The 288,358-nt window shown below is 44.7% G+C and overlaps 1 protein-coding gene and 1 pseudogene across 1 annotated transcript; both read right to left on the minus strand.

Moving 5' to 3' along the window:
* Positions 1–36,004: 36,004 nt before the first annotated feature.
* Positions 36,005–151,441, minus strand: Stox2 (storkhead box 2). The gene is given in 5 exon segments (XM_037211732.1): positions 36,005–42,485; positions 47,576–48,245; positions 48,248–49,843; positions 57,872–58,024; positions 151,064–151,441. Coding segments are annotated over 5 exon segments (2,781 nt in total). The 5' UTR covers positions 151,230–151,441; the 3' UTR covers positions 36,005–42,289.
* A 135,507-nt stretch (positions 151,442–286,948) lies between these two features.
* On the minus strand, positions 286,949–288,001 carry LOC114683373 (annotated as a pseudogene).
* Positions 288,002–288,358: the final 357 nt, after the last annotated feature.

The following is a 288,358-nucleotide window of genomic DNA, read 5'->3' on the forward strand; positions in this document are numbered from 1 at the left end:
GAACGAGGGTTTGATAAATCACTAGGAAGTAAGATAAGCACTTAAGACTTGGAAATATTGGTTACATGGGGTGGAGGTCTGAATCACGGGCACAGTGCATGCCTAGACTGGGAGAGCATGCAGGCTCATTCTCCCCCAAGATGAAAGTCAAGAGAAAAACTTTCAACAGAATAATTTGAAGAATGAATCAAGGAAATCATCTAATGATTAAAACTGAACAAAAAAAAGGAGGTGGTATGAGAGAAACAATAAAAAAAACACAAAAGGAGAAATGATGCATAAGATCAAATAAAAGTTTGGAGGAGATTAAAAAAAAACAAGAAGAATATAAACTTTCAAAGATACTGTATTTCTTTCTGCTTTGGAACTGCTGTGACCAAAACATGTGGCATAAACAACTTAAAGAGAAGAACTATTTAATTTGGATCATGGCTTTGGAAGTGTCCACTCATAGTGTTGGTGAGGAAACAGCAGAAAATGGAAGTTCACATGACAGCCAGGAAGAGGAAGAAGAAGCAGCAGAGTGGGGTCCAAGTATGACTGTCTTCCTGTGACCTCTTTTCTCTGGCTAGCTTCTCCAATTGTGGTGATTTGAACATGAATGCTCCCACAGACTCATAGATTTTAATTCTTGGTCACCAGGGAGTGGCACTATTACAAGGTGTGGTCTTGTTGGAGTATGGAGTAGGTGTGGCCTTGTTGGAGGAAGTGTACTACTGGCAGGCTTTGAGGTTTCAAGTGCTCAAGCCAGGCCCAGTGTCTGACTCTGTCTTCCTGCTGCCATGGTTCCAGATCTAGAACCCTCACATCCTTCTCCAGCACTGTGTCTGCCTGCATGTTGCCATGCTTCCCACCATGAAGATGTTGGACTAAACCTCTGAACTGTAAGCCAAGCCCAATTAAATGTTTTACTTTATAAGAGTTGCAATGGTCATGAGATCTCTTCACACAAACCCTAACTAAAACATTGATCAAAGTTTATACATTATTTGGTAACAAATAGTGATACCAAAGCATGAGCCTGTGGGGGGGACATTTAAATTCCAATCATAACAGATAAAAATATGTGAACTTTTTTTAACTGAAAATAAATAGATCCACAACTAAAGTGCATGCCATAAAACATGAACAAATTAATAAATAAAAAGCATGTAAGCACATCACAAAAACCCACAGAATGCTATGAATAATAAGAGTTTAATAACTTCTTGAGGTTAAAAATTCAAGTAAGCAGCATTGCAACCTGGGAAGCAGAGAAGGTACAGTGTTTGCAACTGGAATTGGGCAAATGATAAGTTGGGAGAGTGAATTATAGATATTTTGAGACCAATAGCCTACAGTTACTTGAAGATCTGCTAAAGTTAAATGAAAAGTGAAATGCAAGGAGATAGTGAAGTTCCATCAAGGTGCAGGTGGCACTAGGTTGATTCCCATGGTGGAGCTGCAGTTTTGGAAATCTACACGTTTGCAGGAATGTGTACAAATCTACACGTTTGCAGGAATGTGTGCCTGTATCTCGAAGGTTGTCTAATTTGTTAACATATTTTCTTCTAATTATTTTTATGCCTCAGAGAAGTAATAGTTTTGTCATTTTTGGTTTTGTTTTTGCTGATTTAATCCTTTGGCTATCTGCTGATTTATTGATATTTACCAAAAACTAAATGTTGACTTCATTGAGTTCACTGTTTTTCCCTTCTCTGTTTCATGTATCTCTGCTCCAATACCTACTGTTTCTTTCTGCTAGCTTTGAGCCCAGGCTGGTCTTCCATTGTAGTTCCTTAAGATATAAAGGTAGGTTATTGATTTGAGAATCTTCTGATTTTCTTAATGTAGAGTAACAAATTTGTAAGGCTATAAATTTTGTATAGCTAAAAGTTATGTTTTTGACTAATTGTTTATTTAAAAATATATTGCTTAATTTCAACACATTCATGACTCAGTATTGTGTTATTAGTTTCTGGTTTTATTTATTGTGGTTTTAAACATTGTATGATTTCAACATTTTTTTAAAATTTCTTGAGATTTTTTTCATGTGCTAATACACAATCTACTCTAGAAATGTGCACACTTAAGAAGTATACATACTGGGCTGGAGAAATGGTCAGTGGTTATAAGAACACTTGTTACTCTTGCAGAAGACCTGGGTTCAATTCCCAACACATACATGGCACCTCACAACCATCTATAAATACAATTACTGGGGATACAATGCCCAATTCTGGCCTCAGAGGGCACCAGGCACACATCTGGAACACACACATTCACACACTCACACAAAATAAAATAAATCTAAAGAAAAAGTATATGTGGTGGTGTTGTTTGGTGTTGGTCTGTACATGTCTGTTGGGTCAGTTGGTTTACAATGATCAAGCAGCTATGAAACATAACTTAAATGCATGCAAAGATGAACTCCAGAGAGGCTCAAAGCCTGTGGATGCTAAAGAATCTTCTTGGGACATTCTACTGAAAGAATCAGGCAGCAAAAGGGAAGAGAGAAGGGACCACAGTTTAGTGAACAAAATTGTAGCAGAGGAATATATACAAGCAACTGAAGTTGAATCAAGAATTATGTACATCAACATGCTCTTCAACAGTACTTACTGAAGAATATTAAACAGAGCTGTGAGAAACCCACTTACTCAAGGCTCAGAGTTACAATTTATTTTTCATTGAGAATGAATATATAGGAAACAACTTGCAACAAATAATTCCTGTGAAAATAATTGTAGAATACTATTATCAAATGTTCACTATTATGTGATTTTATTTATTCACTTGTTTGTTTATGGGGTTAGTATGAGCGTGTGCATCTCTGTGTAGGTATGTGTGGGGTGTGGGGTGTGCACACATAGGTCAGAGGATCTCTCTCAGGATTCCGTTCTCTCCTTCTACTACATGGGTTCCAAAGATCAAACTGAGGTTGGCAGGCTTAGAGGCAAGCATCTTTGTTCACTGAGCCATCTCACCTGTCCCAGGAGCACTATATTAAAGACAAAGTATACATGTGACTTCTGGAAACAAGAAAAGCAATTGGCATAGTAATATTTCACAATAGAATTTAAAAAGTGTCACCAGATGAATTAGAATTAGAAATGACCTGACAAGACTAAGGTGATGTAGTACAAACACAACAGCTGATTGCAAGAGGAAGCAATTATAGTCACAATTATAGTTAGAATTTTATTGAGTCCAGTTTAGTTGCTTTTCTCATCATTGTGACCAAATACCTCACAAGAATCAATGTGAGGAGAAATGGGCTTATTTTGAATCAAAGACCGGAGAAGCACACTTCATCATTGTAAGGAAAGCATGGCTGTCAGAGGCTCAGTGGCCACAGTGGGAATGTGAGGCTCAGACTTCCCTCTCCTCTCATGTCTGTGGAACAGGAAGCAGAGAAAGACCACTTCTTCCTACTAGGCCCCACCTACCAGAAGTTCCACAACCTTCCAAGGCAGTGCCACCACTTGGGGACCAAGGGTTCAACACATGACCTGTGGGGGACAGTGTGCATCTAAACCATAATAGAGTTTATACAGTGCAGTGTTTGACTAATGCTGCTTGACTTCATCGGGCCCAAATCCATTTCCTTCTGTGCATCTATACAGTCTCCTTTGTGGTTGGACATGGTCATATGACTGACCCTCAGCAAATAGAATAAGAGGTAGGAGTCCTATTTTTAAGCCAGTCACATGAAGATTCCCTAAATCCTCATTTTTTTTTATTTGCCAATAAGATGCTAAGAATTGAGTAAAGAACCCCATATTGAGACCTCAGGAGAAGACTAAAATTTAAGAAGACCTTCATATGAAATTAGAGGAAATAATTTTCCTGAAGCATACAAATCATAACATAGAAACATGAGAAACATAAGAGAAAGAAGACAGAATATGTCTTCAAATGCCAATAAATCTTCAATGACTGAATCTAAGACACTGGTGGGGATGAAATATTGGACAAAGAAGAATTCAAAAGATTGTTTAATTTTTAATTATTGATTTCAGTCTTCAGGAAGTAGTTCAGTAGTATAAAGCTTGCTTAGTATGCATAGGCCTAGGGTTCCAACTCTATCACAGCCAAAGTGGAAAAAAAGATCAATTATTTCAAAAAAAGTTACAAATAACTCTACAGATCAAGGAGATAATACAAGACGTAGAAGAAAATTTTGGCAAAGAGAAATTCTTTTTTTTAAATTGAGTCTTACAAATGAAGAGCCCAGTGAATCAAATCTAAAACTCAGGAAGGGGCATCACAAAGACTCTAAATCAAATGGAAGAGAGGGTTTGAAGATGAAACTGATGGATTCCAACACTGAGATAGCAATAAAGAAAAAAAAAAAACTATGGCCATAATTTCCAAGGCCTCTAGGACATAATTGAGAGACAAAATTAGGAATTTTTAGCATCAAAGAGAGAGAGAGTATGAAGATAAAGGTTAAAGGCATAAAAAAACAACTTCATTATTCAGCAAGTTTTTCAAATTGCCTAAATTTAGGGGAATACAAGGAGGTGTTTGAATTGCTAGAAGATGTGACCAGAAAATTCCTGTTCCACATGATATTATAGTTTAAAAGATAAAAATATAGGACAAAGGAGTAACACTGAAACTTTAAGTGAGAATACCACATTGCTTTTCAACATGAACCCCAATTGCCAGAAAATAGGTAGAATGACGCATTTCATATCCTAAAAGAAAATAAGTAGTCCAACCAACACTACTATATCCAGCAATGTTATCCTTTAAAATTGAAGGAGAAATGAGCTGAAACAATTTGTTACCACCTAGCCAGCATTGTAGAATATACGTAAAGGAATACTACACAGAAAAAAGAAATTAAGTTATGCGCAACAACTTGGGAAAGAATAAACCTCACTAGGATAGATAAATAGGTGAGAGAATTAGGAAGAAATCAAACACTATTATTACAGGGAAAAAAATCTTTAAGATAAATGAGAAAGAATAGAGAGTATTCAAAGCAATCAGGGGGGAAAATCTCAGGAATTAATACATATTTTTGATGATAACCCTAAATGTATATAATCTTAATTCTTAAATTAAAAGACACAGATTCCCTGATTTTACTGAAAGTAAGATACCACTTTCTTTGCAAAAAACTCCCCTCAGTGCCAAAGACACACACAGAGGAAACGTGAAAAGATAGAAGCCAAGATCAAACAAGGGTAGCAATGCTCATGTCTGATTTCAAGCCCAACTTAGAAGAGATAAAGAAAAACACCTAAGCCAGGAATGGAGCATAGGCCTGCAATTCCAGCACTTGAGAAGAGGGTGGAGAATCAAGACTTCAAGGTCATCCTCAGCTATATAGTGACTTAGAGGCCAGTCTGAGCTACATGAGACCTTCCATAAAAATAAAAATAAAACAAACAAAAAGATCCACTACATATAAAGAAGGTAAACCTACTAAAATTGAACAAAGGATATTAAAAATGTGAACAGCCTACTAATGAGCAATGAGGTTGAAGGGTGATGATGATGATGATGATGATGATGATGATGAGAGACACAAATCTGGGCTAGAGAGATGGCTCAGTGGTTAACAGTACTTGCTGCTCTTACAAAGAACCCAGGTATGGGTCCCAGAATTGGGCATTTCACAATCCATTTGTAACTCTAGTTGAAGAAGATCTGATGTCCTCTTTTAGCCTCCATGCATATGGTGTACACACATACACTTATGTACAGGAACATACACAAGGAAAAAAAAATGGGGAAAAAGCCCTCCCAGTGAAGAAAAGTCTAGGGCCATACAGATTCACTAATAAATTCTATATGTCATGTATTTATTTTATTTTATTTTATTTTATTTTACTCATGGTTTTTTAGGGAGGGTCTCACTATTGGACCTAGGTTGCCCTGAAAGTATGATATAGCCCAGATTGGCTTCTAATTCACAATCTTCTTTCAGCCTCTCAAGTGATGGGATCATAGGCATGTGCCACAATTCCTGGATTCTACCAGACCTTTAAAGAAGAACTAATACAAATAATACTAGAAAAAATCCATACGTTAGAAATAGAAATAATGTTTCCAGCTTTGTCCTATAAAGCAGGTGATATTTCAATGCCAAAATCAGACAAGAGCACACCAAAAGAGAGAAAACCATAGACTAAGTTTGATGAATATAGATGCAAAAATTCTCAATGATATTCTTGTAAATGGAATTTAACAATATATTAAAATTATCACACACATGACCAAGTTGCTTTGACTCCAGAGATTGAAGGATGATTCAATATACATAAGTCAAATGTAATACAATATATAAATAGCATCAATGAGAACAATTTATATACTCACTTCAAATAGATGGAAAAAATGATTTTGACAAAGTTCAATATCCCTTCATGATAAAAATCACTGAAGAAGCTAAGAACAGGAAAATGATAAAAACACAATGGAAGCTATGTACAGCAAACCTATAATAAATATTATACTGAACGAAAAAAATTGAGATTTTTTCTCTAAAATCAGAAACAAGACTAATGTGTACTCTCTCAACACTCTTGCTGAACACAATGTTGGAAATCTTAGCCAGAGCAATAAGGCAAAAAAGAAATAAAATGATATAAATTTTAAAGTAAGAAGTCAAATTATCACCATCTGCAGATAATATGATTCTATATTTAAAAGACTCAATTAGAAGACTCTTAGATATGACAGACACTTTCAGCAAATTGACAGGATACAAAACAGTATATGAAATTCAATAGGTTTACTATCTTCTAAAAGTGAACAAACTTAGAAAGAACTGAATCAAACAATTTCATTTATAATAATCTCAAAAGAAATCTAGAAATAAATCTAACAAAGGACATTAAAAAAATTATGAAACATTGAAAACAAAAGAAACCAGAAAAATTAAAAGATCTCGGATGTTCATGGATTGGCAGAACTAATAATGTGGAAATGGCTATATAATGGAAAGTTATTGACAGACTAATGCAATCTTCATCAAAATTCCAAGATTAGGATTATTATCCTAAGATTCATATAGAAACATAAAAGGCCACAAATAGTGAATACAACCCTGAGCAAAACAGCAGTGCTAAAACTATCACAACCCTTTATTTCAGCCTATTCTACTGTGGTGGTTTGAATAGGCATGGCTACAGACTCATGTGTTTGAATGCTTGACCCCTAAGGAGTAGCACTATAAGTAGGCGTGGCCTTGTTGAAGTAGACGTGGCCTTGTTGAAGTGGGTGTGGCCTTATTAGAAGAAGTATGTCACTGTGGGGGCGGGCTTTGAGATTTCCTAGATGCTCAAGCCCTGCCCAGTGACACAGTTCACTTCCTGCTGCCTACAGATAAAGATACAGAACTCTCAGCTCCATTTCCAGCACCATGTATGCCTGCATGCTGTCATGCTTCTCGCCATGATGATGAGGGACTAAACCTCTGGACTGTAAGCCAGCCCCAATTTAATGTTTTGCTTTATAAGAGTTGCCATGGCCATAGTGTCTCTTCACAGCAATAAAAACCCTAACTAAGAGAACTACAGAACCATAGTAAGAAAAACACCATGGTTCATAACACATATAGATCAAATGTGATAGGAGAAAAGACTCATATAAACTCACAGAGCTATAGTCATTTGATTCTTGACAACAATGCAAAAACATATGATAGAGAAAAGACAGTGCTGAGAAAGGTGGCCATTCACACAACAGGAGAATAAAATAACTCTATGTATAAATCCCAAATGGGACAAATGCCTGAATGAAAGACTGGAAACTTTGGAATTGATAGATGAAAACCCCTCAAGATACAGGCACAGACAAAAAGTTTCTGAATAGGACTCTAGTAGGTCAAGAATTACAAAAGGTGATTGCAACAAATCTGAAAGCTCTTACACAGCAAGGAACAGTTAATAAACTGGAGTCAGCCAGTCTACAGAATGGAAGAAAAAAATTCAAGCTATTCTTTGACAAGGCATTAATAGCCGGACCATTAAAGACCTTAACATTCAAGAGCAAAGGAGCAGATAATCAGATTAATAAATGGGCAAATGAATTAACCTACTACTTTCCAACAGAAGAAATACAAATGTCCCATTAACACAAGGAGGATCCTTGTCATTTTTAGCTGGCAAGGAAACACAGTTCAAATCTACACCAAGAGCAGTGAGATAGCTCACTGGACTGAAGCATTTGCTGCCAGCCTGGATGAACTGAGTTTGCTACCTGGGACCCACATGATAGAAAGAGTGAACAGACTACCACTCAATTGTTCTCTGGTCTCCATTCATAGGTTGTAACAGTCACTAACCCCACCCACACATAGATAGATAGATAGATAGATAGATAGATAGATAGATAGATAGATAGATATGATGATGATGATATGATATGATATGATAGATAGATAGATAGATAGATAGATAGATAGATAGATAGATAAATGTGACATATGCATATGATTTTAATTACATTGAGATGCTTACCCAGACAGAATGCCAGTCATTAAGAAAATAAAACTGAACAACTGCTGTGGAGAATGTGGGGAAAGGGAAGCTTTATAAATGTTGATAATGATATAAATTAGTACAGCTGCTATGGCAATCAGTAGGGGATTTCTTCAAAACCTAAAAACAGTAATACCATATGGCCATGCTATAAGACAGCATATAACGGAGATACATAAATAGTTAATATGCAAAGAGAAAAAATGAGTCTGTATAAAAATGATTAAAGTGGAAGACAGATAAACAGATGCTGTGGTGTCCCTAACAAAGAAAAGAGAAACAATAAGATAGAAAATTCTTCCCTGAATTGATCATCTAAGAAATGTCCAGATATGAAAGGACAATTTGATATACACAATACACAACAGAGGACTTAGTAGGTTGCAAGGAAAAATTGCCTAGGATGATAAAGTCCAAAAAACAGTCTAGTAAACTTATTAGTTCATAAAAATAAGGAAACCGTTCTCAGGGCCTTCAAGGAAAAAATACATAAAATACCTTCAAATGGCAGCATTGGAGCAGTATTTTCATGAAACCTAGGAAAGAAACTTAAGCCGAGGATATAATATCTAGACAAATTGTCCCCCAGATAGAGTGATAGAAAAGTGATTTAAGTACACCCAAGTTCATGAACTGCTACACATATGTTCTTCCTGACTATCAGAAGAGGGGCTTAAACCAGCCAAAAGCTAACAAGAGAAGGTCTGAGAAAGGGACCAATATGAGATTTTCATAGTTAATGTAAACCTAAGGACACAAGCCTGAGGTCATGGGTAAAAGGATAAGATATAGAAATTATATGTTCTAATAAAGCAAAAAGAGTACAACAAAGAAGATGTTGGAAAATGGTAATTAAAAATAGTCAAGAGGATGAGCATCCAAGGATGCCATTTAAAGTACCACCATGTCAATAAATAAAAAGTTCCTACACACAGTGCCAAGGGAAAGTAATCACTTGAATCAAATACAAACTTTCCTAAAAATCCCCCAAGTCAATCAAAAGCAACTATAACAGATGAAATACAAGATTATAAGATAACATGTCAGAAACGAGATCAAACATTGTGAACATATTAATAAGGCTGATTTGGGCTTTAGCTCACCTACTGAAAAAATATTCCCAAATTTTCTTATAATCAAAATCCAACTCTTGGATGTATAAACTAAAACACAATGATTCAAAACAATGAAGAGACTGACTTCCACATATTGGGAATAAAAATAAGACAAGGGCAGGCGAGACGATTCAGCAGTTCAGAGCATTTGCTATTCTTGCAGAGGACCAGAATTTGGTTCCTGGCACCCACATCAAGCAGTGCGCAACCTTCTGTGACTCCAGTTCCAGGCAGTCTTCTGCCCTCTGCTGGTCTTTTCAGACACTACACATTCAAAGGAGCAGGCATGGACACACACACACACACACACACACACACACATAAAGTTTAAAATTCTAAAAATGATTAAAATCAAGCCTACAAAAGACTATAAGATTAATAAAACAAATTCCAATTTAGGTGAAATGTGAGTGAACCCTTTCATAACTTAATTATTCGATAAACTATTCTGTGGTTAAATGCCCAAATGTAACTGAAAAAAAAAAACCAATAAACTCATCTACAAACAATTTTAATAAACATTTGTATGGAAAAAACTCAGGAGAAACAACAATGACAAACTGAGGAAAATATTGCATTATACATTACAGTCCATTATCAAAATAGATAAGTAAATAAATATATAAAACCAAAATGCCTTTTTAACCTGAGGGGAAAACAAAATCATAAATAAGAATAGGCAAAAGACATAAACAAGCAATTCAAAAACAATACTTAAAATGCCCCTAAGTTTGTGAAAAGATGTATTCTGAAACTTCCCAGTCTGTGAAGAAGCATGCACTTTCATACATCCTTGGTGGTAAAGAAAATGAATGCAAAATCTTTTGGAAGGGGTTAGGGAAAATGTTAATATCTAAACAGTTCCCTTTAACTCACCAATCATACTTGTAAATATTGAGTCTGGAAATATATTTCCAGCAATATGAAAATGTTCGTGCACAAAATTATCCACTGGGGTAGTATTGGTCGGTGGTCATTGGAAAACCCTAGAATCTATGTCAACATCCAAATCCAGTAGTTCAGTTCTACATGAGGGCCAGACAGTCATCACATGCCTCTCACGAGATACTCTAAGAAAGGCACATGTTGTGGATGTAGCATTCCTTCCAAGAGTGTGTAACTTGGATTTAAACATCTGACGATATCAGACTACTAAAAAACGAGAAGTACGTATTTAAAAGAGAAGGCAGGGCGTCTGTGTTAATTCAAAATATATTGATATCACTAAAGATAACAAGATGAAAAAGTGTTGAAATATTACTGATAGAATTACTGTTGAGAGACAGAGAAACTAAACACATTGAGACCCTGGACTCGACGCCACAGTAGAGGAAGAATATGCTAGAATTATTGGATCAGCTGGCAACATTGGGAAATGGATGGTTAGACTAGACTGAAAAAGATTTCTCAGTGTTAAATCTCACAGAAGTAGAAAGTGAACACCCTAGTCCTAGGTAAGACACACTGCCATTCTTAAGGTCATGATATACATAGCTTACCCTCATTGTCTCAGAAAAAAACATATGCTTGGGAATAGAACGGAGAAGAGGGGAAGGGGGAGGAGGGGGGAGGGGCAGCAGGAGAGAAGGCGGAATGGAGAGAGAAAAACGAGCACATGAGATTGGGCATGAGCTGCAGGGGATTCTGGGTAAAGGCCAGGTGGGTATTCTTTGTATTAATCTTGTTCTTAATAACTTTTAAAATAACATTTTTTAAAAAAAAATGTTAAAAATTGTAAAATTCATCTAAGAAAGATAACAATTCTTAGCTTCTTTGGTTGTGAAAGAGATGTTTCTGCATAAACAATAGTCAGGCTGGACCAGCCACCCTGAAGTGGGATTATTTTTCCTGCCATACTCTGTTCCATGATGGATGAAAAGTAATAAACATGGGCGTTTGGGGTAGTTTACTTGTGTCATGATAAATTTTATCTTTGGTCAAATTGTTTATATTTTTGAAGACATCAGAAAACTGTCTTTCCCAGGAAATCATTTCTCTTTATATCCTTACAAGTTTATCTAATGCTGTTCTCAGTAGATTACCAAGAGAATGCTACTGCCATGTCTTCTATCAATGAGTGGCTAAAAAAACCAAAAAGCAGCATTATCTATTGTCGTTAAAGCTAGTTAATCAAATATCAAATCACAAAACATGATAAGTAAGTCAATGCAGAAGACGTTTATATTTTAACATGTGGAGACGATCACGATGTGATATAATTTAGGAAGCTACAAACTGGGATGTCAGGGACAAAGACAATTGCTAAATCGGATAATGGTAGATGGGAACTATAAGTGAGCTAAATTCCTCTTTTGGTACCGAGGAAGTCAGAAAATGATGCATCCTCTTGAGTTTGACAATTTGTGAAAGCTAGTTAGAAAAACACAAAACAGCCTAAATGCCAGTCTACGCTTTCCTGGTGCTATGGCGCACTGCTGGCCCTAGGTGAGACTCAGAACCCAAACAGCTCTTGAGATGGCCTATGGTGGCAGAGGAACAAACAGATGTTGTTGAAGATCTTCAGCAACCAAAAGCAACCTGAGTATAAGTGAGTAAAAGACTTGGGTAGATCATTTTCCCCAAGGAAAATGTACAAATGGGTACTAGGCACGTAGTTCAGTTGGTGGAGTGTTGGTCTAGCATACACAGAACCCCGAGTCCCATTCCCAGCACTGCATAAACCAAGTGGGGTGCTCCCCACCTGTAATCACAGCATTCTGTAGGACCGGGTGGTCTAACAGGTCATCCTTAGCTATACAGGGAGTTTGAGACCAGTCTGGGACACATGAGATCCAGTTTTTTACAAAAAGATAAACAGATGGCCACAAAGCACATGAAAAGATGTTCAATGTTGTTAGTCATTAAGAAATACAAGCCAAAACTATAACAAGAATTGAGGATGTAATTCAGTAAACGTGTGCTTGCCTATCATATACAAGGCCCTGGTTTTTATCTCCAGCGTTATTAAAGGACTTTAGAAATGATACCCCCATCTGAACGGCTATTCTCATTAAAACAGAAAATAATAAGGTTTGGCAAGGACATGGAAGACTCAGAATCCTTGTGTGGTCTTGGTGAGAATGTATAAAATGGTCCAGTCACTGCAGAAACCAGTATGGCTGCTCTTCAAATAAGTCAAATCATGAGTAGCATGTGATCTAATAACCTCACTTCTTATATAGAATTCCAAGAATTGACAGCAGAGTCCCGAAGAGACATTGTATATCCTTGCTCACAGTATCTTCACTCAAGATATTCAGAATGTGAAAGTAACCCAAGTATCCCCCGATAGATGAAAAAGACAGCAGATTGAAATGGAAGCAACCCAGGTATCCACTGACAGATGACTAAGACAGCAAAGTGAAGTATACATATGCAGCAGACTATGACTCATCCTTCAAGAAAGTTGTCCTGACACAGGCTACAACATGGAGGAACCTTGAGGACATTGTGTAATGTGAAATTAGCAGGTCACCAAATGATGCCTTATGACTCCACTCCTATATTTAAATTGAGAGACATAGAGCAGAATGGCATGTCTGGTGGACAGAAAGTGGAAAAATGTTGTTTAATGTGTAGCTTTTCAGTTTTTCAGAGATGAAACATTCTGAAAATGAGTGTTGCAGATGTTTATCTTAGACTATAGATGTCTATAGATGGGTATGTTACTGTACATACTCGGGTGGTCAAGATTGGAAACTTTATTGTGTGTGTGTGTGTGTGTGTGTGTGTGTGTGTGTGTGTGTGTGTGTACATGTATATTATACCACAATAAAATGTGATAAGACAGCTAAATACTTATAAGATTTATGAGATAAATCATGCCTCTACCAGTGCCTCCTCTTTCATTTGAGAATAATGTAATCCTGGCTTGCCATCAGCTCCTGGTAGACACCACTATCCATGAAAAAGCTGGTGAGCAGATACCCAATACTTACTGGTCAGGAATAGGGTGTTATCCAACCTATTTGACCATAAAGGTAGAAATTCCAAGAGCAGCTCAACCATTACAGAAAGATGGTGCATACAGATCAGTGTCTAACAGCCCTTCCAGACACCAAGAAGCATGTGGGTAAAAGGCTCAGAAGCCCAGAGAGCCGGCCCTGATGGCCTCGTGGCAAACTCCTGATGACTAGATGACAAAGAAGACAAGTCTCTGATGTCAGATCTACAGATGGCTCTGTGCCATATGCCAGGACCAGCCCTAAATGAACAGCATGATAGCTCCACTTAAGGGGAGCCCTGAACACTGGGGGAAAGAAATCCTTCCTGAGGGGATATGGTGATGTAAGAAGAGATGGTCTGGGATCCCGAAGTGATTCACACTTGGCCATATGATCAGAGATAATGTTTAAGTATACCTATCACATATATAATATATACATCTTAACTTGATTTTATTAAAAAAGTATACACACACACACACACACACACACACACACACACACACACACACACACACTAAAATTGAAGGTATCTGTGACATAACATCAACCTTACGAGTGGATTTCATTTTTTTCCTTATATTTACATTAGGCTCTTTTCTTCCTAATATTGAGTGTTATTTTTATAATCAGGCAAAATTGGTAAATGTTATTTAGAAAAGAATCTTCTTTATGACTTGGCATCAAAGATGCATGCTCAGCATGCTCTGTGGAGTCTGTCTTCTGTCAGCAATATTGTAGTTAACCTGTGGACACGTTCCGCTAGGGCCCCCACTTTAGCATGGTGTACAGCACAGACAGTGGTGTTGTGATCTCTATAATCAATTCGGTAAAATAAATAGAATGCAGTGGGAGGCGTCCTGTGGCCTAAAGTGCATTGTACTATCACAGTCACACAGGCTGTGAGGTGAGGTGTCTTGAGTTTGATTCCTGTCTGTTGTTTTTCAGCCAAATGGTATAGGGCAGCTCAGCTGACTTCCAAGTCCAAATGTCCTTTACTGGAAAAGGGTCAATGTCTTTACACTACCTTACACTGTCTTTAGAGTGTGCTCAGAGTTATTCAAAGTGATGAGTTATAGCCAAGATCGAGCTCCTGGTAGGGGGTACCCATGCAGTTCATGCTCTGGAAGGAAGAGTGGATAGGGGAGGGAGGGGACCAAGGGAGTTACTCAATTACTTCCAAATATTGCAAGGTTCTTCAAGAAAGGGAGCTCAAAGTGTCCATTTATTTTCTAGTTCCCACCAGCCATGATCCTTGAGGGATGAAATCGTAAGTAGAGAATGGCTATCTTAAGGAGTACAGTATAAGGGATCCTTGTGCGCTTCTCCCTTCTCAGGTCCTCAATAGGGCTCACTCAAAGATGGATGGAATACATGAATCTCCAGTCATTCCTATAGCTAGGTGAAAACCCATAGAACAGAAAAGCAGTGTTTAATTCTAGAGCAGCACTCACGTCTCTCTCAGCTTTAATTGGGAATGATTAATAACTCCAGCATTTCCCACCCCCTTGTGAGGGGGGAAGGGGGCAGATGCTTGACAGCAATGACAATTTTTACAATCAGAAAAGGGTTTTCTAAGCTTCATGGTCACAGAAAGTTCAATAGTCTATTCTGTCTCCACCTGTGTTATTCCCATAATCCATGAGGAGTTCAGCAGAATCCAATGTTACATGGATGCTTCCAACCAGTGTATGTAGCTAGAGTTTTTCTCTCTGGGTCCCGACAAGCCCTGGCGGTCCCTTAGCCCACTTATAAAATAAACATACAGACACTTATATTATTTAAACTGTTCGGCCATTAGCTCGGGCCTACCATTGTCTAGCTCTTACTCTTATACTAAGCCCATTTCTATTAATCTATATGTTGCCACATGTTCCGTGGCTTTACCTGTTGCCTCTACATGATGCTTTCAGGACGGCAGCTGGTGTCTCCTCCTCTCTGCCTTCCTGTCCTTTCCTTTTTCCTCTCTGATAGTCCTGCCTATACTTCCTGCCGGGCTACTGGCAATCAGTGTTTTATTTATTAAACAATCATCCACAGCAAGTGTAGGCTTCAAACAGACTCATCCCATGGTTCCTCTGCTGGTGTCTACCCAGATTCACAAGAATGACTGATGGCATGGTGAGAGCCAGTAAACAGCCATACAGGAATACCTGTCAACATGCCACAACACACACACACACACACACACACACACACACACACACACACACACACACACACGAGTAAGACAGATGGAGATCATGGCCTGGTAGCATCCTTTCTCTTGACTTTGTACTATTTGGACAGCCAAATGCTGTCCACAATCTTGGGACTTCTTTGAAATCAGACAGTGAATTCCTCTTGAATTTCATTATCTCTAATCTACATAGAGCTAATTAACCCTCTGTTCTTCCTGACTGTGGATTGGGGGTGACAGGCTGCTCCCTGTTCCTGCCACTATACCTTCCCCATTGTGATGGACTGTATCACTCAGAACTAACCTGTGAGTATTCCCAAAAAGAGGCAGAAGAAAGAAGGCCAGACTCAATGGAAATGGTACAAAGAGATAAAGGAAGGGAAAGGAAAGGATTCCTCCTGAATTCCCAAGTCTCCTGGACACAAGTCTCCTGATATATGAGAAGTGGTGGTCAATGTACTTCAAAGTCCAGAACAGCAAAAGGCAATGCTGTTGACAGTGTTGGAGCTCACTAGGTTTCCTAGTGGCTCTACCCATGAGGACTGCATAAGAGGTTGATTGGACCATGGGCCTGGGTACCAGGTGACTGTAAGGGTCTACACTTGACTGTAACTAGCAAGGGGGAGGTCTTTTGCTCCACCCCTTGGCATTGTTATAAATAAATATTTGAAATAAAGTTCTGGGCCGGTGGATAAGGATCCAGGCCACTCGAGTCTATCCTGTGTTTCTCTCCCCTCTTTATTTCTGAGTCTCTTATCCCTCATTCCTCAAGAGTCCCTGGAGTAAATAATTGTGGGAGCTGGCCCACCCCAGGACAGATGGTTCACAAACACATTAAAACTGGGTCCAACCAAATGGCATGTGGACATTTCAAGTGGATTTACTGAAAGCAACCTGAGCCAAGGGAAACTCATTTGGATGCTCCTAAAATTCTCCCTCTACCAGGATCGGGGTTCCCATTTCTAGCATGGCTGCTGTCCACCCTCTCTGATTTATTCTCATCTCTAAATAAATCCTTCATCACAAAAAGAACAGAAAACAAAACGAAACCTGCCCAGCACAAGAGTGAAAATCGAGGAAGGGTCGACCATTAGGAAGGCTGTTTCCCTTAAAGCAGCTTTGCTCTGGAATTTTCTTCATTGTTTGAAAACAAGGAAGTAGAAGCCTGTAAAGCAACCAACCTTATGTCCAAAATAGAACTGTAGAAAGCTCTGCCACAGGTTAGCTTGGAAAGGACCAGCACGCTCATGCCATGAGCCCTTGTGCATTCCCACGTGATACCCAAGTTTGTGTAACCTGAAAGATTTGTACCCAACTAAAGTCCTTTGGCACCCAATGTGGGGCTCAAACCCAAGACCCTGGGATTAAGAGTCCCATACTCTACTGACTATTTCACACTAAACTGCTGCAGGAAGTGGGTGGGAGAGATTCCACAGGACCAAAGAAACTTCTGGTAACAGTCCTTTAGCCTTGAAAGCCAGTTGTAGTTCCTAAAATGTGAGGTGACCTAGTCCATAAAATATGACTTTTAATAAGCCTAGGAAAGAGGAGAAATAAGGGTGAGAAGATGGAATGGAGGAATGGGGGATAAAAGGAGGAAAAAAAAGGGAGAGAGAGGAAAGGGTGAGAATATTCAGTTCCTTCTTGTTTTCTCTGATGTAATCTATTATGTCTGGGATTGACAGCTCCATAGAAACATCTGGAAACCATCATATGACTTCTTCTAGAGCAGTGAAGGGGTGATTTCTGAGTATTAATCAAACACAGAGACACTCTATATGCCTACCAAAGGGAAGCAGGTTTTCCCAAATTATTGCATCCAAAAAGGGAAATCAGAGATTAGAGGGTGAGTTTTCCTTTCCATACCTAGGTAAGAGTCCTTGAAACTGTTGCTCTCCAGATAATCATGAGCCCATCTGTTTCAGGGGCCATTCAGGCAGCAAGAAAACAAACGCCCGTTGTTTCCTGAACACAATCAACTAAGCAACATTTCATGGCCCTAGAGCCTCGAGTCAGCCAGAATGAGGACATTTCCCAGACTCAAGCAAGAACGAGTGAGGTTCTCATCTCTAGACATCAATTACTGCTGTTAGCTTAAGAGGAGTTCACTGTAGAGAAGACAGGCATACAGTGAAACCCTGCCAGAAACCGGCTGCTAAACGGACGGCCACAGGTTAGAACTGACAATAAACCTGGGACCATAGTTTGATCATTTCTAATTCCCCTCAGTCTCAAAAGGTCGTGGGGAGAGTCTGAATTATTTCTGTGATGCCAGGACATGGTTTTGTACAGACTGGAGCTGCAAGTTCAGCTTACTCTCAGGGATGGCCAATACCATGTGCATACATACAATGAACAGCCTGAAATGACATCAGCGTAATTATCAAGAATGGTAATATTTATTCCCTGTGTCTATAGAAAAGATGGTTCTTTGTCAAAAAGGCAGTTGAAATAAGTGATCTGTTCTTTTCAATGACTTAAAAAAAGAAATATTTACAAGAATTTAAAATGCCATCATTTGCTTATTGCCAAGAAATTCATCTAACTGTTATTTTAAATTATGAAAAAAAAAGAAATGGTCTCCATCTTTCATGTGTCCAAAATTGTAACTGTTTATTGGGAGCAAGATAACTAAAACTTCCATTTTATTGCAGCTTATGGCATATTCTCGGCTATTAACCTTTAACAGTGAAACCAGACTATTCCTCTAAGTTCTAGAATTCTTTGGGAATCTAAACATTTCCCCCCAATATTCTTTTATTACTAACAATGTCTGGTTCAGTAAAAGTGCACCCCATTACAAGACTGCACTCAGCACTCTGAGAACTGTGTATTAACGTCCTTCACATTTTCTGTTGTCCATTAATAAACAAAGAGTAGCTTGCTGCAGGGACAGTCTCTTTGAATAGCCTGTGAACCAGAGCAGCTGGCCTTTTTGATAGAACATCCCTCTCTCTCTCTTTTTTTTAAAACCACCTTTTCATAAGGAGGTACCACTTATAATCTGGCCCAATCATTACTGTGAAAGAAAACGTGAAATAAAAAGCTCTCCTTGGTTTGAGTACCCTCAAGTTTCTTCATTATGGATAAATTAAAAGAAACTGAAAATCCTGTTGCATCCTGGGAATTGAATGTTACTGACAGAGGTGGACACTGTCAAGTAGTCTCTGTGTGTTTCACTCGGGGCTCAAGTGAAAAACAGTTTCCATGAGAGGTTGTAGCTTCATGGGAATTAGCAAGACCTTGTACTCAAGCCGTAACAGACAGGATGAAAGGGTCTGGGTTGTATTGTGTATGTCTCCCCGGAAAACTGGGTACCAAAGCATGCTTTGTATTGTGTTCAAGCACTTGAGAATGAAAATGTAAAACAATTTTGCATTTGAATATGCTGTTTCTGGCTGCTCAGGTTGAAAAAAAAAGTATATAGGAAAAATTAATTTGTCTCCAACTATCGATAACCAGAAAGCCTTGGTTCCATTTCTCATTGTGCTTTTAGAAGTACAAAAGTCAAGAAATGTTTTGTTAATATCCTAGTTTATTAAAACTTAAAGATATGATACCTTCATTGGTAAAGACTCAACACCCAAAATAATTTTGCACAATTCATGAGAGATCAGCTGTCAAATGCCAATGGTAAATGAATGGATGCAATTGGTAAAATACTAACATGAAAGTGATCTTATGGCCCATTAGATAATGTTAACTGTTGGCAAGGATATGGGTGAACACAACAAGTAATTCTGGGTACTTTGACCACATGTTTAAAAAGTCCTCTGCATGTGGACAACATTTTACAAAGAAATTCTCATTCTAGAACACATTCATATTTCTTCAGCACAGTGTCGGCTGAAGCATAAAAATGTAACATCAGGAACATGCTTGAAGAAATACTCAGCAATAAGACCGAGAAGGAGGCTGGTCCCGGAGGGCACAGCTAGGCAGCCACTGAGAGTCATGTGGCAGGACACTTGTGATCAGTCACAGGAAATGTTGGGATGAGTGTGGGAAAGAAATGGGTTTCAGCAGGGTTTGGACTTCATGGTCCCAATTTTGTTCTAAAATATGTAAAATTGATCAAAGAAATATGGTTCCTTGAAATATATAATCACAGTGATATATATATATATATATATATATATATATATATATATATAATCACAGTGAGATATATATACCACTATATTTTGATATTTTGTTCTTACTGACACAGCCCTTTTCTCTCCCCTCCTTAATGATTTCTTTCCTCTCTCTCTCTCAGTCACCCTTTCTTGAAGGTCCCTCAGATCGTCTCTCAAATGCCCCGGCTGAAGTCAGCTCCTGAAACAGGTGTTTCCAACTCTTATTGAATGTCCTAGTTGCTCAGGGCCTTGGTTCACCCTCAGTGCAGCCTTTGGCAAAGAGTGCTGATACACCCGACTTCCCTTAGAGCGGTGGTCCTCAACCTTCCTAAAGCTGCCATCCTTTAATACCATTCCTCCCATTGTGGTGACCCCCAGCCATAAAATTATTTCTTTGCCGTTTCGTAACTGTAATTTTGCTACTGTTATGAATCTGTAATGTGAATATCTGGTATGCAGGATCTCTGATCTCAACCCCGGGGGTTGAGACCCACAGGTTGAGAACCACTGCTTTGGACAAACCCCAAACCTTTCCTTTCTCTTTTTCCTTGGGGAACAATCCCAAGAGCATTCCTTCCTGCATACCCCATCTACTTGGAGTCTATGTCCTGAAGAAGAATGAATAAGAAAGGCAATGGTGAGAAATACTCCCTAATGCTGAACAGTGTACATCCAGGCACTATGATGGGATGGGGAAACAGAAAGATGTTTGCAGTTCTTTCTACGTCTTTTTAAATGTTCTTAAAGCAGCAAAGAACCCTAGGAGAGGCTCTGGTTGTTTGGACCACTGGAAAGCCAGGCATGAGAGACAGGCAGAGAATCAAAGCAAGGACAGGTCAAAGAGGCTTATGAATCTTAGAAAATAATTGAATCTAATTGACCTCACTGTGACCACTGAGGCAACTTGGGTTTCAGATGTAGTGAATAAATCCACTAGCCTATGACTCCTATGTACTTGGAGGAAGATAAAAGGGCCTCACTTGAGCGTCATAAAATATAAGCCCTCATATATTCGCCTTTTAGAGAGGTGCCCCCCAGCTATGATAAAAACAGGAGACAAGTCAGGTATGGTAGTCCACGCCTTTAATCCCAGCACTTGGGAGGCAGAGGCATGCTGATCTCTGTGAGTTCGAGGCCAGCCTCGTCTGAAGTGAGTTTCAGGGCAGCCAGGGCTGTGTAGAGAGACTATGTCTCAAAAAAAACCAAACCAAATCCAAACCAACAAAACCCAGGAGTCAAGGAAACCAGGAAGAGATGGTTGAAATGATACAGGTGAGACCTAACAGTGCTCTGAATTAGCATGACTGTGGTGGTGGTGGGGTAGGAGAGAATTAGGAGGCTAATGACCACAACCTGGTATGGAGTTCATGGGGGTAGGGAGGGAAAAGAAGGTGTTGACTCCTAGGCCCATGGCTTTGACACTGAGGTGGTCAAAGGACTTCTTGGTGACACTGGAGACATGGAAAGGAAGACTTGGTGTTTATGGGGGAAATACAAGGTGTGGTTATTTGAATGTAATTGGACCCCATTAGCTCATAGGGAGTGGTATTATTAGGGGGTGTGGCTTTGTTGGAGAGTAGGTGTGGCCTTGTTGGAGGAAGTGTGTCACTGTAGGGTTGGGCTTTGAGGTCTCCTGTGCATTTCCTGTTGCCTGTGGGTCAGGATGTAGGAAGCTCAGCTCCTTCTCCAGCACCATGTCTACCTGTTCTCTACCATGTTGCACCGTGATGATAATGGACTAAACCTCTGAAAATGTAAGCCACCCCAGTTAAATCTCATCCCTTCATAAGAGTTAATGTGATCATGGCGTCTCTTCATAGCAATAGAAACCCTAAGACACAAATAAGGTTAACTTGAAGGGATGGTTTTGTAGAAATGAAGATGTCCAATCAGAAACTTAGGGAGGCAGTCTGTGCTGGACATTGAGATACTGAATTATTTTATCTGAAAATGAAAGAACCAGGGCAGAAAGGGGCTCCCAAGCATTGCCAGGATTTCAAGGGCATACAAGGGACCTGATGAGGAGAGCACACATAGTTGGGGGAAAATCAGAGAGATGTGGTTGGGGATTCAGGTGTAATTTTGCTTCAGCCATATCAGGTTATAGATAAATAATGGTAAGATCCTAACATCTTCACCTCCATGACAATGGTATGGGGCCTTAGCACACAGTCCTAGGTATTTCAGGAGTCAAATCCATTTGGCATCTTCTTTCTTCAGCTTCAGTTACTTTGTGAATGATGCTCTGTACTCAACCAACAGAGCTGTAAAAGGCCATGCCTGTTAGAGTTAGTGGTCTCGTTGACATTAAGATGAAAGAACAGGGATGTTTGTTTGTTTGTTGTCTATTTGTACTGCTGTGGACCAACTCAGGGCCTCATCCGTCCTGGGCAAGTGCTCTACCATTGAGCTACATCCCTAGCCCCAGATGAACAGTTCATATGAGCAGTGTCAACCTGGAACCAACCACTCTGTCTGCTTCTGTAAAGTGATGTGACTAGAAAGTGGGCCCAACTTCAAGGACTTTATGATCCAGTTAGACATGTACAGTCAATCTACAGGAAAAAGAAAAGCAAGGAACATGGGAATTAAGGCGATGGAAGGTGAATGGGCTATGAAAGGTAGACTTGGAAAACCACTTGAAAGTGGGAGTTAGGGTAGCAACGGGGACTCTAGACAAGGCATGAGGCACTGACAGGTGACAGACTTCCAGTGCTCAGTGTTCAAATGTTCTGTGGAACACTGTTAGAAACAATTCTTATTGTGACTAGAGAAATGTCTTAGCACATCTTAAAGTCCCTATTGCTTTCTCAGAGGATCCAGGTTCAGTTCCCAACACCTAGCATGGCAGCTTACAACCACCTATAATTCTAGTCCCAATGAATCCAACACCTTCTTCAGGACTTGTAGCAGCTGCAAAAGTATGTTGTGCATACATTCATACAGATACACCACACACAATTTTTTTTTTTTTTTTTGGTTTTTCGAGGCATATTTTCTCTGTGTAGTTTTGGTGCCTGTCCTGGTTGCTCTGTAGACCAGGCTGGCCTCAAACTCACAGAGATCTGCCTGCCTCCACCTCCCAAGTGCTGGGATTAAAGGCGTGTGCCACCACTGTCCAGGTCACACACACAATTTTTAAATTTTTTTTTTTTTAAAAAAACCCAGCATTCATTATATTAACCCTACTTCCCCCATGTACACATACAGCCTAAACATTAAGTAGAGGAAAAATAATTACATGTACTCTGTATTACAAATGTTATCTTGGTTGTCTGTGTATGTCTGTTTGTGAGTATTTGTGTGTGTGAGTGCGTGTATGCCGTGGCATGCATGTGCTGTGGGTAAATGTGCAGGCCAGAGGACAGCCTGAGGTGATGGTCTCCACCTTCCACCTGATGTAAGACAAGGTCTCTGTTTGTTGGATGCTGCAGATGCTGGGCTAGCTGCCCAGAGCTTTGGGGGGTGAGCCTGTCTGCACCTGACTTCCTGGCTCCCGGTTTGCTACCACATTTAAGTCTGTCATGAACTTTGAAGCCCTGCCTCTGTCTTCACCAATATCTCACCCAGTTTGAACATCCACAAGAACACCCTCACCACCCTGAAACAAAGAGAGCTAGTCCCCCAAACTCACACATAGCACCATGTGGTTTCATGCCTTACGGACACATGTGTTTTCTCAAGGATTTCTTGTGATCCTCACAGAAGGCATTAGGAGGCATAGAAGGCAGGATCCACGGCCATTGGGTAAGAGCCATTTAGTAATAGCTCTGAGGCTCAGCAGCCCAGGGGATGATGCCGGCTGCCAAGTCCCAGTTGGGGAACTAGTGGGAAAGCTTTGGACCGGGATCTGTTCCAGGCAGGTGTACTTTTCCACGGCATGGTGAGCATGGTTGCCTCACCACTCCCCCACTCACGGGGCTGGCCTTCCCTTCTGAGCCCCTTAGGAAGTAATTACCAAATCTTTCGCTTGGTGTTTGAAGAACCTGCAGGATCACTGTCCCCTATGAGGAAAACAATGAACATTTGTTACTTTAAATTGTCATTTTATCAAAATCAGTAGTCAAAGGAGGCATGGTGGTGCATGCCTGTAACCCCAGCCCTTGGAAGGCAGAGGCAGAAGTATCTCCAGTTTAAGGCCAGCCTGGGCTACTTCTTCTAAAAAAATATTGAATATTCAAATTATGTTACAATACATGAAGCTACACTTGTATAAACATCCTTAATGGACTTAGGGTCCTCATTATTCAATTCTGGGTTTAGAGAAGCAGCACACACGTTACAAATGGAAATTCTGCCTTGGTTACTTTTCTGTTGCTGTGCGGACGCCACAGTCTAAGCCACTCATAGAAGAAAGAGTTTATTGGGGACTTACAGTTTCAGAGAGTTAGGTATGGTGGTATTTTAATTGTACTGAAATGTGATTTTGATTGTATGTTAATAAATAAAGTTGCCTGGGCGTCAGAGCTATTAGAGCCATAGCAAGAGCATGGTGGTGGTGGTGGTGGTAGTGGTGGTGACACACGCCTTTAATCCCAGCACTTGGTAGAAGAGCTAGGTAGATCTCTGTGTGTTCAGGGATACAGCCAGCATTGGAGGCATATGCCTTTAAGACCTGGGGGGGCTATACATACAGACAGTGACGAGGCAGTCACGTGTTTGGGTTTACAACCAATGAGAAGGCAGAACAAAAAGACTATAAAAAGACAGACACACAGGAAGTAGCTCTCTTTCGGAGAGCTAGAACCACTGCAGGAGGAAGGGTGAGATTTTAGCTCTGAGCTCTGACCTCTTGGCTTTCTCTTTTACACTGGTTCTGTGTTTCTTATTTAATAAGATGGTTGGTTACATCTACAGTTAGGGTCCATGACTGTCATGGCAGGCAGGCGGGCACGGCTCTGGAGCAGACAGCTGAGAGCTCACATCATGAGAGACAACCACAGGCAGAGAGCACACTGGGAATAGCATGGGCTTTAAAACCTCAAAGTCCCTCATCCAGTGTCATCCCTCCCCTGCACCCGCCACACTGTGACACATCTCCTCCAACAAGGTCACACCTTCTAATCTTTCCCAACAGCCAACAGTTCCACCAACTGGGGACCAAGCATTAAAGAGTATGAATCTATGAGGGGGGCATTCTCATTCAAATCACCATAGCACCCCTAATCTAGAAACCCAAAATTCTCACATTTTTATCTCAGGATAAAGGATACTCTGCCTAAATTTAAATATGTCCAATTTAAACGCCCTTTGTCTAGTGTTTCAAAAACTCAAAACAGGGACCTTAAAAACCATCCTGAACATTTATAAGAGGGCCCTACATTTTAAAAGGCAACCCTCATCAGTGGCCTGCCTTTGGTAAGCACTCTTTTTCAAATGCATGTTTTCAAGGTATTACAAATTATGATAAGAATGATCTGAGCACAGTACTGGTCGGGAAGCACTAGATTGCTGAGTGTGTGAAGAGTGTCTGAGGAGTGTGTGAAGAGTGTCATCTGAGGAGTGTGTGAAGAGTGTCATCTGAGGAGTGTGTGAAGAGTGTCTGAGGATGTGTGAAGAGTGTCATCTGAGGAGTGTGTGAAGAGTGTCATCTGAGGAGTGTGTGAAGAGTGTCATCTGAGGAGTGTGTGAAGAGTGTCTTCTGAGGATTGTGTGAAGAGTGTCATCTGAGGAGTGTGTGAAGAGTGTCATCTGAGGAGTGTGTGAAGAGTGTCATCTGAGGAGTGTGTGAAGAGTGTCTGAGGAGTGTGTGAAGAGTGTCATCTGAGGATTGTGTGAAGAGTGTCTTCTGAGGACTGTGTGAAGAGTGTCTGAGGAGTGTGTGAAGAGTGTCTGAGGAGTGTGTGAAGAGTGAGGAGTGTGTGAAGAGTGTCATCTGAGGAGTGTGTGAAGAGTGTCATCTGAGGATTGTGTGAAGAGTGTCATCTGAGGAGTGTGTGAAGAGTGTCATCTGAGGAGTGTGTGAAGAGTGTCTTCTGAGGAGTGTGTGAAGAGTGTCTGAGGAGTGTGTGAAGAGTGTCATCTGAGGATTGTGTGAAGAGTGTCATCTGAGGAGTGTGTGAAGAGTGTCATCTGAGGAGTGTGTGAAGAGTGTCTTCTGAGGAGTGTGTGAAGAGTGTCTTCTGAGGAGTGTGTGAAGAGTGTCTGAGGAGTGTGTGAAGAGTGTCTTCTGAGGAGTGTGTGAAGAGTGTCTTCTGAGGATTGTGTGAAGAGTGTCATCTGAGGAGTGTGTGAAGAGTGTCATCTGAGGAGTGTGTGAAGAGTGTCTTCTGAGGAGTGTGTGAAGAGTGTCTTCTGAGGAGTGTGTGAAGAGTGTCTGAGGAGTGTGTGAAGAGTGTCTTCTGAGGAGTGTGTGAAGAGTGTCTTCTGAGGAGTGTGTGAAGAGTGTCTGAGGATTGTGTGAAGAGTGTCATCTGAGGATTGTGTGAAGAGTGTCTTCTGAGGAGTGTGTGAAGAGTGAGGAGTGTGTGAAGAGTGTCTGAGGAGTGTGTGAAGAGTGTCTGAGGAGTGTGTGAAGAGTGTCTGATGATTGTGTGAAGAGTGTCATCTGAGGAGTGTGTGAAGAGTGTCATCTGAGGAGTGTGTGAAGAGTGTCATCTGAGGAGTGTGTGAAGAGTGTCATCTGAGGAGTGTGTGAAGAGTGTCATCTGATGATTGTGTGAAGAGTGTCATCTGAGGATTGTGTGAAGAGTGTCATCTGAGGATTGTATGAAGAGTGTCTGAGGAGTGTGTGAAGAGTGTCTGAGGAGTGTGTGAAGACTGTCTGAGGAGTGTGTGAAGAGTGTCTTCTGAGGAGTGTGTGAAGAATGTCTGAGGAGTGTGTGAAGAGTGTCATCTGAGGAGTGTGTGAAGAGTGTCTGAGGAGTGTGTGATTTTCTTTTGGACTCTGGTGGTGACAAGTCGTTTTGGGGGGAAAAGTTTTAATTGCTAACGTGAAAACTAAAACAACCTGGATGCCACACTGCATGCTTGTAGTTTAAACTACTCAAGTGGCCACGGCATGAGAATCACTTCAACCTAGAGTCTCAAAGCTCCAAGCCAGCTTTGGCAACATGGAGAGACTTTCCCTATCAAATAAACAAACAATCAAATAAATAAACAGAAAAAAAGAAATAACAGGAGAACATCTACTGGTTTCATTTATATTGGCTAGAAATGATTCCTTTCCCTTACAAAGTAGCTTTTCCTCTGATCCTAAAAGAATAAATGATACTTCTTTTCAACCTTGTCTGCTCTGCCTCTAACTCATTCAGAAATCCATGGGTGGGTTTTGTTAAAATCACATGAATGCTTTTGCTCATTTAAAGAGAAGACTCATCAATTTGCAACTTGATAAAGATAATAAGGTTGTTTATTTCTTTAGTGCTACCAGGGATGGGACCCACAGTAAGCACTCTGTCACTGAGCTACAGGTCAGCATTCTTTTTACTGGGTATGTTTGTGTGTGGAGAGGGGTGCCTCTGTGGGGGTGAGAATGTGGAAGACAGCTCAGTCTCAGGTGTTATTCCTCAGGAGCTAACCCCTCTGTTTGCTTGACACAGGTTCACTCACTAGGACCTGGGGCTTACAGATTAGACCCAACTTCAGGAATCGCCCTGTCTCAGCTTCCCAATTAGCTGTAATTACAAACCTTTGCCACCAGATCTGCAGTAAGTCTTTTTATATTTAAGAAAACCCAATTCAGCCTTCACCGGGGTGAAAGGTCCAGAACATCCACGGATAAGGAGAGACTTGCTAAGTGGAAGGCTATGGAGCTTGGGGACATTCATGTAGTCAGAAGACTTCCTGTGTCCCGCCTGGCCTGCAGTCAGGACAAATCTCTCCCACGCATGTCCCCCAAGTAAACACAAAGTCATGCGGTGGTAGCACACACCCTTAATCCGATCACACATTCAAATAAAATGCACATGGGTAGTCACTTGTCACCTTCCTTACCGCCTCCTGCATGACTTGGTCCTGGGAACCTGACTGGGGTGACGCTGGAAGGAAGAACTGACAGACGAACGTACAGAAAAGCTGGACTCCAGTGGACTGTGCTCACTCTGATGGAGGGCCTCTACTACGTAAGCCAGCATCGGAAGAAAGCGGGGAGGCCTCTGTAGGGGAGCTGCCTCAGTTTGCAGTCATCCCGGAAGAGAAAGCTGGTGTCGCTGAGTTTTGCACACACTGTGAACATCTAGACACAGACCAGGGGAAGGCTTTGTCGTTTCCTTGAGCCCTGCCTGGGGAAAGCTTGCCGCTCCCATGGTGTGTGTGTGTGTGTGTGTGTGTGTGTGTGTGTGTGTGTCTGTGTCTGTGTCTGTGTCTGTGTGTCTGTGTCTGTGTATGTCTGTGGGGGGCTTTGACATAGCTCATGTCAACAATACACATTCACTCAGGCCTTCAGCTGCTCCTCATGCTTCCTTCTGTTATTACCTCATATTCCTCCCCATTTTCTTTGTCCACATTGTTCTGACTTTAAAATAAACATACTTAGGGTAGAAAATTAGAGCACACCAACAGCTAATCTGAAGAGAGCTGTTTCCTCAGCGGTGAGACTTCTGTGAGCTGTGGATGTGGATGCCTATCTTCCCAACATCAGTCAGGTCCTGTCTCCCCGAGGGGACTTGTCTTGGCGGACATTGCCCCTTGACCTGAACACCAACTTCAGAGTAGGACAGTAACTATTGTGTCTGAAACCTATGACTTCATTCTGGTAATCCCTCTAAATACTCCAACCCTACGAGCTCAGGTAAACTGAAGTGTTTGGAGATTTCAGTAGCTGCTGAGCCAGACCAAGCCCAAGCAGAGGTGGTAGTTTTTTAATTAAGAAAAGCAATTGAATTTCTACAGTCGGACTCCTCAGTTAATTTCTAATAATCTCCATGTTATAGCTACAAAACCAGCTAGTGATACGTGTATACACACACACACACACACACACACACACACACACACACACACACACATGCACATATACATAAAATAGTTGGGGCAACTATTGTAGGAAAATAGGAGAAAAATTATCAGGATATCAAATTCAAGGGCTTGTTTGAAAAGTGTGCAATGTGTGGAGAGCAATGAGAATGTTAAGGTGAAAGATTCTCTGGAGGCCAAACTCCCACAACTGCTTAAAGATGAAGAGCAGAGGATTGGGGGAAGAGAAACTGACAAGAAACAGAAAGAGAAACACGTGGCTAAGATGGGCAGGAGTTAAACCAAGAGAGAGAGTGAATTTCTGTTGTACTTTGGTGGAAACTTTGCATAAACAATAGTCAGCCGTCTCTAGATGGGAGATACGGCTAAAAGGAAGCAGGCTGTGCCTGAGCTCATCAATACTCCGGTCACTGCGGAAGCCCCGCCCCCACCCCCCCAATGGAAGGCCTAGGGTGCACAGGGCCTCAGGTTTCCCCCAACAAATGGTCTGCAGGTCCTACTGAGCAGCCTTCAACCCTTCTACGAATCAACAGTTTCTCAGAAACAGCCGGTTCTGTGGGGTTTTCTCCATTTTTTTTTCTTTCTTTTTCTTTTTCTTTTTTTTGTTTTGCTTTGTTTTGTTTTGGGTGTTTTTGTTTTGTTTTGTTTTGTTTTGTTTTTGATAAGGCAGAGTCTCACATAGCTCAGACTGAACTGGTTGTAGCTAACGATGTCCTTGCATCTGATTCTGATTCTTAGATTACAAGCCTAGTATGTGTGATGCTTGGGATTGAACCCAGGGATTTGTGCATGTTTGAAGCAAGTGCTCTACCCATTGAGCCACATTCCCAGCTATTCTCCATTCATCTTAACATGCCCCCTGCCTATATTGTGTTGCACCCACCCACCTCCCACACTGAAGACGGGCCATGTAGAAACTATGCCCACAGAGTCTAAAGCCAAAGGGCCTCCAGTTTGTTCTAAGAAGGGCCGGAAATTTCCCCTTCATCTTCTGATCTCTTAACAACTTTATGACATTCCAAAGGCCAGCTCTTCCTTCTTGGCTTTCTTTGGTGATAAGGAAAATGAATGAAGCCAAAAGGCAGTGCTCCCCAGCGAACACATTTCCAAGGGCTGCACTGTTAAGCAGGAGCCTTCAGATTGTGTTCCACATGCTTGAAGTTCCCCTTTCAGCCAGCATGCGGAGTCTATTACGGCACAGTGAATCCTCCTGAAACTTCCATTGCTCAAAAGGTCACCGAGAAAGCAGGATTAATGGAGTCCCCTTGTGAAACGAGTCATAGTAGGAAAGTGATAGGAATTGTTTTGCAGAGAATGGGGTCTTGAATGACATTTGTCTCGAAGATTTAAAAGAAAATGATGGGAACACAGGGTTGGAAATGATACATGTTGTACAAGAGCATGCTTTGATCAGGGTCCGGAAGGAGAAAAGAGTGCTCAGGAGGCCCTCGTGAAGGCAGAGCATTTGACCCGAACCTCGAGATATACAGAAACTTAGATGTGCGGAGGTTGGAAGCATAGGAGGAGGTAGGGGCTTATTAACTCCTGCTACAGTACTCAACGTGGCACTGGGCTTTTTTCCCCAGAGAAGGGGCTGTATTCATACACAGGTGGTGAAGGGGAGGGAGAGGAAGGGACCAAACCCCAGAACAAGGACACGTGAAAACAAATTAAATACGGAATCCTAGACAGGCTCCTGGAACAGAAAAAATAGAGTGGGTCCGAAGTAAGGAAGTGTGAATAAAGTACATAACATTCAGAGAGCAGCAAGCTGGCTCATGGCGTGAAGGTGCTTGCTGCTAAGCTCAACGAATCGAGTTCAATCCCCACATCCCATATAGTGGAAGTGATGAATCTATTCTTCCTAGTTGTTCTCTGTTACACACCCACACACCACTAAAGAAGTGCAATAAAATATTTTTAAAGCCTGGCAGTGGTGGCGCACGCCTTTAATCCCAGCACTTGGGAGGCAGAGCCAGGTGGATCTCTGTGAGTTCGAGGCCAGCCTGGTCTAGAGAATGAGTTCCAGGACAGGCTCCAAAACGACACAGAGAAACCCTGTCTCAAAAAATATACATATATATATATATATATATATATATATATATATATATATATTAAGTTATACTTTAATAGTAATCATTAAAAATATTAGTGCTGATCCATTAATAATGACTGATGTGACATATTAAAATGGAAAATATCTAAGAGGGGAAACTGGACACAGGACAAGGAAGAGCTCAATGTAATTCCCTTGCAATTCTATGAGTCTGAATTATTACAAAGGAAAAGGTTTATTTTATTTTTTAACATGGAAGTGCTCTGGTCTAAAACATTCTGCCAAGTCTCCTCCTGTTGAGCTCAGGGCAGTCTCCCCTAAGTGTTTATAGTTTCACCAACTGACAAGAAAATGAGCCAATTGGAAAACGTGTCCTCTACTTACACCCATTTGCCTGACTTCTTATGTGACCTTTCGGGAGCCTCCCTGGTCTACCTCAGTTGGCTGTTTTTCATGACAGAGGAGACACGAAAGGGACATCTGTCTCCAAGATTGGTACCTTATTCCAGAGACTCTTCCAACTTACCCAGTCTGGATATTGATTCTTTGCTAGTCAGCTCAGATGCCTCGAATGAGCTTCCTTCAAACATCTATGAAGGCCGAGGTGGGGGAAAGAAACCCCTGTCTTCTCCATTCTACTACTTGTCCATCACACTTGTCTTGTCAACAGTGACAAATGATGTGACGCTGTGCTGCGCCCGACAGACCGGTGATCCCCCCACGCCGTGACCACCGAGCTACAACTACACTGTAGAGGAAGAGGCAAGCGCTCCACACTGAGGTTGGAGACAGAGTGGAAGATGCTGGCTTGAAGTACAGATATTTTTAAAGTTCAGAATAACTTCCCTAAGTGACACATTTTTCAGAGTCAGTCATACAGACATCTTTTGTTTCACTGCCATCTGTAGAGGAAACACAATGTTGATAGACTGATCCATGACAAATAGAGACAGAATAGATGACATAAGATAGATGCCAGATAGATAGATAGATAGATAGATAGATAGATAGATAATAGGTAGGTAGATAGATAGATGATAGACAATAGATAGATAGATAGATAGACAGATGATAGATAGATTGATAGATAGATAGATAGAGAGATGATAGATAGATAGATAATAGGTAGGTAGATAGATAGATAGATAATAGGTAGATAATTGGTAGATAGATAGATGAAAGACAGACAATAGATAGATAGATGATAGATTGATAGATAAATAGACTATAGGTAGGTAGATAGATAGATGATAGATAGATAGATGATAGATATGATAGGTAGATAGAAATAGACGATAGATATAGATAAATGATTGATAGATAATAGATAGATGATAGATTGACGATAGATATAGATGATAGATAAATAGACAGACAGATGATAGATAGACAGACAGACAGATAGATGATAGATAGACAGACAGACAGACAGATAGATGATAGATAGACAGACAGACAGATAGATAGATATAGATATAGATAGATAGACAGACAAATAGATGATCGATTAAATAAAGAAGGCAGGTTGAAATGCACAAAGGAAGTTGAGGACAGAAGAGAAGGGAGAAGGGAAGGAGGGAGAAAAGAAAGGGAAAAAGAAGAAAAAGATTTTCTAAGGAGGAAAAAATGATTTTTTTTTTTTACTCTTGGAAACTTAAAATGCAAATAAGCATAAGAATGCATTTCAGCAATTTTGCAATAAAGATCTTGTTTGCTTATTTGCTAAGAACGTCTCTGAGTGTATATCCTCAGGCCCGGGACAGGCCCAGTGCGGGCCACCACAGCAGGTGTGCATTCATGAGCACGGTAGCCATGCTGTAGGGTAAGTCAGCAGTCTATGGCTATCTCCCTCCCGCTCCTGCTCTTCTTCTGTTCTTTCTGCCCTCTCTTCTCCAACGTTCTCTAAGCCTTAGAGGAAGTGATACAGATGTCCGATCGAGGGCTGAGTCACGAAACTAAATCCAAGCAAAACAGTGTGAAAGTGAGAGACCCGAGGAGAAGGGGAGGTTGGCAAGGGGTGTGGGGAGGATGGGTGTGTGATCAGAATGCATTGTATGCATGTATGAAATTGCCCAAGAGTACGTTTAATAAAAATAGTTTTAAAGGAATATGTTTGATCTACTGCAATTTCCCATCAGTAATCCACCCACATACCCGTCTATACATACCTGCACATTGCCAGTTATTTATCTGACCCCGAGTGAATGTAGATGAATGAGCCCCATAGAAAAGCTGGCAGTCAAAAAGCTCCCAACACAAAGGTGAGCAGAAATAAGATGATGGAATACACTGGTCTGTGGACTTGAGGCTAAGGCAATATGAATAGGAATTATAAAATATAACTAATCCATTGTAGTTAGGAATAATTGAAGCCAGGATGAAATTAACATTTAAAAAAGCTATTTTTCTTTTAAAAACATTTTGGGGAGCTGAAGAGAGTGTTTCCTTCTCTTCTAGGAGACCTGAGTTCAGTTTCCATCACCCATGTCAGGCAGCTAAGAATCACCTACAACTGCAGGACCAGGGATGCTGATGTCTTTTTCTGGATATCACAGGTACATGCACACAGGTACACACACACACACACACACACACACACACACACACACACACACACACATCTTGAAAGACAGTCCTAAGTTTTTTTTGTGTTTTTAATGTTCATATGTATGCATGTAGGTGTGCCACATGACAACATGTGTATTGAGATCAGAAAGCCATCTTCAGGAGTCCATTCTCTCCTAATGTGTCGGTCTCAGGAATCAAACTCAGGTCATTAGGCTCAGTGGCCAAGGCCATAACCCGCTGAGCCATCTCTAGGCCCAGATCACATTTTAATAGCATGACAATAATCACAAAACTGTCTTTAGGCAGTATAATGAAGTAAAAGGAATCCAAGGTGATCGAAAATAATGTGTGGAATTTTTGCAATAAAGAGAAACAAGGAAAACCTGAAGGGTTGTGACCAAGAAGTCTGATGGAGCCTTGAGGCTAAAGAATCCACCTACATCCCAATCCTTTTATTAAGCTGAGATTTACCTCAGATACGGGTTGTTCACCCACTTTGGGGGCAGTAGATCCAGCCCCAGATTCCTAGACATGACCAAGAAGGAAACAACGTATTCATTTTTGACCCTTGGATCCAAACTAACTTTGTCTTATTTTTTTTCTTACCTATCAGATTGCAGTTCATTTTCACACCTCACAGGACACTCCCAGTGATCCTTTCAAGATGCATCAAAACTGCCATCCAGCCTGTCCTGAATGCATTCAGATGCCTTGATTTTTCTTACTATTATTGTTTGGGGCCATGTGCATATATATTCACCACACACTGTCCCACAGGTTGCAAGATGAGCTGTTTGCTTGACAGGAAAGGTCTGGAGCCAAAAAATGGGACTATCAGTAAATCCAAGTATTCCCATAGTAGGGATAAGATTTTACAGTTAAATAAGTTAGGAAAGTCAGGTGACTGACTCCTTTTTATTATTCAGTTTCTCAATTTCATAGCGGCAAACGGAGTAGGAGGCAATTATATTCCACTTGGATTTTCTTTATGGAGGGGACGGAGATCTCCCCCGCTCTAAAACACGTAAAAACAAGTTAAAACCATACCATTTCCTTTGGAAAGAAAAGACTTTTATGAACTGTGAGCATTCTCTCAAAGGAGCAAGAAACATGCTTTCAATCTTCTTATAAGGTTCCCAGACTTCCTGCATGCATCCAGATCACTGGATCCTGCTGAAATACACACATGGTGCCCTCTTCTTGACCACAGCAGCTGCCAGTTCTAAAGTACAGGTAACAATGCATTGGCTCATCCCTATCTCATACCTAAAGACTGGAGTGTCTCTATTGTGGCTGTTTATATGGACAAACTTAAAACATGCTCAATAAAATGATTTGTCCTCCAAAGTCATCACCTTGGGCTCTTCAAATTAATTCAAAAGATAAGATCGTTGTTCAAGACATTTTTGGAAGTCTGGGTTGGGTTTTTGCCTTTACAAGAAAATTGGTCTCCATTGTAGGGGTCTAGTGTTTGGGAGTTATAGGCTGTTTCTTAGCTTAATCATTTGACAGAATATCATTTTTAGTTTGAGAAGATGGACTTCATTCTCCAGGGGCTTGTCACCAAGGAGGGGACTCAAAAGACTGTAAAGGTATCCTTTCCAGCCCCAGGGAATTGGCTCCAGGACCCCCCACAGGTACTCAAACCCTCAACTGTAACAGAAAATGCTTAAGTGTTTGTATATAACCTATGTGCATCTAAAGATGATGTACATTAAACCATATCTAGATTACTTACAATACCTACCCCAACATAAGTTCTGTGAACGTAGTTATAGTTTATTGTTAATGGGAACTGATAAGGAAGAAGTCTCTGCATGTTTAACACAGACGCAATCCTGTTTGTGATGTATGCATATGTGTTCGTGTGTGTGCAGATATGCTTGTATATAGAGACCTGAAGTTGGTATGAGGTGTCTTTCTTTGTTCTTCTTTGCCATATTTTTCAAGACAGTCTCTCACTTAACCTGGAGTTCAACAATCTGGCTAGACTATTTGCCAGTAAACTCCAGGGATCCTGCCTCTGATGCTCCAGTATAGAGGAGCATCATCTATGTACCCAGAGTTTATGTGGGTACTGGAGCTCTAAACTCGGGTCCTTATGTTTGTACAACAAGTACTCTATTGTGTCGTCTCCTCAACCCTAGACACAAATTGAAAAGAAACAGCTCTTTGAATACATGGTTGTTTGAATGCTGTTAGGATTGGAAACCCATGGCTAGATCTCGAAGACCACTGAACACGCGGGCATCCCTAACTTCTAACTACATGGGCAAACCTCCAGTATTTACCTGCGAGACATTTAACTTGTGTTACAAGTTAGAAATGAGTGGTTTAAAAAGAGAAATCCCCCATATAACCATGTTACTTTATAACTTCACAGAAAATGGAACCACACACAGCTCTAGCCATTGCTCTCTGTTAAACCCACCCCAAAATGTGATCTTCTCAAAATCCACAGGAAAAGAATTTCGATACAGGAACTCCATTTTTGTTTTTCAATTTAAAAACTGTAATAAAGAATGTGCAACAGAACTCTGTTACAAAATCACATTAATCAAAGAGAAAAACTGACCTCATCTAAAGGATTTTTCTCTCAAGTACCAAAAAAAAAAAAAAATCCACTTACACATATAACCAAATGTTATTTAATATCTTAAAAAGTAACACAATCCAAAATGGATATTTCACACAACACTACATAAACAACATGAACACAATATTACCATATGGAGGGACTTTCAAATATAGACTTACAAAAATCCCTGTCCTTTTTTTTCCTTTTAAGTTATTATACTAAGCATGACAAGGAATCATCATTTACAATATGGTACACGGACACGATAAAAACCATGTTACAAATGTGCTGTTAGAAATCAGTAACATTAGGGAAGACGTTTCATGAACTGCAGTTATTTCATATGAAATACTATACAATATAAACAGAACATCCATCTTGGATGACCTTTACAGCAACCAGAGACCAAGTCATTTAAAGGTTTTTTTTTTTTTTTTTTCAGTGCAAAAACATTTTATTCAAGGCAGTCTTGGCTGCAAAACTCCTTCCTAACATACAGTGATTCCCACTTGCACTTCTTAGTTCATTGACCCCTAATGTAATAGTCACAGTAAGTCACTCAGAGAAAGACACCTGCGGAATCGCGATCCCTCGAAACGTGGATGCCCAGATTGAATTCTTTTGCAGATAGTGGTACTGATGTCCCTGCTCTAAGCACTTTGAATCTGTAGCTGTTGATGCTTCCATGAAGGTGACCTTAGGGCAGTTTTACTCCTAACTGGCACACGTGCACAATACTGCACAGTATTCTGTCCTTCCAATGTGGAAACAGTGGTGGTGTAGGTATCTAGGTGGGGGAGGGCAAGGAGGCAGAGAGGGTGACCCTCAGAGGGGAGGAAGAGTGTTCTATGTGATGCATGTCCTGGAGCTGTGGAGGGCCGGGATTGGAGGAGAGCTCGGGTCTCAGATCTGATACCTCTTTTAGGCGAGAGCAAGAGAGTGGAGGTACCAAGATCAGCCTTGGGACAGGGAGGTAGGCGGCTGTCCGAGGTCCAGCCAAGCTCTAACCTGCCATTTAGGGCCTTTCTAGAGCCAGTGATGCCTCACTTGGACACACCCTTTTCCTGGTTCACAGGAGGGCGCGTTCACATGCGAAGCTAACAAGGAGCAAAGGCCTCTTACTGCCCGAATACAACCACAAGAAGGCTTAGCTCCCCTCGAGCTTTATCGAAGCTTAAATTCTGCAAGTCATCAACTGTGAAGTCAATGAACAGCAGTCAAGACACAGGAGTGTGTGTCAGAGAAAGCCATCGCGGGGGAGCCCTTCTGCGTTGCTGATGCAAGGCGAGGGAAGGGGGACAGACGCCAATCAGAGAGAAGCCAGTGCCTTTTACAAACACATGAGATTTAATAACGAAATGTCTCATGTGTATCATTTATGAAATGCATCCTAGAGAAAATTCCATGGGAAAATATCACTTGTATCATTAATACTATAACACCTTCTTAGAGAGATGCAGTGACAGCTGGTTTGTTTATATTTCTTGGCAAAGCTCAGCTAAGAGCAACCCCTTCCCTACTATATTTAACTAACCCGAAGAAAAACAATGCCTCCCATGGCGTTTGCATTCATTTTTCTTGTTTCTAGCTTCCCCATGCCTTGAACACGGACCCAGGAGTCCCTCGCTCACAGGACATTATTGGATGGCTTTGACAATGGGTGGGATGTTACTGGGTGGGTAAGGGAGATTCAGTCACTTCTGCTTGGGTCCACTGTGGTCTGACAGTGCTGGTTGGATCTGGGACTGGCCTGTGCGAATGGAGAAAGCAGGTATCAAAGACCTTCTGTCTCTTAATTTGAGAAACACTTGGAACTGAACCAGCTTCCCAGATCTTAGGAAGCAGGGCTTGATATACTGTAGCAAATGTTACTCAGTTGAGCACTGTGAAGAGTGTGTAGAAAGATTTTAAAGTAAAACAAAACAAAACAAAAAAACTGTTTCAGCACCTTCCACTGCCTGGAGCAGCCAATGTTCCTGATGATGGGGTTTACAAGAATCACAGAACACCAATAAGAAACTGTAAACAGGGGTGGATGTCTGGATTGGCCTTGAACAGCAATGGCCTTGGTATGGATTTGCTCATCTCCCACTTCATAACCAATACCAGCAATGTGTGCTGAGGTGTTGAGATTCCAAACAGCCGTAACTCTTTGAATGAAAATGGACAAGGTGTCAAGCTGAACTTGTTGTCTTTATTACCACACATCAGAAAAATAGCATTGTAGTGATTTCTCATGATGGCCTATCAAACAGATAGAAAATTGGTCACTGAGAGCTGCCACTGTGTTTCTGGGTGATCTTGAATCACTCCGTTTGTTTGCCCCTGTCAAGCATGGGCATTACACACAGGACCTGCTCTGGAACTGTACGATCTAATGTTTCGGAAGCACTTTGAGATCCCCGGTTGAGCTGCATAACATTACCCGTTGTTGGGTGTTAGTGTAAGCTCAGAATGCTACCCCTTCCAAATGGTAAGACAATCACTCTGGTTTTGTGAGAATTATGCCTTTCATTCAAGTTATAAACTTGATCTTCAAGTACACTTTGTGGTGACCAGTGGTAAATTCTGGATGGAACTTTACAAAGCTGTGTCAACCTAAAGAAGAATTATGTTTTCCTATGGACCACCGTTCTTGTCTTGTGGTGGCCACAATCGAACTTAAATGTGCATCTTAACAATATTGACTGAGTTTTGAAAAGGAGACATGTAAGAACAGTTGGTGTTCAAATCACTGCTCCTTTAGATTCCCTTTTGATTTATATTTCCTGAATTGGCTTCTTCAACACCAAAGACACAGGCATTTATTATCTCCTCCCAGCTCTTCTATTTGTCTTCCCTATTGAGTGCACATACAACCCCTTTCACATACTCATTAAGGTCTCCTGAGATGTGCACAATGTATCAAATGGTATACATGTTATTTAACAGACATCTCAGAATGCATGGCACAGCTCTTTTAATAAAAAGGAAGTTTGGCTCCATAGGGTAGCATATGGTAAAGGCAGGGAGGCCCAAAGTGCTTCCAGTTGGCAGTCCGAATTTCTCACATGTATTTTGTTACTGAAAAAAAAAAAAAAAAACCCTAGCAACCCAATCCAATTCTTATAGGAATTAATAATGTCCCAAATGTTTACCAAGTGGCTCTTTGCCAAAAAGGACCTTTCTTTCTTTTCTTTCTTTCTTTTTTTTTTTCTTGTAGCAGGAATGGAAGAGTGGGGAAGACAATAATTTTAAAGCGTTCATTCACTTGTAACAAATCAAATGAGCTTTCATGGGAGAGAAAGGAGAGAGAAAGAAGACAACAGGTTTACAATTGAAAGCCAAAGAATGTTATGAATGAAAAACTGGGGCAGGGAGAAAGTCATGAGTCCAATGGACAAGTCACCGACACACACGGAATGCCATGGCCTACTGCTGAAGCATGTTTTCAACATTGCTTTTCCGAAGAACACACTTGAACACACTGCTGCCATTTCATCAAATTCATGGAGGTAGTTATATGTAAAAATAAAAATTACCATAAAATAATACGCTGTATCCTAATAATACATAGATGTGTGCAAAATGCCGACAGATGTGTTGACCCTTTAGAGTTGAATGCCTTGCAGAGATTCAACCAGATTCAGTTTTGTAAACCTTTCCATTGAGAAACACTAAGACTAGACATGCAGTCACGTAACACAAAGCTGTGGTTCCAGTGGAGAAGAGTACTGGCAAAGTCTGGGTAGGGCCTCAAGGCTGTGGGCATCAGGAGTCTCATCATCTTGATGAGACCACCTTAGACACATTGGACTTGTCATACCTATCATGTGCTCCCCACCACCAATGTCACTCCGTTCAAGAATCCAGATTAGATTCAGACAAGAGTGTTTCTCCACAGACTATCTGTTTATGTGGTATATCATCCTTGAAGTCGATCATTCTGTGCTAATGGCTGCTGGTCTACGGGAGATTCTTTTGTTTGGTTCTTTCTTAATCATGTACCCCATAGTGATTAGGCAAATAGCGTACACATTTTATTTGAATAAGGTCTTCTGTAAACCTATTTCTTGTGAACTATCAAACATGCATGTTTCAAAGCTTCTCTTAAACATAATTATGTCCTTTCCTGCTCACACAGCACTAGGTTCCTTCAACGGCTATGTTCAAAGGGTCTATCAGAGACTAATGTATTGTTTTAATGGTCCTATTATTAATGAACTGAGTATGCCAAAAATTTGAGAGCAGGTTTTTAGAAAAAAAATTAGACAAACCAGATCCAGGAATCGTATGGATTACAGCTCCTCGAGCAAACAGACTATGTAGAATACCAGATATGAGGCTGCTCTTTCTGGACATAGTTAAGTAACGAGATAATATGTTTTTGAGTAACTGAGGCATGCCTGGGAGGAAATAATGTATAAGATTCAAACCCATTTGGCTTAAGTATTTCAATGATGTAGCAGCACACTGAGAACTGTGCTTAAGTGCCACTACAAGAAACACACAAAAGTCATTTACTATAGGAAAGTTGAGGAGCCCAGTTGGACCCAATGCAACTTCCAAAGAGGCGAAATGTGAGAACATACACATTTCCAGCCACATCCTATGACTGTGCTTCCTGAAATGCATTCCTAGTGATTAACCCTAACACAGAAAAAGAAAATCCCTCGCAAATTTATGCTCATCACTGAAATCTTGGGCGAAAATATTTTATATTGATTTTAAGTTATTTATGAATTCACTTATGATCCATGACTCCGAAAAGCATCTGACACTAAACTGAATATAACTTCATGTCAGACTGTATACTGGGATCAGAGGTAACCTTTGTGCAGATAGTTTTCCAGGGCCTACAGATGTAGGAATCCTATGGTGTACATCTTCGTCTGCATATTCTGCTTTTGAAATGTGTCTTTCCTGTCTGACTGAAGTGTGTTGGATAGTGGTCCCCCCTGCTGTGGAGCCTTTTGATACTGAACGTGACATTACAAACCAAAGTAGAGTGTGAAGAAATCATTTTAAAAGACGCTGAGTGAGTGACCACACAATCCACCTAAAACACGCCTCCCAAAATTGTTACAAAGTATCTGTAAACATTACTCTGGCATAGTTCATGTATGCATAATTGTCATTCTGATAAATTTTAGGGGAGTACAAATTAAGGATATACCATGCCAGCAGAATGAGGACACTCTGCTGTTTATTATATGGGCCCATGTACATTTCTAATCAAAAATTACTTTAAAGGTTTTCTCTATAGATATCTTCCCAGGAAATAAAAGGCCTGACCTTCAACTCTCCCTAAATTTGCTCTTTCCTACAACCACTAAAAATTATCTCCCACAGCCTAATTTAGGCATTCTATTTAAAACTACATAAAATAGATTTATGTCCCTTCCATTAGAAAGAATAACACCCTCAGGCCACATTCTTCATTTGTATCATAAAGAACATTTTGCTTCCAAACAAACTAATCACTGCATCTATTATAGTAAGAGAGCTCGACCTAAGTGTCACAGGGAGGGAGTATCTTTCTTCAATATCCGATTCATCCCTCCCCAAAGTCCACACAACCTTCTCCATCACTCAGTGCTGTGCCCCAGCGAGACCGGATTTCCCTTCCTTTGTCCACTTCAAAGGCCAATATTCCTGTTTGTGATTGTGGAAGGCTAAACAACTCAAGACAAGCATGGAGTGCACCGGAAAACAGAATCGTGAAAACAAACACTCTAAGGACTCCCATCGGAACCCCCTCTGACACACTCCCATAGGCTCCTGTAGGAGCGTCATGAAGACTCACAGTGGAAAATGACTGGTTTTGAAAGGGCTCACACACAAAAGGCTGGGGTCCCTTCTGCTCAGTTTGGCATTGACTTCTCTCACGATGGACACCCTTACCTTTACATTTTGTTGTGACTTGGCTTTTTTTTTGGGGGGGGAGCATTGTCAAGGATTCGTTCCCTGGCCCCATTCCCCCTAGGCTGGGAGCAACGCACATCTGTGGCATTTCAAAATGGAATTGGCAACTGCATGACATTGAAAAATGCATGTTCCACTTACAGTGTTTAGACTTGCCTATGTGTGCTCAGATATAGTTAGTGAAGCAGAAGTATACATATCTCCCCTACTGCTATTCGGTTGCTACAGAGCCGTAAATGTGAAAAGCAATACTCTGAAATAAAGATTTTTGTTTTTGTTTTTGCCCTAGCCTACTTTTAGCGGCACAGCTCAAGTGACCCCCAAGCTGTGCTGGAGATGTTTGTCTTTGCAGAGATGTAAACATCAGTCCCAATTGTCGTAAACGTTGCTGTATCGAACGAGACAGAAGGTCCGAGGCGGAAGGACAATCATACACTAGTAACAGAAGCTTGCAAGCAGTTGGAAGGTTTCTGTAATTTCTCAGCTTCGTTGGTCGGGGGATCCGTACTGGCACGGAAGTTGAAGGTTGGACCAGCTCCGCCGTGGGCCGGACTCAAAGCGGGATTCTGACGGCGGTTGCTTTCAACAATGCTGGATGTGTTGGAAGCCAGGCTCTCCCGAGTGCTAAAAGAGGAAAAAAGGTTGGTTTTGGTTTTGCTTTGCACATAAACAATTATATACTGAGCCCAGGAGGAAGAGCAAACGACGGAGCTAACGGATTTCCTCTGTTGGCTCACGAGGTTGTATCGTACGCATCTCCACGGATAATCTGCATGGGCTCTTCCAGCCCGGGCTCTGGGAAGCACATGAGACATGAACTGCAGCTCGCCCAGTCAAGGGTTTCTGACTACCAAATGTATGGCTTCCCCTACTCTTCCCTTTCCAGAAAATGGCTTCAAAGTGTAATGTGACAGGTGACCATCACACTGGCTTTAACAATGAGTACTCATACCTGTGTGATGGTTTCTCCAAAGGTCGAGAATTCACAGACATCATGGTTCTCGAATAAACTCCAGAACTGTACCGAAAGATTCCATTCTTTCTGTTGCTTTTGATTAGATGTTAATGGGGCGGTGGATGGACGTCAAACATGCCACTAGCTGACTTCGCCACACGAATGGGAATGAAATTATTTGTAAATACTTTGTACCTCTGTCTCTATTTGAACACTTCAGTTAAAACACAATATATGGTCAGATAAAGAAGACCGCCCCTCCCCCACTTATCTGTGAAGCTGCAATTCATTCCTGTCTCCCCTTGATGGAAATATTTTCATTTCTTAAGGATGAGGTGACTTTAAAACTTCATTACTTCTGTTTACGTTTTCCAAGTTGGAAAGACTTGAATCTATTTCACCGCTAAAGGAGATTTTTTAAAACATCCGTGTTTGAAAAGTGCAGGACAGCAGTAGAAATAAGATCCCTCAGCAGACTGAGAGGGAGGGAAAAGGCTCCCCATTCCAAATCCCCAAAGTGACTCTCAGAAATCAACCCACTTACACAGAGCAGAGAAACCAGAATCATTCTCAGAACACCTACCCCACTGGGTAGATTCAAAGTTCAGTTGGTCTCGATACCGAGCCTAAGCCAAACCTAGCTATCACGTCGACAACCACAGCCAAGACGCCATCTCCTCCCTTAGCAGCCAATTCCAACAGGGTACTTAACTCTGCTCCCTAAGCGACTAGAGTCTTCATGATCAGGAAGCCAAGAATTAAAGGTTCAAAAGGCAGTATATTCATTGACTATCAAACAAATAAACAAACAAGCAACAATAACAAAAACCCCAGTCCTCTTTCTGATTATAGAGGATTAATGCACTTAAAGGGGGTAAGCCAGGTTTTCCCACCAAGCTTCTGGTTAGACGGGCACATCTAAAGAACACTCCAAAATGCCACTAAGGATAGAAAACACCCAACTTACCTACTTACCTGCCTGACCCTCTTTCCCCAGAAAACCCATCAGTTTTCCAGAGTCGTCACTGAGGTGTGGGGTCATTGGAGGATGAAGGGCATAGAACATGATGAATCCCAAAGATTGTATGGCACATTCCATTCATTGCACTTCCAATCATAGCAGTAACTTTTAAAAAATGATGTGTGTGAGGGGGGGAGGCTATGTGTGCAAACGTCAGAGGACAATTTGTGGGAGAGTCATTTCTGGTCTTCCCTAGTATGATCCTGAGGATCAACCTGAGATGTCAGGGTTGGTGGTAAGTGTCTTATACACTGAGCTATCTGGCACAGGATAATAACTTTTAACAGCAGCTAACTTCCTCATGAATATGGTGGAGAGAATTGTGTTGTGATTTACCTACTTACAGAGTGACTGTGAAAAAGAAATAAACACTGATGTATCGGCACATTAAAGAGTTCGGACAGTGTTATTTCTGTTACACACCTATCGTAGACTCAGTTGAATAACTACTGTAGATCAGCTTGGGAATCTAACTATCGCCAATGACATTTTTCTATGGGAAAATGAATTGCAAGGCCCAAAGAACCTATTTTTAAAATAGCTGTTGAGGAATCAGCTTAACATTTATTGAGTGCCTGCTGTATTCCAGATAGTGTACTTGGAACTAGAAACATAAAGCACTCTAACATGACCCATTAGTTAAGAGATGTCTTTGGAATACACCTTTGGCCTCCTTTGAGCTATGTCTAATGCATTCATAGGGATAAATATGCACAGTATTCCAGTTTCTGCCAAGAATATATTTCATTCCGGTTGTAATCATGAGCAGAGTTTCTGACAGTCATACGGGGGATCAGGATATACTAATAACAGAGATGGCTTTTTAGGAGTGAAATACTTCTCATATTTAATTTTGAAAAGAAAGCAAATGGAACACAGCCTTTGAAATGAGCTACTTAGGCAGGAGTAGCGGTGCATACCTTTAATCCCAGCACTCAGGAGGGAGAGGCGGGAGGATCTCTGTGAGTTCGAGGCCAGCCTGGGCTACATAGTGAGTTCTAGGACAGTCAGAACTATGTAGAGAGACCATGTTTCAAAAAAAGTGGGCGGGGGAGAGAGAGAACTATTTAGGACTTCCTAGGTGGAGAGATTCACTAAGTGCTTCTGCTCTCCATTCTCTTTCCAGTACGTAGCTTTCCAGAGGAGCACAGGCCCAGGGCAGTACATAGTCTCTCTCAAAGTTGTGTACATGTTTGCTCCGCCAGTTTGGGGTCTTACATTGGAAACAGTGACCTTTTCACTTCAATACTTTTCAGTTTAAATATGACTTTTCACAGCACAGTTCAAGTTTCTATCCTTTGTGGGTTTTTTTTTTATTCTTTAGTTCCAACAAATGGGACTGAAAACATGGCTAAACAAGATGTCCAGGTAAGCACTAAAACCTTCAAATGTAGAGAAAAATCTTTTGTCTGGGCAGAATCATAATTGCTTAATGAACTGTTTTAAGGGAAGGTTCCCATAAACACCCTACTTAAAATTCGCACTCCTCATAGCAATGGAACATCGGCATGATAGTGTTAGTTCACTGGAATACCACTCAAGTTGAAAACTCTGGAAGTCCGATATTCTCTTTCGTTCTCTCTCCTGCACAGAATGGCAGCTTGGGGAACCTACTAAAGTATACAGAAAGCAAGTCTGTCACCACGCCTCTAACCAAAGGATCTTTATCAAACAGTAAAATTGGGAATTTTTGAATGGGTTTTCTGCCTGAAAATTTTGGGAGATCTATATGTTTCTGAAAGGGAGATTCAATCAAGTATAAATAGACAGACCTATGGCCGGTGGGAAAAGGCTCTCTCTCTTTAGAATGAACATTTGCTGCTGCATTGACAAGGCATTTAACTTTTAAGTATCTTATTTAAAAATGAAAATAAACTTCTAGAAGTAACTCTACTTATAAATTCTATGTTACACAGCCCAAGTTTCAAGGTAATATATTCTTTGGAGATAGTGGTTCAGCTATCTCATGGATACTTCTTTTTACCCCTACACAAACAAAAGTTTTCAGTATTACGCAGGACTTCGGGTTATAACCCACTCACTCCCAACATCTCCTTGACAACAGTCTTGGGAGCTTCACCATTTACTGCTGAAGTCCAGGTGCTGAGGGGGGCAATGGGAAGGGCTTGAAAGTATAATAAGAAAAGCATTAGGCAGAGGAGTCTACGTGATAAGAAATAATGAGCATAAAATACAAGCAAGGAAACCATCTTTTCTATAAGCAATGGCTTTGAACTTTTACCACAGACCTCCAGTTATCTGGTTCTTATTGCTAGGATTTCCAAGAGTATAGAAAAGGAAAAAGTATAGAACAGGAAAATAAATAGATAAGGACAGAGAAAACTAATTGGAAAATAAAACCTGATTTGTGAGGGAAAAATTTTAGCAAAATAGTTTCTTTAAAAAGACCAGGGCCACTGCTCTCTGGGGTTTCTTGAACATCCTTAACGCCCACAGAGAGATCCAGGTTCCTAGATTCCCATGCACTTTGTCAGAGTACCAACTCTGATAGATGTCTGTTAGACATTAGAACTTCCATTTATGTTTTAACTGGGGAAAAAAGGGTTACATAATCAAAACAGCTACAATAATAAGTCAAGAGCTGGTCCTTTAAGAAATAGTAAATGCCTAACTATGGAATAAAATTTGTTATAATCCCCAAGTCTGACTTTGGAATGATGCATCCCCAAGTTACCCAGAAATAGGGTGAAATGATTGCAATGGAATTAACTATAACTCTTAATACATAAATGAAGATCTGAAGTCCCTACGAGGGTACTTATTGTGATTGTAAATACTATGAGATCTTGGGAATCGGAGACAACAAGGAATGTACATCTCAGGATCATTTCTGCATCTTAGAATCACCAATCTGGAGTAGAATTTAGAAGCAAGATTTAGGTTCCAAGTTGCTGTTTAAGGAGAAGAAAGAGTTATGGAGAAAAACAGGAAGTGTGGAGTCCCTGGGTTTGTGCTTGTCACCCCTAAACAACCTTGGTGCGTTGGAGAGGACCATCAGGGTTTATACACTCTGAACTGTCAACACTGCTGAACTATCAAGGCTACAAAATGGCAATGTCCAAACAGACACCGTCAATTCGACAGCTGGGAAAATGAAAGTGTGGGCAACGGTTTTGCTCTCACAGAGTACAGGCGCCCCTAACTTTTGTGAAGGGAGCAAGCCTCCATGTCTCCATCCACACACAGGGGGAAGAGGAGGGACATCTGAGCCAGTAGAACAGACCACACACAGCATAGGATTTACAGTGGTATCAAGCTTTTAGATCCTTTGGAAAGACTGTAAAGCCCATTACTATATTCTCACTAGAGGGGCCATTATCCTGGTACCAATCACTGCCCGCCCCTTTCTTCCCACTGACCATATTCATTGTACTCAGAAAGTTACTTTTTTTTTTTTTTAAGGACTTAAAAAAATTCCTTTCTCCTGGTTGGCAATACAAATGAGAAGAAAACACTGGAAGTGTTGGTCTTAATCAGGCTAGACTGAGGCAAGGCTTAGGGAAGGAACCAACCCACCAGTCCAGATTGGTGATCTCTACAGCTGCAGAAACATTTTTTTTTTTCAATTCCTGAAAGAGAAGTTAGAAACAGCCTGTTAACAACACAAGTCACACAACTCACAGCCCTCATTCACAATCTGAGACTGAAGTCGGCTATCTGCATAAAGCCCCGGGCCCTGGCAGGTGTATGCGTATACTGAGGGACGTCTCTCCCTACCGTGGGGAGTTGAATCCACTGTCCACTGTGATGCTGCTGCTGTCCATACTGTCCAGGCGGGCTGAATGGGTGGCTCTCTGGTTGCTGCTGCTATCAGTTTCTTTTGGGGTGAGGAGGGTGAGGTTCTTCTCAAACTTCCTCTGCAAGTCCCTCTCCTTCTCTCTCTCAAGAAGCCACTGCATGGTGCCCACATCATCTCTGTTTTTCTCCTCCTCTGTGTTTTTGTTGGCCCCTTCCTCGGAGTCATCATCATCAGAGACATTGTAATAGTCAAAAGAGGCCTCCTGGTTCCCTCCAGTCTCCTGTTGGCGCTGGGACGTAGGCATGGCTTGGGCCACGGACGTCCCAAGGGAAGGTTCCAGTTTGTCGCATCGGCCTGGCAGTGTGTCGACAGGTGACTTCGGGTGAGATTTGAGGAGGGACAAGCTGGATTTGTGGTAGCTGTTTACAGACAAGGTGCTGTGCAGGGGTTTGAACAGTGTGTCCTTGCTAAATATCTCTTTCCTTTTGTCCAGGCTGCTGGGTTCTGCGCTGTGATGTTGGACCAGGCGGCCATTGGCCATCCCCTCTGCCACACCACCAGAGGTAGCAGGGCCCCCACCTGGCCCTTTTGGTGACTCCTCCTTGTGCCCAACAGGCTCCCTGGAAGAGTGAGGGGTTTGCCTCTCGATGGAGACAGCTTTTTTACCCCCTCCACCAGGGTCAACGTGTCATGGTCCTCTTTATTCTTCCCCAAAGGAGACGGTGCTGTGAGTACAGTCTCACTAGAGGTGTTGCACTGGAAATAGTCATCCACAGCTGTTTTTGCCGGGCAGGGGTTGAGTTCCCCGTAGGATGGCATACTCTCGGGGGGTTTGCCTGGCTCCAAAAGGCTACATGTACTGGAAGGCTCCTTGCTGCCACCAACTATTTCTGGAATGCACACCTCTTTATAGCTGGCAGGGGAAATGTGAGCCCTTTGATGACCAATAGTCGGCGCAGGCCTTAAAGTACTGTCGTCAATGTAGGATTGGCTGGGGGTCTGGTCATCTTGGCTGCATCCTTCGGCCAGGTCTTCCGGAGTCCCGAGAGAAGACGCGCCCAGAGGGCCTTTGGAGTTATCCATCGACCTGGATCTCTCCTTGGCCTTGTTGGATCTCTCGTTCCTGGACCTCCGGTCCTGGGTATGGCTGTGGCTTCGGTGCACTTTGGAGTGGGAGCTTCCCCTGGACGGTTCGGGAAAGGGCATCTCCGTTCTCCTTTTGGCCAGTTCGCCCGACACATCCCATTCTGGCGTCATGGGGAAATGGGACTCGATCACGTTTGTGTTGCTGTGCATGATGAAGTTGTCTCCTTTGTGTTCGATGATAAAGCAGCCCTCCCTGGGGGCCCTGGTTAGAGGGTCGCAGAATTCATACTCCCTCTCCCCTGGGATATCCAGATGTGAGCCATCGGAAGGATCTCCTTTCGACACTCGAGTCTTGCTGTGGGACCGAGACTTCCCGTGGGACTTGCGGTGAGTCCGGCTCTTTTTACTCCTTCCACTGTGGTGGGCCGAGGACCCGGCTTTGCTCCGGTGAGCCTTCTCTTCTTCAAGTTTCTTCATCAGTGCCGTGTGCCTCATGACGTTCTCCACTGTCAAGTCCGGGTTGATGCGCCGTATGATCTCCATCTCCACCTCCCGGGGGATGGTGGTCGGCGTGTCCTCGTCCCGGAGGGGCCACTCCTCGGGAGGAAACTGGGCAGAGAAATTGGCCAGCTGTTTGGTCTTGTCTTTCTTAAAGCTCAGCCGGAATAACTTGAGGCCGAATTTTTTGGACTGCTTCTCACCGTCTTTCGGTTTTGAGAGCGTTTCCGTCTTGTAAGAGAAATTGATAGTGCTTTTGCTTTTTTCAGTGGGCGGCACCTGGCAGAGCGGCGGCGGAGGGCAGTAGGGGTCCTTGCAGTCCTTGGCGGCTTTCCTCTGCAGAGTGGAGACATGCATGCTGTGCACGTCTTCTCGGCAGCAGTGGCAAGAGTCGCAGTGCTTTCTGGGTAATGTCCTTTCCCTGACACAGCCTGAGGCAGAGGGCGTTATGGTTCCGGGTTGTGGAGAGGTACACTGAGACCTGTCAGGTACCCTCTCATCCAAGTGGTACCACTTACTGTTAGTTCTTATGAGGGAAGGAGTGATGAAGTAAGTCTGTGGGGTCACAATGAAATAGCCATCTGGAGTCGGGTAGATTTTCCTCTCCCGGACCAGTGTGTTTAGGGTATGCCTTAGAATTTCTTGGCTTGGGGTTGGAACACCTAAGAGAGAAACAGAGATGCTTGTGAGACAAGACGGGACAGGCTGTTGCACCCCTGATTTTCAGAGTCCTATTAACATTGCCAGATTTGAAGTGTCACCCCATGGCATGCAAGCTGGCTTCAGAGGTGTTTGTTATGGGTAATATGAATCCTAGTTTTCTCCGATGACTCCTATGCAGGTTCCCACCTAGAGAGTGAAAAGATGTTAAAACAGGGCTAGGACTGGGCATGGAGGAGGGTGTTGGGACCTTGTTTGGGTTCCATGCCTTACACCACATCAGAAAAGTTGCTGCCAGAGAGAGATGGAAGTCACACAGAGTTAGACTGTTACTGCGACAGAGCCTTTCTTGAACACCGGGAAAGAGAGACTATTTGGTAAAGGACAGGAAGATGAAAAGTTTCCTATGGACTTAAATTTATATGACACAAATTCATGGAAAATAAGTTTTTCAATAAGATCACCAGAGAAGTGAGGTTAACACAGCTACCTCAATATCAGAGAATACTACACACATATGTGTGTGTGTATATAATTACTTTATTATACACTCAATTTTTTTTTTTTTTTTTTGGTTTTTCGAGACAGGGTTTCTCTGTGTAGCTTTGCGCCTTTTCCTGGAACTCACTTGGTAGCCCAGGCTGGCCTCGAACTCACAGAGATCCGCCTGGCTCTGCCTCCCGAGTGCTGGGATTAAAGGCGTGCGCCACCACCGCCCGGCAACACTCAATTTTTTAAAGACTGTTTATTTAAAGTTAATTTTTATACATTTTATAAAGGGGTAACTAGATTTGACTAGTCCTTTTTTAAACTTCTTTTTACGTTGAGGTTATAATATAATTACATCATCCTCCCTGTCCTTTCTGCCCCCCAAGCCCTTCTTGTATACCATGCTTTGCTCTTTTTCAAGTTCATGGCTTCTGTTTTCATTAATAGTTGTTATATGAATGTATGTAGATGCGTCTGCACACACTTCATATAAGCCACTCGGTTTGTATAATGTTACTCACACGTATGTTTTCAGGGCTGGCATTTGGTCTTGGGTAAACAGTTGGGTGTTCTTCCCTGGAAGACATAATCTCTCCCATTCTTGGCATTCCTTAGTGACCTGTAGCTGCACCCACAAAGTCTCACCCCTATGACTGCCTCAACATGAGTTGAACAAGGACAATGACGACGACAGACATTTCATGTCTTGGGGAGCCCCCATTTGTCAGTGCCAGGCACATCAAGGGTGGTGATGTTTACAGAATGGATCTGAGTGGTATCATTCAGAAACAGGACCGATCAAATCAATATAAATACTGTCAATACTCGACCCACAAAAATGGCATTTCCACATGTCACGGTCAAAGCAATACAATGTGGAGAATGAAAGCTTGGATTTCAAGGCCAGACTGTTGGATTGGAAGCCTCACTCTATCTTTGACGATGGAGTTATTGGTTGAATTGTTCATTCTTTGCCTACCTCATTCCCTACTGTAGATTAGATCTAGAATGTTCCCTAAAACTCATGTGTTAAAAGCTTGGCCCTTGGCTTATTGCTATTGGGAGTTGGTGGTACTTTTAGGAGGTGAAATTTAATGGGGGGTGGTCTTAGGTCAATGGAGCCCTTGAAAGGGGCTTCCTCTCTCTTTTGCTCCTGGGCTGAGATCTTACCACAGAAAGTAAACTCACCATAGACCTAAGAGTCATGGACCCATCTAACTACAGGCTGAAACCTTTACAACTATGAACCTAAATAAATATTTTCTTTTTACAAGTTTTAATTATAATAAGAAGTTAATGCCTCCTCACCAAATTCACACCTTAAAATGCTCACTCCCCTAGTTGTCCCCTCCCCTCCAACTGACCTTTGTTTGGAGCTAGGGTCTTTGCAGGAATAGCCAAGTTAAAATGGGGTCATTAGAGTGGGTCATAATCCATTAGGAGTAATGTCCTTCTGAAAAGAGGAAAATGACACAGAGAGAGGCATGGACAGAAGATAATGTGAAAAGACACAGGTCAAAGATGGCCATCCACAAGTCAAGGAGAGATGCTTGGGACAGGGTCTTCCCTCACAGCCTTCAGAAGGGAACAGACAGCCCTGCCGGCATATTGACTTAGGATTTCCGGTTTCCGGAACTGTACACTACTACACGTTTGCTGATATCCCTGGACTGTTGCCACACTCTCAGTCAATGGTATCATTATGGCAGCTGGCAACATAACCTCTGAGGCATCTAGTTTCATAGAGCTGATGGGAGTGTACACGACTTTGGTGCCTGCACAAGAGTGTGTGCCAGAGAGCAAGTACTCAACAAACACTAGCCATTGGAAGTCTCAACCTTGGGTTGGGAGCTACGGAAGCCCAGACTACCTTCAAGTGAACTAGAACAGCTGGGTGAGCCCAGAAGTCTGTGTGCCCTTGATCCTGCCAAACAATGAAAGTGGGGTCTAACACATTAGAGCTAGAGGTATTCTCAGGGTGGGGGCGGGGAGGAAGCTTGTGAGTAGCATACAGCATGCACATCTTTGGAGGACATGCTTAGCAAGGTGCTGAGGCTCCCACACAGCATATGACTAAATGCAGTTAATTTTTAAGTTGCATACTTTAATTTAATGCTCCACTTTTGATGAATGTACCCTGATTTTTTTTTAAACGAATGATTTGAAGACTGGTATGAGAAAGTTTGTTTTTAAATTCTGTGCTATTTGTACGAAATAGAAACTCGTTTTAATGGAATTCGTGATATTACTCCAAACCATGCAATTCTTGGGTGCCATCATCAAAGAAAAAATAGCTACACGTGAGATAAGCAACTTGAAAGAGTTTTTTTTATATCCTACTAAGAACCAGAGGCTACTGTCAAACAGCAGAAAATTCCATTCAGATTAAGACTCCCAAGATGAGCACACATGGCCACACTGTGCTCACAGATGACGAAGTTGTGAGCACAATGCTCAAATAACAAACCTACATATCTTATATGGTAAGTTCCATTTGTAAAACTCCACAGCTAGCAGGGAGTCATGGGTCATGCCTGTAACCTCAGAACTCATCAGGAGGATTGAGATGAGTTCGGGGCCAGCCTGGGCTACACAGTAGTTTCTGATCAGGCTGGACTATATAAAGAAACCCTTTCTAAAATGAAAAAAAAAAAAAAAACCTTATGATTGATTAATTTACCTTGACTGTTACTTAAGGAGGGTAAGTTATACTTCTTTTTATTTTCTCTTAAGTGTGTGTGTGTGTGTGTGTGTGTGTGTGTGTGTACACCAAATGTGTGTGGGTACCTGCACAGGGCTTGGATCCTCTGGGACTAGAGTACCAGGTGATTGTGAGCAGCCCAACTTGTGTGCTGAGGACCTAACTTGGGTCTTTGAGAAGAGCAATGAGCATGCTCAACCGCCAAGCCACCCCTCTGGCCCATGAATTGTATTAAGAGTAATCATTACTGCTGGTCTTGGAAAACTAATAGATTTATATAGAACCATGACCATAACACAATATATGCTAATTACCATTAAGAAAAATGTCTCTAGCTCTTCCCAAATGAAGGAACAAGAAAGAATCTGTGCTCTGCATACCTGAGATTCTCAGTTACACCAGACGAACAGCATTTACTTTGAAAACAGAAACCACAAGCATGTTCCCCTTGCCATCCAAACTATTTTCACACGTCTACCTTGGCTTTTCTGGTTCAACTAAAAGCTGTAAACATTGATATTTAGGCTACCATTAAGTCCTAATATAGTGACTGATATTTCTAACCATCTATCTAACCCCGAGGCTTACCAGACACTTGGAGGGTTAACCTGACAAAGTGATGATCACTTGCATACTTCACCATGTCCAGATTCTACACCACTAGGTTCATCGTGAATCAGGATTTGCCGAGAACAAAGCTAAGCTCCGTATTCTAATCAAGCCAAAACTCGACCTCTCCCTTTTCCATGCTGTTACATCTTCCAAAGCAAAGTCAGGAATTTAAAGATATATCATGACTACATGGTGCTTCTTGGAGCCACATTTTGCTTTAACCCTTCAAATCTGATTAATTCTCAGAATAGAGAGCACACATATGTGCGTTTTATGCTAAGCAGTTTGGATGGATTAAGGGCACTTTTATTTTGCGATAGGACCTGTGTACATTGTTCAGACTAGTCTGGAACTGGTGGGCTCAAGCAATCTTTATCCATTACCTTCATTAGTACCTGGGACTACAGGCACACGATTTTTGCCCAGCATTAGACTGAAAGGTTTAATGGGCTTCATTATATATATATATTTTTATTTATGAAGAACACTGAATGGGTAGTCAGATAGAGAACACAGATCTGCAGCTAATACAGAAGCCAGCTCCAACTCTACATGCAGCCCCACAGTCCTCTACGTCCCTGAAGTCTGAAGTGAGCTGGTCTTCCTTGCAGAAAGATCCACTCTAACATGGATTAACCCAGTGTAACTGAGCACTCATCCTGGATGAATGGGTGAGCAGTTCTTTGGAAGTATGAAAAACAAGCATTATTTTAAGATCTTTAAAAATATTCTTAGGCTGAGGGTGTGGTTCTGTGGTAAGAGACTTGTTTGGCATGCACAAGGCCCTGGATTCAGTCCCCAGCAGGGCCATGTCTTTCACACCACACACACACACACACACACACACACACACACACACACACGCATGCACACACACCACACACACCATACACAGCCCATACCATACACATACATACAGCCCATCACATTCAGAGTCCACAAAGCACACACACACAGTTCACCCACACAGCCCACACTACACACACACCCACACCACAGCCCACCACAGTCTACAAGACACATGCACACACCACAGCTCATCACACACACAGAGTCTACAAGATACACACATACACACACACACACAGTTCACACACACACATACACACACACACACACTGCTGCAGGCACACATGCACATGCAATTCTGTAATGGAAAATGGTACATAGAATTTGTTGAGCTGATTTTCAAAGTTCAACTTATATTAAAAAGATTCATGCTATCATTTGTTTCAGGGTACATTTTTACTAGAAGACTTTATCCTTTGGAATTTAGATGTTCAAAATCATAAGAGGTCACATCTGAAATTATCCTTTTTATTTATAAAACACACATCAAATATAAGAATTCAAATATTTTAATAATACTTTGTTAGACTTCAAAATCTCTTTTTCAAATAGTAAAGTACAAAAGGAAGTGAGTAGTCTTACCTTTAGATGGAAGAAGGTATTAAAACACCTTCTGGTACCGTCATTGAAAATGGACTTTTCAAGGAGAAGTGAAACAATTTTAAATTCTCAATGACGTTTTGTTATGATATAGCTGATGGAAAGCAACAAATAAAAAGAGGAGGAGAAAGGAAAGAAGGAAGGGAAGGAAATCTCCTTTTTATGAAATACTAGTTAAACATTTGCAGCTATTGAGTCAGGCATAATGGTGTGCATCTGTAGAGGCAGGATGGTCCAAGAAAGTTCACGGCCAGGGTGGTCTACACAGTAAGACTGTGTCTCAAAAAAACAAAAGCTGTTACTAAAGAAGAATTTAAATAATTATTTTCATACCCTGAACCAGGAGCTGCCCATGTTTTTCTGTGAAGAACCAGTTAGTAAATACTGTAGGCTCTGTGAGTCATGTGACCTACATGGCAACTCCTCCACTCTGCCACGAAGTCCAAGGAGCCAACGCTAATACAGAGACGTCAGGAACGGCTGTGCTCCAATAAAACTTTATTCACAAAGACAGGTGCTCCTAGGCCTGTAGGGCATGCCTTGTAAAGCCCCACCCTTGTGGAAAGTCTGCACAGTGGTTTTGCAGATTTCTGGGTCTGACCAATTGTCATCAGCACCACACAGATGGAAAAGCTTCCTTAGTGCCTCTTTTCCATAGAAGCTGGCGAAAGTGTCAGCAATTCATTCTTCTACAAGATCTTGTAACTTCTTGCTCAGCAGCGATTAGCATTTTACGATTGCATACCAGCTCTGCATTCTTTCTTATTTCATCGTTATGGGAGGCACGGAACCACTCCTGAGAAAGTCACGTGGCTTCTCGTGGATAACTGACAATACGAAGACTTTAAAAGCAGCTGGACTGATGGATGTCTGAAGCAGTGGCCTAGGTATACTTCGGGGGAAAAGGGCTGTCCTATACCGGAGGGTGGTGTTTGCCTAGATCATTGCCCCCTCTTACCTGGGGATTTGTGTCTCTTGCTACCAGTGGGACAGTGTGCCTGGCAGCTAGAAAGGGGGACCAAACAGTGAGGAATGCTCGGGGACAATAAATGTTATTACATTTAGGATAATTTATAGGATGCAAGTGTAGGTTGATTCTGGTCTTTGAATAGCATATAGAATATAAAAACACTGAAATTGAAAAAGGAGAGGGATAGCATGGTGGCGCACGCCTTTAATCCCAGCACTCGGAAGGCAGAGGCAGGTGGATCTCTGTGAGTTCGAGGCCAGCCTGGTCCATATGAGTTCCAGGACAGCCAGGTCTACACAGAAAAAAAACCCTTTAGTCTTGAAAAACTAAAAACAAAAAGAACCATAACCCAACAGGAAATGTAAGAAAGAAAGAAAAAAAAAGAAAAGAAAAGAAAAAGGGGGGTGGAAGGAGGGCAAAGCACGGGGAAGGAAATGCATAGTTTCTTTGAGACCAAAGGAAACGTATGGAGACAGAGGATGGTAGGTCATGTTAATAATCTTCATAGAGTTGGTTCTTCTATCCTTTCCGTGTGTGTGTGTGTGTGTGTGTGTGTGTGTGTGTGTGTGTGTGTGTGTATGAGAGATGCGTGCACACGTGAGCATTCACACACACTTTCTACCTTGGTCTCAGGCCCAGTCAAGACTGCTTCATCAACACACTATTAGGGCATAAGATATGACCAAAGGGTCAAGGATTTTTTTTTCCCCAAAGACATGCAGTCTAGGCAGAGCAGGGCCACCTTTCTAAGGCCCAGCCTACTCCTGGGGCACCCTCAGACACAGGACCTACGTAAATGCTTATTGTTGCATATCTCTGTCTGTCTGGTTGCTTATCACCCAGTATTTTTGCAGCAAAAGCTGATTCCGCCAACAGCTTAGATGACTAAAGTCTCTTTGAAAGCTGAATGAACATCAAGTGATCACGTGTTTATTTTTAATGCGATTTCTATTGCAGCCTAGAAAGGGGCACAGTATTCACCAAGCAGCAAAACCGGCAGCCCAGTAAGGTGCACACCGCCCATCTATTCATACATGTTAAAATGAGCACGCATAGAACCCTGCCTGTACCTAAGGAAATTTAGAGATTTCATGGCAAATGGGATTTTGAAATTCTCTTGTAACATTAGACTTGGCCTCCCTGGCAAGGGGCACCACACCAGATGGGAATAATGAGGTACCTCCCTTGTAATGGAGCATGCATGTGTAGTATATACCACTCCAAACAACTCGGTCCACTGGAACCATCAACAACCGTCCACACTGCAGCCATACCTACTGTCTTCATTTTGTAATATTTAAGGAAAAAAAATATTTTTTTCTTTTTAAAAATGAAATCTCAATTCATGAAGGAACATTTTATTAAGGCTCATCAGATCATACTGAAAACATGCAGGGCATATTCATTTTAGACATCATTTCTGTAGGTGAACTCTTGGGACTAAATGTTCCAGATGTTTCTGATGAACCCCAGGTTTATATAGTTAAGGAAGACTGAACTGCAATGGATGAGCAGCATCTTGGTCATTTTTGCCAATTTCTTATGATGTTGGCTCAATTTTTTTTTTCCTCCTAAGCGCCAAGTTAAAAAGTATGATATCAAAAATAAAAGTAATTAAGAATAAATAAAAAGTACTGTGCCTAAAGGAGTGACATTGTTATTGCTATTATTTTAAGTCATAGAAGGAAAGGTCTGGTCAGTTTGAGTGAAGATTTTTTTTTGCCTTCGTGCTCCTTTAAAGCCCTGGAGCCCACACCCCACATCCACATCCCATAGCCCTTTGGAAAGAGCGCCATTCTTCCTCGTTACCTGGGAAACATGTCGTCAGGTGTTCCATCAACGCTTCTTGGGTGACAGGCTTTCTTGCAGAGTTCATCGCCGAGATGGCCAAGCAAAGGATTTCCCCGAGTGGAATAAACTGAGATTGACTGATGGGGGACATACTGATTGGTGACACATCACCTGTGGGGAGACAATTGTCAAGTGAGCGGTTTATTAAGACACCCCACCATGCGTCTCTCTCTCTCTCTCTCTCTCTCTCTCTCTCTCTCCTCTCTCTCTCTTTCTCTCTCCTCTCTCTCTCTCTCTCTCTCACACAACACACACACACACAACACACACACACACACACACACACACACATGCCTTCACCAGGCACGCCCCCTCAGGACCATCCTCTCTTCCTCGCATTATGAAGTCAATCCGCTTTGAACACTGAAACTTGTTGAGATCACAGAGGATTCCACTTGGGGGTGGAGGGGGAGACTTCCACGCACAGTGGAAGCTCCGATAATCTCAACAAGCAAAATTCTCCTTAAAAACCTGAGATCTCATTTGAAGAGTGAGAGGACTAATGTCTTGTAACAAATGAGGCTTTGAAAAAAGTCATTTCTGCTTTTATTAGCATGGAGATGATTTATGGAAACAAACACTGTTCACACTTCAAAAAAAAATGCATTTGTGGTGAGTAATGGTGATTCATTCGTTCATTCAAATGTTGAGGGTCTTTATGTGGTGGGCATCTGCCAGAGGAATTGGGGGTCATGCAGAAAGAGAGGCATCCCTTCCACAACTGACTTTGCCTCTGAGCAGCTTTATTTAAGTGGAGGAGACAGACACAGAGGTCAAGGTCACGGTGTTACGTGGCGAGTGCACAGCAGATGACGGAACAGTAGGCTTAGAGGAGGATACAGGACAGCAGTAGATATACCTGACAGTGGTATATAGTGGTATATAACATAGTATATAACATAGAATGTATATATACCTGACAGTGGTATATAGTGACAGAGGGACTCAGAAGCAGGGGACCAGAGGGCTTCTCTAAGGCTTTGAGATCAGAATCTGGTGTCAAGGGGCAGGATGGTGACTGGTGGCGAGGAGATGAGGATGAATTGGGGAGGGGGAGGGGTGATGGGAGCTACAAGCAAGTATTTTTCTGGGAAGCTGTAAAGAAGGGGTACAGCTCTGTCGGGACAACCGTGAGGCCACAGCTAAGTGCTCAAGGCTTTCATCGAAGGAGGAGCAGCGAGCTGTGGGAGGAATTTCAAGACTGGATAAAGCAGGTGTGAATCTCACAAAGGTGTGGTGTGGTGGCCCTGAGATGATCACCTGAAGAAGACAGGGCAGATTGTAGTGGGATCGAGACCATGACCTCCTGTATGTATTTACCTGCTCTAAGGGATGATGGACACTGGGAGGCTGAAAACCTAGCGTTGAAGGGTAAGAGGGGTGGATTCACTAAGTGTCAGCCAGTAACACAAAGACCTCTCTCTATTTCTGAAATCTTTACAGTTTGAAGATGTTCCAGCTGGCTCCCAAGGATTCCCCGAATTTCCTAGACATTTCTGGGGTGGGGGTAGCCCCAGAAGAGGAAGAGACTAGGAGAGCGGAGGGGTAAGGTGTCTGCTCCTGATGACCAAGTGCCACCTGAGTTATACTTAGGGGTTCTGTAAGAGTTTACTTTAAGAGAAGTTCTATAATAAGGGTGAAAACAATCAGCAGAGTAGATTTTCTTTACTGATCATATTTACATAAAATCTCCTATTTCTTTTTTTAAATTTTATGTACAAAAATGTACATAATATGTAATATATGCATATTATGTATTATTGTGTGTGTGTGCATGTGCGTGTGCATGTGCATGTGCGTGTGCGTGTGCGTGTGTGTGTGTGTGTGTGTGTGTGTGTGCATGCATGTGAGTGCAATGCCCACAGAGGCCAGAAGAGGGCACTGAATTTCTGGAACTGGAGTTACAGGCCACCCAATGTAGGTGCTGGAAACTGAACTCAGATCTGCTGGAAGACCAATATATGGTCTTAATGGCTGAGCCATCTCTGCAGCACCCCCCCCCTTTGTATTGTTTTATTGTTTCTTAAGCATGCTTTCTCATATAATAAGCTAACACGGCTGGCCAAAGACAAGGCTCCAGTCCGCCTGCAACTTTAATCGATACTCTCTCCAGAAGATGTCTGGGTGCTCTGAGGCAGCTCAGGCCCCTGCTGTCAGGGCACTTAGAGCTGCGCTTAGATACATCTCCTAGGTTGTAGACAGGTACAGAGGACCCTAAGGAAAGAACTTGAACCCCACTTTGAAATGCCGTAATGAATGAAATTAGGCAGCAGAGCTGGAGTTCCCTGAGTGTTGGAATAAGTCCAGCTGGTGTATGAGACAGAGCAGCAGAAATCCAGTGGCCAAGACCTGGGGCTTGCACCCCCTGCTGGAGCCCGGTTCAGTTCAGTACCCCTCTCCCCGACGACTGCATCACTCGGGGACCCCATCAGCTCTGTTACAACTTCAGGTGGATATGTGAGGAGTAGCTGATACGGCTAATGGATCAAATTCAAATTCAGAAAGGTCCAAGGAGATTAGGAAAAAAAAAAAAAAATCAGCGGAAACTAGGAACACATCAAAGGTAGGTCCTGCAAACTCTGAGACTCTCCTGAGGCAGAGCCCTCTGAAAAATTTTCATACTATCTGGTGGAGGAGCAGCAGTTGGAAAGGAACACATGGGATTTACAGCGGTTACTAAGAAAGCTGGTTTTGTGCATTGTGTAGGGAGGTGCTCACTTCACACTGAAGAACTGTGTGTTGGGATTATGTGAGTGGGCAAGTATACAGCAGCGTACTGAAGCTTTTTTTTTTTTTTTTAAAGGATATACACATTTTTCTAACAAAATCTTACTCAAAAGTCTGATGCACAGCAGAAGAACTTGAGCTGATAGGACAAAGCTCGGGTGGGGGATGGGCACTCCCCGTATTAACCCTTCCCCCCCACCTGAGCAGTGGAGCCCAGCCAGAGGCCTTCAGACTCTTTCTGGCTGACTTGAGAGGTCTGAAGCTGGCTTGCTTTCTGACAGAGTGGCTACTCTAGCCACCTTGGACCTCCACGTCTCCTGGAGTGACTTTAACAGCCAGGGGAGAGGAGGGTGGGGTCTGCCACCAAAGGGAAAAACCAAAGCAGATTCGGAGACCTCTGGAGTTCACACACCACTTAGGAAGTTAACACCTTCAAAAAGTGTCCTCTCATACCAAAAACTTCTCAGAGGACCAAGACACGGAGACACTAAATGTAATTGCTTTCGATGTAGGTTGGAATACTTGGTGATCCTGCATAGATTACAAAAGACTTCTCGACACGGATGCCAATTAGCAAAACAACTAGTTGGTGCCTCTCCTTCTGCATGAAGGTCCGCTTCTGTCATGTCCGTGACGGATTTCTTTTCATTCACTGCGCCCACGGTGAGAGGCAGACACTGTGAGCGTGCCTGGGCTATTTTTTTTTGCCAAGAGCGCATTTCCCTATAACCAGGACTACGCACAGTAACTTTTAATGCAGGCTCCAGAACAAAATGGAGAGGGGGGTGGATGTTCAAGATATCAGTCTCCATGCCGACCCATTCTGCATTAAGAGCGATTACTTCCCACTCCTCGTCCGTTCCCACATCAGTCCACACTGTCTGCCCCAGCACGTCCTTGGCTCTGTCCCCGAACTCTGCCTGCAGCGAGCACCATGAGCACCATGAGGTCCCATCTTCCCATCTCTGCTGCAGACGACCATCACCTCTCACCTGGCCTGTTATATTAGCTTCATGGCGCTCAGCTTTTCTTCCTTGGGTTTTAACAGCCCCTTTCTCCAGAGCAACCAAGGATCCCCTAAGAAATCGTAAATCACGCCACTGCCCTGCTCAAAACCCCACAGCACTGCCTTTTACACTCCAAGAGAAACCTGATTCCTTACAAGTTCTCCAAGGCTCCGCAGTTTGGACCCACCTAACTGCCTCTGTGGGATAAAGCCCCATTTACTCACACCTCCTTGCCCATTACAGGTTCACAACCCCCTGTTCTTAGATCCTGCCAAGCTTTTTCTGAACTCAGGCAGGGTCTTTGTGATTTTGATTTTGCTCTTGGCCAGGGAAACTTCTGGGGTGGACTTTTCAAGGACTGGCCCCTTGTCATTCTGTAGATCACAAGTGAAAAGCCATACCCCCCGGGGGAACCCACTCAGCCCACCCAAGACAATGCTGGGCTTCACTCTCTGAATGTGTGTGCGTGCTCACGTTTACAGCTTACTGCCTGTCTAATCTGCTAAACAGAAACCCCACAAGGAAGAAGACGTGCATGCCCTGTTCCCAGTACCTACAACAACGTAGTGCTTACCCTAGATACCCAGTACATGGCTAGTGAATGAATACTCCTTTTTAATGATTTAATAATATGTGGAATTTCTAGGGAGTTTGTTTTGTTTTTGTTTTTGTTTTTTCGAGACAGAGTTTCTCTGTGTAGTTTTGGTGCCTGTCCTGGATCTCGCTCTGTAGACCACCAGGCTGACCTCGAGCTCACAGAGATTGGCCTGGTTCTGCCTCCCGAGTGCTGGGATCAAAGGCGTGTGCCACTGCTGCCCGGCTCTGGGGTATTTTTTTTTTTAAATCGCATTTTTTAATCCAGATTGTGTTAAGCAATTACAAAACAAAAGAGACCAAATACACTAAACCATTTGATTTTTAAAAGATTCTCCCTAATTAATTTCATAAAAGATGCCCCCTCAAACACAGTATTTATCATAGAAAAGATGTCATACATTAGGTGAGATTTAGAATATGTGTTTAAGATCTGTTAACAAATCATAAGATCTCTCAATACAACATAACACAATCAGAGTTATCAAGATTTTCCTGGGATCTTTTATCAGCATGATTAATGAGACAACTGGTCACTCTTAAAATATGCCACTAGAAAATACTTCCAAGCACTAGAGAGATAGCTTAGTAGTTAAGCGTGCTTGCAACTCTTGCAGATGACCCAGATTCAATTCCCAGCACCCATACATTGGCTCATAACCATCTTTAACTCTAGTGCCAAGGGATATGACACCCTCCTCTGGTTTCTGTGGGCATCAGACGCATGTGTTGTATACATTGACACACGCAGGCAAAACACCCATACACATAAAATAAAAACAAATTATTTTTTTAAAGGAATAAAGGGAAATTCTTTCAACAACTACTCCACATTTATTTTTTTCCAAGAAGACAAGCAACCAGAAACACTGCCAAAATATAGAACTCAGAGATCCCAGCATTTTGCATAAACTATGAATCAGACCTTACTTGTCTATATTTTTATTTTTACTTTATTTACAGGCATGAATGTGTGTATGCCATGTCTGTGGGTACCCTCGGGGGCTAGAAGAGGGTGTTAGAATCCCTGGAGTTAAAGGCAGTTGTGAGCCACCTGACTGGGGTGTTAGAAACAGAACCTGGGTCCCCTGGAAGAGCAGTAAGTGCTCTTAACCAGGGAGCCCTCTCTCCAGCTCCCCTCTTGCCTGCAATTTATAGGATGGATTTTTCTGTTGTCAGACTGTGTTTGAAGATAGTTAGGGAAAGTCAACATGAGCTCATGGGTACTTTGTGGGTTAAAGAATTCTTTCTGAACAGCTATTGCTCCCCTCTACTATACCTAAAATAAAGGGTGGGGGTACAGTAACTAGGCTTTATTTTCTTACAAAGTATCTACTTAAATACAGTCCTTTGGGTGCAAATGCCCAAACTAGGATAATTCGGATACTATCAAGCTCAGAGGAGGCATTCAGTGTATTTCTATCAAGTGAACATCAAATATTTTCAGGGGTACGTGAAGAGCACTTAGTGTTTAAAGCAGGTGGCATTTTGGACACTGTTTCCAAGTACATTGCTTTGTGGGCTGGTTAGCATGAGGAAGATAAATTAGTGGGCTGAACAAGAAGGATGCCAAAGATGGTCTCCCTCCCATGAGAAGCAAGAGAAAAACCTGCGGAGGGAGCATGAAGGGGCATGCTGAGCGTGGAGAGCTGGTAGCTCTGGGGCTCAGCTGGAGCAGGCTGAGGGGAGAGGAAGAGAAAAGCGGAAACCTGAGCCTGGTAGACCAGAAGGCCTAGAACTTACTCTCACTAATCAAGGTACTGCCCACGTTTTCATGGGGTCGTCATGTGACATGCTTCTTGTCAGTCACTCTCCCTGTAACTGTGGACTAAACTCGGGCTGACGGCTGCCACTCCCACATCAACCAGGAAAACCTGACACAAGAGGACAGCCTACATGCTTCCGGTCTACCTGTCTACAGTCCTCACACCCCTCTCAGAGAATGGCACTATCTAGCACAAACATTTTAACTATTTAAATCTCTATTTTCTCTTCCAACTTCTGGGCAGTTACTTTAGTTGGAATTACTCTTTCACACACACACAGAGAGGGCGGGGAGAGGGAGAGAAGAGAGAGAGAGAGAGATATTGAGATTCTCTTCCAAGTAACCACCTATTCAAGAAATATGCAGTGCCAATCAAATACCATGAGGTCCTCAAGCTCCAAAAGTGTTCTATCTGGCTTCTGTTTTGGGTGTGTGTGTGTGTGTGTGTGTGTGTGTGTGTGTGTGTGTGTGTGTGTTTACAAATTTAAAAATAATACAAAACACACAATAAAACTCTATCTTTTGTGAATTTCATTTTCTCCTTTTCAGTCATTTGTTCGGGAGCCTCACTCACAGCCTTTGCATAGGAGAAAGACTACACAACTTTTAAGATGTGATAGTCACGACAACTTACATTCACCCCCACCAAGACAACAGAATCACTTTCTAAAGACTACCTACCTATGACAAAAGCATGTACATACACCAATCTCAGTACACCTTAAAAAAAAAAATCTCTCCTTACACCTGTGTAGGACAAGGAGAGCTGTAAGTTTTCCAAGAGCATTGTATCGTAATAAATAGCAATCTTTAAAAAAATACACCAACATCCACGTTTGTGTACAGTATGTTCCCCACCCCCCCACCCCCCCCACATACACACACACAACACACACACATACAACACACACACAGAGCCTGAATTCAGAATCAATTGTTCTGTCTCTCTGTATCCTATTTTTCACTGTAAATGTTCATTTAATCTCTACTATAGGTTGAAGGACTTCATGAAATTCATATCCCAGATTCTCAATTCGTATACAATATCCCGATTCCAAACAATTAGTTGGGGAACTTGGTTGTTTGGAATTGGGAAACTCCTATTCAATGAAGGCACCAGGAGATACACAGCTAAGAATTTCATTTCTTTTTTCTTTTTAAAATATCATGTGATATTCTTCATATTTACCTGCTGCATGTTGGAAGGACATGTATGCCACAGTGTACATATGGAGGTCAGGGGGTAGGCTGCAGGAACTACTTTTCCCTTCCAACACCTAGCTCCTGGGACCGAACTCAGGTCATCAGGGTTAGTAGCAAGCACTTTTACCAACTAAGCCTTTTTACCGGCCCAGAATCCAGTCTTTTAAGACAGGTACAGTTAGTTATCTGGTAGCCTGGCTCCTTGTCTGTAAAATAAGGGTTTGGATGGAATTGTAGCAATGATTTCTTCAGGCTCCAGAGGTCTGTGATTCTCTATTTATTCGGCAGGATTTTGGCAGAAAATCAAATCATAATACATTTCCCATGCCCAGCTCTATTTCCAGGTGTTGTGGAAATTACATCCATGTTTATCTGATCTGGAAGAGGCTTTAATTTTCAAAGAAATGGCTAGTTGCATGGACTATCATATTCTTCCCTTACATAATAAAGCCTTCATGGTTTATTCTAATGCCAGTCCTGATGGAGCTTTGCTCCTCAGGACTAATGTGCTTTCCCTCTCCTGTCTCCTGCCAAATTAACACCAGCATTAAAATTATGGATGCCAGTAAAATTACCACATGCAGCAGAAATGGCGACTCCTCGTAAAAAGTCTGAAATGGGCTTCTGAAATGCTCAGAGCCCACAGGGATGAGACAGCTCCACTCCATTCAGCAAAATGTACTACCTTTGCCAAATTTGATCTCAGATGCCCCTGGGCTCGGGAAAATCACCCGCTCTCTGAGGTTACAGCTAAGTGAACAGCTTCTCTGATGTGAAGCGTCAGACAAATCTTGTGTTTTACAATTTAATTCAATTTATTAACCCCAATTTTATGTGTAAATGCTGCTTGGTTCCTTTAATAGAAAGTCTACTAGGGTATTGTCCCCACAGTTCTTCTAGAAACACACATATCCCTTTCCTATATATATGCTCTCAAAGACCACAGCCGCCTTCTGAGAGGACAGAGCATATGGCTTCCATTAGCTTGCATGCTGCTAAGAAAGTTTCTTTGAAACCAGATTACTGTACTTGACTTTCAACTGTTTGCATTGAAATCCGAAAGAAAACTGGCATTGAAAATGGCACTTTTACTAGTTTACTGGAATTTTGTTTAAAAAACGCCACTGACTTCAAAACTTTAAGGCTGGGCCCTTATTGCAATAGGCCATGGCAGCAACTTGACAGCTAAAAAGTGAGAAATGTTTAGAGCTTTTTGAACTTCTAGGACAGCCTTTCCTGCTCAATTTCAAGCCCAATAGTCCTCTGACACAAAATCCAATTAATACTTAAGCGATTATTTGAGGAAACTTCGTACTCACAAGGTAGAGTAAGGAGGAGGTTCCTATCATTGATGCTGAAGTTAATCATGACATTGGCTATGACTTCTGAAGAAACTTCTTTTTTTCCTTTTTTTTTTTTTGTTTGTTTTTTGTTTTTGTTTTTCCGAGACAGGGTTTCCCTGTGTACTTTTGGTGCCTGTCCTAGGTCTCGCTCTGTAGACCAGGCTGGCCTCGAACTCACAGAGATCTGCCTGGCTCTGCCTCGAGTGCTGGGATTAAAGGCATGCGCTGCCACCACCCGGCGCCTGAAGAAACTTCTAATGAGAGCAGAGCTAAGAGCTAATTGTGGTGACTTAGAGCACACACCATAATGAGTCGATCTCCTCATGTTACCCAGAATGCTCTGCTCATGTCTGTGTGATAAGGGGTGTGTGTGTGTGTGTGTGTGTGTGTGTGTGTGTGTGTGTGTGTGTGTGGCTGGATGAGATTAATCAGTTCATTGGTTTCCAGAAGAAACCACCATCTTCCTAGATTCGGAGCTTCCGTCTGTCATCTTGACTACTGACTCAGTACTTAGCTACTTGAGTCTTTTGCTAGTGAGATTTGGCTGCTGTTGAAAAACTGTCACAGAATAAGGACAGGTGTAAAAAAACAACATAAAGAAGGGCAATCAGTGGACAGTGATGGGCAAAACCCCCTCGACATAATAAGCAACAATGGCCGGCATCTGTTGTCCTCATAACAGTTAGTAGCACTCTGGACCACTTGCCCATTTGCTATGGATGGATAGCTGAAGAATTCGAAGGGAACTATGAGCTATCAGAAGATCAAATCTTTAGCTCAAACTCCATGTGTGGGTATTTGTGAGAAATTAGGGAGTAGAAACCAGTAGATTGCCATTTACATGTCAGGCGGTTGAGTATTTTGATGAATGAAAAGGCTCTGTGCGTAAGGACAAGATGGTGGTTGGCTCTGCTTTCTACCAAGATGGTGGTGATACCAGCTACTCCCCTCTTCTCTGTTCCCTGACCCAGAATTCAGTTCCAATTAATTTAGTTATAAATTAGTTCTATCTCCCTGACCTGAGATAAAAATCATGATAAAATACCAGTCTTGGCCAACAACAGTTAATACAGTCTCCTGGATATCATGTAGTTCTATATGGTTAACGAGTGTCCCCATGGTGGAGGGGGGGGGAAGGGGAGGGGGATGGGGGGGAAGGGGGAGGGGATGGAGTCTTCCTTTAGAGGGACTGCCTCAAGTAGAACCGAATCTAAATTCCTAGTGGACGCCATCATCTACGCGCCATCCACTTCCACTATCCAGCAAAACCCTGCCTGTCCGTAAAGACGTATCAGGCGTTCCAATTTCCACTGATGAAAATTTTCAACTCTAATTTAATAAAGCGGCCTGACATTTGCAGGGCTGTTCTCGGAGTTAGAATCCCCAGGGCGGTGTCTCTGCCTCTGCCTTCTTGCTTCATCAGCTGAGGTACGAGGACTACGCTGTGACGGATTTCTGTGAAATACAACTGCAGCTCAACAACCGAGTCTAATTAAATCCAGGTCAGATATGGTTAGAATGGCAGTTCCCAGATCACAACAACCTTGGCGGAAGAGCGGCCACAGCAGACTCCTCGACTCTCGCCCTCCCGCCCCTTCCAACAGCCAGAGAGGCTGTTGTTGAACTATGTGAGAGTTCCAAAGGACAGGGGGAAAAGTTTAGCGGCGTTGGACAGACTCACACTCCAACTCACTGTACCATTAAATAACTCTCCTCCCTAAATGTCAAGACAGTGACAAAACCCAGCAACTTTGTTATGATACCATGAAATTGAGAGCCCAGCTCTGCACTTCCTTAGTTAGACCATTGGGGGAAAAGGGTGAATTTTTTTTGAATCTCACTTTCTTCATTCTTTGCAAAGTTGGTCTATAGGCATGGTTCTTCACCTTCCTAATGCTGTGACCCTTTAATACAGTTCTTCATGTTGTGGTGACCCCTCAACCATAAGACTGTTTTTTGTTGCTACTCCGTAACTGTAATTTTGCTACTGTTATAAATCGTAATGTAAATATGTGATATGCAAGATATCTGATATCATGACCTGTGGGGGTCATGACCCATGGGTTGAGAACCACTAGTCTATAGTGATTTAAGAATCACCTTACAGTGATTGAGGGGATTAGATGAGATAATGGATGTTGAACATACTGCCCTTGAGACCTAATATTTAATAAATAATAGCTAGTATTAAAAATATATTATCTCCAAGTCTGTCTCAATTTAATCCATTTCTTTTTCACCAGTACTTGAATTTATTCCAACAGAAAATTAATTTAGTTATAAAAAGAAATTAATTTAGCTATAAAAAATTAATTTAGTTATAAAAAGAAACCCTCTAAAAACTGTCTTAGCCCATGCTAAGGAGGGCAGTAGTCCTTCTTACACTAACGACAAAGAGCGTCCTCCTGAGGATGCTGAGAGGACCTCTCCTGAGGGAACAGAACATTTCCATTGAGACCCAGGGGGCTTACAACATTTGGGTGGGACACAATGGCCTGAGAGCAAACAGGAAGCATGGACTAGGGATGGAAGAAGGATTGAGGCTAGTAAAGAAAGTTGGCCTGTTTCAGAACAGCGACTGGACCGATTCTCCACCCACACTGCCGAAGAAGTAAGCTCCCTGCACTAATGATGGGTTAAGACACCAGGAGTTAAAGAATTTCTGATGGGCCCTGAGATTCTCATTGCCATTATGGCTATCTCTTGGGGAAAATGTCCCATAGGAGGACAGACAAAGTGACTTTTATACACACACTCAGATTTTTGTTCGCTCCTTACTTATGAATCTAAGAAAACTGTTATCGATGCCCGCATTTAAGAGCCACACAGTCACATTTGTTCTTAATGGTGACAGTCCTGTACCACAGGCTTGCACGGCTTTCTCAGCTGTAACTGTAGCTCGGTGTGAAAGCAATCATAATTTCCAGAGCTTCGAGTAGCTTCTGAGGTTTACCTGAGCACTAATCTACCCAGTGGAGACTCTTTTTAAAAATTAATTTAATCTTTAAAATGTACTTATTTGTGCATATTTGGGGTTACTTAGGATGTATACATTTACAGCGTGTAATGATCACAGGGAGGGTACTGGTCGGCATTTCTTTCATATTGCAACACCTGGATTCTTCTCTTCCAGTTACTTTGGGTCTATCATAAAATGATAGACTCCCTGTTTGTGCCAGAAACACCAGGAATGATTCCCCCAACAACAGTATTTTGGTATTTATTGTATGATCTCTCTCATACTTCTCTCCCTCCCCTTCCCAGTCTCTCAGGACCTCTATATAGTCTCTTCTTTTAAGAGACTGACTTTTTTTTTTACCTTCTACTGACTTATTAGAACATATTTCATTTGTTTTGTTGTTTTTTTTTTGTGTGAGAGTGGTTTGTTTCATTTAACATGATGCTTTCTAATTCTATCAAAATTAATGAGTGTATTGTTTTAAGTAATGATAAATTAATGCTTTTCAATAACTTCCCTTCAACTGAGTACTTTCTATATGTGGAAATTGAGAGGCGATGTGAATTGTAGAACAGGCATTCATTGAAAGCCCTTGCTTTCCATGAATACAGAATTAAAATGTGAAAAATAATAATAATAAAATGTTAAAATTAGTGTTCAAAGCATCCTTTGAAGGACCACAGTAAAAACAAAAACAATAAACAAAAGCCCATGACTAGCAGATTCTTTAGAGGACCCCAGCCAGGGGAGCCGACACATGGACTTGGAAGACAGAGACAGGAGGATGTCAAGGGGTAGCCTCGGTTACACAGCAAGTTCACAACCAACTTTGGCTGCATGAGACCCTGTCTCAAACACAAAGACAAAACAAAAACAAAACCCTCCAAAGAAGGCTCCAGTTGCCGAGGAAATGCTAACAGTTGACCAATGGAGCCTCATGAACTTGAGAAGCGTCACCATGGCAAAGGGAAGGTAACTGAATGGAGAAACATTAGGAATGAAATCAAAATCATGTGACATAGGATGACTATCTTCAATACACCAAACCGACAAAGACCCGAAACAAGAAATTAAACAAACTAATCAATGAATGGATAATGAAACAGACAGTTCTCCAACGATGTAACACAAACAGCCAGTACACGGATCTCTCCGGTCATCGGAGAAACACAAATTAAAACTCCATTGAGATTCCATCTCACCTCATTCAGAGTGGCAATCATTAAATTTTAAAAATGCTAGCAAAGATATGGATGAATGGCTACTCTTCTATACCACTGGTGGGAATGTAAACTAGTCCAACGTCTATAGATTTAAAAAAAAATAGAATTCCTCCAAAACATTAAAAATAAAACCACTGTGTGACTCAAATATAGCAATCCTAGGTATTTATCCGAAGGACTGAAGTCATATCACAGAGACACGTGCAGCACTGTTCACAGTAGCTAAGTTACGGAACCAACTCAGGTATACAACAACAGAAGAATGGAACAGAAAACGTGTGCACATGCGCGAATGCGCAATGCACACACACACACACACACACACACACACACACACACACACACACGGACATTTTAGCCCTAAAGAATGAAGTCACATCATTTGCAGACAAATGGATGCCACTGGAGACAATCATATTCAAACAACAAGACCCATCTCAGAGAGACAAATAGCATACTTTCTCTTGTATGTGGTGGCTAGATTTTAGAGAGATACATAAAGTCATGGACGTACCTATAGCACTATAGCACGAAAATAGAGGGAATCTGGACAGGGGACTAGTAGAAGGGAGGAGGGGAAGATAAGGAGGTGTGAGGAGTGAGTAGATACAACACATGATTTACTCTTGTATGAAAATGTCCTTGGGTCATGGTGCCTGTGCAATGAGGAGGTACAATGGGAACCAAAATGGAGGAAGACTGGGTGGGTGAACAAACTTCATGCTGAGGTCATTTCTTCCACTGGGAGAGCTTATGTGGAAGAGAGGTTTTAAATGGGATTTCAAGGATCAACAGTACCTGCAGGGTGTGGGGTTCCTCTGCAAGTGCTTTCCTGACCACACATCCTTTGAGACTGACTGTGAGCATGGCCAAGCATCCTTTGAGACTGACTGTGAGCATGGCCAAGCATCCTTTGAGACTGACTGTGAGCATGGCCAAGCATCCTTTGAGACTGACTGTGAGCATGGCCAAGCATCCTTTGAGACTGACTGTGAGCATGGCCAAGCATCCTTTGAGACTGACTGTGAGCATGGCCAACATCCTTTGAGACTGACTGTGAGCATGGCCAAGCATCCTTTGAGACTGACTGTGAGCATGGCCAAGCATCCTTTGAGACTGACTGTGAGCATGGCCAACATCCTTTGAGACTGACTGTGAGCATGGCCAACATCCTTTGAGGCTGACTGTGAGCATGGCCAACATCATTTGAGACTGACTGTGAGCATGGCCAACATCCTTTGAGACTGACTGTGAACATGGCCAACATCCTTTGAGACTGACTGTGAGCATGGCCAACATCCTTTGAGGCTGACTGTGAGCATGGCCAAGCATCCTTTGAGACTGTTTGTGAACATGGTTGCAAACACACAGAGAGAAGAGGGGCCCTGCTAGTGTACATTGGGAATCATTTTAAAATGTTCCAATTATGCAAATTACATGAAGGACCTAACACTCTGAGACATATCGTTACTAAAGAACAATACTGAAACTACCTTTGGGGAGGTGGTAAAATCATGTTTTCAGAGACGCCATTTTCGTGTCAGTGAATGCAACCTGGAAAGTATTTTTTTTTTGCCATTTTTTTTAAAGATTCTGTGTGAAAAGCTCATGGATGTTATAAAAAAAAAAAATAGCCCTGTTGTAATCAAAATCCTAAGGCAGAACCTAATGAAATACGCTGACTTTGTTAGTTCACAGAAGCCTCAATTTGATGCTATTCTTAGAAAGTCTCTCGCTCTGAGTGTGTAAATCAGACTCCTTTGGCCTTGACTGGGAGGCATGTGGTCTCTGAATGTGTAAACCGGACTCTCTCAGCCTGGAGTGTGATGCATGTGGGGTCCCAGGTCAAATAACACACATCTCATGGAATGTATATATTAAAATCGAAGAGAAAAAAAAATCCAAGGAATATTTTTCTCTTGGATGAGCGAAGGAGACATGCAGACGATGGAGATGGGAAGCAGTCTAATTACTTCCTAGCCTCGGATCTACAGCGCTCACTGTCTCTCCCTGACTCGGCCATGGTTCTCATGCTGATGTGGTCACATGCAATGGGCATCCTCCACTGGAGAGTTTGGAGTGCCTTTGATGAAGGCTGAGGGCACACTAACAGTAGGACCACTTCTCAGAGGTCTGCTTGCCCTGGTCCCAGAGGGTATCGACATTTTTAACATACGTGTATATATTTTTTTTCATACAACAATTTTTGAAATAAAAGCAGGGGAAACCTACCTGACCCTTTCTGGCCTGGCTCCATTCCCCAGGTAGCTTTGTGGCTAAAGCCTGGTGCATGCTAGGGGAACGCATCCAAGCACAAGAAGGAGCCAGTCACAGAAACGGACGTCCTAGAATCTGTAATAAGAAGAGAGAGTAAACGGTCGAGCAATAGTATCCTAAATGAGCATCTCAGAGAGGTTACTGCAGGCCTGTGCAATACAACAGCAATCTGGCACTTTACCTTGGAAGGTATCTAGATATCTCTTATGGGCTAAAGAACCCGCGGCTCTTACAAATCAGGGCTCGTGACGCTGAGAGACAGGTTCTGTCAAAAGGCTTTGGGTGTACTTTGCCCGGGATGGTTTTGCCAGTGGGGGCGGGGGAGGGGAGGGGGTCATCTTTACTGCCTTTCTATCCTATCTGCATGGAACAGCTGGATCCTGCTCCTCGCCTAGCCCACAGCACTGCAGTGTCTGGGGATCTGCAGTGTCACCCCTGGTCTGATTCCTCTCTGCAAAGTGAAGTCACAGGGACCAATCAGCCTGACTTCTCACTCCCCTGCCCAGAATCCTTTGTGAGCTGAAATGAGTCATCGCTCCAAGAAAAGCCACAGCCTGTGTGTCTGGTTAGCTCCTTTGTCTGTGCAGTGCTGCGGAAGGGGGTAGGGGGGCGCTCAGAGGATAGGACGGACCCCAGGTGCAGGGGCCAAGGAGTACGTGCTCCTCTCCCAGGGACCCAGGCGCCATCACATGCATTAGTTCCCCAAACACATTATTATTTTTTTTTTAAAATCACCAAGAGTAAAAAGGGCACATACCTCCAAAAACGCTTGAAGAAAGAACACACACATTAAATTTGATCTGGCATCACAGACTCAACAAACCGCAATCACAGACCTGATACTTTCCTTTTGTTTTGTTTGTTTGCTTTTTTTTTTTAAGGCTGGCTTTGCCTCGTCACGGAGGACGAATCTCCCACCTATGTGGAACAAACAGGCAGTTCTACAGTACGCTGGGTCCAAGTTTAGCTGCAGTGAGCTATTTGCCATGAATTCCAGTGCCCTGCAAGTCTTTGCAAGCCCGGGGCTCACCACCCCAGCGGGCTCCAGCCCCGCGCAGCTCTGCCACTGCCCATAAAGGCAGCATCAGGGAATGAGGTCACTATGTCAGGAGCTCGCTCACTCTCGGCGCCCCGCTCTCCAGAGCTCAGAACACAACTGGCGGGAGTCAACAGGATTTGTGGGTTGGTGTCGCGGCTTCGTCTGCTTTTCGAAATTTCTTAAAAGAAATTCTATGTTTAAGATCAGGAAGGGAAGGGGGGTAAAAAAAAAAAAATCAATTACGTCTCTATGCAAAAATGTCTTGCTCGCTACGCCATCTGTAGCATGCTCATTATTAGCCCACGCTGAATACCTCCTACATTTATGTGTATATGTGTTATATATAAACACATATAAACATACAAAGATACACACACACACACATACACACACGGGTGCGTGTGCACACACCCCAGACTCTACAGGACAGAAGTACTGAGACATCTATACAACAAGCTCACTACTTCTTCAAGAACACAGTAGCCACACTACAAAGACAAGGCACACCTGAAGCCAGGTACTAAAAAAAAAAAAAAGCAGTCCTCAACACGGTTCTTCCATCCTTCCTTTCTTGAGACAGGATCTTACTCTGTAGCCCAGGCTGGCCTCAAACGTCCTGTAATCCTCCTGTCTCAGCCTCAAAAGTGCTGTGATGAGGAGGAGGATAAGCATCAGCTTCCACACCTGGCTGCTCTTCTAAATCGCTGAGTTGGAAGGATCCCTAAGAGGATTAGCAGGCTCAAGTCCCACCTGAACCTTGTCATGTAATTCTTATGAATCAGCCTATTCTGAGACATACCACCATGGGACTCCGGCCCTTTCCAAGTCATCCTCTGATGAGTCCTATTCAACTTCCTCCCTGTAGTGATTTGCAGTCTGACTTCGGGAAGCTGTGAACATGTTCAACCCTCTTTGGCCTGTCAATACATCCAACAGCCACACATACACATTAACCTGGCCCCTAGAGGCCAGACTGCCTCTTGTCTAGTTGCTTGCAGTTTTCGATGCCTAGTAAGCATCTAAACTGTGTGTATTCATTTATTGGCAGATTGATACGTTTGATTCTCACGTTAAACAAACAAATAAAAGAACGTCTTCTGGTTCTTTTCAAATCCTCAGCCCCCCAGGAGTCTCTTCTTTTACTCACTCTTTCCATGCTGTGGACACCAGGGTTCTTCTCCCTGTCACACTACTCTGGCTCTGTCATGAACACACTACATCCACTAACTGATGAATGTAGTGGATGTTAGCTATTGTGTATCAACAACAATCCCTCAGTAGCTATTACTAAACTAGGTAACGCTTTGAATATCAAGGCTTCATGCACTTAAAAAAAAAAAAAACTATGAATTATACCTTTAATGCTTTTTTAGAAATGGTTTGGTCTTGAATTTCCCTTCCGAAACATTCTAAACTCTCTTCTCCTGGTCGGTCACTGTAAGCCTGAGCCTGTGGTTCAGGACTGGGGCTTGCTTTCTATCAATGCAACCCAAAGCTAATCAATTCTCTTTTAAGGTAGCTGAATCCTTCACTATAAATCCATCAAAATCCACCCAATGCATCTATGAAGGTCAATCTTCATTGTCAACTCGACTGGATTAAGAATCACCTAGGACAGCGGTGGTGGTGGCCCACACCTTTAATTCCAGCACTTGGGCAGCAGAGGCAGGCAGATCCCTGTGAGTTCGAGGCCAGCTTGGTCTACAAAGCAAGTTCCAGGACAGCCAGGGCTGTTACACAGAGAAACCCGGTCTCAAAAACAAACAAACAAACAAACAAACAACAAACATAATCACCTAGGAGACACATTTCTGGGTGTGTCTGTGAAAGGTTTCCAAAGAGGCTCAAGTGAGGAGGAAAGATCACCAACGACAGGAAGCCAGCTGAATACCGTGTTTGTCTTTCCCCTTATGTAACCACAGAGTCGATGGAGTTACCTCACTTTCTGTCACCATGACAACATCACTAGCCCTCACAACTTAAGGTTCTCCAGGGAAGTACCAGATTATCGTGCCTACATTCAACAGCTAAAGATTCCACCATCCTCTCCATCTACTAAAGGTTAGATCAGTGAACGAAGAAAAACAAAAGCCCAAGCACTCAAGGGGACAGAAAAGGACAACTAAAGAAACGTCAAACCCTTCCAAGAAACCTGAAAGGTAAGTCCCATTTTTAAGAGTCAACCTGCCTCCTTCCAGATGGTACAACAACTAAGTGCAAGGCAGGATCTGAGTCCCAGGCAGCTGGCTCCAGGGTCTGCACTTGAAACAACATACACACATGCACATGCACGCGCACACGCAAACACACACACACACACACACACACACACACACACACACACGCTACCTCTCCAACATAATAAAATAACCATGGGAAAGAAGACATTGAAGAAACACATATCTCAAGTTTAAATTACAACCAACGCCAACTGCTGACAACGCATGGGGCCAATGTGGTTAATGTCACAGGTCAGATCCCTTCAGTAACAGGTGGCTCTATCCAGGTCTAGGGATTCTGACCAGCTGCCCTCTGGGCTTGGATGGCTAACTTTCATCGAATGACCCTGAGAAAGAATTCAAAATACCTGTCAGCGCTGTGAACACAGCCTTGCCCTGCCGGTCTGCTAACAGCAGGATGAACTGTACGGTAGATATCTCTGACCTTCAATTCTGGAACATAAGCGAGAGGCCGCAGCGGTAGCTCATTCGAACAAGCGCTTGCCTTGTAAGCACAAGTGTCCAAGTGCAGTGCCCAGAACCCATTTTTTTTTTTTTAAAGCTGAGCAAGGTGGTATCGTCTTATATACTACCAGCTCTGGAGAGGCAAAGACAGCCAGACATCTGGGCCTCACTGGCCCACTAGCCTAGGTTACTTTGTGAACTCCAGGCCAATGACAGACCCTGTCTCAGTTTTTTTAATTGCTTCATGCCTGAGGAATGACATCTGAGGTTGTCCTCCAGCTTTCACAGGTGAATGTGCACCTACACACACACACACACACACACACACACACACACACACACACACACACACACAGGAAAGATAACATAGGCAAGAGAGACATTCTCAAGTTTTAGACAGCCATGAGCATCAGAGTCAAAAGTCAACTCCAGCCATCATGCACAGCGCCCTCACCCGCCCGCCTTCAGTCCCTTTAGCGACTGCTTCGGTGACGGGGAGGGTTTACAAACATCATCCAGGGGATCCCACAGGTGACCTGCTCAGTGGACAAGGTGTGGAAAAGAGGCGGTGCTTGGCACCAGAGCGTCTCCTTGGCAGAAGATTAAACCCTAGCAGCCGCGCAAGTGGCACAGCCGGGCAGAACTGTAATAAACATTCGGATGACTAACGGGCTGGCAGAGTCTTGGAGCCGCTGTATGTGGGGAAGCCGAGAGCACTACACACCCTCGGAGCAACTGAAAATATCTCCCGGGTGCCTAGCTGGAACGCTGTGTGGTTACTAGGCATAATTTAAATATGTACGAGATTAGCATACATAATCCACGGTGTGTGTAAACCCAAACATACTTTTTCCCCCCTACAAACAAATGAAATAAATGATTTCTACCTTCAGAAGTTCAAACTACGCTAAAGAAGAAAAGATACTCCCACCTAAGTACAAAGAAATACACAGCAGGACCCATCATAGGCGAGGCATGGGGAGCATCCAGAGAACTCAGGAGGAGAGAAGTGGGGTTGGAATAGACAGAAATGATGTGGAGAGGTGAACTTCTTTTAGACCTGAAAAGCAAGCAAAGAAAGAGAGGCACCCACACTAGACCCCAAGCTCTGGAAAAGAGGGATTTCTGCAGGCTTTGTATTAAGAGCGTGTTCTTGGAAACGGACTCGCCCAAAGGACCTAATCATTACATATACACTGAAGGAAGGAAGAGATGACCTGGAGACCAGAAGTGGGAGCCAAAATGTGGAGTTACCAAGGGGAGACAGAGAATAAGCCTCTTGGGGCTTCACCCTGAGAAGTAAAGGGTAGGCAGGCAGAGTGGGTGGTGTAAGATCAGGGTATGGTAGACATCTATTAGTCTCAAATCAGAAACATAAGTAACAGAGGCTGGGGTAAGGGCAATTGACTGGGAAAGAAAAGGATCTACCTTATGGATGCAGTGGATTCCACTTGGCATTTGTTAATTAGTTCAGTTTTATCCCTTAGAAGCCTTTCACCTACGTGAACCTACACTCTTAAAATAGAATTGCTGCTAAGCTTTTAGTAACCAGCTAAAGATGAAGATATGTTGACATATTCAAAGTGACTTTCCTAGGGACTTCTGTACTTCCCTTACTTCCCAGGAGCCTTCAGGGCCAACACTTTCTCCCCTGCGCAAGACTGTTCCAACAGATTAGGAAAAGACTCCTAGTCGACAACAACAGTCTAGTCCAAGCCAACCAGCTTATTCAATGCAGCACACAAGACACGACGCTTGTTGCCCAGGTCAGTATGAACTAGGTGGAGTGCCCAGACTAGTTTCGTCATTCACAGGAGACGGAAAGTGACCCCGTGAGAACAAAGGAAGATGGTTACTTCTGATCTGCGAAGAGACACCAAGAAAGCATGGTGAGACCTGGTGAGCACTTTGGGGAGAAGGAGGCAGCTAGGGGGCACAGCACAGGTGAGTAAGGAAAAGAGGGGGGAGAGGGAAGACAGGGGTAGCTCACCAGGCAGCAAAGTAAATATAAACAGAGACGGTGTGGTTAGAAGGGTCAGCTGTTTTACAGAAGGGCCAGTTGCCTGTCTAGATTGGCTAAGACGGAGTGACATTCACCCCCACGCATATACAAACATTCACACATGCTCCTGTGAGAGAGAGAGAGAGAGATGCTGAATAATGTGGAGGACATTAAAATGATGGATAAATGCATTGCGGGTTTTTATAGAATGGTGCTATTGATGTCAAGGTTTCTTTTCTTTTTTTGTTTTGTTTTGTTTTTTGTTTTTCAAGACAGGGCTTCTCTGTGTAGTTTTGGTGCCTGTCCTGGATCTCGCTCTGTAGACCAGGCTGGCCTCGAACTCACAGAGATCTGCCTGGCTCTGCCTCCTGAGTGCTAGGATTAAAGGCATGTGCCACCGCCACCCAGCGATATCAAGGTTTCTTAAGAAGCAAGTATACATATGCTGCATGCCCAAAAAGAAAATAACTATTAAGGCGTGGCCTTTACCTTTACCTATTGTGAGAGATCAGACAAGATGCAGACTGCTTAGCCAGGGAAGAGAGAGGCCAATGGATATAAGAAGTGATCTAGGCTTCATGAAAATATCAACCAGATTTTCCAGCATGGATAAATTAGGGCTTATCAAAAATACGATTTGAGCTGAGGTGTAGCTCGGTGGTACAGTGCTTGCCTGGGATGCATGAGTGCCTGGGTTCGATTCCCAGCACAGAGAAGGAGGGACGTGTATTCCTTGGAGTGTCACACACACTTAACACTGACTGCCTAGACACCATACAAAAGTCTGGGCCACAGCAGTGGCCTGACATTTGGAGTCCAAGCTGAGAAACAAAATCACAGAAGAGGATCCTCCAAAGAGGAATCCCTGGGCACCAGTAATAGATCAGATTTCCCTGGCTGCACAAAAGCCAGTCAAAAAAGACACAACTTAAAAATTCAACAAAAGCAGTTTAAAGAAAAAAAAAAAAATACCCAGAAAGTTCCAGAGTTTCCAAAGCCTTTCCAGTTCAGGATTTACCGAGTGAAGTGTATTTTTATAATGAGAGAAGAAACAATTTCAATTAAAGTTGGATTAGATGCAATAGAGGATGGAAAAGGCGATCAAACATCTAAAGAACAAACACCTTGGTGTCCCTCCAGGTAGGAGAGGACACAGCTATGAAGACCCACCGACGGGTCTGGCCACTCTGCCTGCCAGCCTTGCAGCTAGCTTTTCAACAGGATGGTTCTCACAAGGCCAGAGGCAGGATGGGGAGAGCTGGGCGGTAACAGAAGTTCCCCAGTACGTTATCATTTGACGGGGTCAACGCCACAGCCTCAAGGGGAGAGCAGGCTTGGCCAGGAGACAGAGTTAGACGCTAAGCCCAAACCAGCACCCTGTCTTCCGAATGTGTGTTAGTCTATAACATTTATTAAATATTAGTTCATAAATCCGTTAAAAGACAGTGAATACCTATGACTTGATAAAATATATGAAAAGAAAGATATACTCTAAGGCTTCTCCAGAGGTCTTTCAGAGAAGAACACACAAATTAAAGATGCAGATAACAAAGTATAGTATAATGTCAGCCTTTTTTTTTTTTTTTCCTGCTTTTAGTTCCTCTGACCACCATCAGAAGACAAGAAAGGAAAAGCTGAAAGCACTGGGCTGAGCGTGCGATGCACACCTGTAATCCTAACTCTTGGGAGGCTGAGGCAGGAGGATTCTAGACTCTTGACAACTGGCTACGAAGAAAATTCTGGACAAAGAAAGCAACGTGGGGGTGGGGGCTGTAGGACTTTTTAGTTTTAGTTTTGGCGCAAAGGGAAAAATTCAAATTTGTTTTAAAATTAAATGGCAAGAAAACTCCGGAAACTGAAAACCTGAACTATCACTCTTCATTAGACTTACTACACCGCATTTGGGTCTGTGGGGTTACAGTTGTGACCAACTGGGCTGAAACACACCTGAGAATAACGCTCAGATGTCCCTACCAACTCTTTCCGACTGCAAGGAGAGTGCAGGTATGTTTTAAAAAGCAATTTGTAAGGGCAAATGTGAGATGCTATTGATTTACTTAATCTTTAGTGTGTATAGTGTGCACATATACATGTGTGGAGACCGGAGGTCAGTATCAGACATCTTCCTTAGTTCCTCTCCTCTGTAATTTCTTGAGGCAGGGTCTCTCACTGACTCCGAGGTCCACTGAGTCAGGAGATTGGTTAGGGGTACTGGCTGAGGAGCGCACTGGCAATGACAGGTACATCATGGCCAGCTTCTCGGGGGTGGTTCCATAGGGTTCCAAATTTGGGTCCTTAGGCGTGCTCAGCAAACATTTGACTGACAGAGTTATCTCTCGAGGCCCTAGACTCCATTCTGCAGACTCATTTATGCTTCATAACAGACTGCTGTCTGGATTGTAAAAACTTTCCAATTTATTTCTATTCAACACCGGTTTCTGGGATTTGCAGGTGAGCTCTCCCCTTGGGGAGTGTCTGTGTTTATCTTGCAGTTACAACAAAAGCCAGTCGGTGTATGGTCCCAGTGTCTGGAGACAATTATGCCCCAAGTTTGACAAGCAGCAAATCCACCTGAAAGCAGGCCTTTGGATGGTATTTCCCGATCAGTTTCTGTTGCTTTAAAGACATAGCATTATTGAGACCTGGAGCTCTGTTCTCTGGAATTTTTTAAGGTCAAAGAACAGAGAAACGAGATTACTCTATCACTGGCTTATTTAATCATGGCTGAGTTGCCCCTCGGTGGGCGTCATTCCTTCTGGAAGGTTGAATTGTGGGAAACATGAAGGGTACAAAGACTGCCACGTTTTTTGGAAAGATTGACACAGCAATAGAAGTAACCTCTGACCTCAAGATGCTTCCAATTAAGTGAGGAATGGAGAGTCAACACACATGAAAAGCAGGTATGGAATACTTTCCCACACAGCACCGGGAGACAGGGAAAAGATCATTGCAAACAAGTCCAAAATAAGTGTAAAGCAATGTTGACCAGAAAGTTCCATCACAAAGCTGCACTTAGCCTGGCTGGAGTTGAATATATACAGTGTGTGTGTGTGTGTGTGTGTGTGTGTGTGTGTATGTATGTGGTTGCACATGTGTTTAGGTGCATGTGCACATACATATATGGAGGCCTGAGATTGGTTCCAGGAGTCTTCCTCAGTGGCTGCTTCTTGGCAAGGTCTCTCACTAGAGCCCGGAGCTTGTTGACAGGCTACCTGCGAACCTGCCTCTGAGTTCCAGGCACTGGAATTACAACCGACCCTCCTCCTGCCTGTACTTACACAGATGCTGAGGATCCAGAGCCCAGTCCCCAGATTTGTACAGCAAATGCTTTACATACTGCATCATGTCCCTGGGCCAGATGTGACTTCTTTCAGCCGCAACAGTGCCTGTCAGAACGAGCCATCCACTACCTGCGTACGTTTCCCCTCAGTGTGCTGCTTCCCGATGTCTCAAGGTGTCCTGTGACTCGTGCCTAAAGTCTATCGTGTCGTTGTTCTTGTCACCTAGAGTGAAACAGGGCAGGCTGCTGTGCCTGCCACTGTGTTTTCAAAACTACCAACAGCCAACACGGTAGTTACCACTTATTCTCAGTTTCCCTTCTGGGGTTTCAGATACAGCGAAACATGAGCTGAGAAGAATAAATGGAAAATTCCAGAAATAAATAATCTGTGAGTTTCCCACCGCGTGCTGTTATGAGCAATACGATGGTGTGTTATCCCAATCCACTCCACCTGGGATAGGAATCACCGTCCGCCCAGTGTTTCCACACTGTATATATTACCTGCACATTAATCACTTTGGCAGATGTCTCTGTTAACAAGTCAACTAGTTTCAGACTGCAGTTTTGTGTTCGAGTCTTGCTCACTTAATAAATGCCCCCAAAGAACAAGAGTAGTAGTGACTTCCAGCCTTTCAGATGTGCTATAAAGACGAAAGCTGTATGCTGCTTCCTTTGGGTGAAAATACAATAAGATTGTTGTGAAAACACATTGATGTAACTTTTACCACAACACACTGCTACAAGTGCTCTATTTTATTGTGAGTCGTTGCTGATAAAACATGTGTCTAACTTATAAATTAAATTTTATCACAGGTAGGGTATAGGAAAAATACAATGCTACCTATCATGTCAGGAGCTTCAATCACCCACTGGGGATCCCCCAACAGTTCTCCCTGAGATAAGAGGAAGCCATCACATTTGGGGCATTGCATTACAACTACTACCTGAGTTTTGGTCAGCTCTACAACCTCACTACAGATTACTCCCCCACTAACACGTTTACGCTGAGCTAGTTCTCTGTATTTCCAGAACATACCACTTCTGGAGGTCAGGTGACACATCTTTATCAATAGGTATTACAACCAGAAAAAAAGTCCTGACGTCAAAAAATAAAAATTAGCTCGTAGTCTCTTATCACTTCATAACGTATGGATAAAATTTAATGGAATTTCAGGCTGGTATGCAGCCCAGTGGTAAAGTGTGTGCAAGATCCTGGCTCTGAGACTCAGCAACAAAGAAACAAATAAATAATTTAATCAGTTAATTAACTGATTCAAATCAAATTAAAACCGAGGTGTGGTGGTGCACTCAGGAGACAGAGGCAGGGGGATCATGAGTTTAGGCCCAACAACCTAGGCTATATAGTGGAAACTTGTCTTTAAAAAAATCCAACTAAATAAATAATAGAATTTCTTTGTTGTCTGACATGGTGATATGATACAATTTTCTATATTTGTGCTGTCCAGGAGAACAGCTAGTATTCATGTATGGCCAATACCACCTTAAATAAATCAGACTGAGGAGTGAATTCCTCTGTTCAAGTGCTAAATGGCCACAAAGGCTATTATTTGACATACTGGAACATTTTTATCATCTTGGACATTTTTACTGAACAGCCTCGATCTAATTAATCAACAAGCAATCATGAGGAAACCAGAAACCATTTGCTTTTTAGCCACGAAAATCTGCATTGTCAGCATAATATTTAGAAATCAACAGATACAGAACTGAGGTCTTCTGATAAACAGCAGTTCCACAAATTAAATAAACAGCAAGTAAACAAATGAATAAATAAATAAACGTAACAGCACAGTCAAGATACAGTTAGCTTTCCAGAACATTCTTATACTGTGTCTAACACACTTCTAATCCCTAGAAGCCTTTTCTAGAATATCATAAGGGTGGAGTCACCCTCGATCCAGACCGGCTACTGTCATGAGCACAGTGTTAAAATTCATCCACGACAGCGGACATGCAACCTCTGGTTCCTCTGATATGGATATGGCTAACTTCATTGAAACTACTAAACTATTTAGCAGACGGACCATACAATTTTGTAGTCCAAGTCAGCAAAGCAGTTCTGGCAGCTTTTTGGTCAATTTCTTGTGAGTTTTCTCCCTGGTCCATCAAGCTATTTGCAATAAGATGAGTGTTATTTCAGTCTGCAGGCCTTGCCTTACTCCAGCAGCTAGGAGGGATTCCAGGACGATGTAGAAGAAGGAAATCTCTGCCCTGTTCTCAGTCTTGAAGGCAGGGTATTTAGTCTTTCCCATCATTCTATTAGTCATAAACTTTTATTTCCAAGTCAAGAAACTCGTCTTTTATTCATAAATTATTAAGAGCTAATAGGTTAAAATTGTTGGTTGTCTGGGTCAGTTATTTGAGCTTTCTTCTTTGGTGTGTTAATGTGGTAGATTTCACTCATTGATCATTGATTCTAAAGTGCTGAATTAACCCTCCCACCCTAAGCTTTAAACCACATGGTCATTCCCTATTACTGTATATATATATATATATATTTTATATATATATTTTATATATATATATTGTGGAATTCACCTTACTAATATTTTTCAGAGGTTGTTTTCTCTACCCCTGTTCATAAAGGATATTGGTCTCTATTTTATAGTACCATCTTTGGTTCTGGGCATCAGGGTAATGATGAGTTTGTAAAATGAGTTGGGAATTATTGCCTGCCCTTCTGTTTTTAATGTAGATCATATGTTAGTTCTTCTATGAATGTTCAGTAGGGCTCTCCAGCGAAGCCTTCTGGACCTGGCATCTCTTGGGATGAACCTTTTGTAAAGCTTTAGACTTAGGTCCACTGAGAAGATAGAACTAGCCAGGTAATGCATTTCTTCTCAGGAAAGTTCTGGTTGCTTATTCTTTCTAGGATTTGATTTGCCTACTTAAATTATTGAGTTTACATTTCTAGAGCTGTTTATTTGTTTGTTGTACTTTTAATGTCTATGGAGACTATAGCATTAAACTCTCTTTCACTTCTTACGTTGGTAATTTCTTTTGTCAATCTGCCTGTTATTCCTCAATTTTATCAATACTTTTAAAGAATCAGGTTTTAATTCCACTGGTTTGCTTCACTATTTTTGCTTTAAATTCACGAATTCCTGCTCATTATTTCCTTCTACTTCTCACTTTGGATTTATTTTGCTCTTTGTTTTTTCTAGTTCTTTTAAGTGAGAGATTACTTGATCTTAAATTTTTTCTTTCTTATTATGAGCATTCCCTTTACATATCTCCCTCTAAGGCTTCCTTTGACTACTCATAGGAACAATGATACAATGTATTTTCATTTTCATACATATCAAATACTGCCTGGGGACCTCCTTTCTCATCCATGAGTTACGTAAAAGTGTACTCTAATTAATTGGTATTGGAAGATTTATCAATTATCTTTCTGTGGTTGACTTCCAGTTAAACCCCACCATGGTAAGAAGACTACTTTGGATCATTTCCACTCTCTCTATTGGTTGCACTTTGTTTTAAATTTCAGTTTACTTTTGACAGTGCTCGTGAGTGCTCCCTGAGGACTTGAAAGGAGCGAGTGTGCGTTCTACTGTGCGGAGGAGGAATCTTAGAGAAGTCAGTCGGATCAAATAGTCTGATGGCGTCCTTTGGTTTTCTGTCTACTCATTCTTGCCATCCCGTGTGGAGTCCTAATGAAGTCCGAATCATAACTGCCCATTTTCTCCTTTCAACTTATTCACACTTATTGTGTGTGCTTGTATACACCTGACAAACATCCGATTTCCCTTTATAATGTTCCTTTAAACCCTTCATACCTGTTCATGCCCTGAAGTCTGCTTTTTCAGACATTAACAGGGTCGGTCACTCCAACTTGTGTTAGTTAATGTTTGCACTGTGTTTTTTAAAAATCTCCTGCTTTTAAACCTTTTACATCATATTTAAAAAACATTGCTTATACATAGCGTATTCAATCATTCAAGAACACTGACAATTTCTATTAACTTCTAAGGAGATAATTAATACTTAATGAAATTAATTATGTGATGAGATTTAGATAAACCATTTATTACTTTCTGGTTTTTCCCTCCTGGATTTTATTACACTACTTTTTTCTTTTCCTACTTTCATTTGGATATTTGGAATTTTTTATTCTGTCTTATTTACTGAGTTTTTACTATATTTTGGTTTTGTGCTTTCACTTGTTGCTTTTGACATTTTAATATGCACTTAATTTTAACAGTGTTTTGGGTTGAATATGAAATGTCCCAGGGGCTCATGTTTCCAATGCTTGGTCTCTGGTTGATGGCATGATTTTTGTGTGGAAACCTTGGGAGGAGAGGCCTAGCAGGAGGAAGTAGGTCTCTGGGGATGGCTCCTTGAGGATGTCTTATCTCTGTCCACGTTCCATCTCGATCACTACTTTGTGGTCAGCATTGAGGTGAAGAACCCTCCTCCACCCATATCCTTCCACTGCCATGATGTTGTGCCTGACTGACTGGGACCAAGTCACCATGAACCAAATTCCCTGAAACCTTGAGCCCAAATCAGCCTTTTCTTCCTTACATTTTCTCTCTGTCACGCATTATTTCAAAGCAATAAGGTAGCCAGCACACCTTGGACACTTCAAACGAACATTTCACTGCTTTGAGTGGTGAACCTTAACACCACATTGGTCCGTCTCCTCTTCATGCTATAACTATCACACGTGTTCAACATGTATAAAGAACGCTCTGCTCGCCCTACGTTTGCTTTCTACTGATTATTCACATTTTAAAGAACCTAACAATAATTATATTTACAAAATAGCTGCCACTGTCGACTTCGTTTGCTCTTGCATGGTGTTCTGTATTGTTTTGGTCATCACTATGGCTTTTAGGCCAAGGCTTCCCTTAGAGAATCATTTTTCTCTTATCTAAGAATCATTTCACCTTCACATTCAAAGGGTAGGCACATCTCACTCCAGCCTTTGTGGTTTCTAATGAAAACCTCACAGGCATGGCATTCAACTTGTTCCCTTACACACGGTGCTTCATTTCCCATCTTGCTGGAAGATTTTGGGTTTGGTTTGGTTTGAACCCAGGGCTTCTTAAAATGTTCCCATTCGCAGTCTTTTGCCTCCAAGACATTTTTACATGACCCTAGATATATAAATAAGTATCCAGATGAAATATGCCCTGGTAATAAGTCATTAGGAAGTTTACTTTAGGGGTTGAAGCAATGACTCAGTGGTTAAGAGCGCTGGCTGTTCTCCTAGAGGACCCTAATTTGATTCCCAGCACCCACACAGCTGTTCACAACCACAACTGTCTGTAACTCCAGTTCCAGTCATCTGACACCCTCTTCTGGCCTCGCTGGGCACTGCACACCGACATACACGCAGGCAAAACACCCATATACATAAAATAAAAGAAATTTTTAATAAAAAATATTTAAAGAAATGTATTTTAAAGCAATTCTTTGGTATGCATGTACATTTTTTTTCATTATTAAGATGAAAACAAGTTTTCATACTAACAAGATGAATGTGCTCATTTATTTTTAGATCAAGAACTAAGTCCCAGATGAAGAAGCTGGGTTTTAAGTGGTTTATTGAGGTCCAGATTTCCTTGAGTTTCTCCTGTTTGCGTTTGTTCAGCTGCCTGAATCTGAAAATTTATATGTTTTATCAAAATGACCTTTTGTCCATTATTTCCTTTAGTCTACACTGTTTCTGGGGAAAAATGGACATTTGATATGTTATTTCCCTCATCTATGGTGCTTTTTTTTTCAATGTTTTTATCTCATTGGGTAAGACTGGATAACTTTTATCTATTTTCATATCTGCAAATTCTTCCATTAACTATACTATCACTGAGGTCACCCACATATTTATAATTTCGGCTATCATATTATCCGTACTTGGTTCAGAAATGTATTTCCTATTCCAGACTGTGGCTGTAATAGTTGATCTAAAGTCTTACTCTGAAAAATCCCACGTCTGTGACATGGCCATGATTGTGACTATTCAGTCATTTCCCAGGGGAACCGACATCACCTTAATTTCCTCAGACACTAAAGAATGTTGGGTGATGATTATTATCAGACCCTAATCCCAAGGGTAGAATTGAATTCATGCCATATTTTTAGAAGCAGGTAGTCAACATGGTTAAGTTCCCAGCCACCTCTATCTGGGTGTGACTGGGCTGTCAGTTCAGGGGGAAAGGCCTTTATACAGCTGTTGGGGGGTCTTTCTACCGTGTATCACACCATGGTCAGTCCAAGGCCCATCCATGTGTGTCAGCTCTCTGAGTAGAGTGACTGCTTAGAGTCTGCCCCAAACGTGCACAGTGCAGAGGTGAGGCCAGCCATATGTTCCCCGGAACTGCGTCTCAGCCTGGTGCCAGGGGATGAGAGGAAAGAGGGAAAGCAAAGGAGATGCACCTCATTGAGACCACGGTGGCGTTTGTCAGTAAGAGGGCTGCCCTTCTGTGCTGGTCAGGTTTAACCGTCAACCTAGACTCGCCCAGGAAGAGCATCTTAAGGAGGAATAATCTAGATCAGGATGGCCTGTAGGCACATCTGTGGAGGATGGTCTTGATTGTCCAGTGATATAGAAGACCCAGCCTACTGCGAGAGGCGCCATTTTATAGGCTGTCCTCTAGAACTGTCTAAGAAAGGGTGATGCTAGTTGAGAACAATCAATCAAGCACCTGCTTCTGTCTGCTCATGGCTGTGGATGTGCGATGATGGGGGATCTCAAGCTACTGCCCCTGCGGCTTCCCTTCAACTACGGAATCTGGAATTGTAAGCCAAGTAAGCCTTTTCTTCCCTAATTTGCTCCTGGTCAGAATCTTTTATCATAGCCACAGTAAGGAAACTAAGACACCATTGTGGTAGTTGGAACGTAATTGGCCTCCATTATCTCATAGGGAGTGGCACTTCTAGGAGGTGTGGCTTTGTTGGAGTGGGCGTGGCCTTATTTGAGGAAGTGCGTCGCCACGGGGGTGGGCTTTGAGGTTTCTTATGCTCAGGATACCACCCAGTGTCTCATCCACTTCCTGTTGCCTGCAAGATGTAGGACTCTCAGCTACCATCTGCCCACATGCCACCATGTTCCCGCCATGACAACAATGGACCACACCTCTGAAACTGTAAGCCAGCCACCCCTATTTGTATTTCCTTTATAAGAGTTGCCGCGGTCATGATGTCTCTTCACAGTCATCAAAGCCTAAGGCAGCCATTCTCCACAGCCCAAGGTGCCTGCCCAGCTCTCACCACTACTGTGCTACATCACACCTCAATACCAGTGAGGGAGGGACACACAAACACTCATGGCGCACAGGAAAACATCAAACACAGCCTGAGCCCCACCTCCACCCCCCAGTCTGTTCAGAGGAGTCTTTTGGCCTGCTGGTCAGATGAGAGCATCATTCTGTCCACACAGGCATGTTCTCCGGGTTCTCTACCTTTGAGTCAGCCTTCACGGAAGAACACTAGACACAAAACATACAGTAGCTGGGTTTCTCTCTCTGTGTGTGTTTTGTGTCAGTTTAAAAAAAGACTCCAAGCTGGGCATGGTATTGCACACCTCTCATCCCAACACTCAGGAGGCAAAGGCTAGCAGATCTTTGCGAGTTCGAGGCCAGCCTGGTCTAGAGTGAGTTCCAGAACAGCCAGGGCTACCCACAAAGAAACCCTGTCTCAAAAATCAAAAAACAAACAAACAAAAGAATCCATTGCAGTTCACCTGTTTCCCAGATTCCCCACAAAGCCAACACCTCTGTGGTGATAGCAGCTAGTCCCAAATCATTCAACATGACCTATTTTGCTACAATTATGGTTTCTTTGGCATAATATGCTTTTTGGAGTAAATAATGAGAAATTAAACGGATGGACACTGTGTCAACTGCCCTTTCTCCAAGTCCATCCTGACACAAGCCCTGATGAGCTCCGCCATCAGGGTTCTAGACTAGGAGAAATCAGGCACCCACAAACCAGATCGTTAGCACCAGCTATAATTATGGAATCTATCCATCCCATTTTAACTCTCCTCTTTCACCTAAAGGGCAGAGAGGAGTGGTCGGTGCTTTCAAAAACTTCCACCTTGTCCTTGGCCGAGGCCACTACAGCTTGAAGGAGACACAGGTAAGAGTCTAGACGTTTCCCTGAGAATTTCCAGTTCTCCTTCTGCCTCAAGCTGTTGCTACTGGGACCGGCAGAAGACCACTCAGAGATGTCCAACCTATGAGCGAGACTTCTTTGATGCAACAACTCAAAATTCCACCCCAAACGTCACCCTCAAAAACTTTACATCTCCACAGCGCTACTTTCATGCATATGTAACAAGCCTCAACTTCTGATGGCCTTCCCATCCGTGCATATGAGCCAGTAGTGATCTAAAAAGACTTCCATGAATGCCAGGTACACATTACCTACGTTAAGGCACTTTTATAACAGGGCAGTGAAATGCCTGTGGACCAGAAGATGAGTCCACAGCAGGCCAGCAGGATGAGTGGGCAAGGACACATTTGGAATTCTACTGCGTTAGCAAGTGAAATGCCAAAGTCATACAGGTAGCACACGCAGGTCTGCAGAAAGGTTTGTGTGTAATAAACTTTCCTCCTCCAGCCAAATGGGAAACCATCACCTCCATCTACAGGTACTTTAGAGGGGGACAGAGTGAAGCAGAGGAAGGCAGCCAGCTCCTGGACTCTGGCTGTTCTTTATCAAGGCTTCCTGCAGTCAGCAGGAGTCCCGCAAATACTTTTTGAAAAGATCATTACTTTATTTTTGTGTATGGATGTGAGGCTGCTGAGTTTATGGGTACCAAACACATGCAGGTGTGTGATAAAGACAAAAGAGGATGTCAGATCCCCTGGCACTGGAGTTATGGCTGGTTGTAAGTTACCTGATGGGAAGTTGGGTGCTGGGAACTGAACCTGGGTCCTCTGGAAGGACAGTGAGCACTCTTAACCACTGAGCTATATTTCCAGTCTGGCACACATTTTCTTCTACAAATTTTATGGCCACTTTTCCTTTGACATGCTTCTTCCATGAATAACTAGCACTTGAGTGTGGTGGGGGATTAAACCTGGGTCAGGAAATGGGACCCCAGACTTTCTCAGTTAAAAAAAAAATAAACTTGGTCTGCTCAGGACACTGGGCTCCTGAAAGTACTCAATCCAACAGAAATCATCACATTGCTGTTCACCCTGTGGCTAAGAGATCTTGCACAAAATCTATGTGTACATCACTGGTAGGTATTCAGTGAACTAAGGCTGTGTTGGAAGTATCATACCTAACACCGTTTACTGAAGCTGTGGAATTGTAATGTGAGCAGAAACTCATTTCAAACTCAGGAGAAATTTGAGTGAAACGCATGTGGGTATGCATGCACACACATGAGCAAACACATGCACACACACACACACACCACACACCCCCCACACACACACACAAAGAGTCATAGGTAGAACTAATAAGGGAATGGAAAGTACTTTCATTGGGCTAAGAGCAATGTGGCATTGTATTGGGAAGGTGAATGGTCATGGATCTACAACCTTGGCTTGATAAGAACTACAGTCACTGATTAATAGTTGCCCAACACCAGATACTTCAATTTAACATTTCAGAGAAACAAATCCTACATATTTCAAGATCAGGGTTAATACACATTAGGAATGAGTACAAAGCACACCAACTTTTCACAGAGAATGTTTGTGAATATTGAACTGTTAAAATTATAATTTCACAAAGCTCAGGCACAGAGGTTGTGGGTAGGCATCATGTTAGATTTTTTTCCCTTTCTAGTTTTACCTTTTGAGCCCTTTCTTTGCTAAGCCTCAGCCACATCAAGCTTCTAATGTCATTGTAAATGGCACATACATTGATGGAGAGACTACAATGACCTGTGCCCATTAGTAAAGTTTTCCTGTGGCCTTGCCCCAGATCAGCACGTCTGCCACATTCGTATTTTGTAATAATGGAGCCAGTTCTCACAGGACATACAAAAAAAAACATACAACAAAACACAAAAAAAAACAATCCAAAAAAACAAAAAAACAAAAAAAACACAACAACAAAAAACAAAAAACAAAAAAACAAAACAAAAAAACAACAACCAAACAAAAACAAACAAAAAAACAAAAAACACAAAAAAAAACAAAACACAACAACGCAACAAAAAAAAAAACACAACAAAACAAAATACAACAAAAAAAAAAACAAACACAAAACAAAAAAAAAAACAAAAAAAACACAAAAAAAAAAAAACCACAAAACAAACCCACAAACAAACAAAAAACAAAAAAACATAAAAAAACAACACAACAAAAAACAAAAAAAAAAAAAAAAAAACAAAAAAAAAAAAAAAAAAAAAACAAAAAAACACAAACAACAAAAACAAAAAAAAACACAAAAAATAAACAACAAAAAACCAAAGAAACAACAAAAAAAAAAACAACAAACCCAAAAAAGGAAACACACAAAAAACACAACAAACGCACAACTGCCCCCTTTAAAGTCCCACACCTCATAAAAGCCTTGTTTTCAGAACAAATGCTGATAAAGAAAGACATTATCCCCAGTGGGTTACTCTCTCCTATTTCTCTATGCTAAAATCAAAAACACTCTTGCCGGTATAGTTTAGTCATGTGTACTTCATTATGCATGTGAAACGTTGCACTTTTTATGTTACACTATTCACCCTTTATCCCTCTACAATCACCCTCCCCATCATCCAGCCTGCTCTCCAACAAAAGAAAAAAAGAGAATTAAAAGAATACCCTAGTCACAAAGATCCTTTTGATCAATTGGCTTGAGGTCACAAAGTGGTCCAGGAAAGGGAGTTGGTCTTTTCAGTGACAGGATTGTGGTACTAGAGGTGGCAGGATTTCTGTTTCCTGAGCTGTCATGTGCTGGCCACCTGGGAGGGGAACCAGAACTTCCCAAATTCTGGTGGATGGATCTGTGATGTGTGGACAATTATCTCACCAGTCCCTGGGGAGAGAGTGAACCATCAGGGCAACATAAAAAGTTTTCATAAAGATAAGTTCCCTAAATCAAAAAGTCTTTCATTATGCTCTTTTACAGTGTGTGTGTGTGTGTGTGTGTGTGTGTGTGTGTGTGTGTGTGTGTGTGTGTATGTATGTATGTATGTGAAATGTCCTTTTTTTAATGCAGTAATAGTGGCAATAGCTGGTAGGACTTTTTAAAGGTACTTATTTACCAGAACTGAAAGTTAGAAGTCTTGCATTGGTCTACACAAACTTTATTGTAGGGTCCACAATCTGAGGACCCTAGGTCTAGATTTCTGATAATGTGAGGGGACAGTGCAGGGTTTTGGTCTTTACAATGCTAACACATAGCGAATCCATCTGCCAGCTCCACCGTGATGTCCAGGCCCTTGAAATCACTAGCATGTCCCTGATATCTTTTCATTAATAAAAGGCATTAACATTTGTTTTCCGCCTCCCTTTGGTTTGGGGCGATGTGTGTGTGCCTATTCATTTATTTTTCAAGTATGCTTCTTACTTTGTATTTCTTCTTTCGTCTTCTCCTGTTTTAAAAAAAGGGGGTTGGTTTTCACCAGGTTTGGATGGCATGCCTTTAGAGTCCATCCCTTTAGTGGAGGCAGAGACAGGTGGATCTCTAAGAGTTTGAGGCCAGTCTGGTCTACAAAGAGTTCCAGGGTAGCCAGAGCTACATAATGAGGCCCTGACCCCAAAAATAGATAGATAGATAGATAGATAGATAGATAGATAGATAGATAGATAGATAGATAAAGTATGAAAAGGACTTTCATTATTCATCTTGCAAAGTTGGCATTAAAATATCGTTGGTTTGTTTATAAGTTTTAAGATTCCCATATATGTTTTACACATATGTTTATGCATGGGTAGGTACAAGTATACGAGTGCACATGTGTGTGGGTAGATGTGCACACATGCAGAGACCAGAAGCGAACACCATCTTCCTCAATCACTCACCACCTTGTTTTTGAGACATGGTCTCTTACTGAATCCGGAGCTCACAGATTTGTTAGACTTCTTGGCCAGCAAGCCCGAGGTATCATCCTGTCTCCATTTCTCCAGTGCTACAGTACTGTGCCCAGTTTTGTTTCGGGGTGCTGGGGAAGCAAACTCAGGTCCTCACGCTTGGGCAATGAGCACTTTTAATGACTGAGCCATCTCTCCAGCTAATTTCTTAAACTCTGCATGATGGTTTTAATCTAACATAGGATTCTAACCATTTTTTTCTCCTAGTGTTACAACTTCTTACAATCTTGTCTAGGTACATCCTGGGTGTCACATAGACTGTGAGTGAGGTACATCCTGAGTGTCACACAACCCTGTGAGTGAGGTACATCCTGAGTGTCACACAGACTGTGAGTGAGGTACATCCTGAGTGTCACACAGACTGTGAGTGAGGTACATCCTGAGTGTCACACAGCCCTGTGAGTGAGGTATGTCCTGAGTGTCACACAGCCCTGTGAGTGAGGTACATCCTGAGTGTCACACAGCCCTGTGAGTGAGGTACATCCTGAGTGTCACACAGCCCTGTGAGTGAGGTACATCCTGAGTGTCACACAGACTGTGAGTGAGGTACATCCTGAGTGTCACACAGCCCTGTGAGTGAGGTACATCCTGAGTGTCACACAGACTGTGAGTGAGGTACATCCTGAGTGTCACACAGCCCTGTGAGTGAGGTACATCCTGAGTGTCACACAGACTGTGAGTGAGGTACATCCTGAGTGTCACACAGACTGTGAGTGAGGTACATCCTGAGTGTCACACAGACTGTGAGTGGGGTACATCCTGAGTGTCACACAGACTGTGAGTGAGGTACATCCTGAGTGTCACACAGACTGTGAGTGAGGTACATCCTGAGTGTCACACAGACTGTGAGTGAGGTACATCCTGAGTGTCACACAGACTGTGAGTGAGGTACATCCTGAGTGTCACACAGACTGTGAGTGAGGTACATCCTGAGTGTCACACAGACTGTGAGTGGGGTACATCCTGAGTGTCACACAGACTGTGAGTGAGGTACATCCTGAGTGTCACACAGCACTGTGGGTTACACATATCTCGAGTGTCGTTAGACTAGTCTTGAGCATGAAACAGAAAACTGTCTGGTGTGAACTCCAAACCTTGGATTGGCAGTGTCCGTTCTAAAGTCTGCTTTCCTTCCTTTATCCTTATGGATCCCACATAAATTCGTGCTCTCACTCACCTTAACCACTGACCCTCCCTTCTCATGCCTACCCAGGACCAGTTATGTCTCCTTTTCTCTGCTCTGTTAGCAACTGTCCTTTATTGAGTGCCAATGTAAAGTAAGCATCACCCAGGGGCTTCACACATGCCATTACACAACAGCCCTAAGGTCTTCATACCATGCATGCCACATTATGGATAAAAATCTAGGCCATTTGGATACCCTCTCCAACTTTATTAAGTTGTCAGGGGTAACCAACAGTTAATGGAGGGCAGTCAAATCATTTCAACACTGACAGAGTTACAGAAAGGAAAAAAGTTCTCTAATCGAATTTGATGAAGAATAATTAGCGTGTGTAAACAGCTCTCAAAAGTGTTTGAAAGGTTAAGTCAGATTTTTCTGTGTGTCCTAGGTCACCTCCTCTAATGAGAAACTTATTTAAGTAAGTTATAGAAGGTGGAAAAACCATTTTTCATTTCTGTTATTTATTTATTTATTTGTTTGTTTGTTTGTTTGTTTGTGCGCGCGCGTGCCACAGCATATGAGTGGAGATCAGCGGTCAACTTCTGAAAGTCAGGACCCTTCTTCTACCATAGCGGGGGTCCCAGGGATCAAACCCATGTCACCAGGCTTGGGAACAGAAGTCTTTGCCCAATGAGCAATCTTGCCACACTGCTAACAGCTGTTTTTAACTCCAGACTTTTGTTTGGAAAGTTCAATGTCTCCCTTTTTCAATCTGGCCATCTACATACATTTGAATGCATGAGAAGTTAGAGGCGATGTGTGGCACTGAACCTTCCTGAGGGCAGCCTCCAAAGGAGCCATTGCTAGAAGGGGTGGGGGGGGGCGGTGATAACATGGAAGGCTTTGGGGGACTGGACAGAGCCACCAGCCTGTCAATGAAATGCAGAACCAAGCAACATGACAGGGATTCTTCTCAGGTTGGCTTTTGGGTTCTAAGCGATTGACCTTGGTATTTCCTTGTGGACGATCCATTCTGGATCGATTATTGAATGAAAATTTGGGTTCTCCAAATTTCCCCACTTGGGTCTGGGTTTCCTCCCCCTGTAACTCTGCCTCTAGAAATGAGCATGCACAGGGGACCCAACATCAGTCCTGCTTGTTCCCCAAGAGGCACATCTTGCCCATTCTCCTGGCCACAAGTCCAGTCCTTCTCTTAAGGATTACAGAATTGATGGATGGGTGCCAAGGCTCCTGCTCTGGTCCTGAAACTCTCCTCTGATGCCACATCGTACTTTTGAACCTCTATCATCATCTCCCTTTGACATCTCAGGGCCTCAGACTCAACATGTCCTAGACCAAATTTCCCTTCGCCATTAATCTGCTCCCTCTCACATCCTCTAGTGGGAGCCTTTGGGCTGCAGCCGTTCCACCGACATTCTACGAATGCAGGATTCCTGGCGTGCCTTCACCCCTCCTTCCCCACACTCTAAGGAGTCAGTAGAGCCGTCTCATCTCTGTCCAGTCATCACTCTTCTTCCTCGCGGTTGGCCAAGTCACTGCCCCTTAGGTTAGCACTTGGCCTTCTGAAAAGCCACTTGTCAGTCTCTTCTGTGGAGCTCAGGTCTAATGGCCAGAATTAGCTCTCCTTCCAAGGCTCCTTTCTTACATGTGTTGGCTGTCTGCTGGCAAAAACCTAGTGCTCTAAATATATGGGTACCAACTGCATCGTTTTATTTGAGTTTTTCTTAAAAGAGTATCACTGGGTAGTCCAGGCTGGCTTCCCACTCACACTCTTCCTGCCTCAACCTCCCAAGTGTTATGATTATGGCTGTACCCATCCATACCCAGCTTGCAAACTTATTTTTGACATGATTAAAAACATGGCCGCTACATGAGAATGGGTAACAAAATGCCCTAACTATATCAGAAAGATATTCCTACAGAGCAACTGCCAGAATTGAAAGAACAGATAATATTACTCCTAACCCATCACTAAAGATATCTCAAGAAGGATAAAAAGAATTGAGCCATTTACCAATGAAATACAGTCAGGTACATTTACTGAGCAAGTGCCTCATGCCAGGCATTGTATTGAGGTCACCTAACTTAATTCCACCCTGTGATATAGATATAACTCTGATTTCAAGTATATAGAGTTACTTGTTCTGTACCTCCAAGCAAGTCAATGGCGCACCTAATAGCATTCAAATGGGGTTCTGCCTGATATCACAAACCCATGTCCAGCTCCCATCACTAGGAATCTGTTCAATGTGCAAGCACAGTGCATAATCAAGACAAAGAAGAGAAGAAATGCCCTGATATTTAATCAATCATAACATTTCCGACTGTGCTTTTTATTTCACATTTCAAATTTCAAGACAACAAATGTTTAGGTTAACCAAAAGAAGGAGCGGAGAAAAGGTAACGCTCTTTGGTCATAAAGAAACCCAATGAACAACACATCTAAAGGATCCCAAAGCCCTTCACTTTTCTGCTTCTGAGATCAGAAATAGCTTTTCATAGGTTTTCCAAATAAGACACCCCCTCTTTTAAACATCTAGGAGACATCTATCAGAGTCTGGATGGCAGTTAGTGCTGGTCTCAGTGCTTTGAGGACCAAAAGACAAAGACACCGTGCTGTTGACCTATAAAGAACAAATTTCCAACTCAGGCAAGCACAGAAAACGTAGCTGTAATTGACAAAGATGGGACCTGAGAGACCAGCATTACAGCATTATGAATTAAATACAACCTCATCGTAGTGTTATAAATAAAAGCAGCTCCAGATATAGAAGAATTTGACATATGAAAACCACGTAAATGTGTAAAATATACCATATTAAAGGCAATTCTAGGTCACAGAGTTCTGAAGATGAGTTATTTCCCAACACAACAGCCGAATATCAATTAGCCCATCGAAAGAAACGCAGGCACTTGCAAATCTATTCTCTACAGAAAGTTCTCTCTTCCCAATGTGTGGTTTGGTGGCATTCTTTCAACAACAACAACAAAATCCCCCCTTTGCAAACAAAACAGGTCTTTCAAACTAGTTCCTATTTCAATGATGAAGAGCCTGGATTAGCACAATGCAAGTTTGTTTACATCACATCAGAAACAGCGTACCAACTCAGATATAGATCTTCTTATTATAATAGGAAAGAATCGTTCTGTCCCGGGCATGGTCCCATAGGAGCCCTGGAGAGGCTGAGGCAGCGGGATTTCGAGTTTGGACTACAAAATAAGAACTTAACACACCAACAATCAAAAATTCATTGTGTGAATGAAGTTAACATTTAAAAAAAAAAATGTGGCCTTCTGATGTCATAATAAAGGTCCACATAATAGCCGCCATGATTTTCTCAGTAGAGGTGACAGCCACTGTCTAATTATTCCCACTTTCATGTAAAGGAACTTCCCGTACAGTAATGACCCAGGTGGGCACACTGCCCCATGTCCCTCACCTGGGGTGTATTATCAATCTAAAAACAACAAGTGGCCAAGAGCTACACCCAAGAACTGCAGAGCTGATATTCTTGTCTGACCCCAAAGCTTTAAGACTCTAGACATCCTGCCTTCCAGATTCCCCACTTTTATTCCTCAATTCACTTTTTAACTTTTGCATATTCCACAAAGCCTTGCCAGTTACAACTAAACCCCTTTTGTAAACACAGGGCAAGGGTGGAGACTTGTTTGTAATGGGGAATTTTCTTCAAGAAAGGCATTTTTAATGTCTTGAACCACTCAGATTATCTATAGTCACTCCCCTTTTCTTCTTCCCTCCAGACAGCTCTGGAGGATCATGTTTGGGGAGACTTACAGAGCAGAAGCATTAACAACCATACATTATTTCTGAGCAAAGCCCTCTGCTAAGCTACTGGGTCAACTTGATAATATAGTGATGAAAGAAAAACACGACAATGCCGCATCTACGATTCATCTCTAGGCACCGGGCTGCACATCAATCAGAAGTCATTTATTGTGGGGCCTGTCACGAGACATAATGGCTCACGCTAGTTGGAACTTGCAATCACTCCTCCTGAAAAGGGTTTTTGAAGTAGTAAAAAATCTCACAAAATGCAGTATAAGCAACACAATGTTTCTTTACCTTTTATCTTACTCCATCTTTACCATATTAATTTTACATATTTTAAATGTTGTGTGTGGAGTGTCTAATGAGGATTTGCCTAAGTCAGATGGGATCCATGAATCATACAAATATCAACTATCTGAATTTCGTCTCTTGATGAAGGAAAACAAGTTATCCTGTACTACACACAATGAGACATGTCTGCCTATGATGATAAATACATACAACTTCTCAAGCTTAGCATGAAGGAAACTGTGCAGCCTGCAGAGTTATGGAAGCCAAGAAATTCTGCCTTTAACAACTGTAGTGTATTACATAGGATCCAATCTTATGTAAACTCTGAATCATTAAATGAACCTAAAAATTGTTGGAATTAGCGAGACATATCTGGGATTTGAAACTACGACAGCCCTCTCCCCAGAGAAAAGGAAGGTTACAGAACATTAAGGTGTTTACAAAGAAGAAATGCCAGTCTTGCCAACAGGTGGATTTTTCTTCACGAGGTCACTGCATTCTGCTTTGTTTTAGACAAAGGACTCCAGCCTGCCTATCTCCAGGGCCTATCCACTCCTGGTCTTAGGAACAGCTGTGTGGCTCCAGAATCTGCACCACTAGAAAGAATCAACACGTCGAAAAAAAGTCGCAACCCAAGATCGTGTTCTTGACATAGTATTTTGAATTAATCATTTAAAAATGAGATACATATTCCCTTTACTTCTCTTTGGTAAGGTCTATATTTACAAAGTCATATAAACAGGGTGAAAATCAACCAGGCTTTAAATTCTTTACGAAAATAAAGAAAGTGGGATGCACGGGAGAACCTTCCACTCACTCCTTACGGCTTTTAATTTCCGGGGGTGGATAATCAAGTAGCTTCAATGACATGCCTGTGGCCTGACCTCAGAGAAAGCTGGGCAATGGGCAGAGCTCACCATCCTCTGCAGCCACAGAGAAAGCCATCCCTTGTCACCGAGGTGGTTTGATTCTGTGCATACATTTAAAGGCTTACGTATTTTTTATGAACAGTTTGCAGGGTAAATACAACAAGGTGGTAAGACAACAGCCTGGTCCAAAAGCGAGCTCGCACGTTTCCCACTTGTGATAGGGTGAACCCGATCATCCAATGCAGCTCCCCCCACCCCCACTAGCTAGGGACACCACTAATGGAGCTGCTGCCCTAACCATCACAGGGCACCAGTTTATTATCGATAAACGTGGTAAAACATGCTCCAACCACCCAACCAAACCCTGGAGAGAATCCGAGTCACTGTGGCACAGAGAGCCAGGGTCAGAGCTTAGGGGTTTGGCTCTTGTGTCTCGGCCATCAACAGCCCCATGTAATTGTTTGACAAACCACCCATCGGCAGTCCCCTGCCATCTGTAGATACAGCTTCCCTTTGCAGATTGGAGTTTCAACGGTCACAGCATTATTCAGTAGACCGTTCTGAGCCAGTCAGATATTCTGTTCAATTAACGAAAAACCCCATAAGCTGAGCACCAGGATAGAAACTGGCCGATCTCAAGGAATTAAAAAGGAGCTAAACCTACTGGTGAGGCGAAGCTGATGCTTCCTGTAACCCCCTCATGACTATCATAAACACTAATCACATAAAAGACTTTAAAAAGTAATCAACGCCAAAATAGTCTCCAGATAGGAACAAGTTTGCTTACCCCACACAAATGCACTTTAATATATCATTTATCCACCAAGAGATACTGTCACTGCTGCCAGAAATCAGTGGAATGTTGTCTCTATGCAGAATGAATAACATGGAGGGTTATCTCTCTCTCTCTCTTTTTTTTTTTTAGAATACGCTTGAGATCCTACATGCCACGTCCACACGTGTTATCTATAACACACACACATGCACATATAAAAGAACGAATAAAGGCAGCTGTAAAACTTCCTCACGTGTTACAGTCAGTAATTAACGCAAGAGAAATGAAAGCACTCTGGACTGCAGTCTTTTGGAGGCAGGAGCTCATAATCCCCAAAGATTCAGAAGCATTACCTCATTGCAGCCTTGAGACAAGCTGAGCATTCACTCTAGGTCTTACCCAGCATCCACCGGTTCACACAAAGACAACAGAGGCGTGACCAATCACATTGTGGCTAGCAGGCACCGTTTCAAAGCCCTCTCCCAATATTACCCATTGACATGCTCGCTGGCAGCCTGCTGAACTTGTCGTCATGGCAACACATCCCAGCTGCTCACCGAGGCTTGTTATATTACTTTTCCTTTTCACCACTCACTTAGCTAATTAAAATTTTAGAACTATGTTTTGCATGTTGGGTGCAAATTGAAACAATGCAGGGTCCTTTCTTCTCTTTTATTTTCGCCAGCCACCCCCCCCCTTTTTTTTTTCTTCAATGGAGCTTTAAAAAATGCTGGGAAAAGCTTTCTGAAGGACACTCCCATGAAGTCCCAATATAACCAATCAATGGAGAGACTGCATGTAGCTGTAGCCAGATGGAATTTGTCGCTAAACCTAATCTGCAGCAAAGCAAAACCAAACCATGAACATCGTTAATGACATGCTTCCTGTTTTGAAATCTGTAAGCCAATTTGGCATAGATTATTTATGTGGCAAGATTCGAATTGTTCTTGGTCGAGATGTTCTTTTAAATGTTGTTATTTAACATGATTCTGATTTCAAGCAGCTTTACCCAGAATTCCACGATGCAAGCAGAGTAAATAAATAAATAAATAAATCAGCACAGAGAGGATCCAGTTTAAAAAAAAAAAAAACCCTGCCAATAAGGCAAGTGCTTAGAGAGGTTCTGGCAAAAATCACCATACTGGCAGCCTGCCACGTGGTTTCCATTTGACCACCACCAAACTCTGCCACGGCTGCAGCCCTCCAGCTGAAAAAGCCACGGATGGAAAATGCCAGCTTTTGTTTACCAAAGCACAGAGGAATAAATCCGGCATTCCAAACTGCTTCAAGGACGATGGCGCCTCCCCTGGATCGTCTTTCCGAAAAATCCCCTCTGTGCCCCTACACAAACCTTTGTCACTGGGGATGATACCAAAGGCATCTACCTTTGAAGGCAAACATCTTAAATTTGAAGGTATCAGGGTCTGTCGCTGACACAATTAATGGAGTAGAAAGAAAATTGTAGTTTGAAAGCAGGAGCAGGGTAGATGAGCAGCGATAACAACCATCGAAGTTTAGAGGGTACGAATGTTGCAGCTGATGAGGAAAATCCGCTCCCATCTGAACCAAAGGTGGAAAGCAGAATCGCAAAAAAAAAGTCTGAGAACAGTGACTGAGATTCTGTTTCCCCCATGGTTGGGTTACTCCTTTCCTCAGAGTGAAATAGTACACAACAGCCAGATGTGTAGCCCCGAGTAACACAAAAGAAGTATCTAATGAGGCAGGGTCGCTGTGCTCTTAGCAGCCCTGCACACATCCCTGAATGCTCAGGTCTACTTCTGAGAACCAATGAAAGAAGCCCCGCCCACTGGGACAGTCGAGACCTGTCAGGAACACAGAACAGGAATCTACTTTTGTCCCTGAAGGAGTATGGGAGGAACGCAGGTTGGGAGACCAAGGTCGAGGTGGAGCCATCTTGGATATCGAAGGGGAAGGCTGTTTTCTTCCTTCCGGGCTTTGCATTTCCGCATCTAACAGAAGGAATGTGTAGGATGAGCTCTCGGTTAAACACAGTAGAGTGCAAACAGTACCTCCCAACTCCCACTAGAATGACAGACAGTTCGAGGGATTTGAAAAGGAGAAGAATATGAAGGGGGAAATGAAAACATGTGAAGCCATCAAATAACTTTGGAAGTTGGAAAGCAGATGGATGAGAGGTGAGGAGAACTTTAAATACACACAAGTGGAGACACCAACCACGGATGGTGGTGTGGGTGTCATGCTTCTGAAATAATTTCGTGTGTATGGTGAAGCTGAGAGAGTTAGTAAACACCTTGTGGGAAAAGGAAGACACAAATACAGACCGGGGAGGAGAGCCCTAGAGACTCCAGATTTATCTATATATCCTAGGAACATGTGTGCCTAAGCTCACATCTGTTACCAGTTCTGGCCACTGAAAAGCCCCACAGGTAAAAGGACCCCAGTCCTAGTGAACCCACAACACTCACCATCTAGAGCTCTAAAGCAGCCCGACTATAAGAAACCAGGCATTCACTGAGAAATAGCTGATTCCCACATCTAATAGGTCAGGGGTATGAAAAGAAAGTAAATGAACCTGGGACTTGATGTACCAAAACCCAAGGCAAGGCAAAAAAGAAAGAAAGAAAATCTGGCAGGACCAGACTGAAGAGGGTTTCTATGGCTGAAGAGGATGAACAGAAGCAGGATCCCCACTAAAGACTCAGCCCTATTGAAATAAAAAGAACCCATAACTCCACTATGATGTAAAAATAAACAAGATACCATGAACTGTGCTGAAATGGACAGCATATTAAAACATAAACAAGCACCAGCTCCCAACTTCAGATGAATCTCTGCCGTTAAAACCTCACACGGTGCAAATCAAAAACGACTCTGAGATACCACCTTACACCTGTCAGAATAGCTACGATCAAAAACACCAATGATAGTCAATGTTGGAGAGGATGTGGAGCAAAGGGAACACTCCTTCACTGTTGGTGGGAATGTAAACTTGTACAACCACTGTGGAAATCAGTATGGTGGTTTCTCAGAAAATTAGGAATCGAACTACCTCAAGACCCAGCCATCCCACTCTTGGGCATATACCCAAGGAATGCTGATTCATACCATAAAGATACATGCTCAGCTATGTTCATAGCAGCACTATTTGTAAGTAGCCAGAACCTGGAAACAACCTAGATGCCCGTCAACGGAAGAATGGATGAAAAAAAATGTGGTACATATACACAATGGAGTACTACTCTGCAGAGAAAAACAATGAAAGCATGAAATTTGCAGGCAAATGGATGGAACTAGAAAAAATCATCCTGAGTGAGGTAACCCAAACCCAGAAAGACAGTTATGGTATGTACTCACTCATAGGTGGATTCTAGATATAAAATAAAGAACAATCAGACCACAACCCATAGAACCATAGAGGCTATATATATAGCATGGAGGTCCCTAGGACGACTGGGGCTTATAATAAATTTCAGTTCTACTCAATTATTGAAAAAAAAATAGCCCAATGAATGGAAACACATGAACTATGAGCCAAAGGCTGAGGGGCCCCCAGCTGGATCAGGCCCTCTGAATAGGTAAGACAGTTGATTGGCTTGATCAGTTTGGGAGGCAACTAGGCAGTGGGACCAAGTCCTGTGCTCATTGCATGAGTTGGCTGTTTGAAACCTGGGGCTTATGCAGGGACACTTGGCTCAGTCTGGGAGGAAGGGACTGGACCTGCCTGGACTGAGTCTACCAGTTTGATCACAGTCCTCGGGGGAGGATTTGCCCTGGAGGAGGTGGGAATGGGAGGTGGGCTGGGGGTAAGGGGAGGGGGTGGGAGGGGGGAGAATAGGGGAACCCGTGGCTGATATGTAGAACTGGATGGTATTGTAAAATAAAATAAATAAAATACAAAAACAAAAAACCTGACACGGTGTCGCCAGCCCTACAATGAGTGACTTGAGCAGAGACCGCTGGCGACCGCATGGTCATCGCAGACGGTTGAAGACTGCCAAAGAACAAGCTATGTTACAGTCTCAGAACACCCACAGACCCCATGTTAGACAAAAGAGAGGGACATCGGGAAAGCAGGCCACAGCGACATCATCAGATGATCACACTTAGTAAGCACCAGGGAAACAAAGAGCCGCCGCCTAAGCCTTTCCCAGCTGTGGACCGAAAACAATGCCGCCCAGTGTTTGCGCTGTTCCGATTTTTAAAAATGTTTACTCTAAGCCCCGCCATGAAATAACCATATAGCTTCGAACTGAGGGGGCGTTCTATGAAACCACTGGGATGTTATGACCCAAAGGTCAGAACCACGAAAGATAAAAAGTAAGTGGAAATTTAAATGTAAAGACTACCAGTGCCGGGTGGTGGAGGTTCACGCCTTTAATCCCAGCACCCAAGGAGGCAGAGGCAGGTGGATCTCTGTGAGTTCAAGGCCAGCCTGGTCTACAGAGTAAGTTCCAAGACAGTCAGAATTACACAGAAAAATCCTGTTAAAAAAAAAAAAAAAAAAAAAAAAAAAAAAAAAAAAAAAAAAAAAAAAAAAAAAAAAAAAAACTACCAGCATGCAACTGAATAGAACATGGAAGCCTCATAACATAGTATTTCTTAGCTAGAGGATATGATTGGGATAACAGGAAATTTTAAATATGGACGTCATAGTGGGTAACAGTATCAGAACAATATTTACTTTCTGACTTTGGTTTTCATAGTTTCACTACGTAAAATAATGTCCTTGCTCTCAGGAACTGTGCCACCAAAACATGGGTGGGTTGTTATGAAGTGTGCACTCACGTGGGACAGACATTAGACTTGACCAAGAGACAGAGCCCACCAATATGGCCCCTTGTCAACAGAAAATCTAGGCGACGTGTATACCTGGTACTCACTTGTGTTACAAGAAACAAAACACTCAAGGGAGGAGAGAATGCTAGGAAACCTCTAGAATTTAGGTTTCTTAAGAAGTAAGGTGTGAGCTGGGACTGAGAACCACATCATTGCTGCAAAAAAAAACTCGTGTGTGTGTGTGTGTGTGTGTGTGTGTGTGTATGTGTCTGTCTGTCTGTCTGTGTGAGTGTGTGTGAGTGTGTGCGGCGCACATGTGCCATGTGTTGCACATGAACGTGCAGATCCAGGCATCCACGTCCTCACATGAGCAGGCCAGAGCAAGGCACCTGGTATCTTCCTCTGTCATTCTTTGTCTTACTGTCTCGAGTCAGGGTTTCTTCCTGAACCACAGCTCATTGTGTTAGCTAGACCGGCCAGCCAGCTCTGGATTCACCAGCTCCACCTCTCAACGCTGGAGTTAGAGGCATGTGAGGCTTTTTTTGTAGGCATTGGAGATGTGGATTCAAGTCTTTATGCTTATAGAGTAAATGCTCTTATCTACTGACCCATCTTCCTCAGCCCCCTGAAAACGTCATAAAAAAAAAACCCTGCAGGCAAAGCTCCATTTTTCCAACACAGTTACCTCCCAACCAGGCAGAGGACAGAATTTTTACATTCTGGTGTGGTTATACCAGGTTAGCTGGGAATACCAAATAGAATCGAGAAGGGGAACCAGAAACTCAGTGGGATTGTGTGAAACCTGAAACTACATTCAAATGCCCCTTATGGAAGTCAGAGGCCTAGCTGGGCTCTTCCTTGTGGAAGAGTAGAGCAAATTTCAGTCGTTCGGTAGTGAACGTTCACTGAGAACTGCCAGCTCCGCTTCGTGCACTAGCTGCGTTACTGTGACCAACTTCTAAGTTCCAAGTGCATGGGTTTTCTTGTATGCAAAATGCTGGAGTAAAAAATGCATAGCTCAAAAATAGCATATGGCCCAGAAAAAAAAAAAAAAAAAGCTCAGTTCAGATAACTATTATTCATACTATGATTAGTGAGAGCCTGGTGTGGCCACTGAGGTACAATAGGAAGAGGAGATAGGTTCTCTCGAATGCCTGTAGTGATGGCGAAAGATGGTCGTGAGCAGACAGCTACAATGCAGAGACGTAACAGTGTGTGTTGTTAGAAGACTTGCAGGATTCCAGTCTCTCCAGCCTGTTTCACAAAAGAGGAGCATTTCCTAAGTAAATTCCTCAAACGAAAGGGGTCCCAGGAACTGGAGAAATGGCTCAATGGTTAGAAGATCTTAGTGCTCCTGCAGATGACCTAGGTTCAATTCCCAGCACCCACTCGGCTCACAACCATCTCTAATATCAGTTCCAGGAGGTCTAACGCCTCTTCTGGCCTTTGTTGGCACTGTGTACACACGTGCGGGCGGGCACACACACACACACACACACACACACATACACACACACACGCTCACATGCATATGTGACAAAACACTCATACACATTTTTTTAATTTAATTACTTCTAGAAAATACTTCTTTATAAGAAGTTTCATGGTGAAATCAGACTGGAGACCACTCCACATTCCATCCCCCCAGAGAGTCGGCCTTCGCACCAACAGATGTGAGGGTCCTGTCCTGTTGTCGTAAGGCAGATGGGCTCCGTTTATGTGACCCAGCATCTCCCCCTAGTAATTTGACCACAAGTCTCCCTTTACATTCATGAAGCCCTACATCACACAGCTACTAACTAACACAGGTTTCCAAGACTGTGGTTGTGGAGAGATGGATTTTGTTCCTACATTGCAGCTTTTAGAATTCTTTTCCATTTATTCTAGCCAGCCTGACCATTTTAAAAGCTTCCACATTTTGTCAATGAAAATATCATGTAATGGAAATACCTCCACGAAATTACTCTGGTGAAAGGGAACCTAACATATACTAATGAGATTTGTACATACCTTTAAACATGATCATACTTGATTCAAAACCACTAACTTGGGGTTTTAGGAGAAAAGTGACATCAGTAAAAAAGGTTTTTGTTGTTGCTTTGTTTTGTTTTGTTTTTTAAGGGAATACTTTGAATCATAGGAAACTGGTAACACACTCGGAGTTACGGTCTTTGGAATCTGTGTGAGAATCTTTCTCCGAAGCCGGCGTTTGAACGCCGTTCTTCCGCAGCGGTCGTCCTGTCTTGAAATATGCATGGTGGGTTCTGTGACAGCCACTTGCTTCTTCTCTTGCCTTTTGAGAAAACTCATAAATACATCCTTTCAGTCCTGGAGAGTTCTGAGGACGAAGTGTCTGAAGCCAGCGTTGTCTGTCCCAGAGAAAAACCAAGCTGCTTTAACGTAGGAAGACTTAAAAGACTCCAAGAAAGCGCTGGGTGCTGAAGGCAGCCACAGTCTTGCCTCTAAAGCCCTGGAGAGAGGGCTGTCTTCCTCCAAAGCGTGAATAAGGATCTCTGAGGGGCAGCAGCAACCCGTTTCTCATCACTGGTCTCTTTCTTCTCTCTGCTCACCCCCAAATACTTGCACCTCCCTGTCCCCCATTGTTTCTCTGTGACCCTGCTGCTCTCCTAAAGAGCTTCAATGTCCATGCCCTTTTCTCCTGGGGAAGCTGATAGCTTTTCAATATGGTTTTCAACTGTGACCTCAGCTCCCAGCTCCAACTGGAGCTCTTCACAATCATCTCCTCCTCCTCCTCCTCCTCCTCCTCCTCCTCCTCCTCCTCCTCCTCCTCCTTCCTCCTCTTCCACCCAGACGGCCTTGAAGAACTCTGAGCTTTGTTATCAGTCTTGGACTTCCACTGGCCTTTTCTCCTGAGGCACTGATGCTGCCCTGTGTGGTCTGGGGGTCTCCCAACACACCATAAGCTCCTGGGGTACAAGGTTTCGCGATATCTCATCTCTGTGCTTTACAGCGCCTGTCCCCAGCCGAGCCAACTGGTGTCATTTGTCCTACTGAAAACTTTTCAGGGACTTCTCAGGGCACCACATCTGTTGAGGAGCTCTAGCCAAGGACCCCCGTCTCTCTCTCTCTGCACTCCCACCCCAATAACACTGTAGGCCTGTGAAGGCAGGCACCATTCCCACTTCGCTCAGGAGAGAGTACACACAAATAATTTCCACATTTACATTATTGCCAGGTAGGTACAGAGTAAGTCTCCATGAACGTGTGCTGAATGAATGGATGAATGGATGGATGATGAATGAATGAGTGAGTGAGTGAATGAATGAATGAATGAATGAATGAGTGAATTGACCAAGCAGAGGTCTGAATCGACCTGAAGAAATAAAAAGGTGAACATCAGCTTCCCTGGGATACAACATAATGTACTAAGAGTGTAATGCAGTTATCCCATTAATCAAATACAATAAAAATGCTGTGTGATGGTGAGGGCGTGCTTAAAATGAAAACTTCATGGCTGTGCAAAGGAAGGCTTAGACTTCAGAGGGACACTGTGAGAAGGTTGACAGAGGTGGCATGGTGACATGTGGGACACACACGCTGAACAGAGCCAAGCCATGTGTGGAAGTAACCCTGCGCAATGTGGGAGCCAGCCAGCCTGAGACAAGTACTCCATGAGATAATGCCGTTAACAGACTCCTCTGAAAACCTAGACTGGACTGGTACCAAAATTAAGAAAGTTCAGAAATCCCCAGCCCTAAAAATATTAGGACTGTCATTGTTATTAAATGAAGATCAAACAAAGAGTGGGTGGAAAATGATTCTGATTTTGTGTCTAAAGACTCAGAGGCACTATTGATACTATTGATTAGAAATCGGCTTGTGTGTCTTCCGTAACTTGGATCCCAGTTTTGTAACTTGAGTTCCATTTTATTTTTAGTAGTCCTGGGACCAAACCCAGGGCCTCGTTCCTGCTGGGCAAGCACTACCACTAAGCCAGATTCCCAGCTCTCTTGAGTTCATTTCTGAGTCCCCCTTCTCTCCCTCCACTTTGTGTTCTTCCTTTTCCCAGTTCACCTGGTCGTCAGGTCTTAAGGGTGGCTGGGAATACTGACTGCCTCAACTCTAACTCCGACGCCAGCAACTTTAGTGTCTCCATGAGAACATCTAACATTTTTATTTATTTATTTATTTATAGAACCATGATAACACTACTGTGTAAAACTTTGGTTCATGTGCAGCATTCAATACTGTTTCCATGGCCTCCAAGAATTAGCACATTGTTCCAGCAATGGCTCCATCCATCAGGGACAAAGAGAAGAAAAGATGTAACATGGTTACTGAGCCCAGTCCAAGTTCCGGGGTACCACTTCACTTCTCTCACGAGTTCCGGCAGCAACCCTGTAAGGCAGCTCTCAACACATCTATCTTCAGCATAAAGTATTGATAAGTCAATAACTTGTCCAGAAGTTAAGAGTCACTGAGCCAACAGCCCTGAGAGCACTGGACCCCTGCCTAGGGATTCTCCCCTAAACTGTGCTGAACTAACAGGAACATGCAGCTAAATTGGAAAATACTCCACCTGCCAATTTTGAAAGACTATGTATGGGCTGGGCATGGTGGCACATGCCTACAATCCCAGAGCTCCGGGGAAGGAGGGGAGGGCGTGGCCAGGAAGCCACCCCAGGCTGTACAGTGAGACCGTGTTCCAAGTGTCAAGGCAGAACGGAGAAGAGGGAAGAAGGGAAGGAAAGCTATTTGTTAATTTAAGGGCAAATAATGGACGTGGAACTTCAGAATAATTCATCGGCTTCTCCTTTTTGAAAAGAAATAAGGCTCCGGATACCCGCCAAGCACCTCTCCCCTTAGGAACTCTTGAGTATGAGTGTGTCAGAAGGGAACCGCTTTGGAACAGCCCAAGACGGTACAGAAACAAGTCCGAAGCCGACTCACGGTGCTACCCTAGGTCAACTGCGATGATACTCGGATGTGCAAAACCTCACTGGGACACAGGCTGAGACCATCATGCTCTGTTCGGGAGACTCTGAAAACTGAAGAGAAAGTGGTGAGGAAGGTCCTGGGAGGAGGAAGTGGGAAAGGCCTTCCAAGCCAGAAAAACAGAAAGCCAAATAAGAAAGAGAGTGGAGGAGGGAGGGAGAGTGGGGGGGGGCGCGGGCGTTGAATGAAAACTGAACAATAAGGCAGCTATTACTTTCTAGCCTCACAGGACACCTTACTTGCTTTTTAAGGACAGCAACAGACGGGCAGAGAAAGCAAGGCCAACAGTACTGGGCAGCGCAGGGCTCCGCCTGTAACCGAGGAGCCCACCCAGGGCAGACCTGGCGAAGAGGGTCTTAGGAGATGCGAGGGCAGGACCGCGCGCTCCCAACTACTTAACTAACAAGCCAGCGAATGCTGAAGCCAACACGTAAGGATGACTTATTATTAAAGTCTTCCTAAGAGCACCGAAAAATCCCACTTCTTCTTCTTTGCTGGCGCGGTGATTACAATAGCCATGGAGAAGTGAGAGAGCTGAAGCTGAGAAAAGTCACGTCACTTGCTTAAGGTCACACAGTAAATAAAGGCTGGATTGAGAACCTGAAATCAAGTCAGTCTGATGAGAAATCCCAGGATTTTCACCACTATTTTACCAGGCCGTTGTGATGTTGGAAGGTGAACCCACCCCTCCCCCCCGACAGGCTTATGTGTTCGAACATCTGGTCCCCCGTGGGGAGGAGCTGTTTTGGAAGGTTGTGGTACCTGTGGTATGAGAGCCTAGCTGATGGACCTAAGCTACTAAAGACCAACACTGAGGGTGGTAGAGTGGACCCATTTCTTCTTGGTCCGGTCTCGACCGCCTCATCTACCAAGAATAGCATCGGTCAGCTCCCACCGCCCTGGACCAACCCCACCACACCGTCCCGCCACGGTGGGTTGTGAACTCTTAAGCTGTGAGCTAGAGGAAGCCTCACACCCCTTGAGATGATTCTGTCAGAAGCTGTGTCAGAGCAACGAGGAAAAAAAGTAACACAGGCACCATTTCATGAACGACAAAAGGGCCATCTGAAACTATCACAAGAGGGTTGTCTGGAGTCCCGCCAACAGCGCGTGTTCAGTTGTTTTAGGACAAAACTGGCTATTCCTTGGAAACAGGACTTGGTTCTCTCCAAAACCGCCAGCCCTGAGCACCCATTTCCATAGGAAGTGTTTTAAATCAACCATTTAAAATACTGTAGTCCCAGGGGAGTCGTGCAGCCACATTCAGAATTGTTTTATTTGGATTTAGAACATTAAGCATTTCATGACTGGGGTTGTTTTTTTTTTGTTGTTGTTGTTGTTTTTGTTTTTTGGGGGTTTAGGAAATCTATTCTGCAGGAGGATAAGATGACTATAATTTTTACCAAAGAAGGAGAAAATGCTGTGTCCTATCAAAACGCGCTGAGGATAAAAGCAGTCTCTGAATGGGGACAAGCGACGTCTTAGTCAGAACCTAAATTATAAGTGTCCTTTGTCTCCACTAGAATGGCGTGCTTTGGTTTCAAGGATGTAAAACAACTTTTGCCATATAGCATGCTAAATGAACTTGCTTGGCGCTTGGCAACACATGTAATCCCCCAAGGAAATGGAATCATCTTGTTTTCACAAAACTTGTTCCCCTGGAGAAGGGCTAAGAGTCTCTCATACAAACATCACTTCTGGGCATTGTTAGCACCCCAGGCAGCGTAGCTAAGTTTTGCTTCTATGTGGAGGCAACCTGAAAATCTAAAGAACACAATGGCTTATCGCTATAAGGGCCAGGCAAATGAATCAAAGATAATCAATAATCGGTCAGCCCGTTTCTGTATTTGCTTTCTCAGCGATGAATGATTGTAGCTTGAGTTTCTCACTCAGAATGACTGTTTGCTAGAACGAGGTCTGTTCACACCGCCTCTATCTCCATCCCCCATTCTACAATGGGGATTCTCATGATGTGTAAGCTCAATGGCCTTGAGAGAAATTAAAGATCCCAACTATAAAAGCATTCAGGGCCAGGTAGTGGTGGCGGCACACGTCTTTAATCCCAGCATTCGGGAGGCAGAGCCAGGCAGATCTCTGTGAGTTCGAGGCCAGCCTGGTCTAAGAGCAAGATCCAGGACAGGCACCAAAACTACACAGAGAAACCTTGTCTGGAAAAAAAAAAAAAGTATTCAGAAGTGGTCCTAGAACACACCTCCCTAGCCACTCCCCGAAACAATTGTTGAAATATTTTGATAATTTTTCATATTAGGAAATGAAAGCTTTGAGGTAAAGGCAACTGCACTCTGGTTCCACAGCCAGAGTCAATCATGCTCATGAAATTGATGTTGATCTTTCTCGTACTTTTTTAAATACTCTGACATTTGCAAAATGTGATGTACAAACAACATGTGGGCTTCTTATGTGCACAGTCCAAATGCTAAACTAATGGCATCATATCATACATCATTCTGTAACTGTAGCAATCTCTTTTTGTTGATATAGTACCGAGCTCAAGGCCTGGACACGGTAGATATTAGATAAATATTTGTTAAATGAATAAAAGATAGGTTTGTAATAGGGAAGGTCCATAATTTGCTGAATAAACATATTCCTCCAAATATTCTTTATTACTTGGCATCTTGTGGTGCCCAGATGCAAACAGAGAATTTAAACGCAAAGGGCATCTTCACCCGTATGTTTTAAATGTGTACTCAATAAATACCTGACGAGTAATGATATATTCTTAATGTAGTATTGGAATACGTTAGTCACTAGAGTTTGGAGGACTCCACTGTCAGCAAAGCTGGTAACTACGACTGTTATGAAGTCGTCTTCAAAGAAAGGTATGTATTCCAGGACACTTGTACAGCTCAGTCTTCACTATGCACAGCCTAGTCAACACACCAGCTCCACAATAAGGATGAGCTGGTACATGATTAGAATTATACCTGGATTTTGTATTGGCAACCAATCTGTCACACAGGCCCAGCTCCCTAGGAAGACTCGCTTTTCTGTCCTTCATGCGTCTGCTCGGAACATTTATAAAACTGTAATTTTTTTCTTTTAGACTGACATGTCTGTGTTCTATGAAACAATGCATGCTTCTCAAGGACTTGGGACAACTTGGAAGCTATAACAATGCAGTGTTCTACAGCACATGAGTAGGGTGTGTGTGTGTGTTTGTGTGTGTGTGTGTGTGCGCGCGTGCGCCCCGAAGCACTCACCTATGCATGCATACATGGAAGCCAAAAGCTGTCATAGAGATGTCTTTCTTAACTGCTTCTCCATCTTATTTATTTTAGAAAGTATCTCTCACTGTCCCTATACATGTCAAATTTGTAAACAGAGTCATATATTCATCCATAGTAATAACAATGACCGAATGATTAAATATATTTTTAGTATAAGATCAGTGTTCTTTCCTGTCTCTGTTTTCATCTGGACTAATGAATTTTAGCAAATTTGGAATCTCATGTTTTCTGCCATTCTAAAATTTTACTATACCTAAGCCAGTGGTTCTCAACCTTCCTGATGCTGCGACCCTTTAATACAGTTCCTCGTGGTGTTGTGGTGACCCCCAAGCATAAAATTTTTCTGTTGTTACTTCATAACTGTAATTTTGCTACTGTTAGGAGTTGTAATATAAATATCTGGGTTTTCCGATGGTGTTCAGCGATCTCTGTGAAAGGGTCGTTCAATTCCCAAAGGGTTGCAAGCCACAGGCTGAGAGCCACTGTTGACTACTGCCACAGCTGGAAGTCCAAGTCCCAGCAAGCAGGAGAGCTGGTATTTCCTAGCAATACAGAGCACAGGATTTTTTCTTTCATGAGAGAAGAAGAGAAGGAGGAGGAGCAGGAGGAGGAAAAGGAAGAAGACTCCTTATTTCAAACCATACAAAAAGTCTTCATACGTATGATGTGTCTCTGTTCTCTGTGAACTGGCCCTGACCTTGCCCTTCTACAAAGGTCTTCAGTCCCAGGTCAAGCTGACGCCATAATTGTCCCAAATTGTAGAAACAAGTATATCATCTAATCTCCATTGAGAACGCCTGGAAAGTCCATTTACAAATGGAAATCATGCAACATGGAATGCATTGTTTTGAAGAGAAAGAAGAACACAACTGAAGGGAAGACTGAGAGCCAGTGGCCTCTTAGATACACGTTCTAGAAGCACAAGGAGGAGCCACATGCATCTCAAGGGTCTGTGCTCCCAGAGAGTCAGAGCCGGGACTGGCCCTTTAAGACCAGAAGGAACCCAGATCTGATATCAGATCTGGTTAACAGAGTGAGTGACAAGTTTTCTTCAATTGTCCAACTATCTATCTATCTATCTATCTATCTATCTATCTATCTATCTATCTATCTATCTTTCTTTCTTCTTTCTCTCTCTCTTTCTTTTTTTCCATTTTTCCTTAGGATTGTCCAAACAAAAATACCATTCAAACAAAAACATACCATTCATGTAGAAAATAACTGTTTTGCAAATGTCTCAACTGAAAGGAAATTAACTGGTTGATCAATCAATAGTAAATTGGATTGTGCCTTTGTTGACATGTCTGTACCCAGTGTCAAAGTTTATTTAACTGCTGGCTGCTGATCTCAGGGCTGTTAACATTAAAATTACATTGATTGAACCCAAATCAAAGATCCCTCTGCTGCTTACACATTAGGCATGAAGGCTAATTACTTATCAATCCTTGAAGGTTTTTAACACTTTTGATACAATAAATACCCCTGGGGACCGGCCATAATTTGGTAATGGGTTGGGGACAGACCCTTCAACACATACAATCTAATAGCTTAAAAATAAGAATAGGTTAGTAGACACCGAGATATACCAACTGTCAACAGAATTGGTCTCTCTTGTCACAGAAATCTCATATTCTTCCCCTAACAAAGAGTACAAATGAAAATTCACAATCCATTGATTTACATGTCATCCCTATGTTCTTTCTCATGGAGCGTTTTGACATAGACTATATAAACTTAACAATGTTAGTATTCATTCTATATGCCATGTGACAACAGCTTTCTGTACAACAGATACTTTGTGAACACTTTAACCACATAACAAAAATATGCTTATCATCTTGATTATCACTACGTGCCCAGTCTCTTTAGTATACCCATGAAACATAAATGTGGCATTCAAGAAATATCATATGGTTCCGTGTGGTGGCGCGTGCTTTTAATCCCATTACTTAGGAGGCAGAGGCAGGCAGATCTCTATGAGTTAGAGGCCAGTCTGGTCTACCATAGTGATTCTAGATTCAGCCAGAGTCACCTGGCAATACCTTAAGTCAATAAAAAAATGAAGCAAAAAGAAAAGAAATATACCTTGTGAATGAAGGAAAGAACTGAAGAGTAGACATAGAATCTAAAGAATGAGTAAGAATTACTATTTGAATGAATGAATGAATGAATGAATGAATGAACATATATTACTCAAGACTCCACCAGCACATGGAATCCCTAATTCAATCATGCCATCAGTAAAATGACTTCAAAAATGAAAAGATAAACTAAAGTATTTCTCGGCTAACTTCTTATCCTCATCACTCACCCATGTAGAATAAATTAGGTCTAACTATGTTTTATAAAGTGGCCAGTTAGCCACACCAGATAAAACACACATAGGTGTGTGTGTATAGACACTCACACAACACACACACACACACACAAGAGCAAGTCTTGTGTCTTCTTTTTTTCAGTCTTTGTGCCAGCCCCCCAAATGACCTGTGGTTTCTTTGACATGATATTCCTCAACAAGTATTTATTAGACAATTATATGGGAAATGTAAAAATTTTAAACACTAACATGAATAGGTTTGACGATTCAGAAAGAGCAGTGAGTTTGGAATAAGATATAAATGAAAATATCCAGTCTAATGAAGACAAGGTTGGTTTTATTTGTTTATTTACTTTTAAGAAAAGGAGTATTCATGACCTCTCTTGGTGTTACATAAAAAGTACCTTACAAAAGCAGCTTGAGGGAGGAGGTGTGTGTTTGCACACAGTTTTAAGGCGCAGTGCATCATGGGATGGATGTCAAGGCAGCAGGAACACGAAGCATCTGGTAACATTGTGTCCACAATCAGCAAGCAGGAGGCCATGATGGCTGGTGCTCACCGCCCTTTCTCCTTTTCTTTCTATGGAGAGCCCCAGCCAGGGACGGTGCCACCCACGTTTAGCTAGGTTTTCCTACCTCAGTTAACCAGATAATCCATCACAGATATACCCAAAGGCTGGTCTCCTGGGGATGCCAGATCCTGTCAGGTTGATAATACGAACCATCAGGAAAAGGAAGCAGGCTTCCAAATGTGAGGAGGTTCATTTAGTACTGCTAAACTAGAAAGGGATGCTTGGCCACTGCATCGAGGAGGCAGCCAGTGGGGGTGACCTCCCAGTTTTCAACACTGAGGTGAACAGGTTTGGTGATTCAGAAACAGCAGCGGCTTTAGAGCCCCTTTCCATGGCGACGCCTTGGTGACGCTGGCTGTTAGTGGTTGCTATGATAAACACACACAACTAACCGAGTGGGACAGAAGTAAGGATGGCCGTGCCTTGTCTAATCCCAGGTCTGAGGAGTACCGAGTAAGGTGCACACATCCCCACAGGAAGTGACTGGATTTACGGAATGGTAAAACAAAATGTTTTCCAAATTGCTAAGTAAATTGATAGGACAAAAGTACGTTTTTAAGTCATTTGACACTCGCTAATGAATAAACGGAACAATTAAATGTTTCTTCCGCGTGAGCAGCAGCACCACGGGACAGTTACTATGGCAGGAAGGGTCCTCCAAATGACAGTCAAAGGAGCAGAGACGGACTGTGGGAACACGATTTCAGAAACTACTGTAAATGCCTAAATCAGAGTGTTGGGGGCTGGAGAGGTGGCTCAGAGGTTAAGAGCACTGGTTGCTCTTCCAGAGGTCCTGAGTTCAATTCCCAGCAACCACATGGTGACTCGCAATCTATAATGAGATCTGGTGCCCTCTTCTGGCATGCAGGCATCCATAATAAATAAATAAACAAATAAATGAATAAAGAAAGAATAAATGAATGAATGAATGAATGAATGAATGAATGAATAAATAAATCTTAAAAAAAAAAACATACTGTTTAAAAAAAACTAGAGTTCATTCCTGATGCAGCCAGCACACTATTATTTAACATAATACCTCTTCACTCTGATGTCCTTTTGCAAATGGGAAAACTGAACAACACAGAAGTTAAAAAACAAACGTGTCCCAAGCCACAGAGCTACAAGAACGGTAGAACCTGAATTCAAGTCCAGGACCATCCATCCTGCATGCTGAGCTTTCCCAGTCTGGATACCCTCCCAGCAATTACACCAGCACACCACAGGTAACATTTCAAAGACAACTCAGTCATTACACAGCACGTGTTCATCTGCAGGGTCTCCCAGTGGAGCCCAAGCGGAATCATCTAAGTCTTAACCCCAGAATGCATGACTGTAGCCTTAATTCAAAAATGGGGCCTTTGTGGATAAGAGATGGCAAGATGGGAGGATTACCCCCAAGTTACCCAGCTAGGCTCCAGGTCCAGTGACAAGCTCTCTCTATGAGTCAGAAGAGAAGACACAGTAGAGGGAATACCGCATGGTCTCTATGGCTTGGCTTAGAGCCACACAACCATAAGCCAAGGAATTCCTAGACCACAGAAGCTGAGGGGGCAAGGAAGGATTCTCTCTTCAGATTCATCCTCCAGAACTTCAAGAGAATAAAGCTCTGTGATTACAAGCCACCTAGAGAGTCCAGAGTGCTTTGGTACACCTGTATTATGAAACAATACCCCTTCCTTCTGTCCCAGCCATGAGGTGACTTTGTCACAAGTTGTTTCAAAGGCTGGATTGTCTGATTAACTACTGATAGCCTTTAAAAGTTCAAAATTTGAATCCCAAAGAGCTGCATCTTTTATCAGTCTTATCAGGAGGCTCTCCTTTTTAAAGCAAGCCATTCAAGGGAAAAAGAAATACTCGTAATGACCAAGGAATCAAGAGGATAGTTTTAGTAAGAGCCAATGTCCTGTAACAACTGAGGTTAAAAGTTCAAAGCTAGTACCAGGCTCTGCTGACTCCCTATGGGAGGTCTAACCTTGGTGTAGGAGGGAATTGGTGGGGAGGCATGTTGGGAGGGAAGGCTGGAGGGGCGGGAGGAAGGAAGGGGGGGGTCTGTGATTGGTATGTAAAATGAATAAAAAAAAACTTTGTTAATAAAAAAAGTTCAAAGCTAGAGAAAAGAAAGAAGAGGAAGAAGGGAGGGAAGGAGGGAGGGAGGGAGAGAGGGAGAGAGGGAGGGAGGGAAGGAGAAAAATGCATTTAAATTTTTCTGTTGTGTGTGCTGGGTAGAGCACTGCCCCTGTGGGGATATGAGAAGAACTTTCTTGAGTCAGCTTTCACCTGCCATGTGGGTTCCAGGATCGAACCCAGCTTGTCAGGTTTAGCAGCAAGCACCTCTATCCAGTGAGCCATCTCGTCAACCCAGAAAATACATTTTAAAATAATCATTCTGTTGTCTCCAAAATAATCATGGGTCTAAGAAAACAAACCAAAACAAAATGATCACACAAAAGCTTTCACACTTGAAAATGCAAACTTGGAGGATAGATCCTTGGTGGGAAAAAAGCGGAAAAGGGCCCAAATAACATGAGAAGAAAAAGTACAATCCCTTAAGAAGAGTGGAAAAGAGGATAATTAAAATCTATGTATTTCACAAAAAGAAATCCACGAGGCACACACATTCGCTGAAAGCTCCTGGTTTAAAGGTGGCTTCTTGTTTCATCAACTTTAGATGAAGTCACTTTTCCCACGTGTCTCAAACTGAAATGTGAAGAAAGATAATGCTGTAAAATATAGAACTAATTATTAGAGCATATTTTGAAATGAGAAACCAAAAGAAAAAGGTACCCTAATTTAATCCCAGCACTCAGGAGGCAGAGGCAGGTGGATCTCTGTGAGTTTGAGGCCAGCCTGGTCTACAGACTGAGTTCCAACACAGCCAGAGCTACATAGAAAAATCCTGTCTTGAATCCACCCACCACCTCCCCCCAAAAAAATCCCATGCATCTATAAGTGTACTAAAAAAAAGTTCTTAGTTTCTTAATTTCTATCATGGGTCATCTGTAGACATAGTTCTGTCTACAGAATATTCATAGATAATTCATTGCTTTTATCAATATTTTCCATTTGGGGCAACCTTATTCCATACACAGAAAAGATACGATAAGGTCTTAGAATAAAGTAAAAGGTGCTGTAGTCAACGAGTTTATGCTCTGCTGTGCAAGGACATTTGCAGAAATTTCAAAAAGAAAACTATCCAGTGGTGTGGCTCCATCAGAGGGCAACAAACAGAGAACCATGCAGAAGCAATCAGACTGAGGGGAATCAGGTGAGCACTCATACAGGCTAGCTTCCCAGGGACAGATGAGGGAGACAGAGTCACAGGCAGTACAAAGGAACTACAGGCAAGAAAAACATAAACAAAACAACAACAACAAAAAAAAAAACAAAAAAAAACAAAAACAGCGTACCAGACACACCACAGTCCCCACTCTTGGGAGATAGAGAAAGAAAGACTCCAAGAGTTTAAAAGGCTTTATTCCAAGTCCTAGAGGTAGGGATAGGGTTGCCATGGACACTGGGCTGGAATTCCAACGTTAGATTGAACTTCTTCACAGGACTAAAATCATTCATCCGCATGCCCTGCCTCTGATTCATCGCACACACCATTTCCCCCTCCTACCTCAGTTTCCCTTCTATCTTTTTCAGAACAGCAAGATAGATTTAGCCTTACAATTGTCTATGGAATTGGGTACCAAGGACTACAGGGTAGTCCGAAGGGAAAGGCAACCCTAAATAAAGAGTTTGTAGTTGGTTGTACCGTCTTCTTTGGGGTCAACAAAGGTTTTTCACTGGAATTGGTGTGAGCCTCACTTAAAGCTGGACTGGCACCCAGCAGTTAAGGTTCCCTGCTGCTTCTGGTTGTGTTTTGATTCAGACAGACCCCTGTCACCTCCACCATGTGACTTCCTTTTGTTGTTGTTGGTTTATTTGTTTGTTTGAGACAAACAAACCAGACTGACCTCGAACTCACAGAGATCCACCTGCCTCTGCCTTCTGAGTGCTGGAGTTAAAAGCCACGCCTGGCCCAAGACATGGTTTCTAAGGTGGGCTTGCCATTGCTGGGCTTCCACGTTGGAAATCTGGGGTGATCTGCGCTTAGAATTCCATTTCACATATAAGCACAAAACCAGCTTGGTTTCGTCAAAGCAGAGCTGTGCAGGGCTGTGATCGGACTTGGAAATGTTTCCTCAAGAGAGAGCTTATTTCATGTCTGAGTCACCAGAGGCTATGGAGACGACAGGGTTGACGCAAAAGCCCAGCCAGATCAGTGCGCCTGAGCAGTCATGATGCCATAGGAGGCGTTCCAATGAAGCAACCTCTGTACGTTTCCTAAGTGAGGTCCTAGCGCACAACATGCTGACCGTTTGCAAGCATGCGTGTATGTCAGTTATACTTCAGAATAGGTTAAAAGGTGTTGCCAAAGTGCTTCTGAAGAAGAAACGCAGCTTTTTAGAGGTTTGTTGAGGCCAAAGGGCTGAGGAAGAACCACTACACTTCTTAAATGATAAGCAGAGATGGGGGAATTGTTTTAATGAATTCTGGCACTAACTGCTGTATTACTGGATAAGTCAGTGCAAGAAAGAAAAACAAAAGACAAAGAATATAAGCTATAGAAGATAATATGGATATAAAGTTTTAATACATAGATCAAGCTGGTTGAACAATGTTTTTTGTTTGGTTGGGTTTGGTTTTTGTTTTTGTTTGTTTGTTTTGTTTTTGGTTTTTTTTTTCAAGACAGGATTTCCCTGTGTAGCTTTGTAGCCTGTCCTGGAACTCACTTTGTAGACCAGACTGAACTCAAACTCACAAAGATTTGCCTGACTTTGCCTCCGAGTGCTGGGATTAAAGGCGTGTGAGACCACCGCCCAGCATTTTTTGTTTTTTTGTTTGTTTTTTGTTTTTTTTTGTTTTTCAAAACAGGGTTTCTCTGTGTAAACCCGGCTGTCCTGGAACTCACTCTGCAGACCAGGCTGGCTGGAACTCAGAGATCCACCTGTCTCTGCCTCCAGAGTGCTGCGATTAAAGGAGTGCGCCACCACTGTCCAACTGAATGAATCCTTTTGTCCTGATTTAAAAATAGTGAAGCCAGATAGTCAGGAAAAACAATTAATTTATATTCAATTAAACATAATATTTATATTTTAATCTTCAGTTGAAATTGGGTGTGACTTTCTGACACATCCCAGCACATTTTTTTAAATTTTTTGTTTGTTTCTGTTTTAAGCCTTAGGATCTAACTTATGCTAGACAAGTGCTTTACAACTCAGCTAGACCATGTAGCCCAGGCTGGCCTTAAATCTACTGTGTCTGCCTTCCAAGTGCTACAATTACAGATATTGCCCACCACATCTTAATTAAAATTATCATCATCATTAAGCACCCACCTGTATCTGTTTCCAACTTTTATTTTCCCTTTCCATTTTCACTTCTTTAATTTTTTTTGAATCATATTTATGCATCCCTCCCTAAGACATCTTAAATCATTTTGGTTCAGAAAGGACATTGAGGTAAAGTGTAAGTAAATCACAAACGTCCTTCCAACCACAAAAATACTGTAATTTGAATTACCACACTCAAAATGGAAATCATCAGTAACATCTGAGTTAGATGCAGTTATTAGATAATTTCCCTGGGGTGTTTGTTTGTTTGTTACAGATTTTTTATTCAAACACTTCAGTTTCTACAGGACTCAGCCATGATGAAGAAAAGCCACTCCCAATTATGTCCTTTACTTGACTGCGGTACCAAATTCAATCAGCATCATTGGAAACACTTGGGAGATATGTATTACCACACCATTGGTATCTGTCCACAAACTCAAATAAACGCTGGGTGTGAACCTGATAATCTGCTTTGGAAATTATCCAAGAGCTTGACGAGAATTACTTTCAATTGAATGCACATTAAAAATGTAAACAGTAGGCTAATATAAACACTAACTAATAAATCATTCAGGAAGCCACATTCTGTTTCCATATGTCCCATGGCCATTCAGAATAAAAATCTGCCTCTTAGCATCTTCCTATGGATAATCTAAGAGATGGTGGGAAAGCATGGGCTTTAGAATAAGTGCTTTATAAATACAAGAGATTTTGAAGCGCTGTTTCGCAAGAGGCTATAAATATTGCCGGGATGAGGAGCCCTCGTGTGGGACATTTCTCGAGGCCTGAAGCTGCAGATCCACCCACACCTTCCATGTTCTGACAAGGAGCTGGGAGACACGGCCGTGCTGTGGGAGGCTGGCTTCCCCAGAGTCAGAGCCAAATTTAAGCTGCTTCGGGAGGGGCGGCCATACTACTTTTCACGAGACTCCAAACAGTCACTAATTATTCAAGACTGGCATGATCCCTTGAGTGAATCACAACAAATCTTTATCGAGATTAGGAGTCATACGTTAACAATATTGGTATGTGCAAGGCGATTTTCAGATTAACCCATCAAGGGAAACGGAGCGCCGAATAGACAGCTCTACCTGTGTACCTACATATCCCCGAATGGAACTCACCGAGGTCTCCCCATCACAGCCACGCTCTCTCTACGCAGACACCTGCTTCTCAGGAAACGGCACCTCTCATGCCAGGAACCTGGGCACTACCGCCGCCCCCTCCCTCCTGGCCCTCCGCTCTATTTGCCAATCTCCAACCGTTATTAGTTGGGTTTCTAGAGAACACGTTGGTCCTGGAGTCCACTGGCATCGTTTACACCAGGCCATCACTATCCCATGTCTGGACTCCTGCAACAGCCCTTAATTCTCCATGCGCCCACCCCCTCCTGCCCTCTCCAATTTGGCCTGAGTTCTACAATGAGTTATTACGTCACTCTCCAGATTCAAAACCTTCTATGCTTTCTGGCTTCCTGCCCTTTGATTGACATGCACATCTTGGCCCCCATAAGTAAAGCGGCTCTATGTCTACCTAAAGGCATCTCCTGACCCGTCCTCTGCCCATGCAATTCCAGCTTGTCCTTGCTCTACACAGCATGACCTTCCAAGCACATTAAATCCCTTACTAGGTCTTTCCCTGTGGTCTGCACACGGCCCAGAGGCAGAAGACCTTTGTCTTTCACTGTCCCTGGACACCTGTCTACTACAGCCATGCTTGCACACAGGCACTAGACATCATCACATCGGTCAATAGAAGGTAGCACTGGGTAGTTGGTATCTCCAATACATTGTGGTGGGATGCAGAAGTGAGGATGCTTTGAGAAATTAAGAGGATAGGTTGCTTTGCAAGCGTGAGGGTTATGACAATTGCCACAACGTACGCTGTAGTTTCTAGATGAACACCTGTGTCAAGGGCTATTCAGATACCGACTTAAAAAATAAAAATTAAAAATAAAAAAAACACTCGCATTCCTCCCACAAGAAGTTTCTTCTTCAATCTGTAGGGTTTATGTTCCATCTCCCTGACTTGAGTCTTCAAGTCAGATCTACAGCAGCCACAGATGCTGGTGTAGTAGGCAAGAAGGAAGGAAAGCATTGTAGATCCAGATCAGTGTTTTATATATATATATATAAAAAAAAAAAAAAAAACAAAAAAACAACATTTCAACAACGGCTTTCCCACAAGAAATGAAATAAAACTGCATATTATTCTAGGAAGCACTCTGTCTCTGTCTGTCTGTCTGTCTCTCTCTCTCTCTCTCTATCTATGCGTGTGTGTGTGTCTCTGTGTGTGTATGAGTGTGTGTGTGTGTGTATGTACATACTCATGTATAGACCAGAGATCAAATTAAGTACCATTACTTAAGTGCTATATCCATCTTTTTTTTATTTTTTTATTTTATTTTATTTTATTTTTTTGCAGGGTCTCTTACTAACCGAGACCTAGATGTTCAATAAACCCCAGGGATCGCTCTGTCTATATCTCCCCAGCGCTGGGATGACAAAACACCGTTGTTTTGGCCTTATCTTTTTCTTACATGGGTGCTGAGACACAAACTCGGGTCCCCGGGCTGTGCTGGGATTACAAATACAGCCCCCATGTCTGCCTTTTTGACTCAAGTACTAAGACTCACACTTGGGTCCTCGAGCCGGTGGGGTGGGCACATCACCTGCTGAGCCCCTACGGTAAGCCTTTACACGTGGCATTAGGCAATCATGTCCATCTTAAAAACAAAAGTTATATAGCTAGGCCAATCAGTTTTAATACGTTTTTTCACTATCTAAAAACAATCACAGAATCCTGAGCCTAAATGCTAGCTGTTGGACCTCAGAAAACCAAGGAACCGAGTGCCCCTCAATTCTGCCACAAATAACGCTGCCTTGGTCTTTTCTTCTTTTTAATATAATTACATCATTTCCCTGCATTCCCTTTCCATCTCCTACTCCTCCTGTGCTCCCCCTATCTCAAATTCCGGGCCTCCTCTTCTTGGTTATTGCTAGTTATATCAATATAACCTGCTGAGATCCTTCAGTATTGCATGCACGTGGTTTCGGGACTGACCACTCTGTACTGAAAAACCAATTAGGGGACTCATTCCCTGGGGAACGGCTGCTTCTCCAGGTAGGGTCTCAGCGCGCCCCCCCCCAGTTGCCTACAGTTCTTTGTCTAGGGGTGGGGTCCTGTGAGGTGTCTGCTTTCCATGTGAACATGTAGTCCTTACTTGGCCATTTGCTGTGGGCTCATGAATGAAGCATCGTCGTCATTCCTAGGCGATGCCGTCTCACAGCATTCCTGGTCCTCTGTCTGTTACAGCCTTGCCGCCCCTCCTCCATGATGTTGCCTGAGCCTTGGTGCATGTCCATGGATCCAACAGACCATGGATCATACTTAGCTTTTCTCTGTATTTTGGCTTTGACCTTTTTCCGGTCAAAGGGCAAGGGCGGGGGAGAATTAGGAAGGCTTAGCACAGGCCTCTTCCTTCCTTTGAATTTAGTACTTACGACAACTCAGAAGAACCTGGCAGAACCTTTGCCAAAGCTTCAATCACTTCCTCCAATTCCGTTAAAATACTTGAACTATGCCCAACAATTAATTGGTTATTGATACAAATTATGTCCCTAAAATACTCAGCTCCAGCAGCAACTCAACACACCACACCTCATACAGTCTGACAGAGAGAACGTGTATACTTTCCAAATTCAAGAGATAAATACCACACTTTTCCTTGAATTCTCAAAACATTTATCTAGATCTATATCCGATTATTCAAGGGAAGACAAATATCACCACAGAAGCAACAAAGAGCATACTGTATTTGACTTAATGATGGCTCCGAACCTACATCACAGTCAGCTCTGGACAGTCTGCGCCTCCCCCTGGATATAGCACAAAGAAAAGGAGGCCATAGGCAATGCAGAAGCCCCAAAATGCAGATTGATGGAGGTAGTATCCTGTGGAACTGGGAACTGGCCCATAACTAAAATTTTAAGTTCCCTTATTAGATCTTTAAAGACTATGGATATAAAATTCATGACAGCAAGTTGATATGGTCACCTGAGGGCATCTGGGAAGGGAACAGTTTTTCTGGTGAACCCAGAACCATCACCATCATATCACACAATGCCTTGTATTTCACACATGATCAAAGCATTTTCACTCTGGATAAGAACTAGGATTCTGGCCAGGCGGTGGTGGCACACACCTTTAATCCCAGCACTCGGAGGCAGAGGCAGGCGGATCTCTGTGAGTTTGAGGCCAGCCTGGTCTCCAAATCGAGTTCCAGAAAAGGCGCAAAGTGAGTTCCAGGAAAGGCGCAAAGCTACACAGAGAAACCCTGTCTCGAAAAACCAAAAAAATTAATAAATAAATAAAAAGAACTACCAATCTGTCAGACTTCACTGTCTCTTAGTACCTATGATGAGCAGTAGTAGTTAGTGTCTTTTTAGGATCATTTTCCAAAAGAGAAGCTGCTTTAAGAAGAAAATTTCTCTTTTCTCAAAAACTCTTGAACAGGCCCAGGGAGCCACAGTGAACAGCAGGCTCAGCCACCGACTGAGTCACTGGCCTATGCCCCCCACGTTCACAGGACACAGGGTCAAACTCTCCCTAAGCTGAATTTCGCATTTATCCCAGATGTCCTTCCTGATCACTCGTTAATAATGAAGCCTCCGATCCATTCTTGAACACCGAGGCCACAGCTGCCATTTTCTCCATTATCCTTTTGGAATTGGAATAGGCATTTCTCAAGCATCTAGAGAAGAGAAACTCCTGAGGACACTGGCGTGGCCTTTTGTGCACGTGCTGGCCTTGTTTGGTCTTAATCCCAATAGTTTTGTCTTCTGTCCATAAAGGCAGCTATGGAAGGTACAAGAATTTGGAAGCTGAATTGGTAAAGACACAGCGATGAACGGGAGGACAATACCAGACACAATGATGCCCCAGCACCAGATCTGCCCTGCTTCCTAACCACGCTAACAGAAACACATGCACTCCAGACTCCTGAGCTGAAAAGGAATCCATTAGAAGAAAGCTACCACAAAGCCAATCAGCCAAATGCAAAATGAAGTGACGGGCATAATCCCCTCCGAGCTGCTGAGGACCTGAAAATGGATTTTCCCTTGTGTTCTCTCTGCAGAACATCCCGGCTGCTCTGCTGGCCCCATCATAGAGTCAGCAAGACCACTGGCCCATAGCAGGGAGAGGGGTAGAGCCTGTTCATCTTTGGACAGCTCTCTGGGAACCCCAGGCCCTGCTGAGTGCTGCTCACTTGTCTGCAGATAGGAAAAGGGTCTCTCTCCTAAAGAGGAGAGGGGCCAGTGGAGGGCAGCTCCTCACAGATCTCATGACAGAGTCAGTCCCAGAAAGGGCAAAACAAGACGATAATCAGTGTGGCTCACCAACACACACTCCTACATCCTATCAAAAAGCATTGGTTGGGAACCTCATGACTATGAGTCTTAATTGCTGCTTCTAGATCCGTTACACGTGCACTGAAAAATACCATGTCTACCCTGCAAAGCTCAGCTATTTTAAACCATCTTTCAGATCCCTCCTATAGGTCAGGGGCCAATGTAATTATAGCCAGTTAAGTACTCCTAACTCTGAGAAAAAAAGAGAGAGAGACAGAGAAGTACTCAGAAACAAATGGCCCCTTTTTTAGAAACCCCAAACCACCACTGCCAACCTTAGATAATCAACTTACTAATAACAGTAACTGTTGACTACGGCTAAGCGTAAATGGCACACCAGTTAATGGTCTCGCACGCTACGTTTAGGAAGGCATTTAATCATCAGAACGTTCTCAGGAAGTAGCTGCTCTTATTGTCCCATTTTACACACGGCCCACAGAGGAGCCAGGCCTGGACCAGACCACAGAGCTGGCTGCATGCAGAGCATCTCTGTCCCCTGACTCAGGCAGCTCTTCTCTCACGTTCCCAGCCCTGAGCCACCAAGCGTGGACTCTGCTAGCAGAAAACCAACGAAAAGGTCTCCGCACGTGCAGAGAATCCGTAACGAAGGGGCTGAGAACGCAACTCAAGCTATGAATAATGCCCCTCAGAATGTGCTGTTTGCATTCTCGTGGCTTAAGGCGGTCTCCAGGAGACCAGCTCTTTCCTTCTTAGAGGCCACAGTCAGCTGATCTTTCACTCGGGGCCCAGTTTTCAACCTCTACCTCTCTTGTGGATCCCGTTAAAGATTCCGCCTGCATTATTCTAATTCTAAATCAGAGGATGAAGTGCGAACAGTTTACGGTAAGAAAACTTCCTTGGTCTCAATTCAAATCCTAGCTTTGCATCAGCTACGTCAAACGTTCGGCCAGAAATTCCTTGTCCATAAATGGACACAAAGATACCACTAACTTCATACTTTTGGTTGTTGTATCAAATGAAGGAATATAAATGTTGCCTAATTGGCCCTCTATACATGAAAGGCATCAGTATCCCAAATTCTAAAATATCCCTTGGGGGGAAAAACATGAATTATTTATCTCAGAAATATATTTATCACTTAGGTTGCTTGTGTTGACTGTTTTCTTTAATTACTTCATTATTATTTTATTTACTTATTTATTTACTTGTTTACTTATTTATTTATTTATTTACTTATTTATTTATTTATTTATTTATTTATTTATTTATTTATTTATTTATTTATTTGTTCATTTGTTTGTTGGGGGCAAGGTTCTCAGGTAGCCAGACTGGCCTTCAAACTTTGCACATTGCTGAGCATGACCTCTGTCTCCCCAGTGCTGGGATTAAAGACATGCTCCACCATGCTCAGTGACCTCCATAAGTTCTGAGAATTACAAGTGTGTGGCACTATGCTGGGTTTTATGTGGTGCTGGGGATCAAACCCAGGCCCCTGTGCATGCTAGACAGGCATGTTACCAACACAGCCCGTCCCCAGCTCTGCCTTGAGAATTTTATCCTCAATTTCAATTTTTTACTTTGTAATTTACCATGACTGCGTCGCCCGTTTGTCTTGAATATTTACATTAGGTATCGTTTCCTCTTCAATCCCAGAAGCGCATCTGTTCTCACACAGAGGGCAGAGTACAAAAATACCTGACTTGTCTTTAAGGAGACTCACCTGATTCCCCCATATAACAAAGCCTCGTTTTCATATGCAATGGACCAATTTTGAGTTTAGGGATTATGGGAGAGGGCCAGGTTAACAGTCACTTTTCCTTTGGTTAGTGCAATCAAGTGGCATAAATAAGATTTCACAGGACTGTATCTATTATTGAAGATTGGGAAAAAAAAAATAACCTGTTTTCAAATGCTAAGGAACTTCTGCCATGGCAACAATTGATATGCTAATTATAAATAATTTATCCTTTTGTTACATAGCCTAAGGACATAAAAGGAATAGCTTCCTTTCATTAAATATTCCATAACATTTAAATCTTTCACTTCCTTAGACAGGTCTTCCTCCCAATTATCTCAAATTAGTGCGGTTCAGTCCAAGTTAGATGGATTACACTGTCAGGGAACATTTTATATATACAGCAAGTCACGCCTGACAAAGGCTTAATTCAATGATCAATTCTTCTCGACTACAGCTAGCAAAGAATCCCGACTGTCCTAAGGAAATAACCCTTAACAATGGCAGAGTCTGATTCCAAGTATTCTTAAGGCAACTTTAGAAGTGAATTTGGGGTGACTTGGTTTGAGAATTTTCACCTTCTGTAGATCTAAGACCCCCTTTTCTGGATATTCAGAATAACGTGCCCAGAACTATCCAGAAGATGGGGCGGGACCAATGGATCAGCTCCTCACACACCGCGCCTTGGTGATATTCACCTTCTAAGAACAAACCTCTCAAGGTAGTATCCCAGTGGCTTCATCTGCAGGTCATATGCTTAAGAAAAAGGGAACATCCACATTGCTCTAGATTCAGCTACATGCCAAAGGTCTGCTTTTTCCACTTTTCCACTCAGATTATCGAAGGCTGTTTATAAAAATCCCCAACTCATACAAGACGGAGGCCACCACAAATTCAGGCCACCCCCTCAGCTGACCACTGTCTTCACAGAGATTGACACCCTCCCCAACTCCTCTTCCGTTTCTCCCATCGGATAGACATTTTCTGCTTCAGACACAATGGATGTAGAATGCCCTCTTCCTCTCATAGGTACCCCTTCCCTGCCTACTGGTTTCTTCCTCTTGGCTACTTAACCTAGATCCACCCAAGTTAGGGTTACCTTTCTGTAACCAAATCCCAACATGCCACACCCCTACTTAAAATTCTTGGGTGACATATTATTATACTCCGAACAAAACTACAGCTCTCAGGTTAAAATATAAGGTCGTTGTCGGTGCTGGCCACTCCCTTCTTGTGCCTTCACCTCTCACCACACCTGCCTAGCTTCCAAAAGGACAGAAAAACTGTTCATTGTGACCCCTCCTGTCTCTAGCCTCCCACACCCTCAGCCTCTACAGCCCTTCCCGTGCAGGGATGACGTCAGTGAGTCTTTCCTGCTGGCTTGGGGGTCTCTGCACCCCTCCTGGAGTCCTTTCTTGTCCCCTCCGGCTCCGCTGGGTGCTCCTGGCTCCATGACATCCCACACTCCGAACTCTTCACTCTCGGCAGCCTGTGAGTCTCCAGGGAGTCGTGGGCTTCCGGAACCTAAGTACAGATCTTACCGCTCTAGAGGAACACACACATCAAGGTCTTCCCTATAGGCATTGATCCTGGCTTATGGGACGTGGGAACGAGTAAATAAATGAAGACACAGGAAGCCCGCAGTCTGAGACAAGAGCAAATCAGTGGCTCCCAAACCCAAAATTACCTAGAGAGTGTTTAAAAACATAAAGTTCTGGGCCTCGTCCCAAGCCGACAAATACTTGGAGAATGAGGCCAAGATGTGTGGCTGCTGAAGGAGGCTCCCTGGATGATTCCGCAGAAGGAACGGTGTCGACGCTGGTCCCCAGATGGTGTCTAGGAACTGCAGTCTACACAGAATGTTCCTGCGGCGGCTATTTCCTGCTGCAGGGCGCTAGCAGACAAGGACGGTGACGACTGGGTGCTGACGAGTGGGGCCCGAGGATGCCACACCACACCTCCTGAAGCCCCCGGGGAAGCTTGGGGACTCTGCAGAGGGTAGCGTTTTGGTTTCTGCCGGTCACCTCCAGGATACCCTGTGCTCCTAACTATCTATCACGTGACCTGAAGCAAGGGTTCAAGGGCTTCGTTTCCTTGTGTGTCACAACCCCACCTCACAGCATGCGCGGCACATGGGGACCCACGCTGAATGATTAGAAGTTAAGCCCATATTTAAACACACCTTTCATTTAGAAAAAAAAATAAGAAAATGGTGATCAAATAAAAAAAAAATAAGGAGCTCCTTTCTCTTAGTTCCACCTTCCACTGTGGTCATTACTGGGCAACTGGAGCCTTTGTACGAAGAAGCAACTGGCCAGGCGGTGGTGGCGCACGCCTTTAATCCCAGCACTCAGGAGGCAGAGGCAGGAGGATCTCTGTGAGTTTGAGGCCAGCCTGGTCTACGGAGCAAGCTCCAGGACAGGCACCAAAACTACACAGAGAAACCCTGTTTCGAAAAATCAAGAAGAAAGAAAGAGAGGGAGGGAGGGAGGGAGGGAGGGAGGGAGGGAGGGAGGGAGGGAAGGAAGGAAGGAAGGAAGGAAGGAAGGAAGAACTGTGAGATTATAAATAACTATTCTTTTTGTTAAAAATGTATGTGTGCCTGTGTGTGTTTTGTGTGTATGTGTCTGTGTTTTGCATGTCTACGTGTATTTTATATGTCTGTGTGTTTTGGGTGTATGTCTATGTGTCTGTATATGTGTGTATTGGGGGGGGGGGGGGGGGGGGTGTAGGTTCCTGAATGTCACAGCATGTGTGAAGAGGTCAGAGGACAACCTTGGCTGTCAGTCCTCGCCTTCCAACTTGTTTGAAATAGTGTTTCCTGTTGTTCGCTATGAAGCACACGAGGCTGGCTTCCGGGAACTGCAGTGAATTATTATAGACCCTTGTTCAACCTCGTTCTTCCTTATGTAGGTTCTGGGGACCCAAACTCAGGTTCTCTTATTTGCAGGGCAAGAGTTTAACCTTACACTGAGGCCCAGTCCAGGTACGTGCTCTTAAACTGGGTGACTAAAACTACTTCCCACTCATCAGCAGCCTTATCAAGAACATCTGGAAAATCCGAAGCACTGTGGTGTGGAGATCTGGAAGGGCGGATTGTGCACTAGTGGCTGAAATGTAAAACGGTGCTATGGCTGTGAAAAGTTCGGTGATCACGGCACAAAAAAATGAGAGGCAGAAGTTTTGGTAGAGCCAACAATTCTAAGTTATCCAAAAGAATTAGAAGCAGGGTCTCAACACTTCCTTAATAAAGTGTCTGAATCAAAACGTTCACAGGAAGATGAATGTGATGTACACACCCAATAGAATATCATTTATCCTGAAAAAAGAAAAAAAACATCTGCGGAGGTACAGCATGGCTGAACTCGCAGGCCCTGACGTAGAGCGAAATGAGCCCGTCACAGATAAATACTATAGGATTCCACATGGAAGTACTTCTGTGCGGTATCCAGCTACTTGAATTAACAGAGACGGAATGGTGGTTGCTAGGGCCCAGGAGGAAGAAAACGGGAAATGATTGTTAAAAGCATACTTAAATATAGTTTACAGAATTAAATATATTTTCACTTCAGGCACAAACTAGTTTCTCAAAAGACCACGGCATAGGGACCTTACAAAAATCTTTCTGCTCATGAAATGGATATGACCAAAAATGCATTGTATACACGCGTGAAATTTTCAAAGTATACATAAAAATATTATTTTAAAAATAGTCCTTTTTTAAATCAGTCTTGGTATAAGCCTGTAGGTGTAAGACAAGACAAGCCTGTAGGTGTAAATCCGACATAATCAAGAAGTTAATAAAATAGGAATCTGGGTGACTCTGATGATAAAGATATAGATGGTTAAAACCGGGTAAATGAACGATGTCTTTGCCAATCAGTTAACTGGTTTAGAATATATATTAAATGTGTATTATAAAATCTTCACTTGGGGTGGGGGACTACATAAGGACTAACAGACACTGGGTGTCCTGCAAATTGTTTACACCCCCACTCGACTCTACCCCAGCTGAGGCTCGAGCCTTGTAGCTCCCCAATCTCACCTTTGCTTTTAGAGATGCAATGTACTGCAGGGCGGTGGTGGCGCACGCCTTTAATCCCAGCACTCGGGAGGCAGAGCCAGGCGGATCTCTGTGAGTTCAGAGAGGCCAGCCTGGGCTACAGAGTGAGTTCCAGGAGAGGCACAAAGCTACACAGAGAAACCCTGTCTCGAAAAACCAAAATAAACAAACAAAAAGATATGATTTACTGATCAGCGCTGCCCCAGCAAATCATTAGACATAAAATGATAACACAAAATTCAAAGAGGAGACATGAAAATAATTTTAAAATTCTAATCCTGAGAAATCAAACACAAGTGAACTTAACCTTTTACACACGGATGCCTTGATCTTAAAGTTTAAAAATCCAGAAAAACCATAAATCACATTTTTTTTTAGTTAAGAGCTATCAACTTCGTATTTTATTTCTCCAATATTTTTTGTTTATAAAGAATTTAAGTGTTAGTAGCGGAAATAATTTCAACAACTTTTACTTCAAACTCAGGAAATTTTTAGAAAATGTATGACTACAACCTTGTGACTTTTCTTAGGGACGCTGAAAACTGGGAGCTTTCCGTATTTATATTATTTTCAGTGTTACATACTTTGAGGATCTTATTGGCTCTAGATTTTGCAGAACATTTTTACCAGTAAAAAAACTAAAGATGATGTGTCCACCCTGTTCACATTCACGATGTTACCATGGGTAACAGAACTCATCCTCGGACCACTGAGAAACTGCAGGGAACTGGGAACTGTGAAGGTTTTTCTCAGATGGAGTCACTTTCCTACAAGGAGTCACAGCCTACCCCCACCCCAAGTGAAGATTTTATAATACACATTTAATATATATTCTAAACCAGTTAACTGATTGGCAAAGACATCGTTCATTTACCCGGTTTTAACCATCTATATCTTTATCATCAGAGTCACCCAGATTCCTATTTTATTAACTTCGTGATTATGTTGGATTTAATCTTATCTTACTTACACCTACAGGCCTATACAAGGCCTTCTTTGCCTGATAACGTCATCTTGAATTACAGCGTCAGGTCCTGTCAACTCCCTTAGTGATTTGGCCTGTGGTTATCTTCCCAGTGTGTTCAGTCAAAAAATGCTTCCAAAAACACATGGCAAAAGTTAAGGCTACGCTCGACCCTTTTCCTCAGTCATTTTCACAGCCAAAAGACTCAAGAAGAGTACAGGAAAAATTAAAAAGTAGGGGGAAAAAATACTTTGCTGGGCCTGAGAAGATGGCTAAGAAGATGAACACGCATGAGGACCTACCTGAGTTTAAATCCCCAGCACCCACAGAAAAATCTGGTGTGTCATGCCTCTTCCTATCCTCCCAGCTCTGAGAGGGGGCGGAGAGGAGACAGGAGGATCATGGGAGTTTGATGGCCACCAGCTTAGCTCCAAGTTCAGTGAGGGACGCTGTCTAAAAGGAAGGAGGTAAGGAATGCTACAACAGGACGCCCTGTCTCAGTGATTCTCAACCTTCCTGTGCTGTGACCTTTGAAACAGTTCCTCATGTTGTGGTGACCCCCAACCAGGACATTATTTTCATTGCTACTTCATAACTGTAATTTTGCTATGAATCATAATGTCTGACAGTCAGGGTGGTCTTAGGTGACCCCTGTTAAAGGATCGTTTGACTCCAAAGGGGTGGCGTCCCACAGATTGGGAACCACTGCCCCTATTCTTCCAGTAGCCTCTGCACCCACAAACACAAGTGCACAAACATGACACCCAGTCACACCATACTCACTCATATGCATGCACACCATACATGCACACACTATACATATATATGTATATACATATGATGTCATATATATATGATGTATATAATGAAGAAAATGCTTTGCAAATGAACAAAGTGATGAGTCTACACCAGATCGTGAATTTACCCGGGAATCCTCTCACTCAAAAGTTGCACTCATGGTTGTCAGGCACCTTTGTGCTTAAACGAGTTAAGACCTAGGACTTGAGCAAAGTCAAGGCTGATCTCCCCTAGGAATCGGGGATATCCCATGTGAGTGACAGCGGTGATAACATCAAGCCAATTAAGGCATCAGAGGAGCTCACCAGGCTGTGAAGAAACCCACTCCTGTGATAAGAGGAGGAAGGGCAAGAAACAGCTCCCCACCCCACCCCCTGACAGCTCTGACGGGGCTCTGTTACTCCGAAGGGAAGAGAGGATGAGCCACAGAACTGTAGCGGGCTGAAGAGAGGTCAGTCTCAAATAGCATACATAAATATTTAAGTAAAAACTCATTAAGACGGGCAGAGAACAATCTCTGAAATCGCTCCCCTCAGTTCCACACAGGCCTCTCAAGTAGCGTCCAACCCCCTCCCCCCAACTTTAGAGGAAATACAAGGTAAAATCATTCAGAGAACGAAAAAGAAAAACAGCTACCATTTAATTTAAAGCAGTAAATTTAATTCTGGGCTGGGAAGATGGCTCTGTGGGTAAAGTGTATGCAGAGTAAGTATGAAGACCTAGGTTCAAATCCCCAGAACCCATATAAAATAGCCCATACCTATAACTCCATTGCTGGGATAGGGCGGAGACCGAGGGATCCTGGGAACTCAGTCAAAGGGTGAGCTCCAGATTCAATAAAAGACCTCCTCTCAAAAATACAAAGCCAAGCAGTGATGGTATACACCTTTAATCTAGGCAGGTGGATCTCTGTGTTCCAGGCCAGCCTAGTCTATAGAGTTGAGTTCCAGGACAGCCGGGAATGTTACACAGAGAAATCTTGTCTCAAAAAACAAACAAAAACAAGCAAAAAGAGAGTGGTGGTGAGGCTAGAGAGCTGACCGAGCAGTTAGGAACACTCGCTGATCCTGCAGGATGCTGGAATTCAGTTTCCAACACCCATGCGGGCTAGCTCAAGACCTCCTATAACTCCAGGCCTGGGGCATCTGACACCGTCTTCTGGCCTAACCCAAACGCATGTGTGCACACACATATTCAAATATGCATACACACACATACAAACACACACGTAGATATAAATAAATCTTTTTTAAAAATACAATGGCCGGGCGGCAGTGGCGCATACCTTTAATCCCAGCACTCAGGAGGCAGAGCCAGGCGGATCTCTGTGAGTTCAAGGCCAATTTTTTGAGAGTAAGATCCAGGACAGGTACCAAAACTACATGGAGAAACCCTGTCTAAAAAAAAAAAAAAAAAAAAAAAAAAAAAACAACGGAGAATGATAGAAGACACCACACACATACACCAAACACACACACACACATACACACACACACACACACACACATATATTCTAAGTTAATTTTACCATTTTTTAAACATAAAGCCTCAGTTTGCGCATTCATAATTCAAGATAGGTTAGGAGCATGTATAGAGTCAGTCAGTACACTGTATGCACGTGTACAAAATCTATCACTGATGTTACTTAAAATACTCATGGGTGGCGTCCACGCAGGCTTGTTCTGAGTCCCCAGTGACATAACAGCAATGCACTCACTGCCTGGTACTCTGTAGGTGAGGTACCAAAAATAAAAGTAGGTCCCTGCCTTGAGAGCAATGTGAGTGAAATGTAAGGGGTCTGTCTGGACACCTAAATTTCAGGAGCTTTGCTGTTTTATAAGGATGATGTAGCCAGCCTGAGAGAAACCAGAGGAGTCCTTCCAACCCCTGGACTGCCGAGCTTAGCTACACCTTCCAAGAATGTGTCCCCAGTGACCTGCCTCCAAGACACCGCACCGCCGTTAGCCACATCTCTGATTACAGCATCAATTCCAGCCAAAGGACCAAGGCTTCCCGGGAGTCCCCCACATCCGTGGCTGGGTTTGATAATGGCGGCCTCACTGTTTTGCCCATGAGATAGGATGTCATATACGACTGAGCAGCATCTGACATGGTTTGGATGGAAATGTCCCCCACAGGTTCATGTGTTTCCATACTTCGTCGCCAGCTGAGGCCTCACATGGTGAGTTCTCGCTGGAGGAAGTAGGTCACTGCAAGCAGCCTCGAGGTTCCGTAGCTGGCCTCTCACTTCCTGTCCTCCTCTGCCTTCTGGTTACTGAAGCAATGTGACCAACTACTTCATGTTCCTGTCATGCTTTGCCCACCACCACCACCACAAAGGACTGTATCCCTCCAACTGGGAGCCAACATAACCCTTCTTGCCTTAAGTTGCCTCTTGTGGGGTATTTGATCTTACAATGAGAAAAAAAAAATAACATAGCATCCCAAGTATAAGTTCTGTGTCATTCCCCCCATGAATAAGTCACACACACACACACACACACACACACACACACACACACACACACATAACTGATATCAACACATGCAATTCTATATTCTCCAGAAACTAAGTCTTTAGTGGCAAAACTGAGGCCTTCCTTGCCTGCTCACACACAAAGGCACCTTTTAAAGTTGAACTGGCTGGCCATGGCCACAGAAAGCTTTCTTTACATCTCTCCCCCTGGGTTTGAAGGAAAGGAACACTGACAGCCTATGGTGGTTTGGATGAAAATGGCCTCCAGAGGGTGCGGCACTATTAGGAGGTGTGGCTTTGTTGGGGTAGGTGTGGTCTTATAGGAGGAAATGTGTCACTGTGAAGGTGGGCTTTGAGGTCTCTACTATGCTCAAGCTGTGCCTGGTGACACAGTTCACTTCCTGCTGCCTGTGGATCAGGATGTAGAACTCTCAGCTCCTTCTCCAGCACCAAGTCTGCCTGCATGCTGCCATGTCTCGCCGTGATGATAATGGACTGAACCTCTGAAACTGTGAGCCAGCCCCAATCAAATGTTTTCCTTTGTAAGAGTTGTCATGGCCATGTTGTCTCTTCACAGCACTAGAAACCCTAAGTAAGACAGGACCCAATGGGATGAGATACTGAAAATAACCAGGAATGACTCCAGTAGATGCAACCATGTAGGTCTCCAAGATCCAAGGTCCCAGACCCTAGCTGAGTGGGGTCCCCATGAGGTTTCAGCTTTGAAAGTTAAGCAGGGTAGCAAGCACGTTCTCCTCTCCAGCTCAACTGTTACCTCAGAGCTCCAAGGCAGGCTGAGAACCCATCCACGTTCCTGGTAAAGCAGCAGAGATTCACCTGTGAAAAGTGGGTCCAAACTGTGCCATACACTCCCCATTTTATTCTTACACGGCCCCCAGAAGTATCCTATCCTCACGTTTTAAGACCCGTCAAGGGAGAGAAAGTGCACTTGGTTTAAAGGGCAGATACCACTAGGCTTTCCCTCCAAGTTGGCCTTGGAAAATGATATGTTTCCTTTTTTATAGTGAGCTTTGGTCAAGACCCATTTTTGCTGCGTATGGAAACATAAACACAGCCCAGCTCATATCCCCAAGAAGGCTCTTTTTTCCCCTCTTTACCTTCAACTGAAAAGTCAAATAAGCATCTCCAGTTAATCCACATCTGATTAGATGATTTTTAAGTGAAGTCAAGTTCTCTTAGATTTATATTTCACAGGAATGTTGACTTCATAACGATTCTTGATCATTTTTTTTTCCTAAATTGGAAATCCGAGAACAAGGAGCCCACTTAGATAAATGAGTAATTCTGTGGGCTAACCTTAGATCATGTATCAAGATCAATAAGAAATGGAATATTTGGTTTCTGATTAAATGAATCTGGAGTAAGAGGCTAAGAATCTGACTTAAGTAGACTCTGAACTTGGTCTGACCTTGGACAAGTTGGCTGCTGGCACTCTCAGTTGTAAAACATCAAGGAATGCCCAGGTCTGTGTAGTTATGTTCCAAAAGACATTACAACAGCAGACCTGACCCTGCACCAGGCACTCTGTCAACTCTCTCCCATACAGCTGCTCATTTAATCCACACAGGAACTCACTTAGATGTCCCTTTATTCGCATCTTATAGATAAGGAAATAAAAATAATCTGAATACATAAATTGCCAGTATTATACAGCCAGCCACTGGGTAGCAAGACACCCTACACAACTGTTCGACTTCCTTTTCTCTTCCGTCTCTCTTATATGTGTGTGGCGTGTGTGTATGTGTGTTCACCTGTGTGCAGGCACCCTTATGTGCATGTGTGAATGTACATGTGTGCAAATGCATGTGGAAACCTGAAGCAGACATCAAGCGCCTTCCTCAGCTGCTTTTCCTATTATTCATTGAGGCAGGGTAGCTAAATCAAACCCAGAGCTGGCTGGTCCAGCTAGACTCACAAGCCCGCTTCCTCGGGGATCACCTGCCTCTGCCTTGCAAGTGCTGGAATTACAGCCAAGCTACCACACCCATCCGGCATTTCTGTGGGTTCTGCGAACCCAAATGTGGTCCTCAAACATGTGCAGCAAGGGCTCTGACCACTGAGCAACATCTCCATCTTTGCTGGTTTGGGAGCCTTAACTCACAATGTTCTGCTACTGTGGAAAAGTTCTGTATCCACAGGTGTGGAAAAATCCACCCAAATTCTAACTATCTTCATTCCCGGAGCTTGATCACTCTCTCTGGCAGACTTTTAAAGTGTTTTTTTTTTTTTTTAAAATCAACATATGTCCTTTGTCTACAGTATAAAGAGCATGTTGATAAATGGGGAGGGGGGGGATGTCCAAATACTTCTTTCAAATATTTAAAAACCAACTGACATGAAAATTCAAATGGATTCCCTGGGTTCACAGAAACTCCCGTTACAATTACAAATGTGAGCATGTAATCTGAAAGGATGTTTTAGACTTTCTTGTAGAGTCAAGAAAGTGAGTTGGTTTCACAACACCGCCAAAAGATCTACATGGGATTTTTTTTTTTTTAAATCCTAAACAGAGGCTCTACCTGTTCACCCTGCTGGCCGTCAAAATTGCTCCATTTCCCGTTTGCCCTTTTCATGACTGCAGCAAGGTGACAAATACCCACAATTACCCAGCAGGATCTTCACATCCCTCCGGGTGCTAAGTACGCCTTGGGTTAAAGAGAGGATTGGAACCCCAAGTCCGCACTGTCAACTACCAGGGATCGGAACAAGACTGTGCTCTCTCGAAGGTGTACATGTAAAGTTCGCGGCTAAGTTTCTAAACCTTGATGGAGGGTCACACAGGCAAACGATGACCAACGTTCAGGGCTCTCAGAGCTGTGCAAGGGTGCTGTAGGAACCCAAACCAGCATTTCAGAAACAATCAGGCTGCCTCTGGGATGGTGGTTCTCAACCTTCCTCATGCTGCACCCCTTTAATAGAGTTTCTCATGTTGTGGTGACCCCCCCACCCATAAAATTATTTCCATTGCTACTTCATAACTAGGATTTTGCTACTGTTATGAATCCTGGTGTTAAGTATCTGATATGCAGGATATCTGAAGTGCAGCCCTTTGTGAAAGGGGACCCCTGAGTAGAGAACCAGTGCTCTAGGAAGTCCGAAACACCAAGAGGGCACTAAATGTGAAGAGGAGGCAGGGGGCTATCATTGTACAGGGAAGAAAAGACTAAAACTTTTCCAAATGAAAGCAACATTGTCACACAGTGAAAACTTTGCAAATGTATTTGTTACACAGTTTCTAGGTAACTCTTTTTTTTTTTTTTTTTAAATCAGTTCTTAACGTTTAAAGTGACGACCGTCAAACTACCATTGCAACTCTGATTGGCTGGGATTCTTAGTTACATGCAATACAAGTCAGCACTGGCTCTTTAAGAAAACACCACTGATAAACAGTAACAGTTTCCCACCTGTAAGGCATCAGGCTTAGTTCTAAGTGCTTCCGCATATGAATTCACACAATTCACCCAACGCCTGATGAGCGGGTCCCATTATGATTCTCATTTTTCAAGACCGGAAACTGAGATCCTAGGAAAAGAGCTAACGTTGCTGCTGGCTTACTCAGGGAGAGGCAGACAGGCTGGACTGGGAAGCCAGGCTCCCAGGGCCTGCCTCTCAGCTCTAACTCCCAAAGCTCCCAGCCTCTCAGAAAAGCAAGCTGCTCACCTATATTGTATAGTAGGTGACTCACGGGTGAGCAGGCATGGTGGGAATGGCAGGCTTAAAACTCGAAACACAGAGACACTGTATAAGGAGGAGGGTCGCCGTCAGCAGTCACAGCCAGTCACAAAAGAGCAACTGTCGCCACCAACACAGCCCCGTGGACACCACCTACCCACTGCCACAACAGCAAGGCCACAGCCACCACACCAGAGACCGCAACGCATGGTCCCCATCAGTTTGTCCCAAGAATCAAAGTCAGGAAGGGCGAGGGCACCTGAAACTAGAAAACAAAATGAAACAACAAACAACAACAAAAGACCAGGGCTCCAGCCCCTATCTCCATGTGGGGTTGTCAAGAGAGCAGCCTTGCAGCAACTGAGCGTCTCCACAGAGAAGCCAGACTCTGCCTCCCACCAACGACCCAGCGGTGGGAAGGTCCCTGTCCCAGGGCGCCGCCCGAAACAAGCAATACAAACTAGCAAAGAACAAGAGAAAGATCCTCTAATTCCTAAAGTTGGGTTACAGATATCTGTAAAACTCGTTCCTTCCGGGGCACTGAGGGAGAATACATCCCAGGCCTCTTCCCAGCTTCTGCTGATGGCTAGCAACCACTGGCCTTCCTCGGCCTGTGAATACTCCCCCAGCTGCCCCTGCAGTCACATGATGCTCCTCCTCCAGCTGGAATTCTTTCCTTCTCTTTACATATCGGATGCAAAGCCCCTCCCACTTCATCCATCAGCCCCTCAACAAGATTACATCCCCACCGTGGTCCCCAATACGATCATATTCACAGGCACCAGAGACCGGAACGCGAATGTATATTTTGGGGGGAACCTGTGTAACACATAACAGGAGGGGACCGATACAGAGCTAAGCGTGACGCTCAGATATGGGAAAACAAAACAATAGACGCACCTCAGTCACCATGATGGGCATCATTTCACCTACTGATGAAATCATTTCAAAGCCAAAGGTCGGCCTACAAAGAGCAGTGGAGACGCTCTTGGCTCTCCTAAGGAAGAGACCAGACAGGAATGTGCAGTAGGGGTGAGGTAGGGTGTTAATTGCCAGACGGTCCCGCCCTGGGAAACGAAGGCCATCAGAAGGATAAGGCCAGGCATCCGTCCTCTACCCCGATGCCTACAGGCATCTGCCAAATATCTCTCTTTTATCTTCAAAAAGAGAAAACTTGGCCTGGAGGAGTCATCATAGATTAAAGTAGAAAGATAAATGGAGATTTTTTAACCGTGAGTGTGAGTTACCTGAGCCATAATTTTCCCACTGAATAGGTATATGACAGATGTTTGAACATACATTATTTACATAGCTCGTCTCGTCTTTTGTGCAGTTACTAGTGTGGCTCTCATTCTCCCCAAACCTGAGCACAGACCCCCAAAGCATGTTCCCGCTGCCAACAAAACCAAATAGCTACAGAATCAATGTAAATAACAATAGTGCAAACCTAAGAATTTCACTATACTTTGCTCTTAAGACCAGGGGAGTAACCTGCAAGCCATCTCAATGACGATCCTCCAGGCTTTTGAAAACCTAAGGAGAACTCAGTCTATGAAATCCAGTTGACCCTCCATCTGCTGGAAATAAAAACAACTTAAGCCATCCGAAAAGCAGACTGTAAAGTACAAAAAAGCTGAGCTATCCTGGTGTTCAACTGCTACTGTGGATGGATGACCTCCAGCCCTCTGACCTTTCCCATTCACAAGCGTGCCTAAAGGACCGACCGCCCTGCTCCAAGAACTCATTGTTAGTCCAAAATGGAAGTCATCATCTGCTCAACTTCCCCAGCTTCCTAGTCGCTCATTATATTCTTCAGAAGCAACACTGATTCGTGTGTGTGTGTGTGTGTGTGTGTGTGTGTGTGTGTGTGTGTGTGTGTTTTATCAGTGTATATTTGTTATACAAAGCAATGTTTTTTGTGACATTTCAACCATCTTTGCTCATTACCCCCTCCTGTGATCCTTGATCCATCTTGCTGGTCCCCCTTCCTAAATAATCCTTCTATTTTCATTCTCTCTCTCTCTCTCTCTCTCTCTCTCTCTGTGTGTGTGTGTGTGTGTGTGTGTGTGTGTGTGAGAGAGAGAGAGAGAGAGAGAGAGAGAGAGAGAGAGAGAGAGAGAGAGAGAGAGAGAGAGAAACCTAGGCTCCACATATGAACAAAAACAGGATATGTGCCTTTCTGACCCCGGCGACCTCCAATTCCACCCATCTTCCTGCAGATGTCACAAATCCCTCCTTTTTTATGGCCACATGAAGCCCCCACTGTGAGCACATTCAGCATGTCTTCTTTCCCACCCATGTTGACAGACAGCTAGGCTGATTCCATTCTTGCCTATTGTGAGCAGTGCTGCGGTGAGCAGAGATCAGCAGACATCTCTGTGGTATGCTGACTTCGCTCCTCTGAGTATCGTCCCAGAAGTGGTATTTCCAGATCATGGGGTTCTACTGCTTGACTTCTGAGGAACCCCCATACTTCTTTCCATAGTACCTACACTAGCTTACATTCCCACCAGCCAGATATAAGGGTGGCTTTTGTTTTCTTTTACTTCTTAAAGCCAACTAGTTCCAAAGAGTAACCTCTCCCTCTGTCTGCCGGGTCCTTCCTAAGGTCTTCCTCCCACCTCTCCCTCCTTGGCCTATACAAGTTCTAGTTCATGTACAAGTACACAGTTCCAGTCAGGCCAACGGGTTCTCTTCAGCTGGTTATCTGGTTAAATATCTTTAATAAAAGGAGTTATAGGTTCGTTTTAATGAGGATTAGGAAAATATAATTATCACATGAAACCCATAATTTCACAGAAAAGGGGTCTCTTGCCAATTCACTTAACTAAAAACTGAACCAAGTGGAAAGAAAATCGGGAAAGTACAGGTGAGCTAACTTTGACTATGCTGGAAGCCTGATCGTCATTGTGTCTTCTGTAGCAGCATTGAGTGTGGTGAACCTTTACAGGGGTGACTAGACCTGACAGTGCTGTCCTGGGGAAAGGGGCTGATGCCTCCCTGGAGGAGGGAAGTTACGTCTGAGGTGACCCGACCCATTCTCTTAAAGGTAAGGTGTTGGATGGTGAGGCTAGCCCACATGGTTGGTCCCTTCTGCATGAGACCAATTATCCTGGAGCACTGAATAATGAGGGAGAGTGAGACCGCACAAGAACATCTGTATTATGTTACGGTCACTAGAATTGTGTGCCAAATAAATTTCGTAGCCCCAGATAAAACAGCCTAAGACAAGCTGTACATAGTGAAGACAAAAAATGGATACAGTGTGGTATGCTAACGTAGTGAAACGTGGTTCTGGGGGGGGGGATCTTTTCTCATCTATTGCAGGATCCGTACATGAGTCCCCCACCCCCACCCCCACCCCGCTGAAGATCTCCGAAGCACTAGACACTCACAACCATCGATCAACCCTACAAGCCATGGCAAGACACCCCTTCTTCAAATGTTTCTTTCCTTAGTTTCCCCTGCAAGTCACAAATCTATTGCTTGCCTCATAAGCTCAGGAATCACCCAGATTTCAGGTTCCTTCCTTGCCTGGTTATACCATTACTCACATCCCAAAGTTACAGCATGATCAACTCCACAGAGCTTTGTGGGGGGCTCCTACTGTCCCCACCCTTCCCCAATCCTTCTCTTTCTCCGTCTCTTTAAGTCCTAGCCACTCTTCAAGACTCACCCAGTAAGCGCCCCTCCCTTCAGGTGCTAAGTGGTATCTTACTCTTCTCTCAACCCTTTTCACCCTACGCCAATGCAGACTAACTGCTCTGCCTGGCTCCGGATTGTATACTCCAATTTCTGCATTTCCAAAGGCTCAGTCATGAACTGTTGGGTTTTTTTCCCCCATCAATCATAGCAGGAGGTGGTTCAAAGGCAGGACCTTAAGACTGCATAGTATATAATAAATATATTATTTGATGCAATAATAGATAATCTATAGAATCCTAAGTTATAGTAACGTCCCCAGTTATAAAAAGATGAGTCACATCCACACTTCCAGACAGCCTTCCTTTCATCCTCTTTTAAAAAAGTCATGTTTTAGTCATCCATCTAAAAGACGTCGGAGTCCTGATATGCGCCAAGCTCGAGGATGCTGGCAGGACCCAGATGTCAATGAAACAGGTGTTGTCAGTGAACAGCTGGCTGTCCAGCAAAGGACGGGACCAGGCGAGCTGGAGGCACAATGCGGAGCTGTTCTGACATAAAGCGACTGTCACAGAAAGGATCTGGAGGAAGGGGAAAAGAAAGGGCACACCGGGGTGCCCCTGTACCCTCAGCTACGTCAGACGCTGAGGCAGAAGGCTGAAAGTTCAAGCTAGTATGAGGTTTAGACTTCATCTCAACTGAAGGGGGTGGGCAAGATGCATCAACTCTGGAAGGGGAAATTGAATTCTATCAGGCTTGAAGAGACAGGGGACATAAACAGAGTCATAGAAAGTTGGAAACAGTTGGGCAGTGGTGGTGGTGGTGGTGGCGGCGGCGGCGGCGGCGGCGGCGGCAGCGCACACCTTTAATCGGGAGGCAGAGGCAGGCCGATCTCTGTGAGTTCGAGGCCAGCCTAGTCTACAGAGCGAGATCCAGGACAGGCTTCAAAGCTACACAGAGAAACCCTGCTCCCCCCCACAAAAAAAAGTCTGAAACATACACTACAGCTTGAGGAGTGAGTGTACATAAGGAACTCCCAGACACAGAGTCTGGAGCACAGGGTAATGAGGAGGTTAGCAAGACGTGGGAACAGTGGGGAAAGCCACGCCCTGAAAGCTTCCTAGAGCCCACTGTCCACACGCGACTCGATCCACATGCATGAGAGGCATTAAGAAGAGAAGCAACTTTGGGCCAGGTGAAAAATAATAAAAACAAAAGCCTTCCGGGGATCCCCAGAAGAATGGATTGGCCTGGAAAACCAGTCCCTTTGGAAGCTGGTAGAGAAGAACAGAAGATCTAAGCAGCCAAAATAAAGAGCAAAGAGACAAATTTAAAAAATATTTAAGTAGTAAAAAGCAATAGGATTTTCTGGCCAGCTGGCTACACATTCCAACATCACATAAAAATAGTCTGGGGATTTACTACTTAAGGGAAAGTTTATTACCCCTTTAAAAATCAACCATGTCATTTCATTCTTGTGAGACTGTGGCCAGGGTAAATTTAGACCTGACCAGACTCTCCTCTCATTACCACAAGAAACCTTCCTAGTCAAGACATCACACCGTTCCCTGACTAAGTAATGGAGGCTGTACGGAACTCCAAAGTTGGTGTATTGTCCCCATAGCAAGGACCTACCCAGATTTTACTCTCGGGTCATGCTTTCCACACAAACAGTCTTGGACCAAAGGACACACCCTCGTCTAATCTACTCCAAATCTCTGGGAACTTACAGGAAATGTAAGGCCTCAAATGCCCAGGAGCTATAAGCATTCTAAGGTTTTAGATGGCATACTATTATTCTTTCTCTTTTCCAAATAAAAATTTTTCCAAAGAGTGTAAAAGACATTCAAATACCAAGAGAGGTAACCTTTGTAAACGTGCCCGTGTTCCCGTGGGAAATATTGAAGGAAGTCATTCGTCTCGGAGGGTATCATCCCTCACTTCCACCCGCCTGATGACAACAGGCAATACAGGTAGCTATGAATCAAGACCGTTGGAAGGACAGAGCCAAGGAAAGGAAGGGAAGAAGCAGGATGCTGTTTATGAAAACTTGTCACCTGGCCACAAATGAAGCAGGATGGCAGGAAGCAGAAGTCCAACATGAACATCACTCCCGCTAAGGGAAGCACGTGACTCCAGGGTATACAGAAGGACAAAGGGCTCTCCTAACGATCACGTGCTAAGTTCAGAAGCCCTGAGCTTGCTCATTATGAAACCTCTATAATGGAGGCATGGAGCCAAAGGACTCATTACGGGTGGAAGGAGGTCATTTGACTGGAGGGGGACCCAGCTGGCTTGGACAGGCCATGATTAGAATCTGAGTTAGTCTAGCTTTTACTCTCTCATCTCTTAAAACAAGAGCGAGCGAGGAACTGGATCATACTAAACCAGAACTAGTTTCTGGTAAAAAATGAAAACCGATAAACTAAAGAAGTGGTGTGTCAGCCACGTCTCCCCACGAATTAAATCGTCATCAGACAAAACTAATCCACATTTGTTTAGGATGTCAGGTTAGGGCTTTCATTTTCTCTTTCTTTTCAAATTCCATGGAGCCATAGTATTTAAAAACAATCAGCTTTCTTCCTGAAAGATATGACGGTAAACCTGAGAATTGACATAAAACTTGCTACCCATGTTAGCGTTCCCACTAAAATGCAAAATCTTTACGGGCATGCTCAGTAGAGCTGGAAGACTAGAAAAATTAACTTGCAATCTTGATCAATGCTAGACTACCCACCAAAATTCTGGCAGTGTTATACGTGAAGCATCAGCCAGCCTCAGTACAGTCCAAGGGAAATATGGAAATGAGAGGGCATGGCATCATATGAATATATAGTTCGAAGGACACTCCCACAGGAACAGACAAGGTTCTAAAGGCTTTGCCCACAAGACACTGATGGCTCTCCAATAATTTCACACTGGTTTATGATCATGGCAGCAAATATGTAGCTCTGAGAATTATACAGATTTCCTTCTTCATGGGGAGTTAGACTCTTCTCTGTAGTTAACATCACAATTTCTAGCTAGTGGTAGAAAATATGAGGCAGAATGGTCCTGCATCATCCATTGGGTCTAACCTCCTTTCTTCTTAGAATGCTGTGCACATTTTTGTAGTCATCTTGGTTTGAACAAAAGGCAAGATCCCGCCCCCTACTTCTGCCCAGAAGCCACTGTTGGGAAATGAATATGCAAGAGGAACTCTGAACTCTTCTCCAGGCCTGTGAACTCTCTGGTTGCTAGGAGGCTGGGGACTCTTAGGATTACTTTCCATCTGAGAGCTGAAAAGCGGCAGAGAAAGAAAGCATGGTCTTCCCAACCAAGAGGTTCACAGTTTTCCAGCCAACTGTCTCCTTGCAAGACCTGCTCAGCTTTATGGGTGTCTGGTCTGACCTTGTAAGCCTAAATTTTCTCCTGAAGGGAGCAGAAAAAAAACCAAGGCCAAAGGTCAAGCTCACCGCTATAAATCACCTTGCAGACTGGTAATTGCTTATTACCAGTCAGAAATGGTGCTGTCTCATTAAAGCCTGTCATAAATGACTACAACTCTACTTGAAGCCCTACTATGTGCTAGAGAGCTGTAATAAATCCATGACAGCTATCAGTGTATATTTATAAAACCGTCCTGGGATTTCTCATTTCCCAAAGTTTTTTTTTTTTATTATTCTTTCCCTTAATTTTCATATATTCTGGGGTAATTTCTAAAAAATTTCTCAAAGCTGTGGTTATTCTAGATGATTTAGCACATTTTTGAAGAGGCTTATCTCTGAATCCAAATCATTTTCCTACAACAAAACTCTTCTTGACTAAAAATGGAGTATGGTGACTCCACAGGAACTAAGGAAGCCAACGACCGGGCAAAGAGAACAGACCGTCAAAGGCCATCGTGTGTCTAGGCTGCTTCCTTTCCTAGTTCATGCTTTGAGATGTGCAACAAAACTTCAGCTAGCACCCAGAACAGCCAACGTGTTAGAGCAGATTCCGTTCCCATCTTGGTGAAGGACGAGCTTCCTTCCAATTGATCTCCATGGGTCTCACACGGCATCAGCTTCCACCACCTCCCACAGTGCCAAAAGGAGCCAAATTTGGGGAAGGAAATGATAAAGATATCTGCCCCCTAAAGCCACCCCAACCAAAAAGTCACATAGAAGAAAGGGTCCAGCGCCCTCTCAATGCTCACTGTAGGCATTTGCCTTACGATTCACTGTTTCTTTCAATGAACCCTAAACCTGCTAAAGGCCATGTTCTGTCCAACCCTGTATCCTCACAATAATCTGGCAAGACCCTGGTCTTGGGGAACACTCCATCAAATGATGAATGAGTGACACCATTCACTCCTTGGAGTCCTCTGATCTCAACAGTAACCTAACGTTGAATCTGGCCAGAACACCACCCACTTGGAACTGGTTATCCCAGGAAGACCATCTGGCCATCTGCAGGTCACACACAGAAGAAAATGAGAGAACCATGTCAAACTGGAAGATCCTTCCTTGTGCCCTTGAAGAAGAAAAAAAAATGTCTCCCAGCACTGGCAATCACCAACTTCTTTTGCAAAGTCTGAAAACATGATCACAAGGAAGCAAAGGTGAGGCGGATAAAAATAGACTCCACAGGAATGTGCCTGCCATTATTAAAAAGTCTTGCGGGCTTGTTGGAGAACTGATAGCCACCTGCCCTCCAACAGCTCTGCATTTAGTGTCAATTCTGATTTCGGGGGGGGGGGGCGATGACAAGAAAGAGTAGCATGCTGATGCTGAGGATGCATCTAAGTGGAGGAAGCCTAGGATCAGCCTAACACTCAATGCAGACACAGGTTTTATGTACAGAGTAGAGTTGGCTCCAGGTGTACAGTATGTTTACTGCCAGGATCCTGAAGAATGGAGCACCCACAGCCATGACTTAGATTATTTAAGCGTCAACTGTGGTTGTCACTTCCTTTCCAAAAATGGTTTCTCATGAAAGAGAAAATCCAGGGAATGTGATTGCCAAAAGAGCACACAACATCCCTACGTTGCCTGTTTTTTGCAATAAAAAGGATGGTTACATTTATTGAGGCTTTTCCGGGAATGGAGACGTGGTGGTCATGGGACATTTTTGAAGTGTGAGACACTGACCCCAATTTAAAAGGATTTGCTGTCTAAGGAGAAAGTAAAGCTAGACTCTAAGTACCAACCACAGGCTTAAAACAATCACCCCAGTTAAGACGGGGCTTAGGGTGATTTGGGACAGGGACTTGGCTTTAGAATTAAGTCATCATGCTTCCCTCCCACTGCATTTAAAAAGCAAATTAATTTTTTTTCCAGAATGCAAACATTGATACCTTCCACCTCTTGGAATACAAGTAAGGAACACAAAAAAGCAAGGCTCCCAGGATTCTCCCCCTTCAGCATCTCTAGTACGGTATCCCCGGGTTCCCAAGCCACGAAGCAAAGCCAGTGAACGGGATTCAAAGGGAGCCTGCTCATCCTAGGAGCCTCTGCACAGTCGCAGCATTTTCACAGGAAACCTATTTGAAGGCTTCACGTCTGTGAGCCATTGTGTTTGTCCTTCCCATCTGGCATGCAAAACACGACACAGCCTCCATTCCATCCACGGCACCGATGCAACCTAAGCTAAGTCCACGCACAGCCCTGTGAGTCTTCCATATGCAAACACACCACAACCCCCTCCCCAGGCATTCAGGGAGCCCCAGCATAGTTCCTGCGTGCAAATCGAACCAGCTTCAGATGGACATGGGCAGAGCTTTCCCCTGCCTCGAATTATCTAGAACGGTGCATGGAGCCTGTTCCCTTTTTTGAGGGGCGGGGGAGGGGAGTCTGTTTAAATACCCTCTAAGGTAACTGGCCATAATGCAGACACAGGCGAACCTGGTACTGCAGGCAACCTTAGATGCAGGCTGCTCTCCTTTCACAAAGCTCGGAGAGGCTGCAGTCCGCCTATCTCCCTGCAGACCAGATGCTCGGCTCGATCCCCCTCCCCGATTTTACCTAACTAATAGCTCTCCAACCCCATATTGAGAGGGCCTGCTGTGGATCTTGCAGAGGTACAAAATGGTGGATGGGAGCTAATTTTTTTTTCCCCCTGCTCTCCCCATAACCCGGCACATCCATCACCGCACGTCCTCTACCCCAAGCCCCTGGCGCACCAAACACGGCCGGCGGCAGAACAGTGGTTACCAACCTGATGTCATGTAGCCCCGAGAAGCCTGGGGCGCGAAGGCCGCGGGGAAGCGCTTGTGCAGGCGGTAGTCCTTCTCGCTGCGGGACCTCATGCGGTCCGAGGCCCGGTCCGAGAAATCCGAGCTAGGCCAGGCTCGCCGCAAGGTTGTGCTCCGGGTCTTCTTCATGGTGGGCTAGGGCGACCCTGGTGCCCCGACAGTGGGGCCTCAGCGCCGGGGCGCAGCGCGCTGCTTCATCCGTCTACCGCGGTCGCGACCCGGGAGGACTCTGCGCACATTTTTCCCCCAGCCCCTCTTCTCGTCGGTGTCTACACCGCCAGCGGCAGGTCCGGCCCTCCCCACGCCCCCCCACACCCCCACGGCGAAGGCTCCGCTTTTACACTCGTCCCACAATGCATTCCACTTCATTTGCAATCCTCCCGGCTTCCAGCTTCCAGATTCCTGGGGGGAAGGCACGTTGGGAGGCTCGGCGGCCGGGAGGGGGCGGCCGGGGTGGGGGCGCCGAGACTTGCAGCGTGGAAGCAATGGGAGCGCAGACAATGGCCCGATTCAGCGCAGGAGTGCTTAGCCAACTGTGCGCCACAGCACAAAAGACCCAAACAAATGAGGAAGCCTAGGCCTCCGGGGGCCGACCCGGGATCGCACGCCCGGGCAGCTTGACCGGGTGGCGGCAGCCTCAACCGTACCGGGAGGCTTCAACGCCAAGCGTGGGGATGACAGCGTCTGAGCCGCGTCCCCTCGGACCTCCCAGGCGCGAGGCCCGCAGTCCCCGGCGCTGACTGCCTCTGCCTCTCCCGCAGTCCCCGGGAGGCAGTCTTCATTCCAGAGGCTGGAACGGGGGGCGCGCGCGCGGGAGCACCGGGACCGCCGCTGCGACAACGCAGGAAGAGCCCGATGGGTGCTGACGACCGCGGCGCCCGCGTCAGGCTTCCTCCTTCCGAGGCTGGCAGGGGCGCGGGAGGGTGGGGGCGCGTGCCGACACGCGTGGGTCCCCCGCCGCAGGCATACTCCTACTCACGGGGCCGCGGTGGCTGCGGAGCCCGGCGATCGGCCCGCGCGCGGGGCCATCGGGGCTCGGGGACAAGCGCGCTGCGCCTTGGCCCGGCAGGAAGCGGGACGGCCACCCAGTGTCATGCTAATCTCGGGGCTGCGCAGAGGCTCAGCGCGGATCCCGGCAGCAAATCCCCAGCAGCGGCAGCAGCGGCGGCGGCGGCGGCGGCGGCGGTGGCGGCGGCGAGGGGCCTGGGCCCTGCCGATGACACCGCGCGGATCGTTCCACGTCTTTCCGATGGTCCCTCCCCCTCGCTCCGAGGGCTAGCCTTCGTGGGAACGCGCCGATCTGCGGCGCCCGGCCCGGCCCACCTGCGCCCAGCCGGAGCCACGGGGCGCCGCGAACGCGCGGGGACGCCAGGCCCGCGCCGCCTGCCACGCGCCCACGGCCTGCGCCCTCCGCGATCCTGGGTGGAAGTCACTCCCCGGTGGCGTGGCTGCGCTGGCGGCCCGGGGCCTCCGCACCGCCGGGCCCTGCACAGCTGTTTATGGTCCAAGCACCAATCGCTGCAGGACAGCGGTGCGCGCGGAGGAGGGGGCGCGGGCCAGACGCGAGGTCACGCCGAGTTAAAGGCGCCCGGCCTGGCCGCCAGCCCCGCCACGCGCCGCCACTCCCATTCTTATCCACCAAGCTCACCTCCCTATTTGGGTTGCCAAAAATGCGTTTTGAGCTATAAACAATGAGAATAAACCTGATTGCCTCTCGAGGTGATCTGTCATTTCGCGTTCGAGCTTTTTTTTTTTTTTTTTTTTTTTTTTAATGCATCTGTGACAACGAGGCGTTCCCAATCATTTTAAAGGTGGTGTTCCACGCTGATGGGTGACAAGATGCAGAGCCAGCAATGGGAAGCCTTCATGGGGACTCAGCAGACGGAGGCTCTAAAGGGTTAAGATTCAGGAAGCCCTGGCAAGACTTCCAGGAGGCAGAAAGGCAATGAGATCTAGAAGAGGGGCCGCCATCTATCGCCAGTATCTCTGTCAGGAAAAAGAAAAAAAACCTCTCTGCGGATACTAGGGGGCGGGGATAAAAAGCCACAAGTCACATATAAAACCCATAACTATATCAAGCAATATTAATTACTAACTATTAGCTAATATTCAACGACCTCTTTATAAAGTCAAGACAATCCCTCAAAAGGTGCCTTTTGCTAAAATGCAAGAATCAGAAAGGTTTAGAAGGATTAAAGGGCCATAGAGGTGATTTTTTTTAGATGTTTTCATAAATGTGAGTTATGACATTTAGATATCTCAAATCACCAATTACTAGTGCCTCTCACGAAGCCAAAGTGGTTACAAATTATTGTAACAATTATGAGTTAAGAGTGAAGGTGATCGTATGACAACTAGAATAGTCACTAACTGTGCGGCTCAAGTATGTAAAATACCACACACGGCTGCGTGCAGCCAATGATCTAGTAGAAAAGAAATACAGAATGCTGTTAGAGCCAAAAACTGTGCCACATTTTGTGAAGAAGCATAAACTCTACGGGACATGCCAGGAGCTGAGGCCTACAGCGTGAAGAGCTCCTCAAAAAGAGAAGGAGGTGGTGTTTTGGGGGCCATGGGAACAGCCTGCACAAAGGCCCTGAGGTAGAAATGAGTCTTGGTTTCTGTGGGAAGAAAAGCAAGAAGGCCAGTATGGCTGGACTCAGCGCTGAAGAAAGCCGTGGGCGATGAGGTCATGGAGGAAGAGAGAGTAGATCATGCAGGGACTTGCTGGCCATGCTCAAGGTTTATATTCTACTCCTGGTGGACCGGGAGCCACGGTAGGGCTCAAAGCAGAACTGCATTCATAATTTTAGAATGTCTGTGTAGGAGGAGCTTAGAGGGTAGACTACGAGGTGGGGGCTGGTTGGGAATTTGTGGGAAGTAAGTTTGAATTCCATGTCAGTTGTAAAAAAAAAGGGGGGGGAGTTCATGTTCATGTCGTGAAACAGTGAGTGGGCTGGTGTGTGTTTGAAGAGGAGAGCCAGAGCAGGTCCCAGGCAAGAGAGAGCGCCCAGTGGCCAAGCAGCCAGGCATGTAAGAACCAGGCAGTCAGCAGAAGAAGGCTCTCAGAATCCAGATGATGTGTGAAGCAGAGACTATAGGCCCCCGCTCAGGACCTGACTCCCAACGTGAGCTAACCATGTGGAATGGTCATCCCAAGAGAACGGATGGGTACAGCCACTGGGAAAGTCAAGTTCAGCTCCTCCATCTGTGCTTTGGAAAAAGTCTGCTTTCCTCCTAGATGACCGCTGGATCCCTAGCCACATCTCCTAATCTCCTAGCGTTCCTGAAACAACAGTGTCTCTTAGGCGTGAACTAACCACCAAGTCAACCCATCTTTGGAACCCCAATATTCAACCTGGGAATTCACAATTAAAATTTAATTGCTGGGGAGACAGTTCAGTTATAAATGTGAGGACCTGAGGTACACAACCGTAACCCATGTAAAAAGAAGCCAGGCACAGTGACACACACTTGTAAATCCAGCTCTGGAGAGAGAGACAAGGATCCCTGCGACTCACTGGACAGCTAGTCTATTATAATCAGAGATCTCTGGGCCAATGAGAGACACTGTCTCAGAGAAACAAAGGTGGGTGGCACCTGAGGACTCCTGAAGTGAATCTCTGGGCCCTACACACATATGCACACTGTGCATGCAATTCCCAACACCTCACACACAAACACACACATATCCACGAATCCATATACTCATGTACACACATATACAGTCATACACAAATACATATACAGAAACACACATGCATACCCATACACATAAAAACGGCTAAGTAAATCTATTTTATAATACTAAAAATTATAAAGAAGGTTTAAGAATTTGCATATTTAGTTTTATGTATCAGGTCAGAAATACTAATTAGATCTGGTTGTAACTTGAATTCAGTTGTGTTGTTGGTTTTAAGACTTGCCGAGATGGAAAGCTGTAAGAATTTTGACTGACACTCTCATCATTTAAAATTGTGAAATTCGTCTTCGTCATTGAGTGAATTTAAGAGGAACCGAAGTGTGAGCCCGTGTGTAAGGGACATCTTAGCTACTTACTGTTGCTCACTGCCCTAATTAGGAGACTGGTAAAGACCTGTTAAACACTTGGGAAGGTTTGGGTGGGCCTTCTCCTGTCAATTAGATCAACTGCTTTTAAAAAAAAAAAAAAATGAATATGCCAAGTAGTTGGTTTCAAAAATAAAAGGAAAATATCGGATGAATTAGGCTTGCAGTTAAAAAATCTTTGTAATAAAATCAAAATGCAACCATAATCTAATAAGAAAATCCAAACAGAAAAATGCTTTAAAAAAAAAAAAAAAGAGGGGGGTGCGAATAATCAGCACTTACATACAATCTAATAAGGGATTAATATCCCCAATACAGAGAAAATTGTTTAAAAAAAAAAAAAAAAAAAAAAAAAAAAAAAAAAAAAAAAACTCAAAGCAACAAGACACACACACACACACACACACACACACACACACACACACACACCAAATAACCTAATCCAAAAACTTGACAGAAGACACACAGATAGTCAATAAGAATAACCACATATGGGGGCTGGAGAGATGGTTCAGTGGTTAAGGGCACTGGCTGCTCCTCCAGAGGTCCTGAGTTCAATTCCCAGCAACCACATGGTGGCTCACAACCATCTATAATGAGATCTGGTGCCCTCTTCTTGGTGTGCAGGCAGACCACTGTGTACATAATAAATAAATAAATCTTAAAGAAGAAGAAGAAGAAAACAAAAAAAAAAAAAAAAAAAAAAAAAAAAGAAGAAGAAGAAGAAGAACCACATAAGGGATGGAGGTTAGGCTCCCAAACGAAAATATAACCATAAGCACACAAAAATTCTCAATATCACTAATCATCAAAGATACACAGCTCAAAAGTGTTATAAGGTACCTCTTATAACCATTAGGTAGGGTATTAGCAAAAGGAAGGACAATGAGGAAGGAGGGGGAGGGAGGACTGAGGGAGAGAAGGAATGCAGAGAAATTTGAGCCCCTGTTTAGGGCTGGCGGAACTGAATCAACTGTATAGTTGCTATAGAAAACAGGAAGGCAATACCTCAAAAAATTAAAAATGGGATTCAAATATGATCCATTAATTCCACCTCAGAATATGTGCCCAAATGAAGAGAATGCAAGGTATGAGAGAGGTATTTACAAGCAATTTTCATAGTTTTACTCATCAGGGTTAAAACATCAACACATAAAAGAAAATGTAGCTTATCCACACGGTGGAATATTATTCTGCCTCCAAAAGGAAGAGTATTTTTATGTCTGCTACATATGTCTGAACCTCAGCGGCACCATGTTAAATGACGTATCAGCCACAACAAGATAAATACAGTGTGCCTCGCTTAGCTGACGCAGAACAGTCAAAATCACAAGAGACAATAGGTGAAGGGTGGCTGCCAGACTGGGGAGGAAGAGCTAGGAGGCTACTGGGTAATGGACAGAGGACCGTGAAGACGGTCGTGGAAATGGATGGTGGTAGTGGTGCATTTCTGACGTAGTCTATTTTACCAAGCATTTTACAATGGCTAAGATGGATATTTTATATCATGTGTATCCAGGGCCATAATAATAATTTCCTGATACTAAAGGTGTTTGAAAAAGTCATAGGGAATCATATCAATTTATGTTTACCTGAAATGATAGAAGACGTGTGTGTGTATGTGTGTGTGTGTGTGTGTGTGTGTGTGTGTGTGTTTAATGAATTACTCCACTAGGGGTTGATAATGCTCACAAGATCTCTAGTCTAGCTCACAAAAACCCCAGTACCAAGCATGAGAAATCTCCCTTTGTGCCCTTGGTCAGGAGAACTCAACGGACTCCCAAAACAATACTGCCTATTGCTATAGCCCTTGGGAGTCTCCCAGAATTCGAAGGTGAGACCCTGTTGCTGAAGACACATTGTACTTCAGACCTGGAAGCCTCTTCCCTGAGGACCAGCTTCCATAGTACCTGAAGGTGCCATGCAAACTGCTAAAGTCCTACCCAGCTTTGACACCCACAAACCACAATAACAGAATACCAAGATATCCCCCAAAGATGCTATCTATAATGGCCGTTATAATGGGAGGTAACCAACAGCTGTCCAGTTAGACTTACGGCTCACTCAATGGGACAGAAATTGTGCCTAATACTGCAAATCTAGACAACTACCCATAACTCACCAGTGAGGCCATAGAACCGAGAGAGAACATACTACTGCCACTTCCTTAATCCAGTATAACCTCTTAACTGCATTCTAAACAGTTATCCTTATGGCCACAGGGAAATGTACAGCTGCACCCTTTATCAAAGACACCTCTCTCTGCAGCAGATGGAGACCACGACAGAAAACGACAACTGATCAAAATGCAGAGAGCAAGTGATGGGGTGCACAACCCCAGTTGAGAGCATCTCAGAAGAGAAGCCGGAAAGGCTGTAAAAACAGAGGACCGGGATATCTACTGAGATATTTGCATCTCCTCTATATGAAAGGGAAATTATACTCATGAAATCTTAACTGTAGTGTTGCCTAAACAAGACCTGAATAATCACAAGTCCTCTGACATCATTGCAACTGGCATGGGGGAAACTCTCACGAAGCTCCACCCCTAAAGAAAGAGCCATGGCCAATGAATGACAGATGAGAGAGGAAAAGGATCAGTCTCCCAGGGAGGAGCTCCCCAATCAGCTGTCCGATACCAGGGGACCAGCCCTAAAAGCATATATATATATATATATGAGCAAGACTGAACAGATTCAGTAGGTTGTATTTATATTATATATATATCATATTCATATGTATTTTATTATTATATTAACTTATAGAAATACGTGTAATGTTAATAACTAACAAAAAGGAACCCATATATTTGAGAGGTGGGGACAAAGAAATACTAGGGGGGGGAGTGATATGAAATTGAATAAATTTAATAATAATAATAATGATAAGTCCTAATTAAATATACCAAATTTAAAGGTTCAAATAAAGTGAAGGAAGGGTATTCACCCATGTCTTTACACGGTCCTAACTATTCAGTAAAGGAAATTTAAACTTCAACTTAACCTGATCACTTACAGCCGTGAGTAAGTGATCATTCTCTTTCAATATTATTGCCAATATATTAACCAAATGCTACATTGAAAACCAAACTGGAGCCCCTCTTAGGGCAGCAGGCAGTGCGTCAGACTCCTGAAAACCAAAAGCACCTTTTATTGTAAATTTTAATACATGTTACTTAATATACGGACATTTTTAAAAAGTGAATTAAGTCTAAATCTTCATTATTAGATTTTTTATTAAAAAAAAAAAAAAAGACCCAAATCAAACTTTTCTCCACATCCATGATGAAATTCCACCTGAAAATTTGCATGTGGGGCCACATGTGACCTCATTGGGTCCAATCTGGTCCTTTCAAGATTCAAGACAGACTGAAGAAAATGGGCTTTGTGCTATGCCATGTGACCTCTGACCTGAAGAGGAAGCAGTTCTCTGCGAGTACCCACAGCTTCACTCCTGGTCCAGCTCTTGCTTTCTTTAGGAACTGCAGATGCGCAACTATTTGGGGTGCCAGATGAAGCCTTCACATTGCCCCACCACAAGCCTCAGAGAAGACATTGATATCCATGCACCAGGAGCCTCACTTGGAAGCCAACAGAACAGAGAGAGTTGGCAGGTGAGGCGGCGTCTATAACACAGTGTAGCTGCTCCAGGCTGAGCTGGAAAAACCCCACAAGGTGAGTCCAGTGTTTGAGCAACCTCACAGCAAGGTGGGCCCCAACACAGGGGTGTGGGAGCCTAGCCAACTGTCAGCCCAGCCACTGAATCCACTCAAGGGCCGTTCTAGCTTTGGAAACACCAAGTGGATCCCACATCACGGGTCCTGAGACAACCTCAGCCCAGACCCCCACTGCCAGAGTATCTCCAGGGTTCCTAAGGTCGATTCTTGAGCACTAGGCCTGTTGAACTGGTCAACAGGTATACCAGTCCCCAGTTCTTTGAATCTACCATCTCCCTCTTCAGAGAGTGGCCAAGCGTTCCAGAGGCTGAATGGGGACTTTGGGAGGAAGCTGACTGTTCAATGGGTGTGTGTGTGTGTGTGTGTGTGTGTGTGTGTGTATAAATGGGTGGGAGAGAGACACACCGAATACAAATATGGTCACAGACAGATCCTCTTCCCAGTTTGGGGGAAGGTCTGGGAACTCCTGAAAGATTAAATGCTGCTTTTCTGTATTAAAAACAGCAAATGAAAGAAAAAGATGAGGAGTAGAGAAAGAATTGTGGCCAACTAGTGACGACAGAGGTGGCACTACCCAGGTCTCCCCCCTGCCCTCTGAGGTCACCTCACTTCTCAGGACAGCCCGGGGAGAACCCACACCCACGTATTCTTTGGCCTGGAGCTCGCTGTTGGGAGGGAGGGAGGAGTGTTTTGTGCTTTGGAGAGGCAAGGCTAGCCTGTCATCTCTTCCTAGCTTCTAAAACACAGGAAGACGCTGATGTGCAGCAGTATGCCTTCTCACGTGAAAGCCTTCAACGGGCTGGAGGTAGATTGAATATCCCACAAGGGAGAGAGGTGAGCGGACATGTGTTCAAAAACACAACGCAGGCAGCCCGGCTGCCGACAAGAGCGAGGGAATGCTGGGATTACGGGGCGCTGTAAAAAAGAGCTGTGGTGATAGACACCCAGTTGTACAAACTCCCTAAAAATTGTGGAACTTCACAGCGAAAATGAATGTTTTATGGTATCTGCCACGGAAGCCGGACCTCCACACCGCTGTTGGAGGCAACGCTGCTGAGCTGTACGAGAGAGGCCAGCCCGGGGATCAAGACGGCTTGACTTGACAGGGTGGGTGGAAGTTTGAACTTGAATTCTAGCACAGAGTTGGGTGAGCAGGGGAAACGGGAAGCATTAGCAAGACAGAGCCTGCAAGGACTGACGGAGTGGGGGTGGGGAGACAGACAGAAGACACAGGGTGAGTGAGGACCATCACCAGTCTTTACAAGCTCATGACTCCACACACACAGACTAGGGGTCGTTTGAGTTTTGGATGCATTCGTTTCTCGAATCTTGAAGCACTCATTACTTACACGAGTCCTTCCAACTCCTACTTTCCAATACCTTTTTGGCGTTACGTAATCCCTAATGACGTGTATACACACACTTACCCTCCTGTTGGTATAAGTAACCATCTCTTCGCTGCCAAACCCATTCAGGACCTCAGTCCTTAAGTGACCTCCTGTTGGACACTGCTGTCCACGTCTCCCTCTTAACTGGTCCCCACTGCTGTGTTCCCGTTCTCCCCTGGCGCTCTGACTCTTTGGTGTCAGCTCCGATGGAGCTCAGGCTGTTCTCTGGATTTTGTCCCAGCCTCCCATCTTTATCATCACAAGTTCACAGCAGAGTCCAACTACAACTGCTTTCTTTTCGCCCTCGTAAATGTATGTTTTCTAAAAACCCCAACCCTCCCAGTCCTTTCTCCTGTGTCTGCAAATGTTCGTATCCTCCTCCCAGTACATCTCCGTGCATCTTTCATAGATAACTAGCTCATACTATCATCGCACAAAATTCATCGCCACCATCCTTACACTCCCAACTTCTGGAGTCATTTTTGTTTTCTTTAAGTATGCTGTGAGCATGTGTATGTGGTGTGCGTACATGTGAGCACTCAAAGACTAGGGTGTCCTGCTCTACCTCTCTTCACCTTATGCCCTTGAGACAGTCTCTCACGAAACCTGGAGCTAGTCCCGGCCGCCAGCAAGCCCAGTAATCCTCCTGCCTCCACTCCTCGTATTACTGGAGTTACTGATATACGTACCGCCAGCCCCAGCTTTTCCCAAAGGTGAGGTGATTCAAACACAGGTAGGCTCACTTGTGTAGAAGCGGCCTTCCTTACTGAGCCATCCCTCCAGCCCCTCCTCTAGAGCCTTGGTCCACACTTGCAAGCCTGCTGACTGTGTTCTTATCATCCCGTCAACCCGGGCAGGAATCCCGAAGTTACTCCATTTCTTCTCTCTGGCACCGACTGCTCTTTTTTCCCATGGAGACCCTGCCCTGCCCAAAACTCCACGGGGTCACCAGACTCTGTACTTCTTCCACTGTGTTATACCTTGGAGGCCCAAGTCAAGGCTCTCTCTAGGAAAGAGAAGGCAGGTCCTAAAATGAAATGCAGCTCACTTGCAAAAACTACAAGCATTCAATAAAATAAGACTATATTGCAAATTCTAAAATATTTAAACAAAATATATGAGAGCTAGACATGGCAGTAGACACCTATAATCCCAGAACTCAGGAATCAGAGAGAGAAGGACATCAAGGTCAGCCTGGGCTACACACACACACACACACACACACACACACACACACACACGAGGAGAAGGGGGCAAACTACATGTAATCATATGCCTAACGTATTTGTTAGAAGATCTTCCAAAATAAGCTTTTTTTTTTCTTCATTTGAAAATCAAACTTCAGAATCAGTAATTTGGCTCAAAACTAAATAGTTTAAAGCCAGCATCGGACGGTATACCGAAATGATTAGCTATTTCAGTCTGTATATTAACCGGCATGGAGAAGTTCCAATTCACCAGTGAATGCAGTCTGAGATCATGAGACTACTGAGCCATCTTCTGTGACCGGGCTGGGCAGGGACAGTGAAAGCAGTTAGCTTTGTTCACTGAACTTTGTTAGCAGGAGTTATTCTGCAGAGGGTACATATTTAACAACACGTATGCTTTCTTCTTTGGGAAAATACCCCAGGACTCTTGTATCGAGCTTACAAGATGCTCTTCAACAGCATTAAGATAGATTTTCGCAGCCAGCAAAATAATGCAAGTAAAGGAGCTTGCCACCAAGCAAGTCTGACGCTGTGAGTTCGATCCCTGGCAAAGCAAGACCTGAGTCCTGAAAGTTCTATTCTCAATTGCACATGCGTGCAGTACAGTGATACGGGCCCTTTGTGGCCTGCCCACACATAATAAATGAATGTTGATTTTCGCCCCCCCCCCCCAATTAAACCTGAAGGGTCCCTAATTCACTTTACCCAAAGATACCAGCTCACCAAAATTCAGTGTATGCCCTGTGAGCCCAAGGATGGTTGAGTCAATGTGTGTATATGTGCAGATGCACATGTATGTGTGGGTGCGTGTGCATGTGTGTGTACGGCACCTGTGGAAGTCAGAGCTCAACCTCAGGCATAATTCCTCAGGTGCCATCCACCTTATTTTTGACACAGAGTCTCTCACTGAGCCCTGGCATTCAACGATAAGGCTAGAGAGGTTTGCCAGAGAGCTCCGAGGAGTCCCTTGCCAGTACCACTAGGCCTGGATTTTTTTTTTTTTTTCCTAAACTAAGAACTGAGGATCAAACTTGCACAGGAAGCATGCCACCACCTAAGGCACCTCCCCTGCCCATGAATCACCTTCTAAAAATCTGTCTCGTTTTGAAATCGTTTTTGCATACTAGCTCACAACTCAGCTACATCTGAGCACTTGAAGAACCGGAGTTAACTCAAGTAGGCAAAAAATAGCACCATAATTTAATCTTTTTTACAAAGCCTAGAACAACCCAGGACCCTCCCACAAAGAACAGGCGGTGCTCTAGAGCAGTGGTTCTCAACCTGTGGGTCACGACCCTCTGGGGGGTTGAGCGACCCTTTCACAGAGGTCACCAAAGACCATCGGAAAACACAGAGATTTGCATTGCCATTCAGAACAGTGGGAAAATCAGTTATGAAGTAGCAATGAAAATGTTTTTATGGTTGGAGGTCACCACAACATAAGGAACTGTATTAAAGGATCACAGTATTAGGAAGGCTGAGAGCCATTGCTCCAGAGAGACCCTAAGCTGGTCTGAGACCCAAATAGCCAACACAAGGTTCTCCTTCATGAAATCCAAGCTTGTGAATGAGACCCAGTTGAACTAGAGGCCACAGGTCGATGGGGACGCAGGAGGAAGAAATTCGGCTACCTGATTTGCGTGGCTGACAATTTCAAAAACACCCCCTCTCCCCGTTTTCCACATACATCTCTGGAAAAGATGATGTATGTGGAAAGAACAATGATTAGCGTCCAGTTCTCCTGCCAAGCTCCAAGAGGCAGAGCAAGACTCCCTCCATCGCCTCTCTATGTGCTGCTCACTCAACCAAGCTGCTAGCTGAGATCCCAGTATCTGTGAGGTCCTTGGGTTATCACGACTAATACTGACCTGGATGCTTTTGGGAAAAATAAAAATGAGCATGTGTGTAATCCTCACCATCTCATAAAGAAAAAATGCATACTTTATATTTATGTTAAGCAAATCCTTGACATCCTTTGCTGCAACATAACCAGTGGGGTTTTTTTTGCGTAGTAGAAAATATATTCATGGACGAGTCTGTCTATCTCTCATTAAAAAAATCCTGGAGGGGCTGGTGAGATGGCTGGGCAGGCAGGGAAGCCTGTCACCAAGGCTGACAACCTGAGTTTGATCCCAGAACTCACACGGTAGAAGGAGAAACTGACTTCTGGAAGTTGTCCTCTGACCCCCCCAGCCTTACCACGGCAACTGTCCCAGTTTCAACTTCTGAGACATTGTGCTTTTTACTTTTAAAAGATCACTCTGAGCACAGGTTACCACATGTTTGCTCTCCTGATGCCCCAGGGCAACATCACCTTGGGCTTCTGTCACTATGGATACAAAACACAAAATATAGCCAACCCCCCAACAGCATTTCCTGTCTCTTGTGTTCTTGGAATCTTCCCGTATGGGGTTCACAAGCCTCACGCACAGGTGAGAGACCAGAGAGAGACACTGGGTATTCTCTTTCACAGCCTTGCCTCAGGTCCCTTGAGATGGGGTCTCTTCGCTGAGCCTGAAGTTTACATCTTTTGACTAAATTGGCTTGCCAGCAAGATCCAGAATTCCTCCTGTACACACACACACACACACACACACACACACACATTCACATACACAATCTTTTAGCTAACTGTCTGGTCAGTAAGATCCAGAATTCCTCCTGTACATACGTAAACATGTGCACACGCGCGCGCGCGCGCACACACACACACACAGACACACAAACACACCTTTTAGATAGACTGGACTGTCAACAAGACCCAGAATTCCTGTCTACACACACACACACACACACACACACACACACACACACACACCACATCTTTTGGCTAGACTGGCTGGTCAGCAAGATCCAGAATTCCCTCCTGTCTACACACACACACACACACACACACACACACACACACACACACACACACACCAGACCAGAACTGGAGGTGTCGGCACACATGGCCACACCTGACTTTTTACACTTCAAATCCAAACTTAGCTCCTCACGCTTACATGGCAAGTGATCTTATCCACTGAACTTCCAATACTTGTATTTAAGAAAAAAAGAAATAATCCCTTTTGGAAGCCCCAGCAAGAAAATAAAAAACCTCGGAGAGGAGGGGGCTGGTGAGAAGTCTTTAGGTCACTGAGAGTCTATCTCTAGGGGGACTAGAGAACCCTGCTTTCTTTTTCTTGTCTTCCAGGCCACAAAGTTAACAGTTTTGAGCCACCATGGACTCTGGCCATGATATGCTGACGAAGGCAATAGGACCAGTCAACTACAAACGGGAACCTCAGAAAGTATGAGCTCAGATTAACCTTTTCTCTTTGTAAGGTGATTCTCTTGGGCACTTGTGATCCAAACCAAAGGCTGGCTAGCACATGTCAGCATTTACTGAACAAAGCAGAAGTTAGTATCAGGAAAGAAGATGAAAAACTGAGGCTCAGAGACAGTAAGCCATTGGTCCAGAGGCTGAAGAACTAGAATTCCTTTCTGAGATTTCTATCCAGGATGTTTTTTTTTTTTCTTTTCTGCCCTGCCCCCACTGCTTCTGTATTATCTATAGGAGCTGTTAGTAGGTGTAGGGCTTTCCTTATTCACTGTCCCTTTGTATAACGTGAATGAAGCTCACCCAGATATTCGTCTCACTAAACTCCCCTTCCAGTGTTTAAGCGATCTTATGAATAAGTACTTATGAGTGCACGCACAGGAATGCTAGCCGCCAGATTTACACAGACGCTTCCAACGACCCAACCCCCAAGCCCCACCCTCACCCCAGCTCCGCCCCCCTCACTTCTACAGATGAGGTCGGAGGAGTCCAGCACCCACGCTTCCTTCAGACTAATCAATTTCGGGAGTTTTCTTTTCTCATTCTGTTTGTGGGTTAGCACAGCTCCTTTCCTAACGAACAAAAGCCCACACCACTACACAACTGGATTTTGAAAGATGGATCATCTATCCCAACCTGTGGCTCGTGGTGATTTAGGAAGCATTGTACATGAGCAATTTAAAAGAGGCAAAACTCCAATGCAGGACGTCTTACCCAATTTCACTGAAAGCTTATGAGGTATTGCTTGTTTGTTTTTACATTTCTAAGACTCTATTTAAGAATTCTGGGGGCTCAGTGGGCTTCCGACTTCAATTTGAAGACCTGAAATTGGATTCCCAAACACCCATGTAAAAGCCTGACATGGCCTGTAACCTCGGCACTGTAAGGAACAGAGACAGAAGACTCACCGGGACTTGCTGATTGTCAATGTAGCTGAAAAACTAGCTTCCAGGTTTTGAGACAGACCCTAAGTCAAGGGCAGTGGCCTCCACCTGTGCACACCCACATATACATATAACACACACACACACACACACACACACACACACACACACACACACACACATACACACACACACACAAAATAAAAGGGAAATAACAGAATTTCCTCATTAATTCCAGTGATGTTCAGATGCTCTTGGGATGGCGTTGAGTGATGGCTAACATCTCCAGTCCTAACACAGAGTGGAAACTACACATGCCATCATTAACAATATCTGCCAGGTCCATGTGAACGGCTTGTTTTAAACTTTTCTCCCATATTCAGCAGCTTAAGTATGGAATTAAGCTATGGAATCCTATGATATGAGAAAGGTTGACGAAAGTTCTGCTTGCTAATGTTTTGGCGCAGAAGGTACTGCCTAATAAGTGGTCTGAAGGAGGTTTTGTCCAGTGCCATATTATCGCTTATCATTCAGCCTGGATAAATAAATAGATTTATTTGTGTGTGTGTGTGTGTGTGTGTGTGTGTGTGTGTGTATACACACGCACACGTGTCACAGCCTACCTATGGAAGTCACAGGACAAACGGTGAGGAGTCGGTTTTCTCCTTCTGCCACCTGAGTCTCTGGGCTAACCTCAGGCGAAGAACCACTGCTCCGGGAAGAGACAGATGGAAACGACAGAAACAGAATGTTGAAGCCAGACACTCAATGGGGCACAGTTTTGTTCTAAAAGAATCTCCGAGACTAGTTTCCAAAGGATATCTGATTTGGCTTCCTGGCTCTGCAAAGTCTGTGTTCCCACATCTCTAGCTCCCTGGAGGCAAGCTTCCTGGAGATTTTTCCAGAGTCGTGATGCATTTTTAAAATTGAATTATTTGAGTTACAGGGATAAGGGAATCTGTCATGGTGGGGGTCTGACAAATCGATGTATTCCTGCCACACTTGGGAGATGGAGGGAGGAGATCAAGAGTTCAAGGCCAGCCTTAGACTAGTGAGAGAGTCTGTCTCAAAAGTAAAGAAATACACAAACCAATAACAACTTAGATCCTGAAACAGTCCTAACACAACCGCCTGATATGAGACATCCAGGCTTGTGTTGGTTAGAACATCCATTTACTCGTAGTATTAGTACATCCTGTTATCCAACACCAACCTCAGCCACTATGTGAAAGTTTCACAGATAGTGATTTGATGTACTTATCCGAGTCTGTGTGATCAAGGTTGAAGAAATGCCTACACAAAGTCAGAGCTAAGAGCTCCACACTGCAGCAGACAGCTGCAGGCTTCCAGGGAGTGACTCAAAGGCCTCAGCGTTTGGATCAGCAAGGGTTGCTGACCCTTGCTGCAAAAACGTTGCTAAATCCATGTAGCTTAGGAGATATAGAGAACAGAATGCTCTAGAATTGGACTATATCTACCAGCATATGAATCCAACTGGTCTACCTCCTGGCTAGATGACCCTAGGCCTGTCCACTCTCCTTTCTCCCCTTCCTCCCTGGCTCCTGGAGAAACACAAAACTATCCACCTCTTCCTATGAAACAGCCCTGTTTGGAACAGCGGCTTGGCAATTAGTCCATGCTTAGTAAATAGTAATAAAATTGTTTTCAGGATAAATCTTTACCTGGTCCAGGACTGAACGTACACCTTTCTGCCTGCCATGTTATCACACTGAATAAGTCAAACATCCTTTTTCTCTTTTTCTCTCCTACATCTGCTCCTCAATGAGCATTTGTCAATGATTACCCTCCAAAGCCTTCTAACTTTAAAAAATGTAAAACAAGGACTGGGGAGATGGCCTGGCAGGTGAGGCCTGCCCGGCCAAGCCTGATGACCTGGGTTCGATCCCTGGAACCTGCACGGTGGAAGGCGAGAATCAACACCTACAAGTTGTCTTCTAACCTCGACTGGAGTGCCTTGGCCCAGATGTACACCCAATAAATAAATAAAACATAAAAGAAAAAAATTTAAGGATATTTAAAATTAATCATTATCTCTACAGTTTCTCAAGCAGCTTAGACCAGAGTACCTCAATACTGGGGATGCACACACAAAGAATCACAGGTTTCAGCTGTCCAAGATTGCACTGCCCCTCTCCCTTTCTGCTGCTTTCTCCTCTCTCTCTCTCTCTCTCTCTCTCTCTCTCTCTCTCTCTCTCTCTCTCTCTCAATCATCTATCTATCTATCTATCTATCTATCTATCTATCTATCTCCCTCCATCTCTTCAGTAGCTGCTTTAAACAGTCAAACCTTACGATTTACCCAAGGTCCCCAGTTGCCTTGTTCTGCATAGACAAGCCAATTCTGGTGTGTAATAGTTCATTTGAGAATTAATCTCCTTTTTAAAATCAAGGTAGATGTGGTCTGCTGTATTGCTGGATATAGATGCAAACAGCACGCAAAAGGAAAAGGTGAGGTTCCATTCACAAAGAGGTCCATTCACAAAGAGGTCCATTCACAAAGTGCTCCAGTCTATCAACCTTGGCTAAGGTTCATGGTTTTGTTTTTATTGTTTTGCTTGTTGCAAGTATTTGTACAAGCTTGCTAGGCAGCCTGTAACAAACACCCGCACACTAGATCACTTAATCGACAGAAATTATAGTTCAAGATGAAGGGCTGTTTCCTTCTGTAGGCTGTGAGGAAGAGTATGCCCATGCCTTGCCTCTGGCAGTCTCTGGTGTCCACGTGGCTTCTGTTTAACGTCTTGCCTTCACATGGTACTATCCTTATGTACGTATCTGTGTCCAAGTTTCCCCTTTTATAAGGGCATTATTATAATAGTAGTGGCCACCCTACTCTCCAATGACCATATCATAATAATGCATTATATGTGCAGTGACCCTCTGTCCATAAGCATCCTATTCAGCCACATACAAATTTGTGGGCAACCAATTCAAATGGTAACAGTGTTAGTGAGGACCACCTGTTAACTCTTCCAGATTTGTAAACTAAAGCTAGATTCATTCAGAAAAAAAGAAATTAAAGTCGGGTGTAGTGGTACTCTCCCAGGACCACTTGAGGCAGGAGGAGGATCAGGAATTGGAGGCCAGCCTGGGCTATATAGTGAGACACTGTCTCAAACCCAAACCAGGAAGTGAATGAACTAAATACCTCAATGAAGCAGATGCACGCCTATCCATGCTTCGGGTACTTCTTAGCAAAGTCTATCCAAGTGAATCGTCCCCTTTGGTAACGCTGCGTGTCCTCCATACAGGAAGCGGCCAGCTTGGTGCCTGCGCTCGGGGGGGGGGGGGGGCGCCTCTGCACAAAGCCAAGCGGCACAGCAACTGTGCCTCATGGTACTGGCGTGGCCACACAGTCTGAGTGTTATCCAAAAGGATGGCATGGGGGCAGGGTGGACAAGAGCGGCGCCTGAGATGTTTAACTCTCATTAATAGGAGAAGCAGGTCTGTCTCGCCGCTGTGCAGCGGTGTGAACCAACACTTCTCCAGAAACCAGCAAATCAGAATAAAAAGTCACTGTGGAGCTTGGTGGGGAGCAGGCAAGAGGATGCACTCCCAGCCCCAATCAGACCTCACAATGGCCCCTCCTCCAGGCTGCTTCCAGGCCAGGAGGAAGTGGGGCAAGGGACCTTCTCAGTTAGCCAGCACCTAGGTGGCAAGTCAGAAAGACAGTGTGTGGGGCATCCGATGTCTGCCTACCCACGGGGGATGCATGTGTAAGCACCTGGGAGGCCAGTTTCCTCAGCCACCAAGTGAGAGTGAGAACAGGCCTCTGGAGGCAGCCACAGGCATAGGTTAGGTCTCAGGAACTGAAGTAAACAAAGCCTGGAAAGAAGCATTGCAATCAGGAGCTAATAGAGACGGAGGGTCCCTAATCCAAAAAGCCTGAAATCCAAGCTGTTACGAATTCCAAACCTTTCTGCCATCCAGCATTACCTCCAGAGGTGGTGCACATTATGAAAATTTAATGCACAAAATTATTGAAAAGATAATGTAGAAAATAAACCAGACTGTGCATATAGAATGCACACGGAATATATGTGAATTCCATGTTCCACTTGTGTCTTATCCCCAAGACCGCTCATGATACACAGAGCCCACATTCTAAAAGCTCCCCACCCTGCCAAAACTTCTCAAACTCAACATACTTCTGATCCCAAGTATTTCAGATAAGGGTTCCCCAAATTAGTGCTCTTTTTTTTATTATTAAGAGATTTTCTATTCATTTTACATACCAACCACAGATTCCCCTGTCCTCCCTCCTCCTACCCTTCAGCCTTCCCCCCTCCAACCCATCCCCTATTCCTATTCCCACCTCCTCCAAGGCAAGGTCTCCCATGGGGAGTCAGCTAATTAGTGCTCTTTAGGGATCAAAGGCTAAGGGACTTAGAGCCTTGAATGTTCATCCTGTGAAAAATGAGGTCATACTCTCTCAGAGAAGGAAAGAAAACTCAGGTTTGGGGAGATAACTTAGTCAAGAAAGCCCCTGTGCATCCATGAGAACCTGAGTCCACCCCCAGAACTCATATAAAAAGGACAGGGGTGGTAGAGAGAGCGTGCTTATCATCCCAGCTCCCGGGAGGCAGAGTCAGCTGATCCATGGAGCTTGCTGAACAGCCAGCCTAACCTAACTGGTGAATCCAGGTCCCAGGAATGATTCTATCTAAAAGAAACAGACAGGCCTGGAGAGGTGGCTCAGAGGTTAAGAGCACTAGCTGTTCCTTCAGAGGACCTGGGTTCAATTCCCAGCACCCACATGGCAGCTCACAACTGTCTATAATTCCAGTTCTGGGGGATCCAGCAGCACCCTTACACAGACATACATGCACATAAAAAATAAAACTAAATAAATTATATAAAAAAAGAAACAACAAACCAATGAAAACAAACAAAACACAGAGGACAGTGCTTGAGGACTAACACCTGATATTTACCTCTGGTTTTCACACATGCATGTACACATGTGCCCTCCACACGTGGCCTTGTTGGAGTGGTATGGCCTTGTTACAGTAGGTATGGGCTTGTTGGAGTAGGTGTGGCCTTGTTGGAGTGGGTGTGGCCTTGTTGGAGGAAGTGTAAGAGTGTGGGCTTTGTGATCCTATGCTCAAGCTACATCCAGTCTCCACAGAGTTGCTCCTGCTACCTGCAGATCAAGATGTAGAACTCTCGGATCCTTCAGCACCATGTCTGCCTGCATGCCGCCATGACCATAATGGACTGAACCCCTGACACTGTAAGCCAGCTCCAATTAAATGTTTTCCTTTATAAGAGTTGTGGTGGTCATAGTGTCTCTTCACAGCAACAGAAACCCTAAGACAGAAGACACTGACAGACACTTGAGTGAACATTCTGCTTTTAGCCAGCTTCATAGAATACACTGTAGCCGTAAGTTTCTCTGGTCCTGCCCAGCCATCCCCACCCACCCACCCTACCCTGGTCCTGCAGTCACTCATAAAATAATCACTCAGAGGCTTTATATTATTTATAAACTGTATGGCCTATGGCAGACCTCTTGCTAGCTGGCTCTTATATCTTAAATTGACTCACTTCTATTGATCTACATTTTGCCACATGTTCCATGGCTTTACTGGTCTGCCGGTATGTTACTCCTTGGGCAGCAGGCTGGTGTCTCTTCCTCCTCTCCTTTCTTCCTCCTGTCCCTTGGATTTCCTGCCTGGCTATAACCTGACTCACCACAGGCCAGAGCAGCTTCTTTCTTAACCAGTCATAGCAACACATATTCACAGCATACAGAAAGACATCCCACAGCAACACCTGGCCTTCTCATTAAGTTGACGGACAATGATATAGGACTTGATTGTCATTGCTGTGGTCTAAAATGTCCCCCACAGGTTCATCTCCTGAATGCTTATTGCTCAGCTGGTGTCACCATTTTGGAAAGCTGTGTAACTCTTAGAAGGTGGGGTCTGGCTGGCAGATGTAGGTCACTAAGAGAGGGCCTTTCAAGGTAACGTCAGTCCTTGGCTCCCGTTGGACTCCCTGTTTCCTAACCTGCAGCCAGGTTAATGGCAGACACCACATCATGACCTGAGCTGCTCTGCCATGCCTTCCTGACCATGGTGCACTCACTGAAACCCTGAGCCAAAATAAACCCTTCCTTAAGTTATTTCTGTCTGGTATCACGGACACAGTAACACAAAAGTTACTAACGCAGATCCCCGCGCTCAGCAGCACAAAATCCCAAAGGGAGGTGACATTCATTCACAGCCTGCCCCTGGCTCTATTTCAAAGGCAACTGTAAATAAGCACAAGAAGGGACAAATACAGTGTCTGTTAAACCTAAAAGCACAGGTCAGCATTCCCCCAGATGCTTCTCTGGAATCCAATGTCTAGTGATGAAACATGACCCTGTACACAAGAACTGGTACTTCTTGAATCCGTTAGCTGGACGGTAGGAGCACAGGACAGCCAGAGCTCCTGAGCTAATGAGGAACTCATTAAATACACACAAGTAAAAGTCAGCCTTAGCTTCCTCTCTTCCTAGCATGACAAATTCTTTAATATGCAGATACATGGACAACTTGTGGAGATATAAAAATGAATGACGGGCGGGAGTCCCTCACTAGCGTCGTCGTCGTACAAAGATCTAACAACAGCGTGCGGGTGAAATGGCCCAGGTTCCAATCACTTGCCCTACGAGCTAGGTGGCCTGAGTTTCATCCCTAGAAACCACGGTTAAAAGGAGATAACCGACCCCTGGTTATCTGTCCCAGTTAGCTTTTGTCAACTCGAAACATCCTGAAGTCCTCTGAGCGAGCGGGCAGCCTCAGTTGGGGAATTGTTTAGATTAGACTGACCTGTGGGCGTGTCTGTGGGGACCGTCTTGATTATTCATTGATGTAGGAGTTCCCAACCCACGGTGGACCCTACGGTCCCGAAGCAGGTAATCCCGGGTCGTAGGAGAAAGCTAGCTAATCACGGGCTTGGGATGAAGCCAGCAGGCGTCATTCCTCCATGGTGTCTGCCTCCAGCTCCTACGTGAGGCCCTGCCTTGACTTCCCTCCATGATGGACTTGTGACCTGGAAGTGGGAACCCAATAAATCCTTCCTTCCCCTAAGCTGCCTTTAGGTAAAGCTTAGAGAAAATTCCCCTCAGCAGTTTTACTGAAGCAACTGAATGAAACTAGAGAGCTGTGTCACTTACCTCCACACATGAGCACAGCAGGAGTGCACGCACAGGCGCATGCACGCGCGCGCACGCGTGTACACACACACACACACACACACCCCACAATAATAATAATAATAATAATAATAATAATAATAACTTTTTTAAAATGTAAAAACCAATCAATTATTTTTGAAAGACCAGGTTATGTAAAAAGAATTAAAATATTCCAAAACTAAGTGATTACCCAGTAAACTCCTTGACAACTGTAAAGTTGAAGCTTACTTTTTAAGCTTTTTTAAAATTTTTTTTTCTTTTAGATTTATTTCATTTTATGTGTATGAGTGTTTTGCCTGCATGTATATCTACTCACCATATGAGTGCCTGGTGTCAGCAGAGTTGGAAGAGGGCACCAGATTCCCTAGAACTGAACTTACAGATGGTTGTGAGCCACCACGTGGGGGCTGCGACCCAAACCTGGTCCCTGCTCTTAACTGCGGAGCCATCTCTCCAGCCCCACATTTTTTTCTTAACTTTTTAAAAATGGTGCTTATGGGTGTAAGTGGGTATGAGTGTGTGCCTCGGTGTGCATATGGCAGGTGTGTATGGAGACCAGAAGACAGACAGACAGACAGACAGCCTTGAGAAGGTGGTTCCTTTCCTGTCACTTTTCCGTGGGCTGCGGAGATCGAACGCATGCCACCAGGCTTTCGTGGCACGTGCTTTACCCACTGACCCACCTTGCCAGCTTGGCCATAGTCCTTTTATCAGTGATACTGGAAGTCCTTTGCGGACCCTCCCTCTCTCCAGTGCCCGAATCCCCTTACCATTCTTAATAGAGTTTGCTCTTCTTTCGAAGGAGAAAACATTCCTGGAAACACAAGGACTATACAATACTTTTACTAATAAAAAGAGCAACTGTGGATATTTAACATTACTGCTCATTTATTTGGGTTATTGCGGCAATGGTGTTATGACTCTTTTTAAGTATAAAGATGCTTTTAAAGATATAGAGTAAAATATTTGTGGACCAAACAATATGATATCTGGGGTCATTTCAAAAGATCGTTTCCCATCTCTATAATGGAAATACAGAAGAAATAAGACAAACCAGGAACTGATGAAAAATCGCTGGCTTTGAGTTTGTTTTGCTCCTCAGTTTACTTTTATCCATGTTAGAAATGGAGCCTCATAAAAAGGAAAAGGCACCAGTTGGGAAGAAAAGTCTAAATTTTAAATACCCAACAATAACAGAGAGTTCGACGAAATTTTTCCACTAAGAATGTAGTCAGCCATGAGGACTACAAAGAGTTCCTACATAGCAAGACGTAGGTAACTGGGGTTCCAGGCCTGCCTGTGTCCTGTCTGAGTATTGTGACCTTCAGCTCCCTCCAGGCCTCTGTGGGATTCATTGTCTTATTAAGAGGAGTGTGTCAGACCAGACACTCTCCAAGGTCTTGAGAGTCGATGAAATACAAGCCCCACTTTAACAATCCGCAGCCAAATAGGTCAGACAGGCGCTTCAAAGCACAGCACAGGCACAGTAAATCCTGACAGCTGCCGAGACTCCACGCGGCATTCACACAACCACAAAAGCTCAGTCTTGCACCTACGTGTGCAACTATTCATCAGAAAGTGTATTCATATGACCTTGGCCAAGGTCTCGCCTTTCTTCCTCCACATGACGCGAGAGGTACCCTCCAGGACCGGGACAGAATGAAGTGAAGGCATTTAATTGAATTAGGCTTCCTTGAATTCTCTGCAATCGCTCAAGATGAACGCACCCACCAGGAAATGAGAAACAGTTTGACATCTGGGAAGTGCCCTGCTTTCTTTTTTCTTTGATAATGGCTTTTAAAAAGTGGGAACCCAATACTCAGGAACCCATAAAGATCAGTACATATCTGGAGTTAAGGGTCAATTCACAGAACACTCCATATACACAAAAGCAGGCAAGAGTCGAACTGGGATGGAGCGAATTCCATTTCGTCTCACGGATCGAATTTCCCGAATTGCATCTGGGACGCCCTCATAAAACTAAGAGGCAGGGGAAGGCTGGACAATGTATCCGAACAAATGTTCCCACTTTTTTTTTTTTTCCCAAAATAGGGAAGCATGTATTTACTAACACTAGACCCAAAGAGCTTCTGGTTGTCCCACGTACTTCCCACAGCCCTTCGGTCATGAAGGATATTACAGAGTCGCACTGTAGAAGAGACCCTCATTGCATGCCATTAATTCAGTTCTAGGTCAGTTCAAGTTCAAACCAGTCAATACAAGTTATTTTTCAAGTTGCTGCTTCAAATTAATTCCCTGAGGAAGGAGGACATCCAAGGATGCCTTGGTCGGTGATAGCTCTCGTCACTCTCTCTCAGCATTATGAGGCTCTAGGGATGATGGCTCTGCTCATAGGCCTCGAAAAGAGATAAATCAGACGGAAAAGCTTGAATCATGACGTGAAATAGGCTTGGGAGGGGTGAGGCAGAAAGTGAGATAAATGTTGATAGCTCCTCCTCCTGGACGCCTCCGCCTGGACAGTCTTCTAAACAGAGATGTCTGCCTTTTCCCCATGTCTTTCTATGTTCTCCAGGTAACAACGATGAACCAGCCTGCCTCGATCTTAGTCTCAAAAGCCATCTTATAATAAAGACAAACTAGGTTCATACCTGTTTATGATGATACATCTGCTTCTCAAGGATTGGGCTATGCCCCACTGCAACCTGAACTATGAATGGTCCTGTACTGTGTGTTCCAGGAAATAGCAACCATGTCTTTGTTTCAAAAAGTTAAGAACCATCTTGCAACCCTATCTTTGTTTCAAAAGGTCATTATGACTACCTTGTTATGACCACCTTGCAAACATGCCTTTGTTCCAGGAGGTCGTTATGACTAACTTGTTATGCTTATGTTCTGCTCCTATAAACCTGCCTAGTTTGTCCTTCAAATTCCCCATTTTGAAACTCCCCTAGCCCTGAGTTTTAAAATCCTTGTCCTCCTCACATCCCATGCTGATCTCTTAACCCTGCCTTAGGGGTAGATAGCCAGTGTGCAGAAATAAAAAGGCTTGCTTTAATTAATTTACCCATGACAATCTGGGTCAGTGGTCTCTCCCCTCCCGTCTTTGGGATTACCAGTACATGTTGACTTCTAGTTAAAAATAAAAGGCACATAGCTACTATGAAAGAACCTCAAGCATGTCACATCTTTTCAATGAATGGCCCAAATCTCTTCTTGTTCTCTATCATTGAGTCTATTGTTTTCTTGCCCACTTAATACTGAGATGGTACCTTCTTTCCTAGACAACCTCTGAGTTTATGGGTAACTCCCTCAACCTCTGAACTCACAAAAAAAAAAAAATCTACTTAGTTGCTTTGAAGTAGAAAGGATCTGAAGAGACCCGAGCCTTCCTTTAGTTTTATATGTTGTTCTGAGATGTGATCACTCATTCATTTAATATCTGTGCCATGAACAAGGCAGCCAATGAGACAACAGCTAACAGCTATACAGAGTGAGTGCTTGCCTAGCACACATGAACGCCTAGGTTAAACTCTCACCATTACGTTTACATGGCATGGTGGTTGGCACACATCTGTAATCCCACACCCAGAAAACAGAAGCAAGGGAGCCTAGAGTTCAAGGTCATCCTCAGCTATGTAGAGATTCCAAGGCTAGCCTGGTCTACGTTTCTTGAAAAATAAAATAAAATTCTCTTTAGGAGGTCTATACACAGATAGGGAAGAGAATTTCTTAAGTCATAGTCAAATATAAGTTGTTATTAGTCAAAACTATCACCTCCCAATTTTTTTTGGTATGTCCAAGGTGAGATGCTAAAATTTTTTTTTTTTTTTTTTTTTTTTTTTGGTTTTTTCGAGACAGGGTTTCTCTGTGTAGCTTTGCGCCTTTCCTGGAGCTCACTTGGTAGCCCAGGCTGGCCTCGAACTCACAGAGATCCGCCTGGCTCTGCCTCCCGAGTGCTGGGATTAAAGGCGTGCGCCACCACGCCCGGCGAGATGCTAAAATTTTACATGGTGGTTATTCAAATTTTGAAAAGAAAAAAATAACAGAAAATGCTGTAGACTCTTTCTGCCATCTCTTTTGTAGCATTTTCTGAATCCTTCCACCCAGTCTTCCATTTTATCAGACATAAGCCCCACATTAATTCTAGCCTATAAATTTGAGTTCCATGCCTCCATTTTTCTGACATCTGCACAGACATTTCCCAAACGTGTTAAATATATATAAAAGAGTTATTGCTATCCTTCATCTAACTATGGAATCCTCCTTCAAGATTTCTAATATTTTTCCATCGGCTCTGAAATACTAGCACAATACTTTTAATTCTGCACACAAAGACCTTGGACTGGCTCCTTGAGCTACCGCATGGTTTGTGCTGAGCTAGCATGATATCAGAAACAAACCCTGTGAGAACTGGGAAGAAAAAGAGAAGAGATTTTAAAATCCATCCGCCCCTACACTCATACCGCATGGATGAAGAAACTGAGGCACAGAATGGCTTTGCCCAGGCAATCTGACTAAGAAGCGGCACAAGTGGTCCAGGCCCCTGGTGCCTTGGTGTCCCGCTTCTAAACCAATGCTGCCTTCACGGTACGGTCACCTCTGCCGTGGTCCTCATCCCCGTGCTCTTCCATTACTCTCAAGTGTACTTCATGCCTGTTCCCTTGATCATGGCTCCCAGCTCACAAGATTTCCTTTAATTTGTCAACAGCCAATCAATGATGCCGCCATAGACTGCCAAACCTGCACACCAGACTCCTTCTAGAAAGCGGCATAGAAGACCACCTGCTGAGAGATGGAGGAAGCTGTCTCACAAAGGCAGGACAGCCTACATCACCAATGACAGATGATGCACCTGAGATGTACCTGACCTTAACTTGCCTTCCTGGCCTTGATGGGCATTAGAAAATTGCAGTTGGCTCTGCCCTGTTTGTTTGTTTGTTTGTTTGTTTGTTTCCAGAGATGGTTTCCCTGTGTAGCCATGGTTGCCCTTAACTCACTCTGTAAACCAGGCTGGCCTCGAGCTCAGAGATCCACCTGCCTCTGCCTCCCCAATCCTGGGATTAAAGGGGTGTACCACCAATGCCTGGCAGTTCTTTCTACCCATAGGTTCCATATCAACCAACTGCAGATTGAAACATACATGAAAATCTTTACATTCATACTGAATAGAGAGAGACTTTTCTTGTTATCATTCCCAAAACATACAGTATAACTATGCTGTGGATACAAAATGTAACCCCAAAGGCTCAGTAGATCCAGGCACTGTTAGGTGACCCTGAGGGCTCTAACCTCAGTGGATGGTTCCCTAGGGGGCTCACAATGTGATGCTGTTCTTGGCAGGCAATAGAAGCTTTCAGAGAAGGGATCTGTTTGGAAGAAGTAGGTCACTGGAGGGGTGTCCTTGGAGGCTGCGCCTTGTTCTGGAATCCTTCTCTGTCTTTCTCTCTGCTTCCTGGGCACCAGCAGGTGAGCAGCCCTGCTCCGCCATGGTGTTCCGCCTCACCAGACACAGGCATCGCTGACCGAAACCTTCCAAATCAACCTTGCCTCCTTTAAATCCTGTTTCTCAGATATTTGTTACAGTAATGACTAACATGATACCACAGTGTGTACACTGTCCCGGAAAACATACGGATGCATACAGATGACTTAACGAACAGCCAGAGAATTGCATGGGTTACAGGTGAATAAGACGCCCTTCGATAAAGACATTGACTGAGCATCCTCACATTGTGGTACCTGAACGGCTCCTGGACCACTCCCCTGCAGATACTGAAGAATGGCTCTACTCTTTAGATAGTACTAACTAGCCAGAGTCAAAACACACGCAAAATGTACAAGTACTTGAGAAGCCACCCACCCATTGAGGCAGTTTTGTGGTGTCCCCATGAAGGGGTCTGGGAACTTTTCCTCGGAATACTAAGGCATCCGCAAGGAGCCTATCAGCTGAGTAGGAGAGGCTTGGGGGCAGGGTCCTGTGGGAGTGGGGGAGGGGCTGGCGGTGAGAACAGGGAAAGAGACCATCCCAGGAAGGTCCTCAGCAAAGCCTGGATAGCCTGAGGCTGCATGAGGTCATTAGAGCTAATTCACAGCAATCCGTCCACCCCATCCATCCACCCGCCCTCTACACACTCAAATAATGACTGTACCATAATTTGGGCGAGCTTTATGGCTCTTTACCTTTTACAGAAACAGGCTGCAAACACATGAAGCTGACCCGTGTCAGGTCCTCTCAGTACCAAAGCTATGTTTTTAGGGTTTTGTTTTTTTTTTTTGGGGGGGGGGGGTTGTTCGTTTTTTTGTCTTTTTTGGTAATGACAGACACCACTGTGTAGATTTCATATTTAAAAAAATCTATCAATGGGCAAAGGGAACAAGCCTGACTTGTAACTCTTGTGGGGGGCGGGGCGGAGAAGAGAAAAACAAGACAAAACAGAAACATTCAGTTTAGCCCTGGAGGCTGTCTTTTGTGTCTCTAATCTCAAGACAAAGGTTAAGATTCAAAACATTGCCAGGACAACAGCCCAAGGTTTTTACTCTGAACGCTAATGATTGCAATAGCTGAAGAATCTTCCCAATTTTTAAGAAGACAGAGTCCTTCCAAATTCCTTAGAAATGTTAGATACTAACTGGTTGGTTGAGGTCATCTGTTGGGGGACACTTTTCCATGTTTTGCTGTGTTGTGTTCCCCTAAAAGGTACCTAAAAGGAGCCTGCTTTTAAAACACCAACACTCACATGTATGTTCTCAATTTGCTCCTGCCTGCAATTCAAAACCCAAATCAGGAACCAACACCCTGGATTAAGCACAGGAAACAGCCATTAAAACAGAATGATTGGTCCTTATGAAGTGACAAATATTTCCTCTTCTGTAGCCGATCTCACTTTTTATTGGTCCAAACCAGTATTGAAGATCTAAGACAGAGCTGTTCCCCAAGAAAGGACCGACCGGAAAATCAAACCAAACGCAGAAACTTGCATCAGGGCATGCATCCTTGGAGCACGTTGTCTTTACGTTTCTTTCTCCTTTGGTGACCCTGAGGATAGCAACTCGGAGCCTTGTCTGTCTGAGCAAGGCAAGTGCTCCACCACCGAGCTATGCCCCATTCTACAATCGGCTGAATTTTTTAAATGTCCCTCTGCCAAGCCAAGCCACTGCAGTTTGGAAAACGGAGCTTAAACTGGTCCGCTCATCTGAGATCACATTCGCCGGAGTGTAAATCACAGCTTTTCCCCTCTGCAAGATGGTTGTTCCTTAGGCTTTGTGTAAATCGGTTATAAACCAGTTTCCTCTTCTAAAATATCCAGACGGTAATTCTTACCTCAGAAGACAGCCGTCAGGACTTCAGATGAATTATGTGACGGTGTGCCGGGGGTTAGGCGCGTTAGCATTCTTAATAACACGAACAAATCTAACTCTCAATCCGAAGCTCAAGGCTTCCTCCTTAGCCCCCATCCTACTATGCAGAGAATGCACACGCTATCGCAATAAAAATCACAGACCTGACTTTTCTCCCTTGGTCAAAATTAATCTTCACGTATTCTGAATCAATCGTGTTTGTCCGTGAATTAATCTGAAGACTGGGGATAGTCTAACATACGGCAGGTATTCGTGTTGTCCAGTATTCTGTAGTATTTTAGTAGGATCTTTTGTGGAATGTCTGAGATCCTGCCACCCTTCAGATCCTGCAGATCTAAGCTGGAGCTGGAAGTCGTTCATTTCACTCAAGCTCGCCGGAGATGCTGGTGTGCTGGTCCATGGAGCACGCGGTGAGCAGGAGGTTCTAGTCTGAGAACTTGTGAAAACCAGAGACTCACACAGGTTTAAGTTAAAAGATGGACTGGGCAGAGGACAACCTCGGTGGATGGTCATCGCCTTCCTTATTTAAGATGGGGGTCTCTCATTTGTCACGGTATACAGGGTTCTCCTGTCTTCACATCCAATCTCAATGCAGAAGAATTGGGAACAGAGACACATAGCGTGGTGTCCGGTTTTACAGGGGTCCAGGGCATTTTAACTGAGGTTCTTAGGCTTATATGGCAAACACTTTACTTTCCGAGCCATCTCCCCAGTCCATCTTTTAACTTAAACCTGTGTGCCATTTCCAAGGGTTTCTTTAGTCCACCATGGCAGAGAGAACAGGGAGAGCGAAGCAGCTCATATCGGGACAGGCAGGAAGCAGAAAGATCAAGGGATCCCAAGAGGACAGGAAAAAAAAAACTACAGCCCAAACAGGGGTCCTCCAGCTAGGTCCCCCTTCCGAAGATTTCCAGCATCTGCTGAAGGAGAGCCACCCGCTGGGGACCACCGGGGCCTCCACCCAGAGCCTGTGGGGCCATCTCGCACTTAAGTCCCAATACTCAGCTCCGAGGCTGGACCCTAGTGGCCTCCGACCATGTTGCGTGCACAGCAGGGAACTTCCCACACTAGAAATATTATTCTCGGGCTGGAGAGATGGCTCAGAGGTTAAGAGCACTGGCTGCTCTTCCAAAGGTCCTGAGTTCAATTCCCAGCAACCACATGGTGGCTCACAACCATCTGTAATCAGATCTGGCGCCCTCTTCTGGCCTGCAGGGACACATGCAGGCAGAGCACTGTTTGCATAATAAATAAACAAATCTTTACAAAAATAATAATAATAATAATATTCTCCGTTCTCTCCTCACCAGGAGACCACCTTTCATGGAACAGGAGGAAACAGTATCAATGTGGCCCGTTTGCTAGTTCACGCTACCTGCACGGCAGTCCCGGACTCTCCTCCACTCTGTTTTCAGACAGGAAGGTGGGGCTCCCTGGTGAAGGGAGGGCTGTGGCTCAGGCCTCCAGGCCTGTCAGCAGCAAGAAGGGCAGACTCTGGGTCCCTGTCGCACAGTGGAACTAGCCCATCGGCCAGCAGAGATAAGGCGGGTCCTTTGCCTGGGTAAGGCCTTTCAACATCTTTTCAATCACAAGGGGGTGGTGACGACTCCCCCGGTTTAATTTTGACTACTGTCATTTTTAAAAATGTCCTCTCTAGTGAGGCTCTGTTCCTAGCTATTAATATTGTACTAAAGAGGCCTGACAGTCATCCTTTCTGGTAAGAGCCAACCAGGACACTAGGCCAATGCTGGCATTTTCCTGAAGGAAACGAGGCCAGATTTCCCAGGCCCTGCTCCGCGCTCCCTGAAAGTCCATCACACCAGCCTCACAGCTCCATGGGGGAGAGCCCAGGGCCTTGCCAAGATGAGGGGAGTGTACTGACCAGCTCACAAGTCTCCCCTCAAGCTCCAGAGATAGATGATAGTCTCTGTCAAAGTGCAGCGTGTGTCTAGGACAGGGCTCAGGTGCCCTTGATAACAGAACTCGGAGCATCAAGAGACCTGGACCTTTGGGGGCAACTCCTGCATTTGGGGCAACATGGACATCAGCAAAAACTCTCAGCGGACGCCGGTCCTCTGAGGCGATAGGATTTTCAAGTGTTCACAAGAGATGAGAAGAAGCCAAGCTTGGGCTGAGGCGGGCGGCTCAGTCCGGAAAGGGTTTGCCATGCAAGCATGAAGACGCAAGTGTGAGCCGCAGAAGCCACATAAAAAGTCAGGGGGGGTGGGGTATGCTTGTTGTCCTAGCGTGAGGGAGACAAAGACAGGTGGGGGCACTGGAGGCTTCCGGCCAGGCGGTCTAGTCTAATCGATGAGCTCCAGGCAACAGGAGAGATCTTATTTCAAAAAAATACGGTAGACGGGACCTGAGAAACCACACCTAAGGCTGACGGACCTATGGCCTCCCACACATGAGCACACAAATACCTGTTCTCTCTCTCTCTCTGTCTCTCTCTGTCTCTCTCTCTGTCTCTCTCTCTGTCTCTCTGTCTCTCTCTCTCTCTCTCTCTCTCTCTGTCTCTCTCTCTGTCTGTCTCTCTCTCTCTCTCTCTCTCTCTCTCTCTCTCTCTCTCTCTCTCTCTCTCTCTCAGCAGGCTTTAAGTTTGTCCAGAAGGCTTTGCAAATGAGACACAAATCTTGCTCTGTGACAGGGATGAGGAGGCATGAGGCAAAGGGCTTAAGGTCTGGACCTGCGACTTCACTAAAGCCTGAGTCCTATACAGGTGACAAAAGTCACAGAGGACCCCCCAGGGGCCAGAGGCCCATGGTCTTCTCTCCAAAGTGAAAGGACCCCCTTCTTTTATGGCAACTGTCCACTTAACATTTACTTCATGGGAGCCCCAGGAAAAGCATCTCAGACATCCAGCCACGTGGGGAAGAGGTTGGGCTGGCTCTCAGGCATCCCAAGAAGGGTGAGTACTTGCGGAAGTAACAGGCACCACATTCATTTAGCTTCACTATGGTGCACTGTTAGAAATGTTCTGCATTACCTCTACTGTGCCTGATTTATAAACTAAACTGCATCGTGAATATATGTATTTGTGGGGGGGGGGGGGGGGGGGGAATCACAGCAGATAGAGCGTGCGGTCCAAATTGTTTGGTACAGTGATTTTGGGATTCCACCAAGGATCTCGGGAAGTAGCCTCTCCAGGACAGGGAATCTCCTGTACCTCTCAGACTGAGTAATTTATAAAGAGCAGAGATTTATTTAGGTTTGTGGTTATAGAGGCCAGGAAGCCTAAGAATGTAACATTGGCATCTAGCCAGACCAAAGGGTGGTGTGTGTGTGTGTGTGTGTGTGTGTGTGTGTGTGTGTGTGCGTGCACGTGCGCGCACACGCTCACGCACATACACGCATGCACACAGGCACACACACTCTCTCATTGTCATCCATTCCTTCATGAAGGTGAATCTTTCACGTCCCAGGAATCTCTTAATAGTCTATCTTTTTTTTTTTTTTTTTTTTTTTTTTTGAAAATCGCAAATAAAAAGTTTAATTTCAGAATCCAAGTTCATCATTTATAAATACATTAATAGTCTATCTTAACATCTTCCCAATGGCAGTCAAATCTCAATTTGACTTCCAGAGAGGCCGTTCAAAGCACAGCCCACACCCGTGACTGCTTTTTCTTCCGACTCACAGCAATCTGTTTCTTGCTATCTGCTGGGATTCTATACAACTATTGAAGTCCAAATATCCTTCTTCCCTGGAAGACAGAGTGAGAGTCCATTCACCATTCACCTCACAGGGGCCACCGCAAAGGTACCTCCGAAAGCCAGCCTATGCAGGGTCAAGAGTGGAAGGAACCCTGAGCAACTATGGGACGCAGCAGAACTGGGCGGGAGAGGAAAGCAGGTCTGGAGAGATGTCCACCACCATCCCCACTTTAAGGGACACCCCTGAGGACTCACCACAGGCTTCAGCAGGAGGGGACATCGTTGCAGACTCACCACGGAGCTCTGGAGCTCCTCTTGGGACATCGGCACCACTTCCTTGGAGGGCAGCCCCAACAATTTCATGTTGGTACAAGGCCAACATGGCCTCACCTTGGCGCTTCCGCGGGTGACTTGCGCCCAAAGGGTAATGGCGACGAAACTACTTACACACCCCCATGTGCATAGCTTCCTTCCAGAGAACTCCAAGCATGATCACCAACATTGTCTCATAGGCCCTTCCATCACACCTGTGAGCTAGTGAGAGTGACCCCACTGTTCCCACAAACACCTATGAAAACAGTCCTCAGGCTGGAGAGACAGCTCACGGGCAGAGAACTTGCCTCTCGTGCGCGAGGCCCTAGGTTCGATCTCTAACGCTGAAAACAAAATTCAAAAAGGAAAAAAAAAAAGTTCCTCACATCTTAATATTCCAGGAGCATGATTGCATACCATATGTGCTATTAGCGCAGTCACCATTTACAAGTTGTCAAAGCATCCGTGAGCACTCTGCTAAAAACCTAGAACACAACACCCACGGATGTCAACCGATCCTTCGCTTTCATATGTGTACAATACAAAAGAAAAAAAAAAAACTTTCAGACTTAAGAGCTATCTTCAGATTAAAAATATAATGACGGCTTCTGAAAACCAGACAACACTTTACAGATCTGAGAAGCGGTGTTCACAGCTTATACCCAAGGCTCAGAACGTGACTTCATGAAAATGCTCTGCCTCATCCCTGATTCTACAGTCCTTGTGGTTTTTCACACTCCGACTGAGAAGCAAACAGCAGAAGCACGAGGCTGACTGATGCATCCCTTCACAGCAGATCCGAATTCCGAGTGTCAGATACAAAGATACAATGGGTGAGAAAACACGGGATTGGAAAAAACCAAACCAAACAAAAAAAAAAAAAAAAAAATCAAACAAACAGTAAGCAGATGGCCAGCACGTTCTAACACCAAAGCCATCAATTTATGTGGATTTATCCTGTTTGTTACTGGCACGCGCAGTGCCCAACCCTAGCAACAGTGATATCATACGCTTTTTGGGTCGCCGCAGAGCTGGCTTCTAATTTTAAAAAGCCCCACTTCACGATCTGTAAGAAGCCCTTGTGGTTATCAGTGTTAAACGGGCTATTTCAAGTCTTTGACACATAGCATTTACATTTCTCCCTTATATTTAAATCTTTTCACACATTGGCGATTTTTTTTAAATACACACCAAGTTTGTACCCCTTCAGGAATCTGCCTCTAACTTCCTTTCAAGTCTGGGCTACAAGAGTCATTGTGAAAGGAAGAGGCCTCTATGAAGCCATCTTAAAATATGCCCTGGCCCTGCTCCAGGCCAGGCTGTCCTGTGACAAGATTCGTTTATCCAGTGGCGGGATTTTGGTTAGTCGGTTGGCTTTAATATCGCTATGCTTCATATTAAATTACTCCATTAATCTAGAATGTACAAATTTTCATCCTCACAAAAGCTAGCTAACTTAGGTACACAGGAGTCACCATCTATCTATTATAAGCCCGGATTTCTGTTTTGAATTATTGCGCCAGTATTTTTTTTTTCTTGTATTGAATGTTTCATAAGAAGAGCTCATGGCCTGTCAGAGAAATTTTCCAAACTATAACTTATTACATAAGGAATTCATTCTCCATCCCCCCCACCCTAAAAAAAGAACTAAACCTGAGGTGGTAGTTACAAGGCAAAATAATCACAAGCAGATGTAAAAATACTCATGCAATGCAGAAAAAAAAATAATAACAAAATAAATTTCATGTGTTTTGCTCCCTTTTTTAAAAAGCCAGATACAGCTGGCAGCAAACGGGGTCTTGATTACCATTAATTGCCATTATTATGTGCCGCTGACGACTCCTAATGCACTGGTTTTCTGAGCAATGGTTTTATATTATTTTTCTGGCACAAATGCCTGTTCACAAATCAGACAATGTTCTCAGACCAAACTGAAGCGACTAAGAGATTAAAAGCAATTGGTGTCATTTTACTCGCGGCCATGAGTACCAGAAGCAGATCAAGATTCAAAGTTCAAGGTTCAAAACCCTTCTCAGGGTCGGCAAGATTGGAAAACGGAACAGAAAATGCCTATCACAAAAAGACCAGCCTTCTGGAGGCTGGTCAGGAAGAGAACAAAATTTACTCCCTGGAGAGATTTCTCAGTATGGAAAGAAAGAAAGTAGATGGAGAGAAAATGAGGGGAAGAAAAACAACAAAAAACAAAACAAACAAACAAATCTCACGGACATGCGTAGCAGAGCAGACCTCATCTCTCACCTCCCTGCATAAGGACAAGGATCCCCACGTAAAGATGGCATCCTTCCGCTACCCCCGGAAGGAATGATGCCTGCCCACAAAATCAAACCCACTGTGCTCCCTATCACATACATGTGGGAGTCAAAAAAGAAATAAATAAATAAATAAAGCTCATAAATAATTGTAGGTATCTATTACCCAAGCCACACTTGACCAGTGTCTGCCAGCTTTCTGGCTCTCTTGGAGCTGAACTTTCAGGATAGAAAGCATGATTTCACGTGAGAATGTTTTCATGCTCAGTAGACTCCGGACACTGCAGACTGGGAGAATGGGGACAATAAAGAATTCTCCGGGCAGGCACACTTCCGTCACTTTAAGAAGAGAGTTCTCTCAGCAGACAGGGGTCTCCAAGTGGTACTTCCATATTTAACGTAAGGATAGCTGACATCCTGCTGTCTGGTGCAGTGTGGAAAGTTGATGACTTTGACCTTGATGACCATACAAGGACAGGTGTGCAGTGAGAATCAGCCAAAGGAGGTTTGACCTGAAGACCTTCGTAGCTAACCGTACCTCACTCTTCGCGTTTGTCATGGTCTGGATGAGTGTCCCTGGAAAAGCCCCTATGTTGTAGGCACTATTGGGGAGAGGAGTGAGTGATGATGGACCCTTTGGAACGTGGGGGCTCGGGGAGGATGCTAAGTCACTGGGGGTGTATTCTTTTTGGGGGGGAGGGTTCAAGACAGGATTTCTCTGTATAGCCCTGGCTGTCCTGGAACTCACTGTGTAGCCCAGGCTGGCCTCGAACTCACAGAGATCCGCCCACCTCTGCCTCCAGAGTGCTGGGATTAAAGGTGTGCACCACCACTACCGACCAGCTGGGGTTGTATTCTTAAAGGTGATATTTGAATACTAAAGCCCTTCCCTGTCTCTCCTCTCCTCGATTTTCCTCTCCTCTCCTCCCTTTTTCTCCCTGTCCCCCCAGTGTGTTCTTTCGGGATGCCAGGAGCATCTTCCACACCCTATTCCCTGCCCTGATGGGCCGTGCCGCCATGAACCCAAAGCAAGAGGGACAGACAGCCACAAGCTAAAATGACTAAATGAACCAGAATAAACCATTCTAGGCCAGGCAGATCTCTGTGAGTTCGAGGTCAGCCTCATCTACAGAGTGTGTTCCAAGACAGCCAGGGATATACAGAGAAACCCTGTCTTGAAAAATCAAAAATAAATAAATAAACCTTTCTTTTTTTCAAGTTGGTTTTTCTATAATGTTTTGTAACAGTGACAGAAATCTGACTAATAAAGTCTTATCATTCAAATTTACGGGGCTGGAGAGGTGGTCCAGAAGTTAAAGGCGCTGGCTGCTCTTGCAGAAGATCTGAGTTCGGTTCCCAGCACCTACAAGGTGGCTCGTAACAGTCTGTCACTCCAGTTCCAGGGGATCTAACGCCCTCCTCTGGCCTCTGAAGGCACCAGGCATGCATATGATATACACACATACATTCAGGCAAACACTCATACACATAATAAATCAGTAGTTTTTAAAGATTCTAATGTATACATATGTCCTCATAGACTGAGGATTGACAAATCACATTCATTTGTAGAACACACTGCTCCACGAAATAATGTCACAAATAATAATACATGTTGCACTCCAGAGTACAAGAGCCAAGACAATTCTTAATATGAAGGAAATTAGTAGCAGTATAAGCGGGTTAAAATATTAAGATGGTTTTAAAATAATAGCCATGAAAACCGTAACTGATGACTAGAAAGAAATAGGACGTTAGCTGCACAATGCTCATGGACCATAAAACAACCAGTCACTGACATAAACTCTTGGAAACCAACTAGCTTTGTTCAGAACAGATGCACACGCAGTGTTTGTTATAGGTATGACACCAGAGCCCAAGGCAGCCCACCAAGGCCACAGTAGCCACCCTACAGCTTTACTATTTTAGTTTTCATACTAGTGTGGCAGGGAGGACAGATAGACAGAGAAGAAGACAGGGAAAGGGACAGGAACTGTCCGTCACCCCCAGAGTCCGGTTGAAGTCTCTTGCTAAGCTGAAGGTCAAGGGTCCCATCACAATGAACAACATTTGCTGTGAAGGCTTCCTACAGAGACACAACATTCCTCTACACAGAAATGTTTCACATGAGAACTTTAACACAATGAATCATGCTTAAGACCTAAGTGTGTATGGCCAAGCAAGACCTTTCCTTCCCAGACGTAAATCTGCAGTTTTCTAGGACTCTCACAAATAACTCCACTTACCACCAAAGACACGCCTTAACCCCTTGTGTGACCATGTGACCCATGGCTGTACCTTATCAGATTCCAATCTTGTGCAGGGCCCATCCCAAGCCAGCCTATAGTCTCATTTTTACCAAAAAGAGGGAGAGGGGGAGTGGTTCTTTAGGAACCTTTTAAGATGTAACCTGAGAGCCACCAAAATTGCATAGACGGTTACTGCATCTACGCTCAAACAGGAATCTCTCTTAAGTTCACATCCCCTCCTGGGTGTGTCTTATCCTTTTCCCAAACACCTTTTTTCTAATAACCACCATGCTTAAGTCATTGCTAAAATCTGTCTCTGTCTCAGTCTGTCTGTCTCTGTCTCCCCACCTAACCCCCACCCTGTCCTCTTTCTGGTTTTTTGAGACAGGGTTTCTCTGTGTAACAGTCCTAGCCATCCTGGAACTCGTTCTGTAGACCAGGCTGGCTTCGAACTCACAGAGATCCACCTGCCTCCCAAGTGCTGGGATTAAAGACTTGCGCCAGCGATGTCCGGCTGAAATCTCTTCTAAATAAACCAGCTCTGCTTCATACCGGCTCATCATAAAGTTCTTTTAAGTGATGGATCCCATCTTCACCTGCTTGAAGGTCTCTGCAAAGAACTCTCGGGGCTTCCGTGGGCAGCACCTCAGCACCTCAGCACCTCAGCACCTCATGTCTACTTTCCCTGCCGCCATAACTCACATCACGGCGTTAGAGTTTGAAGACGTCAGCATGAGAACATCGCAGGCAATAAAGCAACGAGACAGCCTTCGACCGTCGGTGTAAAAGCTGAATTTGCACTGGGATTTCTCATGGAATTACTGTTTTGAGACACTTAGATCAGCTCATGAATACATCTCAGGAGGGCTGCATACACTATCCTATGCCTGCCTGCTGTGGATATCGCTCTATATAAATAAAACACTGATGGCCAGTGACCAGACAGGAAGTATAGGCGGGACAAGGAGAGAGGAGAATTGGGGGAACAGGAAGAAGGAGGGAGAGACACTGCAGCCACCGCCAGGACAAGCAGCATGTAAAGATGCTGGTAAGCCACCAGCCACGTGGCAAGGTATAGATTTATAGAAATGGGTTAATTTAAGATAAAAGAACAATTAGCAAGAAGCCTGCCACGGCCATACAGTTTATAAGTAATATAAGCGTCTGAGTGATTATTTTATAAGTGGATTGTGGGACTGCGGGGCTTGGGGAACCTGGAGAGAAGCCCTCCAGCAACACCTGCCCGCTTGCCCGCCCTCCTGGCAGAGAAAAGTCTGTGTCCTACTGTGATGAGGAGTGGAACTAACACTTAACAAAAGATAGAAACAAAAGCAAGCCAGCTCCAGAATCCTGTGAAAAACCAGGAAGGATGCTTTTTTTTTTTTTAGTTTGGGTGTGTTTGTTTGTTTTTTAATTACTCATCAGTATTTTCAAGTAGAGAAGCATCTCCAAGGAGGGGCCTTTAAACCCTTTGAACTAGTCATTGATTGCTTCTATATCACTATTCAATCTGACAAGACCTTCCATAAACCCCACAAAGTAAACCCAGCCTGACTTCTAATGTAAATAATGCCAAAATTTAGAATGAATGAGGCCAACATTAATAAGGGTAAACTCTGAGTTGATGAGTTAACAGGGTGATAAATGATGAGTCCGAGTCTGACCTCACCTTTATTGATTTCATCTGCGGAATGGAAACGTCTCTTACTTGTGAAGCTGTGCGATCATGTGATCTTCAGCTATCATAGCACAAACAAGCTCCAGTCATGGAAACAGAGGAAATAGAGCTTAGTGGGCTGAAAAGGTGATACGATGGAACCCATAGCCTTTCATGGGGCCCCTGCCATCCCAGGAAAGGGTGAGCCAAGAGCTAGAAACAGTCTCTTCACCCATCACTCTGTACTGGATGCTGATACAGATAGGGGTTCCAACGTAGCTTTCGAGAACAGTCTCCAGCCCCGCCTGACGGCTCTTGACAGTGTTATTAAGTAGAAATCTGTGTTTTCTTCCCCTTGGGTAGCAAAACTGTGTCTCAAGCTAGCACAGCGTGAATGATGGTTCTTCTCATGTATGCTAAAATCGGGCTACATCCTACAGGGCCAGGATGCCCTCACTTCCCTAGCCAGAACCTTCGCACGGCAAATAAGCGCACGGCCAATGCTTAACTGGTTGTTTAAAAACTTGACCCTCCCAGAACTACATTCCCGTAGCTCACCATGAGGATTGCTATTCAGAATGACAAAAGGGTTCAAGGTGTACTCACTATCTTGTCAGAAACATTTATTTTCACAGATAAGAGTAGGGGTGAAAAAGAGGGGTACCCCTCCCTTCAATAAAAGTGCTCAGCCACAACAAAGGGTTTGATCATATCGGGCACCTTCTTTATACTTGCTCAGCTCTTGCTGCGGCGGCTCTGGTGAGGTTACCGCAGTCCATCAGGTCTTCAGCTCGAGAAGTCACCAGCATGACTGTTACTTGAGAAAGAAAAGGGAGATTCCGGTTCCTTCCCAGCTGCCGGAAAAACAGCATTCTGTCCCTCCCCTTGGCTTGCTCCGCAGTTCCCTGTCACCCCAGTTTTGCAAGGGAGGCTGAGCAGCCTTCACCCAAGTCACTGCACTCGCTTTTAGAGAAACTTCTCGCACCTTTCTTGACTGTTCAAGGACTCAAGTAAGGGCCACGTTATTTCCGCCACGTCAACCACAGGTTGCTGGTGGAACAATCTTTGTACACTGTGAATATGTATTTCTCTCGTTGGTTAATAAAGAGCTAACTGGCCTAGAGCTGGGCAGGAGAGACTGGGCGGGAGAGAGAATTCTGGGAAGAAGAAGGGCGGAGTCAGAGGAGTTACCAAGAGACACAGAGGGAGCAAGACGTTTTTTGAGTACAGGTAAAGCCACGAGCCACGTGGCAGCACATAGATTAATAGAAATAGGTTAATTTAACTTGTAAGAGCTAGTTAGTAATAAGCATATGCTATCAGCCAAGCATTTACAATTAACATAGAGGCTCCATGTCGGTTATTTGGGAACTGGCGTGCAGGAAAGAAAAGTTCGCCTACAACAGGCACAGAAATAATCTGGAAAAAACACATATCCTTGGCTAGCTAGAGTTCTAGTGTTCTCTAAGGATGTCATTAAAACTTGTTAACCAAATGGTTTCTGGGACTTCTTGACCTGAGGTCTAAGCATTTTCCCAACATTTCCCCTTAGATAGCACAGGGAAAAGTCAACATTCAGGGTGATTACAGACTTGCCAAGATAGTACCCAAATTCTAGGTCTAGAAAGCACAAGTTTGCGTAGCATATTAACATACTTCCTTGTCAGGCAAATTGCATGCTACTGTTATGAATCATAATGTAAATATCTGACAAGCAGGATATCTGATCTGAGACCCCTGAAGGGGTTGCGACCCACAGGTTGAGAACTGCTGCTCTGGAGCCGAGGCTCTTTTGTCTGCCCTCCCACCCCCACCCCCCACCAGCTCCCTGAGGGTAATCTGCTCTGGTACTCTGTGCTCTGGGAAGCCTGGCAGTCCTGTCCACTTCCTGTCCCCCTTCCCCTTCCCCCCCTGAGAACTGGGAGGCATATCTAGAGAGAAGCTATCCATCTTTCTATCCGCTAAGCCCAGTTCAGAACTGACAGAATGTTCTAACGAATACCAACCGAGAGTGACTGTGCAGGGCGAGCATCATTTACAGTGACGAGCTGGCGCGGGAAAGCGAGGCCACTGCTCTGAAAGGGACACCTTCTCAGCAGGTTAGAGGACAGACAACCACCACCGTCTCTGGTCCCATATCCTGCAATAAAGCACCAGGGAAACAAGGCTGTCCCGAAAGACTATGACATGTTTTCACATGTTTTTAATAATGAAGTGACCGAGGACAGATGAGACTAAATGCCCGCTATCAGCTCACTGGACACTGTCTCCCCAGGGGACCCTGGCCAGGAGGTGGCTTACCCTTCGCTGCTTCAGCCTGCTCATTCTAGGCTGCTGGCTTTATAAGTGCCATCTTCTCACCTCCCTTCTCATGACAGTTTTTATTATTGTTTTTATTCATTCCACTTCATATACATTTCATACATGTAACATATAAGGAGTTGGCGTCGTTTCCATAAACTGACGATGCCTGTTCAACCCTGCAGTCAACAGCCTCTAGAGACTCTGAAGGTGATGGGGGAAGTGTCAAAGTCAGAGCTGCAGTGAAATCTCCTAAAGTTCTGTCAGCAAGTGGATGGAGATTTTGAGAAGGATGACGCGTGCACACAATGGATGGACAGCAAAGCCACGCCCACTTCCACCTACTCTGAAATCCCTGGGGCTGCTTTCCTCCATTCTGGACCTGAAACACTCGGGAAAGTCTCACCAGGAAGTCTTTGACAGGTAAAATGGAGCCTTCCCATAGGGATAAAATAGTGTAAACAAGAGAGGCTTTTTTTCTTCCCTCTAATGTGTACCAGAGGATAAGGACGAAACTCTCCCACTTCCGGTCACGTGGAATCACAAGACTGGAGTCACGGCTCATTGCGTGCATTATATTTGGACCTGTGTTCCCTACCATCTCTCGACTACCACCTAAGATCGTATGGACTCTAAGTGCAGAGCTTGAATCTGTCAAATCAGAAACATAAAAGAAGTTTAATTTATAATTATGAAACAAATAAATTCAGCTGATACCTATAACTGTACGGTGTGTCCCAAAGCAGCCTCCCTACATCTATGAAGTATAATGCCTCACCTAAGAGTGTACCCCTGTATCCAAGCAACAAAGCTTCAGCCAATCACGGCCTTCGAGCTTTTCCCAGTCCCGGGTGCTGCTGATCAGACCATGCCCATATAAGGGGGCTGCTGACGGTAGCCAATCAGATTGTTCCTGCATGTCACTTCCTCTTTCTCTTGCTCTGACTCTAACCTATTCGGTGCTGGCACAGAGTGGGCTCCTGGGTGGCTTTCCCTTACAGTTTCTAGCTCTATCTGACGACACTTGACAGCGTCACCGAGGAGGGATGCGAATTTCCTTTCTTGTCGCTTTTCTTCCCTCTGGGTGACAAAACTGTGTCTCAAGATAGCACCACGACGACGTGCTTGATGGTGGCTGTCACGTGTGCTCAAAACAGGCTATACCCTGCAGGACCAGGAAGCTTTCGTGTTACTATGCAGAACCTCAGAGCAAATAAGTGCCCAGCACAGTCCATGCTTATCTGCTTGCTTAAAGTTACAGAAATAGCCTGAGCCTGGGGGGGCAGCACAATCAGTGAATTGCCTGGGGTGGAGTACTCAAAACCATCTGGAAAGGTTAGGTTCCAGAATCTTCTTCTTCTTCTTCCTCCTCCTCCTCTCCCTTTTTGCTTGGTGGCGGAGGGCTTCTTAGTTTTTCTTCTGCTTTTGTTTTTCCTTTGTCTTTTCCTGGACCAGTGTTTCACTCTGCTGTGTGCTTGTCCAGAGTTCTCTATGTAGCCCAGGCTGGCCTGGAACTTCTGATCCTCCTGGAGTAAAGAGAGTATATAGCCTGTGCCTGGAACCTACTTCTTGCTCAAGTAAAATATGTTCACTTAAACTGGTCTCTGTTTACCTACCGGCACCACAAAACTGACCATCCAACCACACAGGCAGGAACCAAACTTCAGAAAGCGCTACCACCGACAACTAGAACACCAAAGTGAGGAAATGCTTTACACATGCCTAAATTTTACTCTAGATCCAGACTTGAAATAAATATTAAAGAAAAGCTCATCTAAACTTAGCAATAGTAATACAAAGGAGACCTCAAAGAAGATACACAAAATGCCATATGATGATCCATGCTTTCCACCCCCCTTACCCCCCAGGAAAATAACATGTTATTCTCCCATATCCTTTCTGTGCATTAGCATGTTGCGGTAACAGAGATCAAAGAAAAGATTCATATTAGATTTTTCAGTTAGAAGGGGAATAGCACTCTGCTTCCAAAGTCAGAGCTACTGAGCTGGAGAGAAGGCTCAGTGGTTAAGAGCATTGGCTGTTCTTCCAGAGGACCAGAGATCAGTTTTTAGCACCCACAGTGGGTGGCTTACAACCACCTGTAAGTCTAGCTCCAGTAAATTTGATACCTCTGGCATCTTCAAGCACTGGTGCACAGGCACGCACACACAAACAAATAAGCAAACCTTCTTTCTTTAAAGTCAGAATTATATAATGTTATTGTCATAAAGCACGATGAATACTGCCTAATCCTGTGCTGTACTTGAGGTGTTGGGCTGCAATCCATTTTGAATTTCACAAACAAAACTAACAATGCAAACTTTATGTGTGTGTCGGGGGTGGGGGGGTGCACACGTGCATGTGGATGTATGAGTGTGTGCATGTGTTTGTGTGTGTGTGTGTTTGTGCATCTGTGCACATATGTGTAGGAGTGTGTGTGTGTGTGTTTGTGCATCTGTGCACATATGTGTAGGAGTGTGTGTGTGTGTGTGTGTGTGTGTGTGTTTAATTTGGAACAGAAAAATGCTTTAGCACCAAGTTGCAAGTTTGGAAACAACTAAAAATTCTTGGTGTGTGTGTGTGTGTGTGTGTGTGTGTGTGTGTGTGTGTGTGTGTAAGCGCGTGAGTGCAGGCACCCTCACAGGTCAGAAGAAGATACTGAAAACCTAACTCTGGTCCTCTGCAAGAGCAGCAAGCGTTCTTAACTGCTGAGCCGATCTCTCAGTCCCTCCACCTTATTTTCTTTCAAGGCAGTATCTCTCACTGAAGCTGGGGCTCACTGATTGGCTAGGCCAACTGGCCAATGAGCTCCAGGCATTGGTTTGTCTCTCCTCCTAATGCTGAGGTCATGTCCTCCACACCCAACTTTTACTTGGGTGTTGGGGCTCAAACGGGTCGCCATGCTTTTGTGGCAGCCATTTTGCTGTTAGAACTATCTCCCCGGCCCCCATTTTTAAAATGCAAAATTCTTTTAACCTTTGTCAAATTCCAAATGGCAGTCATTTAGAGTCTGGAAAAGAAATGATTCTGTGAAAATGACAGAACAGAAAGCAAGCCAGAGAATACCAAAACGGTGACCTCTCCAAAATCGACTTTGTTTGAAGGATGTATTTATTGTATTTTTCTTGTGTACATGTATGTGTATTGTGTGTTCACATATATGTGGGTGCTGTGCATGTGTGCAGGTGTGCTTTTACAGGTGTGTGTACATGCATGTGGATGCCTGAGGTTGTCCGGTGTCTCTCGCAATGACTCTTCCCTCTCCATCTTATGTATTGAGGTAGAGTCTCTCGCTGGAACCCGAGGTTGCCTATCCGGCTAGTCTAGCTAGCCAGCTGACTCTGGACTACCTTGTGCCTGCCCCCTGGGCACTGAGGTCACAGGCAGGCTGCAGCACCCACCTGGTGTTCACCCGGGTGCTGGGGATCTGAACTCCTGTCCTCAGGCTTGGCAGCAAGTGTTTATTGACTAAGTCATCACTCTGGCCCCAGAGGATACAGTTTCGAGGGAGAGCTTGTTCTTCCCAGCTTCCTGCACTTTCTTTAAGCCTTGAGTCCTCATTTTCCACATAGCCCACCAAGTCTCTCTCTCTCTCTCTCTCTCTCTCTCTCTCTCTCTCTCTCTCTCTCTCTCTCCTCCTCCTCCTCCTCCTCCTCCTCCTCCTCCTCCTCCCCACCCCTCCCTCTCCTCCCCTCTCTCTCACTGCTGCTGTGGCATCAAGAACTCCAAAGCTGAAGTCACTTTATAGATGAGGAACAGACAGAAAATGGAAGTAACTTGTGCAAGTCTTCCCCCTCCTTGCGACTTCGTATCCATCAGGGTTTCCGAAGGAGCAGAATGAAGGAAGTCGAGATGCCCTGAAGTATAAAGTGATGCTGCCTGTAACAAATACAAAGTTACAAATGTCAAGTGTCTAAGTGCACAGCCTCTGCGCCCAGACGGACTCCAAGCCCCAGATGCCTAGGTTTTATCCCCAGGTGTATCATCCCCAGTGCTGTTACAGAGTCAACATCTGGAATCAGAAAAATCTGAAAAACAGAATTCTCTAACATCCAAAAGTTTTAGTGTTTAAACAAGTGGAAAATTCCATACTTGACTGTGTGTGACCGAACACAGGTGCTTTTTTTAAGAATATGGAACAAAATCACACCATATGATATGTATAAAACATGGGTTTATATTTGGGTCCCATTTCTAAGACACTTCATTTGCATATACACATATTTCCAAATCTGATATCTAAGACACTTCTGGTGGTAAGCACCTTTTGTTTTGTTTGTCTTGGTAACTATTTTTGATAGGGTGTGTGTGTGTGTGTGTGTGTGTGTGTGTGTGTGTGTGTGTGTTTATACTTGCACTACTCGGTGGGTTACTAGGGAAATGAGTTGAATTTTCATATGCCTGGTGTGTGGAACAATTCCTGGAACATAATGAGTACTGTCAAGTCTTAACTGTTTTTATCAGGTAAGAAAGTGACAATGTGCATAAAGCACACAAATTTTTAAAAATCCAGTCACTTTTATGGTTAGAAAAGATCGGAAAGTCTCAGAAATAAAAGTGTTAGTTTCAGAAACCCTAAGAAAAAGATTTTAAACTTGTAGCTGGAGAGCAATTAGAGGAAAAAAACAATGACATCAAATAACTCAACCCCTTCCGTACCTGGGCCTGTGGCACTTGTACAATAATCCTGATCTAATGAGGTGAAGCCAGCCCTGTCTACACCCGCCCTCTCCACTAGCTTCATCCTCTCTCTGCATAAATCAGTTAGCATGCCTCATGAAAGCAGATGCTCTTGAGTCAGACGCCCCGAAGCTGGGAAGGCTGAAGTGACCCCATCATCACATGGGGGAACAGGATCGTCAGGGTGTCGGGGCAGGTCCTGAGCAGGGAAAACTTTCCTTCCTCACTAGCGATAATAAGATGCCCGGAGGCTCCGCCAAGAGACACCGGAAGGAGAGACCATGGGAAAAATCAGCAAAGCTGGCTCTTAGACAACTAAGGACCAGGTTTGGGGTCGGCTGATGTTCCTGAAATCAGCTGGGCATCTGTCGCCTGACATCACATAGTGCTGTGGCCATTTAGGGACGAAGCAGAGCCAAAGGAAGCATCATTGTCTCTTTCATCAGAAACAACTCAATCCCCGTGGAAAGCCAGCGGCCACGGCCTGGTTGTTTGTTTCCTGTACGTCCACCTGGGTCCGCTGAGAACAGCAGGAACCATGACCTAAAATGATCTCAGGTGACCACTCATGTCACTGACCAGGAGTCGGCCCCCTCCTCCCTCTTCCTAAAGCATAAACGGCACCATATTCTTCACTGGCTTGAACTTTAATGGCTCCCGAGTGACTCAGTAGCTAAAGCCCCGACGGCCAAGCAAAATCCTGCCTTGTCTCTGCCCTGCTTCCCCAAGGGTCTGCCATGCCTTCAAGCCTCTACTTCATTCATTCCTGTTCGCTGTTTCTCCCGTCCGCTCACAACCTCCCTTACTTCCTCTCCTCCTTCCAAACTCCAACGTCCCTCTGGCTCCACCACCACCCCCCACCACCCACGCCCCCATCACTCTCTCTTCTCTGAGGAGCGTTCCTTTGTACCCTTTGATTCCTTCTAGCAGCCTTCCCGCAGCCTTCCACACTGAAATTAGCCAGCCTCATTTCTGGAGTCTCACAATGCCTTTGGACGCGGCCAGCGTGGCCCTTTATTAAACTGCATTGTAACAGCTATCTCTCCGAACAGGCTGTAAGTTCATTTGAGTGAAGATAACAATGCCTTTTTGTTCCCGGGACCTGGTGCCCTCCGCGCACTGAATGCGTTCATTTGGTGCAATGGTTCGTTCAGCTTCGATAGCCTCTGTCCACTTCACGGACCCAAAGGAAGGTAAACTCATGGCCCCACCCACCCCAGCCCCTTTTCAAAGCTGGTGCCCAGGGAGAAACAGAACCAATTGTCAATCTTCAGTGTGAGATTTAAACTGTCCCCTTCTTCTTCATGCAGTGACATTTCCATGGTATGTGACACGGGCCGGGGATATACACACATATGTTTAGCTTCAGGTAACAAAGATGCATATAAAAAAACCACGGGGACAAATGGCAAAATGCTGCCACAGTGTCGTGCCTGAAGACTCTTTGGATTGGTGCAACTGTGGTACAGATAACAGTTTTGGTCGGGGCAGCTATGGTACAGGCTCCGGCTCTACAGGATCTTAGGGGTTGTGGTGGCCGTGACAGTCTTCCCAGATGAACTGGTATCTGAAGAACCCACTCTCTGATAGAGGTGCAGAGGCGAGAGAAGCCATGTTGGTGTGTGGGAAAGACGCCCGTCATGAGAAGGGACAGAAAGTGGGAGAACACGCGGTGGTTGAGAGAGGTTATAGTCATCCGTTTTCCTAGGGCGGTCAATGTGAGTCACCAAGACCAGAGAGCTGGAGTGGGGACTAGAGAAACCCGGGTAAGCAGGCTTCCGGTCACTCCTGCAGCGAGCGGCATCCTCCGAAGAGGGATCTACAGACCGCCTGTGTGGTTGCCATGCAGTAGAGGGAGGCATCAAGAAATAGTAAACTGTTCTTCTCTTTAACAATACATACTGGAGACTGAAACACACTGGAAAAATCCTGCAGTAAAGAATGCGTGTTTCAGTCGGGCGGTGGTGGCGCACACCTTTAATTCCAGCACTCGGGAGGCAGAGGCAGGCGGATCTCTGTGAGTTCAAGACCAGCCTGGTCTCTAAAGAGAGTTCCAGGAGAGGCGCAAAGCTACACAGAGAAACCCTGTCTTGAAAAAACAAAAAGCAAAAAAAAAGATACGTGTTTTCTCCAAACTCTAAAAGTCCTCCTTTTGAAAAATTGGAAAGGTGTAAAACTCCAGGAAACAGCATTTTAAAAATAAAGTAACCCTCTGATTTTAAAAAGTGCAGACCAAATGAAGAAGACAACAGAAGTAAGACTGGAGTTGGAAAAGGAGAGGGGGGGGGATATAATGATGTAAACACTCTGGAAGGGAGGGTACAGCTGAAACAGCCTTTTCTACAGACTTCATCAGAGTTCGGTGGGGTTTCCGTGAACATCTATCAAAAGTATTTCCTGCACACTCAGATATGACTACATAAATCTCAGTAAGACCAAGGGGGTGCGGGGAGCAGTCTGGATGGAAGCCGACTCAGATGATGGATCTCTAAGGGGACTCTGCCTGCGTGCACATACGTCTTGGTACTGAATAACCCAAAATCAAGCCTTGCCTCGTTTAGAACATTTATCTTTTAAGTCAGGTGAGCCTGGCTCTTGTTTTGAGATTCTAGAAGTCTGAGCCGATCACTGTGCCTCACTCATGGAAATGCCGTGAGTTCAAAGGGCACAGTAATTAACTCGAATGTTCTGCTCAGAGCGGATGTACGGCTTTCAGCACTGCGAATCTCCATTCATCCAGGTTCTTTACTGCGCACATGTGGAAGTACTTTACAGATGTTTCGAATCCTTTCACGTGGGCTCAGAAAAGGTGACCTCCTTCAAGGCACTATTTAGTGAACACTTAGTCACCAGGCTCTGGGGCCAGTGTGCTCCAAATGGCATTCTGGAATGTGCGTTTCCTGAGAGGTCACAAACCCCCGTCTATAAGGAGGGCCTGGTGTGGGAAGCATCAGTGTGGGCATATTTCTCCCCTGCAGAGGGTCTCAGAACCTGGCACTATTTGTCATTGGAACTTTCTGGGGCAGGGTGACAGCCATTTGTTTGTACTCAACCTGGGACCCCTTCTATCCTGAGTACTGTAGGTGACGGGTTATGTTAGTCTGTTTTTCATAGCTTTTAAAAAGAAAAATGTCTAAGTCTGGACACCTTGTTCAGGAAAAAGGCTTGTTCAGCTTATGGTTTGGAAGGTTGGGGAGTCCAAACAGCATGGCACCAGCTCCGTCTGGAGCCCCCTGACTATGCGGCGGCGTCACGTGGGGGGGGGGGGTGTGAAGGATAGTGACAACACAGGATGAGACAGGAAGCCAGAGAGCAGGAGGAGCAGCCCCTGTCTGTGGGGGGTAGCATGCTGGAAGTTGATGGGAATTCGCTTGTGGGGTCCTCATTTAAAATGAATGAACGTTCCCATAGTCACACACAGAGCACCTCCAGTGTGCGATTCACTTTTCAATACCTTCAGAGCATGCTTATAAGGACTCACTGGGACCCATTTCACAGATGGGGAAGCTGAGGCAACAAGGGTAAGCACCATGCTCATGAGAAGCCAGTAAGCAAAACTGGGATCCAAAGCCAAGTGATCCTAACCCCAAAACCCATGTCCACCACTCCCTGCCCAAAGCGCTAGCTACTTCAAGGGTTTTTTATGTTGGGTATTTTTTGGGGGGAGTGGGAGGTTTGGGACAGGGTCTCATGTAACCTGAGCTGGCTTCTAACTCACTACATAGCCGCGGATGTCCTAATCATGTACCACGATGCCTAGTTCCATCGGATGCTGGGAATCAAACCCAGGGCTTTTGGCAGGCTCGTCAAGAGCTCTTCCAACTGAACTATATCCCCAGTCTCTACTTCGAAGGGTTCTTTGCTGTCCCCATACTGTTTTCTAGCTAGCACTGCCACAAGCTCAGTGACACAAGGCTGCTTTCATGCTCTGTCTGCTTGGGTACCAAGACCACCATGGTGGGAGAAACTTCCGCTCTGCTGATGGGCAACACAGGCAACCAGAGTAGCCTGGCGGAAAGACAGTGAGTGGGAAGGCTGAGCTGCCTCCCTTCCTCAGCCCTGGGTGGCAAGCCTGTCCCAAAGCATCAAGGTCGTGAGTTAGTCCCCTCCTCCCTGGGAGTACTTCAGCCTCCTTGGAATTTGGCCAGGTTCTGGTGGGGTTTTTCCAGGTCAATTAGAAATCTCTGGAAGAAACACCCTTCCCCGTTCTGGAAGGATCTGGGGAAGAAAGCAGGAGTAGAGGGAAATTCTGCTTTGAATTTTTTTCTCCCCCAAAGAATGGCTTTTTGTGGTGCATTAGCACACCGTAATAACAAACGAAAAGATTGGTTTCTTAAAACAAGAGGTCACCTTGGAGTGACAAGCTTGGCTGCCAAAATACGATCTCATTTCGCTCAACTAATGGGAGCAGGGACAAGTCTCTACAGGAAGAAGGCTGGCGGTAGAGGAAAGGCCCACCTTCTACCTGAGGAGCCTGGGATGGCAATGAAATCGTCTGCTTTCCCTTCCAAGTGTCTGACAGGTTCGCCGAGTTCCTCTGGGGTTTATTATAAAGGTGTCAGACCCCATCAGAAATCTGACGGCAGCCACACATTATCAAATAAATAAAAAGAGCACTCTTCTATGCCACCTTTGAAGTTTCCTTAAGTTTCTCGGAATAGCGTCGCCCTCTGCCAAGCCTCCCGTCTCCTGCATAATGAGATACTTTCTAATTAGCATATCACAAATATTCCCGGTCTTGGTTTTCATCACCACCCCAATACGTTTTTAAATGTTTCTTTTATTAGGATGTCGAGATTTTCCCACTCCTTATAGAGGTACCAGAACAAGAGCAGTGTGTCTGCTCAAAAGCCCTGTTGTTTTTTTTTTTCTTTTTCACTTTCTCTCTCTCCCTGTCTCGGCTTCTCAATTTTTTTTCTTTCTTTCTTTCAAACCAGCAGGCTGCATGGAATGGTGGGAAGATCGCCGGAATGAAAGCCAGAAGTCCTGGATTTGAGTTGTGCCTGAGCTGCTAATTAGTTGTGTCATTTTGGGCAAATTGCTTCACCTTTGAGGGCCTCTGGGTCATTTTCTGTATAATGACGAGACCCGGCCCAATGGAAGGTCCCCCGCAGCTTCAAACACTGGGATTCCATTTGTGAAGCCTGAATAATTCCTTGTGTCTTGATTCAAACGCTGGAACAAGTTATTCCGTCCTGATTGGAAAACGCAGTGAACTACAGCCAAAATGGGTACAGATGTCAGCAAATAGGAATGTGATTTTAAAGAGACACCAATTTTTAATTGCAGAATTATTGACTATCCTTAAAGAGCCAAAGGCTTCTATGGTGTCACAACACATACATTAGCAGCTTTGCTGACTTTACTACCTGGACACATAGCAAACGAACACACACGTGTGTGCACACACTGAAACTTGGAATATATCCGGCATGAACTGATCATGCTGGAAAGAATTTCATCTGACATACGGAAAAGGAAGTCCTGGATATCCCAAGGGTTTTATACTCTTTAGTATACAAAAAAAAAAAAAAAAAAAAAAAAAAAACTAATCAGCTTAAAACAATAATTGGGATTATCCCAGAGACACCTGAACTTCAAGATCTGGCTGGTAATATCATAGTCATAAAAATGTGGAAATTGATCATGGTTTCAATTGTGAGCACCTGGGTCAAAGGCCAAGCCAGTCATGTGGACCTTTCCATTTATCGTGACTAACTGGCCCATCTGAAGGAAAGGAAGGAGGTATCCTTTTAAGGCCTTTGACCCCCATCTCAGCCTCACTTTGGCATGTCAACCGTGACAAACTTGCTTCTGCTTCCAGGGGACTTCTATACGTCACGTCTTCTGTAAGTATGTGTGTGGTGGTGGGGTACCTGCATGCTTCTCTGTGCATGTCCATAAATGTGTATATGTATATGTGCAGGCGTGCATGCACATGCATATGGAGACCAGGGAACAACCTTGGGTTTCATTCCTCAGGCACTATTAGAATATATTTTTTAAATATATATTAAAATAATATATTATATTATTGTTATATTGTATCATATAATATAAATGTATATTATATGTATTTGTATTATTCAATGTAATATTTACATATAGAGAGAGATAGACAGAGAGATAGCAAGAGACAGAGAGACAGAGAAATAGGGTCCTTTGCTGAACCCAGAGTTCAGCCAGTTGCTAAGCTGCCTCCCTTCCTCAGCCCTGGGTGGCAAGCATTCATCACCTCGCCTGGCTTTTTTTTTATTGTGGATTTTGGGAACTGAACTCAGATCCAGGACAACCACTTTATTACCATCTGAGTGATCCCTCCCTCCCCACACCACCCTTTGGGCTCCAGTTCTGGCTTCTCTGGTCTCCTCAGCCTTCCAGGCCGCTCCAAATCCTCCTGGCAGACCCGTCCTGCCCATCATTACCATCACCACCATCATCACCATCACCACCTATGCCGGGAATGAGGCCTCTGCAAGTGGCACATTAAGCTGAATGTTGGATTTAGCTTTTGCTAGTACAAAACAAAAAGAGGTTTCTGGGCTACACGCTGCTTGGATAAAAGCATAGACCCTCAATAGCTCCCAGAGCTGGCGGTAAACCTACCACCGTCATGTTGGGAAGCTGAGGTTGGCGGAGGCAGCAGCCATAGCACCGTTTTAGTCTTACAAATGCTGCATTAAAGCAATAGATCACAATAAGACAATTCAGATGGAACAAGACTTTAAATCTTACAATTGAGTAAAAATGTACATAGGCGCGGCGGTGACAAATATCTGACTATCAAAAAACTCACAACAACACATCATCACACATACCATCATCACCATCATCATCATCATCATCACCACCACCACCATCACCACCATCACCACCATCACCATCATCACCACCATCATCATCACCATCACACATCATCATCATCACCACATCACCATCATCATCATCATCACCATCATCACCATCACCATCATCACCACCATCACCATCATCATCACCACTCATCACCACCATCATCACACCATCACCATCATCATCACCACCATCACACATCATCACCATCATCACCATCATCATCACCATCATCATCCATCACCATCATCACACATCACCATCATCACCACCACCATCATCATCACCATCACCATCACCATCATCACCACCATCATCACATCATCACCACCATCATCACATCATCACATCACCATCACATCATCATCACCACCACCATCACCATCATCAACATCACCATCATCACCACCATCATCACCATCATCATCATCATCAACATCATCATCATCACCATCATCATCATCACCACCATCACCATCATCATCATCACCATCATCATCACCACCATCATCACCATCACCATCATCAACATCATCATCACCACCATCATCATCATCACCACATCACCATCATCACCATCATCATCATCACCATCACCATCATCACCATCACCATCATCATCACCACCATCCACCATCATCACCACCATCATCACCATCATCATCACCATCATCATCACCATCATCACCACCATCACCATCACCATCATCATCACCACCATCACCACCATCATCACCACCATCATCACCACCATCACCACCACCATCATCACCACCATCATCACCATCATCACCACCGCCATCCCCAGCTAACCTCTGTGAGTGAGTGCGAGTCACTTGTCAAACTGCCCTCCCAGCTCTCTCATCACAGCTCCAGATCTCACTTGCAAGGAGGTGCTCGGGTCACGCCGTGATCCCAGAACCACGAACACCCAACGGCTCTGGGCAGGAATGAACTGGAAGAGTGAGCCAATGCGCAAGACGCTGTGAGATCTCAGGATGGTCGCGCCACACCCCCACCTTCCCGAACAATTACGGTACGAGAAGAGGTAAAAGTGGAGGGACTACCAAATGGCAGCCCCAGGAAACAGATTACCACCTAACCAAGCAAAGAAATAAAGAAGACGGGAAAGGTGAGCACCCGTCCTACAGACGCGGGAGGCAAAAGGGAGCGGCCTACATGGTTGTTGTTTTTTTGTTTTTTGTTTTTGTTTGTTTGTTTTTTGTTTTTTCAGAAGAGGAGCGAGATCGTGAAGTTTTACAATTAGCTGGCAGTGCTGGAATGCAATTCTCTGAGATGTCATACAGGTCAAGAGGTCAGACCACCGCACAATCTTGAAAAGCCATAACAACTATATCTAGAGAAGTTGAGAAACAAAATTCACCAAAGGCAGACTGCAAATAACACAGGGGCCATTGTCATAGTTCCTAAGACTGGATATTTGAGAATATGTAGGCATATAGAGAGATACCACAGAAATGTCTAGAATAATAACTATAAAAGCAGGAAAGGATCTGATCTGAATTGTGAGCTAAGTGATCTTTTTCCTGCCTCCCTTCTCTTCCTCTCTTCCATCCTCACACCCCACCCCCACCCCACCCCTTCCTTCCTTCCTTCTTTTTGTTTATCTGCATTTTCCAACTTTTTTCTACCGTGAGCATGAACTGCCTGGATAATTTTTAAAACTCTCCTCTGAATAAGTAAAGAGCCCATTTATAAATATTAAACAGAGCGGGAACGAGGTGGCGAGGATTTGGCCGCAGGCTGAGAGCAATCACAGAGGAAGAGCTGACAGAGGTGGGTGGCTGAGTGAGGAACCGAAGGGGGAAATCAGACACCCAGGGCTGTGCCCAGCCAGAGCTCTGGTCACACCACCACAAACAGCACAGCGTGGATGGCGATTAGCAGGGAGGGAGAAATGCCCACTTACTCTCACACCAGAGCTCCTTCGAAGTAGTAACAGATCCCCGGAATACCAGAGAAAGGTTAGGGGTCCAAGGGGCTGAAGAGGCAGGAGTTGGGTTAGGCAACCCTCTACCAGTCTCCAGAGGAGCCCATGCCTCAGCTAGAGGGCCCCCTTCAGGCTGCACAGAGATGGTCTCCCACAGGAGGCAGGAACACTCAGTACATAGTTGAGAATTGAGTTACAGAACCATCTTCAGAGCTGATACAGCAAGAGCGGGTGAGTTCTCACCATCTACAGGATACGACCTGGAGGGAGTGGGATTGAACATGGGAAATACAGACATCTGGACAAACTGCCAATAACACAGATGCCAACAAGAAAAAACGTAACTTTCCTGAGGCCAAGGAAGGAAGATCAGAAAACAGAAATGGATGCCAACCAATGACCACCATGGAAGACAATTAGAGAAGACGGGACTGAGAAAATGGTTTAAGGATGCCCTGGGTGCCCACAGGCAAGAGAGAATGTTTTGAGGAGAATGGTAAGGACACCCGTTCTCTAGCTTGATGCCTAGAGGTTTAAATAACAAGGAGATGGATGGGAGCAAAAGCCGTCCTTTAGGTGGTACGGTGAGGAGAGAAAAGCATGGTGGCTTGAGAAGTCCAGTCAGGGCAATGTTAGTCGGTTTCATATCGCTAGGACAAAATACCTGAGGCAAACAACTGTGAGGAAGAAGGGCTTAATTCGTCTATGAGTTTCAGGGTTTCCATGTCATATTTTGTTGGTCTTTGATTGCTCTGGAGCCTATGGTAAAGCAGAGCACCATGGTCGGGAACGTTCAGTAAAATAAAGTTGGCCCTTCACTGTGGCCAGTAAGCCAAGAAAAGAAGAGGGGGTGATTGGGATCCTACTACCGTTTTTAAGGGTGCACCCCCATGACCTAACTTCCTCCCCCAATGCCCCACCTCCTAAACATTGCGCCACACCCCAGGAGCACGGGGGACTGGTGAGCAAGCCTTTAACATGTAGGCCTTATCTAAAGGCTGGCAAGCCAGAACTCCAGACAAAGCTGTTAATGACAAGGCGCTGACGGGGTGTGGCGTTTGCAGCGGTGTGTCTGGCTCACACCGGACTGCCGTGGAGACACGCCGGGTGACTCTAGGAAGAAGAGAACGGTTTATCTGATCTCACTGGCCTCCCCGCCCTACAGTTCAACTCTCCTTACGCCGTCCTATCACTCCGTGCCGCTCCATGTAACCCCACCACCACCCCCTCCCTCGGAAGACACAGAGCAACTCCAGGACTGCCCATGGCCAATCCTTGATAGATCAGTCTGATCGTCCCTGTCAACCTGACAGGACCTAGAATCACCATGGAAACAGACTTCCGGGTTTGTCAATGAGGGTGTTTCTAGATAGCTGTAACTGGGAAGGGGCCCACCCTGAACACGGGGGGCATCATGCCACAGGCTGAAGCCAAGGGCTGACTAAAAGGGTGAGATGGAGCCGAGCGGCGATTTGACCAGCCAGCCTGGTGCCAAGCTTGGGCCGTGGTGCTTTTCCCACCATGACGTACTGTCTCCCCTTGAACCACGACATCCACGCTGCCTCCCTTCTACTGCTTCATGTCAGGGATTTCATCCCAGCGTCTCTAAAAGTAAAAGATGGGTCTAAAGAGAATAATAGAGCAGTCATTAATACCCCTAGGGGGTAACTTTTAAACAGACATCACTGCAAACGGAGATTTTTCAAAGAAACATCCTAGCTCATGCTTTCGTTTTTTTTTCCTCAATAGCAAAGTACCCCATTATTCTTAGGAATAGTGGGACCCATAGCAGCCAACTGCAAAGCCACGGCACCATTAGTCAGGGAGGGACAGGTACTGGGCAATACGGATGGCTTTTAGATTAGGCATCTTCAGGGAGATCCCTGGGTTGTCCTTCAGTTGAAATGAAGACTGATACCTCATGGCTGTGGGGGACCCCAGGATTCACTCTGAGGATTTTACCATGGGGTATATCGCTGTGGCAAAATTCTCCTGAAGCTTGTCAGGGAGATCCAGCAAAGCCCAGAATGGACCCCTGGCCTGCCAGTGGACTCAGCTAAGCTACCCCCAAAGCATCCCTAGTATGTATGGGACATGCTGAAGATCCCCATCAAAGCTGCACCAATAGACAGCTGAAAACGCCACATGTCATTCAAACAGGACTCAGGATGGAGTTGAGGGGGCAGCACTGGTCCCTGTTCACCCACTTCCAGATAAATCAACAACATTCCTCATCACATCCTTCCAATCCCTCCTTCCTCTGAGTAAAGTTCTGCTTGCCTCGGGTGTATTTTGTAATAGGAGACGCCAAGCATGCTTATTTAGCATCTATACACATTGCTTTAAAACATATTATAAACACATTCATTATAAACTTGGCAAAAAGATTTTCCCTGAGATTGTTTCAAAATATCGCACACATAACCATTCCATTTTCTACAATAATGAGCTTGGGTTTCCAAGCTACCCTTCCTTTAGGCTACCTTTCAGCAAGGAAAAGCTAACATGTGGAACTTACATGAATATTTTTTAGGACACGAGGGTCCATTTAATGCAGTGAAGTAGTAATTTAGTCAATAGGACCCGAGTGTCCAGAGAGGCCCCAGATACATCTGCACGATTCCCCCAAGACAAGCCTATGCACTTGAAGGATCTGCATTGTGCATTAAAGAAACAGAATGGCTGCCTGAAGCCAGCACACCCTCCCGCAGGAGAGAATTGAATTCACAATCGTGGGGGCCCGCTCCTTTTCAGAATCAAACACTTAGACTGATGTGTGTGATTCAACCTGCCTGCAAACCTACAGTTCCCCAGGTGGGGGAATCCCTCCTGCTATTTCCCCTCTCCTCACTGCAGCTAGGTCACATCCTCTCGCCAGATTACGGGGTGAAAACTAAGACGCCAGAACGTACATTGTGACGAAGCGCTTCATGAGATCCTTGGGCTCCCAAGGGAAGAATGGATGTCTCTGGGAGCACATCATACCCAGGAGCAAACTACCGAAGATCTCAGACTTAACGCTGGCCAAGCAGCCAGGAGTTGCCAAGCGTCGTCCTGCGCTCACATCCACGTTATGAAAACACTCCCTGCCTATAAACAGTCTCCAGTATGTGCTGGATGAGAAGGCATGGAGTGACAATTAACTGGCTGACTTCTGCAACCTGCCATTAATTGCCCCTTTCAAGTTAAAATGGCTCCATTAATTTTATTTGCCAGGCTTTACAGCAAACTCCTTTCTAAGAAAGTTTCCATTTCTCACCGAGATGTCAAATAATTTACCTAACAGTCCCATTCACACAGGATTTAACTCTAATTTTATATAAACATCTTAGATAAATTGGGCCTCTTTTATTTACTACTTTTAAATATACATTCACTTTTTATTTAAAAAAAAAAAAAAAAAGAAAGAAAGTAATAAGCCCATTTCCTTATCCCTGCCCCAACCCCAGGCTCCGCTGCCAGGAATCCAGTTATTCCAGGGTGAATTTATAAATTCAGGTCTAATATCTCCGAACAAATATAAGCCATGATAACACAGGCAGGCAATCTAAAAAGTCTTGCCTTTTATTTGTCATCTTTAATCTATAGAACTTGACCACACAAAAACCAAGAATTGGCCCCAGTTACAATGTCAATCAAACACAGGACAAAAGAAAAAAGAAAATGCACCTAGTTACAGTTTAGGTTAGGCTTATCAAAAGAGCTGTCCTTCTCTTGTACACTAAATCGAAAATGGACATGCTAAGTGACATATGACAGTTACGCATGGCGTCACTATTACAAACTTAATGTGTTTCACAGTGACCTTTCCACTCATTTCTCAAAAAAGCGCAAAAACATACCAAGAGCAAAATGAAATTGGAGAGTAACTTACAAAGAATTTGTGCATTTACAGGGAATCGTGAAAGCACGAAGGCCCGGTCTGTAAAAGTTTATGGGCAACCATACATTCCACATGAGACATACAAATAACACCTCCTGGTCTTCCAGGTTTTAGACAAATAAAATGTTAGTGCCACCGTCACCGGAAAGAAAGGAACCGAGTTGGGGTTTTGTGAAGCGCTGTATTTAAATCTCATCTCCTCCGTCTGGCAACTCACCCCAGAGTTCAATATACTCACTCGCTCTGCGGTCTGAGTCCAGCGTTTCTGGGTTTTGCAAGCGGTCTGTGAAATGTCCAGATGGAAATAATCTAGGGTTTACTTCAAATCCTGAGGATGGCTGCTTTTTTTATTCCCTTGATTTCCTTCGGTGCCAAAGATGCCGCCGGAGTCCAGCGCCACCACACAACGGACTGCAACTGCTGTCAACATTTTATTACATTCTGCATTTCAGGTTTCCTGAGAGCTAATTGGAACATGCTAGATAGCTGGGCTCAGTTTAGCTTTCAATCCTGTTTCTTTTTCCCTCCGAGGAAAAGCACCAGCTCTCCTTACACAGTCCAGAGATTTAAAGTTGTTCTTTTCCGGAGTGCATTCAAATAAATCCTAATGTAATTGGTTTCTACCTTCAGACAGCTTTCCTTCCCCGGTTGCTCGGGCAGTGTTCCCACACTCTCCTGTAGTGGTGAAGGGCTTGTCTGGACAAGTATGATAACGCTTGGCCAGGAGATGAAAAACCCACACTGAAGTCATTAAGGACCTGTAGGGCTGGGCCCTCGATCCACACGGCATAGTCCCCACACCCCATCACCTTGACCTAAAAAGCAATGTGAAAGGTGTAACCGTGAAGACAAGTTCATCTGGCCTTTCCAGGACCTTGAAACACCTGTGTTTTATGTAACAAAACATTACTTCAACTTGGTTGCCAGACCAAAAAGGAAATGCCTCATTTCCCCCCCCCTTCCTCCTTCCCCCCCTCTTCCCCTCCCCCCTCAAATCCTGTGGCCTGTGAAAGACTATGGAGAGCGAGAATCAGCAAGACTGACCTGAAGTTCTGTTTTCTCCAGAAGGATTCCAGTGCAATTATATTGCGGCTTTCTCTCAGTTTAGGCCCCTGGTTTCATCGGTAAACTACTTAATTACCTATCTAGAGCTTTGACCTAAGTTCTGGAAAGTTCTTTATACCGTGCATGTATATGTTTGAAAGAACTGCTTCTCACTTAAATTCCAAATCACAGCTTCAAATCAGGAGGCAGGATTTGAGTGTCAAGGACTTGGGGCTTTCTCCTGTTTCTTGCCTACACAATTTATAAGTTCATTCCATTTTATAGACTTGGATTCATTTGTTTTTCCTTATTAGTATAAATTGTAAACATCCCACCTCTGAATTCAGAAGACAAAGAATCCATCATCGCTTAAAGAAATGTTCCATCCAAGACGCAGGGGGTGATTGGGTTATCCAATGAGGGTAATTCTCCTGACATATTTTCTTTATGACTCAAGAACAAAGGGACAGTGCCACTGTGGCTCATCTTTTAACTTTCTATTAAGGAAATTTCACTAAAGAACACTGTTGGACAGGCTGGGCTGCTGCTGCTGCTGCTGCTGCTGGAGGGCAGAGCACTTGGCCAGCACGTATGAGGCTTAAGGTTCGATCCCTGGCACTGGGAAAACATACCAGTGGATAGCCCATAAGTCACAAACAGAAATCATACATAATAAGCAGAAATGTTTTCCTCGGAGATAAAGAAGGTAGAAAAAAATCGTTTCAGGCATACTAAGAAAATGCATGTTTGGCGGAAATTACGTGTATTCAAGAAATGTCGTGAAAGAGGAACCCACCGGAAATTTGAGGGACCTGAAAAAAAAACAACTCATGGGCAAATAGGGTGCACTGGAAAGAGGCGGAACCGTTGGAGGGGACGGCTTCTGTGTCTTGGAGCACAGACAGACAAACAGAAGCACTGTGCAGAGCCCTCCCTAGTGATTCCCTGCCAGGTGCACTTTCCCCAGGCCAAGGCTTTGGCCTCTCCAGCCGTGATCCGTCTCCAAAGGACCAACCTCTTCATCAGTCACTAGCAGCCCCTCCTCGATGTCTCAAGCCCACCTCATACTCGAGACAAGTTAGCTTCAAACATCACCACCGCTTTAATAGTCCTTGTTCTTGCTGGTTTTGCTTTATATAAATGTAGCCAAGGCAAACCCACTACACTCCCTCGCCAGCCTCGAAGAGCTAGGATTACAGGCAGGAGCCACCACCACACTTGGTTAATATTCTGTATTTTTTTAGATGTATTTATTTTTGTTCTGGGCATGTGAATGTCTGTATGCATATATACCACATGCCTGTCTGTCTGGTACCCTCAGAGTCTAAAAGACAACATTACGTCCTCTGGAACTGGAGTTACAGGCGGTTTTGGAACCACCATGTGGGTGCTAGGAACTGAAACCCTCCTCCTCTGCAAGAGCAGTGTGTCCTCCTAACCACAGACAAATCAATCCCTCCAGCCCTAATAAGATCAGCCACCTAGGCTCAGACTGCAGCATCTTCTTCCGCCAAGTCCTATAAATGATATCTCTCAAACAGTTCGTATAGCTCTCCCCTGAGAAGACACATCCCTCCTCTCTCCCGACAGAGACCACAGGTGCGCCTGTGGCTGGCTCTGTCTGACTCTCAGTTCTCAAGACCAACCCATTCTCAGGCTGGAGGCCTTCAACCGGAGCCAGCTCTGCCCTGAGGTCCTACCCCAGGTAGCCATGGCTGTTCCTCCTTCCCTAACGCCCCAACTTTAATCAAAAGGCTGCTGTTCCCTAATTCCAGCCTTCTTCCAACCCTCAAATAACAGGGCTTTCGCCACAGAGCCTTGTTCCCAAGCTCCTGTTTTGGTAACTGCCCAGTAAATCTGGCTCCTCCTCGGCCTGGGACTCTGGCCAAGTTCCCAACATGGAATCAAAAGATTCCTCTCCCATCCCCAGCTCAGTGTTAGGACCTGCTGCCTCCGCCCAGCCACCTCAGCCCCTCCCCCAACACACACACACACACACACACACACACACACACACACACACACACACACACACACGGTGTTTAACTCCACACTTAGCCATGTAAGGTCTAGAGATGATCAACCTGCTCAATGCTGCTTGCCAGCTCTCAGGGAAATTTAAGTTTCCTCCGAGCCAAAACCAGAGCAAGAAAGCTCTCCACAGAGCCCACACGCTCCACGTGGGCCTGCCACAGGCTCTGGGCTCCTGAGTATCAGCAGCTACTGGCTTCAGCTTACCTTGGCTCTGAGTCGATAGCTCGGATTTTTTATCCCTACAGTGTATCTGTTAGGGCACGGTATACTTTCTTTCTCTTTAAAAAGAAATGACTTATTATTGGTATACGTGTGCGTGTATGTGCACACATGCGCACCATAGCCTTCAAGTAAAGGTCAGCAGACAGCTTTGTGGGGTGGGTTCCAAAGATTGAACTTGGGTCATAGAGTTTGCATAGCAAGAATCTTTCCCCGCTGAGGCGTCTTACCGGCCTAAGAGATGAATTTTTGACATTACTGTGTTGCTCATCTGGCCCTTGCCTATATCCATCCCCGGGTTTCTTGTTGCATGATTCACACGGGTTCCCATTTGCAAAAGCTGGAATTAATCGATTCATTAATTAATTGCAAAAGTTTTCTACCGTAGCCAAGCAAGCACTAGCCAGTCAGAGAGAAGACAGGGGCGCTGTATACCCCTCGAGGAAGACTTCCTTACTGCTATACCTGAAACCAGATCACTTGATATCTTCCCACTTAAAAAAAAAAAAGTTTAAACATCCGTGTATGTGTTCATTTGTGTGAATATGCCTTGTGTGTGCCAGTGATGATAAGGGACAGAGAGGGTTGGATTCTGGAGATGGAGTTAGACGTGCGCTGTGAGCTGCCCTGTGCTGGTGCTGGGAACCGTCTGTCCTCTGGGAGAGCAGAAGTTCCCCTTCGCCAATGGCCATCTCCCCAGCCCCACCACCCTTCCATTGCCCATTCCCTTCTTCTCACTGAAGCGCTTTCCTCCCCGACTCCTTTTGCACCAAAAGTTACAAGGGAGCCTTGCTGTAAGCATCTGCCGGTCCACGGGGGCCAGGCGGGATCCAAGAGACCTTCCGACTACAGCGAACATCATGCACATGTTTCCTTTTGTGCATCGTGGTCTTCTGAGGCACATGTGCACGGAGTGACATCAACGGAAATCAAAGTAGGAAGTTCCGAACGCCTGTTCCTCCACAGAAACAGCTAATGAAGGAGGGACGTCGGTGAGAATCTACTTCATCTGAACTCTGGAGCTACTCGGACGGGACATCCCACCAACCAGGTGAGCACGCAGGAGATGGGGAACAGAGTCGCAATGGGAGAGGTCTGTGGAATGTTAACCGCCTCTGGCCCCATGCCCCCACAGTTCAACTATGGGCTTGAAGGTGGTATCCCGTTTCCTGCGAGGATTCCCGATGCTGGAAGGATCAGAGCACAGTGCCTTCAAATAACTGTGATTGGTTGTTTTTAAGCTGTCCCGTGGCTCCCTGAAGGGCTGATGCAAAGGGCTTGTGTTTCTTTAACCTAATTCACAAGTCTCCCTGGGCGGAGACAGCTACCCGAGAAAGGTTTGTCTGGAATATTTTAAAGCATACACGCATTAGTCTGTGACATCTGGGACGAGTGATCCAGTTGAGGTGAATGACACCAGCAAGCCGGGAAGAAAAGGCTGGAGAGAGAGGCCTTTGCATTCTTCAATAAAGACTGAAGAGCTCCCATATACTCTATTTAGGAGACCCTAACAGCCCACAGATGTGCTAAAGGCCGGGGACAGGCTCAGAAGATGTGCGGCACCTCAGGGTGAGTGTCAGGCAAGGGACAAAAAGCTAGGGCAGAATGTTGAGGAAAAACCCGAATGCTGAGGGCATTGCCCAACATCCATCCCACCCATCCCCTGACGTCTGTCTCTACGCCCTGCCTTCATGTATTCTTCCTTTAGAACTCTCTTCTCACCTCCCTTTTTTTTTTTTTTTTTTTTGTCTTTTCAAATACTTAAAGAAAATTCTGGTTCTGGTCTACCAAAAATAAATCCAGGGATTTTTAAGATTAAAAAAATAATAATATAAAGTGAAACTGATATTCTCACAGCAAAACTCAACCAATGGCTTACCATGGTTTTTCATTCACAAATAGTGAGACACCCAAAGATGGAAGGAGTCCCCCAAGCTTGCTTTCCCAGCGAGTCCACTGTTGCTTCCATGAAGAAACTCCTCACTGCCAAAACATTCAGCTGAACCCTGGGAACTCTCTCAGACAGTATTAGGTGTCTGAGAAAAAAAAATAGTAATAATTATTCATGATTGTATCTGATCTGAGGAATTTATATCCCAGAATACCAGCAATCTAACTTCCCATGTTGAATAGCTTGTTTTTGTTTTTTTTTTTTACTTTTTGTACATATACATCTTCACGTGTGTACACATATGTGTGTGTGTGTGTGTGTGTGTGTGTGTGTGTGTGTGTGTGTGTGTGTAGGGCAGGGGTTAGCACTGGGAGTCTTCCTCAATGGCTCCCTGATAGAGCTGTTGACCCTGAGACCCAGGACCCTCTGGCCTCCACCTCCCTAGTGCTGAGACTGCAGGGCACACACAGCCATGTCCAACTTTTTATGTGAACACCAGGATCCAAACTCGGGTCCTCATGCCTGCCCAGCAGGGCTCTCCGCCTGTCTCCCAACCCCATGGTTTAGGGCTGTTGATTTTTAAAGATGGTATTGATAATTTTCCACTCAGAATTAGGGTCGGGTGTGAGAATACCATGTATAGGTAAGGTTTTAAAAGCGAACAATTTCTTCTCAGAATTCTATGCCTAAATTCTATAATTGTGACTTACGTGTTAAGAAGTTAACTCAGGAGAAACAAAATAGAGAACTACAGGTCAGTTAAAACTGAAATTAATAGAAAATACACGTAGATGGAAAGAAGAGAACATGGAATAATGGATTATGGAGTTTAAGATGTTATTTTTTTTTCCTGTTAAAATATTCTCTCATGTTATCTTCAGAATAACTACAACCCAGAGAATAAGAAAAGCACAGATTTTTTTTTTTTTTTTGCCAATTTCACTTTGAAAATTAAAATCTGAAACATTTGAGTTAGTTCAGTCTGTTGTCAATCTTGAATACAAGTAAAATGAGGGGTTTGCTGGGGACCGTCACAAAAATTCCTTCTCCTTGTTAATACTGTAGGCAGCTTTTACGGTTCATTCTTTCTGTTTTTGTTTAAACTCTCTCAAAAATTTAAATTTAACAAGTGTGAAAATAACTGACAGTGGGGTGTGTGTGTGTGTGTGTGTGTGTGTGTGTGTGTGTGTGTGTGTGTGTGATTGTGTGTGTTTAATTTGGAACAGAAAAATGCTTTAACACCAAGTTGCAAGTTTGGAAACAACTAAAAATTCCTGGTTTTGAAGAGAACTTCAAATAAAACATTGAGCAATAAATCTTGTGGGGTTTTGGTTTTTTTTTTTTTTTTTTTTTTTTTAGTATGGATGTTTTTACACATACACGGAAAATTATAAGTGAGTTTTTCCTTAAATAGACCCTCTCTAAGGTTACTTAAGGTTAAGTATGTGTTTGCTATAAATAGAAGAGAAAGATGTACTGATTGTTTTTATCACATTCATGAGATTCTCAATAGTCAGTAAGTAAGACACTCTGGAACATCCTTTCCACAACAATCTGCACAAACACTGCTCCCAGGAATTGGAAGAAGTAAGATGACGTTGGCCGCTGGTCGCGCATTAATGCCCTGAAATACATATTTCTGTGTCATTCAATAGCTAATACTTTCTGTTGTATCTTTACTTTAATAAAAAAAAAAAAGGTCAAAATACAAAATGAACTCAGTGGTATCTGTGGACCCTCTGTTTTATTTTGACTTATTTTGTCTTATAAGTCTTTTGTTGCTTTGATTTTCTTTTTTGTGGGGTTTTTCCCCCCTTTTTTTGAATTTTTTGTTTTGTTTTGTTTTTTGAAAGGGAGAACATAAAATTGGGTGGGTTGAGAGATGGGGAGGAGCTGGAGGAGAGGAAAACTTGATCAAAACAGTGTATGGGGGAAAAATTTAATAAAAAAAATAAAACAAATGGTCAAAGTAGTCACAGGTATCCAAATCCTAGAGACAGGGGAGAGAGAAAGAGAGAGAGACAGAGACAGAGAGACAGAGAGACAGAGACAGACAGACAGACAGACAGACAGAGAGGGAGAGAACTTTCAATAATGCTTCTATAAAACAGGCAATGACAGGTGGAGTGAGAATTCGCTTTCAGGTCTTTTTTCTTAAAATATTTACCTTTTCCAGATTTACACACCTGAAAATCCACCTCTATACCAACTGAATGAGCTGTGTTGTGCTCTCTGAAGCTAGGCTTGTGCTTTTATTTATTCGATTTGTTTAATTATAGATTGTTTTAACCATGCTAGGTGACCCTTCTACCACTGAGCTACAGCCCAAGCCCCTAAGGTAATAGCCTATCAGTGAAACTGGGGGGGGGGGGGATCCAAATTTTTACACAATAATGTAACTTCCTGGAGGGCTTGAAAGTTCACAATTCTGATCCCCTCTGTGTCTCTAGTTCACAGTATAATGCCTGGTATACAGTTGGCACTTAATAAATCTTCCTCCCCTATATAGTGCTCTGTTATGATTTTGTCATAACTGCTAGTTTTTCCTCCTGTGTGACCAAAAGTGACGTAGGGAAGAAAGAGATCATTTCGGCTTGCAGTTCCAGAGGACGAGTCTGTAATAGTGTGGGGAGGTATGGCAGCACCAGGAGACCATGGGACCCCATCTTCAACCAAAGACATGAACCAGAAGAGGCTTGAGGCTGGACACTTTTTTTTTTTTTTTTTTTTTAGTCTTTCAAGACAGGGTTTCTCTGTGTAGCTTTGGAGGAGGCTATACACACTTGAAGCAGCCCCTAAGGACACACTTCCTCCAGCAGGGCTCTGCCACCTCCTCCCCACCCCCATCCCCCCACCCCCACCCCCAGGAGCCTGTTTTCAGGTTCCTCGTGGCTTTACCCAGCAGGTCCTCATAGAGAGGATGATTGGACCAAGGGGCCTGAGTGCAGGTGTCTGAGATGGTCTGCACTTGGCTGTGCTGGGGGGGGTGGGGGGGGAGTCTTTTGCTCCACCCCTTGGTGTCTCTATAAATACCCTGGGGCATTGATAGTCAGGGCCCCTTGGAATAGGTTCCAGGCCCTCTAGAGGCTGTCCTTTATTTCTGTTTATCTCCACAATCTAAATCCTTCTATCTAATATTTCCTGCTGCTCACACTCAAGAAAACTCGGGGGAACTGTGGGGTTGGTGGGTAAATGCCCGCACCCCTCCATCCCAAAGTGTGCAGCCAAATGGAAATCATGTGTTCAACTACGTGAGCCCATGGGGGACATTTCTCATCCAAACCGCCACGGTTGATTTTGGGTTTTGTTCTTATGGTTGTTTGAGACAGGGTCTCCCGTAGATCAGGCTAGCCTGGGACATACTGCGTTCCTGCTGCTCATCTCCCAGCTAGTAAGATTAGAGATATGCACCACCACACCCCACCATCTGCTGATTTTACAGAACTAAATCACTGTCAACTAACGGTGGTTAGAAGCACCTCGGTTTTGTTATGACAACAAAAACAACTAGTTTTCGTGACTCCTCTCCGAATTTAAATATTTGCTCTGAGGCTCCTTCGTAGGTCCAGCTGGAGCACACTGTCGTCAGGGTGGGACAGCTTCCTTACTGGCGTGCAGACTGTTTGTGAAGCACCATTGTCTTAAGTAGTGGGGTCCATTTCGTAAAGTGTCACTTATCTGACTTAATGACAACCTACCTATCTATAGGAGTGGATTCTAAACAATAGTGCTCTCTCCCTCTTGGCTGGCAGAAACCAGCTCAAGCCGGGGGAGACCTCCTCTTTACAGTTAGAACCCCTCCCAGCTCTCACTCCATGGCTGGTGGCATTGGATGTACAGATGCGGACACATCCCCTGTGCCTCCTCTCGGTCTCTGCATGCATTCTTTGCGGGTCCCACTTTAAACATCGCTCACTTCAGAGGCTCAAGGAAATCCTGTCCACTAGCATTCTACAGTCCTGTGCCCCTGACTCCAAGGGGCCTCAGATGTCATTACCTCTCCCTCCCATCCCTTCCATCCATTTCCAAGGGTGATTTGACCACTGAAAGAAAACAAGCTCAAATCCCTCTATTTGGGGTAAATGAAATCCAACACAGCCAGGAAGTCAGAGACCCTTAAAGTGTGTGCACTGCCCCTCCGAGAAGACCCCTCACACACGCACAGCACCTTGCCCGGGGTGCCCTCTCCATCCTCACTACCCTCCTGCCTTGCATGTACTGGGATGGTAGGCGGGGGAGTGAGTGTGAGAATAGGAGGGTGAGGTGTGGTGTGTATGTGTGTACAGTCACCCCGCAGTAAGCTCAGATTCCGTATCTGTATAAAAATCAAAGCTGCGTGTGCACTCAGGCAGACATTTTTCTCACGGCTGTTCCCTAAAGATCACACTCTAACAACTATTTACGTTACATTAGATGCGCTTAAAAAAAAATCTAGACATGATGCAAAGTGCAGAGGAGGATGTATGTAGCCTGCATGCAAATCCTGTGCTGTTTTACAGAAGTGATTTGAATAGCTGCAAATTTGAAAATGTACAAAGAGGTTTTGGAACCATCCCTCCATGGGTGTGAAGACACACACACACACACACACACACACACACACACACACACACACACACACACAATTGAACTGTACTCTCACAATTAAAAAGTAAGTAAGAAAAATGTACAGGAATTAATGGCGTCCATGTTATACCCCCTCCCCCACCTCCCACCCCGGCTCTCTCTGAGAGAATATTCATCCAACCATCACTTCTATTACTAATATTTAAGCAGCAGGTTTACCCCCTCAGAGGCTAGCACGGTGCTTGTCTTCACAGAACCCACAGGCAGGTAGAGAGGACACGCTACTAAAGGAGAAGCTGGGATGCAGTCAGGGATAACATGCCCTCCCCCTAGAAGTTGGCACAAGGGTCTAGCTTTGCACCAGTACATATTCCAGGGTCCTGTTTTCACAGAGGATGACGGGAAGCCCACATTCAGACAAAGGCAATCAGCTATATGAGCACAGCTCCCTCTGAGTGTGACCCAAGTCCGTCCTTCCTCAGGAGGCAGGTGTGGCAGAGGTGCCCGAGACTCCTGGGCCACAGGCCGGTTCCGAGGCCTTGGGTCCTCAAATGTCACTTGATGCTAGAACCCAGTAGAGGGAGAGAACAGGAAGGAAGGACAGCGGGAGCTCCCTTTTACTAAGTACCAAAATCTGTGCTGCTGACATGTGGGTAAGCTACTCTCAGAGACCCTTCTGGACGCTCTCAACCGCAACCCACACACAGCCATGGAGACCGAAATCTGAGACCCAGGAGCAGGTCTCAGGAATTGTCAACAACACTTAGCAGGCTCCTACTGACCCTCTGTATGGGTCGGAGAGACTCATCTGAGGAGAGACCCACGGGAGCTTATCCTGAATATTTACCAACACTAGAGACCGACAGCTCATTTCTTGCTTTATTATTTTTACCTGTCTAATGGGACAATGTTTTTCATTATCATGTACAAGTTGCTGTCTCAAACTGCATTTCAAAGAAACAAAATTTACATTTCAGACACGTTAAAGAACTATTGCATTTAATTTCCTAGTCAATATCAGCTTGTCCCTAACATCCTAGAGGATTTAGCCTTCAGAGACAGTGACAGAAGGGGACACATTCCTAGAAAAGGGGGAAGAGGCCACGTCTTCTGCCCAAATTTCCAAAACACTTAAAGCGAGACACAAAACAGCCAGAAGGTCAAACATGACACGCCCTGGCAGGACACAGGACCTGGAAACAGGAAGCTCTGTCACAAGCCTCTGAGATAAGCGAGACAGAGCTTGTCACCACCCGGGAGGCTGTAGAAAGTAGCACAGTGTCACAGTTACACAGGCCTTCAGCCTCAGCAACAGGCTGGACTCCATCTCAGCTGTCGCTAAGTTAGGATACAATCTTGGCCCGGGCTCCCCAACTCCACGCTTCTGGTATGGATCTCTGAAGTGGAGGTCATACAACAGCCATGGTCTAACAACGTGACAGGATTGCTGTAAGTAGTTATGAAAAGTGGCGTGTGTGTGTGTGTGTGTGTGTGTGTGTGTGTGTGTGTGTGTGTACCGACTGCCTGAGTACTCATGGGGTTCCCACACACAGGCCCACATTGTGATCTGACACATAAGTGTGTAAGGATGTGCACAGCTGAAAACAGAATCCACACTCAGTACATTCACCACAACCCAGTGTTTTCTGTTCTACTCATCCTCTTCATTATTGCTAAATGACAACTGACTAAACCAATTGCCTGATTCTAAGGGACCACGATACACATGGTCAGTAAACATTTTAGGCATTACACTATAAGGGATTTTCATGTTCTTCTCATGGCCGTGTGTGTGTGTGTGTGTGTGTGTGTGTGTGTGTGTGTGTGTGTGCAATGAAACGCAGTGCACACAGAAATGTCTGGTTGGATGGGGTCTGAGCAGCATGAGTTTGGTTTTTGGCAATAGGTTCTTGAGATGTGGTCTGGATTGACTATGAACTCTCAATCCTCTTGCCTTGACTCCCAAGGGCTGGGATTACAAATTTATACACCGTAGCCAGCTAAGCAATAATGTTTAAAGAGAGAAGGGGAACTGGAAGGGAGGGGGCATGGAGTGTGGGTTCTGTTTTCAGCTGTGCACATCCTTACACACCTATGTGCCAGATCACAATGTGGGCCTGTGTGTGGGATCCACCTGTACATTGTCTGTCTCTAGACAATGGTGGAGACGGTTCTGAACTGCTGCGGGATGTCTTTCTGTATGCTGTGAATATGTGTGGCTCCCATTGGGTGATAAATAAAGCTGCACTGGCCTATGGCAGGGCAACATAAAGTTAGATGGTACCTTCAAACTGAAGAAGAGACGGAGAAGGGTGGAGTTAGGGGAGACGCCAGCCTGATACCAAAGGAGCAACAAGATGCCAGCAGACAGGTAATGCCACGGCCACGTGGCAACATACAGATGAATAGGAATGGGCTAATTTAAGATGAAAGAGCTCGCTAGCAAGAAGCCTGAGCCATAGGCCATACAGTTTGTAATTAATATAAGCCTCTGAGTAATTATTTTATAAGCGGCTGTGGGACCGAGAGTGGGAGAGATTTGTCTGGACTGCTGGGCAAGGCAAGACCGGAGAAAATTCCGTCTACACTGGACACTAAAAAGCCTGCACTAAAGTGGCCCAACTACTTGCTACCTGTAGCTGAAGTTTTCTCCAGTCCTGCCTGGCCCACGGTCAGGACAAATCTCTCTCACCCGCCAGTCCTGCAGCCGCTCAGACCCAACCAAGTAAGCACACAGAGACTTACATTACTTATAAACTATATGGCCTCAGCAGGCTCCTTGTTATCTAGTTCTTCTATCTTAAATTAACCCATATCTATTCATCTATAAGTTGCCATGTCGCTCATGGCTTACCGGTAGCTTAACATCTTTTCATGGCGGCGGCTGGCAGGGTCTCTCTGACTCAGTCTTCCACTTCCCACAATTCTCCTCTCTCCTTGTCCCACCTATACTTCCTGCCTGACTACTGGCCGATCCGTGTTTTGTTTATTAACCAATCAGAGCAACACATTTGACATACAGAACATCCCACAGCAGCCATCTCTCAGGTTACTTGGGAACCACCATCTCCCCTCAGGCATCCTCTGGCATCTCCTTCTCCCCACAGCTGTCCCCTCCATGGCTCACTCCTGTAGGGCCCCATGCTCAAGCTTTATTATCACCCAGCTGAGACCTTTAATATCCCCACCCCACATGCCTCTGCAACCCTGAGCCCTGCAAGCACATACCACCTTGCCTTGCCTTGCATGGCTTGTGGGCCAGGACCCCTGCCCCCACAAATGTCAGTTCTCAGAGGGCAGCCCACACTCCCCTGTACCCCTCAAAGCTCCAGCAGCCCTTATAAGAGTGAGTGCTCAGGAGAGGTTTCTTGCATGTATGAATGAAAGAAGGAATGAATGAATTCCATTTCCATCACCACGGGCTCCCTCCTAATGTGGATCTAGGGCGTGCAAACTGCTTCCTCCCTCTCCAGTGGGAATACACTTCCTGATCCATTTCCTCACACTGCTCCCATGCTGAGGAACCTGCGGCAGCCCCCATCTGTCCATCACTTCCACCTTTAAGTCCAGTGCCTCCGATCAGCATCCGCCCCGTCTCTTCAGCCTACACGGTTCCATCTGTCTTGGCTCAGGAGAGTAGCCCCCTTTGGCAAGCATAGATCTGTGCTCTATTGGGGGGCTGCCCTGCCTCAGGATCATGGAGGCCACTGCACTTGACCCCTGGCCTGCTCCCAGGCTCCTCTTTTCCGGAACTAGCATTTGAAAGACAGGAAGAAGGTGAGGAATGCCAAAGGAAGTTCCTCTGCCCTTCATCTTCCTCCTCATCATAAACCCAGGGCTGGAGACTCCGAACAGTGGAGCGGAGGGGAGGCAAGGGCCGGAGAGCCAGGCACAGCGCCTCCAGTGGGCAGGCTTCCCACATCTGCTGTTCCTAACTCTTAAGCATCTGTCAACTGAAACTCTTCCCCTTCTGACACTTCCTCCCCTGGGGCTATGACGTGAGTAGGTGGGTCGACCAGAGAAGCTGCAAATCGAGCGTCCACATTTCCCTGGACTGAGTTTGACAATCCTTCCAACGCATCCACTGGGAAGGTGCATGAGGCTGGGGTGAAAGTCAACCGCTCCGTCTGAAATGACAGCCGTCACGGCTTGAGTAGAAAATGCCCCCGCTTAGGCTGACGCATTCGGAACATTTGGTTCCCAGCTGGTGGGATCTTTTAAAGGTGATGCTTACGGCAGATGTGGGTCACTGGGACGAGCTGGTTACAGCCTGGCCTTGCGTCCAGCGCAGCCCAGTGCTTTGTCTCCTGAATGGAACAGAGCCACAGCCCCAGGCTGCTCCAGACACCGGACCTCAAACTGCTCCCCCAAGAATGGACTATGTCCCCTTTAGGCGCGAGCCCAAACAAACCTGGGCCCCGCCTTGTGTTGCTCACATCAAGTGTTCTATCAGAGCTGTGAGGAAAGGAACCAAGACAAAAACCTTGTAATTTTAACCCACTAGAATCTAGGTGGTTTGTAACCTAGGTCAACGGCCTATAGACCTCGTCTGTGTTTTCCTGGCTCTGAGCACAATTCACCTGAGGGAGCGTTGGTATCTGGGAGGAACAGACTCCATGACACTGTGTAGCATCGTCAGCTGTCGGCTGGGCCTGGAGAAAGGAAAAGACCGCGACAGAGAAGCTGAAGTCAGCTCCAGAGAGTAAGGCCTTACTCAGAAAGAGAAACACGGCTCTCTTCATGTGCAACCAAGGTGCCTATAAAGAGACCTAGAATGGCCGGGGTGGTGGTGGCGCACGCCTTTAATCCCAGCACTCGGGAGGCAGAGCCAGGCGGATCTCTGTGAGTTCGAGGCCAGCCTGGGCTACCAAGTGAGTCCCAGGAAAGGCGCAAAGCTACACAGAGAAACCCTGTCTCAAAAAACCAAAAAAAAAAAAAGAGAGACCTAGAGCAAGAGTCTGCAAACCGTGGCCCACAGACCAACCCCGGCCAGGAGTTACAACCTAGCTGCCCAGTTTTCACACAACAAGTAAAAAGTCAAAACAAGACTTCATCCTCCAGAAAATGAGAGCGAATTCATGTCTTGGTATCCACCGAGGTTTACAGAAGCCGTCAGGCTCAATCCGTCTGTCCTCGCTCCACATGGCAGAGCTGGGCAGTCTTGTCTCAGACTGTCTGACCCGTAAAGTCACTTTATTATCTGGCCCTTTGTCAATCCCTGCTCTAGATGTCAGATTCCCGGGAAGACACACATCTCTGTCTACGGATGTGACTGTACAAGTAGAAAGAGCGGAAAGTTTGATGAAGAAAACACAAAAACAATTTAATTTAATTTTAATGTTTTCATCCTAAGTGCTGAGCGGCCCTATGGGTCAGGCTGAGGTGACTTTGGGAGATAGCATGTTCTAGTTTTCTTAGTCTTCTGCCCTATTTTTTTTTAAAAAAAGTGTTCTTACCCTTATACAAAAATGTTATTTGAAAAACAAAGAAGGGTTTTCTTCTCCGCTACCCCCTAAAAATCTTGAAATTCACTGTGACCCATTTCATCTACACACTAGAGTCTCAAGTGGGTCTCAGAGGCCCATGTCCGAACAGGAACCATTACACATTCACAATTACACAGAACAGTTAGTTTTTCTCAACTGGACACAAACCAGTCACGTCGGAAGATAGAACCTCAGATGAGAAACCGCCTCCATCGGACTGGCCTGCGGTCACGTCTGTGGGCATTTTCTTGACCAATGACTGATACCGGAGGACCCCGTCCACTGTGGACACCACCACCCCTGGGAAGGTGGGCCTGAGTTGCATGAGGAAGTAAGCTGAGCAAAGCTTGGAGAGCAAACCAGTGTGCTGCCTTCCCTCTCCGGTCCCTGCCTCTGATACTGCTCGAGAGCCTTCCGTGATGAACTCTGATCAGGACACGCACGCCCAGTAAACCCTCTTCTCCCCAAGCTGCACTGGGCTCGGCTGTTTATCACAGCAATACAAAACAAACTAAGGCGTGGACTGAGGACCTACTCAGCCCTATCCACTGAGCTTCCCTGATGAGCACTGTGCGACAGAATGTAGGAAACCCACGCCCTCCCCAACTTGGTATGCTGCTCGAGAAGCCAAGATTTTCCGCCCTAAAGCACTTTCCTCCATGTCGGCCCAACCCCGTTCGCACACAGCCCTGCTGTATCTTTATTAAATCTATAAAATTACAAGCAATCTGAGCCGGGCTCCCGTACAACCGCCACACACTTCTTCGCCTGGCGGTAGCCAGCTCAAAAAACTTGAAAGAAACTGCAAACAGAGTTACAGAGCCCCTATAATTTATTTTTATAACTAATGAATCATTAACAGGTACTTCAGGAGGCAATTAAAGGGAAACGGATAGGCCTTGACTCTGAGGCTGGGGGTTTTCTTGTTTGCTTTTTCAGCGAGGCAACAGTCCCGCTACACGCCACTCAAAGCGTCGGAGGAATTAGTCCAGTCATGTCGCAGGGAGCTAGAAAACCGATACAGGCCAGGCAGTTCCCATACATGCTCACCGAGGCTAGGTTTTGCCCAACGCCTGCCTGAGGCAGCCAATCACAGAACCAGACTCCTAAATACCCAAGTCAAGAAAAGCAGTCAGAATAGCGAAGGAAATGGGGAATTACCTGGGCGCTAGAGTTTAATGACTGCGTGTTGTAATGAGCATGAGAGGATCAAGGGCCTTCGTTATCCATCTAACTTCTGGAACAGGGATTACATAAGGAAATTAATTGCCTGCGCTCCATGCTGGCAAGCACACAGCGCCGCATGCTGAAAGCGAAGCCAGGATTCATTTTTCCCATATAAACGGCTCTTTGAAATTGTATGACTCCATGGGAAGCGAAAATCCTCACACCAGGACAAGTATTATCTCACCCATTACCTTTCACTAGCCTGAGGACGGCAAGGTCACCTCCGAATTCTTTTCCATTGTTCATCCTTGGACGGATGGCACTGTTTCCTCAGTCATGTGGTATGTACTTCAGGATGCCTTAGGATGCTCTTTGGTCTCTTGCCTCATTTTCTAAACTTCTTGTGTATACTGAAAAAGTTGTCCTGGGAAAGATGGACTGACGAAGTTCATTTTCAAATCAGAAGCGGATCAGGCAAGTGAGATGAGGCCGGGGCCAACCAACGAGATGTTTGATTGCTTAAGTATACAAGTTGAATAATTCTGATGCAAAAATACAAAACCCCAAATGCTTCAAAATTCAAAACTTTTTGAACACTGAAATGATGTCCCACATCTAAAATTCTGCACCTGACCTCATGGGATGCATGGACGTCCAAATGGAGGCGCACTAAAAATACTGTCTAAGGTCACCTCCAAGCTGTGTATGGTAAGTATAGGAAACATAGATGAAGTTCATGTTTAGACTTTGGTAGTCCCTGAGATATCTCACTGTGTTTATTAAAATATTCCAAAGTCAAAAAAACATCCAAAATTAAAACCACTTCTGGTCCCACGCATTTGGGGTAGAGGACACTCAATACCCCCAGATTGTGTGGAAAACTCACGATCTCACACAGATCCACGGCTGCGAAGTCTCTCAGAATAACCATATTCTTAAGCATTTTATTGTAGTCAGGTCAACTAGAGCAAACACAAAGCATTGAAACTATCTGGCATGTGAGGTGGGCCTAACACATTAAAATTTCCGTTGACATTACTACTTACGTTTTAATCATTTTTCATGGAAGCCGGAGAGGTCAGGGAGAGAACCTGGCAATTTCATACAGTCAACATACAGCAAAAGGCCACCCCTGTGTGCAGTCACCACAAATACAACCAGCCAGACGCCCTCTGCGGTCTGTCCTGGAGCAGGGAGGCAAGAGGCCGGTTCTGCTTTTCTTTACCTGCCCCCTAGTGGAGAGACTAAGCCCGAGCCGGCTACCCAAAGATGGGGGAGAGGGTGACGGCTAGAGATCCGAGTTCTAGAACCCCAAGATTGACTGCAACAAGAAGAGAAAGAAATGGTATTTGAAACAAAACATCGCATTTTTCAAATTAGCTAGAGCTTTTTTCATTTTAAATTTGCATGTATTCTCAAAAAAAAATGAGGCTTTCATTCACCTATTTGAAATGGTAATGTGCTAGAACTCTCAAATTTAGATTTGACTCCTAAGTGGGACGATCCAATTCCTTTTTTCCAACAGAACAGAGAAAAATGAAAAATGACATGTGTTCTTTCAGGGGCATCCCCCTTTCACCTAATACCCCTCATCACCTGGCAACTAACACACACACACACACACACACACACATGCGAGAGCTCACACATGCATACAGTGAAAAGAAAGGAGTCTTTGCATGTCCAGACTACTTGTGTATTGCAGCCTTCCTTGTGTCCCTGGAAGTCAATATTTTACCAAAGCGGATGCGGGTACACTAAGAAGCTAGCACCCCAGAACGCCCGCTGAAAGGCCCTACAGACTGTTCACCCACATCGTTTGTGTGAGAGGAAGCCTCCTCCTCAGATACAGCTTATAACAAACAAAACAGTTAAATCACTAATAAAAATGAAAGTGCCTTACTTAACATGGGAATCACAAGAAGCCAAGGTCAAAAGGTCACAGCTCTAACTCCAGCCTCTAACTTTAATTTTCCTCCACAGCCCTATATGGTGTAGCCTTTCATCCCATGACAACTTTCCCAGCTGCACAATTGGAGACTTGAAGGGAAAGGTTCCCTCAGATTTCCTACCCGGGCTTTGGTTATTCTAAAAGAATTAGCGCGAGCACTTACAGCTTCCATTTCCCGTGGTCATAGTGCCCTCTAGTGGCTCCCAGGAGAAATGATGACATGTTGGTCTTGCAGGGGTTTTTTTATATGGGAGACTGGTACAAGCTTTTTAAATCTGTACGTGTCAACTTGTCTGACCACTGTAGCCAGGCGTCTGATCAAATACCCGTCCAGATGCCACTGGGTATGTTTTAGATGAGATTAATATTCAGTCAGTACACTTTGAGCAAACCAGATTACTCTCCATGATTTGGCCACGGAAAAGGGATCTCAGGCAACAGGTGGCTGTCAGAATCCTTATCTATAGGTGTCCAGCTTGGCCTTCTCTGTACATACATTCTGTCTGTGAAGCAGGAACATTGTATATGGAGGTATCAGTGTGTCTGTAGTGGGAGCAGCATCATGGATCCACGTCTTTGTCTTTGGAGAACAGTAACAGGTGTAAGTGAAGAGCTCTCCAGAAAATTCCCAGGTACGTCTCTCTCCAAAGTGGTGGTTTCTGCAAGGAATGAGACGGCCTAGGAATGAGCAAGTGTAACTTGTGAGAGAGAGGTGGAGAAGGACCCTAGCCTGCTAGTTCACGGTCCCCCATCAGTCAGCTGCTGCTCATTCACAATGGCTGTCCCCAGTGGGGACAGCATCGAGAAGGACTCAGACCTATGAAGCTTTCCCAGCTTACAGAATCTGAGACTTGGAGAGGGTTCCTTCCGCGTTCCTGCCCTGGCTTTGGCTGTTCTAAAGGAAACAGTGCGGGCACCATGCCACAGTTTTGAGAGAATGGCCGTGCCATTTGAAGAAGACAGGATCTCATATACTCTGCCTCAGCTGTGGCAAAACTCCTATGAAATAAGCCAGCCACTCATGACCAGTACACTGGATTCTCACGTCTGTGATGAAATGACTTCCATTTAATAATAGACTCAGCAGTGAAGATCAGTGCGGATGTGGTCATCTCAATCTAATTTATAATAAATTTGTAATAAGTAATAAATCTCAAAATGACCCAAAGGAGTAATGAAACAAAATATCACACACAAATTTATCCTTTCTGGTCATCAAAAACATTTTAATAACTTTAATGACCATAAAAATCATATTAAGAGAAAAATGACACACATTTTAATATGTAGCTTTTTTTTAATGTTAAAATTTTATCAATGTGAAAGGCTATTTTCTCTTTTATTTTTAATTTCATGTGACCCGCAGGACCATAATTAAAAGTAAATTTTTTTAATGAAGATATTGCTGAGTGTGGTGGCGCACGCCTTTAATCCCAGCACTCAGGAGGCAGGCGCGTCTGGATGTCTGTGAGTTCAAGGCTGACCTGGTCAACATAGCACGTTCCAGGCCAGCCAAAGCTACACAGTGAGACCGTCTCAATTAATTAAAACATTGAACAGGTATTTGTACCATAATTTTATGACAGCACTTACCACAATAAGCCACAGGTAGAAATAAGCCAGGTCTGTATAAACAAATCATATAAATAAATCTTGCAATGGACTATTAGTTAGCCACCAAACAAATGAATAAAATTTTGAATATGCTACAACATAGACATACCCTAAAATTGTTACTACTATTTTTTAAGACTTATTTCTTCTTATTCTTATGTGTATGAGTGTTTTGCCTGCATGTATATAGGCCATGCATTTACCTGGTGCCTATGAAGGCCAGAAGAGGGCATCAGATCCCCCGGAAACTAGAGTTACAGTCATTTGTGAACTACCATGGAGGTACTTGGGAACTGTTCCTAAGTCCTCTGAAGAGCAGCAAGTGCTCTGAACTCCTGAGCCGTCTCCAGCCCCCTGAAAACGTCACTCTCCAGGAGATACATCAGATACAGAAAGACAAATATTGCATGGTGACGCTTAGAAAAAGGACCAGTTGGCAAATGTATTAAGACAGGCAGGAGAACAGAGCAGAGCAGGAGTGCAGAGAGGGAGTTACCGTTCAGTGAGTACTGAGGGTTTCGTTGGGAATGATGGGAAAGGTCTTGGTACAGGAGTAATGGCGGATGGTTCCTGAACAGTATGATCAAAACAATAAATATTATACATATTTGACCACAATTGAAAAAGAGGGAATGCCCGAGATTCTTTCTCCCACACTGTGAGACAGCACCAGGGAACCCTCCCAGACTCCCATCAGCCTTCCCTTAGGCAGCTGGGGTACCTAGACCTTCCTCCAGAATCGTGACTCTGTCTGTACACTTGTCTCCGTTGTACGCAAGGAGTTGGGAGCTCTGATTTGTGTCGTAGCCCCAGCATTCAGCACAACATACAGCACATAGTAGGTACAAAAAAAAAATTCTCGGAATGAGGATGAAAGCTAGGAAAGCTATCTCACCCAAAAAGCTATCTAAACCTGCTTGGCAGACAAGAAGCAGACAGCCCGGGTCTAGCTACACGTCTCCAGGCAAGTACTGTAGTTTCCTTCTTTGTGGTTTTTATTTTTTGGGTTTTGTTTTTTCTTTTGTTTTGTTTGGTTTGGTTTGGTGTTGGTTGGTTGGTTGCCTGGCTGGCTGGCTGGCAGGCTGGGTGGGTGGGTGGATGGATGGTTGGATGAATGGATGGATGGATGGATGGATGGATGGATGGATGGATGGATGGATGGATGGTTGGTTTGGTTGGTTGGTTGGTTGGTTGGTTGGTTGCGTTGGTTGGTTGGTTGCTTGGTTGCTTGGTTGGTTGGTTGCTTGGTTGGTTGGTTGCTTGGTTAGTTGGATTTTTGTATTTCAAGACAGGGTTTCTCTGTGTGGCCCTGGCTGCTCTGGAACTCGCTCTATAGACCAGACTGGCCTCAAATTTACCAATCTGTCTCCCAAGTGCTGGGATTAAAGACAAGCACCACCACCAGGTAAAGTATTGTAGTTTCACTCCATCATCCACTAAGCTCTTTTCCAGAAGCATGAGGCTGCCACAATGGAACTGTTCTCCCCTTTTGACGGGTGCCCTGAGGCGGTCCCAGGTGACTCCTGCACAGAATGAGAGCTGGTGACCACAGCTGACATCACCGGCACTCTCTGCAATAGAAAACTACAATGAAGCCTCCTTCACTGCAAGGGCCATGTGTCCAGGTCATGCCCGTGACTGGGACAATGATGATGTCCCTGAACAACTTTTCAGCTGTGGTCCTCATAAAAAGTAGACAAGAGCCACGGGCTGACATATCCTGAGATCGCAAAGCTTGTGTGACAAAGAAATAAGTGTCAATGTGCAAAGCCACTGAGACGCAGGGACGGATGGTTCTTACGGACATAGTCACATTGGTCCAGTGTGACACTGTCACTGGGAACTCCTGTACTGCTGCCATGGTCATCAGTCTGGAGAACGGGAGCGTAAAGGCCAATTCCCCAAAACAAGCAGTGAAAGTCATTAGAGATGGACCAAAGAAAGACCTTAGAGATGGACCAGGGAGGGCTGGGGCAGCTCCTCTGGTAAAGTGCTTGCCTTGCAAACACAAGCACCTGTGTTGGGTGGGGTGGCGCTCTTGTAAACCAAGCTCTGGGGAAGCAGCAGCAAGCAGATCCCTGCTGTGGGATCGTGCCTTTGTACACTGGTTTAATAAGACGCTGATTGGCCAGTAGCCAGACAGGAAGTATAGGCAGGATAAGCAGACAAGGAGAATTATGGGAAGAGGAAGGCTGAGTCAGGAGATGCCAGCCCGCCATCCAGGGAGCAGCATGTAATGGCACACGGGTAAAGCCACGGAAAACATGGCAACATGTAGATTAACAGAAATGGGCTGAGTTTAAGAGCTAGTCAGTGGAAGGCCTGAGTTAATCGCTGAGCAGTTTTAATTAATATAAGCCTCTGTGTGTTTACTTGTGTCTGAGCAGCTGCGGACCGGGTGGGACACAGGAAAATCTTCTGACTACAGATCCCTGGAGCTCACTGCTTACAGACCAGCCTACTTGGTAAATTCCATGCAGGTGTAGATTTCTGTCTTCATAAAAAAAAAAAAGATGGCACCTGGAGAGGACTGACCTCTGGCTTACACTTGCACCTGCATACACATACTGCATGCACACACATGCATGCACACACCTGTATACACACACTGCATGCACATACATACATACACACACCTGCATACACACACCTGTATACACACACTGCATGCACACACATGTATACATACTGCATGCACACATATGCATACACACACTGCATGCACACACATGCATACACACACCTGTATGCACACACATGCACAGCAAAAAAACGATGAGCAAAGGATTCGAATTAACATTTCTCCAGGGATTTGTCCAGTCAATGAGCACATGAACAGATAGTCAGCATCCTTTGCCATGAGAGAAATGCAAGTCAAAACAACAGGAAGTTACTCCTTCACACCACTGAAATGGTTAAAATAAAAGGATGGACAATAAGAAGTGTTGACAAGGAAGAGGGAGAAATCTGGATCCTTCCAGGGTGCTGTGAAGATTATAAAATGGTGCAGCACATTTGGAAAACAGCCCAGCAGTTCTTCAAAGTTAAACAGTTACCACATGATCCAGTAATTCTGCTTCTAGAATACACCCCACAGAAATGCAAACACAGGTCCACACAGACACGTACATGAATGTTTGTAGCAGCATTACTCACAGGGAACCAACAAGTAGAAACAGCTCAACTCTGATTTTGCCCATCCAGGATCCCATATAAGGTCTACAGACAGGCATGGGTAGCCTCACCCCAGTGACACACGGAAGGTTGGTGGCAGAGCCAGAACTGCTCGGCCAAAGGGTGCAATGCTCTGTCTAGTACAATCCTTTGTCTCCAAAAACAATGTAAAAAGCAATAAGAAGAATCATGACACATTGAAAACTGGTTGCTAAGCTGTGCCAAGGTTTGGTTGGTTGGTTGGTTGGTTGGTTGGTTGGTTGGTTGGTTGGTTGACTGGCTGGCTGGCTGGCTGGTTGGTTGGTTGGTTGGTTAGTTGGTTGGTTCATTGGTTGGTTGGTTGGTTGGTTCATTGGTTGGTTGGTTGGTTGGTTGGTTAGTTGGTTGGTTGGTTTATTGGTTGGTTGGTTGGTTGGTTGGTTGGTTGGTTTGGTTTGGTTTGGTCTATGTGTACCTGTACAGTCATGTGTAAGTGCACATGTATGTCACAAGGAATAATGGAGGTCTAAGAACAATCTCAAGTATGAGTCCTCACCTTCCACCTTGTCCAAGAAAGCTTTTCTTGTTTACTCCACTGCATACCAGGCTAGCTGGCCCATGAGCTTGAAAGGGTGGTTTCCTACTTCCATCTCGCCATTACAGACAAGCTTCACCATGCTTTTACACGGATCCAAATCCATTTCCTCTCACTTATACAGCAACCATTGGACTCACTGGGCCATCTCCCCAGCCCTTGTGCCAAGGTTTTTAGACAATTTTTATATTCTTTTTCATACTCAGATGAAAAGTCAGAATTGAAGGGAAAAAAAACTTGTCTTAAAGCCACATAGTGGTCAGGGAAAGAGCTGGAATGGCTGCAGCAATGTTCTGTCTCAAGGCCACAGGTCTCCTTCCTTCAGCATTGCTACTTCAGAGGGTAAAGTTCATTTGCCCTTCAGATGTGCCACACCTTACACATCAGAAGATTCATGGTCAGCCACAGATCTAGATCATAAGGATCTCTTCCATCCGGAGCTAGATGCTTCTTGAGGTAGGGGCCCGGGCCCTCCAGTGTAGTACCCAACACAAAGTAAAGGCTAAGTGTGGTTTAATGAATGAATAAGTAAATGATGAATATCTGTATTAGTCAGTATTTGATTGCTGTGAGGAGACACCATGACCACAACTCTTATAAAGGAAAGCATTTAATGGGATGGCTTACAGCTTCAGAGGTCCAGTCCATTATCATCATGGTGGGACATGGCGGCATGCAGACAGACATGGTGCTGGAGAAGGAGCTGAGAGTTCTACATCCTGATCCACAGGCAGCAGGAAGAGAGAGACACTGGGCCTGGCTTGGGCTTTTGAAACCTCAAAGCCCACTTCCAGTGACACACTTCCTTCAACAAGGCCACACTTCCTAATCCTTTCAAATAGTGCTGCTTCCTAAGCATTCAAATATATGAACCTATAGGGGCCATTCTTATTCAAACTACCATAGTCTCAAACTGAAATTCAAGGCAAGTAGCGAATGCATAAGACTTTGTGTTTTCCTTGCTTTGTATTAACAGATAGCATTAATCACTTGCTACCAAATCTGATGACCTGAGTTCAATCCCAGGAGCCACTGGTGATAGGAAAGAACCAAATTCCTACAAGTTGTCCCCTGACCACTGCATACACTTGGTAGTACATACAGATACACAATAAACAAACAAACAAATAAATAAAAGCAAAAAGAAATCAATTAAAACAACACTATAAGTGACAAAGAACTGGATCTTGGTGATGGTTCTAAAGACCTTGATTCTCCCAACTGCTAGCTCACACATGTGAAGACAGGAATCTAAAGCAGGGTCAACTCAACCACCTCTCACAGCTCCAGCTCCATGTTATTCATTTGTGGGACTATAAGAAGCATGTCAACATCCCATCCCAAAGAAGCCCAGCTCTCCACTGACCCAGACTGTCCTAGCATAGAGCCACAAATGGGACAGCCACAGAGTGACCAACGGCCCAACAACTCTCATTATCTAAACCTTAGGAGGTCCACATGGTCCCTCTGAAGCATCTCAAGTGCTGGCAGAACAACACATATTGATACACTATTCTGGTGCCGTGCTAGGCTGAGGGAGAGAAATAAATCCAAGGCTGGCAATGTTTCAAGTCACTCCTTGAAGCAAATAACACCCCCATCTCCCAGTTGTTGTTTATCTGTTGTGGCAACATAGACTAATCCATGCCTGGTGGACTGTTGAGTTTGGACTTCTCCAGGATGTTTCTGTATATTACCTGGATCCAGCTTCTGTGTTGTGTGGTATTTTGTTTTATTTAGGAATGGGTTGGGAATATTTGACATTTTTTGTTAAAATAGCCCCTCTATATGCTTCCCAGGGAAATATTTTCTTAAGAATAATTTAACAAACTCCTCTAGTGTTAGAATCAATCCCAGATCACGGGCAAGCAGAGACTGAAAAATGCCTGGGGCTCGATGATCAACTAGTCTCGTCTACATGACATTGTAGTTTGACTATGAACTGCCCCCATAGGCTTGTGTATCTGAACACTTGGTCCCCAGTTGGTGGCACTGTTTGAGGAGATGACGGAGCCTTTGCGGAGTAAAGATTGACTGGAGGAAGTGTGTCACTGTGGATGAACTTGAAGAGTCTATAGCTTTAGCCAGGAGGTGGTAGCGCACACCTTTAATCCCAGCACTCGGGAGGCAGAGGCAGGCGGATCTCTGTGAGTTCGAGGCCAGCCTGGGCTATAGAGTGAGTGCCAGGAAAGGCACAAAGCTACACAAAGAAACCCTGTCTCGAAAAACTAAAAAAAAAAGTCTATGCTCCTCCTCCCTTGAGCTGCATGTAAATGAAACATGTAATCAGACAGCTTCCTGTCCCTAGCATGCCATGCTGTTCCTGCCCATGTTGGACTCCATCCCTCCAAAAGCATAAGCCAAAATAAACTCTCTTACATTGCTTCTGGTCATGGTGCTTCATCACAGCAACAGAAAAGCAGCTAACACAGAAGTCAGCAGCTAAACACTGGGTGTGCCAGGCAGTGTTTGCTATTCCAGAAGCATGGAGGAGAGCAGACAGGGGATCCCTGACTTACACGTCAGCCAGCTTCGGGCCAGCGAGATAGCCTGTCTCAAAAAGAAAATGCTGGGTGGATCCTGAGGAATGACATTTGGCCTCTACAAGCATGCAAACACATGAACACACACACACACACACACACACACACACACACACACACACACACACACACACACCAGCCTCACCATCGCTAAGCAGTGTAGCATTAGATAATTCTGGACCCATTCCAAAGGCAAAGTATAAAAGTTCCCCAAAAAAATCAGCTGGAGGCCTTTTAGTCTGGACTGGACTTCAATTTTGTTTTGAGCTGGTTTTTTGAAATAGAGTTTCCTTAAACTGAGCTGGCCTTGAACTCCAGATGTTCCTGCCTCTGGGGCTTCGCCAGTTCTGGAATTACAGGCGTGTGTCGCCATGCCCAGCTTGGATCTAACTACCTGCAGGCAGGTATTAGATGAGGGGGGTAAGTAAATTTAGAAGGATTATTAAGAACTACGCTCATCAATATTAAAATTTGACTGAATCATTCTGCCTTGGAGGAGAAGTCTGAGGCAAACCAGTACTCTGGATAATCTAAATTGAGTAACAAATTAGTAAAATATTCTTAATAGCCAGCTGATCTTCAGCATCATTTAAGAGAGGTGTGTGCCATTGTTGGCCGCTCTAGATGGCCGCTTGGGGCTGCAGAGGCCTTGAATGGGTATGGGAGCATTCTGTATGACAATTAACCTCATCTTCATTTTAACTGAGGAATGTACAGGGCTGGGGGCGGGGGGGCATAAGGACAAGTTGCAGAATCTAGTTTTCTGTCGCTTTAAAAATACAAATAATATCTAATTGGCTCAGCTAATATTCCTCAGATAATTTGAATCAAGTCTTTCATGAGACGTGACAGGGGTGTGAAGAAGGGGGGGTGGATAATGATAATCTTTAAAGTCACTGCTCTTAGAAAGCTACGTTAACTAGCTCCAGGGTTACAGGACGAAGCCTCTGGAAGATAGGAAATGAGCAAACCTCGGAAAGTGGGTGGATCAGCCCACAGCTGCTCTAGTTAAAAAAAAAAAAGAGAGCCAGGTCTGGGGGCATAGCCTGGGCTGCGAGGCTGAGGCAGGACGGTCTCAAGTCCAAGGCCTGCCTGTGCTTGAGTGAGTCGAGGTTAGCCCCAGCAACCTTGTGAGGTCCGCTCTCACAGAAAAAGAGCCAGTTAGAGGAAGAGCATCTCTTCCCGTGCATGAGGCCACTGGGTGAGTCCTCAGATGCCAAAACTAACAAACCAACACCAGGCAGGGAGACCAACCCGGAAGTTAGGTTTTTGCACTGATTTGAGCCACAGCAAAGTGAAGTCGAAGAGGTAGGATTAATAAATTGTTTTAATTTTATACCAGTTTTTTAAAATAAATTCATAGATTGATTCTCCACTGCCTCACGAAATTCTGACAACTAAGAAAATACTTGTAGACTTGTCCTTCCCCCCCATAATTAAAGTCTGATACTCACAAAACATTTCCATAGTTCCAAATTTTCCACCAGGGTTTTTAAGCGTGAATCCCGGGACAATTATTAATCTCTTCAGGAACTACCGAAGCAACCTGTTTCCTGGCGGGAGCTGCAATGTGGCAATACTAAAGAGGAAAGGTTCCAAGTTCAAAGCCAAATGAGGGGGCTGAGTGAGTAAGGCAAAAGAAGGCGGGGCCTCTTTCCTGCCAAACTTTTCCTTGCATTCGTACAATTTCAGTGGGTGTGGTTGGGACCGGACAACCTTTTAACCTCCCGCATCCTGCCTTTCAAATCCTCTCCTCTCCTGGAACCCTTCTTCAGCAACTCCGGCTGACATTCCCATCCCTCCACTGCCCACCCTCAGCAGGGGAAGAAAGAGGAAGAAAAGCCAGCTCCCACACCCCGTCTCCACTCAGGCCTAAGGGTCAGCCTAGTCCCTGGAGATCCGACACGCTTCCCTCGGCCATACCCCAGACCTTAAAAAGAGGGTAAAGCTCTGAAATGCAGAACTCCCCTGTCGCACGCTGCTAACGATACTTGAAAACAGTTTCTAAGAACGCTGACCCACCTGTTACAGCCTTTAAAAACCAATTGCAAAGGACTCGTACCCAGTCACCCTTCTTCATTGTGAATTACCCCCAAAGAACTGACAGCGGATCAAATAACACAGAGCCATAACGAATTTCTTATTCTTGGAGGAGGGCCCTTAATTACTGCTTTTCTGTTGAGAATGAAGCACATGACTAATTTCTTTTCAAAGAGCCATTGGACTATGATGAAAGATCTATTTTCACCTCAACTGATTTCAGCTCACACACATACCCTGCATGACCCCTAGCTCGCCTCATCTAAGCCCCACACAAGAGTGGCTAGTGACAGGCCAGCCTTTTCCACATCAGGAAAGCAGAACTGGCGGGGAAGGGAAGCTGATTCCTGCTCAGAGCGCAAGGACCCTGTTCCCAGGCACATGTCAGCGCTGGCCTCAGGGCCTCACTGGATACTGACTTTTCTACAGAGGAAAAAGACTTAACTGTGGCAACACAAGGTGCTGGGAATTCAGAAAACCACGAAACATCATCGCTCCGTGCTTCTGGAGTGTTCAAACAAAAGTCTGCTTGCATCTGGGAGGCATGAAAACTGCGTTCTTGTGAAAGGGAGTCGTTTCTGTCATACCCAAATAAGACATTCAAAGGATCATGAAAAGGAAACAGGTCACAAACACTTGCTCTAGGGATCATCTCCTTAGTCCACTTCTGAACCTCAGTGGCCTGCTATCACTTTAAGATGGGCTTTCCCTAGGAACCACTGCCGCTCACCAACTCCCAAGCTCCCAGAAACTGCTGCCTGCACCACTGAACCTTCTTTCAAAATATTTTTTCAAAATAGCCTACATGGCTTCTGTCTTTCCCTAACAGAACCTCGGGTGTTCTCCCTGTTCTGACACACTAAGCCACCCTGGCCTCCACGTGTCTCAAACTGTGATTCCATTCTGTGTACTGTTCTCAAATCAAACCTGGGCTTGGAGATCATCGCATACATGTAAGTGATAATGACTTTTAATTATGGTTAAAACGAGAGATCTCTTAGTGGAATTACAGTGAGAATGTGAAATTGCAGTTGAGTCGATTTTCTACCATGTGCAAAGAAAACAGACTTGCATAACAGGCAACAAGAAAGCGCTGGGTGACCCCCAGAGCCTTCACTGGGGCAGAAGTGAGGTTAGTTCTCGGAAGGCGGAAATAGTGAAAAAAAAAAACCCACTGAAAAAGCCACGCTCAGCACAGCTCCAGCGACAAGGCCACACGAAGTACACAGGGGTGGTAGGGTGGCTAATCTGACCCCAAACCTTTACAGCTCGCACAAGCAGGTTAAGGGCACATAACATAACATAACAACAACAACAAAAAAAAAAAACGCAAAACATAAACATAACATAAGTAGGTGTTCAATGAGTGTTCATTCTTCTTCATGTCTCTTTGAGAGTATGTTTGTAACACAAACAGAAGATCTGATTCCAAACTTCATTACAGTTAGGATAACTGAGTGCCTGTGATCACAAGTAACAGGATCCCCATGTCAAGCTAGCTTAAAATTAAGTAGAATTTACTGGCTCATATATCCACATGGATTTCTAAGGTAGGACTGAAGTTAACAGAGATTTGTCTCAGTGGCTCAGAAAACATGATCAGGGCCTGGTTGCTACATGGTTTCTTGTGTTTTGTTTTGTTTTGTTTTGTTTTGAGACAGGTTTTCTCTGTGCAGTCCTGGAATTTATTTTATGGACCAGGCTAGCCTTGAACTCAGAGATCTGCCTGCTCTGCCTCCCAAGTGCTGGGACCAAAGGCGTGCACCTCCACACCCACATCAAGATGAAATTTTAAATGTGTTATATACTGTACTACATTTTATGTTATTATAAAATATCTGAAGCTGGATAACTTACAAAGGAAAGAGGTTTACTTAGCTTATAGTTTTGGAGGGAGAACGTCCAAGCATCATTGCTTGGGCTCTGTTAAAAGCCTCCTGGTTGAATCATCTCATGGTGGATGGTGTCACGGCAGTAATATATAATATAAATATATAGAGTATATTTAACTGAGATCACCCGTTAAAACTAGACAGAGAATCATGGGTAGATCACACACACACACACACACACACACACACACACACACACACAGGAGAGATCACGTGGTGAGAAAGAAAGCCAGAGAGTGGCTAGGGTCCCACAAGAACAGCCACAATCTTTCCCAAGAGCACACCCTGCCATGACCTAACGCGAGGGAGAGCCCTGGCCCCGCCCCTTTCTCTTTTTAACTGACAGGCCATAATTGCATATATTTGCGGATGGCAGCGCAATCACTCAATACATATATACAATGTTAAGGGGTGGAGGAACCTTTAGGAGATGGGACCCACATTTTTAAAAATGAGATTCTGTTATTTGCTGCAAAGTGAACGGAGATGGTAGATGCTGTATTGAGTAAAAGCAGTCAAAGAAAGACTGGTTGGTTCCATGTGGATGCTGAAGAAACTGTCTTAAAGTAGAGCACTGATGCCTGGAGGTTGGAAAGGGTCAGGGAGGAGGGACAGAGGAAGGTTGGATGATGGGTGTCAAGATGTGGGTAGAGAAGTCAGGTCCAATTCTATAGCAGAGTGTGGGGGGGGGCTATGTTTACAAAGACCGGAGCCTCTACTCATAAACACATAAGGGGGTGGAAACTTTTGCCCTAACCAGAACCAATGTTCCGACACACAAGCTTTTGGGGAATCCATCGTGTCTGAACACCAGCCATCATGTGTCACTCAAAAGCACAGGAGACCTGGAGCTAGATTCAAGTAGACGGGTGTTAAGTAACGGCCTCTCTTACAGATGCTCTCAGATCACCCATGAACACATTGGTGGGTTTTGAAGCTACCACAGTGATTGCGCAAGAGAACAGGACTGGGCTGAAAGCTTTGACTGCAAAGAACAGAAACTTCCCTTTCCCACGCTCTCCATTCTCTTGCTCCTACTTTCAACTCACAATCACGCCACCTTCTTAAAGACTAGGGAACAGAGATTCGTGTTTGTAATTTTTCAAAAATCAAAGTCTGTTGAAAGATAAGCTTAAGATAAGAGAAGAAACAGACTCACAAAGTAACTCACCAAAGAAAACATCATCAACTCCTGACTCGGTTTTCATAATAGTTTAAAATGAGCATGAAAACTTATTCAGCCAGGAACCTAATTTCTATAACCAAAGAGAAAAATGATACAGACTTAAAAGTGGTGGGGAGGTGCCACTTCTTTGGGCAGGACGAGAGTAAAAACGTAGTTTTATAAAATCTCTTGTTTCTTAATTCGCACTGGCAAGATGGCCCTGGAGAGTATTAGTCAGCTTCACAAATGCCCTCGTAGTTATGAAGTAAAGAGCTGAAGTCAGCAGTTTGCTCTTCTAATCCTCTGGCTGGCACCAAAGCCCAGATGCTCGCTCTCTCACGCCTGTTACAGCCTAAAAGAGTTTGACAAAACTCATGTGTGCAGCAGCAGATTGGATTTCAGGTGTGTGTGTGTGTGTGTGTGTGTGTGTATAATCTATCCATGGTTCTCTGTCTAGTTTTAAAGGATGATCTCAGTTAAATATATATATAACATATAATGTCTTATATATCCATTAAGTTCAAGGCAAGTCCCAATACTCTACACTGAAGCTAGCAAGCAAGATTCCCCCCCCAAGAGTGTATAATTTCAAAACAAGCAGAAATATCTCATTTAATTTCATTTTTCCAGTCACTGAATAGTTGCTCATTTGGCAAGACGTTTTCAGTGTGTAGGGTCAGACTGAATAATAAACACACATATTTAAAAAAAAAAAAAAAAAAAAAAAAAAAAAAAAAAAAAAAAAAAAAAAAAAAAAAAAAAAAAAAAAAAAAAAAAAAAAAAGCTGAACCCTTGGGACTGGAGAAATGGATCAGTGGTTAAAAGCGCACACTGCCCTGCCATAGGACATGAGTTAGGTTTCCTGTACCCACCACAGGCAGCTCACAACTCCCTGGGACTCAAGTTCCAAGGGATCCAACACCCTCTTCTGGATCTCCATGGGCACCAGGCACACATGTGGGTGCACATACATACATGCAGGCAAACACTCATATGGATGGATGGATGGATGGATGGATGGATGGATGATGGATCTATGGATCGATGGATCGATGGATGGATGGACACCCCTGAAAGCTGTCAGCAGTGGGGTTGTCTCTAATGTATAGTTTGCCCAGCCGCATGCATTCCATTTAGGCAAAGACACCATCATCATTAAGCACATCCTCTAGTTTCTACAAACATTTGTTTAAAGGAGGAAGTCAATGTAGTGACTTTCCAGGTGCCACTCGAAGAAGACACCAGCGGAAGGGGCAGAGATGGTGAAAGAAATGGAGAAGGCAGATAGATGACGTTCATGACAGGACGCTGAACACACACCCCAAACCTGCCCGGGGCTTCTTCCTATGGCTGTTTCACCGCCATCCCTGACAACAGGTCTCTCTTGTGGTAAACACACAAACATCACTTTCCAGGTAAAATGAGCCAAGAGAGGGTGTTTTTCCGTGTCCAGTCAGTCACCGTGAACAGCTGACAGTGCCTGGAAGTGATCTCTCACCAACCCTCCAACTGTGTCTTGCAAAACAGACACAAGGAAGACTTTTCTAGAGAGAGTGCAATAACACACAAAATGTCCAGGCACTCTGCTTTAAAAACCATTACTGTGGGCGGAAGAGATGGCTCCGCGGTTAAGAGCGCATACTGTTCTTCCATAAGACCGTGAGTTAGGGCACAGCACCTACATCAGGCGGCTCAGAGCTGCCTGGAACTCCAGCTCCAAGGGATTCAATGCACTCTTCTGGACTCCACAGGCACCTGCATACATGTGGCATTCGTTCATACAAACATACACACATGCACATAAATAAAAATAATAAATAAATCTTTTGGGTTTTGTTTGCTTGTTTGTTTTTTCTGAGATAGGGTCTCACTATGTAGCCTTGGCTGTCCCAGAACTCACTCAGTAGACCAGGCTGGCCTTGAACCCACAGAGATCCACCTGCCTCTGCCTCCGGAGTGTTGGGATTAAAGGCGTGCGCCACCACTGCTCAGCTAATAAATCTTTTTTAAAAGCATTATTAAAACTAAGCTACTTTTTGTTTGACTACTAATTTGAACAAATGAACAACCGAAAAATATTTATAAGTGCATCTGAAATCCTTAAACACAAATTGAAGTTTATATTAAAGATTATATTTTTAAGTGTGATGATAGCATGAACTTTATGTAAAATATGTAGCTACCAGGTATTTATGATTTAAAAAACGAAATGAAAAATGGAGACAAAGGAATAAAAGGCAGTACCGAGGACAAAGATGGCCCACATGTGATCCTGGCAGGTGAGAAGGTAGAAATTCAATGTCCCATGTCTGTCCATCTGTCTGTGTGTCTGTCCTGGTTAGTCTTGCTGTCAACTTGATACTCCTTGGAAGAGGAACCCTCATGTGAAGAATTGCCTATATCAGGTGGCCTGTGAGCATGTCGGTGGGAGCATTTTCTTGACTGTCCACTGTGGGCGGTACCATCCCTAGGCAGGTGGGCCTGGAAGCAAGCCAATGAGCAGTGTTCCTCCACAATCTGTACTTCAGTTGTGAGGTCCCTGCCGAGAGCTCTTACACTGGCTTCCGTGGGGGGCTGTTTCCTATAAGTCAAAACAAACCCCTTCCTCTCCAAGCTGGTTTTAACTGGTGTTTTATCACCGCAACAAAAGGCAAACTAGGAGTGTGCACAGTGGTTATTTTTCACAACAGTACAATTTGTCGTTGTTGTTGTTGTTGTTTTCTAGGGTTTCTCTGTGTAACCCTGGCTGTTCTGGGACTGGCTCTGTAGCCCAGGCTGGCCTCAAACCCGCAGAGATCTGCCTGACTCTGCCTCCCAAGTGCTGGGATTAAAGGTGTGCACCACCACTGTGTGGCTTCAATTAAATATTTTTAAATTTAATGTAAAACACATTTAAAATTTTAATACCAGCACAGGTTGCGGCAGACGTTCCGAGTTCAAATGCTAGCTAGGATAAGGAGCAGCAAGGTAGACTGACTGCTTCCTTTGCCACTCTGCCTCAGTTTCCCCGGCTGGTGCTGATCCTGGCTCCGGCCTCGGCTTTGTTGAGGAGGCTAGATGAGTCACGTCATCTCCAACACCTGGCAGAGCGTATTGGTGAGTCTGTAACACCTGGGGAGCATATCGGTGAGTCTGTAACACCTGGTAGAGCGTATATGTGAGTCTGTAACACCTGGCAGAGCGTATTGGTGAGTCTGTAACACCTGGCAGAGCGTATTGGTGAGTCTGTAACACTTGGCAGAGCGTACTGGTGAGTCTGTAACACCTGGCAGAGCGTATTGGTGAGTCTGTAACACCTGGTAGAGCGTATTGGTGAGTCTGTAACACCTGGCGGAGCGTATTGCTGAAGCCGCTATCACTCTTGCTAGCACCCCACCATCACTAGGTTATTGAAAACTCAGTGCGGAGAAGGCAGAGGAATAGAAAGCGTCTGTTCTCTTGGGAGGGTCTTCTGGTCCAGCTGGGGGTTCAGGGCAAACGAGAAGAGAGAGAACTGCTCTGCCCTCTGCCTAAACACACCCTGTGTCTGGTGAGCACTGTGAACCCCTTCTCTCGTGTGTCTTTGCTCACGGTCCATCCGCCCTTTACAGGGAGACTTTATAGGGAGAAAGTGTGAACGTGGAAGTGATGAGGGCACTTAGCCAGGGCCACCGGGCCACCAGGCTAGCAAGCAGCTGCTCTGGGGCTGCAAGTCACCATCTTCTCCACATGCTGTGAGCTGGCACTTGAAGAGAATTCAGCAGTAGAAATAATAAAAAGCCGCAGAAACAGAAGGCCGTCTGGATGTTGCCGCTTCCCTCGGCTGGAGAGGTCAGAGCTGCAGGTTTTACAGGCAACATAAACTTAGCTGAGACTCAATGACCAGTCATAAGGACAAAGGGAAATCTGAGCATAGTGCCCCCCACCCCAGAGGGTGGGCAATGAGCAAGCTATTCTGATAGGAACAGAACTCACGGCCCAGGATCTGGAGGAACACAGCATTGGAGGCCATGGTGGGTTAGTTCCAACGCTGGCTATAAACCGAAAAGAAAGAGGCCCAATAGAATGGCGAACCGAATAGAAGGCAGTCTACCCTGCCAATTAATGGGGCCAGTTTTCTCAAAGCTGGTCCCCATTATCTTCTGGGGTCATCTCAGAGATAAAACAGGCTAGAAGATTCCAGGCACTACCCTAAAGGGGACCCAGGAGTCTCTGTTATTCATTTTCTCCCCTGTGGGTCTCTTGTGCCCACCCACCCCCCAAGATTCCTACATTAGACAAATAAGAAAGAAAAAAAAAATAAAGTCGAGTCGCCCGAAGATGGAGCGGCTGGAAAGCCTGTCAATCTCCAGCCCTGCCAAAGCCTCACTGTCCCCTTCCGCCACAGCCGGAATGGCTGTCGTCCTTGGTCCCAGACCATCTTCTGGATTCTAGAATCTAGAAAAGGTTTGGCTCGGGAGCCAAGAGCTTTCCACCGTTTGCTGCATCCAGTCCAACCCCCCTGCCTGCTGTCCTCTCGACTATCCTCTGTTCCCATCCTACCCACTGAAAATGATGGGTGCAACGGCAAAAGCCTTCCCCTCCCCTCCCCTCCCCTCCCCTCCCCTCCCCTCCCCTCCTCCTGGGTCAGGGGAGACGAAGAGGAAGGAGATCTTCACACCCAACCTGTGCTAGCACGGTGGAGAGGTTCTTAGGCACCCTGATAAAAACTCAAGCAGCTTCCTAGAATCAGCTCCCCTCCAGAGCTTCCCCTGGACGTGGGGTGACCCCTCCCTTCTGATGAAGGTCCTCTGATGCCCGACGCGAGCTCACTTTACGATACAGGGTGCTAGGAAGCAGGGTGATCTGGGTGATAGTTAAAAGGCTTGGTCCCCCAGTGATGACGTCACTGGGAGAGGGTGGAATCGTTAGGAGCAGGGGACCAACTGGGAAAAGCCAGTCACTGGGGGCCTGTCCCTGAAAGAAATATTGGGAGCCTCGCCCTCCCTTTCTCTCCTTACTTCCTGGACACTAGGAGGGGAGCGTCTTTGCTTCCCTGCATGCATCCCACCGCAGGCCTAAAACAATGGAGACAGGTGACCAGGAACCGAAGCCTTTCAAACTGAGAGCCAGAGTAATTCTTTCCTCCTTTTAAGTTGCACATCTCAGGTATTTTATCACGGAAGCAGAGAGCGCGCTTGGCTCCTAGTCCCCTCTGCAACTCATGTTGATATCTAACCACCTGCCGTAGCCTACTGCTACCCGAGCTTCCCGGTGAAACATGCGCAGTGAGGAGCTGGGACCACGTGCACAGCGCTGTCTGTGTCTCCATGGCGCCCAGAATCTGTGTAGCACACACTGCGCACGCAAATGCTCCCTTTGCGCAAATCCTCTCAATTCATAAAAATGCACATGTTCTTTTCTTTCATTAGGTTTCCCACAAGGCAAACAATATAAATTTTACTTGTCATTTAGCCAAAAAGAAACACATCATCCCGCCCCCTCGCATTCACCACACTATGTTGTGGCTGTTTGTGTGACTGACTTTGGGAATTTATCATGATGGCCAGATGCTCCATTTCACTCCTTGTAGTGTGCCTTTCCCCATCAGAGGTGACTGACGTTTACCTGAGGAGCTAAGGTCCATGGACTAGGAACATAAAATAATATTTAATGAAAGTCGAAGAGTAGGTGAGAAATCATTTATTTTCAAATATGAGGGATGGGCTGGAGATGTAGAGACAGATTGCTGGCCTTGAATATACAAAGTCCTGGGTTTGATTTCAAGTACTATATAAACTGGCCACATGTAATCCCAGCACTGGGGAGGTAGAGGCCAGAGAACAGGTGCTCAAGACTGTCCTTAGCTACATAGAAAATTGGAGGCCAATCTTGGCTGTAGTATGAATCTTAACAGGTCTTTCTAATAAAATCAAACCCAGTGCCAGTTATTGGGGTGAATGCTGGAAGATCAGAGAAGCAGAACAAGACACAGCCACCACACCTTGCCAATTCCTCAGCTGATCCTATTTCCTCAAACTAGGAAGCCTCTGAGTCCTCATCCAGAATGAATCTCAGCTGAACTGCTGCTAAAAGCCTAAAAGCTTAACCAGGCTAGTTCCTGGTTTTCACACCTTATATACCTTTCTGCTTTCTGCCATTACTTCCTGGGATTAAAGGCTCTTGTTACCACGCCTGGCTATTTCCAGTGTGGCCTTGAACTCACAGAGATCCAGGCAATCTCTGCCTCTGGAATGCTAGGATTAAAGGCTACCACTGCCTAACCTCTATGTTTAATATTGTGGCTGTTCTGTTCTCTGACCCCAGATAAGTTTATTAGAGTGCACAATATTTTGGGGAACACAATACCACCACACTGGGCTATATGTGACCCTGTCCCAAAATATAAAATAGCCACTCCCTCACTCCCATCCCTAAAATGCATGGGAGCACACATCTTTAATCCCAGCACTGGGCAGAAGAGGTAGGCAGTTCTCTGTGAGTTTGAGGCCAATCTGGTCTACATGTTGAGTTCCAGACTAGCCAGGGCTACACAGTAAGCGTCTATCTCAAAAAGTAAAATAAAATAGGGAGATGATTCAGTGGGTCACGTACTTGCTGAGCAAACATGAAATCCTGAGTTTAGATCCTCAGCACCTACTAAAAAGCCAGGTGTTAGGATTCACACTGTAACCCCAGCTCGGGAAGGGCAAAGAGAGGCAGGTCCTGGGGACTCACTGACCAGCCAGCCAAGCCCAAAAATAGCTGGTGCCAGGTTCAGAGAGAGACCCTGCCTCAAAAAGATAGAGAGGAGGGTGATAGATGAAGGTACCTGACTCAACCTCTGGCCTCTACACATGTTCAAACAGGAATACACACACATGTGCATACAGGAATACATACATAAGCATATAGGAATACACACATGTGCATTCAGGAACACACATGTGTATACAAGAACACACATGTGCATACAGGAACACACACATATGCATAAAAGAACACAAACACACATACATTAGTTAATTAAAACAAAAGGGAGAAGCATTGGGAGGGCAGAATATTTTATTTGCTTTGTGTCCCGGAAAAAAATAAAGCTGAGCTATGACGGGGTCACTGGTTCCGATTCTCCTGTTCCAGCCAGTCTCAATGCCGTATCGGACTCCTTCCACGGCAAAATGGCTTCCAACAAAACAGTTCCATAAAGCTGCCAAGTGACCGTAACACTCTATGCTTTCCCAAGTTCACAGTGACACAGCAAAGGGGACCTTGTAAAAGACACTTCCCACAGGAAGCCGGTAAAGATGCTTGGCTATACACGTCAGTCCGCATCTCTGGGAAGGAGATCACGTCCCAAGACTGCATTCGAGGGACAAGGGCGGGTTACTATTACGCCATCTTTAATATACAATGTATGTCATACAGTCATTTAAAATATACAAGAAATTAAATCCTTGTCCTGAAGCATCTCTAGTCAAGCGGCGTGGATGGGAAAAGCCAAGGAAAAGCCTGGGAGGTTCTGGAAGTTGCTGGAATCCAAAAGCCTGTTCCTCAGGAAAGACCCCACGAGTGCTGGCAGCTGAGTGTGTCCGGGGAGGGAGCTGTCTCTGGGCACTGCTGACTCTGCTTTCCGGCCGCCTCCCGCCGCCACCTCTGTGACCGGCACACCCGACGTCTTAACCTCTCTTCCTGCAGCTGTGACGACAGCAACTTCAGAACTTCAGAGATCAAGGGACTTACTCTGGTTCCCAGTTCTAAGGTCCACCATCCATGGAGGGGACGTCAAGGCAGCAGGCTCTTAAAGCAGCTGGTCACATGACATCCACACTGGGGGGGGGCAGAGGGATGCATGCCCTCTGGCCCATGCACACATGAACACTGAAACTAGGCTCTCTTTCTACATGCACACACACACACACACACACACACACACACACACACACACACACGCATGCACGCATGCGCGCACACACGCACGCTGTGGCTCTCTCCATTTATACCATACAGGATCCCAGCCAGGGAACAGTACTGTTCACAGTAGGTGAGTCTCCCACCTCAGTTTATATCAAGATATGCCCCACAGGCACACCCAGCTAACTTGACAGCACCCCATCCCATCCACCAGACTAAGAAGGAAAAGTCAGAACCGAATTCTCTAGTCCCTGGTTTTTCAAGTCTTGGACACTAAAGTACATAGCAGGATGATGGGGAGAAAGTCGTCCATCACACAGTCTGCCTTGGATCACCCACTTCTAGACGGCCAAGGCCTCCAGATGACAGTCTGTAAAAGACAGAGGACCATTCGTGGATATTTGTAGTTACCTTTTCCTTCCAACAGGAAAAAAAAATGACTGAGGTTTGAACTGCACTTGAGTGTGGTAACATTTTGTTTGTGCTCCAACAAATACAGCTTGCCTGAAGATCAGAGTGCAGAGCTAAGTCACTGGTTTACCATAGAGGCCAGGCAGTGGTGACACACACCTGTAATCCCAGCACTTGGGATCTCATGCCTTTGATCCCAGTGCTTGGGAGGCACACGTCTTTAATCCCAGCACTAGACAGGTGGAGACAGGAAGTGATATGGCTGGGCAGAGAGAGGAGACAGGAACTCTCGCCCTTTCAAGCTGAGAAGTTGGTGAGGTAAGAGGTGGCTGTGGCTTGTCCCTTTGTCTCTCTGATCTTTCAGCATTTACCCCAATATCTGACTCTGGGTTTTTATTATTAAGACAATTAGGATTCACGCTACACTTGCAGGTCACCAGGGGCAAGAAAATGAAAGAATCATATAAAAGGCCACTTTTGACCCCTAGGGAAGGCAAGCCTGTGGCCTGTAGAGCAGGGTGCCTCTGGGCTGTCTCAGCAGACCACTCTACTTAGCTCACTATGGATAAGAACTTAAGTCTGTTTCAGCTTCTCAGAAAATGGGGATGAGAGGAGCCCTATTAAATTCCTGCAGAGACTAAATACATGACGAACAGTCACCGCCAGCCAGTTCTGACACTGTGCAAACATCAGAGTGTACTCAGACAAACCAAGATGGTGTAGGCAACGCAACACACCTAGGCTGTGTGGACCGTGATCGTACATGTGGCCTAATGCTGACTGGATATGCAGCTAGCTCATCACTGTATGTGAATGGACTACTTCAGAATCTAGCATAGCAGTTATAAAGGAAACGGTGGCTTTTAGGGGTGCATTCTCAAGCAACAGTGAGGGCACAGAACTGTTTCCAGGCGCGTGGTTTATGGGGGTTGCACGGCCAAGCAGCAGACAGACAAAAATCTCCGCAGCTGTAATTCTGGGCTCTGGACTCCAGCAGACACACTGACTGAACCCTGAGGCAAGGATCACACTGTAGTCTGGCAGGCTGAAGGACAAGGTGCTTTTCTTCAAAGTGCACAGCGGAGGCACCTGGGTGACAAGGGGTCCCTCCCTTCCTCGGGGCAGAGCACAGACAATGGAGACTGAGAGGGGACCCGCAGCTCTGCAGCTGCAGAGGACGAGGCTCTGTAAACTTCCTGATCGTGGCCCACCTGCCCACCAGGGCCAAGACACCGCCACATCAAAGCAGAGACCACAGAAGGGATGACGCTGTGAGCTTGTGCCATCTACACAGGCATTCGGATCTCCCACGTTCCCTGAGGGTCGTGAGTTAAGAAGATCGTGAGTTAAGATGTCCAGCAGGGAGCAGAAAGGGCATCTGGGTTTTCTGAAGAGAATCCTGGGGCCGGCTGTGCTCTGGCATGAAGAATACCGGCATAATGCTTTTGTTGGTACTTTATGGGAGATCTACCTGCTCACACAGGTTTCTGCCGATGAAAACACAGAGGAAATGAAGCCATTATGTGCATTCCGTGACGAGCCACACGGTTCCGTGCAGGCAATGAGCCAAGGGAGGGTCCCAACCCAGCATCTGGGTACAGTTCAAGGGCAAAATAAAGTCATTGCACTACCTTGGATTAGCGGCCAGGAATGAATGAACGGAACCGTGACCAGAGAGGGGGAGTGGATGGGAGCTTGAACTTCGGGGGTTTATCTTGAGTGCCTCAAACGCCACGCCAGGAATCAGCCAAACAGCAGCCTTCGGTGTTCAGCGTATTTTGAAACTAGGCAGGAAAATGTCAATCTTACAAGGTATATAACCTCATAATATGTAAAGGCCACACTCTGTCCAGTATAAAAACAACAGACCAAAGTAAACAAAAAAGCCAGACGGCCTGCTTTGTGTTTTTCGGAACCCAAAGCTTTGACAGGTTAGAGGGGGGAGGGGCTTACATGTGTAACTTGCATTTCACTGAAGCAGGGCCAGCAGGGGCATGTCCAAGCCTGCCAAGCTGGCGGAGAGTGCCCACGTCCACAAGCAGAGCTCCTGGCAGGGTACCCAGCTTTATGGGCAGAAGCAGAATTGGGTGTCCCAGAAGGAAAGTCGTGCCCAGTGACACCTGGAATCTCTCCTCGGAAGTCAAATAAATTTGCTGAGGCGTGGAAGGGAGACCCTGCATCTTAACTACATAGGACCCTCATGATAAGACCCTCGGCATTAAACAGAGAGGGGGGCATGCAGGCAGGTTTTCAGGCCTGCAGACACAGAACACCATTTTTGTTACAAAATAAAAAAATAATATAGGGCCAGGCAGATGACTCAGCTGGTAAACATGACCAAAACCTACCAAACCTGACCACCTGAGCTCAATCCCTAGAACCCACATGGTGGAAGGAGAGGCTGGCAAGCTGTCTCCACACATAGGCTATGGGTACCCATTTACACACACACACACACACACACACACACACACACACACACACAAACAAACAAATAAATATATGTGTGGTATTGTATTCCCCCAAATATTGTGCATGCTAATAAACTTATCTGGGGTCAGAGACAGAGCAGCCACAATATTAAACATAGAGGATAGGCAGTGGTAGCACACGCCTTTAATCCTAGCATTCCAGAGGCAGAAATCCACGTGTTCAAGGATACAGACAGGCATGCTTTAATCCCAGAAAGCAAGCCTTTAATCCCAGGGAGTGGTGGTAGAAAGCAGAAAGGTATATAAGGCATGAGGACCAGAAACTAGAAGCATTTGGCCTGGTTAAGCATTTGGCCTGGTTAAGCTTTCAGGCTTCTAGCAGCAGTTCAGCTGAGAGCCATTGGGATGAGGACACAGAAGCATCCAGTCTGAGGAAACAAGACCAGCTGAGGATCTGGCGAGATTCCTGCTACATATATGTGATTTTAAAATTAAGTGATCTGAAAAATGATAACCACCTGGATTTCTGAGATCGTTTTAAAACATTGAAAGGAGGTCACGTGTCAAAACAGAGAACGAGAGAACCACTTTACGAATATCTATCCAATGGCTTTGTTTAACCTAGTGCTTTAGTCCAAGGGTCTTGAGATGATACAGCCTAGGGGTCTAGATCAGGCTCTTTTTCTCTGTCAGTTGAAGGATTAAAAGGTGGAGAAAATCTGAAGCGCAACAGGTGGCCATGAGAACTCTCAAGCACCGCAGACAGGATTGGAAGCTGAAGGAAGTTATTTACTGGGGGGTGAGGAAACACACAAATGCAGCCGATATATAGAGAAAAAGACCCTCTGCAAAGTCGGGGGGGGGGGCACTCAGGGATGAAAAATCCAGCCAGGGTTGGAGCTTTTAAAGCCTCTGAAGAATTTTCCTCCCCTAATTTAGGGTCAGTTTGAAGACAGCTAGGGTGGCTGATTAGCCCAGAGCAACACACTCAACATTTTTTTATTTTTAAATTATCTTTAAAACTTTTATTGGGGTGTATGAGTGTCTTGTCTCTATGGGAGTATGTGCACCACTTGCGTGCCTGGTCCCCACAGACGCCAGAAGAGGGTGTCAGATTCCCTAGAACTGGAGTTCCAGACAGTTGTGAGCGGCTGTGTAGGTACCGGGAACTGAACCCAAGACCAGAGCAGCCAGTGATCTCTGTCACTGACCCATCTCTCCAGTCCCGTCAGCATTAAAAAAATTTAAAAAAAAAAAAAATGTGATGGGACAAATACTTTTATTATTGACAATCGTATTTTCTTTTAAAGTATCACCATTTTGACATTTTTCTGTGACACTCTTATGTTTGAAACTTCAAAAAAAGTAAGTAAGGGCCGGGCGTGGTGGCGCACGCCTTTAATCCCAGCACTCGGGAGGCAAAGCCAGGCGGATCTCTGTGAGTTCGAGGCCAGCCTGGGCTACCAAGTGAGTTCCAGGAAAGGCGCAAAGCTACACAGAGAAACCCTGTCTCGAAAAAACCAAAAAAAAAAAAAAAAAAGTAAGTAAGGCCACAATACCTCAAGGAGGCGTGTAGGCTTAAACAGTGATGCCATATTAAACCCCAAATAGGAAAGCAACTTCTTCCTTGCTTGGCTTGCTGGCTTTAGTGTGTTTTGTTTTGTTTTGTTTTGTTTTGTTTTTTGTTTTCTCATGTAAAATGCCTCTGGAAGAGAAAGGGGCAGTACCATGTTCTTAGAAGGGAATGTTCTAGAAAACAGTTTTACAGTGCCATTGGAGGTTAAAGGCTTAGAAGATAGAATGAATTGTGGCAGGAAAGTGAAAAGGGGCTTGAACCTTCCGAAAACAATATTCTTTGTTGAGACATTAGGTAGACACTGTATCCAGCTGGAGTCTGAACACAGTTACAATTTGTCATAACTAACAGCAAAAGTGACAATTTGCTCTGTGATCATGCTAACTGCCCCACAGCAACCACAGGAGAGTGGAATCCAGTGAGAGTGGAACTTACCTCTAGGGGGAAGCATGTCCTTGTCCCCTCCCTTATAGGTTAATCCCACGTGGCGGTCAGGGGTCCAGGGACCACCTCGTGGGAGACCGGTCCGCCTTAGGGCAATGTGCTTTTCCTTCCCAGAATTCCCACCCCCTAGTGCAATCCTTACCGGCTGAGCTACCTCGAGATTCTGCTGGGTCTGCCCGTCTTCCTGAGGCCTGACTCAGAAGACGTAGCTATTTCTCTTTCTTCTCTTCCGTCTTTTTCTTTTGGATGCTGACTAGAGCCTTTAATATGCTTTTAAACTCCCTAATTGACACTTGGGGCTTCTTTGCGCCGTTTCTGAAGCTCCCCTTCCCAGTGTGGGCATGTGGATGCCTGCCCCCGGGCGGGCGGCTGACCTCCACACAGCTTCATCCCAAGCAGCAGAGCTGGAGTGCACCTCCATTCTGGGGAGTTCACAGCTCGCCCGCCCTGGAGTTTTCTTTGTAAACTCTAAGAAATGTTCTCGTGCTTCTGTTCGGGTCCATTCTTTGTCCTCAACCTTCCATCTGCGCCCATTCTTAAGTTACTTTATTAATGAGACTCAGAACCCCAAAGAGACGACCTTGATTTCTCAGGTATCATCTGAGAATTTCTGATAACACTTTTTTTTAATGCCTTAAATTATTCTGATTGTCAAAGAAAACGAACCTGTTCGTGTACCCGCAGACTACACCAATCCGTTCAGCCAATATTCAGCGCTATCATTTAGAAGTTTTTCTTTGTGTAAAAATGCCAGTTTTTGTGAGAATAACTCTTCCCCGCTCCCATCCCCACCACATGTGTGTGGTGTGTGCAAGCATGTGTATGTGTTTGAACGTGCAGAGGTTCACATGTATTTGGGTGTGCTTGCATGTATTGTATGCAGGTCAGAGACTAACACTGGATGTCTTTCTCACTCTCCATCTTATATATTTAAGTAGGGTCTCTCTCACACGCACACTAAATCCAGAGCTGACTAATTCAGCGAGTCTAGGTAGCCAGCTTGCCATGGGGACCCCTGTCTCTGCCTTCTCCTGCATTGGAACTACAGGTGGGCTTGCCGTACCCGCCCAACTTTCTATGTGGGAGATCCAGGCTCCTCACGGTTGCATGGCCAATGCCTAATCCATGGAGAGCCCCTCATGCAATCATCCTAAGGAGGACATTGTACTCTTTTCCATTAAGGAACAGTGTATTATAAAATCTTCATGAATTGTGTTGGTTTCTGGTAATGTATCTTAAGTCCATTTGATTTTCTATACAGAAAAAAATAAATTTTCAGGGAAAAATAGCACCATTTTTAAGACATTTTAAAAAGGGCTTTTTTGTTAGTTGGTTGACTGGTTTTTTTGGCAGTGTACCAGATCCAACTAAGGTTTCTGAGCCTTGCTAGGCAAGCACATTACCACTAACAATACCCACAGCCTGCTAATAAGGTTTCTATGATCCAAGATAAACATACCATTATTCAGCTTTTTCCCCCACTTTTTTTTGGGGGGGGGGGTTATTGCATATGTTGAGGTCAGAAAACAACTGACAGGGGCCACTTCTCTCCTTCTGTAATGTGGGTTCCAGGACCAACCCCAAGTCATCATCGGACTTGCTGTGTAAGTGCCCTTAACCCCGAGTCCTCACCAATCCAGTGGTTATTTACACAGCATTCCTGCTTCCATTACAATATACACTCATGAATCCATGTGCGGCATAAGCCTCAGGAAATTTCTGGGTTTCGTCCAAATTATCTCAAGAATTCTGATCCTTGTTGGACCAGAGCCAGGAAGATTCTGGTGTCGGATCCTGGAGACCAGTGATCCTCCAGGCATCCAGTCAATTCAGCACAATTTTGATCACGTGTCCAAGGATATACACTAGAAGTATGTTTCTGATCACTTTATTTTCAGAATACACACATACAAGTCAGGCAAATTTGACATCTTCTCCTGTCTTCTCCCTACAAATGGAAACTTTTCAGTATGCTTTTATCCTATGGAAGGCTCTACATTTTCACTCCCCCTCCGGGTGACCCAGCCCGGCAACCTACGGCGTCCTAAGACTGGATTGAAAGAGATCTTGTGTTTACCCCCACACCAAATGTCATTTGGCTCAACATTAACAGCAAGGGCCATGATGCCCAGAAACCATGATCTCATGTCACACCCTTTCCTCCCAACTATGAGGAAACTACCTTCCTCCTTAACAAAGTCTGTGACCGCAGTGAAAGCGCATGCTTGCTAAAGGAATAAACAGACTAGCCCAGCTGGCTTTCCTTAGTTCCCCAAGATTTTATTTTTCATTAAGACGTAACTCCAACACCATCTAACTTACAAACGATACCCCAGGTCTTAATTTCTAAAGCTGTATTATAATACAGGCAGGTCTAAGATATGCTGCTCGCAGTAACCGTTAGACCAATACATTTTGCAGCACTTCGCCAACCTGAAGTCTCTTTTGGATTTCATTCCGTTTTCTCCACCTGTCTGCCTTTGTGTGGATTGTTTACAAGAAGCGGCCTGAGTCAGACAGTGGTGGCGCACACCTTGAGGCCCGGCACGTGGGAGGCAGAGGGAGGGGAATCCGAGTTCAAGGCCAGCCTGGGCTACACGGAGAAACCCCATCTCAGAAAAAGACGCAAAAGCGGCAGCAGCAGCAACGTGGGGCTAGTGAGATGGCTCAGTGGTAATGGCGCTTGCGGCCAAATCTGACAGCTGGAGTTCAATCCCCGGTCCTCACATGGGAGGAGATAACAGACCCCACACGGGGTCCTCTGACCTCCACATGTGCACCATGGCATGGTACATGTGTGTGCGCACGCACACACACACAAATAAGTATAATTTTTTAACTCTAAAAAAACATCCCTTAAGCTGGGTGGTGGCACACACCTTTGATCCCAGCACTCAGTAGGCAGAGTCAGGTGGATCTCTGTGAGTTCGAGGCCAGCCTGGTCTACAGAGAGAGATCCAGGACAGGCACCAAAGCTACACAGAGAAACCCTGTCTCGGGAAAAAAAAAAAAATAAAAGAAAAAGAAAAATTCCTTAAAGTAACACAGTATGCCCCCAAAGAGCTCTTAAAATCTTTTAATCAACTGTTTTCTTTGTTCTCATACCAGAAGTAACGTCATTCCTTGTTGAAGAAAATCTGAACTGGCACCGATGAGGGTGACTCTAGTGAAGACTCCTAGTAATGGGGAATATGGAGCTTGAACCGGCCATCTTCTGTAGCCAGGCTAGGCTCCCGGTGGACGGGCTGGAACACCAACCCAGTCACAAAACCCTTGACCCACACCTGTCCTGCCTGCAAGATGTGCTGGGGCAACGGTGGCTCAGGGCCTGTGGGAGTCTGTCAGGGGGCAACCCAAGCCCAGCACTGCCTAGATGTCCAGGAACCGGAAGCTGGATGGCTCAGAGACCTAGTGTAGAACCAAATACAAATACAACCGAGCGACAGCAAACCAACAGACAATGAAATGAACCCTAATGTTATTCTGCTAGTCTCGCAGATCAATGCCTAGTCCAATCATCCTCAGAGAGGTTTCCTCCAGCAATGTGGGAGCAGAGGCAGAGACCTACAGCCAAATATTAGGTGCGACCCTGAGGAAGAGGGGGAGAAAAGATTGTAGGAGCCAGAGGGGTCGAGGACACCAGGAAAGGAGAGCCCACAGAATCAACTAAGCAGAGCTCACAGGGGCCCACAGAGACTGAAGTGGCAATCACGGAGCCTGCGTGGGTCTGAGCTAGATCCTCTGACTACATGCTATGGTTGTGTAGCTTGGGGTGTTTCTGGGACTCCTAACAGTGGGGGTGGGGGTGTCTCTGACTCATTTGCCTGCCCTTAGGATCCTTTTCCTCTTACTGGGTTGCCTCGTCCAGCCTTGATACGAGGGTTTGTCCCTAGTCTTAGAGAATCTTGTTATTCCGTGTTCAGCTGCTATTCCTGGGATGTCCGCTCTTTTCTGAAGGGAAGATCTGAGGGAGAGGAGAAGTGGGAGGGGGGGAGTAGAGAGAAGGGAGGCTGCTGTCGAGGTGTATGAGAGAAGAATAAATAAAAAGAAAGCAGAGGAAAAAAGGAAAGAAAATCACCCTTACTTCTAATACCTATATTCAACCACGATTGTTATCTGTGATGGTGATATTTGGAGTGTATTTTGTATTTGTTTTAGTATCCATCAATTGGTTGCCCAAAGGATTCATTGACTGGAAACGCAGCCAGCTTCTTTTATAAGGTAACCCTAACTCAGAGCAGGCCTCTGGGTACTCACTCGTTAATTCAGTCATTCATTTATTAAAGCTCTCAGGTGACACTGAAATAGACAAATTCACACCACCCAGTCACACCACTAAACATGATTATACAAGGTTACCAGCTAGCTCAGGCTCTTCACCTGAGAAAAGACACCTGGCACATGGCCCAGAGTATAGTAACCAGTGCACAGTAGTATTGTGATCTCCCCCAATTAATCCCTATGTACCTGATTTATGTTTAGTTCTGACCTGAACTGTTATCAAACAGAAAATGCATCTCAAGGAACATCACACACCATAAGTGTCTCTCCACATTGGTTCAAAATGTTTTTTGTGACAGGGTCTTGATATGTAGCCCAGGGTGGCCTTGAACTCACTATGTTGCCCAGGCTGAGCTTTGTCTCACAGTTCTCCTGTCTCTACCTCCAGAATCCTGGGATTACAGGTGTGTATGATCACATTGAGCCTCAAAGACATTTTCAGTGACTATCCAGTATTCTACCCAACATATAGAAACAATGTTACCAATTCTTTCCCACTCATCGTATTTAGATGACCAGCAAATGTTCACTCATATAAGGTGTGTAGTGAGCAGCCTCCTACACAAAGACCTTTATAGTACAGATTATTATCTAATTTCTGATTTTTATTTTAATGCTTTTGAAAAAAATGTTCACAATCTCACTGCCAGTGCATTGAGGCAACAGACTTATTTGATCTTTACCCACATTCATCATTTTCCCAGTCTAAAAAATCATAATTTGGAGCTGCTTAAAATTAACAATACTTTTAAGAACATCCGTTGCGGTGATAAAACTTCTGCATCACCACAGAAAACTGGACTCAAAAGTACAAACAAGATTTTTAGTCTCCACCTTCAAAACAATTACAGTCTGAGAGGTAAACACATTCAAAATCACCTGCTAATATAACCAAGTAGAAGGCAAGGGCGACATACGCTTGGAAAAAATTGATTAAAAAAAATATTTGACATAAAAATGGTAATCATCTTCAAACTTTATGACTGGAGAGGGCAGTATCTTAACTGAAATGCCTAGATAATCTCTTTTGGCATAAGGGTAAAATCAGCACAAAGACCGCCCTACTTGCAAAGCTAAATAAGTTCACAGTGTTACAAGGAACTAAATTCATTCGCCAGAACTCGTATTGAAGTCATCAGCGCTTGTGAGAAGAATACTAACATTCTCTCTCCTGGCACAGTTGGACTTGAAATCTTTTCCTTGAAAACAAAAGCACTTTTTGAGTAGGTCACACTCTTGACCTTCAGTTGGCTAATGTAGACTCACGTTCTAACAGAAGAGCGGGTCCAACGAGTATGAACTGCACGATTCATATTCAACTATTCTAGAAACAACTTCAGTTCCCAGTCTATTGGCATGTAGCTGATCTTCTGCTATTAAATTTCAGAAATTTTAACAGAAAGAAGAAACTTTGTTTCAAAGAGTCATACTTTTTGTTTTTGTTTTTGTTTTCATCAAAAATCCTTCAAATTAACATCACACACAAATGTGACTCTACCAACTAATCGATTTAAGTATATAAGTTTCAGGTATGACTTATTCATACTGCATGTAAGTTTGCTGGCTAAAGTTGCCTCTAAATTTTCACTACAGACAGAATTGCACAGAGCTGAACCTTAGAAAAGCCAATTTTCCCTCCTTTCCACCACACTGTAAGAAACGGTACGCTCCTGAAAACAAACACATTATTTTAAGACTCATGGTGTTTTCTGAGCTATGTTTCACCCAAACTTAGGTGTCAACTGGATATATTTAGGTTATTTGTTTACTTGCTTTGTGGAGACAGGGTCTCTCCACACAGGCCTGGCGGGCTGTCCTGAAACTCACTCTGTAGCCAAGGCCAGCCTAGAACTCACAGAGATGCTCCAGACTCTGCCTCCAGAATGCTGGAATTAAAGGCGTGTGCCACCACCGCCTGGCTCTTCGTGGAAAATGAGTGGAGAAGAAATTCATCAACTAAAGATTCCACAGAAAAGGTATGGTCCCTAGCCATGTGACTGTATCTCCATGAAGCTCTTTGAGCCAAGATTTGCCTGTCACAGACACAGCTCCATTGCCTTCCTGATTTGGAATCGTTTCACATGTCTACAGTTATGTCTCTGTGAAGGTGACGGAAGGGTTAAAATGAGAAAAAGGACAAGAACAAACACTTACCAACCAGAGGAACAGCAAGTCACCCTGTACCTCAGGTCCGAACCAAGAAGCTGTGGTTACATCACCTGGAAGTCTCTAGAATTCCCAGAGGGCCCTTCTGGCTTTGCAACCAGAGTGAGCCAGAAATTAGACCCAGCGTCCTCCTCCTTAACCGGCTGCTTGTGACCCCTGCAACTAAGATACCCAAACATGGGACAGTTGATGCAGTACTAACTAGGAAAAGAAGCAAAAACAGTTCTGATTTCCAAATAGCACTCACGTGGTCTCCTTCCATCAAACTCACGTGCGAGTCCTCACCCTCCCTGACCTGTGAGCCCTGATCAGGTCTCAGTTTTCTTGTGCTAGCCTGTACATTTGCTTGTATGATCCGGTTTCCACAAAGACCTCTGCTAAATTAGTTTAGCAGAATCCTCATCCTTAACACCGCTCGGGCACTCTTCCTCGACCATACCCAAGTGAATCCAACTACCCTGACCCGTGTTCAGCAAGAACCCTGTTCCAGGGGTTTAGCCAGAGCCCCAACCATCCATCCATTTCCTTAAGTAATTTTCCATCCTCTCGCATCCACTCTGAGCCTCGGTGACAAATCTGCCACTTGCTCAGGCTGTATACAGAGATGTACCTGTTACGGGAACTGCTCAGATCAGAATCTGTGTCCTGGTAGCCCTCCCAAGCTAGGCTCAGTCACCCATCCTTAATAAACCAACTAAAAAGATAAAGCAGCTGGGCGTGGTGGTGCAAGCCTTTAATCCCACACAGGAGGCAGAGGCAGCTAGATTTTGAGAGTTTGATGAGTTCCAGGCCAGCCAGGGCTACACAGTGAGGTCCTGTCTCAGAGACAGGAGGAGGGGGAGGGAGGATGAGGGGAGAGGAGAGAGAGAGAGGGAGGAGGGGGGAGGAGGAGAGGAGAGAGAGAGAGAGAGAGAGAGAGAGAGAGAGAGAGAGAGAGAGAGAGAGAGAGAATAGATAGCCACATTGAAAAGAGGAACAAATAAAGATGTCCAGGGACACCCTTCACCCCAAATCTATCTTTAAAGTTCAAAAAGGTGGCCAAGAGGTATGCCTAACAAAGACGTTCTGGTGGAGGTGTAGTACCGCTCATCACTGGTACATCCTTGTCTCTGCTCCAGTCTCCTGCAAACTGATCTAACAAAGTGTCAGAATTGTTCCTCCTCTGCCTGCCCTGGCTCCGCTCTGGCACCAGGGTTCAGACTTTCTCTTCTGTCAACATGATACTTGGAGAGACATTCCACTTTCTCAGAGTCCACTGTTTCAATGGTCTGACAGCCAAAGTGAGGACATGTACTTCTCCTTAGAACATCTTACTCACCCCTGCCTGGAAGTTTGCGGGTTCAGCCTCTCTTCCCCACCACAAGACACCATTGCTGTGGTCCTCGTACCAGGTGCAATGGCCCTCAACCAAATCTTCCTTCCCACAGGTTAACAAGTGTCACTGGGTACCCGATTTTTAGTATCAAGCAGGAGCACGATATTAAAAACCTTTAGTCCAGATCCACACTTTGCACGCTGTGTTCCCAAGCGCAGGAAATGAACCGTTTTAGCAGCTCACACCAGCTCTTTCCCTGCAACTGCCAGGGAGCAGCTATTGGTGATCCTTCTCCTACCTCACACCCTGAGAACCAGGGACTTGACCATCTGTGGGTGTCCACATTTACAGGAGATTCTGGAACCACCCCCTGCCAGTGTGGATGGGGAGATTTCTAAACATCAATACTAGAAATTCAGGTTTTATACTTCTTCTGCTGAGATTTGTGTTTCCACTCCACAATTACGAAACATGAGAGAGTCAACACGGACTCTGTAAAACAGGAATAACCAACGACGATGGTTTTTGGAAACTTCTAAGTGGGATTGTAGTGGGTAACTGTTACAGCTTTGACCTGGAAGTACTACCCCCAGTGAGGCTTCCAATAACTATCACGCCTACCTATGATCAGCCCTTGAGTCAGGGCTGAGATAGGAGCCCTTAAGACCAGAGATCAGGATGCGGCGGTCTCTTGGTTCCTGGTGATCCTGGATGCTGGATGGGAGACCAAGTGGAGCTCTCCAGAGAACCCAGCTGGACTGCACCTCACCTCTCCCAGATCCTGTAACCAACCCCTTTACTAGCTGTAAGTTACCCCAATATAAACCTCCTTTTTAATCATGTGGAGCTGCCTTAATAAATCCTCCGATAGCTAGCGCTCACGTGAGGCAACTCCAAAGCCTGGGTGGCTTCCGCCCTCAGCCTCCTCTGTGGCTGCTGGGGCAGCTTTCCACACGTCCCTGTCTCTTCTTCCCTGTCTTTTTTTAGAAACATGACAGAGCCAACATGGACTCTGTAAAACAGGAATAAGCAAAGACAATGGTTTTTGAAACTTCGAGGGGGGGTGGTGGTGAGAAAATGTAATCTAAAATGATTACGAGGCCAAAAAGGAAATCAAAATAGTAGTTATCCACCTATCCAAATGGAAAAACAATGGGAAGTGCATATATCAGCGCTTGTAGGAGCGCTCATCAAAACTGTACTTAAAAGCAATTGGCTGGCTCTCAAGACCCCGCATCTTATAATTACACAATATGTATGTGGGAATCCTGGGACTGGAGAGACGGCTCAGCAGTTAAGAGCGCTGGCTGCTCTTGCAGAGGACCCAGTTCAGTTTCCAGCACCCATGGCAGGCAGCTCACCAATGCCTGTAACTCCAGCTCTAATGGATCAGACTCCCTCTTCTAGACTCCAAGGGCACCTGCACTCATATGCACATACCGACACACAGACATACATACACACACATAAGTAAATAATTTTTTTTTTTTTGGTTTGGTTTTTCGAGACAGGGTTTCTCTGTGTAGCTTTGCACTTTTTACTCACTTTGAGACCAGCTGCTCGAACTGACAGAATCCACTCCTCTCCGAGTGCCCACCCCCGCTAAATAAATTTTAAAACTGTGAAAGAATGGAAATCCTATAACCCAAGGTGTTTCTTTCATAGGCCCTGTATCTTCAGTTACTTTACATTTTTATGTGTCACCATGCCATAAATTAATTCTTCTTAATTTAGAGAAAATATTTCACATCTAAAAGTTTCATTGCACTCTTTTATAAAAAGAAATAAAATAAAAATACTGAACTAGGAACACCTACATTATATAGCTCAGAACCATTTGTAATTCAAGCTCCAGGGCACCAGATGGCCTCTTCTGGCACCAGGCTGTGCATACACACAATAATAAAAACATTTTTAAGGTGAACCCCATTACCAATGCCTCTTTAAAGCTTAAATGAGGCAATGCATATAAAGTATCTGCAGCAGTCCCTGACACATAGGAAACTTTAGTAAGAGTTTGCCTTTCTTCTTGTCATATCTCTTTCCACTCTGAGGTAGGGTTAGCAACCACTGAATAAAGTGAAGACAGAAATGGTGTAAAACCTGTCTTCTAGAACCTCCCTTTTTCCAGAGGAGAGGAAATGCAGAAGACAGGGAAAGACTCAAGAGCCCCTGTCATTACCTGGGGGCAGACATGGTTCCTAAGGTCTCCTTTCGTGTTTCTGTATTTGCATTTCACAGTTAACCATTAAAGACTGTTTTCCTTAAACCAGTATGTTTTAATAAATTAATAACCAGGCTCTGGTGAAAGGAAATCAACCCAGACAAATTACACTGCTCACAGATTCTCCACTGGTATCAAAAATGACTGAAGTCTCCTAAAGTTCCATATTAACTCCGACGCTGGCAAGCTTTCCAAGGCTTTCCAAGATTACCCAGGCCAAAGGGGGGAAATACCCGGGGGTGGGGTGGGGGGTGGGGGTTCACCATCAGAACCTACAAGGCAAGAAGGCTCCTTGGAGAAAGAGTCAAGTATCTGGATGAATACTGCCAGAACAGCAGAACTTTGGGATCAACGTTACTGTAACCAATCAGATAAAGAACGTCTGTGTGTGTGTGTGCTGTGTGTGTGTGTGTGTGTGTGTGTGTGTGTGTACGTGTATGTGTGTGTGCCCATGCATATTGAAGCCAGAGGACAACCTGGGAGGTCATTCCTCCTTTTTGTTGGTTTGTTTTTTTGTTTTTCTGAGACAAGGTTTCTCTGCATAGCCCTGGCTGCCCTGGGACTCACTCTGTAGACCAGGTTGGCCTTGAACTCCCAGAGATCCACCTGTCTCTGTGCTGGGATTAAAGATGTGCATCACCACCACCGCTGGACTGTTCCTCTTTATTTCTATCTAGCTTATTTCTTGAGACAAGGTCCTGGGACTCGAGGCTCACCAGTCCTGCTAGGCTGGATGGTCATGGAGTCCCAGAATCCTCCTGACTCTGCCTCCTTGGAGACTATTCCATGAGGATACCAAGGGATGGACGGATCAGCCCCCTTACTCCTGTTGTTGCCTTGGTGACAGAGAATGCACTGGGTTAGAAGGCTGAGAGCCCAGAGGAAAGGACAGACTCCTGAGAAGACCCTTCCAACCTGAGGTCGTCCTGCAAGGTCGCATGACCTGTGCAGGTCTGCCGCTGCTGCCAGGTGGCCCCTGCCCGCTTTTCCTCCGTCCTCCTCACCCTCACTGGTTTCAGCTTCCATCCTAAGCACCTGCCCTCCCCACCTTCTCCCTTCTCACACCCTGTGTCTTAGGAACGGAGAATACCAAGTATTGCCCTCCACAGCACCCAGACACCCTTTCCACTGTACGTTCTTTTAAACTGGTGCTTCTCAACCTCCCTAAGGCGGCCGCCCCTTAACACAGTTCCTCACGGTGGTGACCCCCCCGACCATAAAATCATTTCATTGCTACTTTATAACTGTAATTCTGCTATTGTTATACATCTTAATGTAAATACCTATTAGGTGTGATATATAATATGTAACCCCCTAAGGGGTCGCAACCCACAGGTTGAGAACCACTGCCTTAAACGTCCTTAATGATGATCAATAAATTCCTCTCTCCATACAGCTTCTTTCCCAAATTCAAAACAAACTCACAAGCGAGCATATGTAAGCAATGGAGTAATAATAAGTAAACAAAATAAGCAATGGAATGTATAAGACTGGGAAAACTCCTAGTGATTCTAGGCACAGCCACGGTTCTCAGAAGTCACTTTAAATACTTTCTTGTATAGAAACAGACACACCTTTGCTCCAAGTGTCAGGGAGCCAGAGTGAGGTGGTTCATAAAAACGCTTTGTATGACTGATTGGACGCTAATGAACACTCAAGTGCGTCAATGTTCCCTGTTTAGACTAATCCTGAGGTTTTAACATAGCAGGTACACATCTTCAAGAAAGAAACCCACATCTGAAATACTTCCAGATTTTTCTACAAGTCTAATCCAACCCTCCATATTTAAATATTCATATCCCCGCACTGCAGCATATCAGCCTGCCTGTCTCCACGGAGCTAGCCTTGGCTAACCCCTGTGGTTTTCTCTTCTATATCTCAAGAACTTCAAGCTAACTTACCCATGTAACCCTGGCGTGATTGCTAACTCCTGACTCACCATCTAAATGTCCCCCTAATGAGGCACTATAGCAGAGACCTTCCGCACATGCGCTCTAGCATGTAGCTGTCTGGGGCCAGTTCCCAGCACTATCGATTACCTTATTCATATCAGGGGCTGGGAATATGGCTCAGTGGCAGAGTGCTTACCAATTTATGCACAAGGCCTGGGGTTCAGTCATCCACACAGCAAAAAGCAAAACAAAATGCATGGTTTTTTCTTTAAAATTTTTGAATGTCTGTCGGCCCGCTAGACCAGAACTGATTATGTCTGATTTGTTCTCTACTCTGTGGTTGAGAAAGGACCTAGAAAATATGTATCCCAGTTGCTGGATAACTCCAAGAAGCTTTAAAGCAAGGAATTCAAGCCACTAAGCTGTGCGTTATTTAATTCAACAATTTTAAGTTGAGCTATGAGCTGTTCTGAGATTTTTGTTTTTGAGTGTGCAAGTGTGTTTTGGAGCATGCAACTTGTTAAAACATTCTGTCTCAATAATTTACTTCTTGAAGAAGCCTCTTTAAGAAAGCGACTTAGGCCGGGCGGTGGTGGCGCACGCCTTTAATCCCAGCACTCGGAAGGCAGAGCCAGGTGGATCTCTGTGAGTTCGAGCCAGCCTGGTCTACAGAGTGAGTTCCAGAAAGCGCAAAGCTAACAAGAAACCGTTCGAAAAACCAAAAAAATAAAAAATAAAAAAAAATTAATTCATAAAAAAAAAAAGAAAGAAAGAAAGCGACTTAGGCAAGGGTGGTCACGCAAACCTATCATCTTGGCCCTCTGATATAGAAAGAAAACAGTCAATAATTCAAGGCCACAGTTGGCTATGTAACAAGTCTGAGGCTAGCCTGGACTATATAAAATGCAGTCTTATAAAAGGAAAAGGAAGGAAGAGGGAGGGAAGAAAATCTTTCTGAGCTCACCAATTAAAAATTTCCAAATGAAATAAACTCTTAATGTCTACATATTCTAAACAACTTTTTTAATGCAAAGGACTAGCCTTAACTACACACTAAAATGTGTATTTAGGTTTTAAACGTATAGTTGGCTTCAACTATTTTGAATATCTAAGGGCCAAATGGGGCAGTGTAAAAAGTCACTGGAGGGGACAGAGACAGACCCAGTATCCTTAGGATAGGAAGTTAGAGAAACCCACGGGCCCGGGGAAGAAAGGTGGGAAAAACTCAGAAGCCAGGCGCACAGGAAGAGAGGAACTCGTGTGTGGCCCCACACAAAGGCAGAAGAGTCTATGGTTGAGGCAGAAAGGTCCCTGGACCCAAGCAGACAGATGGCATCCTTTTGAGGGCAATGATGATGGGGGCATAAGTGTAGAGTGTACTGTAAGAGAAATATTCTAGTATGGGACCCATTTCTTCCCAAGACTGCTTCAGTAGATTTGTATCTCTTGGGCCCTCCAGTCCATCTGTCACCTTCTCTGCCCCTAGAAACCTTATTTAAACACACATCAACCCGGTTAGTGGTGGCGCACGCCTTTAATCTCAGCACAGAGGCAGGTGGATCTCTGAGTTCGAGGCCAGCCTGGTCTATGAAGTAAGTTCCAAGAAAACGAAGGCTACACAGAGAGACCTTGTCTCGGAAATAATAATAATAACAATAATAATAATAATAACAATAATAATAATACATCAAATGATGTCATGCCTTCTCTCTGCATTAAAGCCCTCCACTTCCTTCCAATTCTTCACACATGGCCCTTGCTTACCTTGCCCATGTCTTACAACACTCTCCACTGAGCAGCCACTCACTTCCAAACGGGGGGTTGGGGAGGGGGGCTTCTGGGGCCCCTGAACCTGACCCCACGCACGCCGGACCCCACGCACGCCCCTGCTCCCAGCCTGCTCCCAGCCTGCATCTCTGAGGCTTCCCGAGCCCAGTCCACCCCCAATCTGCAGCACAAAGCTGGACTCCCGCTCACCCCAGGGAACCTCTCCTGCCTGCTAACAAAGCAGACGTCTCTTCTAGCTCACCCAAAACACACAACAAAAGCCCTCACAGCACCTTGAATGCTCAGTTCCCCCAGTCAGAATCCCAACCCCCAAGCTGCATGCCTTATCAGTCCGTGTATCTTCAGGAAATGACAAGAGATTGGCACTGGGAAACCCCAGGAAACATGTACGGGACTTAATGGAACACGTTTTACAGAACAATTTTAAAACATGGTATGCATGTTTGAAATTCTCAGTCAGTTAAAAATAATTACTAGTTTCTTGCCCCCGTGTGTATATCCCCTTGGGAGGGCATCCTAGAAATAAAAAGTGACCTTTTTAATCCTACTTGCACACCGTAGGATATTTCCAAGAAGATACTGGTAGGTGATTTCTAAGTGGTGGATTTGAATATGCCAAATTAAAACGACTTGCCCTTTGAGTTACTTAATTCCCTCCTTTTGGGTTGATCCTGTAATCACCACTTTGGTGTCCAACCTTCACTGGAAATTTTTACAGCTGGTTAGAACCATGTACTTTTGGAATTACGGACACCAAAACGCTTGCTTTTTTCCAGTGGGGCTACTTCCCACTCCTTTCCAGCAAGCTATGAAATAAACTATGAATGGATGGGCTAGCCTCCACTGCAGTGCAACAGAGCCACTTAAAGGCTCCTGGGTAACGCGTTTGCGGCCTCTGCTCCGGGATGGTGCACTAGCCCAGGAGACTTTCGTCGTCTAAGACAAGCAACAAAGCGTTCCTTTCTATCCTTCACTGGGAGAACCTGAGAGAACAAGTTCACCACAAGTTCGCCGTCCCCGGTGGGATCTAAGGGACCATCTAGAAATGATCCCTTGTATGAACGTCATTATCTACAGTAAGAACAAGAAAACGTGAGCCAAACGTGAACCAGCGCTTGGCTGTAAGTTACTTCAGGCCCCGTCTCGTTCAAGATCAGCAAGTAGGAATATAAGGCTTCCTACAAGGCTCATTGGTGTCCTATGGCTGATCCACATCCATAAAGCAATTAAAAGATCACAAAAGAGCATAAAAGTCTCCAACAAAGATGCGTAAGTCCAACTACAAAGGCCAGTTGGAAGACCAACGCAAGGCATGTATTAGCATTAAGATATACACGGAAAAAAAAAATGGATAACTAAAACTGAAGTATCATAGACAGTGGTTGCTTCCAGATCTTGAATATAAAGTAGGTAAGTACCAGAGCGTTCCTAAGATGTCAATCATACTTTTCAAAATAAAGTGTCAGCTGGGCTGCCTCTGGACATCCACTTATCATGTGAGTCTCTGTCTTTTTTGTGTTTTGATTTGTCGACAGTAACACTGTAGTTGAGAAGGAAAGGCAGTGAGTGGGTCTCCAGGAGCTCCAAGAAAGTGAGGAGGCCCTTCCACCGACCCTGGAGTTCCATTAGAGAATTTCACAGTACCTAAGAATCTCTCCATCATTGTAACCACCATTACTAAGGAGAACGTGAAGTGTCAGCAGAGATTTTGACTGCAGGGGCAATTCAAAAGGCAAGTGCCACCAACAGCAGGTACCACCCCTGCTCTCCTTTCTGAGGGCCTCCCCTTTGAAGAGGAAGCCTCTGGCTTCCTCCCATGACGCCTGCAGTAGCCACAGCAGACTCCCATCAGGGGGAGGTCAGCCTGTGACAGGTCGAGATTTGATCAGGTTAAGACAATAATCAAGCAGCTTCGGTAATGAATTTGGAACCTTTCAATGTGGCCAATGTGCTTCTCTTTGCTTAATATGACAGATGACTAATTCCTGTTTGTAAATACTCATAAAACAAAAAATATGGACATGCTGAAATGTTTACAAATGAAACTAACTATGTTGGCATTCATGAGGTAGCAAGATTGGAATATCGGGGTGGAAGGGGGTTCAGATAAAAAGAATACAGAGGCCCACGTTAAACTTCGGAGTTGTATGACGGGTGTATGAGGTTCGAGCCATTATTTTTACATTGCCCTATATTGTACATAGATGAAGTTTCCCAAATTAAAAAAAAACAAAAGCCTGAGGTCAAGTTTCAAAGGAAACTATCAAAATACTGTAGAAAAGCCTTGAAGATGCTCAAACATGGGGACAAGGATTCTCCCCGAAGCGTTCAAGTCTAGCAGGGAGGCCAACCCTCAGAGGCGCTAATCTTGGCCCCTTGAGTAAGGCAGGCAGCAATAATTACAGGGGCTGAACAGGGGAGGGGGGAGCAGAGGGGGAGAGAGAGAGAGATCTTCGACACGCAGCGAGAAGCAAGCTTTCACAAGCTTTTTATCTACTCAATTCAAAGGAGTGTTTGCAAAAACAAACCTCTGCTACTCGAAAATAGACAACACAGAAAAATTTTTTAAACAACGCTATAAATTTACCATCCGCATAGAAAATACATTAGCAGGTAAAAGCTAAGCCTTCACGGGAGGCGCAGGGACCCCACAAGGCCGCTTTACAGGCTTTTTTTTTTTACAGTTTGAACTTTTGACCTCCTTCCAAAATGTCATAAAAGAATTTTTTAAGCCCTGGAACTAGAAAGAATGCTTTCTTCATCGAATCGTTTCACAAAACATCTCTATGTGCTGTGTTTGCTCGTAGCCACCGGGCTCAAGGTCCAAAACTAAAAAGTATTCCAAGCGCGAGGTTGCCCGGGATTAAGAAAAACACGTTAAGTAGAAGCGAAATAAAAACACAAGTCAAGGCAACGCTGAGCGGCGACCACGAAAACCCCTCTCCAGCTACCTCCGCTCACTGTTTTCTTTTCTCCCTCGCCACCAGCAAACGAAAAGCTCAAATGTTGTCCCTGGCTCCTCTCTGCTGTCTTTTTTTTTCCCTCCGCCTTCAGTCACACGACGCTCTTTGGAAGCTGCACCACAAGCAAAACATTTCAGAAGAAACGTACCTTTTGTCTGGTACGGAAATGCGGTTGGATGAGAACGGCGCCAACACACCTGAGCTGAGCGACGCGCCCCCCCGAGGTCGCCACCCTGGGAAGGGATGTCGCGGGGACCGAGGTGCTGCCGAAGGGCAGGCCGCGTAGACCTGGGGCTGCGGGGATCCCGACTCTCCTCACCTTCCCTCCGCCTGGCTCGCACTCCCCAGGCCCACGGGGCGCGGAAAAGCTGACACTCGTAGCCCCGACCCGCGCGCACCGCCGAGCCGCCGCGCCGCCTACCTGGCCAGCCCCAGGCACCGCCCCGCGGGGCGCGCCACCGACGCCGCCAGGAGGTTCCGCAGGCCGCCCGTGACGCGGGTGGCTAAAGTGCCCAGAAGTCCCCCGATCCCGCGCTCCTCGAGCCCCTCCCCGACCGGGATGCGCGCGAGGATCCTGGGACCCCCGGGAACTCGCACCTAAGCGCCGGCTCAGCACCCCCGGAGCCCCGGACAGGGCGGGGACCCCGCAGCCCGACGGGGCGGCGACACTCACCCAGGCAGCGGATCTGGAAGCCGGATGGGGGTCGCAGCGCCCTGCGCGTCCAGCCCTCGCGCAGCGCCTCGAGATGCTCCTCCTTGCCCTGAATCAGCAGGACCTGCTCGTCGATCCAGCCCAGGAAAAACGTCTCGGCCACCGCGGCCGTGACCTTCTTGTTCCAGAAGTGTTGCATGTTCTCCGCTTTGAAATCGGCGAAGATCTCGTAGCCGATGTGGTGTCGGGCGAGCTGCCGGGGTTGGGTCGGGGCTGGGGGCGAAGGCTGAACCGCCCCGGGTTTCTCCTCGGCGGAGCTGTCGGCTGGGCCCAGGACGATGGCCAGAGAGTGCGGCGCGATCTGTAGAAACTTCTCCATGTTACCAGGCATTGGCCGCGCGGACCGCGCTCACCGATGCCACCGCTGCGCGACGCTAGAGGGAACCGGCGCGGGAGAGACCGTGGCTGTGGGACGAGCGGAGAGCGTCGGGGTCTTGCCGGGAGTTAGGGGTCCGCGCCTTTCCCCGCCCGCCGCGCCCCCGCGGGGGGCACCGCGGTCCCCAAGGCTCAGCCCGCGCGAGGACGCAGCAGGTCGCCGCGCGGTCGTGCAGGGAAGGGACAGCGACGCTGAGCTCGCTGCCCCCAAAGTCCCGCGCCAGTTACCTGCAGCTCCGGGCCACCCTCCGGGCACCGCTCATTTTCCAGCCGCGGCACCCTCGCTTCCCTTGGCACCGGGCAGCCCCAGCGGGGGCGGAGACCCGGAGGAGGGGTGCCGAGGGGGCGGGCAGTTTCCCGCGATCCGGGGTATTCCCTGGACTCGACCCGGCTGGGAGGAATTCCAAGAGGTCGGTCCCGGAGACCGTAGAGGCGGCGAGGTTGGCTGAGAGAGTTGAGTTTGAGCGCCCGGCTCCGGGCAGATCCGGAGCGGGGGAGGGGGGGACGCGCGGCGCCACTTGGAAGGCACCGATTCCGGAGCTGCGAATGTCGCTCCGCCCCACGCTCCACCCCCGCCCCCACCTCCCACCTCCCCTCCGAAACAAGTGGATTCGCTGGCTGGTTAATGCACCCTTGGAAGTCGCTTTTTCAAAAACCTAGTCAACCACGAAAAAATTGTCATCAGTCCCTCCTCCCAACTCCCGTGGACCCTTCCCTCTGCTGTCTCCAGCCTGCGTGCGAGCCTATCCTGGAAGAAACCCAGCGATTCCCGGGGTTAGCTCTGCAGCGGGAACGGTCCTTATTACGCCTTTGGAAAAACTTTAACCTCGTTTCTATGCAAAGTTCTAGCTACAGAGGCGATTGCCATAAGAAGCGATAGGGTGTAGTGATTGTCCAACTTGAGCGTGCAACAAGATCACTGGGAACACTCGTTAAAATCCAGATAGTGGCCACGAGATGGCTCGGCAGATAAAGGCGTTTGCTGCCAAGTCAGACTGCTTGAGTTTTATCCCCGGAACCCACAGGGTGGGAGGAGAGAACTGACGCTCGAAATGTGTTCTCTGACAATCAGCGAAGGCGCGAAACCACACACACACACACACACACACACACACACACACACACACACACACACGTGCATGCACGCTGTTTTTATTATTATTATTATCATCATTATTATTATTTAATAGATAATTAGGCACCATTCCTAGGGTCTAACTCAAAAGGTTGAGGGAGTGCGAAGTGGAAAATCTTATTCGTTGGTCATTTTTTTAAAATTCTTAATCACATTTTTTTTAAAAAAAAAAAAATTGTGTGGATGAGCACTCAAGGGGAAATCAGAATACAGCCTGTGGTCACGACCAAGTCTGAGGTGTGTGGATTGAACTTTATCCACTAAGCCATCGCGTTGCCTCTTTATTCATAATCTCTAAGGAATGTCTAGGCACTGCTGTTACTGGTTCTGGACCACCCTTTTTAAAAACACTGACTTAGAAAAAAAAATACTCAGATGATGTGTGTGTGTGTGGGGGGGGTGTCAATTCAACTGTTTGCTGATGGCTTCCAGATAGTCTAAAATCACAAAAGTCACCCACAAAAGCACACACTTTAGTCGGACTGAAGGGCAACCTTGGGAACCTCACTGAGTCTGGGTTTCCCATGTGTCGAATAGGAGTTGGGTCCTGCTTCGGCCCTCTTGCCTGAGAAAGGAATCCAGCATGGGGGTGGAGCCGACTGTTTCTGCATTCAGCGTGGTTCCCAGACTCCAGGTGCTCCTTGGACATCAACCCACCCTCTGTCGTGGACAGACTGCAGCCGAAGCTTCACGTTGTGCCCCAGAATTTCCCACTGCCTGGCGAGACCTGTTATTTTCTTGCCTGGATGTTAATGCTGCTCTCTCAGCCTCAATGTGCCACACTCTGTTCTCTGGGCCCCAGTCTGGGTAATGGGAACTGGAAAACAAAAGACAAACAGAAGGCGCGCTTGAGACAGTATTCTTGCTGTGCATTTCTGCCTTTATTATTATTGTTTTGCATGGCTTCAGGCAAAGCGGCAAGAACTGTACAAAAAAAAAAAAAAAAAAAAAGACTTATTGTCTTCACCCAGATTCCAGAACCGTTACGATTCTATTATCTCCCCATATACCCAACTTTTTTCCTAAACTTCTTAAAATTTCTCTATTATTGCTGTTTTATTCTTTTTTTGTTTTATTACTAAGAATTTTTCTGGGGTTGGGGATTTAGCTCAGTGGTAGAGTGCTTGCCTAACAAGCACAAGGTCCTGGGTTTGGTCCTCAGCTCTGAAAAAAAAAAAAAAAAAGAATTTTTCTATTTCTGTTTCTATTCATTTTACACACCAACCACAGATTCCCCATCTCCTCCCTCCTCCCACCCCCAGCCTTCCTCCCCACCCCACCCCCATTCCCACCTCCTCCAAGGCAAGGTCTCCCACGGGGAGTCAGTAGAGCTTGGTACAGTCAGCTGAGGCAGGTCCAAGCCCTCCTCCCTGCACCAAGGCTGCACAAGGTGTCCCACCATAGGTACTGGGCTCCAAAAAGCCAGCTCATGCACCAGGGACGGGTCCCGATCCCACTGCCTATGGGCCCCCTAAACAGTTCAAGCTAAACAACTGTCTCGCCTATCCAGAGGGCCTAGTCCAGTTCCATGGAAGCTCCACAGCTATTGGTCCACAGTTCATGCGTAAGTAAGTAAATATCCTCTTAAGATTTCTTTTTAACTGGGTGTGAGAGTGAGTGCCTTGTGTGGGTATGCACATGTAAGTGCGGGTGCCCACAGAGACCAGAAAAAGGTTTCAGAGTCCCTGGAGTTTGAGTTAACAGACAGTTGGGAGTTGCCTGTTGTGAATTCTGGGAATCCAACTGGGCCTTTGCAAAAGCAGTCCACATCCCTGCAGCCCTTAAAGTAGCTTTTGTTAAAAAAAAAAAAAAAAAAAAAAAAAAAAAATCTGCTTGCTGGGCAGTGGTGGTGCATGCCTTTAACCCAGCCCTCCAGGAGTCAGAGGCAGGCAGATCTACAGAGGTCTACAGAGTGAGTTCTAGGACAGCCAGGGCTACACAGAGAAACCTTGTCTCATAAACCACAACAATAACAACAACAACAAGATCTACTTACGTATATGAGTACTTGCCTGCATGTATGTATGCACATCATAAGGATGCCTAGTGACACAGAGATCAGAAAATGGAATCAGCTCCCTGCAACTAAAGTTACAAATGGCTGTGAGCATACAGATCCTGAACTCAGGTCCTCCACAGGAACAGCACACACTGACCACTGAGCCATCTCTCCAGCCCCTCCACAAGTATCTTTTTGAAAGACCCTTTGAGACTGTATAAATATCACATGGCTGCTCCTCCAATTTTTCCAATTTTTCAACGCGGGCTATTGATTGCAGCCTGGTTCGTGATGTGATTGCTAAGGTCTGGTGTTGTAGGTTTATCCCAGCATCCCTTCTGCACTGTTAGTGTTCTCCTGGACCAGCGTGCTTCCCTTTCTCCTCTGTTGAGTCTGCACCCGTGGGGACAGGGCATTCTTAATTTAATCAGGAGGTTATAAGACTTAACCATCATTACATCTCATACTCAGCACAAAGTGAGGCCCAAAGAATCCTCTACAGCTGGCTGGCTCTAGTGCCCTTATATCGAACCTATCGTTCTCTGAGTACTTCCTTACGTTCTGACATTTCAAGACATTCCAGGATCTTTCTGCTCCAGCCAAGGAACCAGCCACTTTTCCAAGGAGTGCTGCTTCTTTTCATTTTAATTTTTTAAAGATTTATTTATTTATTTATTTATTTATTTATATGAGTACTTTATTTGCACGTATGCCTGCATGACAGAGGAGGGCATCAGATCTCATTATCGATGGTTGTGGGCCACCATGCCGGCTGCTTCTTCTTAATGGAGACTGATACTGAGGAACCAACATCTTGCTACCAAATGCACTCATCGCTATTGAGATGACATTTGTCTTCGGCTAGTCCACCCTGCAAGATACCCCCCATCCCCCACCCCCGCTTTATGCTATATTGCTTTCTCCTTTCTCTGTGCTGTGGCAGTAGTGGGGGGAGGGGTCACTCAAATCGTTGGTGTGAAGTGGGGTCCATGATAGGTGAGGGATCTGGGGCGCATGACCTCTCTGAAATGAAGAGCTGCTGTTGCAAGAAGGGGGACATTGGCTAAGGTGCCTGACACCTGCTGGGGTGCAACAGGAACATCCATCGCCACCCTCTCTAGTCTTGAACATGTCATGCACCTGTTCCTGTTGTCACTGGGATAGGATGTTATCACAAACATTGTCACATCTTGCTTTTCTAAAGTGTATTACCGTAGGAATGCAGGGACCTGAAAAGGTCACCTGGACACATTTTCCTTATGGCGAGAGGCTCCCTTCCAGAACTTTCTTAAGTGACTGCTGCTCACACAGGGCCATCCCGAGATCCACCCTTTTCAAACTAGTGTGCTAGGCACAGACATTGTATGTCTGAGTGGGGTTCTCCATCACTGCTTCCCTGACCCTTGGTCATGAAACCCCTCAAAAGTTGCTCATCAGCATCCTGACTATTTCTCAGGCCTCTCTACAGATAAGTACTTCAAGATGCCCAAGCAAAGCATGTTCTGTGATTTAGGACTTGGTCCTCCTTTGCCTTCTATTGCTGTGCTAAACCGCCATGACCAAAAGCAACTTGGGGAGAAAAGAGTTTATTTCCTCTTACAGCTTGTTCTCCGTCATGGAAAGAAGTCAGAGCAGGGACTCGGGGCAGGAACCTGGAGGCAGGAACTGAAGCAGAGGCCATGGACGAGTGCCGCTTACTGCCTTGCTGTCCATGCCCACTTACTTTTTCTCACAACCCAAGAACACCAGTCCATGGTGGTACCCCTCCCACATCAATCATTAATCAAGAATTGCCTACAGGCCAATCGGATGGAAGCATTTTCTCAGTTGAGATTCCCTCTTCCCAGAGGTCCCTGACTTTTGTCAAGGTGACAAAAAAAACTAACCAGCACAGGCTTCTCAGCCCAAGGACGCTGTTGCTCACTTTGTCTGGAAGCCACTATGCCTGTGCCCAGAGGTCACGCTCCATATCAAGTTTATTTCCTTGATGTTGGTTGATGTTCATTTGGTGGGGCTTGGGGTTTGGGGTTTTGTTTTGTTTTGTTTTTCAGGAGGGTATTTTGTTTTGTTTTGTTTTTGTTTTGTTTTGTTTGTTTGTTTTGAGAGGGTCTCACTATGACTATCGTGAGGCCTGGAACTCACTCTGTAGACTAGGCTGGCCTCGAACACACAGAGATCTGCCTGCCTCTGCCTCCCTAGTGTCAGAATTAAAGGCGTGCGCCACAGTGTTTCTTCTCCATGAGTGGTTTTTGAGCAAGCGTATACCGACCCCCATTGTAAGTGTAATGCGTGCTTTTCCCTAGGAAAGTAAATACTACTTTCAACACATGCTGCCTCTCATGTTCTCAACCAGACATTTTCCCTTTTGATCCCCATCTCAAATACCTCCCACCCCAAGGTAGGCTGTGAGGCATTTGTGTGACTAAATGACCTGTTTTAACGATTATCCCAGAGCAACAATAACAAAACAGACATTTTCTGGAATACTCAAAGAACCATGCTGTAAAATAGATGACTCTCGAAAGATTAATTTCATCGTTGATAAGAGGGTACAGAAACTCTTATCTCTATCGCAGCTCTAAGGTGTACAAAGCCATGTTTCAGTCGAGACGGACACTTAATCTTCAGAGAAGAACCCTCTTTCCCAAAACAGATGACTCAGTCTTCAAGGACTTGGTGAGCCTTACCCACATCCTCTGTTACTTCTTAATCCAGACATCACTAATGGTCTTTCTTCAGTAACAACCCCTCACTCACTCCCCCCCCCCAGGTAATGATGGCATAGTGAAATTTGCTCAGCACAGAAGGGTGTGGAAGAGTTTTTCCATTCTTGTAACTGTCTTTCAAGGAAGCTGCTGACCATTCTCATTATGTTATGGATGGGGAGACTGAGGCACATAGAATGTAAGTAAATTGAACTGCCAAGCAAAAAGGCCATAGAGCTATCTAAACCTACAGTCTAGTTCCATGTTATGCCATGCAGTTAGTTTAGCTGACCAGTCCCTGGCAGGTAGTCTTCCCAAAGATCCTTCAACAATGCCTCGTGAATGACTTCTGTTTGGCCTCCGTATTCATGATCTGTTACTGCGGTAACAAATTACCTCCAAAGCAGCAGACATCACCCACTGTTGATTGGTCAGGAATCCAGGCCTGGCCTGCCTGAATGCCTTCCATAGGGCTTCATGCAGCTGAGGCCTCACCTGGGTGTGGATTCACCTCCAGGCTACTCACGTGGTTGTTGGTTGTCGGCAAGGCCTCAGGTCCTGACTCTCTGGAAGTCCTCTCTGCTCCTGGTAGCACGCACACCTCCCAAGGGTACCAACAGCATGCCAAATGGCTTCCTTGTATCACCCAAAACAGAAATCACAGTGTTATCTTAGGAGTAATGGTTTCTAAGAAGGCTGTGGGTGGTTTCCAAAAAGGCAGTTCTTAAATCCCAGCCCATACTCAAAAGAACTAAACAAGCATATTAATAGAAACAGACAGAGGCCATAGGGGTCTTCCAAGAAGTGTACCACTTAGAAACTGCCTATGGCATTCATAATGCGCTATGAAGAGTTTCCAACTATCCAAACAGTTTACAATGTAGTCATAAATTAAAAGAGCGTCTTCTGTATAAATGCTTGTGTGTTCCAGATACTTAACAAGCTCAGCCATACACATGCAAACACACCCTACAGAAACTATTTCTTTTCCAAAAACTGATGCCATCTTAGAGAATATGCTATGAGGACCCAATAGCACTCAGATGAAGAGGGTCTCTGGGGTCCTAATTCCATCACTGCCCCCATTATTATCACAATTATTATCACATTATTATCACAGCAGCAGGTGCTTCAGCCAGCTCGTCACAGTAAAGAAACAGAGAGCAAGGGGTGAAGAGGGTTAGGGTTGAGGTCTCTTTTCCCACTTCTAGAAACTGGACCCTGAAGCTAGGTCTTCCTGCATCAGTAAATGTCTTGTTTAAGACAAGCTCCCCCCCACCCGCCACCCCCCCCAGGCATCTCTCCAAACATAACCACCATAGTAAGGAATTGTTTCCTTCCCTAGATGTCCTACCTGCGATCTTTATGCAGACCCTAGCAGCCATGAGAGTTCCTAGTCATTTTCCAAGAGAGAGTATTTAACACTTATCAAATGTTTCATCCTTATAAAAATCTGTAAGGAATTGTAAAGAACACTGGCTATTCTAGTGTTCCAAGCGGAGACATGAGCTTCTCAGGGGTCATTTGCTCAAGGTCACACAAGGATACTGGATCAAACCAAGATCCCGACTCAGGCTTCCTCAACATGCGATGCTGGATTCCAAAAGAATTGAAAACTCACTAGAGAAACCACTGTTGGATTATTTACAGAAAATTCTCGTGCCGATTGCTGGGGGAAAAAAATGTTCTGGAAGAAGGTGAAAGAAGTCCTGGGAAACATAATCCTAGAGTCCCCAGAGCATCATTATACCTCAGGGAGAGCATTCACCTCTGTTCTCACGTCCGCAGTTCACGGTGCGCAGGCTTCTGATAAAAAGACCTGGTGAACGAAACCGCCAAGACCTCTGGCCGCCTGCAGTCAGCTGCAGTCTTGCTGGAAAAGTTTATCCGTTGCTCCTTGTCCACGGTGCTTGAACAGAAGCCCGAACTAATCAACACTCAGGGAGGCGCATTTGGGTCACGTGCCTTCAGTTTAGAATTCATGGTGCGGGCCGATGGCCTTTTCTAAAGATGGTTGCCATACTATCTCCTGTTCACATGCACATCTGTGACAAAACCTCACCACCACCACCACCACCACCCCCCAAGAAGTAAAGCCTATCTCGTTCCCCATCTTGACTCTGCTCAGACGCTGTGATTTCCTTAGCCAACAGAGTAGAGCAGAGGGCATGCTGTCCCAGATCTGGGCACGGGTCTGGTTGCTTCCCTGGTTCCCACTCTTCTCTCTCCTTAGGAGAGGGCTACCCTGGAACCAGTACGAGACTATCACGTGAGGACGCTCAAACCGGTCACAAGGATCCGGCGTTTAGACGGAGCAGTGTGGGCTGCCCCCGGCTGTCGCCACCTTAGGCCGGGCACTGTGCTCGTGAGTACAGAAGCCATTCCAGCCCCAGCAGACACCTGGTATAGAACGGGGGCCCTAGGCTGATAACCCCCACTGAGCTCTCCCGTGTGCCTCCAGCTAGCCCACCCCAGCTGAAGCTCTGGTTTTGGAGGAGAAGAGTTGAGCCATCCCCACTGTGTCCTGCCTAGATTCCTTTTTACAGAATCAAGATCATAACAGAGTGGTGGCCATTATGTATCACCAAATCTATGATGCCTAGTTTCATAGAAATATATCGGGGCGGGGGGGGGGCTGGGACAATAGCTTAGTCAGTAAAATGCTGCCACGTATGAGGAACTCAGTTTGGATCCCTAGAACCCACGTTAAAAAGCCGGGTGCCGTGACGCATGCCTGTGATCCCAATCGTGTTAAGATGGCGGACAGAGACAGGAAGAACCATGGAAGCTCATAGACCAGCTAACCTGCTCTGCATGGTGAAATCCTAACCAGTGAGAGACCCTGTGTCCAACAAAAGAAAGACGGCACCCGAGGAACAACACCCAAGGCTGTCCTCTGATGACACACGCCCTGTGCATGCTGGCACCGGCACCCACCCACACACTCACACACAAAGAACTAGACCACAGAACACTTGCTTTTGCAATATATACGTATTTCATGTCGAGCTATAATTTATGCAAATCTAGGCAGAAATAGTATTTCAATGATACATTAATTATGGCATCTATGAAAATTCCATTTTAATAAGGAAAAAGTTGGTGTGTGATATTGCTTTTATAGCATAAGTGTTTTGAATCTGAACACCTAAGTCTGTGCTTCCAAGTGGCAGTTGAGTCTGTGTCAAAAACAACATCGTCCAAACAAATCACTCACTAAAATCTTACCCTAGTAGGTGTCTTAGTCACCTAACCACAAAAATAAATTCCACAGTTTATGTCTCCCTTAAACCTACCAATGACACAACCTCCCTCAAAATCTTGTGTGGGTTTTTAAAACAAAATTAAGATTTCCTTATTTTATTATGCGTGTGAATGTTGTGCCTGCACACATGCATGTGTACCATAGGTATGTGGAGGTCAGATAAGGGAGTCAGATCTCCTCCAACTGTAGTTTGCGATGGTTATTAAGCACCATTTGGGTGCAAGGAACTGAACCTGGGTTCTCTGGAAAAGCAACAAATGCTTCTCATCGCAAATTGTTTTTAATAGGGGGCCTTTTTTTGTTTGCCCGACACACTTTGTCAAAAAGTCCCAAAGTGGTGCTCAGTGGTGGTCCATCTATTCTGATTGATCATCAATTTTTTCCCTCAGGATAATCCATCTCAAGTCCAGGGAGACGTAGCTCCTTGGGAAAAGGACTTTCTGTACCAGCATGAGGCTCTGAGTTCAATCCCCAGAGCCCACAGAAGAGCCAGGTGCTGTGGCATGCACCTGGAACCTCAACACTGGGGCCTAGAGATAGGTAGGTTCCAGGGACCTGCTGGTCAACCAGTTAGCTTAAATGGTGATCCCGGGTTTAACAGGAAACACTATCTCAGGAAAAAAGGTGGAGAAGTGAGCAAGGGAAGACACTCGACGACAACCTCTGTCCTCCACACAGGTGAGAACAGCTGCACAGATGTGTGTGTGCATATACATGCCCTTCACTGCACACACACACACACACACACACACACACACATCACAGGTAAGAACAGCTGCACAGACATGTGTGTGCATATACATACTCTTCACTACATACACACACACACACACACACACACACACACACACACACACGTGTACATATACATACCCTTCACTGTGCACGCACACACATGCATGCACACACACACAGGCAGGGTCAAAAAGAATTTCTTTTAGGGCACAATTTAATGTGGCCTTGTGTGACTAAAATTGGTTGTAGAGGCATCTTGAGATGCTCTGAATAATGCCTCCGCATTAGTCTGCTTTCTATTGCTATAACATAGTATCTGAGACAATCAATTTTTAAAGTAGTTCATTTTGTCTAATAGTTTTAGAGTTTTCAATACATAATCAGGTAGACCAGTTGCCTGGAACCTAACAGAGGTGGCTGTCTGTGGTGACATTTTGTCTGTGCTCTAACAAATAAAGCTTGCCCAGAGATCAGAGTGCGGAGCTAGCCACTAGTTAACCATAGAGGCCAGGCAGTGGTGGCACACACATTTAATCCCAGCACTTGGGATCTCACGCCTTTGATCCCAGTACTTGGGAGGCACACGCCTTTAATTCCTGCATTAGTGAGGAGAAAACAGGAAATGATAGGGTGGGTCAGAGAGAGGAAGATAAGGCAGAGTGGAGACAGGAGCTTAGGCCCCTTTCAGGCTGAGGAGTTGGCAAGGAGGTGGCTGTGACTTGCTCCTTTGTCTCTCTGATCTTTCAGCATTTACCCCGATATCTGACTCCAGGTTTTTATTATTAAGATCAGTTAGAATTTGTACCACAGCTGCCTGCTCAAAGTGTCTGGGATACAAAGACAGAGGAGTAAGAGACAGGGCCCCAGGGCCCCTTTGTGAGCACAACTCCAATGATGTAATCTTTGTCCACTTGGGCCCACATCTCAGAAGCTGCGTCACCTCCCGTTAGCACAATGGACTAGGGCCCTTTCCTAGTTGGCACAACCTCGAGTCTTGGAGAAGCCTCTATTGACGGATTGCCCAGATCAGATTGGTGTATGGGCGTGTCTATGAGGAATTGTTTCCATAAATGATTGATGTGGGAGGATCCAGCCCACTTTAGGCAGCACCATCCCCAAGCAGGTGGGCCTGGGTTCTATAACAAAGGTAGCAGAGACAGAGAGCCACCAGGGATCAAAGACAGAGAGAGAGCAATCCAGAGAGAGGAAGCGGCTCTCCTCCATGGTCTCTGCTTCAGCCCTTGCTAAATCTTCTGCCCTGACTTCCCTCAATGAGGAATTGTGACCCGGAAGTAAAAGACCAAATAACCTCTTTCCCTAGGCCTCCTCTTTACCTCTATCTCCCAACACAGTTGTTTGGGGTCAAAATGTTTCATCATAGCAACAGAAATGGAACCGGAACAGGACATTTGACAAATGCAACACATGAGCCTTTGAAGACACTTACCCAGGCTCCAGCAAACCTCTGCTGCCCTGTGCAGGCTGCGACTCTTGTCCACTCTAGCTTCCTGTGGTGCTGGCCCAGACCCCATAAGACAAGACTCATCCCAGACTATCATCAGTCTTCAAAGGGCAGATGTGTTTTTCTTTGACTCATTTCTGGTCACAGTTTGCTCTCCTTCAGTCCCTGTACCTCTGCGTAATGATAACTAAGGGGAGGAAGCTGCCCTGGGCACACTTTTCCCTTAAAATAGTTCATTCTCTTCCCTCACAGTACTGTAAGCCCAATTCAGACTTCATACTGAACTCATCTTTATTTGAATAAAAATATGAATAAAAATGCTGCCATCCGAAACAAACAGGTAAGATGTTTAAAAATACTAGAATCCACAGCATTAGTCAAGATCTAACTCTTGAGTGACAGGAAGCTTGTAAATCTTGCCATTTACAAACAATCACATAGTAAATAACTGTTATCTTCTAAACTGTGTGGTGTGTACTAAACACAAGGAAATAAATATGCCCTGCCTCTTACTTGGGAATCAATTAAGGGGAAGTCTTCTCATTTGTAGGAGAAGATTGACATAAATACCCCTTCCAAAATGAAACTCAGCCTTATTGCTACAAAGGTAGAAGTGTGTATATACTGGGAAAGAAGAGAAAAGAGAGGTGTGGCTGGTGGGAAGACAGTGAAGACATGAGGGATGGAAAGAGAAGCCTTCACTCGGTGGGTAGTGTGGGGCTGACATGAGATGATAAACGGTTGTTGTTGCCTAAGTCCTGAAGTCAAGGATTTGCCGTGAGCTGATGTATATGTGATTATGTACCGCTGATTCCCACCTAAGGGCTTCGGGCCACCGCTGAGTTTCCACCAACAGAAATGACATTTTAAAAAGTTCGTAAGACGAGGCTGTCAATTTGGGGTTTGGTGCTTTTGAAATTGGGGCCGATGCCAAGTTTCTCCCACCCTCATTTTATTCTTCGTTTTTGTGCAGACTGCTGGGCTTCCCTGGGGAATAAACAAAGGAATAACAGACAGCGCTGGGGTGGGACTTCTGTGTGTCCTTGGTACCAGAGTTGTGTCGCATGGAGGCTGGGGGCGGGGGAGGGGGGGGTAGTGACCGGCAACTACCACAACCCATTTGACACCGCCATCATCTTCCCGCTAGGTGGCCATGTATGGCACCTCAGTGCCGCTTCATGTGGAACAGTGGATAATAATGATGGAGCCACCTGGTAAAACAAACACAATTTCCATAGATTCTCTTCTGCCCACCGCAATACCAGCAGTTTGTTTATCTGTTCTGGGTTTTTTGTTTGTTTGATTTTTGGTTTTTGTTTTTCTTCATGCAATTGCCAAATTCTACCCTCGATTGTGTTTCCCTCCAAAAACTAAGAGAACCCTGGGTATCTGAGACCTCCAACAGGGGAAATTACACCCTGCCATCTTGCCCACAGCATATATTCCCTGATAGAGGAGCCCTCCCTCCTCTGAGATCCCTGCACCTGGCAGATTACCAAGGGGGAAAGAACCGGCCTAAATAAAATAGACCGATTTAGGGAAAAAATTCTATGGTTAATCAGATAACTGGTATCAGAAATATGCAGATATCAAAACATTCCATGAGCAGAAACATTGTCATTCATAAAAGCACAGGGTCTCTCATTCATGATGACTTATTAGAAAATACAACTTCAGAAGCATTTGCATCGGATGTTCAAACACAGAAGAAGCCAGGATCTCTCATACTGTTTTGGGCCAGTGCTCTACCACTAGCCTCGCCCCAGACCCAGTTCTCGCGAGGTTTGAGACTTCTCCTTTAATGGTGACTGACAATACAGTGGGGCGTAGAAAAAACCATCTGTGCTTGGGCCTCCCCTGACAATTGAGACAAAGTCACTCACGTCTAGATATTTATCACATTTATTCTAGGCGGAAAAACATGTATGTCCAATTTAAACATCAGAGTAGTTGGGGCTGGAGAGACAGCTCAAAGGTTAAGAGCGCTCGCTGCTCTTGCAAAGGACCCTCCGTTGGTTCCCAGCATTTATATGAGATGGGCTTACAGTTGTGTACAGCCCCAACTCCAGGGGATCCAGCACCCACCCTGGCCTCCATGGGCACAGGGATGCCTGTGGTACACACACACACACACACTTGTAGTCATTCACACGGTCACCTATAATAACAGCAAATAAGTCATTTTTTCAAAATGAAAGTCGTTTCATTTCTAATTATTCATGATGCTTTTATGCTAGACTTTGACATTTATTCTGAAAGGGTTTTGACATCGGTTTAAGTATAGACAGTAAGAGGAGGAGAGGGAGATACACAAGAGGATAACAGTGCACCCGAGTCCGTGTGGGCTTTTGACAGCACCACTTTCTAGGTGCTGTTAATGGGAATGTCGATAATCAAAACATGTAAAATGAGAACAGAGGAGCTGGAGAGATGACTCAGAGGCTAAGAGCTCACTCAGACTGCTCTTCCAGAGGACACGAGTTCGGTTCCCAGCACCCATGTTGGATCTGTTACTCCAGCTCCAGGATCCAGAATCCTGGCCTCTGTAAGCACCTGCACACACACACATAGACACACACAAAGAAAATAAAATCTAAGACAAAAAAGATAAACAGGACAAAAAGGCAGGTTTAAGGTTTTTTAAAGATGAGTGAGATCGGGCCATCCCCGGAAGAACTGTTGTAAATCTTGGCATCTTTCTTAGCTTGCTCCATTGGGTTCATGCTATTTATACCAATTTCAATATTCTGAAAAATCTTTTTTCCCCCACCTTCTACTTGGATTGTTTCTTTTTGAGTATTGGGCATATTTTCCATATTGACCAGATACTACATGGTTTGCAAGTAGTGTCTTGCCTTTCCTCTTCTTGGTTATTTTTACAAAATAAAAAGGTTATTTTGACAAAATCCAATATGTTTACTTGGTTTTCTTGTGGATTGTGCTGTGGAGTGGATGCTGGAGAATGTGTCTCCTGAATCTCCTATGATTTTTTTTTTCTAAAAGTTTCCCATCTTACATTTAAATCCATGAAACATTTTGAGGTACTTTTAGAGTTTATGTTGTTGAACTTTGCAGGTTCAAGTTGTTGAAATGACTGTCCTTTCTTCACTGAACTACTTTCACACTTTGTCAGAATCAGTCAGACATATTATTGTGGGATTATTTCGGGATCTTCTTTTCTATTCTACGACGTGAACTACTTGTTTATTCCCCTGTGACTACCAGGGTATCTTGATTACTGGACCTTTACAGTAAGTTGTGAAGTTGTGTAATTCGAGTCCTCCAGCCTTATCTTCTTCAAAGCTGATGTTGTTGATTAAATTGTATGCCAGGTGGTTGTTGTTTGTTTTTGCTCTTTGGGGGGGGGGGCTGCCACCCAGCTCCCAAATAAATCACACTCACAGGCTTATTCTTACTTATAAATGCCCGATCTTAGCTTGGCTTGTTTCTAGCCAGCTTTCCTTAACTTATATTACCCTGTCTATCTTTTGCCCTTGGGCTTTTTGGGCTTTTATTGTTCTCTATTTCTGTGTACCTTTTATTATTTCTTATTCTGTGGCTTGCTGTGTAGCTGGGTGCCTGGCCCCTGGTCCTCCTCTTTCCTCTCTCATTCCTTCTTCCTTTTCTCCCAGATTTCTCCATCTATTTATTCTCTCTGCCTGCCAGCCCTGCCTATCCTTTCTCCTGCCTTGCCATTGGCTGTTCAGTTCTTTATCAGACCATCAGGTGTTTTAGACAGGCACAGTAACAGAGCTTCACAGAGTTAAACAAATACAACATAAACAAAAGTAACACACCTTAATATAATATTCCCCGACACCAGGTATTTTCATCTGCTCACGTTTCTGTTCTGCTTTACTCTGGGGGAGACAACTCTTCCATGCGGTCTTCCTTTTCTCATTGAAGCCCTTGCAAATGTTGCTGGGTTTGCTCCAGACTGTCCTCCAAACACTGCAGGAGGAGGTCCTGTGACTGACATCTGACTGTACAGATGCTAGGCAAGCACAGAGCCGCCGTGGATCTCGGCTACTAAGTCCAGATGTGTAAGGCTGAGTCCTCCTATATACGTCCTAGTCTTCCTGACCCAGGATGCCCAGCAGCTCAAGTATTCAAGACATACTTTCCCAGTGAGGTACAATATGGATTGGGATTTCAGTTCTCTCATACTCTGACCTCTTTGGGGTTTGTATGGATTAGAAACAAGTGTAGAGTACCCGACCGGTCTTTGTGGTTTTTGTCCTCTTTTAAACAACAACAACAGAAAACACATCCTACAAAGCCTTGATCCGTCATCTGGTACATGGCTTGTGTATGAACATCAACACAGCAGGACCATATAGTTCTATGAGGGTGGGAATGATACCGGCCAGTGACTCTCGTGGGATGACCTGTTAGTTCTGCTAACTCTCCTGCCTCCGTTGAGGCTGCAGACAGGAAGCTGCTCTGGGAAGATTTCTACTCAATCCTCTCTCTTGTCAGAATGCCTCAAGATGATGACAGAGGCATATGAGAAATCCGAATGGCATCTGCTTTGTCCTCAACTGTGTGCACTTCAGTTCCAGTTGATGTAAATTTGGAGTCACCCCCCTGTGTCGTGACTCAACTCCCCTATACACAGACCCGTCACCTCCCCCTCTTCTGTGCTCAGATATGGATGAGACAAACTAGGAAAGCGTCACACTCCAGATGAATAGCCTGCACTGCCTGAACTGCGGATACCACCTGCACTGCATGCACCACCTGCACTGTGTATACCACCTGCACTGCGTATACCACCTGCACTGCATGCACCACCTGCACTGCATGCACCACCTGCACTGCATGCACTACCTGTACTGCATGCACCACCTGCACTGCATGCACTACCTGCACTGCATTGCACCTGCACGCATTGCACCTGCACTGCATATTACCTGACTGCATGCACCACCTGCACTGCATATATCACCTGCACTGCATATCACTGCATGCATACCACCTGCACTGCATATACCCACCTGCACACTGCATGCATGTACCTGCACTGCTGCACTGCATGCACCACCTGCACTGCATGCACCACCTGCACTGCATATACCACCTGCACTGCATGCACCACCTGCACTGCATATACCACCTGCACTGCAAGCCTTCCTGTCTGCACTTCATGCACCACCTGCACTGCAAGCCTTCCTGTCTGCACTTCATGCACCATCTGCACCAATTGTACCACCTGCACTGCACTGCCTGCACCACCTGTACCCACCTGCACCGACTGTACGCCGC

Source organism: Peromyscus leucopus, chromosome 17, assembly GCF_004664715.2.
Source record: "Peromyscus leucopus breed LL Stock chromosome 17, UCI_PerLeu_2.1, whole genome shotgun sequence".
In the NCBI taxonomy this organism is placed as follows: Eukaryota; Metazoa; Chordata; class Mammalia; order Rodentia; family Cricetidae; genus Peromyscus; species Peromyscus leucopus.